We start from the raw sequence: 264,598 nt of genomic DNA, 5'->3' as shown, positions 1-264,598 counted from the left end.
GCCCAGGCCCACTCACACTGCGTTTGGACTGGCTTCCAGTATAATTAGGGGTTTTGTCCTTTTAGTCTTCACTGGGTTTTCAGAGCTTCTTGAGGGCTGGGACTGATTCATCTTGACTCCAGCCCTTCACTCTCTCCAGCCAGTCCCCCATAAAGTGCCCGGCAGAATTCAGAACCCAGGCTGGGAACAGCTCAAAAGAACACCCACAGAGATAAAAGACTCTCTGATGGCATCTCAATACAAAGGGCTGAAATGAAAGGCCTGTGGGCCCGTTTTATCACTAGAATGGCAGGTCCCTAAGGGCAGGATTCTCACCTGTCTCCAACCCTACTCTATCTCTGCCCCTCAGCAGATGTCCAACACCCAGCAGGTGCTCCGTAGACACACTTGGCCCACCGGGTCTCCTACCCACCTCTGCTAACGTGTCAGAGCTGCCTGGTCTCCATCGCCCCTGGAGGAACTGAGTTGACAGTGATCGGCTGTGAGTCCGCGGGCTAGAGGGCAGCGGGAGGAAGGCCGAGGGGCGCACGTGGCGGGGGGGCGGGGGGCGCGGGCGCGAGCAGCGAACAGGCTGCAGAGCGAGGCTGGGGCCCCAAAAGGTAGGAACGGGGCGGCAGCGCGCCTGGGACTCGGAGAACTCCGCTCTGCGGCCGCTCTGTAGCCCGCTGGGCCTGGTCACGTGACACGCCGCCCAATAGGGAGGCAAGGAGATCCGTGGTCAAGGGCACGGGGCGTGGGGGCGCCGAGGCCTGGGAGGGCCGGGCTTTCCGCGGCAGCGCCGGGGGAGGAGGAGGTGGGCAGGGGAGGGGCTGCCCGGGATGGGGCCGGGACTACCGGTTGAGCGCAGTCCGCTGGGAACGCGACTCCCAGGGCGGCCCGACCAGGAGGCGGCCTCTCAGGAGCTGGCTTGCCGTCCCTCCCGGGACCCCCGTCTGCTGTGCTGGGGGACAGCTTCTGAGGGACCCTTCCTACCTGTTTCACATACCCAGAACCTGAAAGAATGGAAGAGAGGTACCCGATGGTTCTTGAGGGGACACCCCTGACCTTTCCTTGTGGGCAGGGCGGGCTGGATAACTTTGCCCACACCTCACACCTATCTCCTAGTAGGTGTGTGTGGACCCAAGTGTGTGTTGCTGAAGAAACACGGGTTGATTGAATGAGTGAGGCCTGGAAATTGTTGCAGAGGCTGAGGGCTGGCCTCTTGGGGGGATGCTGTGGGTCATCACGGGTGTCTGGGTCTGAGGGGCTGTGAGCATTCTGCAGTGAGAGGAAGCTGCCATTCTCTTGTTCCCTAAAGGGATGACCCCAAGCCAAATAGCCACAGTGCCCACTCTGGGGGGACATCGCAAGTCTGAACAATGTGATGATGATACCTCTCCTTTTTGTCCTAATGTCCGCTTCTTCCAGCACCACTGTTCCCAGGCAGGGACACTCATGGGGTCCACAAAGCCACACTTTAGGGGTCTTCCAGTTCAGCAAATCAACTGCGGGAGCCTCCTCCTTCCACCAGAAGTGAGGACCCCTCCCTCCCCTGGACCTCCTGCACTTTATGTCTTGGTGCCACTCCCTGGGTATGTCCCATCACCTAGAATCTGAGAAACCTGGGTTGACATCCTGGCATCCCCGCTTCCTAACTTCTGTTTTTGAGCCTCTTCATCTGCACCTGTGGGCCTAGGTGTTGCTACTGGTAAAGAAGAACCCACCTGTCAATGTGAGAAATCTAAGAGACGCAGGTCCCATCCCTGAGTCCGTCAGATCCCCTGGAGGAGATGCATAGCAGCCTGCTCCAGTATCCTTGCCTGGAGAATCCCATGGACAGAAGAGCTTGATGGGCTACAGTCCATGGGGTCACACAGAGTTGGACATGCCTGGAACGACTGAGCACAGATGCACCTGCACCTGTAAGATGGGATGTTCATAATAGCACTAGGATCATGACAAGGTCTGAACGCAGTGACTCCTACAAAATGTCTGGTACAGAAATGGGCCTCGGCAAGTGGCAGTCTGAGGGCTGCTGGAGGGCAGGAGCTGGATCTTCTTCACTCACCTCCCTGTGGTGCTCCAAGGCCTCATGGGCACTCCCTGGAAAGGTGTTGAGCAAGCTGTGGCAGTTCTGCCTTGCCTGGCCATCTGCAGTTCCCAAACTGGGCAGGGCTGAGCTTGCAGGCTGCGGCTGGGGCTGGGGGAAGAAGGGAGGCTCACCAGTGTGGGGTAGTATTTCCAAAAGTCCCCACCACTGAGCCTAGTTTGGGTCTTTTTTAGAGCTGGGTGTGGAGAACTCCCTGCCTGGGTGCTGAACCCACAGACAGGAATCAGCGTGCTTGGCCATCCACCTAGTTCAGTGGCATCCATAAGATGGCTGCTTCTGGAGGGCTGGGCAGATGGGGCTGGAGTTCAGGCAGCCTTGAAACCCTCCTGCTATTTTCCTAGTGACCCAGATTTGTGGCCAGGTGCCGGTCTCACTCCTGGCTGGTTTGACTGTATCTAGGGTTTCCAGTTTTAGCAAATAAAAATACAGAATGCCCAGTTCAATTTAAATGTCAGATAAATAATGAATAGTTTTGTAGGGTAAGTATGGTCCATTCCATCTTTGGGACATACTTACACTACGACATTATTTATTGTTTCTCTGCAAATCCCATGTAACTGGACTCCCTGCATTTTCCCTGGCAAACTTAGCTGGAGCTTGTCCAGACGCTGGGGACTGGAAGGGATTCAATCTTGGGGTGGCGGGGGGAGAGGTGGAGAGGGAGGGGACGGCTCCCACCCAAGGCACTTTGAATTGATGTCAGAACAATGGCAGGGGTTGTTCTGTTTTTCTTTGCATAGAAAAAGAGCATTCCATGTCACTCAAAAAGAAAACAGAGCAGTGGATTGCAGCTCTGCCTTGCTCGACTGATGTTGACCCAGAACATGCCTAGACTCTGAAAGGGATATTGACTCTTAGACAAGTGGCTCTTTCATCTTTCTCTGCACCTCGCCTTCTTAGGGTTGGTGCCCACCACCCCGTGGCCCTTTTGGAATATGCTCGGGATGGGATGTGCAGTGGCCATTTGCCTCTCCAGAGGTCCCTGCTCTGCTGAGTTATTCGGATGTTCCAAGTACAAAGACCACTTGGTCAAGTGGCCTGATTGGCAGGCTCAGGAACAGATGTTATAAAACAAAGAAGGGTAGTTCAATTTCCCGAGCACCTGTGAAGCATCAGGCCTTTTATGTCATACAGGTTCTAATCTTCACAACTCTGAGAGGCCATACCATCATTCCCATTTGACAGATGGGGAAACTGAGGCCCCTCAAGAAAAAAGCCTTGTGTGTGGTCATATAGGAAGTGAGAGGTATGGCTGTGGTTCAGACTTTGTTCTCTCTGAATCCAGCACCTAAACTCTACCCCATCCATCCCCCTGCTCTGTGACCCTTGTGCCTACCAGCTTTCTGAATCCATGCTCCAGGTCTTGGTTTCCCTATTTGGTAAATGAGGGGGGACAGATGAAGTGATTCTTGAGGTCTTTGCGAAGATTGTCTTTAGGCACTTACCATTTTCATGCATTTGCTAGTTGCTTGGCTTAAAACCCAACATTAAAAAAAAAAAAACTAAGATCATGGCATCTGGTTCCATCACATCATGGCAAATAGAAGGGGGAAAAGTGGAAGCAGTGACTTTCTTTTCTTGGGCTCCAAAACCACTGAGGATGGTGAGTACAGCCATGAAATTAAAACATGCTTGCTCCTTGGAAGGAAAGCTATGAGAAACCTAGACAGCATATTAAAAAGCAGAGGCATCACTTTGCCAATCAAGGTGCATATTGTCAAAGCTATGGTTTTTCTAGTAGTCATGTATGGATGTAAGAACTGGATCATAAAGAAGGCTGAGTGCCAAAGAACTGATGCTTTTGAATTGTGGTGCTGGAGAAGATTCTTGCAAGTCCCTTGGACTGCAAGGAGATCAAATAAGTCAATCCTAAAGGAAATCAACCTGGAATATTCATTGGAAGGATGCTGAAGATGAAGCTGCTATACTTTGGCCACCTGATGCTAAGAGCTGACTCATTGATAAAGACTCTGATGATAGAAAAGATTGAAGGCAAAAGGAGAAGGGGACAGCAAAAGATGAGATGGTTAGATAGCATCACTGACTCAATGGACATGAGTCAGATCAAATTTTGGGAGATATTGGAGGACAGAGGAGTCTAACAGTCTATGAGGTCGCAAAGATGGGGCATGATTTAGTGACTGAACAACAAAAGTTGTTGGAAAAGACTTCTGAGGTTGTTGTCCTTTGTCTTTGTTTTGCCGAAAGTTTTCACTTTCGTCTCAGGTTCAAAGGATTTGTTAACAAAATAAGCCACTCTATATACAAATAAATAATACAGTTATTTATTAGAGAATTATCTAGCTTACTTTCAACATACTAACATTAAAAGAAAAGAGAAATACAAAGAGAGAAGATACATCACCAAATTGGGTTTTGACCAACATCCAGACTTAATCAGTGCTGGGAAGTCCCGTGTCACAGCACATCTGGAGTCCCAATTGGGAAGAGGGTCCCAGGCAGCACATCCTCTCCATGGGTGAGACTTCAAAGATTGCAGTTTGGGTTCCTGCTTATAATCCCAGTATTCTTACCTGGAGAATCCCATGGATGGAGGAGCCTGGTAGGCTGCAGTCCATAGGATCGCAAAGAGTCAGACATGACTGAGCGACTTCATTTTCACTTTATAATGGGATGCAAACTGATATCATCATCAATCTGTGACCAAAATGCAAGCCTGGTTTCCTGTTAATGCTGTTTGTTTTGTCTTGCAAAGCTTGAAAGTGAAAGTGAAAGTGTCTCAGTCGTGCCTGACTCTTTGCAACCCCATGGACTGGAGCCTTTTCCTTCTCCAGGGGATCTTCCCAACCCAGGGATTGAACCCAGGTCTCCCACATTACAGGCAGATTCTTTACCAGCTGAGCCACAAGGGAAGCTTGTAAAACTTGGAATGTTGTTAAGCCTGGGGCTTGGTTGGCCAGGTCTCTGGTTGGCAAGGTCCCCTTCACGGGCTCAACAATCTCAAGATTCCTCCCCCATCTTATCTAAGGTGCTGCAAGTCTTGTATTCACAGCAAGCAGGTTAGAAGCAAGGTCAGAGGCCTGCTCTGCATTGTCTCTGAATCCTAAACAAGACTATTTATTTAATTTCCATAACAGTCTTAGAGCAAAAAGACTGACAAACATTCATATTGCAACACTTAGCCAGTAACTCCCTATCCCCTATAGCACCTTTCATAAAAGAATGTTGCCCATATCCTGAAATATATAGTATAGTCCATTCTCGGGACTCTGACCTTTAACAGTCCATGCCTATAGAGACAAAAAGTTGCAGTACAGAGAAGAACATTTATTATTCTTGTTGGAAGTTTATAGGAACATCCTGACCTGATTCAGACACCAAGAAGTTTGCAACAACCAAACTCGCCCATCCCTCCCCTGGCCTTTAACAATGCTTTGCTGACACTTTGAGAATGTCAGAGTTTTGGGGGCACGAGTCACCCACCTCCTTGCTTGACCTTTCTCTCTTCCAAACTCTAGCATTTCAATTTGTTTGGCCTCACCGTGCATCGGGCACAAGAACTTGTCTTCCTTCAAGTCTTAGCTTAAATATCATCTCCTCCAAGAAGCCTTTATTGACCTCCCTGGCTAATGCCCACCCAACCCTGGTTGTTCTCTTGCAAAGTCTACATAGTACTAGTCACTACTGAAATCAAGGCATGTGTTTGTTTTCATGGAAGTAAAATTCACATAACCATCTTAACCTGGGCAGTTGAGTGACAGTTGGTATATTTACAATGCTATGCAATCATCACTCTACTAGTTCCACAATATTCTCATCACCCCAAAAGGAAATCCCATCCCCGTTAGCAATCACCCTCCATTACCCCGTCCCCGGCCCCTGGAAACCACTATCTGCTGTCTGTCTCTAGGGATTAGCCTCTTCTGGACAATACACATAAATGGCATCATACATTATGTGACCTTTTTGTCTGGTTCCTTTCACTCGGCACAGTGTTTTCAAGATTCTGGCATATTATAGCAGCTGTCAGTACTCCATTCTTTTGCATGGTTGTATTATATTCCATTGCATGTATCTAACACATTTTGTATTTCCTAGTCACAAGCAGATGGACTTTGGGTTGTGTTCACCTTTTGGCTATTGTGAAATTTGCTGTTATGAACGTTAGTGCACAGGTTTTTGTGTAAACATCTGTTTTAAATTATTTTAGGTCTTTAGCAAGGAGTGGAGTTGCTGGGCCAAACCATGACTCAATGTTTAACTTTTTGAACAACTGCCAAATTGTTTTCCCAAGTGGCTGCACTCCTTTACCTTCCCAGCAGAAATGCACAGGGGTTGCAATTTCTCTACATCCTTGCCAACAATTGTTATTGTCTTTTTGATTATAGCCGTCCTTGTGGGTGTGAAGTAGTAGGTCATTGTGGTATTTTAAAATTTCTTCTGTGCTTCCCTCCCGAATGTGGGATTCACAAGGCCAAGGGTCACATCTGGCCTGTCTTTTGCTATACCCAGCTCCTGGCCCTGGCACAAGGAAGGTTCTCAGCACCCAGAGGTCAAGTCATTGCATGAGTAAAATTGTTCTCGCTGAATCCTCCACTCACAGGGCCTGGCATAGAGAAAGCCAGCAGTGGCTGTGTGTTGTTTGTCCTGACGCAGTGGCCCTGTGATGTGGTTTGGCCCCTGGGAGAAGGGGCTTGTGAGGACCACCCAAAGGGAAGGATCGCGGCCTTGTGGGTTGGGGCTCAGAGTGGTGGTCCTGCCCCCATGGGACCTGGAGTAACAAGGCGGGGACTGGAGTAGGGGCTCAGTCCATGACAAAGATCCCTGTTCCAAGTGACAGTTTTCAGAGAGGTAAACAAGAGTAAACAAGGCTGCAGCACCCCCAGAAGCACTGGTTCACAAGGGGAAGTCCCTCTTCATAACTCTGCCTGTAGCAGCCCCTTGGAATGTTACTTCTGGCCAGGCTTCCCCATCTCATGTTGCCCTTTGGGATTTGGAGACCAGACTCTGGGCTAACAGCCTGGGGAGACTGCACCTCTTTAGCTGGAGCTTCTGGTAATTATCTCTCAGTTGCAACCACAGGGATGGGGAGCTCCTCTCACTGCCTGGTAGGGGAGGTGTAATAGAGAAGAACAAATGTGACTCCATATTGGATCTGCTTCTTTTACTTTAACCTTTGTATTCTATTGCTTTTGCTACAAGTTAAGAATATTGTACATAGCTTGAAACATACAGAATGGCCCATCCTCAAGGCTCTGACCTTTAAGAGTATAACACTTACCCATTCATATACAGATAAAAAGTTTTGGAACAGAGAATAATATTTGCTGGAGGCTTATAGGAACATCATGACCTGACCTACCTGGACAGCTGCAAGAACAAAGGATTCTGACACTGAGAAGTCTGCAACAACCAACCCTACTCCCTCTCTTTTTAATATAGAAGAAGACTGAATACTTTTATAAATACAACAGTATGGTGTACACCTGAAACCAATATAATGTTATATGTCAATTATATCTAAATTATAAAAAAAGTAGTAAAGTATTGGGCTTCCGTGATGGCTCAGACAGTAAAGAATCTGCCTGCAATGCAGGAGAACTACGTTAAATCCCTGGGTTGGGAAGATAACCTGGAGAAGGGAATGGCCACCCACTCCAGTATTCTTGTCCTGGAGAATTGCATGGACAGAGGAACATGGCAGGCTATAGTCCATGGGGTCACAAAGGGTTGGACATGACTGACCGACTAAGCACACACATACAATAAAGAATTACTTTATTTCAAGGTTCACTATCAGTTCAGTTCAGTTGCTCAGTCGTGTCTGACTCTTTGCAACCCCATGAATTGCAGCATGCCAGGCCTCCCTGTCCATCACCAACTCCTGGAGTTCACTCAGACTCACGTCCATCGAGTGGGTAATGCCATCCAGTCATCTCATCTTCTGTCGTCCCCTTCTCCTCCTGCCCCCAATCCCTCCCAGCATCAGAGTCTTTTCCAATGAGTCAACTCTTCGCATGAGGTGGCCAAAGTACTGGAGTTTCAGCTTTAGCATCATTCCTTCCAAAGAACACCCAGGACTGATCTCCTTTAGAATGGACTGGTTGGATCTCTTTGCAGTCCAAGGGACTCTCAAGAGGCTTCTCCAACACCACAATTCAAAAGCATCAATTCTTTCTAAATTCCATATATATGCGTTAGTATACTGTATTGGTGTTTTTCCTTCTGGCTTACTTCACTCTGTATAATAGGCTCCGACCCAGAGGGATGGTATGGGGAGGGAGGAGGGAGCAGGGTTCAGGATGGGGAGCACATGTATACCTGTGATGGATTCATTTTGATATTTGGCAAAACTAATACAATTATGTAAAGTTTAAAAATAAAATAAAATTTAAAAAAAAAACAAAGAAAACAAACAAACAAACAAAAAACACAAAAGCATCAATTCTTCAGCGCTCAGCTTTCTTCACAGTCCAACTCTCACATCCATACATGACTACTGGAAAAACCATAGCCTTGACTAGATGGACTTTTGCTGGCAAAGTAACGTCTCTGCTTTTGAATATGCAGTCTAGGTTGGTCATAACTTTCCTTCCAAGGAGTAAGCGTCTTTTAATTTCATGGCTGCAGTCACCATCTGCAGTGATTTTGGAGCCCCCCAAAATAAACTCTGACACTGTTTCCACTTTTTCCCCATCTATTTCCCATGAAGTGATGGGACCAGATGCCATGATCTTTGTTTTCTGAATGTTGAGCTTTAAGCCAACTTTTTCACTCTCCTCTTTCACTTTCACCAAGAGGCTTTTAAGTTCCTCTTCACTTTCTGCCATAAGGGTGGTGTCATCTGCATATCTGAGGTTATGCATATTTCTCCTGGCAATCTTGATTCCAGCTTGTGCTTCTTCCAGCCCAGCGTTTCTCATGATGTACTCTGCATATAAGTTAAATAAGCAGGGTGACAATATACAGCCTTGACATACTCCTTTTCCTATTTGGAACCAGTCTGTTGTTCCATGTCCAGTTCTAACTGTTGCTTCCTGATCTGCATATAGGTTTCTCAAGAGGCAGGTCAGGTGGTCTGGTATTCCCATCTCTTGAAGAATTTTCCACAGTTTATTGTGATCCACACAGTCAAAGACTTTGGCATAGTCAATAAAGCAGAAATAGATGATTTTCGGGAACTCTCTTGCTTTTTTGATGATCCAGCAGATGTTGGCAATTTGATCTCTGGTTCCTCTGCCTTTTCTAAAACCAGCTAGAACATCTGGAAGTTCACGGTTCACATATTGCTGAAGCCTGGCTTGGAGAATTTTGAGCATTACTTTACTAGCGTGTGAGATGAGTGCAATTGTGCGGTAGTTTGAGCATTCTTTGGCATTGCCTTTCTTTGGGATTGGAATGAAAACTGACCTTTTCCAGTCCTGTGGCCACTGCTGAGTTTTCCAAATTTGCTGGCATATTGAGTGCAACACTTTCACAGCATCATCTTTCAGGATTTGAAATAGCTCAACTGGAATTCCATCACCTCCACTAGCTTTGTTCGTAGTGATGCTTTCTAAGGCCCACTTGACTTCACATTCCAGGATGTCTGGCTCTAGGTCAGTGATCACACCATCGTGATTATCTGGGTTGTGAAGATCTTTTTTGTACAGTTCTTCTGTGTATTCTTGCCACCTCTTCTTAATATCTTCTGCTTCTGTTAGGTCCATACCATTTCTGTCCTTTATTGAGCACATCTTTGCATGAAATGTTCCCTTGGTATCTCTAATTTTCTTGAAGAGATCTCTAGTCTCTCCCATTCTGTTGTTTTCCTCTATTTCTTTGCATTGATTGCTGAGGAAGGCTTTCTTATCTCTTGTTGCTATTCTTTGGAACTCTGCATTCAGATGCTTATAACCTTCCTTTTCTCCTTTGCTTTTCACTTCTCTTCTTTTCATAGCTATTTGTAAGGCCTCCCCAGACAGCCATTTTGCTTTTTTGCATTTCTTTTCCATGGGGATGGTCTTGATCCCCGTCTCCTGTACAATGTCAGGAACCTCCGTCCATAGTTCATCAGGCACTCTATCTATCAGATGTAGTTGCTTAAATCTATTTCTCACTTGCACTGTATAATCATAAAGGATTTGATTTAGGTCATACCTGAATGGTCTAGTGATTTTCCCTACTTTCTTCAATTTAAGTCTGAATTTGGCAATAAGGAAACCATAATCACAGAAACCAATCACTGAAACCATAATCACAGAAAACTAGTCAATCTAATCACATGGACCACAGCCTTGTCTAACTCAGTGAAACTAAGCCATGCCCTGTGGGGCCACCCAAAATGGGCGGGTCATGGTGGAGAGGTCTGACAGAATATGGTCCACTGGAGAAAGGAATGGCAAACCACTTCAGTATTCTTGCCTTGAGAACCCCATGAACAGTATGAAAAGGCAAAATTATAGGATACTGAAAGAGAAACTCCCCAGGTTGGTAGGTGCCCAATATGGTCCTGGAGATCAGTGGAGAAATAACTCCAGAAAGAATGAAGAGATGGAGCCAAAGCAAAAACAATACCCATTTGTGGGTGTGACTGGTGATAGAAACAAGGTCTGATGCTGTAAAGAGCAATGTTGCATAGGAACCTGGAATGTTAGGTCCATGAATCAAGGCAAATTGGAAGTGGCCAAACAGGAGATGGCAAGAGTGAACGTCGACATTCTAGGAATCAGCGAACTAAAATGGACTGGAATGGGTGAATTTAACTCAGATGACCATTATATCTACTACTGTGGGCAGGAATCCCTTAGAAGAAATGGAGTAGCCATCATGGTCAACAAGAGAGTCCGAAATGCAGTACTTGGATGCAATCTCAAAAACGACAGAATGATCTCTGTTCGTTTCCAAGGCAAACCATTCAATATCACAGTAATCCAAGTCTATGCCCCAACCAGTAATGCTGAAGAAGCTGAAGTTGAATGGTCTATGAAGACCTACAAGACCTTTTAGAACTAACACCCAAAAAAGATGTCCTTTTCATTGTAGGGGACTGGAATGCAAAAGTAGGAAGTCAAGAAACACCTGGAGTAACAGGCAAACTTGGCCTTAGAGTACAGAATGAATCAGGGCAAAGGCTAATAGAGTTTTGCCAAGAGAACACACTGATCATAGCAAACACCCTCTTCCAACAAAACAAGAGAAGAGTCTACTACACATGGACATCACCAGGTGGTCAACACCAAAATCAGATTGATTATATTCTTTGCAGCCAAAGATGGAGAAGCTCTATACAGTCAGCAAAAACAAGACCAGGAGCTGACTGTAGCTCAGATCATGAACTCCTTACTGCCAAATTCAGACTTAAATAGAAGAAAGTAGGGAAAACCAGTAGACCATTCAGGTTCACCATGGATGACCCTTAAAAGCATTATGCTATGTGAAAGAAATCAGATATAAAAGGCCACATATTCTATAATTTCCTTTAAGTGAAATATTCAAAACAGGCAATTAAACAGAAACAGAAAGTAGATTACTGGCTGCCAAGGACTGGGAGTGGGATGTGGATTAATGGTTTGATAGGCACAGGGTTTCCTTTTGGGATGATGGAAATGTTTTGAAAATAGGTAGAGATGTTAGTTGAATAACATGGTGAATATACTACATGCCACTGATTTGTTTTAAATTGTGGATTTTATGTCATGAATTTTTAAAAAAGCAAATTCTCTATCCAATGCCCCTTTGTCCTCAGGATGGCAAGTCCTCATCAGGGTTTAGTTTCAGGCAAAGGTACAAAAATGGTAGGCAGCTTCATGCCAGGAATCACTAGGCTTTGGAATAAGAGCCCACCCAGGCCCTGTCACCCTACTAACAGCTCAGGGCCATGGAGCATCCCCTACCACGGCTTCCTGGCCTTTGTCTACCACCTAAACTTAAAATATCATTACACCCACTTCAAAAAATGTTAACAATAAGGAAAGTTATTAACTCATAACAGGAAGTCCAAACATAGGGCAGGCCCCACAAGCATTCAGATTTTTCTGCCCTTCTTCGCTGTCAGCCATAGCATTCATCCAAAGGCTGACTCCCCCAGGGTCCCTCATATGGCAGCAGATAGCAGCCCTGGCTCTGTGTTGTCTTGTTTGCATCCATGGATGAAAGAGCCAATAAAGGTTCTGATGAGCCTGCTTAGTTCACAGGCTCACACCTGGATCAGTGGCTGTTTTGGAAGGAAATGCCATGTGCCATTTGGCTTGAATCTAGGTTCCCGCTTTTCACTTGAACTTCCCAACTGTGGACATGGCCAGGCCCCTACCCAGCCCCGGGCTGAGTCAGGCCTTCTCTTCTTGGGGCTCCCCCAGCCACTGGGCTACCTTATCACAGCACTGCTTCCACTGTCTGTTCATGGAGGTTTTTTCTCACTTTCTCTCTGGGATGATGAGACCCAGGGGTGGGGGCCTTCTCCAATGCTCTGGGGCCCTAGGGACTGCCCCAGAAGAGCTGCTTTGTATTATTTGCTGAATGAGGAGAGGATAAGTGAGTGGCTGGGTGGGTAGAATGCTGGGGCTAGGAAGGAGTGGGGGTGTGCAGAAGCCAGAGTTGAAGTGGAATGTGCCTGTGTGTGAGTGCTTGCAGCAGCTTAAAGTCCCCAGCACTATCCTCCCACCTGGAAGTCCTGAGCTGCAGCCACAGGGAGCCCTGGGTGACCGGAGGTCGGGTTGGTGTGTCTCCTTTAAGTAGCTGGGCCCACACCAGTTCTGACCCATTCTCCCCTCCCTCACACTGGCCTTTCCTGGCCACTGACCTCACCCCTCCTTCTCCAGCCTGTCCTTGTGTCACCCTCTGGATTTGACATGCACTGGCGCCCTCTGGTTATGAATAATACTCCAGGGTCATGTTAAACGTGCCTGTGCCAGGCCCTGCTTCTCTTCCCAGATGTGCAGTGATATAAGAGTCATCACCCGGATTCCCAGAGGGCGATGGGTTGGGGTTTCAGACAGAGGGGCTGCTGCCTGAGGGGTGGCAACTCTGAGGCCCAAGTCAGGGTGCAGTGCAGTGCCAAAGCTGCAGGGCCCTCTTTCCAGGGAAATCTTAGGTGCGTCCCTCTAGAAAAATGAATGACAGGACTTGCTATAGCTGGGAGTTGGGGACAGGAACCCTGCCTTCTCAGCTCCCCATCTCGTGCTCCATGGACCCTGAAGCTCTCAGCCTGTGCTCAAATCTCATCTCTGCCACTTAGTCATTTGGTGCCCTGAGAAAGTGGCCATGGCTTCCTAAGCCTCTGATGGACCATCTGTAACTGGATGGGAAGGGGAGAGCCAGGAGTCTTTGCCTCCAGGGATTTTTGTGAGCACTGCTTGGTGTGCTCAGGGAGGCTGCCTGGCACTCCTCCCTGCATTCTGAGGACCCCTTCAGAGTGCAAGCCCACTTTTTCTGTAGGCCCCCCTACCCTCGCCCGGCCTGCTTCGTATCACCTGTGTTCCCTCCCATCTCAGAATCCACCATCCTCTTACTCGTGTGACACGTCTCTGTCAGGCACCCACTATCATAGAGGCATTGAGCTGGGCATGGAAACCTTCATGGCGCACTTAGGATCATCCAGTGTTGGGAGAGCTGGACTAGGAGAACCTCCTTCTCCCACCTCCCACTGGTGCCATGGGTCCATTCACCTCTCCCCACGGCCCCTGTACTTGCTGCAGGGGAGGCTCTGGGGTGTGTCCTGATGCCCCTGGGAGAAGGCAAATGATGCTAAGTTAGTCTCTTGACCCCTACCTTGGCCAGGCTCATCTGTCCATGGGATTTGCCAGGCACAATACTGGAGTGGGTTGCCATTTCCTCCTCCAGGGGATCTTCCTGACCCATGGATGGAACCCAGGTCTCTTGCATTGGCGGGCAGATTCCTTACTGCTGAGCCACCAGGGAAGCCCCTCATGACTCTTATAAGGGTCCCATTCATGAGGTTCCACCTTCATGACATCATCTAGTCTTAATTACTTCCCAAAGGCTTCACCTCCAAACACCATCACATTGGAGGGAAGGGCTTCAACATACAAATTATGGAAGGACACAGACATACAGTCCAGAGCAGGCCACTTCCCCTGCCGCAAGCATAGGTGTGGTGAGTTGGGGGCATGCCCCTCCAGTGAGACACCATCTCTTCTCCCCACAGATCCCTGAACCTGGGCCAATGAGACCCTACTGTGGCGTGCTTGGATGCCAGGTGCACACACGAACTTCTCGTGTGGTCACAGATACTAATCCTAGTATGTCAGCTAGGCCTGCCATCCTGGGGTGCATAGCACACATGGAGGTTCTTGGAGATTCTTAGCTGAAAAGGGTTGTTGGTTTTCTGATTATTGCAAAGTCAGCACACTGGAAGCATATGTCATTGGCTTCTCCTGAAACACTCTTCCTTAAGCAGATTCTTTTGAGTTCTTTCCTGTCTGTTCGTATACATCACTCCCTCCAGGAATGAGCCATCCCCCTGTACCCACACCCTGGCCAAGTGTGGCCTTTTCCCTTGTGCTTTTACAACTCCCTGAGCTTGCCTTGGCCTAGACAACCTACCATCCTGTAGTGAAAGTTGCTCAGTCACGTCTGACTCTTTGCAACCCCATGGACTGTAGCCTGCCAGGCTCCTCTGTCCATGGAATTCTCCAGGCAAGAATACTGGAGTGGGTAGCCGTCCCCTTCTCCAGGGGGTTTTCCCAAACCAGGAATTTAACTGGGGTCTCCTGAATTGCAGGCAGATTCTTTACCAGCTGAGCTACCAGGGAAGCCCACCATCCTGTACTATCACACCTTTTTCTACCATGACCCTGTGATCATTTCCTGTTGTCACTTATGCCTAGCTCCAGGCCAAGGACTTAGCATACAGTACATGATCCCAAGCATGAATGAGTGAGCATTGCACTGTCTTCAAGGGAAGGAGAGACAGCCATACAGACCCCACCAAATGCTTCTGACCACTCAAGCACAGCCCTGGCCACTCAAGTGGTGGGAGGCAGGGCCCATGGCCAGGCCTAAGGGCATGTAGGGGCCTTGGGTTGCTGCCTGGCTGCAGTATGCAAGGTCTTGAGCCTCCACAGGGGTTGGAAGCACAACTCCCCCGCCCCCGCCCTGCTCCCCTTCCAGGGACGCATGCGGCCGCCAGGAGGAATGGGTGCCAGTCCTAGGAGTGGGAGTGAGCAAGGCCAGAAGAGCTGGGGAGAGCCAGGACTGCCCCACACTGGCCTGCAACCTGAGGCCAGTGTGTGAGGAGGTGTTTCATGCTCCAGGGGAAGAGGGAAGTCATGAGGGCTTGTCAGTACCAAAAGACAGCCTGGAGCCACACCAGCTTTCTCCAGCTTTGGTCCCTATCTTCCTGGAGGGTAAATTTTACTCCAAAACTGGGGGGGAATAGTTTATGTAATTAGTCAGTAATGTAAAGATTAGTTTTTTCTATTTAAACAGACATGGATGTAGTATGCTTTTGAATGGAGACTCCATAGGGTTTTTTTTTTTTTTTGTATGTTTACAGTAGTTTTTTAATTTTATTTTAATGGAGTATAATTGCTTTATAATGTTGTGTTAGTTTCTGCTGTACAAGGAAGTGAATCAGCCATACATATACATATATCCCCTCCCTCTTGGACCTCCCTCCCACTACTTCTCCAATCATCTGGATTTTTGAGCTATAACATATTAGGTATCAAAATGGCAGCTTTGGGCTATGCCCCAGATCATCCTCCAGGGCTGCATCTCATTCTGTTCAGTTGTTAGAGGGACACAGATGAAAAACACGAGGGGCACTGGCATGCTGGATGCGGGGCTTGAATTTCCATGTTCCTTCTTCCCATAGTTTGACCTCCCCATTGATAAAATTGCTCAGACCTCCAGTAGGCAATTATATTTTTAATTTAATTTTTATTTTTTATTGGAGTATAGTTGATTTACAATGTTGTTGTGTTAGTCTCAAGTATACAGCAAAGTGATTTAGTTAGTTATATATATATATATATATATATAATTATATATATAATTGAGCAGGCAAATCCTTTTTTTTATATACTTAAAGTCTTTATTGATTCAACTGTAACAGCAACTGTTGGTGAGAATTTAATTTTTTCCCTAATTTCCAAACACTTGCTAGTTTGGAAGGACAGTTCAAAAACCAAGTAACAAAAACCTAATCACAGAGTCACTCAGGACTGCCTCGGGACTGCATGGTGCCCTCTGCTCTCCACTGATGACAATGAAATGGACAGGAGGGGTAAGGGAACACTTACATCAAGAGGGATGAGGGGAAGACCAAGGACAGTACTGGCATGCTCCACTTTTTCACTCAGAATGGAGGGAGCTGGGCCACTGGTGGTACAAAGACAGGGAAGGGCAGCGAGCAGGCAATTCTAATACTTGGGAACAATGACTACCTTTGAGATGGGCCCAGGACGAGAAACTAAGGAAAGACAGGGGGCCCTGCACCAACTCCCCTAGGGCCAGGAACCCAACCACCTCCCCCGACCCCCTCACCCCCACCCCCACCACTGGGCACAAGCACCGGAAGTGTCTGCTTTTGTTGTCTGGTGAAGGGTGTGCATGTTCCTGTGCTTCTGGGGTGTTTGCAGTACCAGGCACCAGGCTGACCTTTTACCCCCATGATTCTCTGCCATCTTCCTCCCAGCTCTAAGCGAAGTTCTTGGGCCTCTGGGGCTTTGGAGAAAGAGAGGGGCCAGGGCTTGAGGGCCTGGGAAGGTTCTAGTTTGGACACTGATTACTGATGGGCTGCCCCCACCCTTGGAAGCGCCCTCGCTCCCTCCTCCCTGGCCACCTCAGCTTCTGCGTCAGCTTTCCCTGATCTGGACTCTACATGACCTCAAGCAAGACTGACTCAGCCTGATGGCCTCTCTGCTCACTTAGCCACACTGACTCTGTCAGGGCCTGATGTCCACCCTTAGTCTCCTGTCCTCACGCAGGTGTCATCATTCCCGAGTATTAATATCACCTGCTCAAGCATCGCCCCCCACGATCTTCCCAAGGGTGAAGTCTAGCCGTGGAGGGAGGTTGTATTAGTTTTCTGGGGCTATCATAACAAAGCCCCACGAACTGTAAACAACAGAAATGGGTTGTCTCTCAGTTCTGGAGGCTGGGAGACGGAAATCAAGGTCTGGGCAGGGTTGGTTTCTTCCACGGGCTGAGAGGGAGAATGCATTCCAGGCCTCTCTCCCAGTGTCTGGAACTTTGCTGGCCATCTTTGATGTTCCTGGTCTTGTAGAAGCATCACCCCAATCTCTGCCTTCATCTTCACTCGGCCATCTTCTCCCTCTGTGCTTCTCTGTGTCCACATTCGCCATTCTTTTCAGGACCCCAGTTGTATTGGGTGAGGCACCCACCTACTCCACGGGGACGTCATCTTATCTAATTACATCCACAGCGACCCTATTTCCAAGTAAGTTCATGTTCCGAGGTCCTGGGGGTTAGGACTTTAACATATGGACTTTGAGGGGAGGGAGATCTGCAATGTAACCCATAACAGAAGTGAAGTGGAAACTCAAGTTCATCTGATGCTAAACGCCACCTTTTACGCCAGTATGCTGATGCTTCTCAAATTTTGTCACCGAGTCTCCCTAACAACTGAAGAGCAGGGCCTGCACTCCCTGGGTGTCCACTGGAGGAGTCTGAGTGTCTACCCCAGGACCACACTCCAAACGTGCCTTTGCTCGGGCCACCTCCTGCTGCTTCACATGCCTTGGTCTCCCTTTTCCCATCCTACCCCTACCCCAGGCCAAGTCCAGGGTAGCTTTCAACTACCCCATTTTTTCTAGAGTTCTAATGTTGATATCCCAGTGCTTCTTCAGGAAGGGAGGCCTGGGAGCCTCCATGAAGAGAGGATTCCCATTGGTTTTCTCACCAGAGCATCCCTAGTGACACCCTTCCTGCATCTCATCACCCCACCGTCTCTGCCTTTCCCTAGACTGAGAGCAACGTCATTCTGGCCAAGGCGTCTGGGTTTGTTGGAAGCTTCCAGATTGCATCTTGAAGAACAACTGCCAGGTGGAGGAGGAGCACGTGAAGCCTTTCCCTGAAAACGTGCTTCCTCATTTTCCCGGTCTGTGTCCATCAGAGCCTAAGGTTTCCATGATTGCCTTTGCTGCATGTGAACCTTGTGCATTTATTTGAGACACCTCTTAGGAAAGCACACTCTGATTTAATACCTTTCAGTCACACTGTTACACCACTCTACCCTATTTCTGTCTAACAGTTTGAGCACTGGAGTGCCTTGATTAGAATAATCAATTCTGGATCAAGAAACAGCCTCCCTGGGAACGCAGAATCCAGCCAAGCACCCAGATGCTGAGAAAACAGACCTCTCTTTCCAGTCACCTCCCCCAGACCTCAGGGGAGCTGTGCACGGTGGGCTCCCCAGTCCCCAGGTCCTGCCACCAGTGAAGAAGGAAATCGATTTTGATTGAATCCTTCCCAAAGGATTAACGGAGGCAGGTGGCCCCTCCTGCATAGCAGCTGCAGGTTGGAAGTTTGTCAGCATTTTCCCACGATCCCGGTGGTGGCAGGTGCATTTGAGGACAATCAGGAGTGTGTGATAAATAATAAGAGGCGAGTCGCTCACACTCCTGGAGAACCAGGCCAGCTGCTTGCTCTGTGGGAAGAGTCTCACTGGATCTTTGCAAACATTCTCCAGGACAGGTCTCATAATGATGCCCATTTTACTAATGAGCAGACTGAGGCTCATAGAAGGGAAGTAACTTTGTGATAATATAGTTAGGAAGTGTCAGTGACCAGATTCAAACCCAGGCCATCTGGCTCTGTGGCCCCAGAATAAGAATCACTCTGCCGAGCTGACTGTTGGTGCTAGAAAGAACTTGAGACTTTGACTGAACCCCTTCATCTTGGTGAGGAAATTGATGCCTGGGGAGGGAGAGGAGCCTGCCCAAGTTCACAGGGCACGTGTGATGTCACAAGTCCCCATGGAGGGTGGAAAGTGAGTTGATGGGCACTGGTGGTGGATTTAGTGGGGAAGGCTAGCCCTTTGGGGAGGTCCACCCACTGCTGTCCCTTCAAGGATACCTGGCAGGGGCATGGCTGCCAGAGGTGGTGGGCAACGGCCGCAGCAGAGCAGAGGGACAGGGGAGTCATGTGGGCTGCAGCAGAGGTCAGCTTATGGCCAGCCCTGGCAAGTGGTGGCCTCCCACCAGCAGCAGGGGACCAGCTATCCCCTTCCTGCCGTGGACAAACCTTGCTTTTCCCCCAAGTCCTCTTACGTGTCATTTGCTACCTGAGCCTGAGTTCTTGATTCCCACAGGAGTTCTTAGCCATCCAGGGGTCTGTCTGAAGGACAACAGACCCTGGACCCTCTCCTCAAATCTTGGGAAGCCTGAACTAGGTACCCCAGGAAACCCCTTGATGTCTTCATGCCAGGAGAGTGCAGGGACCACCCAGGATCTGCCGAGTTTCTCGTCTGCAGAACCTCAGCTGGTGACTTTGATAAGAACTGTTGTGCTGGCATGATGGTGCTGGGAACCCGATTAGAGTGACCTGGTGAGACAGTGGGAATGAAGACATAACAGTAGGCTGTAGAGGGGAGTCTTTGAAGAATTTATGCTGTGAGTGGAAGCAGAGAAGTGAGGCCATTAGCTTGAGGGAGATAAGGAGAGGGATACAGGGAGAATCATCCAGAGGAGGGAGGGATTGAGTGCGCAGCAGTGAAAGAAGATTACCGGGATAAATGCAGGAGCAAAGCTCTTTTGAAGGTGATGTGACTGGGATCCAGGATTCTGGGGAGGGGCACAGGGACGGGTCTCTGTGGTAACAGCAGGAGAGGCAGGATAAGCAGGGACAGGTGTGAGTCCATGGTAGGTATGTGCCGGTTATGGTCTGATTGTTTCTACTTTTGGGTGGAGGGAGGTGAAAATGTGAAATAGTTGTGTAGAAAGGGGAAAAATACGTAGACTTCAGGGGTGTCCTTGGTACTGGACAATGTGGAGTGTTCCTATGTTGGGGATTGTTATTATTATAACTAAGAAAACTGTTGTTGTTCAGTCGCTCAGTCATGCACAACTCTGTGACTCCATGGACTGCAGCAGGCCAGGTCTCCCTGTCCTTCACCAGCTCCCGGAGCTTACTCATACTCATTTCCATCGAGTCAGTGATGCCATCCAAACATCTCATCCTCTGTCATCCCCTTCTTCTCCTGCCTTCAGTCTTTCCCAGCATCTGGGTCTTTTCAAATGAGTCAGTTCTTCACATCAGGTGGCCAAAGTATTGGAGCTTCAGCTTCAACATCAGTCCTTCCAATGAATATTCAGGACTGACTTCCTTCAGGATTGACTGATTTGATTTCCTAGCAGCCAAGGGACTCTCAAGAGTCTTCTCCAACACCACAGTTCAAAAGCATCAGTCCTTCCAGTGAATATTCAGGGTTGATTTCCTTTAGGATTGACATCTCCTTGCTGTTGGAGGGAGTCTCAAGGGTCTTCTCCAGCAACACAGAAGCACACAGCACCACTGAGAAGACTTAGATAACACCATTTCCTGGCATCGCTGCCGAGCAGTGTGGTATCATGGTTCAGAGCACTGGCTTTGAACATCTGCTTCTTGGATTGGCCCTTTCTGGCTGGGGAACCCTGACAGAGGCTCTTGAGTTGCCCAGGATCACACCGCCACAGAGGGACTGAGCTGTGGCTCAAATCCAGACGCTGCATGCAGTCTTCCCCCTGGGACCCCTGGCCTCTCTTCACTAGAGAAAATGTCAAACACCAAGAAATATCCAACATGCTTGTGCTGTTAAAAGAGATTGTTTGGAAACATGTGACTTTGGCTGCCCCGCCCTTTGCCTCACGTTCATGTCTGGTTCTTCCAGCCTGGGTTTGACAGGGTCAGGAACACTCCCCAGCCTGCCCCTGCCAGGTTCCCAGGCTCCCCAACCCTTGAGCAGCTTGTCCCTGGCATCTCTGAGCCCCTCTCTTGGGGCCTGGAGCCCAGCCCAGCCCAGCTCAACTCTGTGCATCAAGAGCTTTGAAGAGAGACAGCCTTTGTTAGGCTTCCTCATTTTCCCAGAACTGTGAGGGGTGAGGCCCAGGACTCTCCTATGATAAAAATAACCAAAACAACCCCCTCAAACAAACAAAAATACTGTTCTGGGGATCTTGAAGGGACTGGCAAAGGGGCAAGGTTCCACTTTACCAGGCACCCATGAAAAACACTTGGCCCAGTGCTGGGCGTTCACAGAGGAAATACAGCAAACACTAAAATTGATATGGAAAAGAACTTTAGAGGCAAAGATATTCTAAGCCCAACACAAAATCTATCAGAATTTGGTGCGGGGAGGAATCTTCCATTTTTAAAATGTTGTCAGTGAACTCAAATCAGAACTGTGACATCGAGTGCCCCGGGCTCCTGTCCTTGTCCTGGCTACATCCCAGCAGAACATGAATCTCTTTGGTGGACTGGATTGGAGAATATGGGCCCTGTGTCTCTAAGGCATCTATGGCACCCAGAACAATCCCAGAGGGGGCCGTTTGACTTTATGGGTGAACTGAAGCTCTGCCTCTTCGAGGAACATTTTTGGAGACTGTTTAACGTCTTTTTGATGCTCTCATGCTCCCTGGCTTTTTGGGTTTGTAGCAGGCCATTTTGATGACAGAATTGTGTTCTTCTGACTTTTCTGAGAGTGTCCCCAACACCTCACTGTGACTGTGTGGGTACATGCCAGGCACTGTCGTGTTTGCCTGCTAGACTTTTAACAGGAGTCTAAGAACCGTTGATACTGGCCATGCATATGGGCTTCACTTCTGTCCATCTGGGATGCCCTTCAGCAAGGACATTTAACAAAATCAGGCAGGTTGCCCACTGGCCTTTGGTAAATCCCCCCATGCTTTCTGTTCTACCTGGAGAGCCTCCAAATAGAATGACAACCTGGACTATCCCAATGGTAGGTAGAAGTTACAGAGGGGCTATTATGAGTTGGATGTTTCTGTCCCTCCCCCCAAATTTATATGTTGAATTCCTAATCCCCAGTGTGACTCTAGATGGAGATAGCCCCTCTGAGGAGGTGATAATGGTTAAATGAAATCATAAGGGTGGGGCCCTAATCCAATAGAGACCATTCCATTACAAGTGAGGAAGAGACATCAGAGCTCTTTCTCTCTACCCTGTGAGGATACAGCAAAATGGTGGCTATCTGTAAGCTAGCAAGTGGGGTCTGACCATGAACCAAATCTGTGGCCGTCTTGATCTTGGGCTTCCCAAATGCCAGAACAAAGAGAAAATAAGTGTCTGTAGTTTAAGCTACCCAGTCCATGGTATTTTGTTATGGCAGCTCCAGCTGACTAAGACAAGGGTCTTCCTCATAGCTTGCCTTGGGCTGGGCTGGTGACCCCATTCTAGTGATTCCCATGTTGGAAGCACTCCGAAGTTCCTGGTCTGGTGATGCCACCCATTCATCTCAGGTGGCACAAGGCAGAGACTGGCCCAGTCTTGGGCTGACTGTACCATGGCAAGCTTGCTGGACACCTTGATGAGGTCTCTGCTCACTCCCCACCCAGGGGCTGCACAGATCCTGGCACAGGGGTTTCACTTTCCTAGAGGTCCTCTGCCCATGGTAGGTTGGGGAAGTGGACCCCCAAAAGTAAAGGCAACTCCCTGGCCTCAGTTGAGGCCCTGCATTTTCGTTCTGTGGCTTCTTTACTGTGAAATGAGTGTGTGGAGGTCGCCATTCTTCCTGTGACTCTTCTGCCTCTAGAGCAACACTTGGAGGTGAACATCTGAGGAGGAAAGAGCAGCCGGTAGCTGCCCAGGCTTGTTGCTCAGCCCAGCGGTGCATCTGGAGGGTGTCTTTGGCTGTTGCGTGGTGGTGCTGCCTGGTGGCTAAGCACAGAGGGTTAAGGGGGTGCTTGTGGGTTCTTTTCAACTCCTCTTTCATCACCTGCATGACCTCAGGTAAGTTGCTCTACCTCTGTGAGCACAGCTTCCTCTTGTGTAGAAGGGCCTCCCAGCCCAGCTCCTGAGTGTTGGTATGAGCAGTGATGATGCTGAGCTTGGTGTCTGGGCTGGAAATGTACAGCCATGCAACCCTTCACAAGTGCTAAAACAAAGGGGTCTTTTTCAGGGACCTCATGGGCCTCCACTGAGGAGGTTGGTCTTGTCAGGTTGGAGGTCATACCTTTTAAAGTCATCAGTTCAGTCCAGTCGCTCAGTTGTGTCTGACTCTTGGCAACCCCAGGGACTACAGCATGCCAGGCCTCCCTGTACATCACCAACTCCTGGAGTTTACTCAAACTCATGTCAGTTGAGTTGGTGATGCCACCCAACCATCTCATCCTCTGTCATTCCCTTCTCCTCCCACCTTCAATCTTTCCCAGCATCAGGGTCTTTTCCAATGAGTCAGCTCTTCCCATCAGGTGGCCAAAGTATTGGCATTTCAGCTTCAGCATCAGTCCTTCCAATGAATATTCAGGACTGGTCTCCTTTAGGATGGATGGTTGGATCTCCTTGCAGTCCAAGGGACTCTCAAGAATCTTCTCCAACACCACAGTTCAAAAGAATCAATTCTTCGGCACTCAGCTTTTTTTATAGTCCAACTCTCACATCCATACATGACTACTGGAAAAACCATAGCTTTGACTACATGGACCTTTGTTGGCAAAGTAATGTCTCTGCTCTTTAATATGCTGTCTAGGTTGGTCATAACTTTTCTTCCAAGGAGCAGGAGTCTTTTGATTTCATGGCTGCAGTCACCATCTGCAGTGATTTTGGAGCCCCCCAAAATAAAGTCTCTCTGTGTCCACTGTTTCCCCATCTATTTGCCATGAAGTGATGGGACCAGATGCCATGATCTTAGTTTTCTGAATGTTGAGTTTTAAGCCAACTTTTCACTCTCCTCTTTCACTTCCATCAAGAGGCTCTTTAGTTCTTCTTCACTTTTTGCCATAAGGGTGGTGTCATCTGCATATCTGAGGTTATGGATATTTCTCCTGGCAATCTTGATTCCAGCTTGTGCTTCATCCAGTTCCGCATTTCTCATAATGTACTCTGCATATACGTTAAATAAGCAGGGTGACAATATACAGCCTTGACGTACTCCTTTCCCTATATGGAACCAGTCTGTTCCATGTCCAGTTCTAACTGTTGCTTCTTGACCTGCATACAGATTTCTCAAGAGTCAGGTCAGGTGGTCTGGTATTTCCATCTCTTGAAGAATTTTCCACAGTTTGTTGTGGTCCACACAGTCAAAGGCTTTGGCATAGTCAATAAAGCAGAAGTAGATGTTTTCCTGGAACTCTAACTTTTTCAGTGATCCAATGGGTGTTGACAATTTGATCTCTGTATCAAGTCATACCTGGAGGTAAAGGTGCCCTTTCTCTCCACCACTTTCCAAGGTGGCATCCAGGCAGGCCCATGGGCTCCTCCCCTCACTGTCCCCCGCCCCCCACTGCTGCTCCTCCCAGGCCCTCACATGGGGAGTGGGGAGGCCTCTTAGCTTTCAGCTTCCCTGGACCACCTTCCCGTGTGGCCCCAGCCTCCACATAGCCCGCACGGGACTCTAGTCCCATGGGGGAAGGTGAGACCCGCATGTGCACTTCTAGCTCTTCCTTTCCTTTCCCCACCATCACTTTGGCCTGAAGTGGAGTGAGAAGCTGGGGGATGGGAGTCCCTACCGCCTCTTTTTCATCTTTTCTGCACATGTAGCACATAAGAAAATGGGCTTAGTTCTTGATATGATGACAGTGAGCACTGCATCAGTCAGGGTTCTACCAGAGAAACGGAACCAGCAGGAGAGAGAGACAATGTGTGTGTATTATAAGGAATTGTGATGCTGGGGGCTGGCTTACACAGTTCTACATTTGCAGGGCAAATCTGTAGGCTGGAAACTCAGCAGGAAGTGATTCTGTAGCCTTGAGGCAAAATTTCCCTCCTTTTTAGGGAACTCTTAAGTCTTTGCTCTTAAAACTTTTCAACTGATTTTCAACTGGATGAAGCCCACTTAGACGGTGGAGGGTAATCTCTTTACTTAAAGTCTACTGATGAGGGACTTTCCTGATGGTCCAGTGTCTAAGACTCCATGCTCCCAATGCAGGATACCTGGCCAGGGAGCTAGATCTCACATGCCACAAGTAAGAGTTGGCATGCCGCAACTAAAGATTCTGTGTGCTGCAACTAAGACCCAGGGCAGCCAAATAAATAAATAATTTTTTAAAAGTCAACTGATTATAGATGTTAAACACATCTACCAAATACCTTCATGGCAACACCTACCTGAGTGTTTGATTATACAACTGGGCAGTATGTCCTAGCCAAGGTAACAGGTAAAGCTGACCACCACAGGAGCCAAAGGCATTTAGAAGACAAATCTTTTCTCTGTAGATAAACTCTGGTTTTCCAGATCATTGTCATGAACACAAGAATCCTATCTGGGGTATCATAAGTTGGCTTTATCTTTCTTCTTATCTTCTTCCTGTGACCAGAATATTATGGGTAGAGTATCTCCCACAAAGAAATGTGAAAGAGAATAACACATTAGTAAATTTTTAGCTTGACATTTTGCCCAAGGAATGATGTTTTTCTTTAAGATTACAAATCATCTCCTTGAAGGATAAAAAGAAGCAACTAAGAAAACCAGAGAGCTCCCATGTACAAGGGTAGATGGTGGAGATTGTCCCCAGGGTGGATGATAGGGTTGTCCCTGGGCACGATGGGCACAGACTGCTGGAAAAGTGCCAGGAGAGCCAAAGCTGAGAAAGAGATAAGGGCATGCAAGATGCTAAGGGCGGAGTAAGGGGTGTGGTTTGAGCCCTGGTTGGTACTTGGTGACTGCAGAGGAGATGGGCCTGTTGCTTAAGGAGGCAGATTTAATATGAGCAGCTGCTAGAGGTAGAAGAGCAAGTCACTTCCTTATTTATTTCTCATTCAAAGGACAATCTCATCTTGCAAAGGGTCCAGCTAACATCACCATGTGGGAACAGCCACCTGAGACAGGGCAGGGTTGCAGCCCCCAGCTTCCCTGAGGGACTTCTGTGTCCAGCCCCAGGCTGACCCCTGCTCATGGTCCTATGCTCCCAGAAGACTCGAGAAGGACTCAGGATGGAAAGAGGGCAAGGTGGTCATCTGTGTCAAGTAAATTTGCTGACTGATGCTGGGTTGAGGCTCCCTGGCCCCACACGACCTTCTCCTCTCTCAAGGGCCTCTGCCCCTCAAACCAGAGACCCCTCCTGGGCAGGGTCCCAGCCTGTTGCCTTGGTCATCACGGCCCAGCCAGGGCCAGGTTGTGCCCAGGGGTGAGGAATCAGGTGCTAGGGCTCTGCCTTCAAATCCCCGCCTTGGGGCAGTGGTGGAGCTTCTAGGAGACAGGAGTGGCTGGTGTCCAGCACTGGTCACCAGGCTTCTCACATACTGGTTCTTATTTATTAGAATTTAATTTGATGGGAAAGGACAGGTTTTTTGATTAACAGTTTATCTTAATATAAGAGTTTTGTTTTTAAACCCATTTTGTTGACAAAGAGTTCACATAATGTGCTGTTTACCCATTTAAAGTGTACAAGTCAATCATTTTGAGTCGATTCACAGATACATGCAGCCATCACTGCAGCCAAGTTGAGAACATTTTCATCACCACAAAAAGAAATCTTCTACCTTTTAGCTGTCACTCTCCTACCCCTCCATGGCCCCCAGCCCCTGGCGACCACTAATCTACTTTCTGTCTACTTGGATTTGCCTATTCTGGACTTTCAAATGAATTAAATTATCTCTATATCTATATCTATATCTATATCTATATAGATATATAGATATATATGTGACTTTGTGTGACCAACATCTTTCACATACCATCATGTTAAGGTTCATCCAAATTGTAGCATGAATCAGAATTTAATTCCTTTTTAAGGTGGAACACTATTCCACTGAATGGCGAGACCACATTTTGCTTACTGACCCAATGAATATTTGAGTGGTTTCCACTTTTCAGCTACCATGAGTAGTGCTGCTATGAACATTTGTGAATGACTTTTTGTATGGACACTTGTTTTTATTTCTGTTGGCTATTTCCCAGGAGTGTCAAATGGTATAACTACGTTTAGTCGTTTGAGCAAGGTAATGGCTCATTTCATCCTCACAACAGCTCTCTGAGGTGGATATACTATTATTATCTCATTTGGCAGATGAAGAAACTGAGGCACAGGGAACAGGAGGTGAACCCATGGAATTTGAACTCAGGGGCTCTGGCTCCAGCATTCCAGGCTTCATGGCTGCCCTGTGCTGCCCTTCAGCTTAGATTCTGTCCAAGTCCCATGAGGCCCTGGGCAGCTTTGCCTTTGGCTGGAGTCCACGCTTACCAAGCCCTCCCACTTCTGCTTGTGGGCCAGAGTGGTCAGCATGCTGAGCCTTGTCCCCAGAGGAGCTTTGTAGCTGTGGCTATCCCGTGTTTCAGAAAACACAAGTCAACAGCAGGCCCCTGCCTTGTTCCTGCCTCAGGGATACCCTTGGGGAACAGCTCTGGGGACCTTCTTCCTGATGGGCAGACTGCAGGGGGCAAGAACTCGTATGAAAATATCATTCTATGTGTGTGTGTGTGTGTGTGTGTGCACACGCGTGCATGCTCTCCTGGTCAGTCCCCTACATCAGTGTCAAGTGGGGAGCCTGGCCTGGCTTCCTCAGGCATACTTGCCTCAGGGGAGGTTAGAAGTGGCAGAAGTGACTTGAAGCCCACTTCCTTTTGTATCATTTGAAAAGCAGGTTGAAGTGATGACACGGAGTAGTGGGTGAACAGGGCACAGAGGGCAGGGAGAAGCAGAGCCTGCACTGTGGTGAACCAATGAAGTCGCTCAGTTGTGTCTGACTCTTTGTGACCCCACGGACTGTAGCCTACCAGGCTCCTCCATCCATGGAATTTTCCAGGCAAGAGAACTACAGTGGGTTGCCATTTCCTTCTCCAGGAAGATATTCCCTACTCAGGGATTGAATCCAGGTCTCCCACATTGCAGGCAGACGCTTTACTGTCTGAGCCACCAAGGAAGCCAGGAAAGCACTGTGGTAGGTCTCAGGTATGTATGTAAGGTGGGGGTGGAGGTGGCTCCTGCCACACACTTTCTTTTTTAAGGCAAATTGAGTTTTAATGGTATGATCCTTTAAACACATGTATCTGGCACTGAAAATGGAAAGACGATTGGTATGGAGCAGAAAAAAATTTACCTTAATGTGATCATGTTTACGTAAACAATACAATGTCAAATCACCAATGTCTATTTCCAGCTCTCTTTGTCCCACCAGTCTTTTGCTTTCTACCCTCGATACTGGGTCTACTCTTATCATGCACTTTAGAAGCTGAAGACACACATATGATGTGCCAGAGAAGGGAGAATCAATACAATGGGACTAAGCACACTGAAATCTGAAAGGCAGTCCCACAATGTAGGTAATGTTAGGTTTCAGATACCCTGGAGGGAGAAGGACAGAACTGAGAAGGAAAAAAGACAACTGCCATCGCAGAAACCTACCAGCTTTCCCCATCGTGATCCTAAGATTACTAGAGTGAAGTTTGGATATTGGCCCTGAAATTGAATCAAATCTGCTGCTAAGATTCTTTAGCAAATGCTGCATCTTGTTGCTACTTGTCCATTCCTCAAAGCTTTCAATTCCTAGAAAGCATCTTTGCAAGGCAACATGCACGTTCACACCTATAGCCAATCTGATCTCCATCCTATGAGTCTTTACACATAAATTGCAGGTGCCTCAGAGTTTTTCTTTCACAGAGAAATGCCACATCCCATTTCTGGTTGGATCTTTTATTCTTTGGCTTGCTGTTGGAATATTTCTTCTAGTAGATAGGACTGATAGTTACTGAGCCCTTTGACTGGCTTTCTGGAGGAGGAAAGATGAGAGGATTTGAACAAGAAAGGAATGTTTGAGGCTCTCAGATTGGTAGAAGTTGGCTTTGGATGGATCCCATTCTACTTTGAACGGTGGAACCCAGACTTCCACCAAATGAGAAGTTCTGCATGCTTTTAACAGCTGTATACTACTCCATTGAATGGCTTTAATTGGCCTTTATTTTGGACACTTGAATTGTTTCCAATATAGGGCTAGGTCTGACAATGCTGTAATCAACAATTTTGTTCACGTATCTTTGAATACCTATGTGAGTTTCTCTGAAACAAACTCCTATCATGTCCAAAGCCAAGCCAGTCATACTCAATCTTGCAGTTTTAAATACAGATCTGTGGGTCCCACTCTAGCCCCTCTAAATGATATTATTTGAGGTTAGGGCACAGGAAGGTGTATTTTTCAAAAGCTCCATGGGCAGTTCTGATGCATGGCTAGTTGAAACCCAATAATTGTTAAGCTGTGCCCACAAAATTATATGCATTTATCCTCCATAGAGGAGTGGAGGAGAGAGAACACATGTGTGCCCAGGCCCCAGCTTCACTGGCTATTGTCTGTTGTTATGTTTGAGACCAGATCAATAGAAAGGGCTTGACAGAGCATTGTTGGTGCTATTGGCCTTCCTTTCATTACAGGGGAGGTTTAACATCCTCTCTGTGTTCACTGGCAATTTCTGTCTCTTCTATTAACTGACTGTTCATATTCTTTGCTCATTTCCTCCTGCTGGGGCAGTTAGTCTTTCTCTTAGTGATCTGAAAGAGTGCTATTTGAATTTTTCTGTAGTACATACAAAAGAATAAATGTTTATCAAGGTACTTTAACTAAGAAGGTGAAAATAGAAACATTTAAAAAGAACAATTAAAATACATTGACAGACATAGAAACCAAACTTATGGCTACCAAAGGGGAAAGGTGGGAAGAGGGATAAACTAGGAGTTTTGCATTAACAGATACACATTTGCATGCGTGCGTAGTCCCTTAAGTCATGTCCAACTTTGTGTGACCCTATGGACTGTAGCCTGCCAGGCTCCTCTATCCATGAGGATTCTCCAGGCAAGAATACTGGAGTGGGTTGCCATGCCCTCCTCCAGGGGATCTTCCTGACCCAGGGATCGAACCCATGTCTCTTATGTATCCTACATTGGCAGGTGGGTTCTTTATCACTAGTGCCACCTGGGAAGCCCCAGATACACATTACTACATATAAAATAGATAACTTATAAGGATCAACTGTATAGCACAGGATACTCTACTCAATATCTTGTAATAACTTATAATGGACAAGAATCTAAGAATATATATATATATTATATAAAACATAACTGAACATATATATTATATATATAAAACATAAATGAATCACTTTGCTTATATACCTGAAACTAACACAACATTGTAAATCAAGTATATTTCAATAAAAATTAGAAAAATAAAACCAATATTTTGATTAAAAAATATTGAGAATATGGAGACACTTCAGGTGAGCAAAACAGGTAAACGATGGTTTGAGTGATCAGTTTTTGCAAAATGGTGTCAGAAGGGGTGAGACAAAACCAATTTGTCCAGCTGTCTCATGCAGTGCGTGGCTGTTGAGGTGCCTGTAGTTTTGTGCTCAGCTACACTGGCTTCCAGAAAAGAAGCTGTAGGAAAATCAAACATTCCCCTGCCTTTTTTCCAAATAAAAAACTGGTCTCTATGAACTTTTTCTCCCACCTCAGATTGTTAGACATTTATTTAAAAAGCATCCTTCTACTTTTAAAAACTGTTTTTCCCCCAGTATTTGATTTTGAAAAATGTTAAGTCATCAGACAAGTTTGAAGAAATATATATCGAATCACTACAGACCCACCTCCTAGAGTCTGTGATTAACACATTTTTCTTCTTGCCTGATCACACCTCTCTATCTCTCTACCCACCCCTTTATCCACCCATCAAGCATCTTTTTAAAATGTCTTTCAAAGTCAGTTGCAAACATGAGTAAACTTCACCCCTAAGCACTCCAGCAGATCATTAACTAAAGTTCAATATTTGTTTAAGATTTTTCTATTTTAGGCAATATGTTTTTAACAGCAAGCTGTCCTGATCTTCAGCAAACCATTCTCTGAGTTTTGGCAATGCATACACATGTGAAGGCAATGGCACCCCACTCCAGTACTCTTGCCTGGAAAATCCAATGGGCAGAGGAGCCCGGTGGACTGCCGTGCATGGGGTCACTAAGAGTCGGACATGACTGAGGGACTTCACTTTCACTTTTCACAAATGTGTTACCCACATCTTTAGCAGGATAGAAAATTGACCATCACTCCAGAAAGTTTCCTTGTCCCCCTTTTCAGTCAATCCCCATACTTGCTGTGAGGGTCCCATTGTTCTGATTTTCTTCACTTCTGATGACTTTTATCTATTTTGACACTTTGTATAAATGGAATTATACAGTACCTGTGTTTTTGAGTCTGGCTTCTTTCTGGCTTCCCTGGTGGCTCAGAGGTTAAAGCATCTGCCTGTAATGCGGGAGACCTGGGTTCAATCCCTGGGTTGGGAAGATCCCCTGGAGAAGGAAGTGGCAACCTACTCCAGTATTCTTGCCTGGAGAATATCATGGATGGAGGAGCCTGGTGGGCTACAGTCCACGGGGTCGCAAAGAGTCAGACACAACTAAGCGACTTCACTTTCTTTCTGGCAGCATAATGCATTTGACAATTGTCCAAGGAGTATCCCTCTGTGTTGTTGCTGGTATTGCATTGCATGGATACAGTGGAGTTGCTTTTATCCCTTCTTCTATTGATAGACACCTGGATTGCTTGCAGTTTTGGGCTACTGTGAATGATATTGTTATGAAATTCTTGTCGGAGACAGTCTACTACTTTTATTTGTAAGTATTAAGTAAATCACCTTTTGTCTGTCAGGTGTTCCAAACCTTTTATTTTCCTAAATTTGTCATTTATCTTCTGACTTTCATGGTGTTTTTTCTGTATGCAAGTTTCAAAATTCTGTGTGGACAATTTTAACAATTTTTCCTTTATGGCTTCTGGATTTCATGTCATGATAGGAGGAGCTTAATCTACATTGATATTATGAAAATACCCACCCTTGTTTTCTTATAGTGCTTTTATGGGTTCTTTTCTCTATTTAAATCTTTGAATCATCTGAATTTATCTTGATGTCAGGAGGGAGGTAGAAGATCCAGATTTACTGTGCAGATGGTCAGTCAGTTTTTCCAGCACTGTGTATTGAGTCTCCCTTGCTGATCTGAAATGCCACTTTGCTATTGTCTTAATTCCCATGTATACTTTTATCTATTTCCTTTCCACTGACTCATCTGTCTTTTCCTGTGCCACAGCCACATTGTTTAAAATATAGTAGCTTCACGATACATTTTAATATCTGATAGTGCTAGAACCCTTTCTGGAGTCTTCTTATTTAGAAGTTCCCTTGCAATTCTTGTCTTGTTGACCTACTAGATGAGTCACCTTGAATCACTGTGTCATGTTCCAGAAAGGAATCCTGCTGGGGTTTTTATTGTGATCACAGAGATTTTGCAGATGGACGTGGGGGAGCAATCCATCTTTCCAGGATACAGAAAGGACGAGAGAAAGACAAACATCATGGATGATTCCCAGGTCTGGACTTGAAGACCAAGTGGATTTGAGGCCCTTAGCAGGGTGTGATGGCCACCTTCCACTGAGCAGAAGGCTTCCCAAGCTTGCAGGGATCCTGAGAAGTTCACCTTAGACCTTCAGAATTGGAGATATCCAGGGGAAGTCCTTAGGGAGAAGCAGGCCCTCAACACCAGCCACCCCCATTCTTTTTGGAGTCCATCCTCCAGCCGGAGTGGAGGTACTGGAGTGACCCAAGGCTTCCCTTGTGGAATCAAGACAGACTCCAGGGTCCTGTCCACCTCGGGACCCCAACTCCTCCCTTCCTGCCTAGCTCACTGGGCCCTAACCACTGACTTTTTCCCCCTTCCTCCCCAAATTGGTATGTGCTCTTTCCTCTGCCAGGAACATTCTTGCCCAAGCTCTTTCCCTCTCATCCTTGTTCCCTCTCATCCTTTCATCTCAGCTCAGATTTCACTCCCTGAGAGTAAAATCACTCTTTCCTGAGTGTCCCCACCAGCCCCACCACACTGGGGTCTCTCACTCTCTGCCCCTTTTGTGTTTCCTTTGTAGATGTTAATGCAACTTGTGATTGTCTTTGATAATGTGTCAATCACCTGTCCCCCTGTCAACCTGGTAGGCTACATGGGCCAGTTATTTAATCAAATACTGATGTGCTGCTGTGAAAGTACTGTGGAAATGTGGCGAACATCTACTGTCAGCTGATGTGAAGTAAAAGAGAATATCCTGAATAGTGTGGCCTCAGCCACACTGAAAGGCCTTAAGGACAAAGCTGAAGTTGTCCTGAGGAAGAGAAAATTCAGTCTGTGGATTGCAGTGCCAGCTCCTGCCCAAGTTTGCAGCCTGATAGCTGGACACCCTGATAGCTTGTCCCGTGGACTTCAGACCTCAGACTAGGATTTACACTATTGGTTCCCTTGATTCTCCGGTCTTAGGAATGACACCACAGGCTTTCCTGGGGCCCCAGACCAGAGATCACAAGACTTCTCAGCCTCCATAAGTGTGTAGGCTGATTCTTTATGGTAAATCAATCTCCTATTGGTTTTGTTTCTTTGGAGAACACACACACACACACACACACACACACTCGTAATCTACTCCTGGTACTATTCCTGTGCATGATCTTGACAGATGCACTCCCTGCTTTACTCCATTAGGCTGGGGACCATGTCTATTTACCCGCTGGTGCCTGGAACAAGCATGCTTGTTGAATCATGGAATGGCCAATGGCCTGTGCTTCTCCCAAAGCCCATGTCCACTGCCAGATCCCCTGACTTTCCAGACTGAAGGGGGACCAATGAGAAATGGACTTTCAAGGGGCTGGAGCCTGCTTTAAGGGAGGTTGGAGGCCTTGGAGTCTCACATACTTCTCTAGCAACCTCCAGCATTTCCCCCAGGACCGGCCTCAGAGCTGGGGAGCAGGGTGATGGGACAGGGTGTGTAGAGAGCACCTCCCCACTGGTGACTGCAGGTCTTCATGCACCCCTGTGAGGAGACCTCAGGCCCCACCTGCAAGGTCCTCCTGGCCCTCCCAGTGAAGGACCTACACAGGCCAGGGGCCTCCAACCAAAGCTGCTGTCTGAAGCAGGTTCAGGGCAAACTCTCCTTGTGGAGGTCATCGAGCAGCATCCAAACGCTTTCATTCTTTCTTGCCCAGACACACCACACTCTTTGTGGCTGGGCTGTCAATATTCTGAGATGTTTGGAGGTTAGATGCAGGCTCAGGAACCTGTTTGCCTCCCAGGGAAGAAACTGGAGGAAAGAGAGCAAGGGGAGAAGGCCTCGAAGGTGAGAGGAAGCAACAGGAGAAAATGGACCTCAGAGGGGAAGAAGCATCCCAGGGGACTCCCAGGAGCCAAGGCAGTGCTGTTCTGGAAGGACTGAGAAGCTTCCATTGGGTTTATGGCCGGGAGGGAGTTGGCCCTTTAGCCAGCGAGCATACTTGGGAAGGAGCAGGACAGGAGTCAGATGGCTCTGGGCTGACAAGAGTCAGGGGAGGAGCGGCATGGCATCAGAGCTGCAGCTGGATGGGCTGAGGTATTTGAAGACCTTTGCACGTGGCCCAGTTCAACTCCCTTGGGAAGAATCCGGCAGAGAAGAGTATGATGGTGCAGGGGTATGGGAGAGAGGGCAGATGAGTGATGGCACAATGGTGGGAGCTGCCATCTCTGGGCAGGAGTAGCCTGGGACAACCACTGCTAGGAGAAACAGGCTGGAAGGGCCTGCTGGGGCCAGTGAGGCCAAGCAGGGTCAGGTGGCAGGAAGTACTGGGGGGTGCTGTCCACACTGGCTCAGGCTTGAGGTCAATACATGATTGGGATGGGAAGTTAAACCAGCTCAGGAGGCCAAGCTCAGTTTTTATTTCGAGACTCTGAAGGCTGGCAGAGCTGAGGAGGTTCTGCTGCACTGGCTAGCCTTCAGCACCCCAACTGGTTGGCTGTGAGCAACAGTCTCTGGGCAGGTGGGTCCTGCTACCTCTGGGTCCACTGGGGATAGGGGACAAGAGAGGTGGGCCCAAGTGCCCCAGTCAGGCCCTGAGGGGCAGCCGGGGCCTGCCTGGGGCCTGGCACCACTGGGGCACTTGAGTTAACACAGGAGGAACAGAGGCCAAGCCCCTGACATGGAGTCGTGACTGGAGCTGCGGGACACTCACAGGACATTCCCATTCCCCAGATCTACGAGGAGTGCTCTGCAGGAAGCAGGAGGGGCTGTGTGAGCAGGTGGGTCAACCACTGGGGCTTTGGGGCCCTGACTGCTTCCACCATCCCTCTGGCCCACAGACTAGGGATGTCTGCCTCCACCCCTGTGGATTTTTCCCCCAGTAACAGCCATTGAGAGTGGCACATGGGGGCATCTTAGATGCTTCTTAGAGTATTTTAGGCTCCACTGGACAGGACAGGACAGGCCTGCTGCATTGTACCTGCATCCCTCAGCCCCCAAAGTCATTCTGTTGGAACATCCTATACCTTGACGATGAGTAGGTCTTCTCCCTGCCAGTTATGGGGCTAAATATTCAATTTTGGTTACATGTGATCCCAGCTGGTGCTTCAGCTGCACTTTTACAGCACATAGTGTGTGCAAAGGGGTCCCCAACTAGCTTCCTCGCTGCCTTTGGGGAGATGTGGTTCCATATGCAACCTCTGCCACCTATGCACCAAGTCCTGGCACCTCATGGGAGAGGCACAGGTCCCATCTCTTTAGGATCTGCTTCAAAATGGGGCCACATTTCAGTGAAACTCTGTAGAAGCCACTTTCTTGCTGTGAGGGGCTTGCCCTAGTGTGAGGTGACAAGAGCCCTTGTTTTCATGCAGTTTAAACTGGAAACAGCCTGCAGCCAAGACGCTGCTGGCAACTGCTGGTGGGGAGGGTGGGGAGAGGAGGGGGCCAAGCGGGGATTGGGCAGCAGATCAGGATTGATGGGTCAGCAGAAGGGGGGCCTAGAGACGGGGCCCCGAGCTTGAAGGGGGCAAGATGGCGGCACACCTCTTAACGCCCCGTTGGCCCAGCGTTCCGGACCACCAGGCTCTTACCCTCTGTAGTGCTCAGGAATATCAGGGTTGCGCTTAGTTTAGACCTTGAGGGAAGGGCAAGGGACAGGGAGGGGAAGGGTGGGAAGACCATTTTCTCCTGGGACCATGCTTTCACCAGGGTCTTCCTGGATCTCTGTGTGAAGTGATGGAATTTCAGTCTCCAGGTCCCCGCAACCTCCAGCCACCCTATGTGGGTACCCCTTACATGAGAGACATTGGATCTTTAATTGGCTGTCACCGTCTCAGTGGAAAGAGGATGGTGGACAACTAGCTTCTCAATGCAAGCCTCCCTTGCCCCCTGCCCCAAGTGCAGTCAGTCATCTTAGCAGCCTACACCGTAAAGGATGTGCTTCTATGCTGTGATGTGAAAGGATCACGGTGCAGGCTACAAAAACTTCCTGCCCCTCTCTTCTCAGTGCCCAAGCATCCCAAGACAGGGAGCACCATCAGAAAGAACCAAAGACACCAGCAGGCTTAACTGACATGGGTTTGTAGACTCAGAATGCTCCCTGGGAAAATGAAAACACAGAGGTACTTTTCTCCTGTTTATTACAGAACGAAGAAAAAAACACACTTGCTTGAAACAGATGCCAGATTTCAAAAGCAGAGGCAAAATACCAGGTGGCAATTAAAATGTCATTACACAGAGTCTGGACATTGACAAAAGTTTACAGGACAGTGGGTGTGGGTTTTCTATAACAGACACTTAAACATACGTGATGATAACTGCAAATAGAAAACATCAGTGACAAAACCCAAATCAACTATTCATGTTTACAGACTCATTTTTTTCCCCCAGACCACAGAGCCTTACATCAGAACAAATACTGAAAGGCCTTAAATCAGGAGCATCTTGCCTCCACCCTGCAAGGTGCCTGTTAGAGTAGTGCAAACTGTCTGAGTGATAAAGGGTAGAACCCTCAGAGATGCCCAGCTCACAAACTCTCTTTGCTTCTCTCAAATCTCCAGAACTCTCTGCTGCTGCTGCTGCTGCTGCTAAGTCACTTCAGCCATGTCTGACTCTGTGTGACCCCATAGACGGCAGCCCACCAGGCTCCCCCGTCCCTGGGATTCTCCAGGGAAGAACACTGGAGTGGGTTGACATTTCCTTCTCCAATGCATGAAGGTGAAAAGTGAAAGGGAAGTCACTCAGTCGTGTCCGACTCTTCGCGACCCCATGGACTGCAGCCTACCAGGCTCCTCCATCCATGGGATTTTCCAGGCAAGAGTACTGGAGTGGGGTGCCATTGCCTTCTCCACCAGAACTCTCTACCTCCTGGCAAATAATTCCTCTGCAGGCTACTTAATGATAAAACAGCTTGTGCTGTAACAGGCTCATCTGGAAAGAGCTAGAAGACGCTGCAAGGTTTGCAAAAGACATTAAGAATCACACTGGGTGATAGAAGTTTTAGTGGAAATGGGAATAGATGGCCAAGTGAGTTTCTATTTGGCATTTGTCAGTTTGCACAACACCTCTTGGTCACATCCACCATTGCATCAAAAGCGCAAGCAACTCAGCCACCTGGTTTGATAAGGTATGGCTGGAGTGAACAACACAGTCTGCATATTTGAACAATGTAGAATACACACGGACAATGGCATAATAAACACAACTTTGCTGAAACAAAAGCCGTCATCTTAATTACAAACTCACAAAACGCAGTATAAACACTTCTGTCATGAACGTTTAGGAAAACCATGTACAAAATTTTCAGATATGTACAGGTAGCTTGAAAAAAATCACCAGATTTCCATTTTGTCACAGGTAGAGAGAGGGATGGGTGTGGGCTGCCGCCCCTCAAATTGTAATGAGGCAATAAGCATGTGGCTGTGTGGGGCCAGTGGTAAATTTGCTAAGGACTCACATCACTCCCTGGGGTGATAGCCACGTGGAGGTTTTTAGGGCATTTAAAGCTTGTCAGCGTTCTGGGGGACATGGCCTGCACTCTGGGCCTCGGCACCCTTGTCAGCAGCCTGGTCTTCTGCAGTGCCACTGATCAGCCTCAGGTTGCCCATCCAGTCTTCATCTGGGCTCTCGGTGGAATCCATCATGAAAGTGTCGAAATCCACTTCAGAACAGTCAGGGAGTGAAATAAGATCGTCCAGTGGGGACTGGGACGACAACTCAGAGGGGCTCCCTGTTCTGTCACAAGGACTGGCCAGGGACTGGCTGGCAGCCACGACGGAGGTGGCAGCAGCGGCAACCACAGAGCTTGGTGGCTCAATGGCCTGGATGGGACTCTCAGGCCTGAAGCTGACCATACTTTGCTGGAGGGACTTGGTGGTATTTGGTGTGGGCACGGGGCCCTGCACCGGGCTCTGCCTGACACTCTTGTTGCCCAGCAGGCTGAAGCTGGGCTTGGCGGGGGCAGGACCCACCTTCTGGCTAGGTCTGCCTTCTGGGGCCACCTGACTAGGGGACACAATTGCCTGCTGCGAGGGAAACACTGGGGCTTCCAGGGAGGTTGTCACAAGGGCCTTGGCAAAGATGGTGCTGCTATCATAATGCTGCTGCATGCCATGAGCTGCTTGGCTTGGGGGTGGCTCCCTCAAGACTGGGGTGTGCAGAGATGCTGCTGCCACCACCCAGGAAGTGCTGTGGAGCACGGTGGACATTCCTGACATATGCGGCTGTCTGAGCTGGTGAGGACCCAGGGCCTGGCTGCCCAGGGGGCTGGGATAGAATCTAGGCAGGGGCACTCCTGCAGGAGCAGCCTTGGGCATCCCCATGTGCTGGTCAATGGAGCCGAGGCTGCCCAGGGGGTTGTGGCCCAAGTGTGAGGGTGTGGGAAATGGGGGTCTGAAGCTGAAAATCCCCTGCTGCCTGCAGGGGATTGGTGAGAGCATGCCCATGGTCTCCTGGCTCTGCTGCCTGATGGGTGAGGCCATTCCTGAACTCAGACTGCTATGAAGGAGCCCATCTCTGGGTGGTATCATGCGCTGGCTGGGTGGGGAGCTTGCCTTGGTCCGGCTACACTTAGAGATGACTTGATCTTGGATGGCTACCGAAAGAGAGAAGTGGGGGTCAGTTCCAAAGGTGTCTTCCACTTGGGCTGCAGTGGCCAGTGGGGAGCCACTGGCCCAGCACTGACCTCTCACCTCCTGCCCTTGGCTCCTACCGAGCACCCTCCTCTGCCCTTGTCCCTCCACCCTCAGCCTGGACTGCAGTTCTTGGGGGAAGCCCTCCTAGACCCCCCAGGTCTGTGCTCACAGCTCCCCTCCACCCAAGAGTAGATCACGTTGGACTGAAAATGCCCATAGATTTTAAGCTCCATGAGCAGGGTCTGGGCCTGCTTTTATAAACTTCATACAATCCGTACACAGGCCTGGTACCACCCACCCCCTGAAGGATATCCACCTCCTGACACTGGCCTGGAACTTGTCTGCCTGGTCCCTGCGGCTAAGGCACACCTGACATGCCACTCCATGCCACAGGTGGGGGCATTCAGCTGGTATCAGGCCCGAAGGAAAAGGGGGTTTTGCAAGAGAATGGAGGAGTGATAGTGCTATGGCGCCACCAGGCTACAACAAAGATGCTGAACACCCGTTGGAAGGCAAGCAGCCTCCTCCGAGCCCCAGGCAAGAACACCCCTGTCCTGGCCCAATGTCACTACTGGCTGGGGACGACTGCTTAATACGTCTCCCAGGCTAGTTTGGCAGAGATCATCTGTAGTGTTTGGCTAACAGCTGTATCTTCAGCCAATCAATGTTGATTGCATGGTTGAGTCAATGTCTTCAATCAAACAGTGATTTCAGAGTCATTAAGACTGGGCCTTCAATTGGGACTCTACTTACACTTTCCATGCGACAGATCCAACCAAGGTGCCATGGAAGTGCCTCACAGACCTACTCTCTTTTCATCAATGCTTTCCAGAATCATCTCAGTAATGGTTTATGCTGGAGGGAATTCTCCCCCAACCTCACACAGTCTCCACCGTTCACCCCTTTGAGAACATGGACTTTTAACTGTTTACCTTGAAATTGACTCATCCGTTGGGCGATACGTGAACTGCGCTGTTCAGGGGTCATTGCCATAAGACCTGATCTCTGCTTCTCTCGCTAAGTAGAAGATGAAAAAGAAGTGTTAGATTCAGGCTACCAATAAATTCTAGCCTTGGTGTCGCTGTGTGGGGACTCAGGACGTGACTTTGGTGTAGCAGAAAGCATGAGTGAACACACCAACACATACTCGCATGCATGCCCCACCCTCCCAAGCAAAACTCCACAGGTATGGATACAAGTAGGATTCGGCACCTGAGTTAAAAAGCAATTGCGACAGCATAGGATGGGGCGGAGATACAGAGCTAAACAGCAAGAGCATGGAGAGAAAAGGTTTAGGCATTCTCGATGTCCTTCTGCTCGGGATGGGGCAGCAGTGAGATGCAGTCACCAAAGGAGGAAATGTGACATTAGGCTGCATTAATAGAAGCAGAGTATGTAGAAGGAGGGAGGTGACAGTCCTACACTCCTCTGCTTTGGCCAGACCATGTCTGCAGTGCTGACAAGAGTTTGGGCAGGCCAGTCTCAGGGAGACCCAAACTGGCTGCACCCAGAGGACACTAAGCAATGGGGCTTGGGCTCCCAAGCAAAGAATGGCTGAACCAACTGGGGATGTCAGGGGTGGGGCAGAGTGGAGCCTTTGGGCTATGTGGTGGTGGGTGCCCGGGCTGTCATGGGGAAAAGGGCCAAGGCTTGTTCTGGGTGGTCCTGGCATGAAGAGCAGTGGTGATCACTTGCTCACATGGATGCATTGCCCAACACCCGGAGTAGTCACTCATTCCCAGCTTCCCTTTGCTTTCCTGATGGGCAGCAGCATGGGTGATGGGAATGGGCTTCTGATTTCCATCTCCAAGCTGGGTGGGCACAGAGAGGAGCCAAGCTTCAGGGCTGCAGTCCCAGCCCCAGGTCTGGGAGCGCCTCGAAAGGCCCCCCACCAGAGAGCCAGCTGAGGGCCTGCAGAAGGCATAACTTGCCCCAAGACCCTCAGCCCTTTGGTGCCAGGCTGTGGCTGGGCCCTGGGTGTGACTCGCAGTCCATTGCTCACCCGCTGCCATATCTCTCCCCTTCTCTGCTCCTCTGTGTGCCAACATCCAAGGCAGCTCCATCAGGGAGCACATCTCCCTGAGTTTACTTCAGAACTGCATCCCCCACACCCCTGCAGACGCCAGAAGAAGACTTGACCGGACAACACAGGCTGCCCGGGTGGCCTGCTTCTCTGCTCTTGGATGGCTGGCGTGGGAAGGGGCTGGGGCGGAGGGCCGGTGCTTGGGAGAGTGCCCAGCTCCCAGGTCTGGCGGCAGTTCCCAGCCTCAGTTCCTGCCAAGGCAGAGGACGAACACGAACACGTGGCAGTGGGCGGACTGCATGGCGAGCCATTTCAGCATCCTGCCCTTAGCTTGCTTCCTGTCCAAGCTCTTGCCTCCCTTCCCCTGGGGCGGCCCTCTTCCTGCTAAAGCATGCCTTTGGAGGAGGGCAGGACCTGAGGATCACAGGAGTCATAAGATCGCCAAGGCCATGCCTCTGCGAAGTGGGGGAGATGGGGGGTGGGGGGTGCTGGGCTCTGCCTGAGATGCTTAGGGTGGGCAGGCATTTCTGAAGGCAGCTCTCACCTCTGGTGTGCCCAGTCACCCTCCTACTGCGCCAGGAGATCTGGGCCAAAGATCTATGACCCCAGCTTACTAGTGTGACAGCTGAGGCTCACAGAGGGTCAGTGATGTGATCCAGGCAACACGGCTGGGTAAGTGCAGTGTCTCCTAACTGCAGATCCAGTGCTTCCATCTCTGTAGCCCGCTGCTTCCGGGACCGGCTCCTGGGCCCTCTGTCTACACCAGCTCTAATTCTGTCTATACCAACTCTAACTCCATCCCCACTGGCTGCTCCATTAGGTTCACCAAATTACACAGTTGTACAGGGTGGGAGAGGGGCAGGTGGCGGCTACAGAGGGCGACGCAAGAAAAAGCAGGGAATGACGACGATGGGCCCAAGAGTCCAAAGGGAAGGAGATAGAGAGGAAGACACCCCCAGGGCCTGGGAAACCAGAGTGAAGGCGAGGCTGGGGCAGGGGTCAGAGTGGAGGAAGTGGGCAGTGTCTGCCAGATGACAGAAAATGCTTCTTGAAGGGTCAGGTTTACAGGGACAGTGGGATGTTGGCCAGCATTCATCCAAGGAAGCAGAAAAATCCGGAACATCCAGAGTTGAAGGGAAAGTCTGGTCAGGGCCACAGAAACTCCAAGTCCAAACAGAAGGGCTGATGCTGGCCATCCTGGGGTGTTGCTGTCAGGCAGGAACCTCTTCATGCCACTGGGGCATGGGGGGGGGCACCGCCAGCCCTCTGCTGCCCGCCTGGCCCCCGTCCCTGGCAGAGCAGCCAGACCGTTCTCTCCAGGCCCCCCTGGAGGCGGCTTCCTTTGTTTTGCAGACAGAGGCCCCCATCCTTTGTTCTCAATCAGTGTGCTCCAAAGATAAGCCCCAAGAAAATAGTTGTTGCCTTTTGACACTGACAATTAGGATCATTGGAAAATAGAGAAAACAGGAAATGACAAATGTTTTCAGTGACCCGGAGGAAGCGATGGCTGAAAGTGGCTGCTTAGTGACGGACACTCTGAAGGAGGGTTACAGAGGAGCTCAGCCAAGTACTCTTTTTCCTAGGACTGCGGGTGGTTGTCATGGCACTCGGGATTGCTGTACAGGTGACACTGAGGGGGCAGTGGCAGGTGGGCCCTCCGGGAGCCTAGGTGTGCTTCCCCATGTTGTCCCTGGAAGGAAGGAAGGAACTTTCCCAACGAACGTGGGCCCAGCTCCTCCTTCCATCCGGCCAAGGGGCCACCCTCAGAGAGGCCTCAGCCAAGATGGTAATCCAGGAAGTCCTGGGACTGCTTTTCTAAGCTTCGTGCTAAGGCCAAGGAAGCTCTGGGGCTCACTTGAGGCATAGCACTCCATCCAAGTGTGCTAGGCATAGGTGGAAGAGACAGGCGCAAGGCTGGCACAAACCCCCCACTGCCTCCCAACACAGCAGAACCCAACACTCAGCTACCCAGGAGGCCAGGCTGCCCTGCGGGCCTCAGCCTTCAGCCACTGTGGGTGGGGGTCTCTTGTGAGCCCCCGAGCAAGCACCTGATACACCCTCTCTCCACTGCAGCCCACTCATGGTTTCATGACAGATTCAACCCCTTTGTAAAGCCCACAGACACGTTAACTGGATGGGGGATGGGACAGAGGCAGAGGGTTGGCAAGACCCCCATATGGATGCCCACACTGGTTTCCTGGGCTTCAGGTGGATTCAGCCTGAAATTACTTGGCCCATGATCCCCAGGAGGAGTGTGTTCTGACTGGGAAGGGCTTCAAAACGAATAGCTCTGACAGATGAGGGATGGAGGGAAGGGAGAGAAAGGGAGAGGGAGGGAGGGAAGGGACAAAGTGGGGGGTGGTGAAGGAGGGGTGAAAGAGGAGAAAAAAGGGCTGTGTGCAGGGGTTTCTTTTTCCAGCACTGGGGCACTCCTGCCTCCTCCCCAGCAGATGTGCCCCTGAGTGCCACGCACAGAGCAGCCTGCAGGTAGCAGAAAACACGCAGCTCTGTGTTAGAGGCTCAAAGGTTAAGGAGCTCCAGTGTGTGGGCTGCTTTGTTCAATACTCCACTACGAAAAGTACCTTCTTTGGTAGCTTTTGGAAGCCAAATTTGGAAACGGCTCACTGACTCTTCTGACTTTTCCTTTGGAATGACAGGAAGACAGCATTCTGCATGGAGATCTGAGTTCTAGGGGCTCCCACAACGGCCCTGGAGGGGGACTTCTCAGACCTGTGGGCCATGAAGATGCTTCCACTCAAAGCCCTGTTTGAAGGGCATGGATGCTCTCAGGCTGACACTGTCCTCAGGCATCCTTCAGACACAACACGGGCTGCCCACAGTGAATGCAGGCCCGCTTCACCATGTCCTAACTTTCCCTCCTAACTCTTGGAGCCTGTGACTCAGTTTCTCTGGAGTGCCTCCAGATAGGAGTGCTGAGGGAACCCCAGAAGCCAAGGCCAAGGCAGGCCATACCTGCTGTTTCTGAAGGCCTCAGCTCCGTGCCCTTCCCTGCCCAGTGGGGGGGATGGGGAGGGCAGCCTCACAGACTCTGGGGTCCCCAAAGCAAACTGCTGGATCCTGGGTGGGTAAAGAGGGTTTACCTGGCAGCCCAGTGAGGCCCCGTGCCAGTCAAACACGTCTTGTGGGTCTACCATGGGACCTAGTGGGTTTACCATGGGTGGGGCTCTGTCCCAGCCCTGGGGTGGTAATGTGTGTGTCTACTCTCAGGAAGCTCACCATGGAGGGAGAAACCGACAAATAAATCAATCAAAGGAAATCACAACCTCACAACCAAGTGAAGGGATGGGGAGGGGAGGCATGGCAGAAACCCGGGCTCAGGGCTTGGGGCCAGGGGGTCCATGGGAACATGCGGGTGCTAAGACAGGAGAAAGCTGAGGGTCTTTCTTTGCCCCTGGGGACCCCTGGAGCATGAGTCAGGGACCTCCCCTCAGTGATGACACTATCCTTGGGTTGGATCCAATCTGAAGCTGCCATTGGTAACTTCACAAAAATCACTGCTGTTGAAAATGACCGCCAGAGAGCTGGAGGTCGCCTTTTCTCCTCTCCACTTTCTGCTTTGCAGTTGACTTCTGACTCCAGGCACCTCTCCCGGAAGGGCCAGACTTCCATGCTGTGAGTGATCTGGCGGCAGAGGAAACAAATGTCTTTGCAGCTCGCCTCTCTTCTCCCCCAGAGGTGGGGGCCTGCGTCCTCCGTCTCACAGAAAGTCTGGCCTTCCTGAGTCTGGGCTGAGCTGTAGGTCCTGTCCCTCCAAGCCTTTCCCCCCACCCGGCCCCAAGGCAGGCCCAACTTCCATAGCTCAGTAGTGAGGATCTGAGGGCCAAGATTCTGCCTCACCCTCCACTGCTTTGAAGAGAGATAACATGCTGGGGAAAGGAGTTCTCAACATCAGCTCACTCGGATCTGTCATTCTTTGCCTTCTGGGGACATGGAACACCAGGGTGGAACTCAGACACATCCTGAGTGGACGATGTCCCCATTTTTTTTTTTGCTAGTTCTCTTTCTTTGGCAGTCTTGTGCTGGACAAGCTGAAGAGCACTGTGACTCTGACAGCACATAAGAGAAGGGTGAAAAAAAATAGAGACAGAGAAATCGATAGCCCTTGAATGGAAAGCACTGCTTGTTCCTGCGGGCCAAGGCCTGTGGGATGGGAGAACAAGGCCACGCAGATAGAAGCAGCATTTCCATTAGCAGCCAGAATCCCAGAGGTCATTTCAGCTGGATGAGCATCCTCTGATCACTCTTTCTCAGCAAATGCTCCTTTCTCTACTTTGCTTTGCAGAGAGGGCTGACGTCCTGCACAAACTGATACGTCATGCACCAGAACAACAAGTTCATGAGCCAAATAAAAGTCTCTGCAATGTCTGCTTGTACACCATCTTGCTGTCATGACCACTAAGGCAACTCCTTAGGATGAGTCAAGCCATTTCTTCCAGAATCTGGAGGACGATGCAAACTCACAGCCCTCTTGGCCAGGCCTGGCTTGGCTTTCTTCTGCCTGCCCTCCTCGAGTGGGGCCATCTGACTTCCCACTTCGTGAGGTGCACACGAATCCCAGGTAGGGTCAAAGAACACCTCGGGTTGTGAAGCCCACAGCAGATGGCTGGAGGAGAGGCAGCTCCCGAGTGCGTGCCAGCTATGGAGTAGGGGGGAAGATTTGTAGTTCCAAAGGCATAGGCCCTATCTACCTCCAGTTCACAGTCTGGTCACAGGGACAGACAGGCAGGGAAGGAACTGGGGTGTTGGATGGCCAACAGCAGGGAGGGAATAACTGTCCCCAGGGTGATGCCCACTTAGTTTCCCTCTTCTGGCTTGGGTGGTCTCTTTGCCAAAGACTGACTGGGATGCAGCAGAGAAAGCTCTGGACATCTCTCCTAGGTGCACAGAGCTTTACGGGCTGGGCTGTCACCTCCTCTGTTCCTCCAACAACACTGTGCAGCAGGTGGGCAGGCTGAGCAGGGGACTGTGTCCAGCTGACAGATGAGGAAAGCGAGGCTGGGGGGAGTGACTTACCAACAGTGTCGCAGCTAGGCAGTAGTGGAGCGGGCACCTGCCTCCAGGCCTTCGGATCCCAGCCGCCCCAGGGCGCTGCCTCTGAGGTGCTGTACGAGGAGGTGACTTGGGCCAGCTCATGAGCAAAGGAGCTGCTGGGCAGGAAGGACTCACTCCCCAGGGCCTGGCAGGACGGGGGCTGTCGCCCGAGGCTGACCTGGGGGGGCCTGGCTTCCCCAAGCTTGCAGGCTTTGTCTACATGAGTCTACAACAACCATTGAAGAGTCTGTCAGTGGCGTGGCCACGACTTGCCTCTGAGTACTCCTGTCACTGCCCTGACCGCCTAGACGTGGGTCATCTGGGGCTTTGATTAGACACACCAACTAGCCTGGGCCAACCAAACCCAGCAGCTCTGCGTTCTTAATTGTCTTGGGTCACAGACTCCTCTGAGAAGTCTCTTAAAAGCTATAGTCTCTCTCCACAGAAAAAGCATTTATGCTGGTGTCTCTCCCTTCCCAGCCCACCAACATTTTACATATAATTTCAGGGGTTTTCTGGACCACTTACTACCCATCCATGGGTCTCAGTTAAGGAGACTCTGCCTCCATCAGTCACTGTCTGGTTGGAAATGGGCATCAGGCTAGGTCAGATAACTGGTTCGTCAACAATGCCCAATCCCAATCCGTCCCCATGCTCTCCCCCCCAACAGAGCACACCATTCTACACTGGTCTGTAGGTACATGTGTGTACATGTGCTGAGTAATGTGCACACCCAGGCAGTCAGGCAGGAATCTCCCAACAGCCCTGAGCTGCAGCCATCAGGCACTTCACCCTGCCAGGGCCCCGAGGATTAGTGACTTTCATGTGGGTGGCACCTCATAATGTTTTAGAAGACAGGGATTTCATCTGAATTGAACATCTGACCCCATTCTTTCAGCCAAAGGCAATTAAAACCCTCACACTTGATATCCATGTTAGAGGAAGCCTCAAGACTCCACGGAGGTGCTGAGGGAACCCTGACCTCCTGTTGAACACCTGACCACGGGGTGCCCAAGATGAGCAGGGAGAGCCCGACCTGAGGAGAAGCTCTTTGTATGTAAAGCAACCTCTTCATTCGCATGCTTTTCATACCTGAGCTTCAAGTGATCACCCATGTGTTATCAAACATCCCAGTAGACAGGGAAATATTTATCTCCTGATCCTCAGCTAAAGAGATGGAGTCAATTCAGTAAACATGACTAAGCGCCTACAGTGGACAATTCTCTGGATGGATGACAAGACACTAGATATTTGGATGCCTCATTGAATTAATGGTAAAAACTGCTACCACTGAACTGATCAAGCATTTGCTATGTACAGGCACTAAGCCAAGTGCTTTTGATCCTTAGTCTCACTCAACCCTTGAAACAGCTGTATGTGAGGCAGGAACGATTACTGTCCTTATTTTACAATGAGGACACAGAGGCCCAGAGAGGTTAACAAAGTTGCCCAAAGTCACACAGCTAGTAAGTAGCAGAGAAGGATGCAAATGCAGGTTTGCCTGGTTCTCAAGTCTACATGGAGTTTGGCATGGTGAGTGTATGTGTGCATGCGATTAGCTTGTCATATGGAAAACAAGTCTGAAATGTAGGCAACTGTTCAAATGTGTCATTAAGAGAAGTACAGGCCAGGTTTTACAAGGGGGCCTCGGGGTAAAATTTTAAGAACAAATTTGGCTCAGATGGTAAAGAATCCACCTGCAATGTGGGAGACCTGGGTTTGATCCCTGGGTTGGGAAGATCTCCTGGAGGAGGGCATGGCAACTCACTCCAATATTCTTGCCTGGAGAATCCCGATGGCAGAGGAGACTGGTGGGCTACAGTCCACAGGGTCACAAAGAGTCAGAAATGACTGAGTGACTAAGCACACACACAAAGATGGGATTGAGAGTTTTAGAGATGACATTCCTCTCCCCAAAGAAATACAAAAGTAAAAAACCACATGGAATATGCTTAGCAACTGAACTCAGTACATGTGGGAGAGAAAATGCCTTTGCCATCCTGGTGATATACCCACCACGGAGGGCCCGGCACCCCTCCACTCAGGTGGGTGCATCAGTGCAGAGCCAATCTCACTGACCACCTGCAGCTTTGCTAAGTCAAGCTCCAATTTGTCCTTGAACCAAGGTCATCTGGGACATGAGCAGAAACATCACTCTCTACAATGGGCTATTCTTTATGCCTGCATACTGAGCACCTTGGTAATTTAAAACAATGTTTTATAGCCATGGAGGGGTTTTTGCAATCTTGATATACAACTATTCCTAGAGGTCTCATTCCTTGCCCACCAGATGACGACACAGTCGGAAAGCAATGAGCAGGGCTTATTTGTAGGGAACTGAAGCATTGTAAGCTTTTGCTCAGGAGTCCCTGGTAGCTTCATGTGACTGGTAGGATATTAGTGACAGGTCAAGAAGCAAGGCCCCTCATCAGCAGGAACATATGCTCCCAGTGCCTTGGTAGTTCATCAGGCAGAAAAAAACCTGCCGATGGCACATGGAAATTATGATCAGCAGAAGATGCCCCAGCAGTGTGGGAAGTTCTGTTTCAACAGCAGTTTGGAACAGGCCAGCAGCCACCCATTCATATGGAGCAGAATGGGAGCAGACACTTGGCAGACCAATGGGATCCTTGGTTAAAAAAAGAAAGATATAAACTAGAGATTCAGTCGAGACTCTGATTGACAAGGAGCTTTGTAGCTGATGTTCATGCATCTTCTCTGTTTTATTTACTTTGGCAAAGAAACCTCTGTCCCACACCCTGTTAGCAGGAGGCCCAGGTTCCAAAGAAAAGGTGGTAGGGATGTTTCAACTCCTAGAGATTTCCACACATAAGGTAAACCCATCTGTCTCTTAGGAATCACTGAAAATCTCAGAAAGCAGGTCAGTCCATAACTGGTAGACAATGATTGCTACCTCTTGGATTGGCTGGTTCCATGTGATTCCAAATTTCAGAGAATCAGACCCTGGGATGAATAGTGTCTGATGCTGGTGCCCAACTTCACAGAGCTCACACTCACCAGGCCTCCCATGCTACAGAACATGCTAGAGAACCTGCTGGAAAAAGGTTGTCTCTGGGCCTCTCCAATAGCTTGCAGATACTTACAGCCCCAAGCACATCCTGTAAGCTCTGTTATTAGGGTTATTTGTCCCTGGGCCTCCCTTCTTCTTGGCAGCCAGGTCTCCCGCCCCACTGTGTCCTGTACTCTAACCTCCAGTCATACCATCTCCTTGGAGCTCCCCAGACAGGCTGCCACGTGCGTTCAGCCCTCTGTGCTCATGGTCCTTAGGGGTCCTGCATGTCTTTGGAGATCCACCCTGAGAATTCTGTCTCTCCTTTGGAGAAGAAAATGGCAACCCACTCGTCCAATCTTGCCTGGAGAATCCCCATGGACAAGGAGCCTGGTGGGCTACAGTTCATGGGTTGCATAAAGTCAGACAGGACTGAGCAACTAACACTTTTTGGTCCAGCGCCTATGGCTGAACACCTCTGACTGACTGAACATCCTTGTTGTGCCAAGTCTTAATGAAAATTAAATCCCTCTGGTGCCCAGACAGTGCCTGACATAGGCAAAATGTTCAACAAATATTTGGAAAATCCAACCAACTTGACTCTGTTATGAGTTTGGCATGATGTCCCTGGCACTTGGGAAATGATAACCTAGTGAAGGCTGTGCTAGCTTCTTTTTGGGATGATCATTAATGATAAACTGAGCCTTGACTCTCATTTTAAGCACATCGACTCATCCCTTTTCAATGCTGTTGGGTTAATAAAACCCATCAGCAGAACAGAAAACATAATCACACACTGTGGAAATAACATCTGTTAACATATTTATTGGACTAACTGTGCATGTACACATGTATTTGAGGCTGTCCTCAGTTTACAAGACAAGGAAGTGGAGATAGGTTTACCCAGGACACACAACGACAAGGTGGGTACAGACCTGGATCTGATTTACAGAGTGACTAAAACCCAAGCATCTGCTGGGTTTGGGAGAACAGGGCTCCTTCTCTGCACGTGGAGAGAAGCAGCTGCGTGTCCTTCATCCACACTGAAGTAACTCCATGTTGTTGGCTATTCTGTGACCTCACCATAGTGCAAATAGGCCCTGGTGTGAGGAGCTCAGATTATGACTTTCCCCCACAGATACTCAGGATGCTCTGCAAGAAGCAGGTGACTGCTCTGGATTTATCAATTACTAACTGGGTTAGATCTTGGCCCAGTCTTTGCCATGGAGGTCTGAAGGAGGTGCATGTGCATTCGCAAGGTTATAGTTGTTCACTATAATTCCAGTGGCTTCTAGGAGCTTGTAGATTTCTAGACTTACTCATTCTGAAAGTTTAGGCAACAAATCCTGAACTCAATTTCTTCACTGACCATGTAACAGAGGTGAACAGAGACAGTTCCGGAGGTAATGGAGACTTTGTGCATGTGCTAGAGGCTCTCAGAGGTCAAGATGCCAGATAAGTCAACAGTGAGATGAATATGCTAAGGTACTAAATGCCATCCAGACAGCCCAAAGAGGGCAAGGCAGACCTGTGGAAGAAGCTGGATCTTTGAGCAAACTGGTGACTGTCCCTACATGTCAAAGAGAAGTGACAGAAGACAACTTTGTAAATATGAAGCAGTGCTTTGGGAAACCAGGAAAAGGTAATGTGAGTCAGACTTCTTGGCCTCTTACTTGCCATTACACTCTTGGCCAAATGCAAATGGGATTTCACTGTATTACAAGCATGCATCTATTGATAACACTACAAGAAGTTTTACAACTCTAGCCTGAGATTCTGTAAGGAATAGAATCCCAGAAGTTCAACAAGCAGCATGTCCCACAGAATGTTGAGATGGGACTCAGCCTTCCAGAAGGAAGAGAATGTGCTCTTCAATATGGTAGCCCCTGGCCACATGTACAAAAGCACTTCAAGTGTGTCAGGTGCAAACGAAGAACTGAATTCTTAATTGAATGTACCTTTAATTAATCAAAATTTAAAGATCCACATATGAATGCTGACAACAGTATGGAGAGTATAGCCCTTTGGCCTACTGGCTAAGAGTGCAGGCTCTGGAGAAAGAGGATCTGGCCTGGGCTTGACTCATGGATTGAACACTTCCTAGCTATGTAATTGTGGGGAGGCTGCTTAACCTTTCTGTGCCTTTATATTCTCATCTGTAAAGGGGAAGTCATAGACATGCATCATTCAGAGAGTGGTGGGGGTTACGAGACTTCATGGAGTTAACACACATGCAGTGTCTGCATGTTATATTCTCTGAATGTTAGTTAGTGATGATCTTAATTAACAATAACACTTCCACCATGTATCAAGCACTTTTACAATATTCCAGGCACTGTCCTGTGAGTTTTACATGGGCTAGCCTGGATTTGTGGGAGGAGGTGAACTCCAGGTCCTTCTATTCCACCATCTTGATCCACTCCTCCTAGAACCAAACATGCTCTAGGCGTGGTCTGATCAATAGCTCAGCAGAGCTGTTACTTTTCCTATCTTTTGGTAAAACAGACTAACAACAGTAATAAATTACAATGATGATAATATTAGAAAGATTTGTTGAGCACTGAATCTAAGGAACTGGGTTCAGCCCTTTCTTGGAGTCATTTCAATTAATTCTTAGAACAATCTGAAGAGGGAGGCACTGTTATGATCCCATGGTAAAGATGAGGAAACTGAGGCACAAAGAGGTTAAGCAACTAGCTTAATTGAGGTCACTCGTTAGTAAGTGCCATGGCCTGGCCTAGAACCCAGACCTGTCAAACTACAGAGGCTATACCCTGAGTTTTGCTTGCTCAAATTGCCCAACTGGAACTTTTCTTAATTCAATATACAAGCAGACCTGCAGGAAGAAGATTCTGGAGGGCTGCTATGGTTCCATAGCTGTGCAAGGGCCACTGGGTAGGCTGTTGTGCCACCTGGGTGTTCTTTTCTTTTTATAACAACTGTACCAAGAAATGAGAACTCCAGGTTGACAGATTTCTGTTTGGATACATGTGGTGCAGGGAGTGTGAAGTTCACTTGAGAGATTCTGCAAAAAACTCTAGGGTGGCACCTATCCTATCTATTTGCTGGATCTAGGATTGGCCTAAATGGACGGGGTTCAAAATCAAGTTCCCTTCCTTAGTCAATCAAGTATTCAGAAATTAACCAGTTAAGTTCAACTGGTAAACTGCTATTTTGCCTGTGTGTTACTCGCTCAGTTGTGTCCAACTCTTTGTGATCCCATGGACTGTAGCCTGCCAGACTCCTCTCTCCATGGAATTTTCCAGGCAAGAATAGTGGAGTGGGTTGCCACAACCTTTTCCAAGGGATCTTACTGACTTGGGATTGGACCCAGGTCTCCCGCATTCCAGGCAGGTTCTTGACCATTTAAGGCCTCCCTGATAGCTTAGTTGGTAAAGAATTTGCCTGCAATGCAGGAGACCCCAGTTCTATTCCTGGGTTGGGAAGATCCCCTGGAGAAAGGATAGACAACCTACTCCAGTATTCTTGGGCTTCCCTGGTGGCTCAGCTGGTAAAGAATCCACCTGTAGGAGACCTGGGTTGGGAAGATCCCCTGGAGAAGGGAAAGGCTACCCACTCCAGTATTCTGGCCTGGAGAATTCCATGAACTGTATAGTCCATGGGGTCGCAAAGAGTTGGACACGACTGAGTGACTTTCACTTTCTTTACCATTTGAGCTACGCAGGAAGCCCACTATTTTGCCTAAGAAAGAGAAATAACTCAAGAAGAGGAAAAGGTAAAGTCAATAATGTTTAAATCAATCAAGGAATGAAGGAATAAGCATCTCTACACCTTCCCTAAGATGGGGAAACAGTGGAAACTGTCAGACTTAATTTTTTTGGGCTCCAAAATCACTGCAGATGGTGATTGCAGCCATGAAATTAAAAGACGCTTACTCCTTGGAAGGAAAGTTATGACTAACCTAGATAGCATATTCAAAAGCAGAGACATTACTTTGCCAACAAAGGTCCGTCTAGTCAAGGCTATGGTTTTTCCTGTGGTCATGTATGGATGTGAGAGTTGGACTGTGAAGAAGGCTGAGTGCCGAAGAATTGATGCTTTTAAACTGTGGTGTTGGAGAAGACTCTTGAGAGTCCCTTGGACTGTGAGGAGATCCAACCTGTCCATTCTGAAGGAGATCAGCCCTGGGATTTCTTTGGAGGGAATGATGCTGAAGCTGAAACTCCAGTACTTTGGCCACCTCATGGGAAGAGTTGACTCATTGGAAAAGACTCTGATGCTGGGAGGGATTGGGGGCAGGAGGAGAAGGGGACGCCAAAGGATGAGATGGCTGGATGGCATCAGTGACTCAATGGACTTGAGTCTGAGTGAACTCCGGGAGTTTGTGATGGATAGGGAGGCCTGGCGTGCTGCGATTCATGGGGTCGCAAAGAGTCAGACGCGACTGAGCGACTGAACTGAACACCTCCCCTAATACACACAACATTAATTTCAATGAATAAGCCTGTGACCTATTAACTCCCTGGGGTAGAGAATGGGTACTCCTCTCTGTCTCCCACAGTGCCAGACACAGAGCAGGTCTACAATACACTCTGAAATTTAGGCTCACTGTTTTCTATGGGGCAGTTCTAAGAGATGACCAGAGCCATGCCCGGCAGCAGTAACAATGGGTAATGGAGGAGGAAGACTGTGTGTTTGTTTGGTCAGGTTATGTGGGCCAATGGAAGTCACACTAGGAGCAAAGTGAGGTCAACAGCACTGCTATGAGAAACATGAGGGACTGGGTCAAAGGGTACCAAAACTCTCCAGAGGGCAGAGCCTCTGCAAGCCAGGCTCTGACAGCTTCTGGAAGGTTCCTATTGTCTCATGATGATGAGGGTGATGATAACAGCTACCACGTATGAACAAAGGCAATGCACCAGGCACTGAGTGAAACTCTGTACAGTTTTTCTCTCACTTAATCCCCATGGCAACCCTGGACGATGGGTACCATTATTACGTTCATTTTCTAGTTGAGGAAAAGAAGGTTTAGAGAGCAGAGTAACTTGCTCAAAGTCCGAGTCAGAGCTGAAAGCTGAATCTGGCTCTGACCTGCTCCAAAATAAGAACTCTTAATTACAAATACTAAAGAATGCAATGTCCAAAGCATAACCCTTCTGCTTATGCACACCAAATCCTCCCCCCTGCCCTCCTTGGCTGCAGTGTCTCCTCATTGGCTACAGTAAGGTGTGTTGCCAGGCCATGGGGTTCCAAAGAAGCCCTCCAACTAACCACCATATTCAGGCAACTGAGGAAGGGAGAGGCAGGATATCCTCTGGAGCCTTCCGGATTGAGACAGCAGATCTAATGCATGCATCTAAATTCACTCCCTTGCGAAGCCCCACTAAAAGTGCCATGAGAATTTGGTTTGGTGTGGTTTTTAAAGATACAACCTGGCAAGAACAAGGTGAATGCTTCAGGAGACAGCAGCAGCAGCCTTTCCCAAGCTCTGAAGTAGCTAGACCAGGGTTAACTGACACCACAGACCCAGGGAAGCTGAATCACAGGCTGGCAGAGGGAAAGTGAAAAAGCAGCTTGGTCTAAATGGCAGGATGTTCAGCAGGCTCGGGAACAGGAGCCCCAGGTGGTCTCCAGCACTGGTGGGTGAAGTGGACACGTATGGCCAACACAATGGGGTAGATGCCTGGATGACTGCCCTGCCTCCACATCCCTGGGTATCTGCCTCTCCTCCACACTGGTGGAGGTTTGACTTGAATTGCTGAATTCCCTGCTCTGCCTTCCATATCCTGCTACTTGGATTAGCTGAAGACTCTCACTTCACCCCACAGAGGCATTATGTTGACCTCCACCTGGAAACTACAGTGCCTGGAGGTAGGCTGTGGCAAGCACAGCAAAGCAAGACAGCACCCCAACCCCTCAGGCTGTATTTCTTCTGCCTATCAGGGGTCCTGATGGCGGTGGGCTCTACCAACACTCAGATCCATTGTGCTATCAGTCACTGACTCCCCTAAGAGGGAAGCCTCTGTTGAATAGTGACACTAGGACCCTTTGTTGCCTATGCACCCAGACTGTGCTTGCCACTTGGTTCTTCAAAAAAACCTGATTGCTTGTTGAAGAATTCAGTAATACATAGTGAAACAAATAGAAAAGCAAGAGAACATTGGAAGCATGATAGTGAAGGGGCACACATGGGGTCTACTAGGGGGTTGACAAGGTTCCATTCCTCAGCCTAACCAGTGGTGACACAAGTTTTCACTTTGTTGTTGTTCTTCAGTCACTAAATAGTGTCAGATTCATGGCAACCCCGTGGACTGCAGCATGCCAGGCTTCCCTGTCCTTCACTATCTCCCAGAGCTAGCTCAAATTCATGTTTATTGAGTTGGTGATGCGATCTAACCATCTCATCCTTTGTCGTCCCCTTCTCCTCCTGCCCTCAATCTTTCCCAGCATCAGGGCCTCTTCCAGTGAGTTGGCTCTTAGCATCAGGTGGCCAAAGGATTGGAGCTTCAGCCTTCAGCATCAGTCTTTCCAATGAATACTCAGGGTTGATTTCCTTTAGGAATGACTGGTTTGATATCCTTACTGTCCAAGGGACTCTCAAGAGTCTTCTTCAGTGCCACTGTTTGAAAGCATCAATTCTTTGGCACTCAGATTTCTTTGTGGTCCAACTCTCACATATGTACATAACTTCTGGAAAAACCTAGCTTTGACCACACTTTTTCTTTCAACTGTTCATCTAGGCCTTGCACACTTTTCTGTATCTATGCCATATTTCACAATAAAAGGAAAAAGTTACATATGCAGCTTGATGCCAGTCATGTGAAATATATATATTTTGGCATAGAAAAAAAAATAATGAGCTACTGTATTCTAGCATGCTAGCAATGGTCATCCCTGGCTTATTTATAACTTTTATGTTTATGGTGTGTGTGTTAGTCGCTTAGTTGTGTCCAACTCTTTGCAACCCCATAGACTGTAGCCCACCAGGCTCCTCTGTCCATGGGATTCTCCTGGCAAGAATACTGGAGTAGGTTGATATTTCCTTCTCCAGGGGATCTTCCTGACTCAGGGATTGAACCCTGGTCTCCTGCATTGCAGGCAGATTCTTTACTGTCTGAGCTATAGGGAAGTCACTTTATATTTATTTTGCTATCTCATAGGGTTTGTGTTGTTGCTGCACGTTTCTGCATTTTCCAAGTTTACTACAAAGAGAATATATTATTCTTGTAATCAAAAGATCTTAAAACATATTGAAAAAAGACAAAGTTCCCATCAAAGATTTGTATGTATCATATAGATTTTAAAACAAACAACAAAAAACCCCTAGGACTCATGTAAGTAAAAAATATGGTGTTATGTCAAGGAAACAACTCAAGTTCTTGTAAAGGTATCATCATTTAGAGGTTAAAAAAGTTGCTTTGGAATTTAGGTCTTTTTTTTTCTGCTGTCAAACCCAGCTCCTTCCAGAGATGTTCCAGTCGCTGTTGAAGAGGACAGGGTCAATACTATAAGGACCCAGTTCAGCACACTTCGAGGGTAGCCTGGTGAATTCTTGCCAGGAATGCCAATCATCCCAGGGTTCATGATTTGGTCTCTGCCTTCTTTCCCCCAAGATTTTGACCATATAGATACACAAGTAGGTATTCCAATGACAAGTCAGCCTTCCTGCTGTCCCTATCACACAGCAACCTATCAGGTTTTCTTCTTTCCTACTGGCCTGGGAGGGGGCATCCTTCTCTGCTTTCCTTTAACTGAAGGCCTCACCTTCTGTTTTCTTCTGACCTATTCTGTCTCCTTGCAGCTACCTCTGGGAATCAAAAAGGTAAGCACAAGCATAATCTACTACTATGCCTGGACAGACAGATATCCTTTTTAGGGGGCTGCCCTGGGTCTTCACTTCTGTGTGGGCTCTTCAGTTATGACTCGAGGGCTTAGTTGCCTGGAGGCATGTGGGATCCTAGTTCCCTGACCAGGGATGGAATCTGCATCTCCTGTATCCCAAGGTGGATTCTTAACCACTGGACCACCAGGGAAGTCCCCAGATATCCTTTTTGATGTGTGCTCATAGAAGGAGAATGGATTCATTGGTGACATCAAATATAAGCACAGTCTTTAAAGTCAACATCTGCAGGGTGTATTTCTAGTCAAGTTTGTATACTTCATCTATAATAAATGATCTGCCTTCTCTAAATAAAGAAATTGTGGGTTTGGTTTAATTTCATTATAAATTTATATTCAATAATAGAGAATTAGAACATTGGGGATAAAGAATATACAAAGTTTGCATTTCATTCCCTGATTTGGAGCCACCTGCTTGCTTCACAATACAGAGTTCATGAGCACAGAGTCTGAGCTAGGAGTCAAGAGACTAAGGTATTCCTCGGGGCCAGACATCCCAAGGTCTCACTAGATTTACATACCACAGCAGAGGGAAAATGTGGGGCTTCACTCAGACTGGCTCTTTAGGCCCTGCTGGGTGGGGTGTGCTGTGAGCTGCAGGGGCTTCCACTGCCTTCCCCCAAATGCTTATCTCCAAACTCTGGGCATGGGAAAATGGGGAGGTGGGCTGCTGTCTGGAGACAGGAGGCCCAGGGTGCCTGGGAAGGAGATACCTAGTTCCAAGGTACCAGGTTTCCCAGAGTGCAGGTAGGAGGAGTGTGAAAGCTTTGGCTGCAGTTGCCAGGGACGCTGAGGCCTCTCTATCAGTGTGTTTGTTTCATGTCAGAATGAGAAGGGACTGTGGGACTCATCTACACCAGAGGTTCTCAAAGTGGGGGTGCTTGGGCCAGCAGCAGCAGCCTCTGGCAACCTGATAGAAATGTATACCTCTGGGTCCCGCTCAGACCTAACAAATCAGAGCCCAGGACTTTGTACTATCACAAACCCTTCAGGACACTCAAGAAAGAACTACTGCTTCAATCCAACCCTCTCAGCATACAGAAGAGGAGACTGAGGGCCAGAGAAACAAGGATCCCTTGAGCCGAGGTCCAGCCTTGCTAACTCTATCCAGCGTGATGTGACGTGGATGCTGGGCCAGTGACTCCCATGTGCTGCTTTCCAACTCCCCCTTTTCACACGGGAACTGTTTTTTTTACCCCTTTACTATACCTCTGCTTTTTCTTTGCCAAAGTGAGTGTTATGGCCAGGGTTCCCGGGAACACAAGAAGCTACACTCTGACCAAACTGAATCCCTTTGGGGAGGAAGAACATAGATTTTCAGGAGGACAGAGCATTTCAGGAGGCACATGCAAGGGAAGGAGGGAGGGTATAAATATAGTGACTTGGCCAGCACCTAGTCCTCCTATTCTCTGCAGTTTCCCTTCAGGCAGCCTCACTTGCCCTACATTGAACAAGTGCTTTGGGAATATGGCTCTGCCCAGGGTTGGAGAGCCATTGAGAGCCACTTACACAAAGCAGCATAGTGGATATGGGACCAACACAGGCCACTGTGCCTGACTGTACCAAGGGCTTTCTGGGAAAGATGCTTCTGTGCTCTTCTGACAAAGCTTCTAGAAGCAACTCTCTCTTATGCTCCCCTGGAAGAGGGCAGGAGGGAGGGTGTAGCTCCTGGACTTGCTGAGGGCTACCCGTGTGCCCACAAGGGGGAGCTGGCCTCAGGATGAAGCCAATGCTCCAGAAGGCCAGAGAGGCAGGAGGCAGAAAACTGCATCTCTGGGGACACTACTGAAGTCTGCCCAAGTGCTGGACGTGCACTTATAGGACTCAGTCAGTTCCCCTTTATCATTTCCTGTGACTTGCGACTCAGTATATCCTAAGCACTAGCTTGGCCCCTCTGCCCTTTATGAGGTTTGCATTACACCCTGGGGGACAGCTTATCTCTAGCAACAAAGCCTGGGGCCTGTGGAACCCGACTCAGCCTTGTGTCATCTTTCTTTATCCACAGACTAGTTTATCTAAAGAAAATTCCAGCATCCCTCGGCTGTCTGTACAACATGATCCAGCAAACACACTGAATGCGGATGCCAAAATTGCTTCACTCACATCTCAAGTGTGGTACTCAAGCTTTTAAATACTTTATTTTGCATTAGTTGCATGTGATCCACATTTTAGTAGCAATAATCTATCTTAAACAGCATTAAGAATTCCTGGATCAAAATCAATTCTGATGCAAACTCAAATATGTATTGTACATTGTGGGTTTCTGTGATGAAAATATTTGACAATCCAAACTGGAATTCATCTATAGTAAATAACCAGTGCTACCTCCTAAAAGCAATTATCGGCACTGAACTCCTAAATTTTTAAATCCCTTAAAAAGTCCAAGAACATACCAGAAAGTCGAACTTTGATTTCAGAGGTAATAGCCATACACAAAAAAATTAAAAGCCTGTAAGAGGTGTTGTTGACTTGGATGCTGATGGCTCTAGGAGGAGGGTTCATTCTCTTTCTCAATCCCTGGTCCAATACGATTGGTGGGGTAACTATAGAGCTCGGAAGAGTGATACTGACCATTGGTGGCAGAGGAAAGAGCCAGGCAGAGCAGATCTGTAAGATGCTGGATCTCTATGAGTTCTGAGGGAATTGACAGGGTCAAGGCCATTGCCAGAGGCTGCCCTTTTCCACCTCATTCTGCTCCTCTGATCTGTACCAATCTCAAACTCTAACAGCTAAATACAGCAAGAGTGGGGATCAGGAGATCTTTCTGGAGGGTGACAGGAAGGAATCTCTGTGATGTAATTATTCTACTAAGAAAGACACTTCCAAATAAAAAGTGAATCAAGAAAATAAAAGAAGCTAACAATATAGCTGTCAAATGACAAAAAGAAATCAAAATGAAAGTCCACTAAGATCATTTCCACAACGGATATAATAGCCACCCTAATGGGTGTCAGGATTTTGTTTTTTGACAACATGAAACTAGAAAGTGGTATTTGAGAGCTTTGCCTGTTAGCATTTTTGAGCACTCAGCTTTGAAAGTGTTGCCTGGTAGAGGGAAATGTCATGGAGTTGCCCCTACTTATTCCTACTCAAGGAGGGTTGGGGGCCTCCCACACCTTTCAAAGCCTTGTCACATGGAAATAAATGATCAGTACTCAAAATGGCAAATAAGGAGTATTCTCCATTCAATTACTGGCCTTCTGAATTGGCTGGCTTGGCAAATAGTCTTCATATGCTACCCAGATATGGACCTGTACAGAACTCTGGGTCCACCACAACTCTGCTCAATTCCTCTGCTCAAAACTGGCCAAATATGGTAGCATGTGACAGGAACAAAAGGTCAGACAGAACCTGCATGCTTAGCTTCAACTCCAAAGCTCCCCAAAGCAAAGCAAGAGTTGGAGTAATTTCTGATGTAGGGTTATGCATCTCTCAGGCCTTTGTGTGCATCTCTTGGGCTGCCCACTTCCCTTTTTCCTGTGCATCTAGCATTCCATCACTGAGTCAAGGTCTATCAGCTGTGTGTGAGCCATGGTTCAATTTCTAACCTAACATGAAACTCAGTTAACATTGGGAGAAGGACCAAAGGATGGAAGAAATGGAGAAATGCCACCCTCTGTCTTAGAAGCTGTTATTCCATTGGGAGTCAGGAGCCCAGGCCATGCACGTGGGCCTGAGGTGGAGATGTGATCTCTTTAGACCTTTACATTGCTTTTAGCTTTCAACAACCTCACTGCTTTGGAAGGGAGGGGCTAACAAGGTAAGCCCACATTCAACAACAAAGCAGTGCTTGTCATTGTGGGCATAATTCACAAGATCAAATCAAAACCTAAACTTTTCTGACTGACTCTTTTGGAAGCAGCAGAAACTCTTTCTCTGGGGCTGGGGTGGGGCAGGGGCAGGCTGGGTTCTCTGCAGGCAGTGTTCCACCATCTGGTGCCCCCTTCACACTCTAAGCTGCCAGGCTGGAGCATACACACAATGTCACTTTGCCCCGTGGGCCCAGGTTGTGGGATTTGACAACTCCCAAAGGACAGAAGAGGTTCAAAGTACAAACAGACTCAGGAGAGGTTTCCATAAAGCTGGGGTGATGGAAACAGCTATTAATGGCTGTGGGACCATTAATGGATTTGAGAGAGGGAAGCTGGGGAGGGCACAGGAAGGAGGGACAGTGATGCAGCAGAGCCCCTTAGGCACATCCTTTGCTCACCCACTGGGTCACACCTCTGACCCACAATGCTCCTCTGGCACCATCCTGCCCTCAGTGACAATGCTGGCTATAGGCATTAGGGCCACAGCTGAATGGGGCAAATCCATTGTGACTTGCCATCTGCCCTAGACAGTTTTTCTATTTTGCAAACTTTTCATTTGTGGTCATAACAGTAGCTGAGTGCTTCACTTTCAAATCTGTTTTAGGTGTGGAAGTGGACAGCCTCTCTGTGAGGTGGTCTATATTTTGGGTTTGTATTAATAGATATTCATAAGGAGTTACAGTTTAAAGGAAGACAACCCAATGATTTCTTTCTGTCCTCTTTATGACTCTTTGAAAACTGAAATCAGATTCCTTTCCTTGCTCTACAGTGACAAATTCACAGGTATTTCAATGAAATTTAGTATTAAAAAATTATATACTTCACTTTTAAAACACCTCATTTGGGGCATTCTGACTTCAGTTGAGTTCACTGTTTTTCAGGTATGTTAAAAGAAAACGAACAAACAAAAATCCAAACAGCAACTCACAGGAGGTTTATGAAAACGGTTGCCTTTCTAGCTTTCATGAGTCAATTGTTAAGCAATTAAAAATTAAGGCTATTGATCACCATAAAAGAGGCATCAGAACTGGGGGGGGGCGCTTTTTGCATTCCTGTAAATTCTGGTGTTGACCTCACTGAGTAATGATTACTCCAGGGGCAAAATGTAATGATGCCTCATTGCAACGTGACATCTCACTCATTCTCCAGGTTCCCACAGAAAAGAAGCTTGATGTTTAAAAGGTTAGCATTTGATAGGCAGCACATTTAAAACTTCTGCTTTTGGCAATGGGATCATACTTATCAATAATTACCTTAAATGTAAATGGGTTGAATGCCCCAACCAAAAGACAAAGACTGGATGAATGGATACAAAAACAAGACCCCTATATATGCTGTCTACAAGAGACCCACCTCAAACCAAAGGACACATACAGACTTAAAAGATATTTCATACAAATGGAAACCAAAAGAAAGCAGGAGTAGCAATACTCATATCACCTAAAATAGACTTTGAAATAAAGGCCATAAAAAAAGGCAAAGAAGGACACTACATAATGATCAAAGGATCAATCCAAGAAGATGTTAACAGTTATAATATATATGCACCCAACATAGGAGCACAGCAATATGTAAGGCAAATGCTAACAAGTATGAAAGGGGAAATTACCAGTAACACACTAATAGTGGGAGACTTTAATACCCAACTCACACCTATGGATAGATCAACTAAACAGAAAATTAGCAAGGAAACACAAACTTTAAATGATACAATGGACCAGTTATACCTAATTGATATCTATAGGGCATTTCGCTCCAAAACAATGAATTTCACCTTTTTCTCAAGTGCACATGGAACCTTCTCCAGGATAGATCACATCCTGGGCCATATAATCTAGCCTTGGTAAATTCAGAAAACTTGAAATCATTCCAAGCGTCTTTTCTGATCACAATGCGGTAAGATTAGACGTCAACTACAGGAGAAAAAACTATTAAAAATACAAACATGGAGGCTAAACAACATGCTTCTGAATAACCAACAAATCACAGAAGAAATAAAAAAAGAAATCAAAATACGCATAGAAACAAATGAAAATGAAAACACAACAACCTAAACCTATAGGATTCAGTAAAAGCAGTGCTAAGGGGAAGGTTCATAGCAATACAAACTTACCTCAAGAAACAAGGGAAAAATCAAATAAATAACCTAACTTTATACCTAAAGCAACTAGAAAAAGAAGAAATGAAGAACCCGAGGGTTAGTAGAAGGAAAGAACTCTAAAAAATTAGGGCAGAAATAAATGAAAAAGAAACAAAGGAGACCATAGCAAAAATCAACAAAGCCAAAAGCTGGTACTTTGGGAAGATAAATAAAATAGACAATCCAGTAGCCAGACTCATCAAGAAAAAAAGGGAGAAGAATCAAATTGACAAAATTAGAAATTAAAATGGAGAAATCACAACACACAACACAGAAATACAAAGGATCATAAAAGACTACTATCAGCAACTGTATGACAATAAAGTGGACAACTTGGAAGAAATGGACGAGTTCTTAGAGAAGTACAACTTTTCAAAACTGAACCAGGAAGAAATAAAAAGTCTTAACAGACGCCATCACAAGCATGGAAATTGAAACTGTAATCAGAAATCTTCCAGCAAACAAAAGCCCAGGACCAGACAGCTTCACAGGTAAATTCTACCAAAAATTTAGAGAAGAGCTAATACCTATCCTACTCAAACTCTTCTAGAAAATTGCAGAGGAAGGTAAACTGCCAAACTCATTCTATGAGGCCACCATCACCCTAATACCAAAACCAGACAAAGATGCCACAAAAAAAGAAAATTATAGGCCAATATTACTGATGAACATAGATGCAAAAATCCTCAACAATATTCTAGCAAACAGCATCCAACAACATATTAAAAAGATCATACATCATAACCAAGTGGACTTTATCCCAGGGATGCAAAGATTCTTCAATATTCAAAGTCAATCAATGTAATACATCACATTAACAAATTGAAAGATAAAAGCCATATGATTATCTCAATAGATGCAGAGAAAGCCTTTGACAAAATTCAACATCCATTTATGATAAAAACCCTCCAGAAAGCAGGTATAGAAGGAACATACCTCAACATAATAAAAGCCATATATGATAAACCCACAGCAAACATTATCCTCAATGGAGAAAAATTGAAAGCATTTCCCCTAAAGTCAGGAACAAGACAAGGGTGCCCACACTATCCACTACTATTCAACATAGTTTTGGAAGTTTTGGCCACAGCAATCAGAGCAGAAAAAGAAATAAAAGGAATCCAAATTGGAAAAGAAGTAAAACTCTCACTGTTTGCAGATGACATGATCCTCTACATAGAAAACCCTAAAGACTCCACCAGAAAATTACTAGAGCTAATCAATAAATATAGTAAAGTTGCAGGATATAAAATCAACACACAGAAATCCCTTGCATTCCTATACACTAACACTGAGAAAACAGAAAGAGAAATTAAGGAAACAATTCCTTTCACCATTGAAATGAGAAGTATAAAATACCTAGGAATAAATCTACCTAAAGAAACAAAAGACCTATATATATAGAAAACTATAAAACACTGATGAAAGAAATCAAAGATGACACAAACAGATGGAGAAATATACCATGTTCATGGATTAGAAGAATAAATATAGTGAAAATGAGTATACTACCGAAAGCAATCTATAGGTTCAATGCAGTCCCTATCAAGCTACCAACCGTATTTTTCACAGAACTAGAACAAATAATTTCACAATTTGTATGGAAATACAAAAAAACCTCGAGTAGCCAAAGCAATCTTGAGAAAGAAGAATGGAACTTGAAGAATCAACCTGCCTGACTTCAGACTATATTACAAAGCTTCAGTCATCAAGGCAATATGGTACTGGCACAAAGACAGAAGTATAGATCAATGTAAGAAAAATAGAAACCCCAGAGATAAATCCACGCACCTATGGACACTTTATCTTCAACAAAGGAGACAAGAATATACAATGGAGAAAAGACAATCTCTTTAACAAGTGGTGCTGGGAAAACTGGTCAACCACTCGTACAAGAATGAAACTAGAACACTTTCTAACACCATACACAAAAATAAACTCAAAATGGATTAAAGATCTAAATGTAAGACCAGAAACTATAAAACTCCTAGAGGAAAACATAGGCAAAACACTCTCTGACATAAATCATAGCAGGATCCTCTATGACCCACCTCCCAGAATATTGGAAATAAAAGCAAAAATAAACAAATGAGAACTAATTAAACTTAAAAGCTTTTGCATAACAAAAGGAACTATAAGCAAGGTGAAAAGACAGCCTTCAGAATGGGAGAAAATAATAGCAAATGAAGCAAATGATAAAGAATTAATCTCAAAAATATACAAACAGCTCATTCAGCTCAATTCCAGAAAAATAAATGACCCAATCAAAAAATGGGCCAAAGAACTAAACAGACATTTCTCCAAAGAAGACATACAGATGGGTAACACATGAAAAGATGCTTAACATCACTCATTATCAGAGAAATGCAAATCAAAACCACAATGAGGTACCATTTCACGCCAGTCAGAATGGCTAATATCAAAAAGTCTATAAAAAATAAATGCTGGAAGGGTGCAGAGAAAAGGAAACCTTCTTACACTGTTGGTGGGAATGCAAACTAGTATAGCCACTATGGAGAACAGTGTGGAGATTCCTTAAAAACTGAAAATAGACCTGCCACACGACCCAGAAATCCCACATCTGGGCATACACACTGAGGAAACCAGAACTGAAGGAAACATGTGTACCCCAATGTTCATCGCAGCACTGTTTACAATAGCTGGGACATGGAAGCAACCTAGATGTCCATCGGCAGACAAGTGGATAAGAAAGCAGTGGTACATATACACAATGGAATATTATTCAGCTATCAAAAAGAACACATATGAATCAGTTCTAATGAGGTGGATGAAGCTGGAACCTATTATTCAGAGTGAAGTAAGTCAAAAAGAAAAACACCAATACAGTATATTAATGCATATGTATGGCATTTAGAAAGATGGTAATGATGACCCTGTATGTGAGACAGCAAAAGAGACACAGATATAAAGAAGAGACTTTTGGACTCTGTGGGAGAAGGCGAGGGTGGGATGATTTGAGAGAATAGCATTGAAACATGTGTATTACCATATGTGAAATAGATTACCAGTCCAAGTTCAATGCATGAAACAGGGCACTCAAAGCCAGTGACCTGTAACAACCCTGAGGGATGGGTTGGGGTGGGAGGGGGCTTCAAAATGGAGAACACATGTACACCCATGGCTGATTCATGTCAAAAGTATGGCAAAAACCACTACAATAATGTAAAGTAATTAGCCTCCAATTAAAATAAATAAATTAATTTAAAAATAAAAGGACCTGTGACATGTTCTGTGAGGTGGAGGACCATTAATGGTACTTAGAAATCAAAAAAGAAACTGAGAAAACAATACAATTTTTGATAACATTAGTACCAAATTCTGACTGTTTTCCAAAATGGACTTTCATTTCCTCGCAATCGAGAGTAGTTAAAATTTGTTCAACATGCAGATGTCAGTCCCTAAATTATCAAAATCTATATTACACTGTATCTAATTTTATTTCCTTCAAAAGCAGCTAAAAAGTGTTTCCCCAAACTAAACAGTTCTTTGCTGTCCAAATTTTGAAAAGAAAGGAAACACTAAGCTTGTACATACAATCGTGCTTAAATACAAAATAAAGATGCTTATTTAGTCAGATGTTCTTATCTCTGGTAGAGAAGGTGCGTGGAAGGTGAGGCCCAGCTCTGATTCAGAGGCTCTTTGAAATCTGACTTGCTTGCCCCGCTCCTTGCTCACTGCAGGCCAAAGCTTCCCCCAGACACCTTCCTCTTGCATTTCAGCAGGATTAACCCTTGAAGCAAAATCTGTGATGCTTTTCACCAGAATTAGTAAGAGACAAATGCAAAGAAACTTTTCTCATAACATGGGGGGTGTTGCCCTGCCTCTTAGCCTCAAAACGGCAGAATTAACAGAAGCAGATGAAAAAAAGACTTCAAGCTCAAGGTCATAGGCCCTTCCTCGACAATGTTTGGCACATCTGATTCCAAGGGGGTTGGGTATTTTGGCAAGGTAGTGGTCACGTGCTTTTAGAGGGTCATGAACGACATACAGGCTAGGAGCAGACTCACTCGCTGCCATCTTGACCGCCTGCCTCCAGTGGAAAATGGAGCCGCTGTCACTCTGACAAGGGAAGGGAATTCTCTCAGTCTAACTAACCTGGTTTTATAATTTTGGTTTTCAGTGGGCGGTCGCAGGGTGAAGGGATAGATTGTCATTTGCAGCGCAAAGCTGGCCCTTACTCGCCTTCCCATCCATTCTGTCAGCCTATCAGCAGCAGGCCCTCTGCATCTAGATGCTGCAGGTGGCCCTTGGGCCGCGGCAGGTGGCATGGTTGGGGTCCAGCTGGTGCAGGCAGAAACGGGCACTCCTGACTCCTCCTCTGCCCGCCTAAAGTCATCCTGTGGTCCCTTTGTTACTCAGCACCCACGTGGGGATGGTGCCACCGCTGCCTGGCTCCCAGCATTCCTGCCATCTCTGCTTGGAGGGAGAAGGGCCAGCACTGTCCCCTCCCCATTGGCCAGGGTGCTCAGGAAGCTGCTCTTCCCCTTTGTGGGGTCACCAGTCTGTGTCCACCCCTTGGCTGCTCCTCAGCCACCTGGTAAATGTCTTCCCTGACACCCACACTGGGAGGGCACTCCCCACCCCTCCTCTGCAAGCCACTTCCCAACCCTGAAGCCAGAGAGGTATTCTGAGTTTCCAGAACTTTCAACAGCAGAGATAACTTCGGCAGAGCATGATCATGTGCCAGGCCCATGCCGAGCATGCTGACCTCATTGCATTGAACACTCCCAGCAACCCCATTCGATAGGTATACTAGCATCTCCATTTCACAGATGGGGAGACTGAAGCCCAGAAAGGGGACAGAGCAGGCCAAACAAAGAAGTGGCAGAGCCAGGATTTGGATCCCAGTCATCCAGGCTCCAAGCCCAGCCCCTGGTTCACCTCCTGCCAAGACCCAAGGGTCAAGGCCACAATGTTCCTGGCTCTGAGCTGTCTCATTCTAAGAACAAGAGGGACCCACAAGTGAGGGTGACAAGAGAGCCTCCTCTAGGTCCCATTTCAGACCGAGGTGCCCAGAGCCCCCTCCCAGGCCTAGCCCTCTAGGAGGGTGGATGGCAGTTTTCCTCATGAGCCCACGGCCTCCACCACTTTTGGGGGCTCACTGCTCCCTGAGGCCCAGAGATGTGCAGCTTGGAGTTAAAGGCAGAAACCATAACAGACCCAGGCAAGGGCTTGTCTAGCCTTCACCAAGGCAGGCTCGGGTCCCCTCTCAAAATCTGTATAAACCATATCACGGGCCTCTATGGTCTATTTCTCTGCAGCTGCCCCCTTCCCCTCGGTTGCCTTGGCCTGCCTCAAGATCAGATTTCAGGCATTATTCCAAATGGCCAACATCTACATCCCTCGTCCCTGAGTTGCTACCCATCCAGCTCTGCAAGCCCATGTGCACCTAGGGTGCTCCTGCTGCCTCTTGCCACTCTGAGTCTTCCAGAGCACAACTCCCATCTCCTGGACAGAACTGTTTTATCTTTGAGTAAATGTTAGTGCCATCCTCCAGTGGCTTGATGCTAAAACTGAAGTCCTAACCCCGATTTTCACAATGCCCTAAGGCATCTTCAATAGTTTTCAGTGAGAAGGGGCATGCAATTATTAAAGCAAATTTCATTTTGCTTCACTTCAGTTAAAAACAGAAATCACCCAGCCTTGGGAGTAGGGTGGGGAATGCAGTGAGGAGATTTAGGGCCATTGAAATTCAACACACCAGGGCTATGTGTCTCGACTTCAAAGTCCTTCCCTTAGAAATCATTGGTCCACATCCCTTATCTGTAGTTTCAAGGCCAAAAGCTCTGAAAGCTTATTCTGTTTTTGTAAATTTGGTGCCAAAATTTATTTGGGAGCAAAACTTGACCCGGGCTCGGTTAAATATTCTTATTTCTCTGCAAAAATAATAAAATGCTACCCCAGATTCCACCACAGGGTTGTGTGATATTTGGCATATGCAGCATATTACCTTGCTTAAGTCCCTAAAGTTCTGAATTGAGAAACACATCTGATTCCAGGGCTCCGAGACCCAAGTCTGGGAGCCTGGGCTGGCCCTGCTGAGCTGCAGAGTGTGGGCCAGGCTGCACCCCGAGTATGCTCGGTTCAGCATCTCTTATCTTCCAAGGCCATCAAAATGAAGTCCAGCCATTTGCCCAGGTTCAGCTGATGCTCAGAGGGCTTAAGTGACATTGCTCCTGGCACACTGTCCACACAGTGATGGTGTCTGGACTGGAACCTCAGTCCGACTATCTCCAGTGCCTCTGCCACACTTACCCACTGCCCTGACACCAGATGGCATTTACCTTTTACCTCCAATGCAAGCAAGCAGTTCATTGAAATTGGATCAATCACTTAGCTGGTAAAGTGGAATCCCCCAAATTGAGCGAGACTAGTTTGCAAATAAGAAAGTACTCCTATCAACAACTGGATTTGGCATTTCCGCTGACTCGAGAATTGCTTTCTCATGTTCCATTTAGAAACTACTCTTTAAGGCAACTATGATCTGGCTAAAAATGAATGCCCAATCCTCCTGCTACCACCCACAGAGGTGTGATGAGCTAGTCAATGCCAAAGAGGAGGACAAGAGTGTTTTCTGAGTGTTGGTTTGGGTGGTAGTAAAGCGTGGCCAAGTCCACCATGGTGGGAGCAAGAAGCATGGACTTCCTGTCCGTCCTGCAGGTGACCATGCTAAACACTCACCTCTTCCTTTCTCCCAGCTTCTCCTGATCACGGGACCAGCACTGAATTCTTAGGACTCTAATTCAATGTGGAAAGGCCACAAGAAGGAACATAGCCCCACAAAGAGAACCAGATCTAGAGACTCAGGCCTAGGAGACAGTCATAATGACAGCAAGCATCTGTTGGCAGTACTTTAGGTGCACTGAATGAACACATTTACTCCTTGAACAACCTACCATCACACCCGCTTTGTGGACGAGGCAGAAGTGAGGAGGGTCAGGCAGGATAGGCCAGGCCCCTGCATGCAGGGTTACGAGTGTGGCCTCTACAGCCACACTCCCTGCTCTGGCCCCAACTGGCTGTGTGACTGCGGGCAACTCTGCGGACTTCTCTGTGCCTCAGTTTTCTCAGCTTTAAAGGGAATGCTAACAGCCTCTACCTCTGAGGACCACAAAGAGAAGCAGGAGGGAAGAACTGGGTAGCACACTCAGCCCCAGGCAGCAGGGGCCCAGAATGCGGCCCCTGGCAGCGGTTGTAGCCCCTTGGGCTTGGCATAGGTCACAGGTGTCCCTCCTGGCCTCGGGAAGCGCAGCCACGTGCTCCTTCTCCCAAGCCTTTCCCCAGCCCCACCTAGGGAATCAGCTGTGGGGGGGTGGGTAGATTTTCAAGACCCTGAACATTAAGGATTCTCTCTCTGAGCCAGCTGCTCCGGCTCTGAGGCAACACAGTCAGACAACAAACACTCCCCACTGAAAACAAAAGAAACCAAAAAAGCTCACAATCTTAGATGGTGACACGGCTCCAGGCTGAGGATGCTGCCTGATAGGATAAGGGTCCCAGTGGTGATTCAGCTGGTGCTCCATCGAGCCAGCCACGGAAGTCCACGAGAACAGTTGGCAACACGCCTACAACAAAATCAAACCTAAGTGCTCCTGAACTGTGGACAAGGGCTGGCCGCTCACCCTGGCCTCCCCTACGGGTGCACCCAACCAAAGACTGATCCTTGGTGTGGAGCGCGTGGCTCATGAGGCTTCATGAAACCTGGATGAAAAAGACACGGTCTCTCTCCTCCTGGTACTGTCATGGCCATGGTCACCCAGAGCCCTCAGAAAAGAGGTCAGTCTTCCCAAGGAGTATCCCTCACGCTGCTACATACCCAAGCCTAGCACTTTACAGCCACCTCCTCAGCTTTTCTACAGAAGAAACAGGCAGGGTGGGAGACCAAAGTCCTGGGGGAAAGCTTGTGGAAAGCTTTCTAGCAGGGGGAATGGTGCCTGAGCCTTAGGAGCTGTAAGAGTGGGACAGGAAAGGAAAGGTGGGCAGGGAAGGCTACACACAGGCAATGGTGGGAGTCAAGGTCAAGAGCACAGAGTGAGCCAGTTGTAAGCACTTAAAGACCTGAAGGACACTGGTCTAAGGAGATAGATGGAGCCAGCTGATGGGCCTCCAGAATTTTCTGAGCAAGTGTGAACATGATCAGGTCTGTCTTATAGCAAGGTTATGCTTAGAGAAATGGATGTTTTATTGGGGCAACGAGTTTAAGATGGTTTATTGGGCAAAGTGTATGAGTTTGAACAAAGATCAAGAGAGCAATGGTAAAGAGGAAGCATGAAGACTGGAGCCGGGGCAGGGAGACACCTGATGTGGCTCCCACTGATCGATCCCTGCCTCCTGGTACCCTCACTACCTTGTGGTTCCCCACTAGTATTCACCACTTCATGCTCAAGTCTAATGAACAGAATGTTGCACACGTGATGCAATGTCACTTTCCAGACTAGGTTATACAGACTGGGGCTTTTGACTCACTGGCAACCTCCCCTCAACCTCTCTAGCTGGCATATTCTCTCTTGCTGGCATATTCTCTCTTGCTCACTCTGATGAAGCTGGCTATCATGTTAGGAGAAGCTCTGTGAAGAGGCCCATGTGGCAAGGAATCAAGGGAGGCCTCGGGCCAACAGCTCATGAAGAACAGAGGCCTCAGTCCAACAACCCATAAGGAACTGTTTCCTGCCAACAACCACAGCAGTGAGTTTTGAAGCCAGTCCTCCCCAGTTGAGCCCTGAGATGACCGCAGCCTTGTGAGAGACATGGGGCCAGAAGGCCTGCTAAGCCGTGCCAGGATCCCCAGCCCACAGAAACTGTGAAGTATTAAATAGTACACGTGTGCTGCTTAAAAGTGGTTGTTTCAGGCCAATTTGTTACATGGCCATAGATAACTAATACAGACAAAGATCAGAGCATGAAAAATGGAAACTGTGATAGATATCACCTGGTGAGAAGTAGGTGAAGTGAGTAATTGAAAAGACTGCAGGAGAAGAAAGAGAAGTCATAAGGGTATTGAGAAAAGCACGGGCTCTGGGGCAAGACCGCCTGCCTTCAAGTTCCTGCTCTGCCCCTTGCTAACTGTGTGACTCTGGGCAAGTCGTTTCAGTGCTCTGAGCCTCAGTTTCTTCATCTGTAAAATGGGGATGTAAGAATAACTACTTGACACATCTCCAACCTTTTCATTTAGGACCTGCCTCAGCATCTGGTGCAGGGGTCAACAAACAGCACACTGCCCAGCAGACATTCACTGTGGCGCTTCTAGAAGGCCCAGTTTGCAGCTTTATGCCAGCAGGGACAAGATTCAAGTGCTTAGAGCAATTTCCTTGCATCCTATGAAGTCTTCACTGGTCCTGGGTGAGGGAACGTGCCTCATGGCCCAGTTCAGGGGAAGTGGATCTGTGCAATTCTGACCTGTCTGCCCTGGTTCCTTCCCCTGGCAGCACCTCTGGGTGCAGTTTTCTCCCAGGGAAGCTAAGTGACCTGCACAGAAAGTGAGACTATAACCTTGGCCTCCTTAATATTGTGCTTTGACTGTGCAGAATAAGCCAACTTAAATAGACTTTTTCAGAGTCAAGCCCAGTCTCTAAAGAGCTAGAGCCTGAATTTGCCTCCAAAGCCGGCTCTCAATAGCATGAAACACAGTTCTTATTTCCAAAACCAAGGGACAAAACCAGAGATGAGATCGGCTTACCTGTCTGGGCAGAGAAGGCATGGAATCCCCCAAGGCCAGAGACCGCTGAAAGCGCTGTGGTTGCTGTGTCACGTGCTGCAGGAGGAATGAAGAAAGATCCGGCTGCTGCTGCAGCTGCAAGGTGGCCGTGGATGAGGCCGTGGCAGAAGAGGCCGGTGGTGGTGTGGGCTGCTGCAGGTAGTGGAGCAAGGCAGGCTGCCGAGATGTGGTGGGCACTGATGGCATCTTCTGAGGGCCTGGCTCAGACATGAAATGTGACAAGGGCTTGGTGTGGCCGAAAGGAAAGGGCTCTGAGGCTCCTGGGCTGGGGCTGCTCAGGTCCTGCTGCATGATCATGCTCAGGGTTTTGGGCTTGTAGATAGCACTGGCTGGTGGCTGTGGCTGGCAGAGCGGATGAGCGGAGGTGGTGAGGCCCTGGATCAGGGGGCACTGTGCAGTGAAGGACTGCTGGGGCAGGCTTGGGCTGGACAGTGTCTCTGGGCGATAGGGGGTTAAGGGCCCCGTGTTGCTGGTGGGCAGAGCAGACATCAGGTGCCCCTGAGGGTGTTTGACGGTAGAGGACATCAGGTTGGCAAGGATGGAGGTCTGCGTGCTGAATGGTGGCGGCTGCTGGAGCGTGGGGCTAGGGAACTTCTCTGGCGCATAGGGCCTGGCTGGCCCAAGGACGGTGCTGCTGCTGGGTGCCAGGCTGGACAGTAAGGTATTGGGAGAGCCCTGGAGGGTGGTCCCCGGCAGGCTGCTCGATGACATACAGGACACCATGAGCCCCTGAGGGCTGAAGGGCGGCAGCGGCTGTGGTGAGACCACAGGCACTGGCTGGTAAGGTGGGGAGAGGCCAGGAGAAGGCAGGCCAGACCAACTGGTGGTGGGGTCCAGCTGCTTCTTACTGGAGCCCTGCTTGCTGGCCGCCAGCGCTTTCAGCTGGTGGGCATGATGCCACTGAGACACTGGGAGTGGCGGCAGGGCAGCTGAGAGTGTCACCTGGGCCTGATTCTTGGCCTGCCCAGTCGAGGAACTTGGGGAGGCCATCTGCTTACTGGCAGGCGTAATTGCATAGCTGAACCCCGCAGAGGAGGGTGGGATCTGAAGCGACACCCCAGTGTCCAGGCTGCAACTGGAAGCAAAGTCCTTGCTGGAACTGAGGCTCTCCAAGCGTGGCATCTGAACTGTGGGCTTGGCAGTCGCGCCTAAGGTTGCCGGTGGGTGGTGTTGTAAGACCAGCGGTTCTTCCGGCTTGGTCCCCAGGATTTTCTCAAGATCGAGCTCACTCTGAGAAGATTCTTGAATTTCTGTGAGCTCCTCCAGCAGATCTTGAAGTTCCTGATCCACAGCCGGTGCGCTGTTGGTTTTGTCATAGTAAGGAATAGAGGGGCCTTTCACTCCCATTTCTGCTGTCGGTGGCCCTGCAAATGGTGGGCCCATGACACTGCCGTTCCTGGGGCTATTGTCCAGTAGTAACGGATGGCCAGGGGCTGCCATTGCTGTAGAACTAGGGTTCATGGGTAACGCAGGAACTTGCAGCTGTGCACAGGCTGTGCTGGGATGGGCACCCGGGCCCATCGAAAGGGTGACATCCTCAAGGCATGGTCTCTTGATTTGATTAGGGTAACCCTCGTCGCCCATGCCTGAAAGCTGGAAATCTTCTTCCTGTCTCCGCTTAGTGGTTCCCTGTGCCTGGGAGAGAAAAGAGACGGAAGGAAGAGGAGAGAAAGAAAGAAAGAGAGAGAGTGTTTATAAAGGCTTGGCACATTAATGCTATTGGACAGGAAACTTATAAGATAAAACAGATGTGTCAGTTTCAAGACTTACAGTTGTGAAAACTATACAATATAGTCTATTTTTAGAACCATGATGCTTTTTTGTTGTTTCATTTAGCCTATCTTGCTGGATTTCAGATAAAGCATTATGCTGCCTCTGTAACAGTTTTAGAAAGAGTTGTGCAAACTATATAATACAGTCTATTTTTAGAACCATGATGCTTTTTTGGTTGCTGTTTCATTTAGCCTATCTTGTTAGATTTCAAATGAAGCATTATGCTGTCTGCACCAAACAGTACAGAAAGTCACGCATAGGATTTTCTCTGCCCTTTTGGAGGAGTTTTCGGGCAGATGTTGGAGGGCAAAGAAGAAATTGCTAAGCAAGTTGCAATTCACACCTGTTTATGGATAGCCTGATTTTTAAAAATCAAACCATGAGGTACACACTGAACATACATACTGAACATTTTTAGGTTGTTTCCCTGTCTTGGGTTACATGCATCAGGCTCCAGTGAGAAAACTGGCTACAGCACAGGCTTTGGAGGAATGAAGTAGACCTGGCATGTTCTTTTGGGCAGCTGTCTGAGAGACACTCTTTGGAGAATAACAACGTGCAAAACAGTCACTGTAGCAAGGCTCCGTGCATCTGTACACATGCATACACAAACACTTCCAAGGACACACACTGGAAGAGCATGCGTGCAACTCTGTGGAGTGCTCATCTCTCGAGGGTGACTGGCAACTCCATTTAGTCTAGTCTCTGTATTTTTAAAAATATCGATCGTTTTTGACGGGAATGACTTGTAATCCCCCCTCAAATGTATAAAGCTTCCCAGGTGGCTCAGATGGTAAAGAATCTGCTTGCAATGCAGGAGATGTGGGTTCAATCTCTGGGTTGGGAAGATCCCCTGGAGAAGGAAATGGCTACCCACTCCAGTATTCTCCTGGAGATTCCCATGGACAGAGAAGCCTGACGGGCTGCAGTCCATGGGGTCGCAAAGAGTTGGACACAACTGAGCGACTAACACTTTCACTGTAATCCCTCCCCCCAAATATGCAGCTATCTAAATAAGAAATGCCTGTGTGCAGATGCATCATCAGGTTGGGGCAATAGGAAGCAACAGGGAATGGCCCTAGTCTGTAATGTGCACTTGGGCGAGCTGCCTACCATTTATAAAAGTCTAGCCTCCAGGAATACAGCAAAGCACTTAGTAATGCAGTATTTCTTACTCATTTAAGGCTCATACGGTCATCCACAGCTGACCTGTGAGTGACCATGACCTGCATGTGAAAGTGAAGGGGGTGGAGCACAGGATTCTGTGGAAACCACCTAAACGCCAATGCTCGCAGCTCCATTTCCCCTGAAGCCCTTTCCCATGAAGAAACCTCTTTCTGACTTGGCAGGCTCACCGGGGCATCCAGTGATGGTCCTGAGACATGCCCTCACATTTGGCTCACTGGAGGGCCAAGGTGTGTGTGTGTGGGCCACCCGCTAGCGTGACAGTAGTTATGACTCTCACAGCAGAGTGGACGTCAAAAGAGGTCCCCTGGGGCTGCACATCCAGGGCCTTGCTGCCCATCGGATTCACCTCGAAACCCCCAGCTTCCTGGCTCTACCACCACTGTCTCCTCCAGGCTGAGGCCCAGGCCCCCAAGCTCTGTCACAGCTCCCTGGCTAATTCTCAGTGGACCGCCAAGTTGATAACCACCAGCCTAGAGCATGGGTGGGGCAGGATGGCCTACAGCCCTGGTGTCAAGGCAGACATGACAATGCATTGGCCTCAACACAGAATCTCTGAGTCCTGAGTTTGTTTATATAATCAGTGTCCTTTTAGTTATCTCATGATGCTGCTCAGACTGTAATGGGAAGTGGGACACAATCTCTGACGTTTAGTGGACCCTCATTAATTGCTGGCTGGCATTAGAGAGGGCAGATATGGAAGTGCTCTGGGAATCCAACCCTGTCCTTTGAAGACGGGGGCCCTGAGACCCAGGGATGGGCAGCATGGCCAGAGGGCCCCAGGGGCGCCCGCAGATGCAGGGCCTGCCTCCACCGCTCAGCTACCTCTGGACTCACAGTCTTCATTCCCCCACAGCAGGACGCCAACCACCCCATCCCTGCAGGGTGGGCTCCCCCTCTCTGAGAGAGGGGACTTGCTTACTTCTCTGCCTTTCTTCTTAAGAAGTCTGCAACCCCAACAAAGACACTTTCGGGGGTAGCTCTATCACCAGATTAATGAGGCCTGACTAGCAGCGGTGGGCGGGAAGGGGCTGGGGTGGGCTGCAGGAGGCACACGAGAGGCCCTCCACTCCACTCAGGAGTGCTTACTATGGACGTGACCCATGGCAGGTGCTCAGTAAACAGTAGCAGCTGAATGAATGCATGGCCAATGAACGAAATGACCTAGCACCCAGCTAGCTGTTTCGTGTCTTCCTGGCCATTCATTCAATAAGTTAAGGGCTGCAGACAAGCTACTGTGTTTAAGACTGAAATTTGGTCTCTTATATTTTTGCCCGAAGACTTAAAAGGAAATCCAATATATCGAAAATAGAAATGTCTAAAATGGATCAGTAAGGAATGACTCAGTGTGGGCTTTACATAGGATCCCCTGCTGGGAGTCCGAGCTGGCAATAGCTATGCCCAACATGACGCTCTTAATGTCTTGGAATCAACGGAAGTTGAATGCCAGGGAAGTCTGCATAGGACCAGGTTGGGGAAGGATGGGGTTGGGGGGATGGGAAGGAAAGTAGGGAGGGCAGGGGCTGTGAGTTGCAAGGGCCTGGACTTCCTGGCTCACACTGTAGGTTTCAAGGTATTTCATTTAACTGTGGGTTGACCATTATCCTTTTGGGATTAAAGGAGCAAGAGGTAGGGAAGGTAGGCCACAACCACCAGATGCTAAAGTTAATAGTGGGAACCACTGGCAAGGAAAGGGGCCTCCAACTCTCTGAAATGAGAGTATGTGCCCCCAAATTTTCAGGCACTCACTGAGTGCTGCCAAGCCACTATTCCCCACTCAGTTCCACTTTGCTAATGGCTGCAGCTTTGCATTTTCAGATTTTATAGGGAGAGCTTTCAATGGTTGGCCTAAAGTAACCTGGCTCGATGGCCAGATCCCCAGCCAAGCCTAAATAAGCTGAAGGAAGTTGGCTGTGTGGACAGACGTACTTAGCCAGGCTACACCAGCATCTGCTCTCACCAGGCCTCTGGGAAGCATGGCGATCTATTGCAAGTTCAGTGTCTCCTCCATCAGGATCCCATGACTGCTTACTCATCTCTATTGCGAGAAATCGGCCTGGCTTTCCCTGCTGCTGGTGCCACGCTGACATCATGGCTGGGTCACCTGGACACCTGGGTGCTGCTGCCACTGAGGTCAGCCTGTCTGGGCTGGGGTGCTTGACTGAAATAGGTGGCCACCCTTCTGATCAAGTGCCACAGAGAGCTTGCTACCCTGGAATGACTTCCCTTCTCAGCATCATGTTGGGGGCAGCAGGTCCCCACCAAACTTCCAAACCCTTCTAAATAGCTTTACCTATGGCCATTTTCCAGTCTTTGTGGACTCCGTACAGCAAGCTGTGGACCCAGTTGCCAGGTAGCCCCTACTTCCTCCAGGTGGGCCTTGTACTACCCGTGACCCCGCCCTCTCACTGGGAGGGCTTTATTTTTTTTAACAATAAGGGAATCAGTAGCCATCTGCAGGATTGCCAGAGACCACATCTCAACCTTCCCTGTTTACATGAAACAGAATGGGTTATGATCTGCTCATGATCCACAGCTAGCTAGGGGCTAACACTAGCACTAGACCCCCAGAGGCCTGTGGTGTGGAGGGGGGAAGGGCAAGTGAGGGATGGTGCCCTGGCGTCTTTTAGAAAGGAATGACTTTATCTCCATCCACCAGGACCAGCAGAGTCCCATTTCATAATCGGGTAGACAAAGCCACCAATGTGATCCTCACGACCTGATAAACATTCATTAAAATGCATTTCAAAGCATGTGATGCCTTCCCCACCCCCTAAATAATGAGAAAACAAAGGCAACCCTTCTGATAGGGGCCAACTTCAGCTCTGAAGTCAACATTATTTCTGTTCTGTCTGAACAATGACATATGGCAATTCTTCCCTTTCTACATTTTAGTCTGGAATGGCAAAAAAAAGAAAAAGGCAACAAAATCTTGGAAAAAGGTCTAGGTTATAAGAGTACAGTCTGGGCTCAGAAAACAGGCATAAATAGAAGAAAGAATATTTCATATATATGTATATATTACTATTTCATATATATATATATACATATATATATGTATATAACTCATTCCAAGGAAGTCTGGCAGGCTGCTATAAACACTTAATTTTGGACACTGTAGCTGGTGGTTTAACAAGAACACCTACAAAAGGCCAGCAAAAATATACACTATCCGTTTTGACTAAGAATGTAGGAGGGTGTACGTGTCCAAGAGAGACCATTTTTTTCCCTCCAGAGGCCCTGAGCAAAAGCATCTCAAAGCTGGAAATCGCCTGTGGTGGTGCAGTCTCCCCTTCCTCCCTCACTAGCGCCCCCTGCGGCTCAGCAAGGCCGGTCTGCTTTTGCTTCTCTCAGGCTCGCTCTCTCACAAGACTACCCACCCACCGTCAACACCTTCCATGTGCTGTTACATATGCTTCCAGTGAGTTGCCAGGAACCTCATGCTGGCCAATGAGCTTGGATTTCAAGGCCTTTGAGACAAGAGTGTTCCCAGTAGACTTGCTCAGAACAGAGATGACATGGTGGGGCCTGGGCGAGGCAGCCCCAGAATAGAATAAGGGAAGATGCGGCAGGACCAGGACAGGGTTTGCAGGAAGAGAGAGGAGGTGAACTAAATCCCGACAAACTAAAACTGACATTTCTGTAGCACAAACAGGACTTTCAGCAGAAAGACTTTTCAGAACTATAAAGACCTGAGACTGTGGAGAATCCCGGGGTGGATGGGAATGGCAGGGAATCCTGAATGCTGATTGGCTTCTGGAGGAGTCAGTTTCTCTCAGGAATGAATCTCTGCTAAGAGGTGGTTTGGAGCCAGAATCTCACCCGGGCTTGCCCTGAGCTGGCAGGCTTCATGCTTGGCAGAGGCAGGCTGGGCTGGAGGAGCAAGCCCTGGAGTGGCACCAGCAGACCTGATGGAAGTCTTACCACCTCCATCTGCTGTGTGACTATGGGCAAGTCACTCCCCTTCTCTGAGCCTCGATTTCTTCTGCAGAATGAGTACACAGTTTGCTTGCCCTGGGTGCCTCACAGTATCTTTGAGGAGTACACATCAGAAGCACTTATTGTCACTGATGTCACTCCCCAGGCCCTGGTCCCCAGGCTGCCACAGTGCCCTCCAGTGTGGGCCTCAGCTTGCTCTCTGGCAGATGAAGTCACATCCTCTAGGATCTGGACATGAGGCTGAGAGTGGAAGGAGATGAGCAGCCTGGCACTGATGACACTGACCTGACAGCCAGTGGTGCTGCTTGCCACCACCCACCACTCTGGGCTCCACCACCCTTTCTGCAACCCTCAGCCATCCCAACCTGAGTGATCTCAACAGCAGCCCCCACAGATGGGGATTTTCTAGAACTGTGTTCTCCCTTTATGTAGTGCAGGCATACCAGGTGGAAAAATTGGTAGTTCTAAGAATGGCCTCAAACTCACAGAGGCATATGGATTTAAGGGACTCATAATTTATCCTGTACCACCCCCTAAGAAGCCTCCAAATAGTCCATCATTGACCAAGTGTTTCTCGAGTCCGAGCCTTGCACTCCTACACTGTCAGGACTGCTGGGCCCTTAATGCCTGGCCAACCCCCTCCCTTTCACATGAGGGTTCATGAGGTGCAGAGCCAGGAAGAGATGTGCCCATGGACCAGTTCAGTTTCTCTGACTCCCAGGTTGGCCTCTTTCCACTGGAAGAAACCCTGCCCTGGACTCCTCCAAACACCTCCCCAAGTAGCATCATCAGGGGGACAAAGATGACTACTTGGGGGAGAAGATAAAGATGGAGTCGCTTTCAAGTACCAGGGTGGATTTGACAAGGTTGAAGGCAGGTCTTGAAGCGTAAGCAGAAGGGGACTTCACTTCTGCCTCTGCCCCAACAATGGGCTAAATAAGATGGAGACAGGCTTTAGACCATGGCAGGAAGGAATTTTCCTGCATGGGAAACTCAACAGCTGTGTAGGCACGGGAAGAATCCAGAGACACCTGACTCATCTGGTGTATTCTGGAGGTCACATGCTTACCGAATAAGCACATTTTAGTGGCTGGGCACCAACTCCTGGCTCTAAAATACACAAACTGCCTGCAGATGTACGCAGTTCAATGAAGAGATCTTCGAGTCAGGCTGTTTTAGCTCTGATGTCATAAAAGCAGAGGCTGGGAGGGAACATGGGATGACGAGTTTCGGGTCAGTGCACAGACCCTCCACATGCTTTAGGTCCTCTTTTTTTCCAGATTTATTGAGGTATGCTCGACAATAAAATTCTAATTCTTGAGGTTGTACAATTAGAATTTTTTTAAAGCACACAATGTGATGATTTACTATAAGTATACACTGTGAAATGATTTAGGTCCTCTTTTTCTCAAAATGAGGCAAAATTCATAGAGCATAAAATTAAGCTTGTTTGAGTGTACAAGTCTGTGGCCTCTGGTATGTCTGCAGTGCTCTGCAACCCAGATGGGGAGAGTGAGGCCGCTCACCAATCTGTTATCAGAATCATGTGAGCTTAGAGATGGAACGTGAGCGTAGGGTCTGGCAAGGTGCTCATATCAAATACATAAGTCTCTGTCTTTCCACTCTTGAAAACGCAAACACTTTCTTGGTGGTCCTAAAATAGTCTGTAACACAGTTACTCAGCAGCATTTGCCGTTCGAGGCAGACCTGCCTTTACTCATTGGCGGCATTCCTGAACAGCTGTGTGCAAGGCTAACTCTTGTCAACCAGATCATAAATGCAACAAGAATTTGCCATTGGAAGGAAATCCTCAGTAAAGGCTTTTATGAAGTGGAAGATCTCTCATCCAAACTTATCTTTCTTAAAGGTGTAGCACTCAGAGGTATTGGCCTTTCTCCTAATGAATCTTTACTGACTTTCAGCCGCAGACATGTGCTGATGTTCCAGAGTTCCAAGGCGCACAGCAATAAGAGCAGTTTTACGTATTGAGAATAATGACAACCTGAAACTATTCTTTTCTTTCACTGTGTGTGGAAAGTGTCTGTTATGGCACCAGAGAATATGTCAGACAGCCTGAAAAATTTCCCCTGCCTGTGTGTGTATGTGTGTGTGTGTGTGTGTGTGTGTGAATGTGATGGTGTTGGTGATGGAGGTGGTATTGGTGCTGGTAAATGAGGTGGTGTTGGTGTTTGGTGGAGGTGGTGTTGGTGGTCTTGGTGTTTGGTGGAGATGGTAGTGTTGGTGTTTGGTAGAGGTGAAAGTGTTGGTGTTTGGTGGAGGTGAAGGTGTTGGTGTTTGGTGGAGGTGGTGTTGGTGGGGGTGCTAATGGTGGTGGTGAGGCTTTAACAGGTAGTGGCCTGGGTGCTGATGGTTAAGGCACCATTCCTACAGAGTGCTTCCTTTCTGGTCCACCTCACTGTAAGAAGCTGCACTGACTGGGCCAGGGGAAGACTGAAAGTGTTAACAATTCTGAATGTATTATTAACAGAAACTTCAAAACTGTCTCCTTGTCATCATTCATAATTACCTTTTTCTCACTTGGAAAACTGAAGCTGAATTATTGGCAAAAACACAAGAGATTTTTGTTTGTTAAAATGCTGCCAATAAAGTAATTTTGTCAGATTTAAGTACAGGAAAGGGCAAGGCATTCTTTAAGTTCCTTAGCTGTCACGTGGCTTAAAAATAATAGGATGGACAGCACTCGGCTACTGTACTCTTAGCTCTTTGAAGCCATATATTCAGAAAGCAGACGTTGGATGTTGGTGTCTGGGGGCTGGCTTCCTGGAGATATTTTATATTGGCCAAGTTCATTGTTCTAAAGTCCAAAGGCTTGACTTAAAGGAGAAAGAAAAAGAGGCAAGACAATGCTGAGATTTTCTGATGGTGTCATGCAGGCAGCCATAACACTGGACAACTTTAGTGTCTCAAGCTTATTATAGAAAAAGAGAGTGGCATGGAGCATCTGTTCACTATAGAAAGGGAGGCTTCTAACTGTACAAAGCAGGGCTGTTTAGGGGACCCAGAGCAGAGACCCTCTCAGAATAAGCACACACTGGGTAGAGGAGTGCGGAACCAGACTCCAAAGGAGCTGGAATTCAAGTACAGACAGCACACAAAGAGCAAGAACAAGAACAGAGTGTGAGTAGGATCCTTCAGAGGACCGAAGGGGAGTGATGTGACAGAGTGTTCAGGAGGACGGGTGCAGAATGCTCCAGGCAGGAGGACAGAGGTCCTGGGGGGAAGCTCACAGCATGTTCCAGGGACAGGCAGGTGGCCAGTGTGCTTGGTGTATAGCGAGCCAGGGGGACACCTGTGGCTCACAGAGAGCTTTGCCACCCTGGGAAGGGGGTGGATGGGAAGATATTTGCAATGGGAAACCACTGTCAGGGGTGGTTGCACCAAGGAATGACCAGCTCTGTCTATTTGTAAAAGGTCTGCCTGGATGGTAATGGGAGAGCTGTGGCTCAGGAGAGGAAGCAGAACTCCTGGAGAGGTGTCAAAATCTGTGATACTCCCTCAAGTGGCACAGACTTATGAGAGGAAACTACGGCCTTGGGAAAAACGATCCAAAGCCCAGTGACTTAGATTAGGGGCTGTAAAACTTTCTGTAAGGCTCGAAGAGTAACTATCTTAGACTTTGCAGGCCATGTACTCCCTGCTGAAACTCTAGAGTGGACAATATGTTAATGAATGGGTGTGGCTTGTGCCAATAAAACTTTATTTAGAAAAACAGGCTGTGGGCCGCATTTCGTCCATGGGTGGGAGTTTGCCTAGCCCTGACCTACCACACAGGCATCTACCCCAAGGCACAGAGGTTATTTCCAAATTGCCTTCCTCACACTGCAGGGGCATACATAGGCCTAGTAGCAGGCAACATTTTCAGAGCTGAAAAGTTTCAAGATTTCAACCATCAGACAAGCTAGGTGACCATTTCTGAACTGGGTAAGGCATGCAGTAGTCTCAAATGCCCTGTTTAACCTTCACTAATGACAGTTGTTATTACTGCCCATCTGTTGGCAGGTGCTCTGTGGGTTCCATGAAAGGAAGGTTGGGGCTTCCTCCTCATCTCTGTACCCCCAGACTGCCTAGTCTTGTGACAGGGCTCAGCTGGCATCTGCAGATGTGAATTAAGCCAGGGAACAAAAGATTTCCTGCAAATGACCCTGGTCGCTTCTATTCCCAGCCCAAGGCCAAGAGGCAAGCACTTTCCAGAAATTATGATGAACTCACTATCTGGCCCCATGAAGGACACCTCTTCGCCTTTTGTGTGTTCAGGGCCTCTTGTGTTCAACAAAGAGGGTGACCTGGAGACTTTCTGAGGGATCTTCTAGCCAAAAGGGAAGGCAGCCACTGCTCACTGAGCATTCAGTGTATGTCGAGGATGGAGTCAGGTCTCAGCGTCATGAGAGCACCTGCCAGCTGACTGCCTTGGGGAGCAATGGGCCTGGAGAAGAGCTCTGGATGGGGATCAGGAGAGGGACTGTGCCCTGCAGCCCCAGAGGGATGCAGAAAAAGGCAGGTTGGTGCAGAGGGATAGGGGCAGGAGGGAGGGAGGGGTGGCACCAGCCACATGTGGGTCTTGGGTCTGGGTCCTTGGTGGCCAAATTCACCCTGGGCTCCTGCCTGCCTTTCTAATTTTGTTACTTTGGGGTTTGGTGATCTGGTGATGGGAGGAGGAGAGAGATGATGAGCAGAAAGGAAAGGCCAAGAGGCAGAAGGCAGGGTTTTGACGAATTATTATACGTCAACTGCAGACATTAAAATCTGTAGGCCAAACCTTAAAAGTTCATGCTTCCTGTCCCCAGGTCTAGAACTGGGCACGCCAGGGGCAGCTTATGACATGCATCTCCACAATCTGAGCCACGCTGAGTTCTCCAGCTGGGGATTTTCAGTGAAAGTAAGAGGCTCCATCCTGCACAGGCCAACCCAGAGTTTGATGTGCCCAGGGCCTGTGAACCAGGGCTGCCCCATGCCAGCCTGTACATACCCTAGTGGGCTCTCCTGTCTCCCTGACCTGGGGTCCAACGCTGTCCATCCTGCCCCCACCCCAGGGAGCTCAAGTTCCAGACACCTGTCACCTCAGGCCTGACGTCAAGAAAGCTGGGGCCAGGGGCTAGACAGGAATGCAGCCACGGCCAGTGTGGGCTCCTGGAAGTTAAGAAATAGGCAGTGCCAGTGAGTGCCAGCTGCCAAGCAGACCTGCCCCTTTCAGGAGCCTCCCCTGAGCATGGACTGTGGTGGATTTTCCGGTCACTGCTGTGCTGGACGGTGCTACCCAGGCGGGACCCGGATGCAGAGCCCAGTGGTATCCTGCCAGGCCAGCAGTGTACTGCCCTCATGGAGAGGCCAGGCTGAAGGCAAGGCCTCTGCCTGGCAGGGCGTCTGGAACAGGGTCCAGCCCTCCCTGCAGGAGAAAGGGGCGGGAGGAAAGGAAGCGAACAGCTGCGTGCTCCGTGGGGGGGAATCCCCAAATAGAAAGGCGCACGCACACTGCAGGCTGTGACCCAGAATGCTCAGAGTGGCACCACCCTGAGCTCCAAGGACACTTGTCTCCCATCACCCTTCTGAGTCAATGCCCATCTCTGATCATTTTTTTTTTTTTCAAAGTGCTAACAGTGTAATAACCTGTGTGGTTTACACTGAGTTCAGACCCATACCTTGTTCACAGTCATCTGACGCGGACAGAGGGCAGAGTCCCATGCAGGATTCCAGTAACTCTCAGGGACAGCTGCCTCCCCGAGGAGCTGATGCCTGGAGCCCCACCCCCAACCCCTGGGTCCAGAAAGCTCCCCTCTCCTGGGGCTGGAGCCGCACAGGCACCATGCCTGAAGCCTGCATGAAGCAGGGGACACCAGGTTGCCTCTCCAGATTTCTAAGACAGCTGTTTTGACCACTTAGCCCAGGACCTGGGTGGCTGTCCCTACCTCCCTGTGGGGTTTTAATTATACTGGCTCTTAGCTCCCAGGCTGGGCAGCTGGTGATGCCAGTCAGAAGATTCCATGGAGCCACGAGTATGAAGTCAAGATGCCTCTCCACTCTATCTCTGTTTATGGGCTGTCTGCTACTGGAGTGGACTGTCCAGGCAATCTAGGGCTCTGTTCTGTCCACTGCTATAGCCTGAACCCCAAGTTGTGCCTGATTGGGGAGGACTCTGTCTGTCTTAAGTCCCAACTGGGGAATGGAAAGCAGGCAAGGAAGAGGGGCTTTGGAGTCAGGGCACCTGGGTTTGAGATCTGAGTTTCCAACCTACTGCCCATATAATACTGGGAAAGCCCCTCGGTCCCCTCCCTGGTGAAATGGAGATCTTGGTCCACGTGTCACAGGAGTAGACAAACTACTGTCTATGAAGGAGCATGCCCTTCTCCTCTGAGCTTCTGAGGACAGATCTGCTCCCCGTGAAGGAAGCCTGAGAAATCTGCCCTTGACTGGGAGCTGCTGTAGCCCAGTGTCTAGCACAGGGCTGGGTGCACAGGAAGGACCCCATAAAATTGGCAGGATGGGCCCTCTGACTTCAGGAGGAAAAGAACTTACTCACACAAAGTGCCAGGCAGAGCCTGGGGATGAAATGCGATGTCTCCTCACTGAGTCCCCCCTACTGGGCACAAAGTCCCAAACTTAGCACGGCAGCAAGTGAATGGCCCTCCTCCTTTATCTGAAGCAGACAGACAGACAAGGCTCCTTTCTTCCCTTTCTTCAGCTCCCTTTGCATTTAGAGGTGAAAAGAAGAAGGGGTGAGCGGCTGGTTAAGGTCATACCACGGGTACAAAGCAGGCTGCACTTGGGGCCACCCAAATGGGGACCCTTGATATAGCTCCCCTTTTCATACTGTTCATGGGGTTCTCAAGGCAAGAATACTGAAGTGGTTTGCCATTCCCTTCTTTAGTGGACCACGTTTTGTCAGAACTCTCCACCATGACCCATCCATCTTGGGTGGCCCTACACGGCATGGCTCATAGTTTCATTGAGTTAGGCAAGGCTGTGGTCCATGTGATCAGTTTGGTTAGTTTTCTGTGATTGTGGTTTTCATTCTGTCTGCCCTCTGATGGATGAGGACAAGAGGCTTGTGTAAGCTTCCTGATGAGAGGGACTGGCTGTGGGGGGAAAAAAGCTATGGTTTTTCCAGTAGTCATGTACAGATGTGAGAGCTGGACAATAAAAAAGGCTGAGCACCGAAGGATTGATGCCTTCAAACTGTGGTGCTGGAGAATACTCTTAAGAGTCCCTTGGACAGCAAGGAGAGCAAATGAGTTAATCCTAAAGGAAATACACCTTGCATATTCATTGGAAGGACTGATGCTGAAGCTGAAGCTCCAATATTTTGGCCACCTGATGCAAAGAACTGACTCACTGGAAAAGACCCTGATGCTGGGAAAGATTGAAGGCAAAAGAAGAGGACGACAGAGGATGAGATGGTTGGATGGCATCACCGACTCAATGGACATGAGCTTGAGCAAACTCTGGGAGATGGTGAAAGAGGACATGCAGAGGACAGAGGACAAGCCAGGAGCACGGCATGCCTTTCCTTTTCTGACTGTATATCTAATACCTTAAAGCTTCCATTTCATCTGGAGCTGCCTTATGAAGGGAATAGATGGCTGCTCAGAGCTGGGGAATCTTTACAACTTTGGGCGGGGTGTAGACTGAGACAGAGACAACTGAGTTCCAACTCCACCCGAGCTCCAAAACACACCCACCTGGTATGCTAGTATTTGAGAGATTTGTGTGCTAGTCTTCAATCCACTCACCATGCTGGGGGAGGAATGGATGGAGATCTTAACTTCAAAAAGAGGGGCCAAATGTTTTGCCTCTTGTTAAAACTCCATACACTCACTGCCGGGACTGGATGCCTTATTAAGCTTGAGTGGATGCCCAAACGTTCAAAAGGTAAAACTCCAGATCACACAAGAGTCATTAAGCAATCAGGCAGCTGAATGAATGAACAAATGCTGAGAGGGTGCTGTGCTTTCTTATGATAACTACTCCCGCCTGACATGTACTCAGGGTTTTGTGGTTTTCAACATGATTCAGAGCCAAGAGACAGCAGAGGCCATCAGCAAAGAAAGCAGGCTCTGAGCTCTGCTGTGTCTTAGCTCTGTGACTTTGTCAAGTTCCTTAACCTGAGTCTCAGTTTCCTGGGGATAGCCTCTTTATCTCAGGGTTATTTTCAGGATTACAGGAGATAAGGCACCTTGAATGCTTAGCAAGTGCCTGGCACCTAGTCAATTCTCAAATAAAAGTGGCTATTCTTACTCCTGGTTAATTTGATCTTTGTCCTCAGGGTGGGTAAAGGATGGCCAAAGCCCCATGGCTAGTTAGGAGCAGAAGCAAGACTGGAATCAGGTGTCCTGAGCCCTGGTCTTAAGCCAAGAGCGATCATCACATCGCATGCATGTTTTCCTGAATGGGAACTCACAATGATTCACATGGAGATCCCAGGGCTGTTTAAAAGAACTCTCCTTTGGGACTGATATAATTTTATGAGCAGATCTTGACTTGAAATTAGTTTTTTTGTTAGTCCATTTCTTGGAAAAGGACAAGGAAACCAGGTAAGCTGATGTCTGTATCAGACCTTCTCCACTGAGGCTGCTGGCAGGAAGAGACAGGGTGGTGTTAGGAACGTGATTCCAGAAGCACACAGTTTCCCAGGATGGGGCTGTGGGGTATCATCCCTGGACACTAGAAAACATCCAAGGGAAAGCAAGCACAGGAAACAGCCAAGACCCCAGTCCAGGCCACACTCAGAAACACTAGCCCTGCTCCTGCCAAGGACCGCCTCTTGGTGCTCCCATTCTGGGTCCTGTACTTGTCTGGACAGCAGGTTTCATGGTGAACTGACTGGCCATTATGCTTTGAAACTGTCTGTCTCTGTCCACAATCAAGGGGTTGCTGAACTACTCAGCATGTGGGGCCTGTAGGGCAGAGCTCCACGTGGGTACTGGTTACCTTACTGAAGCTGCCGGGGTTGACCAGCCAAGAGAAGTCAGTTATGCTCAAACCAAGAGCTGCCCCAGCTACTGGTGGCCACATCAGCAGTGCCTGGCTCGGTCAGGCTCCACATTTACCCATCAGGCACAGCAAAGAGAGTGGGCTCCTTGAGTGTCAGGCCCTTCAGAGGCCACAGGCATCTTCCAGGAAGATGAACGTGGCTTTTATTGCCAAGAGGACTTGTCTGAGAGACTTGCTTTTGGAGCCTAAGGCTTATTTTTTTGGATCTGCTCAACTGAGGCAGGTCCTTGGTCTTCTAGGACAGCTTGGACTTTCGGAACCAGCTCACTCAGAGCTACAGAACAAGGGGTGTTGCGGAGGAGGGAGAAATGCTAAAGCAATGCATGTGCATTTTTGGCCAGGCTTACAAAGGACTCTAAAGGCCACCTGCAAAGAGAAGCCAAGCCCAGAAATGGTGTGAGCCAAGTCTATTTCTCCAGAGTGAGGGTATGGGTGGCTGCTCGGAGGACGTGTTCCAGGAGGAACCCATCCTGCATCCAGATCTACACCAGTCAAAACCAAGCCGGTTACTTAACTAGTCACACTTTACACAGGGGTGGTGGGGCTCACAGGGTAAGAGGAAGAGGATCCTGCACCTTCAACCCCCACTACAATCTTTTCTCCTTGGGATGGAAACAAGTGTGGAACAAAGGAGAAATTGCAAGACCCGCTGAAACTGAGCCTGGTCTCTGGATGTATCACCAAGAGGTTTTCCTTCACAGACTTAGTTCTTGACCATAAAAGAGAAGCAAGAGCTAGAAAGGGTAATGAGGATGGAGGGTGGAGATTGACTTGGAAAGATGCCTGATGGGATGACTGGCAATTTGGAGGACAGGATATGGGTAAGTAATTGCTCCCTCTCTGCCATCCCATCTGATTGGTATCCTTTTCAAGGTGGAACTCCAGTAAACAAAGTTTTGTAAATGTCTCAACTACCACTTTCTCAATATATTTTTAGTGACAGACAACAAGGTCAAAAAAGAGAAAAAAGATTTCAACCATGTCCTCACTCCCTGACAGCTGTGCAAAGATCAGAATTCTCACCTAAATAGAAAACTGACTTACTCAAAGTAGACTGCCCTTGGAATTGGAGAAGCTGGGCCCTCTAGTTACGTGAAATGACATTACCTCAAAGCCCCCAGCTTCCATTTCTCTGAACAGGAAGGAAGCAGACCCACGGGTCTAGAAGAGCCATTTCCTCTCTGCTCTATTAATTGCCGAGATTAAGCAAGCCACTCCTTTGTGGACCTAATGCACTGAGATAACAGCCATTGTGCTTACAGCACCTCCTAGTAACTAAGCTAACTTGGTAGACTAGTGATGTTGTAGGCTTTTATTGTCAACCAACCAATGGCTCCCATGTCTCTTTCTAGAATCCTGGCTCCCCAAACTACTTCTGGAATCCCTAACCCTTGAGTTTCACACTCATGGATGATGTCTGAGTTCTGAGGGAGGCAAGCAGAAATTTGTCAGGTGAGTTTTTAAAAGGACATCAGGGCCAGAGAGTCAAATGGGAGTATCTTTCAGCGCCCTACTCACTGGCTTCCTGTTCTCAGTGGTACTAGGAAGCTAATGTAATATATCCAGTGCCTGTCATCCCCAAATTCCTGGCTTCCATTAAGAGAAAACATATACTTTTTTCCCTTTTCACCCTTTGTCTCTTCCTAGTTAAAGGGGTGTACGCAGAGAGAGCTGGACTGGGAATCCAGACGGAGCCTTGGACTCTCCTGCTCTTCCTGAAACTCACAAGGAGCAGGGTCAGCTCATCTCCTGGATCTTTTCTAGGTCATATTTCAGTTTCTTTACATTTGGGGTTGGTATCTTGCCACCAAGTTTGCACAGAGAACTTCAACAACACATCTTATGTTCAAATTTAAGGTTAGAAACATTCAAAGCCCCCCTCCCCCCATAGCCCATTGTCTGACCGATTCCTGGAGCTTTCTGGGCTCCTGACGATTTCCCACCATGGCGAAATGGGGAAGCATGCTCTTGACTACAAGTCGACTTTTCCAGTCATCCATTGTTTGACCTGCAATTTTATTCTTGACTCTCCCAGGCGCTTCCCAAACGACCTAGACACAGGGCTTAGGGAGACAAAAAGTACACTGTCTTTCAGACACAAAGATGAGACCATTGACCCCGTGAATCACAGACTTGCACTCTGAGGACAGGTTTGGGTGGAGTTGGCTACGTGCATTTTTCTTGTCTCTCTTTCCACCCCACCACCCTCACTGAGCCCTTCCCACCTCCAGGGATGAGGGGCACGTCTGGTAGGCAGTTGGCTGGGATGAGATGGCAGTCTCTGGAGAGCTGAGGGATGGGTAGAGGAACAGCCCGATGTGACTAAATGACATCGGGCTTCAAGGCAGGGAAGGCTTTTCTGCAGGACACCATGAGATCTTCTGTTCTCTAACACAGAATTTTTTTTTTAATATGAAAACCAAGGTGGTTGGATCAGGTGATGGCTTAACTGCCCTTTCAGCTCTATTGAAGCCTTCGGTCCATAGAAGGGGCACCTGCCAACTCTGCCCCTGTGAGCACCAAACCAAGTGAGCGGACTAACAGGTCATAACCCGACAATCACTGGAAGGAAGCAATGGCTGTTGGAAGGGGCTCACGAAACTCCGGTGCACTGGTTTACAAAAAGGTAACCGAACCGGCTGCGATCACGATTATGGCTGTGCCAGCTGATGCCCTCTATGACAGACGAACAGACACATGCAAACCCAGGGACAGCAGATGTGTTTTATTTCTTTTTGTTTCTCAGAATGTCAACATGGAATTAGAGCTCTGCCAAGAGATTCATTTGTGAGGGAAGCTCTCCTTCCCTAGATCTCCTTGGCAGGACAAATACTGGTCTAAAATTTCCGTATCCACATATCTGGCTCTGGAAAAGTGCAGACGTACTTTCCCCATTCCTCCAGTGCAGACAACTGAAACCTCTGGGCCTTACATATAAAACAAGCACCAAAAGACCCTGAAAGGTGGGGAGAAGAAAGCAAACTGGATAAAGACCTTGGGACATAGGGAACGACGCAGTGGCAAACTCCCTGGGTTTTCTTTTTGCCTCACAGATCCCAGACTGGGACTGAAGAAGCAGACAACCCAAAGTACCAGTGAACACAGACAAAACAGCTCCTGCAAAAGTCTCCTCTCTTTACTCAAAGGGCCAGTAAAGGGGCAGTCTCCCAAGACTGAAAACTTTTATGCAAGAGCCAGTCTTCTTCAGCTAAACACCACAGACAAAAGGGTGGTCCCACCCAGTCCCATCAGCAAAGGCCAGTTGGGAGCCTAGACTCCACCCCCCCAAACAGAAATGAGTCATCTCCCCTGTTCCTGCCAGGGTGGTGTTAGAGGATGCTGCACAGAGTCAGGACCTTTGCCCCTGCACAGGGTCATAAGTCCACATCCCATCCCTTCCAATGTCAGCAGAGGTCACATGGGGAACAGTAATGAGGCACTCTTGCCCATCCCACCCACGGTGGCATTAGCAGAAGCCCAGTGGGGAGCTGGAACTATCATCACTGCCCAGCAACAATGAGAAGTTCCAACCTCCTTGGTGTCAGTGAAGGCTAAGTGGAGAATCTGGATTTCCATAGTTACCTGGCAGAAATGAGACAGTGCACCCCTTTCCCTGCCAGAGCATTGTCAGAGAAAGCCAGCTAAACAGAAGATCTAAATGAGTGCTGAAAATCACACTTCAGGTAGGGAAGGGGAATCAAAACATTCTCAGATGAACGAAAACTAAAAGAATTCATTAAGAACAGACTTCTCCTAAGAGAATGGCTAAAGGGAGCTCTCTAAACAGAGAGGAAGTGATAAAAGAAGATGTTTTAGACATCACTGAGGAAAAAGGAACCATGGAAAGAGAAAAAACATGGGTAAATAGAATAGACTTGCCTTTTCCTTAAAAAGTTTTCTAAATTATATTTGGCAGCTGAAGAAACATATATATGATGTAGTACCAAGAAACACCAAAAAAATGGCATATGAAAGATACATGCAGAAACACCATACACGAATCAGCAAATAAAATTCTAAAAAATTTTCAAGTCACCCACAGGAATACAGGAAAAAGAAAGTAGGGACAAATACAGAAAGCAAACAGAAATTAAAAATAAATTGGCAGAATTAAGCACTAATATCAGTAAGTACATTAAGTGAAAATGATCTAAATACAGCAATTAAAAAGAGATGTTGACAGAGTCAATTAAAAAAACAAACATAACACAACTATATGCTGTCTGCAAGATGCTCACTTCAAATATAATGATATGGACATGTAGAAAGTAAAAGGATGAAAAAACTTTTAAAATCAAGCAGGGGTGGCTCTGGTAACATCAAATAACTTCAGAACAAAGAAAATGACCAGATACAGAGAAGGGCAAAGGATCAGTCTACCAAGAAGACAAAGTAATTCTAAATGTGTATGCACCAAACAACATAGCTACATGATATACATGTCAAAATTAACAGTAACTGAAAGAAGAAATAGAAAATTTGACATTTATAATGGAGACTTCAATGTCCTCTCTCAATAACTGATAGAACAATTAGAAAATCAGCAAGATATAAAAGAACTCAACACCATCACCATTTAATAAGATCTAATTGATATTTATAGAACACTCCATCAAGAAAACAGTAAAATTTACATTCTTTTCAAGCATCCAAGAAATATATACCAATACAGACACCATTTGGACTATAAAACAATCTACAAAAATTTAAAAGCATTGAAGTAATATATGCTATTTTCTCTGACTACAGTGGAATCACAATAGGAAACAAAAACAGAAATGACAACAGGAAAATCTCCAAACACTTGGAAACTAAGCAACAAACTTTAAAAAAAACTCAGGAGTCAAAGAGGAGGTCTCAAGAGAAATTTTTAAAATAAACTGAACTAAATGAAAATGAAAATATATTACATCAAAATTTGTGGGACACAAGTAAATCTGTGCTGAGAGAGATATTTACAGTTATAACAGAAATAAGGGTAAGTCTAAAATCTATAAGTTTCCACCCAAGGAACCAAGAAAAAGGAGAATAAACCCAAAGCAAACAAAGAAGGGGAAAAAAAAACAGATATTAAAAGTAATATTGAAATGATATTAAAAACAGCCAACAAGCCCATGTAAACATGCTCAGTATCAACAGATGTTCAGTCAGTTCAGTTCAGTCGCTCAGTCATGTCCGACTCTTTGCGACCCCATGAATCGCAGCAGGCCAGGCCTCCCTGTCCATCACCAACTCCCGGAGTTCACTGAGACCCACACCCATCGAGTCAGTGATGCCATCCAGCCATCTCATCCTCTGTCGTCCCCTTCTCCTCCTGCCCCCAATCCCTCCCAGTATCAGAGTCTTTTCCAATGAGTCAACTCTTCACATGAGGTGGACAAAGTACTGGAGTTTCAGCTTTAGCATCATTCCTTCCAAAGAAATCCCAGGGCTGATCTCCTTCAGAATGGACTGGTTGGATCTCCTTGCAGTCCAAGGGACTCTCAAGAGTCTTCTTTAACACTACAGTTCAAAAGCATCAATTCTTTGGTGCTCAGCTTTCTTCACAGTCCAACTCTCACATCCATACATGACCACTGCAAAAATCATAGCCTTGTCTAGACGGACATTTGTTGGCAAAGTAACGTCTCTGCTTTTCAATATGCTATCTAGGTTGGTCATAACTTTTCTTCCAAGGAGTAAGCGTTTTTTAATTTCATGGCTGCAGTCACCATCTGCAGTGATTTTGGAGCCCCCAAAAATAAAGTCTGACACTGTTTCCACTGTTTCCCCATCTATTTCCCATGAAGTGATGGGACCAGATGCCATGATCTTCGTTTTCTGAATCTTGAGTTTTAAGCCAACTTTTTCACTCTCCTCTTTCACCTTCATCAAGAGGCTTTTTAGTTGTTCTTCACTTTCTGCCATAAGGGTGGTGCCGTCTGCATATCTGAGGTTATTGATATTTCTCCCAGCAATCTTGATTCCAGCTTTGTGCTTCTTCCAGCCCAGCATTTCTCATGATGTACTCTGCATAGAAGTTAAATAAGCAGGGTGACAATATACAGCCTTGACTTACTCCTTTTCCTATTTGGAACCAGTCTGTTGTTCCATGTCCAGTTCTAACTGTTGCTTCCTGACCTGCATATAAATTTCTCAAGAGGCAGGTCAGGTGGTCTAGTATTCCCATCTCTTTCAGAATTTTACACGGTTTATTGTGATCCACACAGTCAAAGGCTTTGACATAGTCAATAAAGCAGAAATAGATGTTTTTCTGGAACTCTCTTGCTTTTTTGATGATCCAGCGGATGTTGGCAATTTGATCTCTGGTTCCTCTGCCTTTTCTAAAACCAAAGGAGAAAAGCAAAGGAGAAAAGGAAAGATATAAGCATCTGAATGCAGAGTTCCAAAGAATAGCAAGAAGAAATAAAAAAGCCTTCCTCAGAGATCAATGCAAAGAAATAGAGGGAAACAACAGAACAAGAAAATTAGAGATACCAAGGGAACATTTCATGCAAAGATGGGCTCAATAAAGGACAGAAATGGTATGGACCTAACAGAAGCAGAAGGTATTAAGAAGAGGTGGCAAGAATACACAGAAGACTGTACAAAAAAGATCTTCACGACCCAGATAATCACGATGGTGTGATCACTGACCTAGAGCCAGACATTCTGGAATGTGAAGTCAAGTGGGCCTTAGAAGGCATCACTACGAACAAAGCTAGTGGAGGTGATGGAATTCCAGTTGAGCTATTTCAAATCCTGAATGATGATGCTGTGAAAGTGCTGCACTCAATATGCCAGCTAATTTGGAAAACTCAGCAGTGACCACAGGACTGGAAAAGGTCAGTTTTCATTCTAATCCCAAAGAAAGGTAATGCCAAAGAATGTTCAAACTACCGCACAATTGTACTCATCTTACACGCTAGTAAAGTAATGCTCAAAATTCTCCAAGCCGGGCTTCAGCAAGAGATGTTAGAGAAATGCAAATCAAAACTATGACATACCACTTCATACACAGTAGGATGGCATAATAAAGAAAGGGAAATAACAAGTGTTGACAAGAATGTGGAGAAATTGGAACACTCATACATTGCTGGTGGGAATTGAAACATTACAGCTGCTAGGGAAAGCACTTTGGCAGTTCTTCCAAAAAAAGTAACATGGAATTACCATCAGACCCTGCAATTCCATTCCTACATATATACCCAAAAGAAATGAAGATCGATATTCAAATATTTCTACACAAATGTTCACAGTAGCATTATTCATGATAATCAAAAGGTGGAAACAACCCAAATGGCCATCAATGTGTAAATAGATAAACAAAATTTGCCTTGTCCTTACCACTGACTTATTCAGCCATACAAAGGAATAAATTATTGGTATATAGATAAAACCTACTAAGTGAAACAAGTCAGTCACCAAAGGTCACATATTATATGATGCCATTTATACAAAATATCCAGAATAGCTGAATTCATGGAGACAGAAAGCAGATTGGTGGTTGACAGGGACTGAGGGCAGGGGAGAAGAGGGGACTAACTGCTTACTAGAGATGAGGCTTTACTTTGGGTGATGTAAATTTTCAGGATCTAGATAGAGGAGATGGTATAGTACATTGTGAATGGACGAATGCCACTAATTGTCATTTGAATTTCACCTTTATTTGTTTGAAAAACCCACCAAATACTGGCAAAAATGAGAGAAACTGGATTATTTATGCATTGTTTGAGAGAATGAAAAGTGGCAAAGCTACTCTGGAAAACTCTTTTGGCAGTTTCTTAAAAACTGAACATGTAATTATTACATGGCCCAGGATTTGCACTCTTAGGTATTTATCCCAGAGGAATGAAGACTTGTATTCATACAAAAATCGGCAAACAAGCATTTATAGTAGCTTTACTCAAGATAACCTCAAACCAGAAACAACCCAGAAATCTTTGAATGGATGAATGATTAAACAAACTGGTACCTACATACCATGGTATACCACTCAGCAATAAAGACATGACTGTTGATAATGACTTGGATGAGTCTGTAGAGAATTATGCTGAATGAAAAAAAGGCAATCCCCCAAACTTAGCCACTGTGTGATTCCATTTATATAACATTCTTAAAATGACAAAACTATAGAAATGGACTAATTAGATGTTGCCAAGGAGTAAGGAAGGGGTTGGTGTGGAAGGGAAGTGGATGTGTCCATCAGTCGGTGAAATGAGGGATTCATGTGGAGATGGACATGTTCTGTACCTTGACTGTACCCATGTTGGCATCCCAGTTGTAATATAGCTTTGCAAGATGCTATCATTAGGCAAAGCTAGTTAAGAGGGCACAAGGGATCTCTTTGCATTATTTCTTACACATGCATGTAAATCTACAATTGTCTCAAATCCACAAATTCAGTTACAATCATACGATCATATTATTTGATACAGAAGAAGCACATCACAAAATTCAACACCCATTCATGATGAAAACTCTCAGAAAACCAGGACTAGAGAGGAACTTCCTCAACTTGACAAAAAGCATCTGCAATATTTCTACAGCTAACATCACATTTAATAATTAAAGATGAAAGCTTTCCCTCCAAGTTTGGTGACATGGCAAGGATAACTACTCTCACCATTGCTCGTATCAAATCAATATGTTGAACATCTTAAACTTACCCCATGTTGTGTATCAAATATATTCCCAAGAAAACAAAAAACAAACCAGAAACAGTACTGGAGGTTCTAGCTAGTTCATTAAGGCAAGAGAATGAAATAAAAGGCATACATATTAGAAGTAAAACTATCTCTATTTGTAGGTGATTTGATTTTCTACATGGAAACCTTAAAAAATTTACAAAGTATATCCTGGAACTAATAAGCAAGTTCAGGAAGGACTCAGAATACAAGATCAACATATAAAAATCAATTGCACTTATAAATTCCAGCAAAGAATGCATGGGCACTGGGATTAAAAATACGGTACAGTTTACTATTGCTCAAATACTTCTACAGTGAAAATCAAGCAGATCACATCCAGGATTGTATGCTAAAAACTATGAAACACTAATGAAAGACCAAAGATGCTATAAATGTATAAAAGGATATTCTGTGTTTACAGAATGAAAGACTCAACATTGTACAGATATCAATTTTTCTCAAATTGATATACAGCTTTATCAAATTCCTATCAAAATCCCAGCATGATTTTTGGTAGATATAGATAAAATTATTCTAAAATTTCTATGGAAATGTAAGGGAAGGAGAAGAGATGAAACAATTCTGACAAAGAAGAATCAAGTGGAAGGAATCAACTTGCCCAGTTTCAAGACTTATTATATGACTGCATTAAACAAGATAGTGTGGTATTGGCACAGGGACAGACACATTGATTATTAGAACAGAACAGATTCCAGAAATAGATCCACATAAATATGCCCAACTGAGTCTTGACAAAAATGCAAAAGCAATTCAGTGCAGGAATGGCAGCATTTTTTTTCTTTTTTTAAAATTTTATTTTATTTTTAAACTTTACATAATTGTATTAGTTTTGCCAAATATCAATATGAATCCCCCACAGGTATACATGTGTTCCCCATCCTGAACCCTCCTCCCTCCTCCCTCCCCATACCATCCCTCTGGGTCGTCCCAGTGCACTAGCCCCAAGCATCCAGTATCGTGCATCGAACCTGGACTGGCAACTCGTTTCTTACATGATATTTTACATGTTTCAATGCCATTCTCCCAAATCTTCCCACCCTCTCCCTCTCCCACAGAGTCCATAAGACTGTTCTATACATCAGTGTCTCTTTTGCTGTCTCGTACACCGGGTTATTGTTACCATCTCTCTAAATTCTATATATATGCGTTAGTATACCGTATTGGTGTTTTTCCTTCTGGCTTACTTCACTCTGTATAATAGGCTCCAGTTTCATCCACCTGATTAGAACTGATTCAAATGTATTCTTTTTAATGGCTGAGTAATACTCCATTGTGTATATGTACCACAGCTTTCTTATCCATTCATCTGCTGATGGACATCTAGGTTGCTTCCATGTCCTGGCTATTATAAACAGTGCTGCGATGAACATTGGGGTACACGTGTCTCTTTCCCTTCTGGTTTCCTCAGTGTGTATGCCCAGCAGTGGGATTGCTGGATCATAAGGCAGTTCTATTTCCAGTTTTTTAAGGAATCTCCACACTGTTCTCCATAGTGGCTGTACTAGTTTGCATTCCCACCAACAGTGTAAGAGGGTTCCCTTTTCTCCACACCCTCTCCAGCATTTATTATTTGTAGACTTTTGGATCGCAGCCAAGGAATGGCAGCATTTTTAACACATGGTCTGGAACAATTGAACATCTATAGGCAAAAAATAAACTTCACAGTCAATCTCATGCCTTACACAAAAATTAACTAAAAATAGACCAAAGAGTTAATCGTAAGATGTAACATTACACAAGTTTTAGAAAAAGGTAGGAGAAAAATTTTTGGGATGTAGAGCTAGACAAAAAGTTCTTTCTTAGACTTGACAGCAAAAGCATGACTCATAAAAGGAAATATTGATAAATTAGACCTTATAGAAAGTAAAATATTTGCTCTGTGAAAGACCCTGTGAATAGGATGAAAACATGACTAGGAGAAAATACCTGCCAACCTCCTATTGGATAAAGGACTAGTATCCAGAACATATAAAGAATCTCAAAAACTCAACAGTAGAAAAACAAACCACACAATTAGAAAATAGGAAAAAGACATGAAAAGACATTCCACTGAAGAGTTTCTAAGGAAGGCAAATAAGCACATACACAGATGTTCAATATCATTAAACATTAAATAATTGTAAATTAGAACCACAATGAGATTCCACTATCTACCTATCTCTCTCTCTCTTTAGTCGCTAGGTCATGTCCAACTCTTGCGACTGCATGGACTTTAGCCTGCAGGTTCCTCTGTCCATGGAATTCTCCAGGCAAGAAGACTGGAGTGGGTTGCCATTTCCTTCTCCAGGGGATCTTCCTGACCCAGGAATCGAACCCGGGTCTCCTGCATTGCAGGCAGCTTCTTAACCAACTGAAGTATGAGGGAAGCCCCACCTACCTATCAGAATGGCTAAAATAAAGAGCAGTGGCAACACCAAAAGCTGGTGAGAATGTGGATCATCTGGACCACTCACTGTCAGTTGGAAATGTAAAACTAGCTACGCAGCTATAGGATGACACAGCACTTGCACTCTAGGGCTTTTATTCCAGAGAAATGAAAATTTATGTCCACACAAAACCTACTATTATCAAACAAGCTACCCATTTAGCTCTAAGGGAAAAAAGACAAAATTGAAAAAAATAATGCTGCTTTGGCTCTTAAAGACTCCACTCTACCAATTTGTTGCCCTGCCCCTTTGCGGTTCCCAGCAGCCCAGTGTAGACAGGACAGGTGATAGAGCAGTCGGAGCTGTGTGGATGAAGGCAACCTCCTGACTCAGCATTGCATCACTACGCTTTGGGACCAGCTGGGCCAGGGGAGCACGGCCAACAGGAAACCCAGGTGAGAGTTCCCCGCCTGGAAACTGACTTTGGTCCAAGTCAGAAGGGGTCTCCTGCCACCAGCACCCCAGCCTCTCCAGACGTGACCTCGTTTCCTCTTTGCCTCTAGAGGAATCCAGGCCTGGGAACCAGCCCTCAGGCAAACCTTTCTGCCACAGCAGCGGTGTGCACGACGCCAGCTCGGGCTCCTTCTGCCCTGGCAATATCCATGAACAGCTAGATAGGAAGCCTAATGCCCCCCATTAACAGAAACCCAACCCCAGCAATGTTTCCAAGCACAATCCAAGGTTGTGGATGAACTCCCAAATCATCTGCTACACACACTTTGGATTTCAGCCTCAGAAATCCACGTGAATCCAGCTTTCTCTATTCACGTTGGCTTTAATACAGAGAGAAAATGCCACCCCTCTGCCTGCATCATCAAGTAAGTCCATGCTCCAGGGAGAGGCTTGGCTCTGGGGTTCAGTAGCCTGTTGACATGGGGAATGGTGTGGGGTGAGTGGTGTCCTCCAAGCTCAGGTTCAGGGCAGAAGATTGCAGGCAGTCTCTCTCCCTTTCAGCCCAGGCTTTGAAGGCACCAGAGGGACCCCAGGGTTATCACCGGCTCACTGCTCCCTGCCTTAGCCAAGGGCTCTAGTATCGGATGTCTTGCTGTGGACTGTGGACTCGGCCAGAAGTCTGATGTCCATCTCAACGTGCCACTCGGGGTCAGATCTCCGGGCATGACAGAGGAAGGAAACAAACCAAATCAGAGGCACTTGGCAAAGAGGCAAGGGGAGCATGAGGATGGAGCAACCCTGAAGGACTGAAATCTTTCCAAGCAACAGAGTCCAAGGCCCTCCCCCAAGGAACTAAGGAGCAGAAAGCCTTGGGCTTCAGACTGAAAGGTGCAAAGGCAAGCTACACAGGAAGGCCAAGTTGACTCCACATCTCTCATCCTAGCTGCTTCTTCCCCTATGGTCCCTGGATTGGGTGAGGAGAAGGGTCCTGCTCAGCCATTCCCATAGGAATCTCTGAGACCATGAGATCCCATCCCAGGTCTCTGGCTTGTTGGGTGTATTTTGAGTTAGGATAGGAGACACTGGGATATTAGAGTTCTCATTTTTTTCAAGGGTGAAATTTAGCTTCCAAATGAAAGAAAAAGTCAAAAGACCTCTGGACTTCAAACGGGCTTACAGAGGAATGGAACCCAGCCAGTCAGGTGGAGGTAATAGGACGGCAAAATAATTCAAGTCTGTCTTCAGACATGTACATTGGTGTTAACATTGAATTGTGGCCCCCCATTCATGTTGATATCTTGACCCCAGTACCTTAGGGTGTGACCTTATTTGGAAATAGGGTAGTTACAGATGTGATTGGAGTAGGGTGGGCCCTTAATTTAATAGGGCTGGTGTCCTTATGAAAAGGGGACATTTGGACACAGGAGGGTAGCCTTCCTGATACCTTGATCTCAGACTTATGCTTTCTGCAAATGTGAGAAAATTCTTGTCTTTGGTTTAAGTTTGTGGAGCTTTGTTATAGCAGCGCTAGCAAACTCATATACCAGGGAGAAAAATGCTAAAGGGAAGGCACAGGTGCCAGTGAGGCTGGCCTGTGTCCACAGCCAAGGGGGGCTCCCTCAGGGAGCTTCAGGGCTTGTTACTCTTCAGAGGTAAAGGATCCTCTCGTTTGGATGACTAAGAGCTGGAGTGTTCTGAGCCCAGGGCCATCTGTCTCTCGGCACTTAAAGAACACCCAGTTCTGGACTCTTATTATTTGGCCTGTCCCACCACCTAAAGACAGGGACCCGGGCAGCTAAGAGCTGGAGCATCCAGCCCAGGGCTCTGCTTATGGCGAGAGCATCACAAACTTGTGTAGACAAAACTGGCTGGGGTGCAGGGCTGTGTGGAAAGTAAGAGGAAGCAACAGGAAGGAGGCACCTCCACTGGAGAATCACAGGATGAGCTGAATACATGCCAGGAGGCCAAGGCCACTGCTATTATCCAGACCACCAGCAAAGAACGCCTGGTGGGAACAGATCCATCAACCCACTGCCATCAATCACAGCCATGGTGGGCTCTACTCGTAGCAGATGACCCTGCTCTAAAAGGAACTGGCTGCTGTGAATTCCGATTTGCCATGAGAGATGCTGGTGTGAAGGTGTAAGGAGTCAAGTGAGATGCCCTAGTCCAGAGGAGCTTGTCCTGGGTAAAATAGGGAGAGCCCAGACTGGGCTCAAGGGTGAAGAAGACTGGCCTTCTAGATGTTAGGAGAGTCAGGGCTTCAAAGCCCAAGAACAGGCCCTGAAGCAGGAAGACTGGCTTCTCAGTCATGACTCCTTAACCTTGAAGATTCAGTTTCTTCACATGTAAAGTGCAAAGTTCTATATAGAAATCTAACAGCTACCACTGAGTGTGAATGGATTCAAATTTGGGTGGCCTAGAACCATCTGAAGGAGTCTGTCAGCCTAGAGCCTTGATGACTTGTTGGATTGGAGTCCATATGTCCCTAGGAATGCATAACACGTTGTTCAATATTTCTGTGCATTTGAAAAGAGTGCTTTGAGAGTATCCAAGAGCCACAAGGCATGTAATTACAGGTTAATAAATACCTCAATATTCTAAAACACTGCTTTCCTTTTTTTAAAAGTTGACTTGAAAAAGCCCAAAGTGATGTGGAGCAATTGGAACCATCACATATTGCCAGTGGGAATGTAAAATGGTGCAGCCATTCTGGAAAAGAGTTTGGCAGTTCCAGGATAAGTTAAGCATAGAATAGCCATGAAAGTGTGAAAGTGTTAGTTACTCAGTCATGTCTGACTCTTTGTGACCCTATGGACTGTAGCCCACTAGGCTCCTCTGTCCATGGGATTCTCTAGGCAAGAATACTAGAGTGGGTTGCCATTTCCTTCTCCCAGGGATCTTCCCGACCCAGGGATCAAACCGGGTCTCCTGCATTGCTGGCAGATCTTATTGTCTGAGCCAGCAGGGAAGCCCCAAATATGACCTTATAATTCCATTCTTGGGTATAATACAGCCAAGAGAAATGAAAATAAGCCTCTACCAAAGCTTGTACAAGAATGTTCATAGCAGCACTACTTCTGACAGTGAAGAGGTAGAAACAACCCAGATGTGCACCAACTGGTAACTGGCTAAGCCAAACATGGGCTCTCCATACAATGGAGTATTACTCAGCCATCAAAAGGCATGAAGTACTGGTACATGCTACAACATGGATGAACCCTGACAACATTATGCCAAGTGAAAGATCACAAAAGACCACAGAGAGTATGATTCCATTTATATGAAATGTCCAGAATAGACAAGTCAAAACAGTAAAAACACATCAAATTGTATGCTTTCAAAGAGTGAATCATATGGTATGTAAATTATATATTAATTAAGCTTTTATAATAAAGACCAAATTATTATCACTCTCTAACTTGGGGTTTTAGAAAGTTGTTCCTTTTAGAAAAAGGATAAACCAAGGTTATAAGTTTGGGGAGAAGGAAAAAGTTTCTATCCTGTACTCTGAGCAGGACTAGCCCCTAAATGACACAGAGGTGCTGGGACCTTTCCCACATTATCAATAAAGAACTTACAGACTTGGTTTCAAAATAATACCTCAAGATCTGGTTGCTGCAAATTCTGCTTCAGGGAACCACCGCAATCTGCCTCCTTTTGCATTTCAGATACTGCCACCGAGGTTATAAATGACCGGACACCACACACACCCCTGAGCGCCCTGCACCGCTTGGTGATGAATCAGCTTGAGGCTGGGGGCTTCCGGCAAGTACAAACGTCCCATGGTCCTATGCAGTAGGTCCAGAGAGCAGACTTCTGCTTCAAAAGGAGCCGAAACTTGTACAAACCAACAAGTCAACTGGGATCACTGTGTCTCCAGCTGGCCCCACCTGGAAACAAATTTGACTCCAAGACCGAGTGGCACAGAGTGTCCATCCGTGACATCAATCAGAACAGAGTTTTCTGCAACTTGGGGACATCCAGAAATGAGGGCAGATCAAGACAGTCTTAGAGCAGGGATAACAATGCTGATCTTATCACATGATCGACTGTGGCAGAAACAGCCTGCGAAGTGATGCGAGGCCAAGTTTTGTCAAGACCTCATTTCTTAGTGGACTTGTCCACCATCATCTTTTTCTGTTTTAGACATCATGCGTTTTGAAAATTGAAAGTTCACTGGGATTTAAAGTGGTAGTCCAGACGGGCCCTCTAGATGCCGGCATTCCTAGGTGCTGAATCCCCATGAGTTCCCCCAAGCTTTCCCACAGTAGATGACCAAGGTGGGTGTTGTGCCAGAGGGGGCGTGTCTGGAAACTGTTCCAGTGTCCTCTCCAAGGCCAAACCTGCCACTCATACGTTGGTACACATACAGACACAGATGCACACAGTCACACATGCTCAGAGAAACATACACAGACACAGGTACCCACAGTCACACATGTACACACAAATACACATACAAATAGACATCAGATGCACAGGTGCACACAGACACACGAAGACAGACACAAATGTGCACACAGACATACAAAGGCATACACAGACACACACATTCAGAGACACACACAGAGACTCTCTTGCTCGCTCTCTCCCTGTCCCAGGAAGTACCCAAGCACTAGAGGCCCAGGGGAAAGACTCCCCTTCTCAGTGGAGGATGTTCCCATCAGTCCCAGTCCCAGGGCACCCAGCCCCTCGATCTTGCCATCCAGACGGGCTTCTGTTCAGAAGCTCTCAGGCAGCTCCAGTACCACCAGCACAGGGAAGAGAAACATAGCTTCACCCTCTTCCCTCCCTGCTCACCCCTTGGCCCTGGCCCTAAAGGCAGACATGCAAGCAAGATCCTTTCCCCTAGACTTAACATACAAGAATCACTGGAGGTGCTGGGGTAGGGAGGACGTGGTTTGGTTTTGTGGCAATTTCAGTAGGCAATAGCTTCAAGCTTATCAACGAGCAGGCAAGTGAACATTTACAAAGTGTTTGGAGTTGGTGACCCAAAAGACATCCTGAGCGGAACACTGGAGTCAGGAGACCTGGGGTCCACTTCTATCTCAAACAAATCACGGACTCTCTAACCCTCAGATTCATCTGCAAAGTGCGGCTGATGCCCTTTGCTCTTTGCCTTTCACATGTACTGTGTGAGGGCCAGATGAGAATCAGAACCTGAAAGTCCCTGGGGAAGAGGACTGGGGGGAGCCAGCCCCTTTCTGCATTTCTGAGCAACGAAACTGAACAGCAGCTGTCACTTTTGTCCCCAGCTTCTATATACTCACACTTGGTTAGAGTCCTACAATGTTAGTGTGGGGAGGAAAACTACAGATGAGAAGGCGACCTTCTTCTTGAACAAAGAGGAAAATCAAGGCAGAGACTAGTCCAGGATGGCATGGAGTGTTGGGCAGAGAAAGCTAATACTACTTGTTAGGCTCACTGAATCTGGAGTCAGGGTGCAATTAAGGTGAGCTGGGCTGGAGACAGACACCCCATCTAATGTGCCCTTGGGTCCACATTCCAAAAGAAATGAGCCAAGAAGCCTAATATACCCCTGAGGCTGCCTCCCAGGCCATACAGTGACCTGACCTCGCTTCAAATCATCAATAGCACTAAGGGTGCAGTTTTTCCCTGCCAAGGCTGGTTAGCACACCACTTCACCTCTCCATTGTTCACTTTATTTCAATAGACCAAAGAGTTTGGCCTGAAGGACCCTACAAGCCTTGCCAACTGGCACTGCCTCGATGGCCATTCATGGACTAGGACTCCGAAGCCACAGTGCAGACCTCCTTCAGTGGCTGCCTGCAGATTCCTAGTGGGGCTGGGCAGGGTTTGGGGTCCCCACCTTCCACACTCAACCAAACACTCATGGGATCCCCACCCCAGATTCTAAACAAGGCCATCTGGAGATCAGAGCCCTGGACAATGAATTAGGACAAGGCTGGAGAATTCACCAACCTCAGAGTCCAGAACACTCTAAAAAGAAAGAGGAAACAAGGAAGGTGACAGGTAAGAAATGTGGCACTTGTCACCAGGCATTGCAAGGAGGCATCCTAGGAGGTCTGCACCCCAGTCCAGCCTTCTGTGTCCATCTACGCTGTGGTGGGTTCAACTGAGAAAATGATTTAATAGGGTGTGTGGCGGGAGGGGAGGGTGTGTAACATGTGGCATAGAGGAGCAGTGAATTAAAAGAAGAAGAGAGCAATTAAAAAAAAATAAAGACAACTAGGCTAGAAAAGATTTGTGAAGAGTTCAGCTGAGTGCCAAAGAATTGATGCCTTCGAATTCTGTGCTGGAGAAGACTCTCGAGAGCTCCTTGGACTGCAAGGACATCCAACCAGTCAATCCTAAAGGAAATCAACCCTGAATATTCATTGGAAGGACTGATGTTGAAGCTGAAACTCCAATACTTTGGCCACCTGATGAGACGAACTGACTCATTGGAAAAGACCCTGATGCTGGGAAAGATTGAAGGCGGGGGCAGAAGGGGACAACAGAGGATTAGATGGTTGGATGGCATCACCGACTTGATGGACATGAGTTTGAGCAAGCTCCAGGAGTTGGTGATGGACAGGGAAGCCTGGCGTGCTGCAGTCTATGGGGTTGCAAAGAGTCGGACACGATTGAGCAACTGAACAACATGTTTAAATTGTCTTCCTGGGACCTCCCTGGTGTTCCAGTGGTTAAAACTCTGCGCTCCAAGGCAGGGGGCCTGGGTTCAATCCCTGGTCAGAGAACTAGATCCCACATGCTGCATCTAAAGATTCTGTGTGCCACAACTAGGACCTGGCACAGCCAAATAAATAAATAAAACTTTTTAAAAAATAGTCTTCCTGAACACATTCCACTCTCCAGATGGATATTGGATAATAAGAAAAGCACTAGGGTTGCTCTTAAAGACTTCATATGAAATCCCATTTGATGGGAGGAAATGTGCTTTCACCACTTACTATGATGTAATAAATTATCTCCATTCTTGGAAATGCCTCTCTGCAAGCATTTTTGATATTATTTCACAAATGAAAGAAAACAGTCAAGGCTGCTACCATCAGCTTTGGAGGAAACAATCTAATTTTCCAGATATTTATCTATTGCAAGTTGGCAACAATGGCTCGGGTTACTAAAGACAGCGGGAGAATGCCTGTGCATTTCAGAAATGGTCCCCAGACACTTCCCTTTGAGAACACAGTCAACAAAAATGCACAGAAGCAGGCATTAAAGATGAATGCAATTTCACAGGCAGCCATTCAGATGCACGGCATGATAAAGAGGCAAGAGCAATGTGGTACAAATGAGCCTGGCCTCTAGAAGAGTAGGAAGGGAACACGGACACAAATACCTTTAGGAGGCTACTTGGGTTGATAGTGAGAGTGGATTTCTAAAGTTCAAACTATACAAGTTCTATGGCTGGCCCCATGCCAAGTTAGCCTATTTATCAAGCAAAAACTACTCCAATCCATAAGCCCAAATGCTAAATAATACTAGGGTGAATAAGACATTTTTACTTGATCATAAGTGTCTTCCCTGAGTCAGAAAAAAATGATGCCATTTTGGAGCTTAAAACTGGGGTTTAGAACCGCAGGGTGCTAGTCTACCAGAAGGAAGAAGGTTCTTGAAAAAGACCCATGTCCTGCTTCAGGCTTACCCTATAGTGCTCAAGGGACCCAGGCAGCTCTGTGCACCAAGAAGGCAGCCAGGAATCCCAGGGTTCTGGTTTCTCCTTGATTTTATTTTCTAAGTTTTTATTGGAGTATAGTTTCTGTACAATGTTGTATTACTTTTCTCCTTAGTTTTATCCATTGTATTTCTTCTATACTAATGTCTTCAAAATCCAAATCAGGACCACCTCCATAATCTCAGCAGTCCTTCCTGCTCTAATTCTTTCAAGGATGAATATCTAACTCCATTGTGGGTCAAATACAAATATATATTTCTGTGCTTAATTCAAACAGCTAAAGCTTAAAAGCCACATTACCAAGATACATTACAAACCCACAGAACTCGAGATGCTTCAGAGGAGTATCAACCATTACTGAACCTCAACTGTGCACAGAAAGTGAAAGCCACTCAGTCGTGTCCAACTCTCTGTGACTCCATGGACTATACAATCCATGGAATTCTCCAGGCTAAAATACTGAAATGGGTACCTGTTCACTTCTCCAGGGGATCTCCCCAAACCAGGGATTGAACCCAGATCTCCTGCATTGCAGACAGATTCTTTACCAGCTGAGCCACCAGGGAAGCCCAAGAATACTGGAGTGGGTAGCCTATCCCTTCTCCAGCATATCTTCCTGACCCAGGAATCGAACTGGGGTCTCCTGCATTGTAGGCAGATTCTTTACCAGCTGAGCTACCAGGGAAGAAGATATGGAATTCAGAAATTTACCAGATAAACACTTCTGTGCCAAGACTCTGCAGTTCATTCATCCCATCAGCCATCTATATATTCATGCAATCAAGCTGCCTGTGTTACACCGAGCTGTCCTTTCTCTTTCTCCTTATACTAAGCAAGTATGAGAGAGCTGTGGAGAAGGTGTAAGAAAAGAGACAAACTTTTCATTTTGTATTGCAGTTAAGGTTTGGTAAAGTCCTGTTACTTCTATAACCTTGATGCATCCAGAAGGTACCGTTTTAATAATGCTTTTTATTTTTTTTAATGGTAAGAACCCTCTGGTGGTTCATGAAATTCATTTCATATTCATATATGAAATTGCTTTTTATGAGAGAGGATCTCTGCTGAGTTTCTCTTGGGCACTGGAAGTTAGAGGAGGAAGCCCCCACACCTTTAAAGGCCGATAGGGTCTCTGGTTTCTATGAAAATGTTTTCCACTGTCAAAGCACTTGTACTCAGAAGAATCAGAATGAAATGAGCCCAAGGCTTTGTATCTAGTACATGGCAGTCTACATGCTGCCTGCAGGGTTGCACACAGGTGCTCATTATAACTTCTAAAGTTGGAATCAAGAGCCCTGGGTTCAAGTCCCAGCTTGGGGAGGTCATGGGATACACTGCCTGTATCTGAAGTGTGCTCATCACCCTGTCTTTCTCCAACCTGATGACCCCCACTTGTCTATATTGCTGGATGGAAGCTGGGGTGCACCAGAGCAGATGCTGAGGCCTAAGGCATGGTCACCCTGACAGCAGGCCCAGCTCAGTACTGAATCACCATCACTGAGGTCAATTAGAAGCTCCCAGTTTTTTTTCCTCAAGCCACAGTCCTCCCATCCCATTCTTGGGCAGATGAATTCAAGACCCAAATATAGGACCTTGCCTTTTGTTTCTGTTGAACCTCCCATGACAATCTTGGGTCATCAAGATCTCTTTGGATCCTACAATACTTTCACACTACAGAGAATCCATCGTCTGGGACTATGTCAGGGCCGGATGTGTTAAGAGTGATTCTCTCGTCTCATCCAGATCATTGAGAAAAAAAGCAAAGCAGGCCAAGAGGAACTTGCCTGGAATGTGCCTCAAGACTTCCTTCTCCGAGGGGGACAAGACTCCACAGCCTTTGGATTCGGTCATTTCACTGGTTACACAATCACATAACTGGGCTATAAATGAGGATTTCACAAGCCCTGCTGCCAAATGCTTTGCTGAGGTCCAAAACCACTTGCCTGCTTTTCTCTGCCCTACCTGCCTAGGGAGCTTCTCCAACAGAAAAGAATATTCTACCCAACGCACTCTCCCATGAGCCCGTGGGGACTAGGGGGGAGCCCCACTCCTTCTGCTTTTGTTTCAGACCTGCTCTGGGCTGGCTTCCTTCTCTAAGCACCCCCATGTTTGCAACTGCTCCAAGAGCATGTTCTACAATTTTCCCAGGGAGCTGCATCAAGCTAATTAGAATCATGTAAGATATCCAGTTTAAGGAGTTTCTTTTCTGGAAATTTGCAAGTAGCTGGCCCACCTGGTGCTTTATGGTTCTTTTTGGCAGTTCTGCATGATCCAGAATGCTCTCCCCTGCTCTGTGCCATGGGGGTGTCATTCGTCCCAGCTCTCAAGGAATGGGAATGCTATGCAGCCCCTTCATTTGTCACCATCTTCCCGTCGAGCTAAACCATATAACCAGCCGATCTATGACTCCCAGGTTGAAGGGCATTCTCTTCGACAAAGAAGTCTGAAGTTTTTCTCCCAAGAGCCTGGCTTCTCCTCCTGCGGATGAGTCTCTTCGCCAGCCCAGGACTCCTTGAATGTGGGGTCTCCTTACCTTCTTCTTTCCCTTCAGTCACATACCCCAGTGCTTCACCTCTGACTCGGATACATCTTGGCTGCTTTGGTTTGATGCTGTGTTGCATCTCTAGACGGTCTGGAGTCTTTGAGCTTACGTCTGGTTGGTTTGAGTTCATGGAACAGGATTTCTTCTCATCTTCCCTGTGTTGTGCCTCTGGCAAATGGGTCCATTAAATAAAGTGGCTTCAGTTCCCCAGTGGCCTGCCTGCTTCTCCATCAGGAAGTGCAGTTTCTGCTCCTGGGGCTCTGACAGCTCCCACCAGCTGACTTGCTGTGACCCAGGAAAGGAGGAACCAGGCCAGAGAAAGCCACCCTGGTAGCAAAGGGCTCCACTGCCCAGGTCTTTAGGGCAATCCTGAGATAGGTGCAGTGTGGGATATGGTGACAGCCTCCCAGACGCAGTGACAGATGGCTTCTAGGCAGCCTCCAACTTGTTGCAGATGACGCCACTATTTGGCCTTGGTTAGCACTTCCCCACCTGGCTTGGAGGCCAAATCCAAGAGGCACTGGGTGCACCAAAGGCTGAAGTGGCCTTGCAGCTGGCAAGACTGTGCCTTGGCACAGGCAGTGGTGGTAACCAGTTGACCCAGCATGATAATGATCTCCCCTTCTCTGTAAACCTTGTGTCCCAGAGTGGGGGTGGGGGTGGGGAGGTGGTGCTAATACACTTCTGGGTGGGGAGAGGCAAGCTGGTGTGATCAGAGTTGGTGCCTTGGAGCTTTCATTCTGTGAAGCAGACAGAGCTGGGGTTCCTTCCCTGAGGAGGGCATTTGGGCGGAGGAAGGGGAACAGGGCCCTGACCAGGCCTGGTGACACCAGCGAGCACATGGCTGCCTTGGTGTCCCCTCCATGGTGAAGTCATACACCCTTAGAGAGAGAACCTAGGGCTGGATCCAGACCTGGGTATTCCTTGAAGGTTGTGGGAGCCAGGCTTCAGATTCTGCCATCATGAGAGGTTGGGTGGGGAAGATCCTGTGGAGGAGGAAATGGCTACCCACTCCAGTGTTCTGGCCTGGAGAATCCCATGGACAGAGGAGCCTGGAGGGCTATAGTCCATGGGGTCACAAAGAGTCAGATGCAACTGAGCACAGACACACACAAGAGGCAGTGCAGTAGCTAAGCAGTTAAAGCATGGACTCTGGTGCCCAAAGGCCTGAGTTTGAATCCTAGCTCTGCCACTTAAGAGCTGTGTGGCTTTGGTGAAGTTACTCAACCTCTCTGTGTGTCTATTTCCTTATCTATAAAAGAGATGATAGTAATAGCATCTGCCTCATAGGGTTGTGATGAAGATCAAAGACACAGTATCCATCATGTGCTTTGTGTGGTCAGCCCTACCAAACATTCACTACTGGCAGGTCTTCCTCTAGGCCCCCTCTAGGTCCAGGCAAGGAACCTGGCCACGGTGGCCCTAGCCACTGGATGGAGTAAAACGTCAGAGCACAGAGAGCCATGCTGACACTCTTTCTGTCCAGTCTCTCCACACTAGAATACGAGCCCATGCTATCTGCCAGTCCCTAGAAGAAAGCCCATTGCAGGGTGGGCACACAACGACCAGTGAATAAGCAGCTGTGGAATTCCCCCTTGTGGTGGATGACCTGGAAACATGTGTCAACACTCAAACGTACTCACTTGGCTGCAAAGACTTTGGGGTGACAGCAAAAGACACTGAAGCAGGCTTCAGACATTCTACTGGGTCAGAACCACGAGATGGCCTAGGAGTCGGGGCCCTGCTCCCTTGCTGCAGGGCCTGGCCGTCCCTGGGCCTTGGCCTCAGTATCCTCTCTGGATGACAAACAATGTAAGGTGGGCCCTGCACTGTGCCGTCCAGGAAGCTCCTTTTCCATTAGAGCCCCAAACACACAGGGCACTAGCTGAACAAGTTAGGCTAAGGCTTGGGCTCACTCCTGTCAAATTCAAGGTCAGGCTCAATTTCTGATAGCCATATCCATACACCATTTCTACATCAACTCTAGGAGCCAATTTCTTGGGCTTCCTTTATAAAATGTTCACTTCCCTTCCCCCAATTCCTAACTTACATTCAAAGACATTTTGGGAAACAGGTATATTTTGACAAGAACAATTTGAAATTGCCACAGGTATAAACACAAGTATAGACACAGTTGTTTGGTTTGCTTATGAGAGCCCCAGAGTCTGTGGAGAGGCTGCATAGCCTGCACTTGATGTGAAATGCAATGGACCAAGCCATCCTGGAGAAGAGGGCTCGAATTCTTTTAGGTTGTCAACTTGACCACTAATACTTCCAGAGACCAGATCTTGGCAGCAACGATCCCTGTCTGTATTTGTCATCTTTGGATAATCACAAAAGGAATGGCCAGTGTGGATGCTGGGCCTGGCTTACTCCATGCTGCCAAGTAGCCAGTCAGGAATGGTCCCAATGAATGGAGTTTTGTCAAGAGGAAAAGTCAGAGACCTTGCACTGGCGTAGGGACTATGTAAGGCTGACTACCTGGCAAGGGAAGGAGTGGCGTGCCCAGGAGCATCAAACTGATGGTACCCACAATCCATAAGAATGGTTTCGATTCCACAGAAACTTCACCCAGGTGGGGAAAGCTCAACAGGCCACCCACAGTCTTTGCAGAGCTCCTCTAGGTGAGAAGGTGCTTGCTGTACACTTTCTCTTTTGGATCATCCCACAACATCCTCACAAGAGAGGCTGTCTGGTCCTTGCCAAAACTGGAGGGAGCTCACAATTTCTATAGCCCTCCTCCTCTGCCAGATTGCACATCTCCATGTTTTAAGTTCTCTGGCTGGCCACCTGCATTGTATTTCCTTTCTCCACCATGTGTTAGCACAATTCACAGGTGGAGAGCAGCATATACAAGTGACTTATAGACTGTGGCAAGCTAGCAGAGAAGCATCTGAACACAGCTCATACAATCAAATCCCAATGTTTGAGTAAACCACCATCCCAGGACTGACTCCCCCTCTGCCCCCTCCCCCACCCATTGGCCTTGCAAGTCAAGCTACTCAGTACTTCCATTCACAGACATAAACATCCACTTATGAGTTCCAAAAACACCATCTAAGTCAACATTTGGACTCAAGGAACGTTAACAGGACTACATAATCAGGCAACTCACATTTCTGCTGTGTGCCTTTATAAAATTCTCTGGGAAGGATGCACTGGAATCTTACAGAAAAAATGTTGACGTGGAAGTAAGCTACCAGTACACAGAAATCTTGGATTTTAAGTTAAAAAATATTGTACTCTGAAGATAAAGAGAACAGAGATTTTTCTTTCTTATCTGAGAACACATTCTTCTACAGAATTGCTGAAATGGAAGTAATTATCAAGAACTGAGAACATTCATCAAGAAAAATCTGTTCTTTCCTTGATCTAAAACTGGGTAGCTGGAAGAACCAATAGACTGAAAATGAAATTAACTTGGACTACAAAGAACACTTAGTTTTCTCCCCCCAAACCCTGATGTTTTACATTTTCCCCAGATACAGTATATAGGTTGTCCCACCATTATTACAGTAACAGTGGCCACCCCTCACCCCAGAAGTGTGCTGCTAAGTGTTTAACAAGCAGCTTTCTGGGGGGAAAAAGCTCTGACTCAAGGTTCTGTCACAGCACTTGATGGATTTCTGCTGAAAATGTTCTCACTGTGGCTGATTTTGAGCTACCAACATGATATCAACAAGCTGGTAAATTTCCTGAAAGCAACTGGCTTCAGGGAGCCAGTAGGAGTTCTAGCACACCACTGTCCCCTCTGCTATGTGTGTCCTCTGTGCCTTCTACTCTGGGATCATGGAGATGGCAAAGAGAAATCACCAAGGAATAAAGCAGGTTGCTACAACGGTCCACTGGCTTCCCAGGTGGCACTAATGGTAAAGAATCGAGTTGCCAGTCCAGGTTCGATGCACGATACTGGATGCTTGGGGCTAGTGCACTGGGACGACCCAGAGGGATGGTATGGGGAGGGAGGAGGGAGGAGGGTTCAGGATGGGGAACACATGTATACCTGTGGCGGATTCATTTTGATATTTGGCAAAACTAATACAATTATGTAAAGATTAAAAATAAAATAAAATTTAAAAAAAAATAAAAAAAATAAAATATAAGTTGAGATGTAAAAAAAAAAAAAAAAAAAGAATCTGCCTGCCAACGCAGGAGACCAGAGTTTGACCCCTGGGTTGGGAAGATCCCCTGGAGGAGGAATGGCAACCCACTCCAATATTCTTGCGTGGAGAATTCCATGGACAGAAGAGTGTGGCAGGCTACAGTCCATAGGGTCGCACAGAGTCAAGACATGACTGAAGTAACTTAGCACCTGTAATGGTCCACATGTGCTGCCTTTTGGTTGATAAACTCTTCCCATGAAAATAATTATTATAATGAACCTTTTTGAAGGACCAACATAGTGCCAGGATGTTTGACAAATATTCTCTCATTTAATCGTCATGTCAACACTAGGAGGTAGGTCCTGTTATCATCCCTGTTTCACAGAGGAGAAAACTGATGTTCAGGGAGGTTCAGCAATTCACCCAAAGTCACACAGCTCCTAAGTAGGGGAGCTAGCACTGGAATCTAAGTTCCCTGCTTGTGCTTTGCAGTAAGAGGAAAGTGCAGTACAAGAAAAAGCTGCAAGGTCGACAATTTGACTCAGCTGAGGAGTCAGGGGGAAAAAAATGCCTCCTAATTAAATAGGTCTCAGTGTTGCCTTAGCAGGGGATTCTTAACCCAGGACTCATGAGCACAATCCAGTGAGTCTGTAAACTCAAGTGGGGAAAAAAATTACATTTCTATTTTCACTAACCTCTAACAGAAATTTAGCATTTCCTTCAATTATGAATGTTGGCAACAAACCACAGTAATATTTACATAACCTGTGGCTGTGTCGCCAAGAGAAATCAGAGATATTTTTGTTTCACATTGTAGTCATAGCAGGAATCTCCAAATATCACCACTTTGAAGTTACAGTAGTTGCGAGACATACTGCTAGATCTTACTTAATGCACTAACAAACACTTCTATAACTATGTCACAAATTTGTTTTCTTAGTAAGGTAATCATTTTGAGACTATTTTGATCTGACTGGTATCCTTTGTGATACCATTGTTTTCTTTTGTGCATTTTTAAACCATTTGTTTTTTTTTTTTTTTTTTTTACAAAGGTCCCTAAGTTTCACCAGAAAGCCAAGGGCATTTGTAGCACAAAAAGGCTTAAGAATCCCAGGCTTGGAAAGGAATTTAAACAGCATCTAGTACTAAGCATCAGTACTAAGCATCTTCCCTTCCAGGTTTGAGAACCAGCATGGCCCCAGTAACCTCAGAAACCACCCATCACAATTGCTGTAAGGATCCTATGACCTATAGCCCCTTTGCCCTATGTGTGCATGTGTTCAGTCACTCAGTTGTGACTGACTCTTTGTGACCTCAAGGACTGTAGTCCGCCAGGCTTCTCTACCCATGTAATTTTCCAGGGGGCCATTTCCTCCTCCAGGGGATCTTCCAGACCTAGGCATCAAACTCGCAGCTCTTGTGTCTCCTGCACTGGCCAGCGGGTTCTTTACCACTAGTGGCACCATGCCCAGATATAATGAGTCTTTTGATGGCTCGTTAAAGAGGTTCTTCTGAGAGCTCCATGTCTGGTTCCCAGAAACAAGCATGCTTGTTTATTTAGAATTGCTGGGCCCAACTGGACAGAGGCTGTGCCCATAGCCTGGGCTCATCGATGGGCACTCCAGCATTTTTCCTGGGTGAGACAGCTTGGTCTCGTGACTCAGTCCTTCCTGGGAAATGGCTGAGAAGCAACTTTCAGAGATGAAAGCTGGAGTGGAGAGGGTGACAGAGGGAGGGGCTGGGGACAGGCTGAGTCACACCCCTAACCACTCTCCTAGGCTCTCCTGGAAGTGCTGTTCCATGAAAAGGGGGTTCTGTCCTGCCCTCTCAGGGCTGAATCATCCCGGGGCAGCTCAGCTCCTTTGCCTGCATCCTCTCAGTGGGGCCTCAAACCTGGCCAGTATCTGCCACAGAGAAAGTCTAGAACGAGTGTGTTACTATTTTAGTGGAAAAATAAGCACAGGGTGGGTCATCAGGCAATAGGCGACCCACCTCCTCTTGGCTGAGCATCAAGAGATCCCACAGATGCCTGCAGGATCCCAGGCACTTGCATTTTAACAGACTAAGGAAGCCAAGCTACAGTTTGGGATTTTTGGAGCAGTTCACTTTGGGCGGCGCTTGTTTTTGCTCATTTCTCCCCAGGCTCTGTGAGGTGATGGAGGTCCGAGGGCAGTGTGCCTTTCCTTCCTGACTTGCATGTTTAGACTTTATTGTGCTGGAAAAGGAGGTCCTTGCATGAATTCTTTTTCTTCTGAACAGCCCTACCACTCTGGCTATGTGACACGGATCAGACTTTACCCTTCTGTGCTTTGTGCCCCTCCTTTGTAAAAGGCAATAATCATGGAATCTACCCATCAGGTGCTTTTTAAAGGCACCAAGCATAAAGTGCCAAGGACCAGCTGCTGCCACTGCTCTGTGTGGCACCTGGCACTCAGGCCTGGCTAAGAGTGCGGGCCCAATACAGGTTCAGAAACAAAATGCTTTCTCTTCCTCTTCATCCCTTCACTTTTAACCCAAGTGTGGCGAGAAGTGATAGCACTGCACCAGGGCAGGAAAGCCTCCAGTAAGTGCTGGTCTTGTAAATATCAGAGATGAGAACTTTGCTAAGAAATGTCTGCAACACACTTCTTTCTGCAAATCAAGTAGGATGAGGCCTCAGAGCTGGGCTCAAGTTCTAGTCCCTGGAGTCAAGTACTGAAGAGGAAACTGAGGCCCAAAGAGGGAAGTGGCCTGACAGCACCAGCCCTGGAGCAGAGGTCTCCAGCCTTCAGGCCACCAGTCCCCAGGCGCTTTCTGAACACAACTCCTGAGTCACAGAGCAATGCCTGGCACATAAGGCCTCTGTCCTGCTGGCAAGGGACTTCTATGAGAAGGCATGGTGTCATGCAAGCCTCCTTCCCACCTTGCCTCTCTCTGACAAGCCTTTAGAGAGATAACAGGAAACAGGAGTGCTTACAAAACAGTCAGTGCTCCAAGCAAACATGGCACCATGACCCTTTCTTTCTGACTTATTCCAAGTTAGAGGCCAGCTGTATGCCACCCAGTAACATGGCTTCACAGGTGGGCTCCAGGGCCCAGAAAACTGCCTACTCATTCTCTGCAGAGTTTCTGCTTCTTCAGCAAGCCGCCAGAGCCAGGCTCTGAGCACTTGGTGGTCCCCTCCCTCCACTTGGCCCCTACAGCTCTCAGCCTCCCCTTCAAAGGGGCCACTTTGAGCCACATTGACATTCCCTATTCCCAAATCTCTGACCCCCCTCATCCAGTTTTCCCTTCACCACTTTCCCCCACTTCCCATCTTGTTTCATAATATAGAGCAAAGCTGATTTCTGGATTAAGCCCAATGTCTACTTTGCTGCAGAATGTGTGAAAAGCCCTGGACCTTGGCCAACCCCATAGAAAGCCATGGATTAAAAAAAAAAAAAAATCACACCAGTGCGGAATGTGATATTATACAACTACTTTGAAAAAACCAGTTTTGGAATTTTTTTCAAAAGTTAAGAAATATACTTTAGGACCCAAGTACCCTACTGCTGGGTATTTGCATAAGAGAAATGGAAGAGTAAATGTCCACACTTATATTGACCATCACTGTACTGATGGTCACTCCAAATTGGAAATAACCCAAATATCCATCAACAGGTGAATAGATAAATAAACTGTGACATAATCCATACAACATAATAATCCTCAGTGATTAAAAAAAAAATAGAATGAATGATGGATACACACATGAATTGGCACTCAGTCATTAAGCTGAATGAAAGAAACCAGACCCCCCAAAAGAATCCTTATTCTGTGGTTCCATTAATACAAAACTCTAGAAAAGAAACTTATTCAGGATTGACAGAGAACAGATCAGTGGTTCCTGGAGGTGGTGGAGAGAGGCAAGAGGGAGGGGTCACCATTGGGTATAAGGAAACTTGGGGAGGTGATGGGCATCTTTGTGATCTTGACTGTGGTGGTGTATACATGTGATAAAACTAATCCAATGCTGCTTCAAATACATAGTTTACTGTCTGTCAATTGTCTGTTGAGGTCTCAATTACACCTCAACAAAGCAATGAAACCATCCCACCAGCAGCTCAGCTGGAGTGTGGGCAATATTTGGCCTTTCATAGGATGTCTTGATGTACTTTGCTTGGCATTCTGGTGCGCCTGTGCTTGCCCAGCTTCCTGGGTGATAGTGCCTGGTACTATTTCACTTGGACTTTCTGGAAGGCTCCCAGGAAGCCATCGTGTGAATGCAGTGGGCCTGGCCTCTTTCCAGTGCCATTTTGCCCCGGTCCACCACAGGGGGCACTTGATCCACCCAGGAGTGAAATCCGGGAGAACCGGGCAATTTGGCCCTTCATTCCACATCAATAAATGAGAGCCGGTCTCCACTCACTCAGGCCTTCTGGGCTGCCTGGCCCTCCACAGGGTCATAGACAGGAGTACATATCTCCAAATTTTCAGAAACCAAGTAATAAATATAGTTTCAAGCCCACAATGACTGTCCACTGGGGCAAAAATCATGTAACCAATTTAGCCATTTTAGGGTGTACAATTTGCTGGTATATTCACAAGGCTGCACAACCACCTCTTCTGCCCAGTCCCCAGATATCTTCCTGACTCCAAAATAAGCCTTGTACCCATGAGCTGCCACTCCCCATCCCCCACACCGCACCACAACTCTTGGAAGCCATTAATTTGCTTTCTGGCTCTGTGGGATTACCTATTTTTGACATTTCCTATAAATGGGATCCCAGAGCACATAATCATCTGCATCTGGCTTCTTGTCCTTGTGGACGTCCATCCATGTTGTAGCATGGCTCAGTATCTCACTCCTTTTCTTGGCTGAGTAATATTCCATTGTATGTAATGCAGTGACTAACCTTCTCAGAGAACTTCCGGTCTGTGTCCAAGACATACCACTTAAGTCACAGGGCAGAAGGAATCTGTAGATCTCTTAGGCTACCATCTTGTTTCTCTGACAATAGCATGTGACAACTTACGGCCAATGTGCAGGCTAAGTAACTTCAGTTGTGTCCAACTCTTTGTAACTTTATGGACCATAGCCTGCTAGGCTCCTCTGTCAGTGGGATTCTCCAGGCAAGATTTCTGGAGTGGGTTGCCATTCCCTCCTCCAGGGGATCTTCCCAACCCAGGGATTGAACCTGTGTCTCCTGTGACTCCTGCATTGCAGGCAGATTCTTTACTGCTGAGCCACTGGCAAAGCCCTCTGACCAACACCTAGTACTTTTTTGTTCTAATGAGCATCTCTTTAGAGAGAAACAGGGCAAGGTGGATCAGAAATATAATCTCTTCTTAAGCCACCAATACAGCCACTGCCAAATTTTTACACCATGAATATTTCCTCCACATCCCCTCAAGAGTCCCTGAGAGCCCATTCAATTGTTCTTTCATACCACTCATATTAGTTTTCTGTGGCTACCATAACAAATCACCATAAACTGGGGGGCCTTAAACAACAGAACTTAATTCTTTCCCAGTTTGAGAAGCCAGAAGTCTGAAATCAGCATGTCCACAGAGTTGGTTCTTCTCTCTGTGGGTCTGTGTCCAACTTTCCCTCTTCTTATAAGGACACCAGTTATATTGGTGTAAGGCCCACTCTAATGACCTGATGTTGACTTGATCACACCTGCAAAGACCTTATTTCCCAAGAAAGTCACATACCTAGGCTATGGGGGTCAGGACTTCAGAACACATCTTTTGAGGGACACCATTCAAATGTCTGAGTTGTTCACAACAGTAGTTCTATCACAGATTCTAGCCCGCATCTCTGCCCAGATGAAACATCCATCAAGCCTGTCTGTGGAGCAAGAAGGAATATCCATCCACAAGCAGTGTTGATAAAGGTTTTTGGAAAGTTAGTGTTTTCTCGATCCTTACTCCTCACCCTCTGCCTTCTCCTCTTTCTTCCCCTCCTCATCCTCTTTTTCCTCCTTCTTCTTTTCCTCTCCCTCTCCCTTCCCTCAACCTCAGAGCCACCGGAGATACTGTGGGAGAGGATGGTTGGGGTCACCTCAGAAAATGCTCTGGATATTAGCCAAATAAATTTAGCCTTCAGTCTGTGTGTCCTGGGTCCTGGCAGAGCTAAGGCCAGAATCGTGTTGTAGGAGACATCAGAAGCATACAAAGAGATGGGAAAGCACAATTGAATGAGGGAGCAGTAAGTTATGCAAGGGCATGGGTGTGGGGAGGGTGCTGAACAAGCACAGGGGGGATGATTTTAAAAGAAGGTGATGTGTCTGAAATACATATGTACATCAAGTCAGACACGACCAGAAACAAAATGGACTGCCACACAAGGGAGTGGGGGTTTCCTGCCCCAGAAATGTATGTTTAAGCATATGCCAGGAAAACCACTGAATGGAGAACTTAGGCATCATAAGTCTGGTGAGGCTAGGAAAGTTTATGATTCTGTCTAACACAGGGAATTCATGATCACAGCTTCTAAAATGCTAGAGAATCAGGACTGCGTGACCAATCAGCGAGTGAGGGGGTGTAACAGCACAAGTTGGAAATAACGCCCCAGTTTCTGGTGAGTGTTACTATTATTGGAGTTAGGGTGCTGGTGGGCAGGGAGGAAGGGAAGTTAATCCTTGCACACAGTGAGCTGAGGGGATAAGAGGGCTACAGGTAAGCAAGTGGAATGGACTGAGACAAATCTGGGTTTTGAGCTCACGTGACAGGCTGGAGACCCAGATTTGAGTCACAGGTGTACTTCCTACAACAACTGAGCAAGGAGGAGACACAATAGGAAAGAAAACCTCATTTACAAAAAACGACGAAGAAAATGACACTCTTAGGAAGCAACAAAACAAGCATGTACAAAACCTCTATGAAGGAAATGCTAAAACACTCCGGAATGACTTGAAAGGAGGCATGACCAAATGGAAAGACACTTATTCTTTTGAATAGGGTGACTCAACGTTATAAAGATGTCAGTTCTCGCTTACTTAGTTTATAAATATCAGATGTAATCCAAATGAAAATACCAACAAGCTTTCTAATGCTGCTAGACAAGTTAATACTAAATTATATGAGAAACATAAACATACAAAAGTAGCCAGTAAAACATATTATAGGGCTCTTCTGGTTCCCACCAAGGTGGAGTAGCTCCATTCCTCCCAGGTCCTCCCTCACATAATTAAAAAACCTTGCACATTGCCCCAAAATGTGAATATACTTAACGATATTGAACTGTACACTTACAGATAGGTAAGAGGATAAATTTCACACACTATGTGTGTGAAAGAATGTCAGTTGCTCAGTCGTGTATGACTCTTTGTGACCCCATGGATTGTATCACTTCCAGGCTCCTTTGTCCATGGAATTCTCCAGGCAAGAATACTAGAGTGGTAGCTATTCCCTTTTCCAGGGGATCTTCCTGACACAGGGACCAAACCCAGGTCGCCAGAATTGCAGCTAGATTCTTTACCATCGAAACACCAGGGAAGCCCCACATGCTGTGTATTTTACCACAATTAGAAATGTTTTCAAAAACAAACTGCAGAGACAAGCAAAACCTGGGCATAATACAACAAACAAGCACAGGAGGACTCTAGAAGGTAGAAAGCAAAGGTGGTCAACTCTATAGGCTTGAGTTTTTTGGGTTGCCTCACTGACTCTCAGATATCCTGAACAAAATGGTGCCAAAGCCTCCAGCAGGGAACCACAGGTGCGCATGCACACCCACGCATGCACACACACACAAACACCCTCTAATAAAAGACTTCCCCCCAGAGGATGGTGAAGAAGGTAGCCTATGACAGAAAAGTTTCCTGAACATCCTCACTCTACTCTAACCAACACCAACAAAAAAGCCACCCCTGTCCTGTGGTTTCAGCCAGGCAAAGTGGGTTCCGTGTCAGCCCAGCCCCAGCCCCATGTGAGCACATGTCTGCACTCGGATTCCTCTGCCCAGAGGTGTCAGGGATCCAAGCAGACTCACAATGCCTCCCTCACTCAGGTAGTGTCGGCAAAGTCCAGAAGGGAGCTGAGCCTCCATACCCACCTGGCAGACTGAAACAGCTGGTGTGAGTTGGGGTTCATGAGTAGTAGACCTGACCAAGTCCTTCTCTCCCCAGGTATAAGGGTGATTGAATGGGAAGCTTAATGTCCACTCCACCCAGTGTCAACAAAATTGAATAAGGTCTTGCAAGTCAGGGCCTCTCATGGTTCCCATCTCCATCTGATCACTGGCATGAGTTAAAAAGGACTAGTGAGGAACTGAACAACCACACCCTCACCTGCAACAAGACTGAATGAAGCAGAGTGCAGCAGGTTGACACTGCATTCTTCTTTCCCCCTCTCCTCACCTGGGGTCCGCTGGACCCAGAAGGAATCTGAGATTCCTCTTCTCATACGGCAGCAAAATGACAGTGTGGGTCAGCCACCCACTTCCCCCTCCCCAGCAGAACTTAATGGGGAAGCTGAGCTTATACCCCACTCAGAGGCAAGGCAAGGCAAAGTCCATGCTCCACTTTGCCAAGTAAGGTGTCAGCACAGCCCAGGGGTAGCTAAACATCCACCTCAGCCACCAGCAAGAAGGCTGTATCAGTTCAGCTCTCTACTTTTGCCAGTTTGGGGTCAGTGGGGACCAGCAAGAAACTGAACACATACATACCCAGCAAGCCCTCACATTATGCCTCAGCAGGGGGATCACTTGCTAGAAATTGAGATGGAATACCACCCAAGGTCTCATAATATAATATGCAAAATGTCTAGGATACGATTTTTTTTAATCATTCATTATACCAAGAACCAGAAAAATCACTGTGTGAATGACTAATAATGATCAACAAATGCCAACACCAACATTATTCAAATACTGGAATTATTCAGAAAGAATTTTGAGGCAGTTATCATAAAAATGCTCAACAAGCAATTACAAATACTCTTGGATCAAATTAAAAAACAGGAAATCTCACCAAATAAAATGTATAAAAAAGAACCAAGTGGAAATTATAAAACAAAAAATACAATAAAAAAGAAAACAACCCACTGAATGGGCTAATAAGTACAGTGGAGATGAGAGAAGATAGAACTGGTGAACTTGAGGACATATCAATAGAATTCACCCAATCTGAAACACAGAAAGAAAATAAAAAAGGAAGAGGAGGAGGAAGAAATGGCCCTCAGGGATCTGGGACAACAACAAAAGTTCCAACACTTACATCACTGGAGGCCTAGAAGAAGAGGAGAACAATTGAATAGTCAAAGAAATAATGGCTGAAAATTTTCAATATTTGGCAAAACCCTAAACCCACAGACTCCTGAATCCAAGATAATCCTAAATAGGAAAAATCCAAAGAAATTCATGCAAAAACATTCCATAATCAAACTTCTGAAAACTAAAAGACAAAGAAAAACATCTTGAGAACAACCAGCCAATACTGACACATTATGCATAGAGAGCTATCAATTAAAATGACAGGGGATTTCTTTTCAGGAACCATGGGGTGCAGAAGGAAGTGGCATAACATTTTTCAAGTGCTGAAATAAAAGAATTGTCAACTCCAAATTATATATCTGGCAAAAAATATCCTTCAGGAATGAAGGGGAAATCAAGACATTTTCAGATGAAGGAAAACTAAGAGTTGTTGCTCATAATCCTACCATTAAAGGATGGCTAAAGGAAGTTCTCTTACCAGAAAGGAAATGACTTCAAACTTCATAAAGGAAAGAAGAAATTCAGAACAGGTAAAAATAGTGATAAGCATAAGAAGCTATTCTCGTGAGTTTTTAAAATCACATTTGATGGGTGAAAGAAAAATTATAACACCATTTCATCTGATACTCAATGTATACAAAAGAAATGGTTAACACAATTACACTTAAAAAGTGGGGAAGTTAAAGGGGTTTAGATGGAATTAATATTTCTATACTTAAAGTGATTAACATGTAGACTGTGCCATGCCATGCCAAGTTGCTTCAGTCATGTCCAACTCTTTGTGACCCCACTGACCTTAGTCTGCCAGGCTCTTCTGTCCATGGGATTCTCCAGGCAAGAAGAGTACTGGAGTGGGTTGCCATGCCCTCCTCCAAGGGATCTTTTCGACCCAGGGTTCTGTGATAAATTACTTATGCACACTGTTATTGGAGTAACACTAAGTGCTTACTAGAGTAACCATGAATAAAACTATGCAATATGATATACTGAAAAACACTGAACAAAAATCAGGATAGATTCCTAAAATATTTCTAAGTAACCCATAAGAATGTAAAAAAAGAGATCAGAGAAACAAGAACCAGAGAAAGTAAAAAGACAAATAATAAAATAGCACCCTTAAGCTGGAGGATATCAATGACCACCTTACATTTATATGGTATAAACATACCAAATACAACACAGACACTGGCAAAGTAGATTTTTTTAAATGACTTTACTATATTCCATCTACAAGATACTCCAAATACAACAGCACAGGTAGGTTGAAACTAAAGGATGGAAAAAAATATACCAAGCAAACATATAATTTTTAAAAGACCAGCAGTGGCTCTATTAATATCAGAAAAAGACTTCAGGGCAAAGTAAACTATTGGAAACTGACAGAAATTATGTGATAATAAAAGGATCCGCCAGTAAGATATAATGTGCCACTCAACAGTCTCAAGACACATGAAGCAAAAACTGAGAGAGCTAACAGGACACACACATTCGTATTACAGTTGAGGACTTCAATGCTCCACTCTTAGCAATAGTTGAACTCAAGAATATCTAATGTATAAAACACTTATACATTTGTCTCAAGATACTATAGAACATATGGCAAGATAGACCACATTTTGGGCCTTAAAACATACCTCAACAAATTTAAAAGAACTGCAACCACACAGAGTATATTATTTAACCAAAACAGACTCATACTAGAAATCAACAACAGAAAGAAATCAGGAAAATCTCAGGAAAATCAGGAAAATAAAACAATACACTTCTAAGTAACCCATGGGTCAAAGAGGACATCTCAAAGGAAATAAAAATGCTTTGAACTGAATGAGAATGAAAATGTAAGTAATAAAAACACATGGAACATAGCTAAAGCAGTGTTAAGAGGGAAATATATAGTGCTAAATGCATATATTAGAAAAGAGGAACAGTCCCAAATCAGTATCTAAGCTAAATCAATAATCTAAGCTTACACCTCGAGTCATGGAAAAATAAACCCAAAGGAGCAGAAGAAATACAGATAAGATTTTTAAAAAAATCAATTAAACTGAAAACAGAGAAAAATCCATGTACATAAAGCCAGTTCTTTGAAAAGATCGGTAAAACTGACCTCTATCAAGACTGAAAATAAAGAAGACAAAAATGACCAATATCAGAAATGAAGCATGGGATAACACTTACAAGACCTGGCAGACAGCAAAAGAATAATAAGGAAATATTATGAAAAACTCTACACACATAAATTTGACAACTCAAATGAAATGGACCAGTTCCTTGCAAACCACAAACTACCAAAATAGATTATTTGAATAGCCTTATCACTCTTAAGGAAAATGGATTCATAGTTTAAAAATCTCCCCCCAAAACACCAGAACCAGGTAGTTTCACAGAAGAATTCTACCAAACATTAAAGATTAATTAATACCAATTCTATACATTGTCTTACAGAAACTAGAGAGATTTTCCAATCCATTTTATTAGGTTAATATTACCCTGATATAAAAAATAGATAAAGACAGGACAAAAAACTAGAGACCAAAACCCATCGTGAACACAGATGCAAAAATCCTCAAGAAATTATTAGCAAACGACCACAACTCACACAATATGAATTATAGAACCCAAGTCACCCTATACTGATTTAAAAGATTAATTAGTAGTTTATAAACTCTCACAAAGGAAATCTCTAAACCTAGGCAGTTTCATGAAAGAATTTTACCAGATATTTAAAGAAGAATCAGTACTGCTTTCATACGATCTCTTTCAGAAAACAGAAAAGGCAGGCAAACTCCCCGTTTCGTTTTATGACTCTGATACCAAAACCAGTCAGGTACAGTACAGAAAAAGAAAATTACAAGCCAATTTAAAAGAACTGAATTTTTAAAGAATTGGCAAATCGAATCCAGGAATATCTAAAAGGAATAACACAATGACTAACTGAGGTTTATCCCAGGATTGCAAGGCTGTTTCACTTTCTAAAAATTAATACAGAGAAGGACAAATATCATATGATATTACTTGTATGTGGAATCTAAAAATATAGTACAAATGAACTTACTTAAAACACAGAAACAGAATCACAGACATAGAAAACAAACATGGTTAAACAGGGAAAGGGGAAGGGATCAATTAGGAGTATGAGATTAACAGATACATACTGCTATATATAAATTAGATAAACAACAAGGGTTTACTGTATAGCACAGCAACTATATTCAACATCTTATAATAACCTATAATGGAAACTAATTGAAGAATAGAATATATATATATATATATATATATATATATATATATATATATATATATACACACACACACCAAATCACTTTGCTGTATACCTGAAACTAACAAAATATTGTAAATCAGCTATAATTTAAAAAAAGAACAAAGTAAGAAAAAAATTAATTCATGTTATACATAATATCAACAGGCTAAATAAGAAAAATCACAGGATTGTTTTGTGCTTGATTTTAAAAAAAGAACTCTCATAAAAGAATAAAAAAGGACAACCTTCCTTATCTTGATATAAAGCATCTGCAAACTCCATAGCTAACATTATACTTAACGGAGAGAGACTGGATGCTTTCTCCCTAAGATCGGAAGAAACCAGGCAAGGATGCTTGCTCTCACCACTGCTACTCAACAAAATAATTGTAATTTTAGCTACTGTAACAGGTATGAGAATGAAGCAAAAGCCATACAAACCAGAAAGGATGAACAATGCCTGTCCCTATCTGCAGAAAACATGATTGTTTACATGGAAGAGTCCAAAGACTTGACAAAAGAATTCCTAGAACTCTTACCTAATAGTAGTTCAGCAAGTTCAGCAAGGTTGGAGGATATAATATCCACAAACAAAAAATCAATCATATTTTTATATACCAACAATGAACATTTGGTAATGTTCAATTCCAAATAAAATTTCTAAAATTAAGAACAGAATACTCTGCAACCCAAAGTGAAGTCGCTCAGTCATGTTCAACTCTTTGCAACCCCATGGACTGCAGCCTACCAGGCTCCTCCATTCATGGAATTTTCCAAGCAAGAGTACTGGAGTGGGTTGCCATTTCCTTCTCCAGAGGATCTTCCTGACCCAGGGATCAAACCCAGGTTTCCCACATAGCAGGCAGATGCTTTACCATCTGAGCCACCAGGTCTATAACCCAGGCCTTCCACATTGTGGGTGGATTCTTTACCAGCTGAGCCACAAGGGAAGCCCAAGAATACTGGAATGGGTAGCCTATTCCTGCTCCAGTAGATCTTCCTGACCCAGGAATTGAACCGGGGTCTCCTGCATTGTAGGTGGATTCTTTACCAACTGAGCTATCAGTGAAGCCGTCTACTGGCATAAGGATAGATGTATATAGATAGATCAATGATACAGAAATGAGGGCCAAGACATAATCAAATTTGTAAGCTTTTGCACAAGTTCAGTTCAGTTCAGTTGCTCAGTCGTGTCCGACCCTTTGCGACCCCATGGACTGCAGCACACCAGGCCTCCCTGTCTATCACCAACTCCCGGAGTTTACTCAAACCCATGTCCATTGAGTCGGTGATGCCATCCAACCATGTCATCCTCTGTCGTCCCCTTCTCCTCCCACCTTCAATCTTTCCCAGCATCAGGGTCTTTTCAAATGAGACAGTTCTTCGCATCAGGTAGCCAAAATATTGGACTGTCAGCTTCAGCATCAGTCTTTCCAATGAATATTCAGGATTGACTTCCTTTAGGATGGACTGGTTGAATTTCCTTAACCATAAACAAAATGAAAAGACAACCTACAGCCTGGGACAAAATATTTGCAAATGATACAACCAACAAGGGGTTAATTTTCAAAATATACAAACATCTAATACAACTCAATACCAAAAAATAAAAAAATGCAACAACAAAAAAAAATAGGCAGAACACCTTAATAGACATTTCTCCAAAGATATACAGATGACCAAGAGGCACATGAAAAGATGCACATCACTAGTTATTAGAGAAATACATAGCAAAACTACAATGAAGTATCACCTCATGTCTGTCAGACTGGCCATCATCAAAAAGTCTACAAATAAGAAATGCTGGAGAGGGTGTGGAGAAAAGGGAACCCTCCTACACTGTTAGTAAAAATATAAATTGGTGCAGCCACTATGGAAAACAGTATGAAGGTTTAAAAACTAAAAATAGAGTTACCATACAGCCCAGCAATCCCACTCCTGGGCATATATCCAGAGAAAACTCTAACTCAAAAAGATACATGCATCCCAATGTCCATAGCAGCACTATTCACAATAGCCAAGACATGGAAGCAAACCTAAATGTCTATCAACAGATGAATGGATAAAGAAGATGTTAAATATATAAACAACAGAATATTACTCAGTCATAAAAAGAATGAAATATTCCCATTTGCAGCAGCCTAGATCGACCTAAAGATTATCATACTAAGTTAAGTCAGACAGAGAAAGACAGATATTCTATGTTATCACTTATATGTATTATCTAAAAAATGATACAAATGAATTTATTTACAAAACAGACTCACAAAGAAAACAAATTTATGGTTATCAAAGTGGAACAGGGAGGGGAAGGGGTAAATTAAGAGTATGGGATTAACAGATACACATTACTGTATATAAAACAGATAAACAACCAAGATTTACTGTATAGAACAGGGAACTATATTCATTATCTTGTAATAACCTATAACCTGAAATAATATGATACTGTAAATAAACTATAGTCAAATTTAAAAATAAAAGAAATGAGGGTCAAGAAATAAATCTTACATTTGTGCTCAGTTGATTTTTGTCAAGAGTGTCAAGACAAATAAGTCTTTTCAGTAAAACATGTTGTGACAATTCAATATCCACATGCAAAAGAATGACATGATTCTTTTTTCACTATACACAAAAATTAACTCAAAATGGAAGACAGACCTAAATGTAAGAACTAAAACTATCAGACTCCCAGAAGAAACACAGGAGTAAATCTTTGTGATCTTGAATTAGGCAATGGCTTTTTTGGACATGATATCAAAAGCACAAGTGATAAAAGAAAAAATACATAAATCAGATTTCATCAAAATGAAAACTTTTGTGCTACAAATAATAACCATCATAAAAGTGGGAAAATGACTCAATGAATGAAAGAGAACATTTGCAATTTATATAATGTATGAGGGTCTAGTAGTGAAGGAAATGGAACCCACTCCAGTATTCTTGCCTAGAGAATCCCATGTACAGAGGAGCCTGGCGGGCTATGCAAGAGCTGGACATGACTTAGAAACAAAACCACCACCACCCCATGAGGGTCTAGTGTTTGGGATATATAAAGAACTCTTAAAATTCAACAATAGAAAGACAACCCAATTTTAAAATGAGCAGGGACATCCCTAGTGGTCCAGTGGTTAAGACTTTACCTTCCAATGCAGGGAATGCACGTTGTATCACGGGTCAGGGAGCTAGGATCCCACATGCCTTATGGCCAAAAAATCAAAAAGTAAAAAAAAGAGAAAACAGCAGCAATACCATAACAAATTCAATAAAAGACTTTAAAAATGGTCCACATTGTTAAAAAATCTTTAAAAATAATAAAATGAGCAAAGGATCTGAACAACCATTTCTCCAAAGAAGGTATTTGTGTGTGCTTAGTCACTCAGTCATGTCTGAGACTTTGTGACCCTATGGACTGTAGCCCATCAGGCTCCTCTGCCCATGGGATTCTCCAGGCAAGAATACTGGAGTGGGTTGCAATTTCTTTCTCGAAGGGATTTTTCTGATCCAGGGATTGAAGCCACATCTCCTGTGTCTCCTGCATAGCAGGCAAATTTTTTACCCACTGAGCCATGAGGGAAGCCCCAAAGGTACACAAATGGTCAATCAATGCGTGAACAGATGCTTAATATCAGTGGCTATAAAGAAAAAGACAGGAAATTACAAGTGTTGGTGAGGATGTGGGAAAATGAAATCCTTATATATTGTTGGTGAGATTGTAAAATGGTACAACTACTTTGCAAAGCAGTCTGGTAGTTCCTCAAGTATTAAACATATTATTATCATATGATCCAAAATTCCACTATTAGGTATCTACGAAAGGTATCTCTACACAAAAATTTGTACATGAGTTTTCATAGCAGCTTTATTAATCCGTTCACTTCAGTTCAGTTGCTCAGTCATGTCCGACTCTTTGCGACCCTATGAATCGCAGTATGCCAGGCCTCCCTGTCCATCACCAACTCCCGGAGTTCACTCAAACTCATGTCCATTGAGTCGGTGATGCCATCCAGCCATCTCATCCTCTGTCGTCCCCTTCTCCTCCTGCCCCCAATCCCTCCCAGCATCAGAGTCTTTTCCAATGAGTCAACTCTTCGCATTAGGTGGCCAAAGTATTGGAGTTTCAGCTTTAGCATCAGTCCTTCCAATGAACACCCAGGACTGATCTCCTTTAGGATGGACTGGTTGGATCTCCTTGCAGTTGAATGGACTCTCAAGCGTCTTCTCCAACACCACAGTTCAAAAGCATCAATTCTTCGGTGCTCAGCTTTCTTCACAGTCCAACTCTCACATCCATACATGATCACTGGAAAAACCATAGCCTTGACTAGATGGACTTTTGCTGGCAAAGTAATGTCTCTGCTTTTGAATATGCTATCTAGGTTGGTCATAACTTTCCTTCCAAGCAGTAAGGATCTTTTAATGTCATGGCTGCAATCACCATCTGCAGTGATTTTGGAGCCCCCCAAAATAAAGTCTGACACTGTTTCCAGTTTCCCCATCTATTTATCATGAAGTGATGGGACCAGATGCCATGATCTTAGTTTTCTGAATGTTGAACTTTAAGCCAACTTTTCACTCTCCTCTTTCACTTTCATCAAGAGGCTTTTTAGTTCCTCTTCATTTTCTGCCGTAAGGGTGGTGTCGTCTGCATATCTGATGTTATTGATATTTCTCCCGGCAATCTTGAGTCCAGCTTGTGCTTCTTCCAGCCCAGTGTTTCTCATGATGTACTCTGCATATAAATTAAATAAGCAGAGTGACAATATACAGCCTTGACATACTCCTTTTCCTATTTGGAAGCAGTCTGTTGTTCCTTGTCCAGTTCTAACTGTTGCTTCCTGACCTGCATATAGGTTTTTCAAGAGGCAGGTCAGGTAGTCTGGTATTCGCATCTCTTTCAGAATTTTCCACAGTTTATTGTGATCCACATAGTCAAAGGCTTTGGCATAGTCAATAAAGCAGAAATAGATGTTTTTCGGGAACTCTCTTGCTTTTTCCATGATCCAGCGGATGTTGGCAATTTGATCTCTGGTTCCTCAGCCTTTTCTAAAACCAGCTAGAACACCTGGAAGTTCACGGTTCACGTATTGCTGAAGCCTGGCTTGGAGAATTTTGAGCATTACTTTACTAGCATGTGAGATGAGTGCAATTGTGTGGTAGTTTGAGCATTCTTTGGCATTGCCTTTCTTTGGGATTGGAATGAAAACTGACCTTTTCCAGTCCTGTGGCCACTGCTGAGTTTTCCAAATTTGTTGGCATATTGAGTGCAACACTTTCACAGCATCTTCTTTCAGGATTTGAAATAGCTCAATTGGAATTCCATCACCTCCATTAGCTTTGTTCATAGTGATACTTTCTAAGGCCCACTTGACTTCACATTCCAGGCTGTCTTGCTATAAGTGAGTGATCACACCATCATGATTATCCTGGTCATGAAGATCTTTTTTGTACAGTTCTCCTGTGTATTCTTGCCACCTCTTCTTAATATCTTCTGCTTCTGTTAGGTCCATATCATTTCTGTCCTTTATTGAGCCCATCTTTGCATGAAATGTTCCCTTGGTATCTCTAATTTTCTTGAAGAGATCTCTAGTCTTTCCCATTCTGTTGTTTTCCTCTATTTCTTTGCATTGATCTCTGAGGAAGGCTTTCTTATCTCTCCTTGCTATTCTTTGGAACTCTGCATTCAGATGCTTTTATCTTTCCTTTTCTCCTTTGCTTTTCGCTTCTTTTCACAGCTATCTGTAAGACCTCCCCAGACAGCCATTTTGCTTTTTTGCATTTCTTTTCCATGGGGATGGTATTGATCACTGTCTCCTGTACAATGTCACGAACCTCCATCCATAGTTCATCAGGCACTCTATCTATCAGATCTAGTCCCTTAAATTTATTTCTCACTTCCACTGTATAATCATAAGGGATTGGATTTAGGTCATACCTGAATGGTCTAGTGGTTTTCTCTACTTTCTTCAATTTAAGTCTGAATTTGGCAATAAGGAGTTCATGATCTGAGCCACAGTAAGCTTTATTCATAATAATAGTCAAAAAGTGGCAACAACCCATATTTCAATCAGCTGGTGGAATATTATTTGGCAATAAAAAGGAATGAAGTAGTAAAACATGGATGAAACTTGAAAATACTATAGTAAAGCAAAGAAGTTCAGTCACAAAAGGCTGCCTAAGTATGGCTCAAATTATAAGAATGTACAGAACGGGCAGGTCCGTAGATACCTGAAACAGACTACTGGCTGCTAGGGGCGGAAGGTGAGGAGGAATGGGGAATGGCTGCTACTGGTGATGTGATTTCCTTTTGGGGTAACAAAAATGTTCCAAAATTAGGTGGTGGTGAGGGCTGCATGACTCTGTGAATATACTACAAAGCCCTGAATTAACACTTTAAATGAATTTTATGGTATGTGAACTATATCAATAAATCTGTGTTCAAAAAACACAATACTATTTACAATTGATCTAAAGAAAATGTGAAGTAAATCTAAGAAAATGTGCATATAATCTGTATTGAGAATATTACAAACTGCTTATAAAAGAAAGATTGAAACAAAAGAGGGGCACTGTGTTTATTGATTAGACTCAACATAGTAAATATTTTAATTGTCCTCAAATTGATCTGTGATTTTAATGCAATTCCCATCAAAATCTCAGCAAGATTTTTTTTTTGTAGCCAAGACAAGCTTATTCTAAAATATGTATGGAAAGGTTCAGGTCCTAGAATAAAATGATTTTGAAAGACAAGAATATATAATAGGAGAAGGCACTGTTGTTGTTCAGTCACTAAGTCGTGTCCAACTCTTTGTGACCCCATGGACTGCAGCACGCCAGGCTTCCCTGTCCTTCATCAACTCCCAGAGTTTGCTCAAACTCACGTCCATTGAGTCAGTGATGCCATACAGTCATCTCATCCTATGTCGTCCCCTTCTCCTCCTGCCTTCAATCTTTCCCAGCATCAGGGTCTTTTCCAATAAGTCTGTTCTTTGCACCAGGTGGCAAAAGTATTGGAGCTTCAGCTTCAGCATCAGTCCTTCCAATGAATATTCAGGACTGATTTCCTTTAGGATTGACTGGTTTGGTCTCCTTGCAGTCCAAGGGACTCTCAAGAGTCTTCTCCAACACCACAGTTCAAAAGCATCAATTCTTCAGTGCTCAGCTTTCTTTATAGTCCAACTCTCACATTCATACATGACTACTGGAAAAACCATAGCTTTGACTATATGAAACTTTGTCAGTGAAGTGATGTCTCTGCTTTTTAATACACTATGTTTGTCATAGCTATTTTCCCAAGGAACAAGTGTCTTAATTTTGTGGCTGCAGTCACTGTCTGCATTGATTTTGGAGACCAAGAAAATGAAATCTGACACTGTTTCCACATTTTCCCCATATATTTTGCCATGAAGTGATATGACTGGATGCCATGATGTTCATTTTCTGAGTGTTGAGTTTTAAGTCAGTTTTTTTTCACTCTCCTCTTTCACTTTCATTAAGAGGCTCTTTAGTTCCTCTTCATTTTCGGCCATTAAAGTGGTATCATCTGCATATCTTGAGTTTATTAATATTTCTCCTGGCAGTCTTGATACCAGCTTGATTCATCCAGCCTGGCATTTCCCATGATGTACTCTGCATCTAAGTTAAATAAAAAGGGTGACAATATGCAGCCTTGACATACTCCTTTTCCAATTTTGAACCAGTCTGTTGTTCCATGTCCGATTCTAACTATTGCTTCTTGTCCTGCATACAGGTTTCTCAGGAGGCAGGTAATGTGGTCTGGTATTCCCATCTCATTAAGAATATTCCAGTTTGTTGTGATCCATACAGTCAAAGGCTTTAGCATACCCAGTGAAACAGAAATGTATGTTTTTCTGGAATTCCCTTGTTTTTTTCTATGACCCAGTATAGGTTGGTTCCTCTGCCTTTTCTAAATCCAGCTTGTACATCTGGAAGTTCTGAGTTTGCATATTGCTTAAGCCTAGCTTGAAGGATTTCGAGTATAATCTTGCTGGCATGTGAAATGAGTGCAATTGTACGGTAATTTGAACATTCTTTGGCATTGCTTTTCTTTGGGATTGGAATGAAAACTGACCTTTTCCAGTCCTGTGGCCACTGCTGAGTTTTCACTGTACCTGGTATCAACATTTATTATATAAAAAACATTAATCAGGACTGTGTGGAATTGGCAGAAGAATAGACACACAGATCAATGGAGCAGAAATAGACCCACATAAGTGTGCTCCATTAATTTCTGACAAAGATGCAAAAGCAACTCAATAGAGGGACAAGCTTCTCAACAAATGGTGCTGGAGCAATTGGCCATTTATACGCCAAAAAAAAAAAAAAAAAAAAAAGATGAATCTTGATTTATATGTCACACTTTGAACTGAGAAAGCAGAGACATCACTTTGCCGACAAATGTCCATATAGCCCAACTATGGTTTTTCCAGTAGTCATGTACAGAGGTGAGAGTTGTACCATAAAGAAGGCTGAGTGCCAAAGAACTGATGCTTTCAAACTGTGGTGCTGGAGAAAACTCTTGAGAGTCCCTTGGACCACAAGGAGATCAAACCAGTCAATCCTAAAGGAAATCAGCCCTGAATATTCATTGCTGAAGATGCTGAAGCTGAAGCTCCAATACTTTGGCTACCTGATGCGAAGAATGGACTGACTGGAAAAGACCCTGATGCTGGGAGAGACTGAAGGCAGGAGGAGAAGGGGACGACAAAGGATGAGATGGTTGAATGGGATCACAGGTTCAATGGATATGAGTTTGAGCAAGCTCCGGGCAGATGAAGGACAGGGAGGCCCAGCATGCTGCTGTCTATGGGGTCATAGAGTCAGACATGACTGAGCAACTGAACAACACAATATTAGCTTCCTGATTTTGATCAACATTTTATTCTTACGCTAGAGAATGTCTTTATTCTTAGGCAATACACATTCAAGTATTTTGAGATAAAAGCACATTGTGTCTGCAATTTATTTTCACCCAGTTTAGAAAAAGAAATGTGTTTGTGTGCATGTGTAGAGGGGGGAGTAGATAAAACCAAATAAATGTGGTAAAATGCTAGTATTTGTGGAATTGAGAAGGTATGCAGAAATTATTTGTATTTTCCTGACAACTTGGCTTGAAATCTGAATTCATGTCAAGCTAAAAATTAAATTTAGAAAGCTTAGAAGTGATCAGTTAACCCAGTGGAGAGCAGGTGTAGATAGAAGCCTGAGGGCCAACTGTTAGAAAGTATTCACAGTTTATACATGGGTTTATAAGAGGCAATGGGACAGGTGTCACAGGCACACACATTTGGAAAATACTAACTATTGTTTTGATAAATTTCAAAACAAAACCAAAAGAAAAAAAAAACGGAGCCTTCTTCTCAACAAGCAACCTGTTGCAAACGCCCCTCAAACCTGGCTCAGCATGGCAGACACCGGGTGGTCTGCTGAACTCCTTCTAGGTCCGCACTCAGAACCTGGCCCACAAGACAGAAAAACAGAATAGGAGGGCTCCTTTCAGGTAGAGCCAATTGGCAGAATGGATGGATGGGTGGGTGGATGGATGGATGGATGGACAGTAGATATAAGAGTTTAGATATAAAAGTCTACTAAATACTCTTGCTGAAAAAATTATATCAATTAGTGATGATTAGCAGTATTAGTTATTATAAATAATTTCAGCCCAGAGAACAAAGAAAGCATTTTATAAAGTACAGTTCATCAGTGACCTGCTAAAAGGAGAACGTTTAACTTGAATAGTCTAGTTGTGTTTTCCAATATGGTAGCCACTAACCACATGTGGCTACTGAGCAGTTGCAATGTGGTTAGTCTGAATTGAGATGCACTATAAATGTAAACTATACACTGCAATGCGAAGACATAGAATCATAATCTAAAAACTGTGTACAATATCTCAATAAGTTTTATACTGATTATATGCTGAAATCATAATTTTAGAATTGTCATTGTTGTTTAGTTGCTCAGTCGTGTTCAACTCTTTGTGACCCCATGGACTGTAGTCCACCAGGCTCTTCTGTCCACAGGATTCTCCAGGCAAGAATACTGGAGTGGAATGTTCATCGCAGCACTGTTTATAATAGCCAAGACGTGGAAGCAACCTAGATGTCCATCAGCAGATGAATGGATAAGAAAGCTGTGGTACATATACACAATGGAGTATTACTCAGCCATTAAAAAGAATACATTTGAATCAGTTCTAATGAGGTGGATGAAACTGGAGCCTATTATACAGAGTGAAGTAAGCCAGAAGGAAAAACATAAATACAGTATACTAACGCATATATATGGAATTTAGAAAGATGGTAACAATAACCCGGTGTACGAGACAGCAAAAGAGACACTGATGTATAGAACAGTCTTATGGACTCTGTGGGAGAGGGAGAGGGTGGGAAGATGTGGGAGAATGGCAATGAAACATGTAAAATATCATGTAGGAAACGAGTTGCCAGTCCAGGTTCGATGCATGATGCTGGATGCTTGGGGCTGGTGCACTGGGACGGCCCAGAGGGATGGTATGGGGAGGGAGGAGGGAGGAGGGTTCGGGATGGGGAACACATGTATACCTGTGGCGGATTCATTTTGATATTTGGCAAAACTAATACAATTATGTAAAGTTTAAAAATAAAATAAAATTGGAAGAATAAAAGCAAAAAAAAAAAAAAAAAAAAAAAAAGAATACTGGAGTGGGTTGCCATTTCCTTCTCAAGGGGATCTTCCCAAATCAGGGATCAAACCTGTGTCTCCCATATTGCAGGTGAATTCTTTGCCACTGAGCCATGCAGGAAACCGCCATAAGTTTAGATAGATTAGGTTAAATAAAATATATTTTTCAAATTAGTTTCATCTGTTTCTTTTTTACTTTTTTAATGTGGCCACTAGAAAAATGTTAATCTGTATGCATGGCTCGTGTTTATGACTTGCATTATATTTCTTGTAGGCAGAACTGGCCTAGTTGATCAATAGTTTTGCAAGTTTTTGCTCAAATCTTACCTTCTCAGCAAGGTCCTTCCTGTCCACCATATTTAAAAGTGTATCCTTGACGTAAAAGACTCATACACTGAGAACTACAGAACATTGATAAATGAAACTGAAAATGATTCAAAGAAGTGGAAATATATCCTATGCTTTTGGACTGGAAATAATTACTATTGTTAAACTGGCCATACTATTGAAAGCAGTCTACAGAGTTAATACAATCCCTATCAAATTAACCATGAGCTTTCTCACAGAACTGGAACAAATAATCTTAAAACTTCTATGGAACTGAAAAAGACCCAGAATTGCCAAATAAAGAAAAAGAACAAAACTGGAGGCATAAACCTCCCAGACTTCAGACAATACTACAAAGCTACAGTAATCAAAACAGTGTGGTATTGGCACAAAAACAAACATCAATGGAACAGACTGGAGCCCAGAAATAAACCCACACACCCATGGTAAATTAATCTTGAAAAAGCAAACAAGAATATACAATGGAGAAAAGACAGTCTCTTCAGCAAGTGGTGTTGGGAAAGCAGGACAGCCACATGTAAACTAATGAAGTTAGAACATACCCTCATACCATGCACAGAAACAAACTCAAAATGACATGACACCATAAAACTCTTAGAAGGGAACATAGGCAGAATACTGTTTGACATAAATCACAGCAATATTTTTTTGGATCTGTCTCCTACAGTAATGGAAATAAAAGCAAAAATACAAATGGGACCTAATTAAACTTAAAAGCTTTTGCATGGCAAAGGGAACTACAAACAAAATTGGAATCAGAGAAAATATTTGCAAGCAATGTGACCAAAAAGGGATTAATGTCCAAAATATCCAAACAGCTCATATAGCTCAATATCAAAAAAATTAAAAAAAAAACTCAATAAAAAATGGGAAGACATTTCTCCAAAGAAGACATATCAGTGGCAAACAAGCACATGAAAAGATGCTCAGTATCACTAAGTATTATATAAATGCAAATCAAAACTACAATGAGGTATAACCTCACACTGGCTAGAATGGTCATTGTCAAAAGTTTACAAATAATAAATGCTGGAGAGGGTGTGGAGAAAAGGGAACCCTCCTACACTGTTGGTGGGAATGTAAATTGGTGCAGCCACTGTGGAGAAGTATGGAGGTTCATTAAAAAACTAAAAATAGAGTTGCCATATGATCCAGCAATATCACTCGTAGGTATATATCTGGAAAAGATGAAAACTTTAATTTGAAAAGATACATGCACTCCAATGTTCACAGCAACACTATTTATAATACCCAAGACATGGAAACAAGCTAAGTGTCTATCTACGGATGAACGATGTAGTGTATACACACAAAGCAGATGCAATGTATATACACAAAGGAATACTACTCAGCCATTTAAGAAATAATGAAATATTGGTATTTGCAGCAACATGGATGGACCTAGAGATTATCATACTAAGTGAAGTTCAGACAGAGAAAGACAAATATCGTATGATATCACATATGTGAAATCTAGGAAAATGATACAGATGAACTTTGGAAAGCAGCAAGAGACCCACAGACACAGAAACAATCTTATGGTTACCAAAGGGGAAAAGCGTCTGAGAGGGATAAACTAGGAGTATGGGATTAGCAGATACAAACAAATATATACAGAATAGACAAACAACAAGGTCCTACTGTATAGCACAGGGAACTATATTCAGTATCATGTAATAAACTACAATGGAAATGAATCTGAAAAGAACAGTTGCTATACACCAGAAACTAACACAGCATTATAAATCAACTGTACTTAATAAAAATAAAGTACCTACTAAAGAGAAAACAAAAGTGCACCCTTGCCCAACATCCCCCAACTCCCTTCCCTGACTCATTTTGCTTCAAGATACATCACTTCAAACATATTATAGTTTTTACATATTAATCTTGCTGTTACTTGTCTCCCCCACTAGAGTATCGTCCATGAGGGTTTTTTCTGTTTTGGTCACTCTTATATCCCTGCTCCTGCTGCTGCTGCTAAGTCACTTCAGTCGTGTCCGACCCTGTACGACCCCATAGACGGCAGCCCACCAGGCTCCTCTGTCCCTGGGATTCTCCAGGCAAGAACACTGGAGTGGGCTGCCATTTCCTTCTCCAATGCATGAAAGTGAAGAGTGAAAGTGAAGTCGTTCAGTCGTATCTGACTCCTAGCGACCCCATGGACTGCAGCCCACCAGGCTCCTCTGTCCATGGGATTTGCCAGGCAAGAGTACTGACACATCATTAATTGGCATAAGTTCTTTCACTGTGGGTATTTAGTAGCCTTTTACATCTTAACTCTCATGTATCTGCTTATTCTACCTTCCATCCATTTCTCCACCCATTCATTCATCCCCACCCATCCATTTTCCAACAGTGCCTGGCACAAAATAGACACATACACACAAAATCTTTGCTCAATCAGTAAATGATTCCTGAACAGTTCCTGAACTGACCAGCATCCAAGTTCCAGTTTCATCCTGACCCCACCTTTCCTTCTGTTCAAGAGGGAAAAGAGAGGCAGCCTGCTATCCCTTTCCTCAACCCCGAGAGGGTCCACAGGAGAAAGAAGGATCCTAGGCACTGCCCTCTTTTCCCACCTCCCTTTCTGCTTTGATTTCAAGGCCAATGCTCTCAAATCTGTGTGAGGAGGAGGGAATAGATACATTTTTCCAAAAGGCAGACAGCCTTCAGGAACTATGTGGGCAGAGAAGCACATATACTTAAAAGTGCTAGAGCGATTTTCATCTTTTTTTTGGACTTGATGTCCCCCTTCCTCTTTCAGACAATTACTGAAGTTAACCACTAGAAAAGATTAAAAGGTCATATAATCCACTGGTCAAATCACATTCTCCAAATAGAACAATCCAAACCAATAAAAAGAAAAATCTCAGAGAGCCCACCATCCCTCTAGGCCAGCCCCTCACTGTAGTCAAGGGACCTACAGGGCCCAGAGAGGGGAAGGGACTTATCCAAGGCCACACAGTGAGGGAGCAGAGCTGAGCCGGGCATCCAGGCTGCCTCCCTCTCAGACCAGGATCTCTCCAACTCTACATCCCCATAGTAGTCCTGTCCCAGGCCAGAGGAGGTGGTGGCCAGGCCCAGAGAAGAGGTGGTTGGTTGGGCCGGAACCAAGAGAAACAGTCCTAGAACTGCTGGCCCTGTGGGGACAAGCTGGGTAGAGTTTGTAAGAACCCCATGAACTACAGGTGGCCAATACATTTATATGGTTAGAAAACTAACAAACAAGCAAACCTGGTAAGTACTATGGGTGCAAACAGTGGTGCAAAATCTTCTCTTAGACAAGACAAACTGTTAGTCACTGCAAAAATCAGGGGTGGGGCGGGGCTGGGGGCTGGGTTCTTTTTTTTTTCTCATAATGAAAATTAGCAAATATGAAGTCAAACCCAAAGCATCTTACATGTTTAAATTAAAATCATTTAAAATAATAAGGTCCCAAGGACCACACCCCCCTGTTATTTAAAAAAATCTGATTTATTTAAAATTAGGCCATCAAAAGTATTTAGCTGCGAAAAACTCAGATGCTGGGGACAGAGATGGGGACAAAAATCCCTTTTTGATAAGCTACTATTTGATGGCTAGAAATGAAAATCTCTCAGTGCTCTATTCTACTGACTACAGGCCCACCCCAGCTGGAAGCCTGGGTGCTTCTTCTGTAAGGGTCTATGACCTATGGGGTGGGACAAAGAGCCCCCAAGTGGGCTGAGAGCAGGAATACTTGAGTCCAGGATCAGCTCAGCTCCTGGTGGCTTGCTGGGTGATCCGGCCCCAGCATCCTCATGTGTAAAAGCAGGGGTCTCTAAGGGAATTCATGCTTTCCCCATTCTTTGGAAGTGAAAGCCACTCAGTCGTGTCCCACTCTTTCTCCAGGCCAGAATATTGGAGAGGGTAGCCTTTCCCTTCTCCAGAGGATCTTCCCAACCCAGGGATTGAACCCAGTTCTCACGTATTGCAGGCTGTTTCCTTACCAGCTGAGCCAGAAGGGAAGCCCCAAAATACTGGAGTGGGTAGCCTATCTCTTTTCCAGGGGATCTTCCCAACCCAGGAATCGAACCGGGGTCTCCTGTATTGCAGGCAGATTCTTTACCAAATGAGCTGTTAGGGAAGCCCATTCTTTGGCCCTACATAAATCCATATCCACTTTTTTGTTTTTACCCAAACTTTTGCTAAGAGTCACAGTCTCCACCTACCAAACTAAAATGAAACCCCCACGCTTTCAATCCTCAGGTCGTTTCAAAAACAAATTATGATTTCTGCTTTTCAAATATTGTAATTAAAGTGTTAGTTTCTCAGTCATGTCCGACTTTTTGTGACCCTCATGGACTATAGCTCACCAGGCTCCTCTGTCCGTGGGGATTCTCTAGGCAAGAATACTAGAGTGGGTAGCCATTCCCTTTTCCAGGGGATTTTCTGACCTAAGGATTGAACCCGGGTCTCCTGCGCTGCAGGCAGATTCTTTTACTGAGCCACCAGGGAAGCCTGGCAATTCAGAGAAGCATGAAATGGCAGAGGGGGGCAGAGCGTTCAGATTCCCCTCGTCAATCCCTTCACTGTACAGATTGGGAAACTGAGGCTCCTAGTGGACTTGGAGCACAAGTTGGCCAACCCCTAGGTGAATATTCTTCCCACTGTGGAACTAGACTCAGAAATTTGGTTGCAAACAGGGAATCTGCCAAAGGCCAAACACAAACTGCCATACTTTCTGATTGAAGAAGCACTGCTGTTTCAGTTGATGATGTGATGATGTCTGAAATTACCAGGTGGCATCTGCTTCTCTAGTGGCTCAGTTGGTAAAGAATCTGCCTGTAATGCAGGAGACCTGGGTTCAATCCCTGGGTCAGGAAGATCCCCTGGAGAAGGGAATGGCTACCCACTCCAGTATTCTTGCCTGGAGAATCCTATGGACAGAGGAATGTGGTGGGTTATAGTCCATAGGGTTCCAAAGAGACACGATTGAACAACTAACACTTTCAGTATCTTTCACCACTCAGCTATCTGCTTTCCAGGGGCCTGTACAATTCCTCCCCTCCAGATAAACAATGAAGCTAAGGCCGAGACATTCCAGCAAAGGATGGGGTGCGGTTACCACACCACATGATGAGCCGGTATTGAGCATCCATGTTCATCATCCTCGCCACTGAGCCAGCCTGGGGAATCGGCTGGTTCAACTAAAGAAAGAAAGGGTGTGGGGACACCTCAGTTTGTCTGCAATCCAGTCCAAAGCCAACCAGCACTGCTCTTTATAAAGGACAGGGAAAGCCCAAGCTCCTTCGCAGATCCCATCTGCTAATTTCCATGGCAGGCAGATGCGGAGAATCCTCCACGGCGCTGGGCCAGGGACACACCCCCTGGCCCCACTCCAGAGCCAAAGAGGGCTGGGCAAGCAGGACCCTTAACCAGGCATGGCGTTGGGAACTGTCTAAATCCCAAGACACATGTGCCCTATCCCTCCCAAGCCAGACTCTTTTATGCTAACTTGCCTGCGTGTAAATTACACGATCTCAAAGGAAAGGATGATAGGACGCTCATGTCAAAAGAGACCTGCTTTTCTTTAATTTCTTGGGCCAAATGGGAAGGCAAAATGAAGAGTAACCAATCAGCAACCTGAGAGCGTGCCCACACCTGCTGTTTGTAAGACTATCTTACCAACACCATCTTGCTGGAATCTGCCATGATACCATTAAGCTAGGTAAAGCCAGCCTTCTCATATACCCATCTGACAAATGAAGACACTTAGGGCAGCTTCATGAACTTGAACAAATCCCACAGGTGGTCAACACCTGGCACCAATGGCAAAACTCACTGTTCTTCCCACCACAGCACAGCTGCTGCTGCTGCTGCTAAGTCACTTCAGTTGTGTCCGACTATGTGACCCAATAGACGACAGCCCACCAGGCTCCCCCGTCCCTGGGATTCTCCAGGCAAGAACACTGGAGTGGGTTGCCATTTCCTTCTCCAATTCATGAAAGTGAAAAGTGAAAGTGAAGTCGCTCAGTTATGTCTGACTCTTCGCGACCTCATGGACTGCAGCCTACCAGGCTCCTCCACCCATGGGATTTTCCAGGCAAGAGTACTGGAGTGGGGTGCTATTGTCTTCTCTGCCACATCGCAGCATTTCTATCCAAATGGTAACCGGCAATGGTGCCACGTTGAAGCATTCTTAACCCATCTCAAAGGACCCATGAAGGAGCAATGAATGGGCTTCCAGAAAGGTATACAAGCCCCTGAAATTAGATACACCATTGCATATAATTCTCAAAGAAGTCCATGAGCCACACAAGGCAAAGAGCTGACCCTGCTCTAGAGAGACAGGAATCATTTTAGGTATGAAATGGGACTCAAGAATACACAGAAGAACTGTACAAAAAAGATCTTCATGACCAAGATAATCACGATGGTATGATCACTCACCTAGAGCCAGACATCCTGGAATGTGAAGTCAAGTGGGCCTTAGGAAGCATCACTACAAACAAAGCTAGTGGAGGTGATGGAATTCCAGTTGAGCTATTTCAAATCCTGAAAGATGATGCTGTGAAAGTGCTGCACTCAATATGCCAGCTAATTTGGAAAACTCAGCAGTGGCCACAGGACTGGAAAAGGTCAGTTTTCATTCCAATCCCAAAGAAAGGCAATGCCAAAGAATGCTCAAACTACCACACAATTGCACTCATCTCACATGCTAGTAAAGTAATGCTCAAAATTCTCCAAGCCAGGCTTCAACAATACGTGAACCGTGAACTTCCAGATGTTCAAGCTGGTTTTAGAAAAGGCAGAGGAACCAGAGATCAAATTGCCAACATCCGCTGGATCATCGAAAAAATAAAAGAGTTCCAGAAAAACATCTATTTCTGCTTTATTGACTATGTCAAAGCCTTTGACTGTGTGGATCACAATAAACTGTGGAAAATTCTTCAAGAGATGGGAATACCAGACCACCGGACCTGCCTCTTGAGAAACCTATATGCAGGTCAGGAAGCAATAGTTAGAACTGGACATGGAACAACAAATAGGAAAAGGAGTAAGTCAAGGCTGTATATTGTCACCCTGCTTATTTAACTTATATGCAGAGTACATCATGAGAAACACAGGGCTGGATGAAGCACAAGCTAGAATCAAGATTGCTGGGAGAAATATCAATAATGTCACATATGCAGATGACACCACCCTTATGGCAGAAAGTGAAGAAGAACTAAAGAGCCTCTTAAAGAAAGCGAAAAAGAAGAGTGAAAAGTTGGCTTAAAGCTCAACATTCAGAAAACTAAGGTCATGGCATCAAGTCCCATCACTTCATGGCAAATAGATGGGGAAACAGTGGAAACAATGGCAGACTTTATTTTTTTGGGGTTTCAAAATCACTGCAGATGTTGACAGCAGCCATGAAATTAAAAGATGCTTACTCCTTGGAAGGAAAGTTATGACCAACCTAGACAGCATATTAAGGAGCAGAGACATTACTTTGCCAACAAAGGTCTGTCCAGTCAAGGCTATGGTTTTTCCAGTGGTCATGTATGGATGTGAGAGTTGGACTGTAAAGAAAGCTGAGTGCTGAAAAATTGATGCTTTTGAACTGTGGTGTTGGAGAAGACTCTTGAGAGTCCCTTGGACTGCAAGGAGATCCAACCAGTCCATCCTAAAGGAGATCAGTCCTGGGTGTTCATTGGAAGGACTGATGCTAAAGCTGAAACTCCAATACTTTGGCCACCTGATGCAAAGAGCTGACTCATTTGAAAACACCCTGATGCTGGGAAAGATTGAAGGCAGGAGAAGGGGACAACAGAGGATGAGATGGTTGGATGGCATCACTGACTGAATGGACATGAGTTTGGGTAAACTCCAGGAGTTGGTGATGGACAGGGAGGCCTGGCATGCTGCAGTCCATGGGGTGGCAAAGAGTTGGACAGAACTGAATGATTGAACTGAACTGAACTGAACTGGGGATCAAGAGACCAGCCAGGGTTGGCTTCTATGAAATCAATCTCAGAAGAGTCTTGGCAGCCAGGTGGTCCTGGCCATGTTCCAATCTCAAGGACAGAAACAGCTTTATGTGGGCAGGATGCCATGGGGCTGGGGAGGGGTTCCCCAAAAGGGTCTTTCTAACTGTTGAACCCCTCCTACCTGCACCCTGAAGAGCACATGCTCGCCAAGGAATGACAACCCTTACATCCCATAATTCCAGTAAGAGGTTCCAGATTCTCCCTAGTAAGGAAATCACAGGGCTCAATGGTCAAGAAATCACCTGCAATGCAAGAGCTGAAGGAAACATGGGTTTGATCCCTGACTCTGGAAGATCCCCTGGAGCAGGAAATGGCACCCCACTCCAGTGTTCTTGCCTGGAGAATCCCATGGACAGAGAAGCCTGGTGGGCTACAGTCTATAGAGTCGCAAAGAACTGGACATGACTGAAGCAATTTACACACACGCACAAGAGAATCAAATGAAGGCACAGAGGGTGAGAACGGTGCCTTTTCAGGTAAGGGTGAGTGGGCAGATCTAGGATGCAGGAAGGGAAAGGTTGGGGGACTGAACCCAAACTAGTGTGCTTAGAATTTTGCAAAGGGCCAACCCAAAGGCACAACTGAAAAGGCCAGGAAGGCTGTCCTCAGCCCCGGGTGGAACAAGGGTTTCAGACCTAGCTCTGTCTGGGTGCTGCCTTCCAGAGAGGATGTACTGAGGATACTAAGAGAGGCAATGCTAGCTTCTAGTTCTAGACTTCTGGGTCAAAGCATGTTCTAAAAGGCAAAGGGCCTTCCCTTTTGGGGAGGAAATGAACAGGGATCATGCTTCTCAGCTCCTGAGACAAGTGTGTGTGTGTGTGTGTGTGTGTGTGTGTGTGTGTACAAGTTCAGCTCTGCATGACTTCCCCGGGCGGGCAGGGAGGCGAGGCCCCACAACTAGCTCATGTGTCCAGATGCGAAGGACTCCTGTCTGAGAAGCCAGACTTCCCAGCCACCCTGGGGTGGGGAAGGGGTCTCTGAGTATTAGCCACCGCTGCTGTTTGGGGATAAAGAGAACTGAAGGGCTGCCAGGTGGCTGCTGCTCCAGTAGGAGGGGCAAATGGAGAGGGAAGGAGAGTCGCCTGCTTGGAGCATCCCTGTAGCTTAATCCTGCAATTTCGCTGTCACTGCACTCTGAACGGGTTCTGCCTTGGGAGCAGGCCCTTGGGAGGCTCCAATTTGATAATGGCCTCACCTCTGCCGAAGAACCAGACCTCGCCACCTGCCCTATTAGCAGACAGGATGGGCTCCCAGGCTGCCCTCCTGTGCAGGGTATTAGTAATGTGCCAAAGGCAACACATAGGCCATAAGTCGGAGCACTGGCTGCCCCACTGGGATTAGTGCAGAGACACTCTCCATATTTTCAGGGCTCTTTTTGAGGGCTGTGGCTGCGAGGACTACAATAATATCATAACGTATAACTATAATTCTCTGTACCCCATCACTGGCAGATCGCTAGAAACAACCAGACTGTTAACTTTCATTCAAATGTCAGCACCATTATTTTAACACCAAGTGTGTCCGATTTGACTCCATATCCCTCCACATGGATGTGAGAGTGGTGGCAAAATGAAATGGCATACTTCTTTGAGCTTTTGTTACAACATGTCCATGTGGCAAACTGTGAAGAAAATGTAGTAATTAGAGGTTAAATTAATCCTTGACAGACAAGCGGCTTAGAAACGCCCTCCTCCCCAAACCCAGCATAAAGCACACCAGTCTTTCAGAATTAGACACGCAAAGCATGTGACGTTGGCAACCGCACTGAAACTACTGTCCCACTTAAAATTCCAAAGTCGGCGTTGCAACCTCCAGGGGCAGATCTTACACACTGAGGTCTCATTAAGAACAAAACCCAAACAACCCCTGCCACTGCCAACAAAGCCCACCCAGCCAAGCCCTCCCAGTGGCTGGTGGCCCCACACTCCATCAGCAACTTGAAAACAAGATATGACACACGCCTTTTGGAGGCACCACAGCCTTGGCCCTGTCTGATCCTTCATTTACAACCTCCGATTTCAGCTGGAAGAGAAAAGCCCTGTGACTTTATAGAAGAGGAAGTGGGGCCCAGAGAGGAGGCCTGACTTCCCTGAGGCGGCACAATGAGGGGAGACCTAAGGGAAAAGTCTAGTCTCCCACTCTCAGGTAAGTACCAAGTTTGGAATGCCTGCTTAGCACCCATGGGACTTTCCTCTTCCAGCTTGAACATTCTGTAAGCATCTGAGTGTCCAGGTGCATTAGTTCACCAGTGCCAATTCTTTGCAGGAACTGGGGTCACCTGGCCAGGGGGTTTCCAAAAAGGAAGGCAAGGCTGGATCCTGTCCCCTGTGCCATTCGTGTGATGTGGGGGGTTCAGGTTCAAACACTGGCAAAGTGGAAAAGCACTGTTAAGGATGGGGAAGAGGGCTTGGGACAGCTGGACAGAGGACTTGAGATCGTCTGAAGCATTCAGGATAACAACTTAGAGCTGTCATCAGGCCTTTAGTTCCAAAAGGCCCAAACTTCCTCTCCAGAGATGGAAGAAGGCACAAGCCGGGGTCACCGGGTCCTTCCAAGGCAGATGTCATTCAATAGCTCAGGCCCTGCAGCCTTCAGGGGCCTCTTCTAGAAGCAGCAGAAACCAAGTCCAGATCCTCCCACAGGTGGAGGAGAGGAAGAAGCGCAGGGTGGAAGCTCATGCTCAGCTCATCCTCCTCTGGGCCTTGTGGAACAATTCTCAGTCTTAGGAAAGCAGCATTTCCCACTTAATAGGTTACTTCCTGGGCAAAGCAAGCAGCAGGGCACCCTGGGAGGTGAAGGTGGTTGGGATGCCCCGTCGAAGCTGGGGCTGGGCTGTGTGCCCAGGGGCATGGTGTGGGTCAGAGGGCAGCCAGGGCAGGACTTAAGCCCTGTCCCTGGAAGGCTTCACTCTGGGGAGCCCACAGTCAGCAAAGCCCTCCACTATGCCTCACCCCACAGTGACAAATCTGATTGCTTTGGGAATTATGAAGAGGTCAGATGAAATTGGGGCACTTCTGTGAATGGGGAGAAAGAAGAAAGCAATGGAGTGGGAGAGGGAGGGAATCCAACTGTTTTTTTCTTTTCCTATCCCCTCCCCTTGCAGAAAATGCTCCTGGTTCTTCAGCTGCCAGGCTGGTCTCCTGCGAGCAGGACCCCATGGGACTATGCACTGAAATCCTGGCAGATAAATAGTATAACAAGCCAAGCCCCTCATCTCCTCAGGGAACCCCCCCACTAACTGCCCAAGGGCTCACCAGAGCCCGATGTTCCTCCTCTGCGACACTTGCAGATGAAATTATGACACAGTGATGACAGAAACAAGTAATAAGCACTGCCATAAAACCCAGTCAGGTTCGTACAGATTAATGAAGTTTCTCGCCTCAAAGTCCAGAAGACAGTTCAGGACTCAGTGTCTGCAAAATCAGACTGTTCACACTGAGCTTGGTGACGCTGCTTTCCTGCCGTACAGTTGACTGCTGCTGCCTAGGTTACCCCAGTGGCTGGCGTTCTGAGAGATGTATGATGGGAATTGGTTTATTGTGCTGATCCATAGTAAGTGACTCCTGTTCCCTGATCATTTATCTCCCTCCCCAACCACATCTGGGTCGGTCTATTCACGCTCTCAGCATTCTATCTGCTCCAACAAACACTCAGCCTTTTCTGCTTGGATAAGGAGATTTTTCAGTTACATCCATTATATGTGTATCAACATTTATGGCAGCAAAATAATTGCCAGAGAGCTCAGAGGACAAAAGGTCCTCCCTCATAATGTGATTGGTAAAAAAAAAAAAAGAAAAAAATCAATATTAACATCAAGCAGGCTAGTGGCAGATTCTTACATGACTGCTGTGTCCTCCAAGTTGGAAATGTGATTTTTTAAAAAACATCCAGCTGGACTAGGAAGCAGTGAGTTCAGAGCCCATACTCCAGTGGGGCACATGTGTGGAGGAGGAAGGCCTTTTTGTCCTTGAAACCTTGACTGAGTAACTGCAAAGCACCAAATCTGTTCTATACTAGATGAGTCCTTTGGAGACATGCCAGTCTAATTTCAAAGAGCTTGAGTCCCGTTATCTGGAAACCAACCAGTGATGAGGTGGCTGGCCGTCAGCAGGTCCTCAGACCACCAGATTAGGGGTACCAGACAGGAAGCCCTGCAGGTTGCTTTCCAGCCTCCAGCATCCACGCGTCTGGGTTAGAAGTTCACATGGGTGAAAGACTCAGAGAGGGAACACTTTCCACTTCTGTGTTGTTTGGATTGACCTTCTGTCCTTTTTTCTTCCTCCCTCTTCTTGATGCCCCTCAAAATCTCAGCTCCATTTCTTTACCTATCTAGCCCCCGCCCCACCCCAATAGTATTTCAGTTCACCAGAAAATGACTATTCCATTCACAAATCACAGAATGTTAGAGCTGGAAGGCACTTGGACTCCAAGGTCATGGTGGGGGGAGGGGGGCAAGGAGGGAGGATGGACTTGCCCAAGATCACTGTGCCAGTTAGTGGGGAGATTGTTCTAGAACACAAGTTTCCCAGCTCCTAGGCTAATGATCTCCCGAATGCATCACTGCAGAAAAAGAAAAATCAGAATCTTGGAAAAAGTTTACAGCAGATAGGAAGCCCCTTTAAAGAAGGCAAGTGGTTCTGCTGTCAGAAGGACCACTTGCCCAAGATCAGTTTCTGCCCATTTCAAAAACCTAAACAGCAGTTGAGTTTCCTAGGGAGAATCTATTAACAGGCGTATTTTAAGCCTTTAGGTGATCCGCTTAAAAGGAAAAAAAAAAATGATATTAAATGTGCTGGCCAACCTTGACAAAATCCCTTTCCTTAGTGCAAAGAATCAACCACAGTAAATCTCTTACCTTAGGATGCAATGAGTGCATGGCCCCCGCCCCCACCCCAGCAACAGGCTATTTCCTAGTTGAGTTTAAAAATTCAATGACGTTCCTATTTCAACCCACACATCTGTGTCACTGTCAGCGTCAGTGGCAGGAAAACAGAAGTAACCCTTTGCTAATGATTTCCTAACATGGAATTTCCTCGTATCTCCTCAAGTCTTTCTGTTTCCAATGCCAAACTGTTTTCTCTCCCCCCCCACCCCTTTCTCAAACACATTGTACTGAAGGAAAACTGAAAATGGTCCCAGGCACAAGATGATGCTTTCTAAGGAGATCTTACAAGGAAAAGCTGCAGCTCTTTGTGATATTTTTAAGAGGTGGGGAGAGAATTGCTAGTTTTTCTAAAGCCAGTACCAACAAAACAGAGATTTCCTTCTGGGCATCTTGGAATCTCTCAGCCTGGCTCTCTTTCCCTTCTCCCGCCTCCTTCCCAAGTTCCACTTTGAGCAACATTCATACACCAGTGCTGAAGGTAACACGCTTAAGCAGTGGAGGCACGCGTGGGAGGAGGCCGAGGGCCAGGGACGAGGCCAAAGGCCCTCAGGGCCAGGGACGATCTTTGCAGAACTAACACAAAGAAGCACAAAGCAATATAGGCGCCCATGACGTTTCTCCTCTGGAGAATATCCTATTTAATATGCACATTGGTCACAGAGAGAAAAGAGGGCTGTTACTTTAAGGGGAAGTCGCTGATTAGCTGCTCGGGCTGGCAGCAAACAGCTGGTCTGTCCGGCAGGTTCAAGGCCATTTCAGCTTCTCTCTTATGGAGGCACCATATGTTCCATCTCGCACATCAGCAGCTTTATTTTCCAATGATCTTGTTCCAGAAGGGAAGCACAAAGGGAAAGGAGAAGGTGGACCCCGTGTTTACCCTCTGAGTACTTCCTGTGGTTTTTAGATGCAATGGGGATGTGTATGTTTCGAGGCTGGGGATAGTTAACGCTTCTCCTTCTATTCCAAAGACCAGAGAACAAATGTCGGATCAACAGTTACGAATACCCTCCAGAGATCGGAAGAGAGTGCAGTAGGGGAAGGACAGTGAAAAGGCACACATACTACGTGGCCAGGACATTGAACGGGAAGATGGGGTGGAGGCGGGCAAAAGAGATCTGGAGGAATCTGCTCAGGAGACCGACCAGTCGAGTTCGGGCCCCACCTACTTCTCCTGATTTGTCAATTTTTCTTATGGCCAGTATTCCCTTTCTGAACAAACTTCACAAATAGACCCGCGGACCCGTCAGGGGGGCGGGGGCGGGGCCAGTCAGGCCGACAGGCTGGCTAAAGGTTACCTTAAACAGTATGTTTAACATTCCTCAGCTCAAAATCGACTTCCCGCAAGTTTGGGGGTGGGGTGAGGCAGGGCAGGTGTCAGGGATAGGGGCCGGCTGAATCCTCACTCCAACTAATGCTGGGAACCCGTGGGTTCTTAACACTCCCAAGCGCCGGGCCTTGGATCCCTACTCAGGCGGCAGACTCTTCACAGTCCAGAGGTGCGCCCTTGTCCCCACTGCTGGCCCGGGCTGCACGAATCTCGGAGGGGAGGTGGCAGTCCCGACTCCCTCCCTCCATGCAAAGGGGCCCAGCGGAGCGTTTGAACCCCTGTGTTAGGGGCTGCGGGCGGCTGGAGGGCGCAGGAGGAGGGAGGGGTGCAGTCGCGGGGTGGCGAACGCCTCAGAGTCGCCGCCATCGTCTCAGCCGTCGTCTCAGCCACCAGCAGGTGCGATAGCCACCCTGAGTCCTAACGGCGAGGGGCGCGGGCTGCAAAGCGAAACCGAGGCAAGGGCGCCCCCTATGCCCGGGACCGGGGAGTGCAGTGGCGAGCGGCGAGCGGCGTCGGCCCATCCTGCGGAGCGTGCGCCGCCTCTGGCCCCCGCGCCAGTCCGCTAGCCTAGCCGCCCGCCCAGCCGTCCTGGCGGCGGGGGGCCCCGGGTGTCCACGGCCGGACCGCCCGGCGCACTGCCGGCGCCAGGAGCCAGGGGCTCCCCACACCTTCCGAGATTCCTGCCGAGTGGCTTCGAGACCCAGCGCCCTCCCCCACCGCCTACACTTGCCCTCCTGTCCCAAGCAACTCGAAGCCACTGGGAGGCAGCCGCCCCCGCCCCTTGCCTCTGCGTCCCTTTCCCCTTCCCTCTCTCTAGCCTCCAGGGAAACAAAGGGGCTTTTTATAAAGCGAATTGGCGGCGGCGGCGACGGGGATGGCGGGGGGGGGGGGGGGGGAATATATAAAGACAACAAGAGGCGGGGTGAGGGACGAAGCTGAACGGCCTCCGGGAGCCCCAAGCGACCGTGGCGGCCAGGAAGCCCCAGCGGGAGCGCGGCCGACCCCCCGGTCCGTGATCTCTCGGGTGGGGGCCCGCGCTCGCGGAAGGCTGGGCTGCCCCGTTGAGATGCTGCTTGCCGGCTCGCCGAAGCCTGGGAACCGGATCGCCCCGGCCGCGGGACCCAGGCTGGGCGGCGCGAGCCCCGCGGGTTCTCCCCTGGGAGACGCGGGCCCTCTCCTCTTCCCAGCTAACTCTTTCGAAATTGCTCAGGCTTGGGGAGAGTTTGCGTCTTTGTTCCAGCGAGGCAGCCTCTCGTACACCCGGCTCGCTCGCCCTCACAAAGTGCCGGAGCTGGCCTTGGTCGGCTACCTGCAAATGGCACGTTCGCCGTGGGGACGGCGCCCTGGGGGGAATTCCTTCTGCTGCCGAACAACGACAAGCCACCCCAGCAAGTGAAGTCACTTCTCTCCACGTCCCTGAGCCATCCTGTGCTCCCGCCCGCGTACACACTCACATCTACAATCGGGGCGCCCCAAACGGCCGCACCCGGCTGCAGGGGCACGACGGGGCGAAACCCCGGCCCGAAGTGCGTCTGTCTGCTCAGGTTCCGACGACTTCAGGGCAGTTTTCTGCAATCTAATCCTATTAGTGTCTGCTCAGTCCGCATTTAATCACGGATCAAAATCAGACGGTACGGCCAGCTTTCCAAGAGGCTTCCGACACGCTGCCTCGGGACGGAGCCTGACCGAGCCAACTGGCCGTGAAAAGTATTTGGCGGCGCTCCGGGGGGCTTCCCACCCGCCCTTGTTGGCGCTGGGTTGTGCCGCTGCTCCGAGGCCTGGGAGCTCGGGTCGCGGGGGCGCCGGGAGCTCCGGGCAGGAGCCCAGTCGGGGCTGCCTCCGGCCGCCAGCTCTGCTCGGGGCTGCTCTCCAGAGGAGAATTTGGCAGGGAAGGGAGCGAGAGGCGGCGGGCTCGGCGCGCGCACACTCCACACTCCCGTTCGGTGGCGGCAAACTGGCTACGGGTGGGGGTGGGGGGTGAATCCTGCGCCCAGCGCCCACTGCCGACTGGTCCAGGCTCTGGGAGCCGGGATGCGAAGGCAGCGTCGCCAGTGGCCTCCCGGCAGCGAGCGGCTCCGGGTGCGCCGGGACCGAGCGGGAGCCTCCTGGTGGCCCAGCGCGGCCGGGTGAGCCCTTGTGGCCCGCGCCCCTCTGCCTTCCCTCCTCAGTGCTTGACTGCCCCTGCCCGATTCCAGATACCCGGCGAGCGCCGGGGTGCAGGCACAGGCCACGGTCCCGGGCAATGCGAGCTGCGCTCCGCTCGGCCCGGCCAGTTAGAGAAGCGGGCGACCACGCGCAGCGCCAGGTGGGCCGTGTGCTCTGAGCAAACTTCGGGGTCCCCCGGCCCTCAGTAATCCGGGGCCTGCGCTCCTCCGCGACGCAGGCCACAAGTGGGGGCCACAAGTGCAGCTCGGCGCCCCCAGAGCATTCGGACCTCCCGCGCCCGCCCTCAGCCTTACCGTGCTGCGGAGCTCCCGCGGCGGCGGCGGCGGCGGCGGGGGCAGTGCCCAAGGGGCAGGCTGCCGCCAGCGCGGGCAACCTGGCCTCCTTGGTGGCAGATCTCCCCGGGCTAGTGGCCGGTGCCCCCCGAGCCCGCCCGCCGCCGGCCGCTTCAGCTCGCGGCCAAGTTCATGCCGGCGGCGCTGCAGCGGCGGCCTCAGTCTGCTCGCTCCATTCCCACCGCCCGGCTCCGCGCCGCGCGCCCGGAAGGTGGAGTTTCGGGGGTTTAAGTTACTGATAGGCATTTCTCACTGCTGTGTCACTCGGGGAGGAGGAGACACGCACGCCGCACACTCACACACCCTCACACTCAAGGCGACGAACGGCTCCGGCCTTAAAGGGGAAGCCGCGCTGCCCCGCCCGCGACCCCGCTGGACAGGGAGTCCTGAAACGCCGAGTTCCGGGCCCGCACCGGGCCGGGGTTAGCAGAAGGCGGCGACCGCCAGAGGGGCCTACGGGGCCGTCCAGCCACTCTCTGAACAGGAAAGCGGCCACAGGCTGGCCTCCCTGTGGTCGTCTCGCTTCTCCAGTCAACTCCAGCTGGGCAGCCGGGCAGCAACGGGAGGCAAGGAATGGGCACGGGGACACTCACCTCGGTGGCTCCGCACGCTGCGGGAGACGGTCGGTGCCCTAGGCGGCAGGTGGCCTGCCTAGACGGTGCGCCGCTGGCCAGAGGCGACAGCGGGGTGACCGAGCGTCCCCGGGCACGAGCGGATGGAGCTGGCCGGAGGGCAGCAAGCGGGGCCCCGCGCGCGCGGCAGGTACTCTTCCCGCTTCTGGGCCGAGCGAGCCGGCGGTGTGCGCCCTGGTAGGACGCAGAGCGAGCTGGGAGAGCGGGAGAACCAGCACTCACCAGCGACAGGGCCGGAGCGCGTGCCAGACCAACGGAGACCGCGGGAGGCCAGAGAGAGGGCGAGATCGAATCCCAGAGTGGCACTGGTGGAGAGGGGGCCGGAGCGGGAAAGAGAGACACAGTGCGGGGCGGAGGGGAGAGAGACAGTGGGGGCGGGGGAAGAGAGACACGGGGGGGGGGGGGCGGAGGCAGAGAGAGACAGTGGGGGGCGGGGGGTGCAAAGAAACACAGTGCGGGGCGAGGGGTAAGAGACACAGTGGGGGCGGGGGAGGAGAGACTGTGGGGGACGAGAGACACAGTTGGGGGTGGGGGAAAGAGACACAGTGGGGGCGTGGGGGAGAGACAGTGGGGGTCGGGGGGGAGAGAGAATAAGAGCTGGCAGCTCCCCGGAGGACCCCTATTGTCACCCGGGACAGAGTAACAGCTTCAGGTAGCCAGTTCCACGCCCGTCCCCCTTTCCCTACCCCGCAGAGACCGACCCCCAGCCGCGGCCCTGGCCTCATCTCCCTCGCCCCGGGAGGGCGCTCACCTTCCGCGGGCCGCTGCCGGGCAGGGAGCGCAGGTCTCACGGCCGCCGCGTCGGCCCGCCGGCTCCCGCCCAGACGGCCAAGGTGTCCCGCGGTGACAGCCGTGGAGACCCGGGCTCTCAGGTGGCGACTACCGAACTGCACCCGACCCCGCTCGTGGCCTAGAGGCGCCCCTCCCCCGGGGGCCCCCGCCGCCCCCGCTCCCACCCGGGTGCGGACCCTGTCTCAGCCTCCCGCCGGCGTGCTCGGCGAGAAGCCCGGGCGTGCCAGCCAGTCTCCCGCCTCTCTGGCCCCGGGCCGGCGGAGCCCCCGCGGGAGCTGGGCTGGCCTGGCCTCGCGCCGCGCGGGGTTATCCCGGGGCAGACACCTGCGGCTTCTGCAGGAACACGGCTTCTTCGTGAACTGCCCGGCGGCGAGCCGGAGCGTGCCGCCCGCCCTCTACCCACCCCCTACCCCCCGGGCACCAAGGCCCGTGGCTCCCCTCCCCGTCTCCCCCGGGGGCTGGCCCGCGCCCCCCAATCCGGGGTCCCCGTCTGGGCTGCATTTCCTAACCTAAACTTCCAGAGTGGCGGCGGGGGCCGAGCCCAGCCCGCGGACGCCGCGTCTGGTCCGACAGCAGCAACGCCGAGTGCAGCCCCTGAGTGGCCTGTGGGCTCCCGCCTGCACCTCCGAGGAGCGACCTGTTAGCAGCACATCTGGTCACGACTCGGCCGAGTTGCGGGCCGGGAATAAAGGGGAGGACCTGCCTCCCTTTCGGCCCCTCCTTCCCTCCACGCCCACGCCCTCGGTCCGAGAGAAGCGCCGAGCCCCCTCCCAGAAGCGAACGAAGTCCTTTCGTGGGCTGCGTAGGTGTGCCCGAGCAGATCGCTGGCCTCGGAGCGTTTCCCGAAGTTTCCTGACGGAGGAGCCACGCTCGGGCCCCGCCGCGGGCACAGGTGTCGGAGTCCTGCTCCTCCGTCCCGGTCCCGGGGCAAGGGCGGCCCTGCCGGGCTGTTGGGAAGGAATCCACCTTGGCCGGGCCCCGCTAGGGCTGCCCTGCCAGGAGAACGTATCGTGCTCTGGTGATCAAAACGGATCGCAGTTCCTTACCTTCGGTCCCCACTAGGCCGCAGTTGGAGACCCGGGGCCCTGGCGGGTCGGGGTCCTGCGGGGGCCGGGGTCATCCTAGACCCACCGCGTCCCCGTAGAGCGAGAGCAAGTTTGCATCTTGAAGGAAAGTGGATTAAACAAAACGGAAGCAGGCATAACTGTTGTCTGTTACCGAGTGTTGCGAGTGGTTTTCAAATTTGCTTCCCGCCCACCTCCAAGTGCACTGATCCTGGGGTGGAAAACGGGGATCGGTTCCCAGGAGCCTTCCCTCCACCCTCGTGTCACTTCTCCGCTTCCTCAGTGGACCAGGTGGTCCTCACTTCCCCGTGGGGCCTGGGAGTCAGGGAGATCCCAGGCGCACCCGTGCCAGAGGATCCACGGCCCGCTTGGCACAAGGGCCTGGATGGCCGCTAGACATCTCCAGCTCCACGAGGCCTGAGCCGAACTCCTGACCGTCCCTGAAACACACTCCTCCCATAGTCTGTCACCTTAGTTCACCGCGGCTCCATCCTACAAATTCCCTACAGTTTTCCTGGATGCTTTTCTTTCGCTCACACCCCATATCCAGAGAGGCAGATAGTTCTCTTGTCTCCATCTTCAAAATGGTTCCACGCTCCCAGCCTTCTCCCTTCTGCCACTGCTACCGTCTGTGCCTGGCCACCAGCATCTCCTGCCTGGATTATTGCAGTAGCCACCTGAAAGATTGCCATTTCCTACCTCCCTCGTCCTCTTCTCCCCTGCCCCAGGAAGGTCTTCTGCAGCAGCTCCCCACTCCTCCCAAACTGGATGACACCATCTTCCTTCTTGCCCTCACTTGCTCTGCTCCAGGCCTCCTGACTCTTCCTCAACACACAAGGTACATCTGTCCTAAGGGCCTTTGCACTGGCTCTTCTGTGTGTTGGAATGCACTTTACCAGATAGCCACTGGGTCCGCTCCCTCCTTTCCTTTCATCTTGACCAACCCTGGCAGAAGTCACCTGGCCAACCTATGCAACAGTTCAAAGCCCTATACCCATCTCTGGCACTCCACTCCACTTCCCTTTGTTTTCTCTCTAGTACTTAACTAGCTTAACTAACTGACCTGCCAATAGATTAGATCCCAAGAGAGCCGCCATCAGTGCCTGTTTTGCTCACTGTTAAATTCGTAGCTCCTGACATGTTACCTGGCACAGAATATCTGCTCACTGAATGTTAGTAGGATTCTGTTTTCCTGGAACATTTCAGGAAACTCTGGGAGCCACAGGAGTGTACAACACACGGGGAAAGGGACCCATAGCTGTCATTACATTTTAAGGAGGTTTATGAGACCAGTCTCGGATCATGTCACCAAGGGGCATTGTGGCCCAGATGTGTTGTGGTTCTTTCAGTTCCTGTTGGAAACAGAGGTTCCCTTGTGGTTTTTGCCTTGAGTACTCCAAGGCTAATGGAGAAATGGGAGGCAGTGAGGAAGAGGACTTTGTACTCATTGAATAGACTGGCTATGAGACCGTTTTGTTGCCCCAAATGTGAACCAGGTCTGGAGCTAACAGCTCTCTCCATGCATCAAGGTATACCGTGTACTTTACCTGCATGAGTCTATTTACCCAGTAGATGCTAAGCTGTTGTCATCTCTGTGTTCTCGATGAGGAAATGAGAGGCTCAGAGATGGGAGGGCATGTCTGGGGTCATGCGACTAGAGAGTGGCCGAGCAGTAAGCAGTTGGGCCTCAAAACTTGGGCTGCTTCCACCTGTCAAGTGGCTGCTCACATTTAGTGGGAGCAGCCCTGGACTGCGGGTCCAGGCAAGGAAAGGAATTCTACAACCTCTCCAGGGGCTGCCCTTCCCCAGGGATCTCCTGGCCCTGTTGCTTGAGAAGCTGCCAAGCAAAGGGTCAGACTTGGGCTATGGGAGTTCAGGGGCACCATGGCAAGGCCAATGTGGGCCCTGCCTTTGGTCTGACACAAACCTGTAGCTTGAGAGATAAGAAAACAGTCAGCAGACACCTCTTATTGATAGGCAGAATCCTGTGAACATACAATAAGTTTTTCCACATTCATGTGACAGGTGTGGAGCTTTAACTGGGCAGCTTCTGGAACTCTGTGTTGCCTGCGTAGGTGGGGGCCCTTGGAGAGCAGGCATGCTGACTGCAAGTATAGCAGTTGCTCTGTTCGTCAGTACACCCTTGCTCCAAAGCCTCCTGTGGCTTTCTACTGCCGATAGCACTAAGTCCCAACTCCTCAGTCTGGTGTCCCACAGGTGGGCCTCAGCCTTCATCCAGATTCATCTTCTGGTGTTTTCACACATGCTCCTGGGCCTTCTGCCCAGTTGGACTCTTGACTGGACACCAAACAATCCTGGTTCTTCTGACCTCTACACTTTGCTTATGCATTTCTGCCTAGGATGCTGGCTGTCCTGTCAAAATTCCACCTGACTTTCAGGGCTCCTCTCAAAAGGCTCATCCTCCATGAAGCCTGGCTCAAGTTGCATCACAGCACAGCAACGGTGCCCTCTCTCCCTCCCTCTGCCAGCCGTGAGCCTGTCTGTCTCTCTGATTCTGCACGCCTTTGCCCTCAGCTCTTCCTGTTCCACTATTTTACCAGAGACGTTTGGGGTCCCCCCAAAGCCTCCCTGATAAACTCACGGCTGACTCATGGCTGGGACAAAGAGGGGTTCACGGTGTCCTCCGAATGACAGAATCCAGACCCAGAGGGAAGAAATGGGGTGATACACAGTGGCAGAGCTCAGCACAGGGCCTGACATTGCCACCCCTCGCCCCCAGCTGCTGCACATGCTTAGAGGCTGTTGGCTGTGTCTGGAAGTCACCCCCTACCTACACTCTCCTAGCCTCTCCCCTGTTCCTGGCCCCCTGCAGCTATGCCCCCTACCCAGTGCAGAGACCACACCCCACAGCCCAGGCTCCGAGTGTTAGGCTCCCTGAACATTCTTTCAGGGCTTGTTATTAATAATGCCCCCTCTGCATAGAATCCTAACCGCGATGACCTGCGTTTTCTGCCCACAGCAGACTGGTGTCCACAACCAACAGGAACCGGGACAGACAAATATCTGTGGGGAAGCCCAGGGTGGTAACTGTCTCCTGTTGTAGATCCAGGTGCGGCCGCTCCGGCATCTCCTTACTGAGGTATAGTCAGGGTTGCAGCCCCCTCTGGACGGAACTACTCTTGGCAGGGTACCTGGTCTATAGGTTGTTTGTCCTCAGAGAAGAGGGTACTGTTATGTGCCCCAAACACCCCCAAAGACAGAAGGCAGGTATTGAACGTAAGGTGAAATATATTAGGATGAAAGCTCAGTTCTGCATGTGGGTCCAAAGCCATGTGCAAATGATTTAGGCAAATGGTGAGTGTTTTGCTATGTTTGGCAAAAGGTGATTGTGTGCCAGGTGAGGAGTTAGGTTGGGGCACTTGCTGAGGACATGTAGCATTTTGCCCTGGTGGGGTGGACGAGAACCATTGGGAAATCCTTTTAAGTTGAAGTATCATTTTGAGTTGAATTAGTTCTCTTCACCATGTTCTTAATTTTAATTTTCTCTGGGATGTTGGTGGTGGTAAGCACTTTTAAGATTCACAATGGAAACAAATGGGAAATTATTAAAATATTGATTATAATTTCCTGGCGACTTCACTGGTTTAAAAAATAGGAACCTTTAAGAAAGAAGCCCTCATTAGCAAGTGAGCAGTTAATCAAAAGGCTGGGGAATGGCTTGCATCGATTTCACCATGAAACCAGAAAGCTGTGGCTACACGTCAATTTTTCCCCTGAAGCTCCTTGCTTACCACAAATGCCACTTTCAGAATGCCATAGGTAGTATCATCAAAGGGTAGATAAGGATGGGAAATGGTTTTGGAAACATAGAAATATAATTTAGGTAATTAACATAAATCCAGATGACTGCCAGTTTTCCTCTTGCACCATACATACAACTGAAAGACACTGTCAAAGCTTTTATATAGAAAAAAGTATGCAGATGGCTTGCTAATTATTACTCTCTATGCGATGACATTTTTTTTTTTCCAACAGCACAGGCACGACTCAGGCCTCACATGGGAAGAGGCTCCATCCACTATTCTAGGACCCTTCAGAACATTTGCAATTTTGTGATTAGAAATACACACACCCACCAAAATCCAGGCCTGTGGCTGTCCTAGCAACCAGCTAGTCTACTGCCGCACCATCGCTACAAGGGTTCAGAAGGTTAATATGACCTAACGCCAGGGGACCAGCCAGAGCCCAGCATCAAGCAGGCATACTGTCCAGGCAGACACTGGGAAAAAACAAAAACAAAAACACAAATGGACAACGTGCTCCTGCTGTTCTTGGTTTGGAAAACACAATCATCTTAAAATTAAAAGCAGCCCAAACTGTTGGCATACCCACTGTGCACCAGGGCCTGTACTTCACATCATGAGCTCATGAAGCCTCATAAGAACTAATTTCAGAGTGGTGCAGACTGAGGTTCAGAGACGTTCAGCAACTTGTCTTGAGATCGCACAGCTGCTCACTGGTGAAACCAAGATTTGAATGACCTAGGCGGTCTGCTACAGCGGCCTCCAAAAAATTCCATGAAGATAAAACTCACCAGGGAGATGGGAAATAACATGCACTTCACATGTTACCAACTCTGTACCTGTAGCTTTGCTAGTTTGCTGGCTTGCACTGCCTCATGAAAAAGGACTGTCACATTTTCAGCAATTTTGTGAACTTGTTGATAGGTCTTGGTAGCTTGTAATTGACCATGGTGGGAGTAGCTACACTTCCAGAAATGGGCACAGGTCCAGGCTGGTTATAAATGTTAAGAAACATTCCATTGCATACAGACATTAGAGCCAGACTGCCTGGTTCAAATCCTGGGATCACCACTTGCCATATGGCCTGGGGAAAAATGGAGACCTTAGTCTGCCAAAGGGAGATAATCACAGTGCCTGTCTCATTGGCTGGTTGAAATCTTTCAAATAAAAATAAATCCATATAAAGCACCTGCCACAGTAGAAGTGATGGGCTACTGTTTGTAAAAATAAGTATACTCCAACTGCTAATAAATACTATTATTTTTATTATTACTTCATCTAGAGTACAGCAACATGTCCTAAATATTCTCTCTGCCTCTGGTCTTGTACCCTCCAGTGCATCCTCCTCACAGATGCGAGGGTAAATTTCTAGAATACAGATCTTACCTTGTTCCTCCCTTGCTCAAAATATTTCTGCTGCTGCTGCTAAGTCGCTTCAGTCGTGTCCGACTCTGTGCGACCCCAGAGACGGCAGCCCACCAGGCTCCCCTGTCTCTGGGATTCTCCAGGCAAGAACACTGGAGTGGGTTGCCATTTCCTTCTCCAATGCATGAAAGTGAAAAGTGAAAGTGAAGTTGCTCAGTCGTCCAACTCCTAGTGACCCCATGGACTGCAGCCCACCAGGCTCCTCTGTCCATGGGATTTGCCAGGCAAGAGTACTGGAGTGCGTTGCTGTTGTCTTCTCTGCAAAATATTTCTATGGCTCCCTATTACCCTCAGAGAAAAGTTGCTGCTCCAAAATATCAAGATCTCTTAGTCTGTTTGGGCTGCCAGAACAAAGTACCCTGGACTGGGGGCTGAAACACCAGAAATACATTGTCTCCCAGTTCTGGAGAGTAGATGTCTGAGATCAAGGAGTGAGCAGGCTTGGTTCCTTCTGAAGGCTGTGAGGGAAGGATCTGTTCCAGGTTTTTTCCTTGGCTTGTAGACAGCCATCATCTTCCTGTGTCTCTTGACATTTTCTTCTTTCATTGCACACCCTGTGTCCAAATTTCCCCCTTTTTATAAGGACATGGACAGTATTGAATTAGGGTCCCACCCTACGCTACTAGCATCTCACCTTAACTAATCACATCTGCAGGGGCGGGGGAGCCTGGTGGGCTACTGTCTGTGGGGTCGCACAGAGTCGGACAGGACTGAAGTGACTTAGCAGTAGCAGTAAGGGCACATTCTGAAATACTGACAGAACATCAACACATGAATTTTTGTGGGACACAATTCAACCCATTACCATCCACCCTCTGGTCCCTCAAAAGTTCATGTGTTTTTCTCACATGAAAAATACATTCAAAATCTCCAAAAGTCTTATCCCAATTTAGCATCAACTTTCAATCTAAAATCTCATCCACATATCATCTAAATCAGGTATGGGTGAGACTCAAGGTATCATTCATCCTGGGCCAAAATTCTTCTTCATTTGTGAACTTGTGAAACCAAGCAACAAGTTATCTGCTTTCAAGATGGATGTGATGGTTATGTTTATGTGTTGACTTGACTGGGTTAAGGTAGGCCCAGAGAGCTGAGTGTGTCTGTGAGGCATTTGTGGAGGACATTTGCATTTGAATCAGTAGACTAAGTAGAGAGACTGACCCTCATCAATGAGGGTGGGCATCGTGCAACCCATGAAGGCCCAGATGAATCAGGTGAAGGAAAGGCAGACCCCACTCTTCTCTTAAGCTCAGATGGCCATCTTTTCCTGCCCTAGAACTTCAGAGCTCCTTGTTCTCCCACCTTCAGACTCTGGGACTTAGTCCAGTGGCTCCTTGGTTCTCTGGATTTGGACTGAATTGTACTGTGGGCTTCCCTAGGTCTCCAGCTTGCAGATGGCAGATCGTGGGACTTCTTGGCATCCCTATCATGTGAGCCAATTTCTATCATAAATCTTCTCTTCTTTCATCCATCTATAATCTGTCATCTCCTACTGGCTGTGTTTCTCTGGAGAACCCTAATACAGCGGGACAGGCAGAGGATAGCCATTTCCATTCCACATGGGAGAGATTGGCAGGAAAATAGGGACCACCTGGTCCCAGGAAAGTCTGAAACTTAGCAGGGTAAATTCCATCTGATTTTAGGTTTTTGAATAATCCTCTGGTTCAATGGTTTTCCCTCCAGGTTTGTCCCTCAGCCCCCACAAAAACAACTCAGGCAGTGGACATAGCCAACAAGTGGCTGTTCCAAAACACATTGTTCTTTCATACCTCCATGCTGTGCACTCTGTGCTCCCCAAGGGCTGCAGAGGGCCCTCCTTTCATGGCTTACTTGGGCCACTCCTCTCAGCCATCAGGCCTCAGCCAGAGCTTTTGTTCTCATCTGTGTGGCCTTCATGGACCCCCACCCCCCACCCCTGCCCAGAGGCCAGGAGAAGGAGCTGCCTGTTTACAAAAAGCACCTTGGCAAGTGAGCTGCTCCTTGACATGGGTGGAGGGGTGGGGGTGGGTTAGGGGGGACCGGTGAGGGATGAGGGGATGGGATGGAGGGTGGAGGTGGTGGGAAGTGGGGTCCTCACCACTCTGCCCTGTAACTGCGGATATGCCACACTAGACTGGGGACCCCAGGAATTCAACTTGTTGTGTATCAAGTCTCAGCCCAGGGCCAGGTGCAGAGCTGTTGTGCCATACATAAATGCTTTTGCTGAGCACTTCCTGTGCAGAGTGTTGGACTTAGGCTGAGCATGCTTGGGAGAACAAGAACAGACCATCTCACACTCATCATTAGAGCCAACAGAAGTACTACTTTGCAGAGCCGCAGGGCCCTTGGCTGTAGGCGCTGACACCTGACACGTAATAACTCATGGGATCCAGAGATTACACGACACAGTGTAAAGGCAAGCAACCAGAAGCCAGCCGACTTTCAATCCAGGCTTTGCCACTTCGTAGCTGTGTGACTTTCCCCTCTCTGTGCCTCTGTTTCCTCTTCTATAAAATGGAGCTCGTGGGGTACCTACCTCAAAGGACTTGTGTGGACTCAGTGACTTCATATCTTTCAGGTGTCAGCTGTCACTCAGCTACAGCCAGTTTTGAGCTGCTGCTTCTGCTGATGCAAAATGCTTGCCAAGGGCTAAGCATGCTCATCTGCCCAGGGACAGGGCTGGGAAAGGTGAATCTCAAGGGCCCCTCCAGCCCTCACAGGGCATCTGCTCCATGCATGAGATGACCAGAGTGCACCAACAGGCAACATGGACAAACAAATGTGTGGATGTGGGGAGGGGGATGGTGACGCCAGATGTTTGTTGGTGGCAGCTCCATCAAATGATAGGAGTTCTGGCTTGGGAGGCAAGACCCTGGGTTCCCAGCTCAGGCCTGTGCCTGACCCAGTGTAGGACCTGGAGCAAGCTCCCTTCTCTCCCTGGGCTTTACTTCCTGCTCTCCACAGGCACAGACCTCCCAACTGAGGCATTTTTCCAGAAAGGCCCCCTACTTGCCTTGGTAGTTGAGAGACCTGTCCTGGGTTGCAGGAAGCTACCGATTGTGTTGGAGCTGGAGCTATGCCTCCACCATCCTGCCTTCCAGCCACACAGTGTGTCTGCCAGCAGGGAAGTGCTACTGCCTTAAGGAATGAGTCTAGATGTCACCTGGTGCAATTCAAGTAATGAAACCAAAGGGCAAGGCAGTGCCTTGCTGATCTACCCTGTGAGCTGGGACACTCGTCTCCCCAGCCCTTTCTCCTGAGCGCAGGGGCAGGAGAGACCAAGAAGCTGCTTCGCTACCCAAGTGCATTCTCTCTGGGCACCTCATCTCTGCCCCAGAGCCTCAGGACCTAAGATTTGGTGCAGTCTTCTTGCCCCTGCCTTGTTGCCCAAGGCTCTTCCAAGGTGGCACTATATGGGGAATTACGGTACTGGGCACTTGCCAGGAGGAAGAGAGTATGTGCTTTACATGGGGCTGAAATGTCCCTACTGTTCAGAGAAAGGAGATTCAGAGAAGATGGCAAAATTGGTGCCTTTTGCAGCAGCCAAATTTCCATCTCGTTGTTGTGTGCTGGCAACGTGATGCCCAGAGCCAGATCACACAGGCTGGTGTCACATTGCCTCAGCGGCAAAACAAACGGCGTTAGTAGTCAAGTCCTCTGGGTGTGGTGGCAGATGCCTGGCTGGCTCGGGAGGGCCATAGTGGTTGCCTTAGAGTTTTGGGGTGGTCAGCAAGCCAGATGTGGTGCCACACTGAGCCTCAAGCAGGGCTCAGCTTCTTTCCTGTCCTGCCCTGTCCCCAGCCCTGTCCCACAGAAGCTATCCTTCCCAAGACGTGTCATCGTCCATCCCTGAGTCCTGGCCCTGTTTGGCTCCTCATTCCTAAAGACCAAATATGGCAGTATACCACATCACAGGTGCCACTCCTCCGTGCTCAGTGAAGCTGGTGGAATCAGAGCGGAAGCCTCAAGAAAGCTATGGAGTATAAGTTCTGTAGGGTGGCCATGAGGGACTGAGTTTCTGTGCAGTGGGATGAACAGCAAGCCAAACATTTCCTGCCCACTCTCCCAGCCAACACCACGCCAACCCCTCTTGCTGTCTGCTTGTTCCTGATAATGAAATGGCCATTTTGCCTGTGTAATGTTACTGATTTTATTAGTGATTATTGATTTTCAATTGTGGTTTCCTGGGACTGTGGGATGGAGCAAATTGATGGCATCTCCATCCATTCACTTGAGGCTGTGGGCTAGGACAGGTGCAGCTCAACCATGGCCCAAAGGGTATCTTCCTGCTTCTTCATTTCCTTCCACTCACTGTCTTCTCAAGAATCCTCCATCTCTCTTCCTCCAAAGTCCCAGCTACAGATGGGAGCAGATAGGGCTTTAAGTGGAGGCACTGATGATTTTTTTTTTCCCATGGCTCTGACTGATCTCAAGACCCACTCTGCCCTCATTTTCCCCTGGAGGAAATGCTGGCTGGTGTCTTTGGCAAGCTCTAATAGCAGAGACACCTAAGTGCAGACTCCTAAGGTGTGGAGGCAAAGTCATACCTTCTGTGACAGAGGTTTTCCTTCCTTTAGAAAACAGCTCTTGGAGTGCTACTGTGCCTTGGTAGAGAGTGTTTGACCGTGGAACCCCAAGTAACCGTAAGTCTGCAGTTGCCCATCATGAACTAGGTATTATTAAATCCAATAAATCATAAGGTCAGGTAAGTACATCCTTTGTATGGTGAAAACAGTATAACTGGACTTTGGATCCAAGAAGGTACAGAGATTCAAGTAAATGACACAAACAGATGGTCCAGACTCTTGTGTCATCTACATCTGTTGTGTTGACCATACCATTCCATCAGCTCATCCCTACAGCTTCATGGAGTTTCCCAGTGCCCCACTGATGGAGGTTAAAATGATTTGGGCCTGGGTCTCAACTGGCTTGGCACAATGTATTGGTAAAAGCTCAGAAACAAGTGGACTGCAGCTCCATTCCAACTCTATTCAGTGATAACATAAAGAAGGGTGATAAAGGGAAATACTCCTAGTGGGTGGAGTTGCAAGTGACAGAGTTGGTTATCAACCTGATGTGGTGGGAGAAGTGGTCTATAGACCACTGAATGGGAGTGATTGCCATAGCCTATGGTCATGTGTCAAGTTTTGCCCACCTTCCAAATTCATGTGTTGAAGTCCTAAGCCTGGTGCCTCAGATTATGAACTTACTTGGAAATAGAGTCATCGCAGATGTAATTAGTTAAGATGAGGTCATACTGGAGTAGGGTGGGCCCTAATCCAATGTGACTGGCATCTGTATAAGAAGGGGAAGTCTGGACACAGAGACACATATAGTGAAGAGATGCGGGGAGAGGTGGCCATCTATAAACCAAGGAAAGAGGTCTGGGACTGATCCTTTTTTCAGAGCTCTCAGGAAGAACCAACCCTGCTCACTCCTTGATTTTGGACTTTAAATCTCCAGAATCTGGAGACAGTACATTTCTGCCCTTTAAGCCACTTTGGTGTGACAGTCCAGGCAAATTAACACACTAGTTGGCTAGGGGCCCAGAGGGAACATGCTTGGAAAATCATGTTCATGGCCAAGAAGATGCAGGAATGGGCATGGGATTCACCAGGATGACCATGAGGCCAAGCATCACTTGTAGCACTGGGCCTGATAGAATAGCCCATTAAAGGCTTATCAAAGCTGATAGTTTGGGAATAACACATTTGGCTCGAGGGGCTGTCCTCCAGGACACAGTAAGGGCATGGACCCAATGGCTGATATACAATCTCCAATAGTTAGGACCCACAGGTGTGGAAGCCAAGGGCTGGACCTACGGAGGAGTGGGCCTTCTCACCGTCACTTCCAGTGACTCTTTTGTGAAATCCGTGCTTCCTCACCCTGAAGCAGGAAGCTTCCTGGCCTTCAGGCAGATTAGAAGTTCTGGTTTGCTGGGATGGATTTTTTTGCTCCAGGGGTCACAGTAGCAATTCCATTGAACTTAAAGCTGCAGTGACCATCTGGTCAGTTTGTGTTTCTCATCCCTGCAAGCCAGCAGGAAAAGAAACAAGGGATTAGGGCTCGCTATAGCAGTGGTGGGGACAAGTATGTTTAGAGCCCAGTAAATTCCATGGGGGCATTTTCTTGGTGCTTCCGTGTCCAATAATAAATGCGCACAGGCAATTGTAGGAACCATGGCTCAGGGCAAGGCAGCCACAGGCTTTAACTCCTCAGGGGTACAGGTGTGAGTCGCCTTCCCAGGCAAAAAAATACAGAGCAGCCAGAGGAACAGAGGGTGAAGGAGAGCACAAGGACTAGCAGTTATGGCCCTGGCATCAGCTGTTGCAGCAGGGACTGTCACTTTTCCACAAACCCTCTTGGATTAAAGTCTCTGCAGAGGTTGCAGCTGGTCAGCACCCTGAAGGGGCCTCTGGGTAGATAGAGTAGTCTTGGACTTTAAATGTCTTAAGGAAGAATTGAAAGCATTTTCTCAGAAATGAAGGCCCCATATGGTCCCATGGGAGGGGACATGATGGAAGGCCCCTCACTTCTTTTCCTTCGGGTCATTCTCCCCGCCACATCCTCATACATAAGGCTTTGTCTTAGTTTCGACTTTCCAGGGAGTGCAGGCTGAGGGAGTAAGCACAAGCCAGGCCTCACGGCGCTTCCAGACTGACTGGCGAGGAAACAGGACATTATGTAGCTGGTGTAATGTCTCTCATTCAGTATGGCAGGAATGCAGGAGATCACAGCAGCCTTAAGGCCTAGGAGGGCTTCCCTAAATTGTGACACATGTCTCATCAGGAGAAAGGAGTGTGGGCCATTGCTCTTGAGGGGAGTGTTTTTTCAGGGCTGAGGGAGTGGGGGTGTGTCCAAGACTGTTGGATGTTTCAGTCTTAGAAGCAGAGCTGGCTGTGGGGAAGGGGGGCAGCTGGAGCTGTGAATTCTTTCTAGAAGAAGTGAAGCCCTGCAGGAGATGAGGCAAGATGGGGTTCAGGACCCAGGGGGATAGGTCTGTATCCACAAAGGAAGCAGCAGCCCTTTTCCCTCTGAGGTTGAAGAGAAAGAAGGAGGGGAGGCTGCAGAGGGTGGGTATGCCAACTTAGAAGTAGCAAGGACCTAAAAGCCTCAAGTTGACCAACTTGGCCCTTCTCTGTGAAGCCCAAGTTGAGTTGGCCTGCTCTCAGCGAAGCCAAAGCTTAGCCTGTGGCTGGCGGAGTTGGGTGGGGCTAGCGCCAGAGGAGGCTGGTGGTGGACTCCGGGCAGCTGCTATGGAGGATTCCAGGGGATCAAATAGATGGAAGGAGCGGTTCTGCCCCTGGAGGAAGGCCGTGTAACTCTGCTGAACAAAGAGGGCTCACCCTCTACACCCTGAGTTGCTCTGAGTTCACCTTTCCCTCCTCTTGATCCCACTGCGTTCTCTTTCTACCACCCCTTCTGCTCTCTCAAATGCTCCCGTTCCCCATCCCCTTGGCCTTTGCCTGAGTTGTCCCTCATGCAAGCAACAACTGGTCTCAGATCCACCCCCCACCAAGCCACAATGCACATTCTTCAAATTGCAGTGTAGAGCCCCACCTCTAAGAAGCTATCTCTGTGATTAATACTGACCATTCTCGAACCTCTGAACAGAAGCCTAGTGTCCTATGCACTCCTGTAATTCCTGCTGCTCTTCGAATTTAGCCAGGGCCTAGCTCTGGGCTCCTGTTAGAGTGTCAACTCTGAAGGGCAGGGGCAAATCTCTTGCTCCCAACCTCCCAAATACACAGGAAAGAAGTCTCCAGACTTCCTTGAGGGGTCAAAGATTTTCAGAGGTGAGCCTGATCCAGAAGGACAAGACTGTTCCAGGGGTTCTTAAGCCAAGTCCAGACAGCCCTAGGACGTCCAGTAGGGGTTTCAGGTCATTCCTGAGACCTTTGGATTTGGATGCAGGATATTATGTATACATATGAGTGCATATGTGTGCTTCTGTGTCTTTTTCTGTTGGGGGTAAGTTCCATAACTTTTCTCAGCTGTTCAAAAACGTCTGTCACTCCCAAACAGCCCAGAATCACTGCTGTAAACTTTTCCTGGAGGACATAGCCTGTGGGGGGCCTGCACCCCACTACACAACTCAATATCTGTTATAGTGTCGAATCCAGACAGTCAAATGCTTGCTGCTCGCAAGTCCCTGGGCCACTGCCAAGGGTATTGAGGCCATAGATATTTGCACTCAGGCAGAAGCCACTCATAACATTCCTAAATATCCCCATGAATGGATGACAACTAATGGAGACCCAACCAGGTTTATGAGTCTAATAGAAATTTAAAAATACTAACCTTTCACAGTTGGAGAAGGCCGTTTAAAGGCCACCAAGTCCAATATTATTAGCAATGTGCCCTCTGGAACACAAGTTGTACCAGATGTTAATAGAATGGCTGTTCTAAGAGAATAGGTTTCTGAGATCAAAAAAGTGCAGGAGATTCTGCTTTAAACAACACTGAATGGCACTCTTTCCAGTAGGACTTCTCAGAGTCATCATCAAATAATGGAAGCTGTGAATTGCAGGAGGGAGGTAGAGTGTTGCTCAACTGTAAAGTGCTTTGAGATGCGTTTGCAGAGTATCTGGCAGAATAGCAGTCTTCCGTTGACCAGGTTTGTGTCAGAAACCATTTCCTGAGATTTGGGGAGATCTGTTCACTCCCTATTTAATTGGAGAACTCTGCTGGCCATGTGAGCTTCCTTGGAGATGTGTGGAGGGTGGGGGCAAATGGGGGCGTTTATCTCACCACCCCTAGTGTAAGGAAGACTTTGGTCCCAGATGCCACCCCAAGCACTTGATAATTATTTATGATAGCCAGCAGGGCTCAGGGCTTTACCATGGGATTGGCTCATGAGATTCTGGGGGCTGGCTAGCCCCCAGTTTGGAGGACAGGCCACCTGGCTAGAAAGGTGGGCAGAGTTGATGGTGTAGTCTCGAGGCAGAGTTTCAACTGATTAGGGCAGTTGGTGACAGAGGCGGGACAGCCAGCTCCACAAGGTGCAGCTATCACTCGAAGCGGCCTGCTGACCGAGAGTCACACGTCTCAGGGCAGCAGCCTTCTTGTTCTTAAGTCAGGCTTTGGGGCTGAAGCTCAAGGCCCAGCCATGGTCTCAGCCCAAGCGGGCTGTTATGCACCCCTCCCCAAGATTTTTCCACAAACAGGAGATGTTCCTACAAAAGCAGTAGAAACTTGGCAACAGTCTGGGCCCAGCCCCCAAGGGTTTTATTTGCCTGGGTGTTTGTTTGGAAGTGTCTCTGGGTGGTGTTTTGCGGGGGCCTGTGTACTCAGGCCTGTGGGGAGGGACATGCAGACCTCCTGTCTGGCTGGGCTGCAGAGTGTCAATACCCCTTTCATGAGCCGTCCCAAAGACCTGGAGCCTGAATCTCAAGCCAGGACTGTGGGTTCCACAGATCCCAAACAGACACGTTTCCAGGAACTGCCCCAAACTGCCCTCTGTCCGGGCTGGTGGGCTGGGGCTAGGGGGGCAGAGGAGTGGGTGTCCCCTGGATTGGGCCTGTCCCAGTAACCTCAGAAGAGACCAGCCCCCTCTGTGGCCTCAGCCATCCCATCTGTATAATGATATGGGAAGACAAGAATGATCATCAGGGTGCTCTCCATCTTAAAACTGGTCTTAATAGCAGAATTTGAAGCCCTCTCTTTCCCAGGTATGGAGAGAGGTATTCCAGAGAGTTCTATGGAGGACTCTTTCTGGAGTTGGGTCTCAGGAACTGGCTGTAGATGGCTAGTGGCTAAGCATGTCTTGTTTGCACACTTGTGTAAAACAAACAAACCCACAAGGTCAGGCACGTCATTCCGGGCACGAGGGATGGCAATGCTGAGACAGATCAGACTGGGGAGGAATCAAGACCTTCAGGAGGCCCAGCCTCTAAGATTCCTCCATCCTGGCCTCCCTCCCTCCTCCCCGGGCACAGGTGAACTCGAACAGCTGAACAAGGACACCAGACATGTCCTCTTGGATTGTCTGGGGAGGGGGCTGAACAACATCACTCAACATCACTGTTCCCATGTCACCCCTCACACGGAACACACCCTCCCCCATTTTGCTGAAAGAAAAACGCCAGGATTCCAGGAAGCAGTGCAAATGGGTGTTGACCTTGGAGCCCCAGAGCCATGGAAGCAGCTTGCCCTCCAAAGCTGTGTTCACGCACTCTTTCCTTCTGGGCCCCAGAGTGGCTGATCCCTGACTCTGATCACAGGGACTGCAAGAGACACCCTGGCAGGCAGCCCTGACCCATGCCAAATACAGAAGGAAGAGCTGGCACAGTCAAGGTGCTCCAGGGAGGCATCCTCTGCAAGAAGAAGAGCCTGGAAGCCTTAGTTCTTGTTCCTGCCTTGGCCTCCTGGACTTCTATAAGAGGACTCCCTCAGGTATGCACAGTTCCTGACAGGTTGCCAGACATGTTCTAGCCCATTCCATTCATCCATTCATCCGTTGATTCTTAACATCTGCTACGTAATTTATCAAGACCTGGTTGTGTGCTGGACATCAGAGGTGAAGTGATGACAAGACCCACCTCATCACTACCTTCCTGATGCTTTCCATCCTGCAGGGGAGACAGACGAGGAACAAAGAATTCCAAGAGGGGTACATGTTTCAAGTGCTACGGAGGTCTACAGCAGTTCTGAAAGGAGTTGGAAAGCACCATGGTCAACACGGTGTGGTTAGAACAAGGCAAGCTGGAGCATTGGATCCCTCGTGTCCTGTCTCATTCATCCACTGACCTCGACCAATGACAAGGTCCTGCACTGGCTTCCTTTTAAACCAGGTGATGAAGCCGAGACCTTGGCGAGGTCACAAGAAGGCCAAGCCATGGGTAATCAAGACCACTTACCAACCTTCACTTGGCATCCATGCTGGCTGGCAGGGCCAGGGTCAGCCCTGGGACTCCTGATGCTTGGGAGTGGGACAGGGTTACAGAGACTTGAAGGGGCCCTGTTGGACTGGGGTGGGGATAGAGTGACCTGTCTCAATAGGGAGTATCATGGATGTGCATGTGTTTAGCCTATAACGGGAAGCAACCATGTTGGGTCCCTCCTGTGTACAAGAAACTTTCATATTATAAGTAAGGAAGCCAAGACTTAGAATGGGTAGGCATGTGACTAGCCCAGTGTCACTTGGCTAATAATGATCAAGCTTGGAGCTGACCCCACTTCATTGGGCCCCATGGTCTATTTTATCTGCACTATGCCATACTGCTTCAGAGGGTTTTGAAGGGAAGAGGACCTGGTGTTGACTGTCCCCAGCATAAGAGAGTTCAGAGGGCATCAAAGTGTCAAAAAGGGGCAGGAGGGTGAGGCTGTGTGTCTCTGCAGCCACCTCCTTGTGCCTCTCTGACCCGTTACAGAGGTGTCAGTCTGTACCTGTGACTTTCTATAGAGTGGGGGCTTGGCTCATGCCCACTGAGCCAGTTTTCCCAGAAATTCCCAGAAAAGTCTGGAACTCTGGGACAGACCCCTCCCACTAAAGTACTGTTCCCTTTGCTGCTGCACTAATTTCACTCTCCCAGCAGCTTGCCCTACTGATAAGGTCTACTAGGAGCAGGGAGCCCTGTCCTCAGCCCTGTGACCAGACCCATCAGCCTTCCTCCCCTCTCGGGATGGGGCTAACAGGTAGGCCCCAGACCCTGGCACTCAGGCTTACCTTTGCTGTGCTAAATCCTATGGTTTCAGGCCAGAAAGCCAGCCACACCCAGACATGATGGCTTGTTGTCACTACCCAGACAATCTCAGTATCTCCATCACGAGGAGTCCCATCCACTCCAGGGATAAATCTGTCACAGGAGGAATCCGAGGAATTCTTTAGGCTCTCAGATCCCACCTTTTTTATTTTGGGGTTGAGGAAAGAAGGGGTGGGAAGTATAAAACTGTATCCTCAGCCCCAACCCTGGTGTCATCAAGAGAAGGGTGGTTGGGGAGCCCGTGCTGGGAGCCCAAGGGAGTGACGGCCCCTCTCCCAGCCTCACCCTCTCCTTAGTCGCTGCGGCCACCAGGTCCCCTCTGCCATTTCTGGTTTAATCAGACCCCTCTGGATCCTGGGCCCTTCGGGTCCCTCACTGCCCTGAGTGGGGCTTCTCTGGGGGCCCCGCTGCCTGTCCTGGAGGGGGCATCCCAGCGCTGGCCTCTTTCGCCCCCCTGCCTTCATCCTCAGGCCCATCCTGTGGGCGTCTCACTTGCCCACAACTGTCCTCTGCCCTGGGGCTGCCGCACCCCCCTGGTCCTCCGTGATGGCCAGGTGGGAGCCCGTGGGGAGAAGAGGTGGGCACTGCCAGCTGTGTCACCGTGTCCTGTTCCACCTTGTGGGGACAAAGCCATCCCGGTGGCGTGGGGGGTTGGACGCCCCTCGGGAAGCTGGTCAGCCGCACAGGGACCTATGTGGGGCCAGGACGGCTGCTTCTGAGATGCATCCTGACCTTTTAGGATGCCACCTTCAGTAGGTGACCAGAGTTGCCAAGACTGGGCCTGGAGTCTCTGAGCAGAAAACCTCCCACCAGGTCCCAGTGTTAGACCAGCCCCTCCTGGTGATCGTGTATGGAGCTACTGAAGCTCCCACAGTCCACGGGCACCTGGGGAGGCCCTGCCAAGGCCCTGGCCCAGGACACAGGGACCCCATGGTGCCCTGACTTGCGTGTGACCTTGGGCACAGCCCTGCCCCTGTGGGCCTGGTCTCCCCACCTGTCAGTAGGTTGGGTGGCGTGGGGAGAGGGGTGCTGGCTGACCTGAAGGGCCCTGCCTGTCCCATCCATAGGCCCCCAGGGACTGGGACCAACCTGCTCAGGGCTCCAGGTGTGCCAGGACCTGCCCCCTGGGCCAACCTGGTCGGTTCTGACTGCCTGCTGCCCTAGAACAGGAGGCCGCACCAGCCTGGGCCCCTCTGTGTCCCCCTTCAGTCCCACCACATCTACAGGAGCCACCGTCCACATTGTGGACCGTGTGGGTCCCAGGGCACACCCGGGGATACCCTGCGTTCTGCAGGGGTGGTGACCAGAAGCCACAGGTACAAAGGGCACAGCAGAACAAAAGCTGGTCAGCCTCCTTCAGGCTGGGGCTGAACGATGCCCCCACCTCCCAGGCCACCACCCTCTGGAGTCCCCACTGCAGCCCTGGGAGGCAGTTTCTTGCTGTTGCCACTGTGCAGATAAGAAAACAGTTACCTACGGCCACACAATGCCCAGTGGGGGTGGCGCTGGAAGCCAGTATTCCAACCCAGGTTTGCTTGACCCCAGTATTCCAACCCAGGTTTGCGAGACCCCAGGTCTCGCTGTGCTTTGAGACCCCTGGGAACTGAGACCCTATCTGAATGCCTGGCCCACCCAGTGCACAGCATTGTGCCAGGCACATGGCAGACATCTGGATAGATCTCCTGGCTACAGGAGCCATCAGCCCGCTAGACTGGAAGCACTGCCCTGTCCAGGACTGTCCTGACCTGTGGGGTCTGCAGCGGGGCAGCCTGTTTTTGCAAAGGGGCTTCTCTTGCCTTCCCAGGCAGCAGGGGCTGGTTCAAGGGTGGTGAGAACAGGCTCAGAGGCCCTGGGCTCTCTGAGGAAAGGAAGAAGGCCAGGTGGGCTCCCAGCACCCATTCAAGTGCACATTAGATCCCAAGGGAACCCCAGAACCCATCAAACCACTAGGCCCCAATGACTAAATTTTGGGGGCAGGGCGGGGCTGGTAGGGAGGAGTGAGGGGGGCTGTCTTCAATGTCTTCCGAGGAATTTCACTTCCAGAGATAAGCATAAGTTACAATCCATTTGCAGATAATACATGCCTTGAAAGACAGATTGGTTGCTTGCATGGTCATTGTACCCCAACTTTAATTAAACCTTTTAAAACGAAAACCTGCCTGGCATTATTCTGCTAATTGACCTGACCTGGTGAAAGAAGGCCCTGTCTGGGACTGCAGTGATTGTTTGTTAATACAATTTATTTCTGCGGTCTTGCCCAGATCCCTATTATGTATTCAAGAAGTGTGTGGGCTCAGAGCCAGTCATCACAAAGCAAAAAGTAATAAAACCTCCAAAGACTCCTTCCCCCGCCTCCCCATTTCTGGTCAGACTCTGTCTCGGTTCCCTGTCCAACAGTGGGGATTTAGAAGTCCCAGTGTCCACTGAATGAGCAGTTGGAAGGCTCACCAAGTTCACAGGGCCGGGGGTGGGTGGGAAGGCTAGTGGCTGGCATGAGCAATATGGCATGCGGCTCATTCATTAAGATTCCCTTTGGAGAAACCAGTGCTCGTGGCCAGGGCAGCCCTGTAGACTCATCTCCTTGGTGGCCGTGGTGCCCTGAGCTGCAGTGGCATTTCCAGAACCTCAGATCTGGCTGCCCTGTCTGTTGGCTGCCCACATGTCTGGCAGGAAAATCAGTGCCCAGAGCCTTGGCTCCTTGGCAGCAGGACAGGGCTTGTGGGATGGCCTTCCTTGGGGCATGGATCAGGCTCCAGTCAGGTGCTGTGGGGCCTTTGGGAGGTGATTAGGTTTAGAGGAGGTTGTGAAGGTGCAGCTTCCCTGATAGGATGAGTGTCCTTATAAGAAAAAGAGAAATCAGCACACTACCCACCATGTGAGGACACAGCAGGAAGGCGTCTATCTATAAGCTGGGAAGAGAGGTGACAACCAAGAACCAAATCCACCAACACTTTGATCTTGGAAAACGTCTGTTGTTTAAGCCGCCATCTATGGTACACACACACACACACACACACATTGCATGAAACCTACAGGTGCATATGTGCACATGTACACATCAGAGAAGCATTCACATGTCCGCCTGCAGACACATCCACATCCAGAAGCACACCCACATTCATGTGCCTGCAACCACAAGATGCATGCACACAGCACGTACACGTCAACCCTCACCTTCCAACTTGGGTACCCCAGACCTCTCTGCTCCTGGGTGTCCAGTCAAAAGACTCCACTCTGGGAATGGAAGCCAAGTCCAAGCAGACCTGCAGTGTCCCATTCATCCTGCAGGCTGAGACTCTGAGTGGCCTTTTCAGAAAGACATGGAAAATCCTATCCTTGGTCTCCTGGATGGGACAGCACTCCCAAAGGGAGGGCATCTAAGTCCATGCTTTCATATTCACTTGCACCACCCCACTCCCAATGCCACTGGCCTGGAGTGCCCAGAAAGGGGCACTGGGAAGGGTCCTAGGAGCAGCAACTGGAACTCTGGGGTGAGGGGAGGGCAGGCAGGATTGACTCTGGCCTATGGGCGTGTGTGTGTGTGTGCATGTGTATCAGAATCTGTGTACACATGCACACCAGCATGTGACTGTGGGTATATATGATTATGTGTCTGTGTGTGTGTGTAAATGTACACACATGTGAGAGTGCGTGTGAACTGTAGGCAGCAGCCCTTGCTGGGCACCCTTGAAAACGCTGAGTCACCCAAACTGCCCTCCAGTTCAGGCTAATGTAAGCACCTCTAGGGGACTGATGAACTGGTTCTGGGACCTCAAAATCCATTAGAGGGGCTGGAGGACATTGTTGGCAGAAAAATGGCCTCCCCCTAAAAATGTCAGCATTCTAATTCCCAAAACTGGGGAGTTTGTCAACTTCTGTGACAAGAGAGACTTTGCAGATGGGATGAAATCAAGGATCTTGAAATGGGAAGATTTCCCAGCTTATCTAGGTGGGCCCCAGAGGTAATCATAAGGGTCCTTAGAAGAGGGTCCGAGTGAGAAGTAGGACATGTGACAAGGGAAGCAAGAGGTTGGAGTGACATGAGGAAGGGCCATGAGTTGTGGAAGGACATAATGAAGGGCCAGGTGATGTGGCTATCTATAGAGGCTGGAAGAGGCAGGAAACAGATACCCCTTGAGCCTCCAATAGGAACAGAGCTTGCTGACACACTGATTTTAGCCTGATCACACCCATTTCAGCCTCCTGACCTCCGGAACAGTAAGAGCATAAATGTGTGCTGTTTTAAGCCACCAAGCTGGGTAGCAACTTGTTCCAGCAGCCACAGGGAATTTATACAGGAAGGAGTGGGCTCTTTAGGCCTAACTTTGAGCCAGGCCCTGCACACAAGGGTTCACAGCACTGCTCTCATTTGACTTGCAGAATGGTCCCAATGGGCTTCCCACTCCAATACCTATGTGACAGAGGGGGATCATGGGACAGCAGCTTGTCCATGTTCACCCAGCAAAGATGTGGCAGCACAAGGCCCGAGCTGGGCCTGCTGGGCCTGGGCCGTCTGCTCTCTGAGATGTAGGGGAAGGGGACCACCAAGGCCAGAGGGTAGATTCTTGGGTCATCCGGTGCTGGGGCAGGAAGGTGCTGCTCTGGATCTGGTGGGACTCAACTTCTGTCACCAACTCCTCCAAACGCCTGGGGCTGGCCAGGCATCAGGGAGCACTGGCAGCCCCCTGCCCTGGCAGCAACTCTCTGTCTAGCACCATATCTGGATGTTGATCTCAGACTTTGGTCAGAACGTCTCAGGAAACTGTGAGGCAGCCACCACCATGGCCAGGCAGCCTCGTTCTGTCTCGACCAAGGGGATTCTTGAACGCCTTTGCTCAGGCCTGGCAGATCAAACACTGAGCCTCAGAGAGGGAAAGGGCCTTTGCCAAAGTTCACCCAATTGGGTCAGTGTCAGATCACCGCACAGCCTGAGGCTCCTGACTGCCAGCCACTCACACTTGTTGGCTGAGATCATTGGCCATGATTTATGGGTCAAAGAGGCCCAATTCAACAGCAGGCCCAAGCGACACCCAGTTAGCCTGTTAGTGTGGTGGCCAGCAAGGCAAAGTGAATTTCTTCACTGGCCCTTATGAGAGCTGTTTGAATAATGCAAGAAGGTGTTAGCATTGATCTGGGAGGCTCGCTTCCTAGCTGCTTGGGTTAGCAGTGATGACTGTCTGGCTTGCTCACATTATGGATCATGTTACCTTCTCCTTTGTGTGACACCCCCATGGGGAGAAGAGCCAGAGCAGAGGAGGGCTGCACAAGCTTCCATCTCACCAGACTCGAATCTGGGGGGATGGGGGAGGAGAAGCAGACCAGGGAGAGACCCTCCCATATTGGGGTCCTGCACTTTCCTCTGGCTGCCAGGACCCTCCTTTGGGGCAAAGCCAGAGACAGACAGATAGCAGCAGCTGTGTCAGGAAAACAGAAAGATGGATGCAGGCTCCAACTCACTGGGGACCCTGCAGGCTGTCCTGCAGTTTCTAACTGGTGTTGCAGAAAGTAGGTCTGTATCCTCGGTCCCCCACTCCTAGTTCCATCTTCAGGGGCAACCCCAGGTCAGTGGATCTCAGATGGTCAGAGCTGAGGTCCTGCTCCCAGGGAAAACGCAGAAGCTAGTGGAGGAGAAACAGGGAGCTAAGGTCCTCCTAGGGCACACATCCCTGAGAATCATGGGTGAGGGTCTCAAGGCTTTCAACAATCACCCTCAAGTGTGTGAAATGGATCTTATCCCATTTCATGAAGGATGAAAGTTAGACTGTTGCCAGAGTGGAGCTGACCAGGGATGGGACCCCACCAAGAGGAGATGGACCAATGGTAAGCCACGTGCTGGACAGGCCCGCAAGGGGCCACTTGTCCTCTGCACCACAGGTAGGGGTTTCTCATTGACATGCATCCTCATTTGGGCATTGCTGTATCTTCATTTCTGATTAATCTTCAATATATTTTCCTGATTCCAAAGTGGTTAATGGTCTGTAAACACATTCTTAAATATACCTGGCGGCTATTTAGTCAGTACAATCTTTTTTTATTATTCCAATACAGTGTTTCTCAAAGTGTGGTTGACAAACCAGTGGTAATAGTATTACCTAGAGCTCCTTAGAAATGTAAGTTCTCAGGCCTTGCTCCAGCCCCAAATAGATTGAAGCAGAGATTCTAGGATTAGGGCCCACCTGGGACTGGCTACATCACTGGTGGTGTGTGCTTAGTCACTGAGTTGTGTCTGATTCCTCAACCCCATGGACTGTAGCCCACCAGGCTCCTCTGTCTATGAAATTCTCCAGGCAAGAATACTGGAGGGGGTTGCTATTTTGTTCTCCAGGCGGATCTTCCTGACCCAGGGGTTGAACCTGGGTCTCCTGCATTGCATGCAGATTCTTCACCATCTGGGCCACCAGGAAAACCTCAGTGTGAAATGTAAATGCCAGATCCCTACTTCAAAAATTGTAAGAATTTCAGGAAAGTGTCAGCAGAGCATTCAACCAAGCAGAGATCACATGCCCATGAACCTGCCTTCGGCCCATGGTGTTTTCCCAAGCCTTTCAAGTCATCTGATGCTCGCTCATGAGTGAGGACTACTACTTCTGTTGAGATTTTTTCATTTGAAAAGTAGTACTTATGAGTTAAGGAAATTTTAGAAAATACAGAAAGATACAAAGAAGAAAATTTAACAGAACCGAAGATGATCTCATATCCCAGAGACAATCAACTGTTAACTTTGCATCATATTTCCTTCCTGTTTGTTTTTTTTTTTTAAAGCACAGGTTTTGGATTTTTATATGCACATGTAATCCCACTGAGCATACCCTTTTCTGTTCACTAACATGCTATCAGAAGCATTTTCTGTGTCATCACCTCTTTGCTGTAAATATCACTTATAATGGCTATGTACCTGTGTTGGCCAACTTTTATTCTCGTATCCTCTCCCCCCACTTTTTGCTTTGTTGTGGTGGTCTGAATTCACCTCAGCTGCACCAGACAACCCCTACTTTCTGTCCCAGAGCTATTTTGCCATAGCAGTCTGATTAACCACTTTCAGCATGTGTGCAAATCTAGACATGTGAGTCAACACTCACTAGGGCATTCTTTGATAAACAGATAGTCTTTTCTTCCATGTCTTGGGCAGACAATCAAACACATACTATTGGGTCTTTTGAATGTCCCCAGCTAGTCAGAGACCCAGTTGCCCACAGCAGTGACCAACGCAATAACATACCTCCCTTCATTCTTTCCCGTACCCCCTCCTATTCCCCAGGAGCACTTCTCTAAAGAAACTTGTGTCAGACTCTCCTTGTGAGAGGACTACATGCCTTGATAATATTCTTCCAATCAAGTGGGTAGAGCTTTGCTGTCTGACCCACTCTCAGTTGTAGGCACTTGATTGGTTCCCAGTTTTTCTTGGTTTTATACCAAAGTGGATCTTTCTGGGTGTGAAGCTTTCCTATATACAAGTCAATTTCCCAGGACAGAATACGAGAGAGAGAATTCATGGGTCAAAATGTTGAGCATTGTTTAGGCTCTCAATCCTGCACTGTCTAAAGAACAAGTCAGCTTTCAACTGGTTGAGCAAGCTTCACTTCACTGATAGAAAGCCTCTTAGGAAGCTCTCCTGGCCTGAAGGTGCAAGAAGTATGGCCTGGACACAGTTTTCACATGATCCACTGAGCGTACGTGACAGGATCAAGTCAGAGGCAGGGGGTGGGAACACAGAAGTCTTAGTTTCCCGTGGCTACCAGAAAAATGTACCACAGGCTGAATGGCTTAAACGGCAGAAATGTATTGCCTCACACTTCTAGAAGCTGGAAGTCTGAGATGAAGATGTTGGCACTGCTGATTCTTTCTGAAGCCTATGATGGAGAATCTGTTTCATGCTTTTCTCCTAGCTTCTTAGGGTTTGCTCCATCTTTGGCATTCCTTGGCTTTTAGAAATATCACTCCAATGCCTGCCTTCATGCTCACGTAACATTCTTCTGTATGTATGATGTCTCCAAATTTCCCCTCTATATAAGAACACCAGTCATGGTGGATGAGGGACCCAGACCACTTCAGGATGACGTCATCTTAACTAATTACATCTGCAATGACCCTATTTCCAAGTAAGGTCACATTCTATCTATCTAATCTATCAATAAATCATCTTAAGAAATTGACTCACATGATTTCTGGGATCTGGCAAGTCAACTTGCAGGACAGGCCTGCAAGCCAGACACTCGGGTGACAGTTGATGCTGTAGTCTTGGGCTGAAGGCTGGAAACTCTGCACCTCCATGGAATCAGCGAGAACCAGGCAAGACTCCTCCTTCAAACCACAGCCACAGAAGCACTTGGGAAGTTATAGGTCGAGAGAGCCATGGTCCCTGTCTGGTAGTGGATGTGGAGTGGAGCTTTTCCTGAGCCAAGCACAGGTCCTCGCCAGTGCAGAACCCCCAGCAAGATCAGAAGAACCACAGATTAGGGCCCAGCCAGCTCATCTCTCATTTCTCAGAGAGGATGCTGAGGCCCAGAGAAGACAAAGGTCTTTCCCGGAGGTCACAGAACAAGGAAGCCGCAGTCAGGCCTGGGACCAGGTACTCTGGAGTCCCATGCCTTCTCCATAGCCCAAACTTGGCAAAGCCAGAGGGATGTGGGGAGTGACCTCCAACCTCCCGAGGCAGAGACATACAACAAGGTAAGAATCCCAGTGACGGCTGACCTCAGCGAATGAGTATGCTCACACCACAGCTCTGCATTTAAGGAGATGGAACTACTCTGGAGGTTACATCTTGGAGCCAGCAGATGTGGATTGGGTCCATGTGGCCACTGGATCTTGTCATTCTATCAGAGCCTGTGAACTTGCTGTCCCCTCCCTTCAACAGACAGCAGACAAGAACAAGAGGGGTGAGGGCTCTTGTATAAAGCCACACAACTAACTCATAGCAGAGCTCCCCCAAGCTCTTAGAAACATTGCTTGTCAGTGGGCAGAGGAGCCTCTGACTTGGCATCCTTGGTTGGCAGGAGAGGGGGCGGAGCCAGCTGGAGGCTGAAGGCCACACCCAGAAGTCTGAGCTCCACTGCCTGCTCAGAGACCAAGAAGACAGCTGCAAGCCAAGTGGGCAGGAAGGCCCTGTTATCAGTGTTTAGGTTGCCTGTCATTGGAGGAAATGTGTTTTCTGCCCTCAATTCAGGGGAATTCAGGAGCCCTGAAGCCAGTCACTTAATACAGGGTCTTCCTGCTCCCCCTGGGTCAGGGCTGGTGTGCCTCTGATTTCAGGGGGTCAGGGAAAGAATGGGCAAGTCCACATGAGCTCCAAGTATATGAGAGAAGGTGTGCTCTGAATCTGGCAGAGTATCCTGTTTGATTCACAAAGCAGAGTGAGAGAACTTACACGCGGCTGTCCTGGCAAGCTTGGAAAGTAAGAAACAAAAATCTCCCAGCCACAACATTTTCTAGCGCAACTTCAGGCAGAAGAGTTATGTAATTGTCACTTAGTCATACTATTAAATATACAAACTGCCAGGTTGATAACGGGGTGGAGGAGGGTGCGACAGCCCCACCCCCCAGCTCCTCAGGAACTGGGTGCCTGGCAGCAGTCATAGCCACTTCTAGGCTAAGGAGCCTGAAATTGGGAGACAAGAGAAGCCAGCTCCCCTTTCGTCCAGCCTGGTGTGCCCCTGACAATGGCTAGAAACAGGAAGCCCTGCCTAGATCCCCTAGATGACCATGGCAGTCCCAAATTTGGGAAGACGGATGGCCAGGGAAGCCAGTTTTCCTGAGGCTTATTGAAGGGGCCAGCTCCAGAGGTGCCCTGGAAGAGGAATGGGCTTCAGGCTGCCCTCCACCTCCAGTCTCCAAGGAGCCTCACCCCAATAACCATGGACAGCCTCAACCTGGCTTCTGGGCCATGATCCTGCTTGTAGTTGAAGGGCAAGTAAGGGGTGATGACACTGGAAACCTCAGGGCCTAAAGAAAAATGGCATTCCTTATGCTATGCGGCCCTGATCCAGATTCAGTTGTTGATCTAAGAACTGACACACCACACACACACACACATACAGAGCACGAGAGAACACTGTTGTACTGAAAAAAAAGAAAAAAAATAAAGAAAAAAACTGTTCAGGGAGTGGCTAGGATAAAATCTTCTCAGAGCATTTCTGGCTGTTAAGAGAGCATGAAGCCAACTCTGACCACACATAAGGCAGCTTAACACCCAGGAAATGACACCAGATTGACCTCAGAAGCCTGGTGCCAGTCCCTGTTCTGCCACTTGTTAGCTCAGTGACTTTGGGCTCATCACTAGCTCTTGCTGAGCCTCAGTGGCTGTAACACTAAAATGAAGGTGGAGGCCTGTGAAGGGCATTCTCATGGCTGCTACACACTTCCCCAGGTGTCCTCCAGCTTTCCCGTCTCTGGTGTCACTGCTCACCTTCCAGGCTGACTGCAAACTCAGCTCCCAGCCTGGTCACTGCCTCTCTGTGCTTGATCCCCTGTGAGTCCACCTCCTCTGACTGGCTCATCTGGGGCTCTGCCTTCTGTTTCAGGGCAGCACAGAACAGCCTTTGGCAAGATGTGAACTATCCCAGCTCTACAGAAACCTCTCTTTTTCATGTGCCGTCACAAAGCAAACCTCCAGCAAAGATACTTCCCCTCTTGCTTCCAAGGGCAAGGACAGACTGCCACCTTTACTTTTATTCTGGTCCCGAAGTCCCAACGCTTTCCACCTTCTTCTGGCTGGATGGGCACCTCTAAGGCTTTTTCTACAATCTCACTCCGTTGCACATCTTTAGGCTCACACTGGTAACTGCTTCCTCCAGGCCATCTCCAGAGCGCAGAGAAAGAGGGTAAGAGAGGGAGAGACAGACACACACACACTTACACTGACAGAGACGGAGTATGGGAGTGAGAGAGCTTTTCAGAGACAGACTGAGCCTGTGTGAGGGGCAGGCGGGTAAAAACAGGTCTTAGTGTGAAGAAGAATGTGATGACAGAGAGACCTGGGGGAGAGGAGGGAAAGGGGCATTTGGTTTCAGTGGGGAAAGCAGTGGCCTTCCCCACTGGCTCAGTGGTAAAGAATCCTCTTGCAATACAGGTCTGCAGGAGACCCGGGTTCGATCCCTGGGTCAGGAAGATCCCCTGAAGAAGGGCATGGCAACCCACTCCAGTATTCTTGCCTGGAGAATCCCATGGACAGAGGAGCCTGGCGGGCTACAGTCCATGGGGTTGCAAAAGAGTTGGACACCACTGAAGCAACTTAGCACGCATGATGGGGAGAGCCGATGGGAAGAACAATGGAGGGAAGCTATGCTTGTCAGCACAAGAGGAAAGGAGAAAGGAGAAAGTCCAGAAAGGCAAGGGCAGGAACGAGCTCAAGCTGGGACTAGGCATCCGGGTTTCGTTTATGAAAGAAGGCGGCTGGGTGAGTGTGCTTTTCGTTAGCATCTGTCCGCTTCAAACTTGGGTCCAAACAGGAGGTGTCATATTTACCAGAAGGGCCAAGGTCCTAAGGTCTCTCAGTCCACAAGATTCACACATGATTTGCTTTTTACTCTGGTGCCTGCCAAGTACAGAGGCTGTTTTGGGACCCTTCCAGTAATTGCAGTGTTCCTCCTGTGTGTCCCTCATAACTCCCCCAGGTTAGCCTCACGTCCTTGCTGAGGTGTCCTCTACTTTCTCATCTTTGTCATTTTTCCAACTTGAAATTTCTCTCCTGACCCTCTCCACCCCATCCACCATTCTAGGTAGTAAATCAAATGCCATCTCTTCCATGAAGTCCTCCTAAATTCCCCTGAGGGTAATGAATTGCTTCGCACTCTCTTCTCCAGGAGCAATTTGCTTTTTTCTCATTTAACTCTTCTTTGTTCTGCTGTGTGCTTCCTGTTTTCTAATTATGCAAGCATGCTTATGGAGACAATCAGGCAAAACCAAAAAAGTGTCAACAGAAAAGCTAAAGGAGAAAATCACCCATAATTGCCTTTCCAGAAACAACTACTGTTAAGATTTTGCCATATTTTTTTCTAGTTTTATTTCCATACATAGTTTCTTTGCTGTATATACAAATTTGTATTCTGAAACAGAGACCTATTCATGTTATAATTTCTGCTGTAGCCATCAACAAAATTCAGAAAACTCAAAAGGAGGGCGCTTTTGAACTGTGGTGTTGGAGAAGACTCTTGAGAGTCCCTTGGACTGCAAGGAGATCAAACCAGTCAATCCTAAAGGAAATCAATTCTGAATATTCATTGGAAGGACTGATGCTGAAGCTGAAGCTCCAACACTTTGGCCACCTGATGTGAAGAACTGACTCATTGGAAAAGACCCTGATGCTGGGAAAGACTGAAGGCTGCCGGAGAAGGGGACAACAGAGGATGAGATGGTTGGATGGCATCACCGACTCAATGGATGTGAGTTTGAGCAAACTCCGGGAGATGGTGAAGGACAGGGAAGCCTGGTGTGCTGCAGTCCATGGAGTCACAAGGAGTCGGACATGACTGAGCGACTGAACAACAAGAGGAGGAAAACCTAATGTTTTTACTCATGTCTTTACTTTTTCTGTTGTACTTTTTTCCTCCTAATGCCCCAAGGTTCCTTTTATCACTTCTATTTAGAGACCTTTCTCTAGCCATTCTTTTAAGGTATGTCTACTGGAGACAAAATCTGTTAGTTTTCCCACAGTAAGATGTGTATTCTGGATTTATATTTCTAGAGTGACAGTTCTTAAAAAATGCTGTGTCACTTCTTTCTGGTCTTCATGGTTTCTGATGAAAAATCAGCTGTAATTCAAATTTTTTTCCCCCAATAAGGAAGGTATTAGTTTCCTTCACTCCTTTCCAGAACTGTCCTTTGTCTTTATTTTTCAGGACTTGGTGTGTCTTGGCATATATTTCTTTGAATTTATCTTGTTTGGGGTTCACTCAGCTTCTTGTATCTGTTGGTTTGTATCTTTGGACAAATTTGAAAAAATTTCCAGTCATTATTTTCTGAATACTTTTCCGACCCACATTCGTTTTCTTCTCCTTCTGGGACTTCAATAACATGAATCTTTAACAGTCTTTCCCTATAGTCCCACCAGCCCCCAAAGGCTCTGTTCATTTTCTTCCAGTCAATTTTCTCTGTTGTTCGGATGGAGTAAATTCTATTGTCCTATCTTCAAGTTCACTAAAAATCTTCTGTCATGTCAAATCTACTATTGAGTCCATCCAGAGAGATGTTCATTTCACTTATCACATTTTTCAGATCTAAAATTGCATCTAGTTTGCATCTCTTTTTTATATCTTCTATTTCTTGGCTAATTTTTTTTATATTTTTATTTGTTTCAAGCATGTTTGTCACTGATTGCTGAAGCCTTTTCATGACAGCTGCTTTCACATTCTAGTTAGATAATTCCAATATCTGCTTTTCTCAATGTTGATGTCTGTTGATTGTCTTTTCTCATTCAAGTTTTGATTTTCTTAGTTCTTGGTGTGGCAAGTGATTTTGATTCTATCCTAAACATTTGAGGCATTGTGTTGTGAGGCTCTGGGTTTTATTTTTACCTTCTCTTTTCTGACACTGCTCACTGGGCAAAAAGGAGCGCTGCCTTGTTATTGCTTGGGGAGGAGTTTGAAACATCAGGCTTTCCATTCAATTTTCTTTGACCCCCAGAGGGTGAGTGGGTGAGAATGGACACCTTGTCACTGCTGGGTGACAGTGACAATGGGTGAGTGGGAACTCAGGTTCTCTATTAGGCTTCTGGAGACTCCTTCTTGGCTGAAAGGGGAAGGGACACCTCCTTACTGCTCCCCTTGTGGCCTCCATGACACAATGAGAGACTGTTTTAGTGCTGGAGGGGAATAAGACCCCACCCTCGAGGGTGGAAGTATAGGCTTTTCACTCAGACTCTGTGGATCACAGAGTGTCGGGTGGGTGAGGGTCACAGGTTTTCCATGATGTGTGGTTGAATTAGAGCAGCTATTTCCTAAAAGTTTGTTGCTTTTGTATTCTCTTCCTTTCCTGGTCGTTTGGCCAGAGAGAGCAGGCTTTTGTTGGGGCTTTTAAAAAATCTGCTTGTGTTGAAGTTTCTGGTTGCTGGCTTCTTCAAGTTTAGGACAATATGAGACAGAAAAAACATCCCCCAAACCTAGGGAACCCAGCACAGTGTTGTCCCCCAGTTCCTAGCTGGTCTACTTCTTCTCTCCATCTTTCAGAGTCTTCTTATATTTGTTTTCTTATATATATATATATAGTCTTCATATATATATATATACACACAAAATGTCCACTGGTTTTTGCAGTTTTTAGTGAGAGGGATAGGAAGAAGTATCCATTTTATCCCAATGGGAATTGATCTTTTTTGACCCTTATAACAATCTTGTAAGGCAGGTATTAATGTTATGCCCATTTTATGGATGAGACAACTGAGGTTCAAGGAGGTCACCCAAATACCAAGTACTAAAGCCAGGCTAGAACCCAGGGCTCTTAACTCCTGGTGCAGAATGTGTCCTGTGACATGAGGCACATCTCCATAAATTTTGTTTTTTCTTGATGCCCAATTGCACTCGGGTAGGGCATAGCAAGAAGAGTTCAGCTTGTCAGCAGGTAACTTGAGGACTTGGTATCAGAGACAGGGCCCAGGGTGGGCAGTAGTTATAGAGTTTCAAATCAGAGGAGGTTTGTCCCAGACGTGGTGGTTTCTGGGGCCAATTTGGAGTAGGCAATGGCTCTACTTTCCATGCCTTCTTGGGGTAGGGAATGGGAACCTCTCCCCTGCCCTCATTCATGGACAGTGTGGCTCCATATTTCTCAGCAGAGGATCCAGGTTCACAAACAGGGACAGGGCTGGGAAGGCCATGGAAGCATCAGGTTGAGAACCAAGCCAAAGACTGACAGGGATTTCTAAGCATCAGATGTGCAGTAACATTCCTGGGCCCTTCTCTTGCTCTTTGGGCACTAGTGGGTGTGGTGGGGAATGAGTAGGGCTCACCTATTATGGCCACTGCCTCTTTATGTTCCCAGAAGCACTTGCCTACATGTTTTTTATTTGATTGGTGTATAATTGCTTTACAATGCTGTGTGAGTTTCTTCTGCACAATGAAGTGAATCAGCTATATGTACACATATATCCCCCCTTCCTCTTGGACCTTTCTCCCACTCCCCTCATCCCACCCCTCTAGGTCATCACAGAACACCAAGCTAAACTCCCTGTGCTATATCACAGGTTCCCACTAGCTGTCTATTTTACACATGGTAGTGTGTATATGCCAAGCCTATGCCTTATCTCATTAGAAACTCATCTTCTGTTACTCTTTTTGGCCCCAGTTTATGGATGAGGATACTGAGGCTAGAGAGATGAGGTGACTTACTAAAAGTTCTGCAGCTTTTAAACGCTTGTGCAGCTACCTGCCCCCCTCTTCCCCCGCCACCACCACATAACTGAGAAGACCCTTGGGTGTGGGCTGCTCTACCTAATTCAGACAAGTCATCAGCTTCTAACTCAGTGCCTGTCACAGCACTGAGGGAGAATTTTTTGTTTTCTCCCTACCCTAGCTCAGTTGTAGATGGGGTCCAGGCAGGAGCTGGCAACTACTAGACCAACTCTCACTCATGTGCAAAAAGCCAGGACTAGGTGTGGGTGGAAGGCAAAAATGAGGGGCTAAAATCCCAGGCCATCTGACCTTGAGGCTTGTTGACACATGGCCTCCTACTGCAGAGAGACCAGGGAATGGATGACCCAAGGCTTGGTATTAGCCCAAAGGGGCACAGTGGGGGTCCCCAGGCACCGAGGGGCTCTTTATCCAGTGTTTAGGAAATGTTTCTTGTGTCTGTGCCTTTTGCAACCTCTCCTCCACACCCCACCCTGGGCCCTTCTAGTGGTACCAAGGCAGTGACTTCACACTAATTACAAGCCTTCAATTACAGAGCCCAGACAGTGGCTAAGACAGACATATCTCATATTACATCTTTTTGGACTAAGCTGAGCTTATATATGTGCTGCTAAATGGAAATATTGCTATCGGATAAGATTCATAATAAACTGCTGCTTGCTCAGAGTGGGGAGTAGCTCAGGAGACCGAGGGAAGAGGATTCGTCTGGCCCCTCCACAATGAGGCTCTTGGTAGCATCTAATAAGCCTAGCAATTTGTTGTTCATGGCCACACACACACACACACACACACCAGCAGCAATTCTCTGCTGTTGTTTTTCTCCCTCAGGCAGGAGGGGAGCTATTTACAGCATTGGAGGGTGGCTGTGGGGCGATGGAGCTCACGGTGGCTTTGGTGTGACAAAAGTCTACTTAGAAAGAAGAAAGTCTTCTACTGATGAATTGGATCAACGTAATGTTTCTTATTTCTCCTCAGAGATCAGTGAGGATTTTCATTTAACCAGGACTGTGGAGCCTGAAGCATTTGCAATTCTGTTTATAAAATTATTTTTAAATTTTTTGGCCTTGCAGCACAGCATACAGGATCCCCCTGACCAGGGATTGAACCTGCTCCCTCCCCCAACATTAGAAGTGCAGAGTCTTAACCACTGGACCACCAGGGAAGTTCCTGAAATTTTTGACTGAACTCTCCATACCCCTTGGCCTGGTACTTCCTGTGGATGCTCACCTGAGTCACCATTCGCTGAGCACGTGCCAGAGCCTGCATATTGACATAGGTTCTTCCTGACTCTTGACCACCCCCGAGCCAGGGTGGCTTCAAACAACAGAAAGTGTTCTTTCATGGTCTGGAGTCCAGAAGTCCAAACTCTAGATTGTTTGACTTATCAATGTGTCAGCAGGGTCACAGTCCCTCCGGGAGATCTGGGGGGAGTATCCAGCCCTCACCCCTGCCTCCACCTCCGTGGATACCTCACCTCATCTTCTGTGTGTGTCAAATCTCCCTCTTAGAAGTACACTTGGGATTCCACTCATGGTTCATCTGGATAATTCAGGAGTATTTTCCCATCTCAAGATCCTAAAAATTAATCTTGGGATTTGGCCATGTAAAGAAATGACCCCAGATTCTGGGGATTCAAGCCTGGTATCTTTGGGCGATGCTTTCCCACCTGCCACACAGGGACGTTTATTGCCAGTTCTTCAGGGAGATGAGGTAGGGAATGGCCCCCTGGCAGAAGCATGATGGAGCTGTGAACACTTGCCACGTTAGGACAGAGGTGCAGAAAGACAGTGGGTCCACGTCAGGTTCTTCTCTCTACCTCCCACCCAAGAGTTCAGCCCAGAGCCAGACCCAGAATCAGGGTTCAGATAGGTTAGGAAAGAGGCATCAGATGGAGGATGGATGGATGGAAAGGGTGGGTAGAACAAACGAAGTGTGGATCCATGGACAGTGCGGAACAGTTGGACCCACCAACAGGTCCTGAACCCGTCATCCTATCTGTCAGCATTTCCCCATCATCAGGATGGCTGCATGTCTCCCGGGAGTGCATTTTCACCCAGCCAAGTTCCCTCTTCCCTGGGATCCAAAGTTCCTCATTTGCTCTGCTCGTTGCTTCTGATTCAGAGCTGAAATGCCTTTAGAAGTACAATCAACAGTCTCTTGGGTGATGCTCCCCAGCCCAGCAAGGATGGAGATCAGATGCCACGTGGGTGGGTGTGCACCTCTCTCTGCTCCAGGACTAGTTTCATGGGAAGGCTGGAGTCCTGGCAGAAAGGCCTCTCTGAATCTCTCTTGAATTCCCCTCTAGCGTGGCTGCTGTCCTGGCTGGAGCTGAATTCAGGCTTTTCTTCCCCCAGAGAGCATGCCCCAGTCTCCATGGAGCCCTCACCACCTCTATTGAAATTCAAGCTCAATGACAACACTGTCATTGGAAGAAAGTCTCTCTCTCTCTTTCCCAGATGTCCCATTCTCTTTAGACTCCTCCCCAACTTGGTCAAATGAGTCTGGGACTTTGTCACTGCACTTAGCAGAATCCACTTCCCAAGTGATTTCTGAATTTTGAGAGCCTCAAGCTCCTGACAGCCACAACGTTCAGCCACACAGAGGTAACCACTCAAATCAGTTACAACGCTTGTGTCTGAGCCTGAGCCTGAACCCTGAGTGCCTTCGGAAGGCAGAGCACATTTCTGAAGCCGCCCCTCTATGAGTCTGAGCCTTATTTTTAAGCCAATTCTACAGAGACGAGTGATTGTGTGTGGTGGATATAATAGAAAGAATGGATCTCTTGAGTCACAGATAGACCCTTGTCTCTCAACTACCTCTCTGACACCTGTGTGACATCAGGCCTGCCATAGAACCTTTCTGAGCCCCTATATTCTTCATCTGAAAGTGATGGTGCAGTGGTCCCTACATTCTAGGGTTATTGTGGGAACTGAATGGGTTAATGACCATCAGTGAATACAGGGACCTCCTCTGTTCTCTGTGGGATGTGAAGGGGCATGACTAGACCTTGAACCCCAGCTCTTCAAAGTGAGCTCTCCAAGGCTGGGCCCACCAGGGAGAGTGGGGAACTAGCTGCAGAGGACCAGTCCCTATGTGGATGTGAGTGTGCACAGGGAGGGAGCCTTGGAAGGAAGCACAGATATGTTCACAGGGCAGGGCTGGTCTGGGAGCAAATGAGCTGCTCAGAAGGCTGAGAGGGAAGAGGGTGCTGAAGTGTGGGCTGTGTCCAGGGCCCACTCACTCCCTCCTCAGAGATCAGAAGCTCTTCAAGACCGCTCTGGTCTTGCCTTAGTCAGGATTCTCCCAAGAAACAGACCCCAAAGGAGATTATCTCTCTATCTATCGTCTTAAGAAATTGACTCATATGATTTCTGGGGGCTGGCAAGTCTGAATTTGTAGGACAGGCCAGGAGGCCAGACACTCATGTGAGAGTTGATGTTTCAGTCTTGGGGCTGAAGGCTGGACCCTCAGGCAGGGTTTCTGTGCTGCTGTCTGGAGGCCGAATTCCTTTCTCTTCAGGATAGGTCTGTCTTTGCTCTTCAGGCCATCAACTGATTGGATGAGGCCCAGCCACATTATTATCTGCTTTGCTCAAAGTCAACTAATTTCAATGTTAATCACATCTAAGAAATACCTTCACAGCAACATCCAGTCTGGTGTTGGACCAAACACCTGGGCACTGTGACCTGGCCATGTTGTCGCATGTAAGCAGCCAGCATGTGCATCCTGAGTTTGGCCGCTTGACAACATGCCCAGCTGCCCTCAGCCTTTGGTCGGGGCTGGCTCTCTGATGAGAGAAGCCAGTCCCAGGAGCCTAGGTGCTGCTTTTCAGAAGTGAGATTGTGACATCATCTTTTGTGCATGCTAAGTCACTTCAGTCGTGTCTGACTCTTTGTGACCCTATGGACTGTAGCCAGCCAGATTCCTCTGTCCATGGGATTCTCCAGGCAAGAATAATGGAGTGGGTTGTCATTTCCTTTTCCAAGGAATCTTCCCAACCCAGGGATCAAACTTGGGTCTCCGGCATATTCTGCATTGCAGGCAGATTCTTTGCTGCTGAGCCACTCAGAATCATCTGAGTGGGCCCTAAATGCAGTCACAAACTTCCTTAGAAGAGAGGGATCTGCCACAGACATGCTGAAGAGAAGGCCAAGTGAGGATGGTGGTAGAGACCAGAAGGATGAGGCCACAAGCCAAGGAGCCTTAGCAGCCACCAGAGACAGGAAGAGGCAGGGCCCCAAGTTGGCTCTGGAGCCTCAGGAGAAGATGTGACCTTGCCAACACCTTTATTTCAGCTCAGTGACACTGATTTTGGTCTTCTGGCCTCTAGAACCATGAAAGAATAAGTTTCTGTTGTTTTTAGCTCCCCAGTTGATAGCCCTATGACACTAACACTGGTGTGCTGATGTGAGTGCCCTTCTCTGGGAAAAGGAGGGAAGATCATGAATTGACCATGCCAGAATGGTCTGGAACAATCTGGATCAGGCTACTCAATGATGGGGAAACTGAGGCCCAGAGAGGGGAAGGGTCTCAGAGAGGCAGGCAGTGGCTAGCAGAGACCAACTCCAGTGTCCCACCTCCCGGGCTTGGTGGGGGTGTCGCCTGCTGATTCATTCTTGTTTGCTATCCAGGGAATCTCCATCTGCCTATGGCTTCCCCATCCTTGATCTCTTTATAGCTCTCCTGGCCTCTCACCTGGGCCTCCAGCTTCTCATGGGCAGGGCCTGCTCCCTCACTCAGACTCTAGACTTTTGCCTGAGCCCCAGGTTCAGCTCCCTTGGCCAGCACTCCCTGGCTGTGGACAAGCTGTGTTCTAGCTGACTGTGCTGCCTGAAGGCAGTCTCTCACCTGGCACCAGGACACACTGAACACCGATGTTAACACCAAATGTACAAAGCTGCTCCTTGTCTGCAGCCTCAAGTGGTGTGTTCTCCTTAGCTGGCTACTGAGAGGGCCAGCCCCCTGTTTTGTAGGCTGCAGCTTTTCTAGGATTGCCCAGTCCAGATGCCGAGAGAGCAGGCTGGCAGGCAGGCAGGCTGGCTGGCACTCCCTGTGACCTCTCTGCGTGGCAGCCTAGCTACCTGGCATACAACATAGCACATGGTGGGCCCTCAGGTGACAGGGGCCCCTGATCATCCTGGGCCACACCCTGCCCACACCCTGCTTCACAGGCACCATGGTCTGGCTGTCTGGTCCTGAGCACTGCCCCCGCGGCTGCTGCCTCCCTGGGACCATGTCAGCCTGCTTTGCTATATTTATCCCTGGGGAGAGATGGAAAAAGTACCACTGCTCACTTAAAAATAAATGCCATTTCCTAAGGAAGATACCAACTGTCCTGTTCAGGATGGGTTTCCTGGCTCTCTGGATTTTATCTTATTTTTCTTCAAGGATCACAATTTTATTTGTAAATCCCTAGGAAAACAAAGCATAGATTCTGAATTATGATGATGACCTTCAACTTGTCCTTATGCAAAAATTGACGCTCATGAACCCACTTGGAAATCTGCAGATGAGGCTCCTGAATGTTCAAAACACACACTTGCCCAACACCCAGCCTCTTGGAAGAGGTCTCTTTGGGTGACAGAGCAGCTGTCAGGGGGACCCACTCACTGCTCCAGAGACATGACGTTGGTTTCCTGAGCTGTTGCTTTCTACCTCTTAAAGCATCAAATCATGATCAGCCTCATGCTCAACTTGGCCTGAAAATGACTCATGCAATGGCAGAAACTTTTACTTTTGGGTAGCTCTGCTGCCATCCAGGGCTTCTTTGGGGGGAATGCCGACCTGCTTCTGGATGCTTCCACAAGAGAGACCTCAGGGTACCACCTTGCTCTCAGTCCCAGGCCAGCCCCCTGGAGAGCTGAGGACCCCATTCACAGTCCTCCATGCCTGCCTTGGAGACTGTGGGCCTGCATCCTCTTCCCGTCGGGGGCCTATCCCCCTAGAACACTACTGTCTGTCACCAGGCCTCTTAGAATCTGGAATCCAGAGTGAGCTGAGCCATCAAGGGACAAACAACTGGGGAGCAGGACTCTCACCTCCTTTGTTCTGGGGCTCCATCTCTATGAACACACACCACAGCTTGTCTGGCTGCCAGGATTCCCTGCTGCCAAGGCCCACATCCATCACCATGTTCTGGGGCACCTGCTCTGGGGCCTCTCATTTCAGGATCTCCTATTTCTCCCTCTGACTATGTTTTGTTTGACCCAGTCCCCCTGAGGGGCCCTGAGGCTGGAGTTGTATACTTTGGTTGCCCCTTTCACCTTGGCATCACCCACATTTGATGCTTATATTTCCCCTCTCACCTTCTGGGGTCAGGTTCACCTCCCCTAGTAAAGTAATGCTCAAAATTCTCCAAGCCAGGCTTCAGCAATATATGAACCATGAACTTCCTCATGTTCAAGCTGGTTTTAGAAAAGGCAGAGGAACAAGAGATCAAATTGCCAACATCCGCTGGATCATGGAAAAAGCAAGAGAGTTCCAGAAAAACATCTATTTCTGCTTTATTGACTATGCCAAAGCCTTTGACTGTGTGGATCACAATAAACTGTGGAAAATTCTGAAAGAGATGGAAATACCAGACCACCTGATCTGCCTCTTGAGAAATTTGTATGCAGGTCAGGAAGCAACAGTTAGAACTGGACATGGAATAACAGACTGGTTCCAAATAGGAAAAGGAGTAGTCAAGGCTGTATATTGTCACCCTGCTTATTTAACTTATATGCAGAGTACATCATGAGAAACGCTGGGCTGGAAGAAACACAAGCTGGAATCAAGAATGCTGGGAGAAATATCAATAACCTCAGATATGCAGATGACACCACCCTTATGGCAGAAAGTGAAGAGGAACTAAAGAGCCTCTTGATGAAAGTGAAAGTGGAGAGTGAAAAAGTTGGCTTAAAGCTCAACATGCAGAAAACTAAGATTGTGGCATCCAGTCCCATCACTTCATGGGAAATAGATGGGGAAACAGTGGAAATAGCGGCAGACTTTATTTTTCTGGGCTCCAAAATCACTGCAGATGGTGACTGCAGCCATGAAATTAAAAGACGCTTACTCCTTGGAAGGAAAGTTATGAGCAACTTAGATAGCATATTCAAAAGCAGAGACATTACTTTACCAACAAAGGTCCGTCTAGTCAAGGCTATGGTTTTTCCTGTGGTCATGTATGGATGTGAGAGTTGGACTGTGAAGAAGGCTGAGCGCTGAAAACTTGATGCTTTTGAACTGTGTTGTTGGAGAAGACTCTTGAGAGTCCCTTGGACTGCAAGGAGATCCAACCAGTCCATTTTAAAGGAGGTCAGTCCTGGGTGTTCTTTGGAAGGAATGATGCTAAAGCTGAAACTCCAGTACTTTGGCCACCTCATGCGAAGAGTTGACTCATTGGAAAAGACTCTGATGCTGGGAGGGATTGGGGGCAGGAGGAGAAGGGGATGATAGGAGATGAGATGGCTGGATGGCATCACTGACTCGATGGATGTGAGTCTGGATGAACTCCAGGAGTTGGTGATGGACAGGGAGGCCTGGCGTGCTGGGATCCATGGGGTCGCAAAGAGTCGGACACGACTGAGCGACTGAACTGAAACAATTATGGGAGCTCCAAAACCTACAAGTATACCTGCCAGGTAAGAACTCGGAGGGGATGATATGACCCCAACCTTTACAAGGAAGAGGTCAATTCCAGCAAAGGAGCCTGCCAAGCATGTCTCTGTGGAACAGTGTTGACTCTCTTATGGATTGCCAGTAGGCTCTTCTATAGGAGGAAAGATACTTTCTAGTTGTCTGAGCTAAAATCCTTTTGGTCAGGATTGGGTTAAGATGGGGTCTTACTCTGGGACCAGTGCCAGAGTCGTGTCCCCTTGGCATGAATTTCCTATGTTTTATTATTCTCCTGTGGCTCCTGAAGGAAAGTACCATAAACTGAGTAGCCTGGAATAGCAGAAATGTCTTCTCTGGATGCCAGAGATCTGAAATCAAGGTGTTGGCATGGCTCCGTTCCTTCTGGAGTCCTTAGGGGGGAATACTTCCTGGCCTCTGCCAGCTTCTGGTGGCCACTGGCATTCCCTGGCTAGTGGCCACATCCTTCCACTCTCTGCCTCTGTCTCCACATGGCTATCTTCCCTTGTATGTCTCTTTGATACAAATGATGACATTTAGGACCCATCCAGATAACCCATGATAATCTCTTCATCTCAAAATCCTTAACTCAATAACATCTTTTGGCATAGAAGACAGTATTTACAGGATCTGGAGACTAGTACATGCACATATTTGGGGGCCACTATTCAACCCACTACAAACCTCCAGGATCCCCTGGTAACCCCAGATTCTGACTGCTGTGCTGGGAAGGCCCTGATTCCACTTCCTGTGTTGACAGTTCCCCATCTGATGTGCAAACTGAGGCTGTAGCATGACATCGCCACAAGTGGGTGAGCATCTGCCAGGCTGCCAGGTGGATGGGCCAGAAGGAGATGGGTTGTAGGTCCATGCAGTCAAGGGGAGGATGCTTGTCTGAGGAAGGGTGAGTATTAGAGGCTGTTCATCTTTAAGTGCCAATGGACCTAGGGCTGGAAGACAACATGGGTTTCTTAATGGACCTGTAAACCCAGAAAATGCCCCAGGGGGCTGAAAAGTGGTACAGTAGCAGAACAGACAATGACTTTATGGGCTACCCTCAAAGTGTCAAACCCAGAACTGGGGGCCGTAATAATGGTCCATACAGCACATAAGTTATGCAGCTCTTCAGATAGAGGTGGCCTTGAGCTTGGCCTACTCCTGGTTGCTTCCTGTTGGACTCCCCCATTGGGAAGACAAGGAAAGAAGACTCTGGTCTTGTCTTTCCCTCCCCTCCCAAGCCAGCTACTCTGAACCTTCACTCATCTGCTTCTGCCTGGATCAGTAGAAGACCCTTCTGTCAGGTTCCTCCTCCCTCTTCACAGTCAGCAGACTAAAGAAAATGTAGCCTATTTCTTTGCTGTGAAAAGTGGTCCTCTCCATCCTCTTATGTGTTGTGGATCTCCTTGAAAGTGATCACAGCTGTCCAGCAGATGAAGCTACTCAAACTGGGAGGAGTGGCCTGATCCAGCCATCAGACTGGACACCAGCTGGCAAGGCCATGTGGGTGGACCAGTTGGCTATCAGCTCTGCCTGTAGCCATTCAGGGGACCTGGTGGGGAGGCGCTGGGTGAAGGATGAAGTCTGGAATCCTCATGGGGGATTGCATGCCCTGCCAGCTTCAGCTAGTCAGTCTGCCTTTCCTTGATTCATTGATACCTCAATTTTCCACACTGGCCAGACTGGCACTTTGAAGTCTTTTCAATGACTCCACATACACCCTCGCCCTGTGCCTTCATGCGTCTTGTCCTATCATACAGATTGCCTTCTGCTCTGCCAAGTCAGATCTTTCCCCAGTCTTTCTGGGAGCTGCCCTGTCCAGGAAGCCTTTCCTGATTGCTTTAGAACCTGTTTTAATTCATTTTGCCCCTTCTGTGGTTATTTAGTTATTGTGTGTGTGTGTGTGTTTGTGTTGATTCTCCAGCAAACCTGAAGGGCAGAGACCAAGTCTTGCTCTTCACTCCAGCCCCCTCCAGCCAGCTCAGAGCCTGAAAGGCAGCAGGTATTCAATAAATGATGGCAAAATGGACTTGACTGAGGGAGAGAGTGACCTTTCTCAAATCTAATCATGCCTGAATTAGACACAGCTGCAGCTCTCTTGGAATGAGGATGAGGCTTGGGGTCAGGCTCTGCCCGGTTCCCAGTCCCTGCTTCCCTCCTCTCCCTACTTCTGGGGCAGCTTGCCCCCAGTCTACAGGCTCAGTCCCAGGAACCCGAGAGCCTTCATGGGGCCTGGAGCCATTCTTAAAGCCCAGCCCAGTTCATTCCATCTCAGCCTAGGCATTGGAGCACTTGTCCCTGCTGACTGATCTCCAGATCCTGGTGTGTGGCCTGCTTATGAGCCACTGCTGGCCTCAGTTTACTTGCTTGTTGCAATGGGCTCAGCTTTGGCTCCTACTCTAATAGTCCTCCTTAGGGCTGCTTCTGCCTTGCTTGGGGATTGCTATGGACTGAATTATGCCTTTAAAATTAATATGTTGGAGCCCTAACTCTCAATGAGATGGTATTTGAAGATGAGGCCTTTGGGAGGTAATTAGGGGAGGATGAGGTCATGGGGGTGTGGCCCTCATGATAGGATTACGGTAAGTCTCCTACACACAAACCTTGAAGTTGGGAACTTTCAAAGATGTGAATGCTCCCCTATATGCCAGCAGTTGTACTGTACTACTGTACTTTTCAAGGTGCTGTACTGTAAGATTAAAAATGTTTTCTTTATTTTTTGTGTTGGTTTATGTATCATTTGTGTTCTGTCCATGGTATTCTCCAGGCAAGAATACTGGAGTGGGTTGCCATTTCCTCCTTCAGGGGATTTTCCTCCTTCAAGGGATTTCCCAGGGTTTGAACCTGCATCTTCCTGCATCTCCTTCATTGCAGGTGGATTCTTTACCAGCTAAGCAATCAGGAGAGCCCAAACCTATTACATAGTACAGTACTATATAACCGACTGTGTTAGTTGGGTACCTAGGCTAACTTTGTTGGACTTACAAATGAATTGGACTTACTAATGCACTCTCAGAATGGAACTCATTCATATATAGGGGATTTACTGTAGTGCTCTTATAAGGAGAGAACTGAAAGCTTCCTCTTGGTCTTTACCATGTGAGGTCACAGAACAAGGCTCTCACCAGAACCCAACCATACTGGCACCTTGATCTCAGACTTCCATCCTCCAGAACTGTGAGAAATGAAGTTCTGTTATTGAAACCACTCAGTCTATGATGTTTTGTCACAGTAAGTCAAGAAGACCAAGACAGGAGCCCATCATAGCCTACGATAGACTGAGCAATGCCTCTTTCCCCCAACCACGTCTGTGTTCTAATCCCCAAAATCTGTGGATTCTACCTGATATGGCAAAAGGGACTTTGCAGATGTGATTAAGGATCCTGACAGGGGAAGATTACCCTAAATTAACTGAGTGGGCTCAATCTAGTCACAAGGGTCCTTATACGCCAAAGAAGGAGATAGAAAAGAAAGAAAGATTTGAAGACACTCTGCTGCTGGCTTTGAAGGTGAAGGAAGGGGTCATGAGCCAAGGAATGTGGGTGCCTCTAGAACCTGAAAAAGGCAAAGACAGATATTCTGCTTGGAGCCACCAGGAGAAATTGGCCCTGCTGATAGCTTGATTTTAGACTTCTGACCTGCAGAACTGTAAGGGAACAAATTTGCATCATTTTAAGCCACTCGTGTTGTGGACATTCATTATAGCTACTATAGGAAGCTAATACACAGCCCCATGTCTGTCCTGGCCTCAGGCACTGGCCAGATGTAGCCATTCCTCCTGAAACAGTGGCATAGCCTGTGTCCTGACCAGCACCTGCCTCAGCTTTGCCCCAAGCTCTTCCCAACTGATGCAGGGAAGTCTTCCAGGCATGCCTGTGACCCTAGCCTTCCTCTGCCCCGGGACCCAGCCACCAACTCCCACATCCCACTCTGCTGACAAGCCAAGGACCTAGGCGAAGAAAGTGGCTTCCACATTGTTCCCGAGGGTTCCTCCATCAGACCTGGGGCCTCCTGCTCTCCTTTTAAGGGAGGCAAGGCAGAGAATCTTAGCAACTTATCCTGGATTTGTTAGTTGAGGCTCAGAGAGGGTAAGCAGCTTGTCCACGGCCACACAGCCTACAGGTGGTAGAGCATAAACTGGCCCCAACCCTTCATTCTGCTGTATTTCTGCCTCCTCCATCCCTCTCCTCCCCCTATCTGCTGTTTGCCCACATGGCCTCTTGAGCTCAGGTCTTTGGGTAGACTGAGGCCACTATTTGTCCTGTCTGGTAGGAACTGCACTGGTGCCAGATATTTTTAGGCAAACAAAAAAGGTTACAAGGCTGAAATAATTGCCCTCATTTTGAATCGCAGAGTCTTTTTAGATAATATAATCTTGTGTGGCCCCAAAGAGGCTCCTGCCTGCTCTGCTGACTAGGATGGAACAGGCCCAGGTAATTGCTTCTGTGTAAAGACCAATTTGTCCAGGGAAATGAGCATGGGTGAGGTCATGAATTAACGCATTGAAAGGGGTACAGAATATACAGGAAATGGAAAAGAAATTGGAGCCCTCTGCCCGCCTTGCTTTCCCCAAGCCAGAGTCCTATCTGACCAGCTGACAATTTCTTTCTTCTCTGGACCTGACTCCAGTTAGTCTGAAAGAGGCTGAACTGACAGCATCCCTGAGGGCAGAGAGCCCTGATAGGCAGAGGCAAGGAACCTGGAGGACAGCGGAGCTTCTCCTGGATGGAGCACGGGCTCCCATGTGGGCTGGGGCCACAGACCCACTAAGGGCTCTCTTCTCACGTGGGCCTTTAGGTCGGGAGTGGGTGCCTGTGAGGAGCTGGGGACCAGAATCCAGCAGTCACTCTGCAGGGAAGCTGTCCTCCCATGAAGCCTCTGGGCTCTGGGCGGCCCATGGGCCCTGTCTGGCCTCTGGAAAGCCGGCCCTGTGCACTCGTTGGCTGCATCCCTGGCTCCTGAGGCAGGTGGGCACTTGGGGCCCCCAGCTGGTCAGCAGGCTTCTGCCCCTGGGCATGGGGCCAGCTCACTGGTTCATGGTTTTCTGCTTCTGGCCTTGTGCCTGTGGCTGTGACACAGGCCAGGCTGCCTGGTCCCCAGGGTCCCCACCTGTTGTCACCCATGGCAGGTAGTTCCAGGCATGTGCCTTCAGGATGGTCTGGGAAACAGAGAGGTGAGATGCTGGAGAATGCAAGAAACAGATACCAGCTCTTCTCTCCATTTTCGAGCCCCAATGCCCTATTTGGGAGCCCTCTCTATGCTGGGTGGGTAGGCCCTTGCTCATCTGTCAGAAGAGAAGCAACAAATGCCCAGCCAGGCAGAAATGCCACCTGGGGCTCTGGGGCAGAGGTTTTCCTCACCAGCCTGGGCATTGGTGGTGACCCTCTTGGGGCCACAGAGTGACAAGGAATAGTCTTGCCCATATTCTTGGCAAGGCATAGCATCCAGAGATTGACAGGCTTGGCCAGGTGACAGGTGGCCCCATCACTCTGTCAGGACTGATGGGGGTGGGGCAGCTTGAAAGCATCTGGAAGTTGTGTCTTTTCATCTGGGAGGGAGGCCAAGGTTTCTGGACATGGTGTGTAGCCTCCATTTGTCTCTCAGCTTCTTGAGGGCACAGAGCAGGTCCGATTCCCACTTGGATCTTGGAGAGTGTGCTCTGTCACTCCACCTCACCTGGACGTGAGGGTTCAGGGCCCATGATGCCTGGGAGGCTGAGGTGGGAGACGATTCCACTCCCATTGGAATCGATTGGCAGCGATCTGGCTCTGCTGTGGCTCACCCTTCAAGGAGTATGCAGCACACAGACCACGTGGCAGACACCTGTAACCCATACACACCCTCGAGGCACTTCCACTTGCTGACAGGAGAAGGTCCTCTAAACAACTAAGACCTTTAAACTCCAGGAGAAGGAGGGCACTGGGTCTCTCCTTAGGCTCGAACATGGACAGACTCGAAGTGGCTGTGTCCAGGCTCAGTGGGATAAACACTGTAATTAATTAGTGATGCCAGGCATGCCTGGCCAGCAGGAAGGGGCTGATGGCAAGTGTTTAGAGCTCTGGCCATCCTTGGTCAGGGAGACTCCTGGGGATGTGCAGAGCATGTCAAAATTTTCTAAGGCCAGGTCACCTTGGCCTCTGATGCCACTTTCTAAGTCATATTCATTCTGTGGTGGAGGTAAGAGGGAGACAGGTGTTTACCAGCAACCCCCTTGTTTCCAAAAATGCCAGATGGGTTCGCATTTTCATTGCTATGGTAGCGGCAGCTCTGGGCCCCAAAGGTGCAGTGACACCAGACAAGAGGGCTGGCATTTTTCTGTGGGGAAGAAAACTGAGTTACCACTATGTGATGCCTCTTCCCATATCCCCCTGTGGCCTCTCTCTTCCATAGCAACTGAGGTCAAAGTTATTTCTTAGAATTGAAAGAGAATCAATATCCCTTGAGAAAAGCCATTGTTTTTTCTAATCGAAAGCTTCTCAGTGGCTGCCACTGCCAGTGATTCTCCAGGCCTGGTGATTCTGCTGTGATCAGTCAGACTGGTGGCTGAGAAGGTCCCAAAGACCCTGCCCACCTTTCATTGACCAACCTTGCCTGAATGTGTGGCATTCAACCAAGAGAGGGTGCTGACCCTGAAGGGGTGCTCTGTGGGGGCTGCCCCAATCATTGAGACTAAAAAATACATTTTTCCCCCTTTTACACAAACTCCTGGTCTCAAGAGACTCATGAGGATTGTGGGTAAACATAGTGGATTGAATACCCAGGTTTCTCTCTGCTCCCTCTCCAAACTCACATGATAGTAAAGAAATAAAGAAAGGCCTACATCCACAAAATGTGAAGTGGGTGTGAAGTCAAGTGGGCCTTTGGAAGCATCACTACGAACAAAGCTAGTGGAGGTGATGGAATTTCAGTTGAGTTAATTCAAATATTAAAAGAAGATGCTGTGAAAGTGCTACACTCAATATGCCAACAAATTTGGAAAATGCAGCAGTGCCCACAGGACTGGAAAAGGTCAGTTTTCATTCCAATCCCAAAGAAAGGCAATGACAAAGAATGCTCAAACTACTGCACAATTGCACTCATCTCACATGCTAGTAAAGTAATGCTCAGAATTCTCCAAGCCAGGCTTCAGCAATACATGAACTGTGAACTTCCAGATGTTCAAGCTGGTTTTAGAAAAGGCAGAGGAACAAGAGATCAAATTGCCAACATCTTGTGGATCACTGAAAAAGTAAGAGAGTTCCAGAAAAACATCTATTTCTGCTTTATTGACTATGCCAAAGCCTCTGACTCTGTGGATCACCACAAACTGTGGAAAATTCTTCAAGAGATGGGAAGATCAGACCACCTGACCTGCGTCTTGAGAAACCTATATGCAGATCAGGAAGCAACAGTTAGAACTGGACATGGAACAACAGACTGGTTCCAAATAGGAAAAGGAGTAAGTCAAGGCTGTATATTGTCACCCTGCTTATTTAACTTATATGCAGAGTACATCATGAGAAACGCTGGGCTGGAAGAAGCACAAGCTTGAATCAAGATTGCTGGGAGAAATATCAATAACCTCAGATATGTAGATGACACCACCCTTATGGCAGAAAGTGAAGAAGAACTAAAGAGCCTCTTGATGAAAGTGAAAGTGGAGAGTGAAAAAGTTGGCTTAAAGCTCAACATTTAGAAAACTAAGATCGTGGCATCCAGTCCCATCACTTCATGGAAAATAGATGGGGAAACAGTGGAAATAGCGGCAGACTTTATTTTTTTGGGCTCAAAAATCACTGCAGATGGTGACTGCAGCCATGAAATTAAAAGATGCTTACTCCTTGGAAGAAAAGTTATGACCAACCTATACAGCATATTAAAGAGCAAAGACATTACTTTGCCAACAAAGGTCTATCTAGTCAAGGCTATTGTTTTTCCAGTAGTCATGTATGGATGTGAGAGTTGGACTATAAGGAAAGCTGAGCACAGAAGAATTGATGCCTTTGAACTATGGTGTTGGAGAAGACTCTTGAGAGTCCCTTGGACTACAAGGAGATCCAACCAGTCCATCCTAAAGGAAATCAGTCCTGGGTGTTCACTGGAAGGAGTGATGTTGAAGCTGAAACTACAATACTTTGGCCACCTGATGAGAAGAACTGACTCATTTGAAAAGACCCTGATGCTGGGAAAGATTGAAGGCAGGAGGAGAAGGGGATGACAGAAGATGAGATGGTTGGATGGCACCATCGACTTAATGGACATGAGTTTGGGTAAACTCTGGGAGCTGCTGATGGACAGGGAGGCCTGGCATGCTGCAGTCCCTGGGGTCGCAAAGAGTCAGATATGACTGAGCGACTGAACTGAACTGAATCTCCTCTCGGAACCAGGGCACCACCACCCTAATAGAAGACAGGGTGTTCACTGGCTGGACAGGTACCCAGGTGAGCCCAAGGGGAAGAGCTGACTGAAAACAGAGGTTACTTGGAAGCCTCATAACTGATGGTGAGAAGATCCCTGGCCTTCTCTGCTTGGTCTCCAGCCAAGCTTTATACTCTTTATACAGCCAGCTTTATACTCTTCCAGGCAAAAGATGGGAAGACACCTCTGTAGGGGAATTGGCCAGCCCAATAACTGAAACAGCGAAACCTGACTTACATAACAATGGTGCTATGGTTTTACTGGGAGTTTGGGGTAGAATCTGGATGATCCAAGAGACAAAGGCTTATTTTTTTGTGGTAGGAAATCAATTTTATGAAATTGTGAAATCAAGAAACAACAGTCAAAACATGTTATGTAGAAATATGAAAGTATATTCTAGAATATTAAGAGCTGCAAGAGTTGAAAGTGGCTGCCTCTATGAGTAGGCATTTGGGATTGGGTGGGGGCAATGGATACCATTTTTTAAAATACGTGTCTGGTGATCTATTTAGCTTCCCTGAAGACTTGGTGGCAAAGAATCTGCCTGCAATGCAGGAGACACAGGAGAGATGGGTTTGATCCCTGAGTCAGGAAGATACACTGGAGGAGAAAAAGGCAACCCACTCCAATATTCTTGCCTGAAAAATCCCATGGACAGAGGAGTCTGGTGGACTACAGTCTATGGGGTTGCAAATAGTTGGATGCGACTGAGAACACACAGCACACAGATGATCTATTTGACTTTTTATACTACTATATACAAGTCTATTTGACTTGTAAATACTATTTACATTTGAGAAAAAATATCTTGACAAGAGTCACTTGAGCCAGATGAGCAATTCAAATGCAAAGACTTAACTGACACTTGAATGTCAGGGGGCAGGCTTCTGCCCAGAGGATAGAGTAGCAAAGTAACTTGTGTGAGTACTGGACAGGCTTTGGCTCTGCACAAAGCAATTTCTTTTCCATAGTATTGAGTCACCCGATCCCCTTGTGTACCTGTTACAGGGAAAGAACCTGTGGCCTAGAGAGAGGAAGGGGCTTGTCATGATCCCATTACCTACCGGTATGGCAAGGCCAGGATGGAGTCTGCTCGGCTGCCTTTCTAGCTTTTGCCCCCAACCCACCCTACTTGTGACCACAAAAGCCATATCCCACACAGGCTCCACAGCCATCCCTCAGAGGTGGATCCTCATTTTGTGGATATGGCCACGGAGGCACAGAGGGGTTAAGTGAAGGTTAAATATAGTGTGGATATGGGGAAAGCATTCATGGATAAGATTTATGGAAGAGACAACACATGAGATGAATTTTTGTAATTAAATTTTTAATTTTGAGATAATCATAGGTTCACATCAGAGAAGGCAGTGGGACCCCACTCCAGTGGGGTCTTACTCTTGCCTGGTAAATCCCATGGATGGAGGAGCCTGGAAGGCTGCAGTCCATGGGGTCACTGAGGGTCGGACACGACTGAGCGACTTCACTTTCACTTTTCACTTTCATGCATTGGAGAAGGAAATGGCAACCCACTCCAGTGTTCTTGCCTGGAGAATCCCAGGGACGGGGGAGCCTGGTGGGCTGCCATCTATGGGGTCACACAGAGTCGGACATGACTGAAGCGACTTAGCAGCAGCAGCAGCATAGGTTCACATGCAATTGTAAGAGAGACACCACAGTCTCTTTACCCAGTTTGCTGTGATGGTAACATCTCACAAAACTATAATGCTGTATCACCACCAGTGTATCAATGCTGATACAGTCAAGACACACAACAGTCCCATCACCACAAGGATCCTCTTGTTGCCCTAACATAGCCTCACTTATTCCCCTGGTCACCTCACTCTATGCTTAAGCCCTGGTAACCACTAGTCTGTTCTTCACTTCTGTAATTTTTCCATGTCAAGAGTATTGCACAAATGGAATCATGCAGCAGGTAACAGATAAGAATTGACTTTTTCACTCAGCATAATTTTCTGTAAATCCATGAGTCATGACTGTCAAAAGTCTGTTCCCTTTTAATTACTGAGTAGCATTCCATGGGATGGATGTACCACAATTGTGTCCATTCACCACTGACCAGCTGCAGGAACCTCTTAGTCCCCCAGTGCTTCAGTTTTCTCCTCTGTAGATCTAGTTAGTAATTACACTTACCTCCTAGGATCATTACGAGGAATAAATGAGTCAATATTTGGAAAGGTCTTAGAGTGGTACTGTATATGCACTAAATGCTACATAAATGTTGGTCAAGTAAAATCCAGATGCATGGGTGGAGGAGTCTACCTTGGATTTGTAGAAGTAGCAAAATTTGTAGTAGTAACTTTCCTGATCAGAAGACAGATCATCTGAATTTGGTCTAAAAATCAGAAAGCTGTATAAACCCTTTTAGAGAGGTTGTGTTGTCTACTTAGGGTAAATGGAAAGACATTTATAAACTTGCTGTTTTTCACTCTTTCTTTGTTTAGAAGTGGGGACATTATTGCCAGGTCTTCTCCTGCCTCCTAAGCACAGGGTCACTCTCCATCTCCATCTCCATGTTCAAAGCTCTCCCCAGAAGAATGGCATTGAGATTCCTTTGCTACACCACTAGCATTTTTACCCCTGGTCAACCTTGTTTATGTCAGGAGTTACCAAATGCCCAAAACAAATGCTTACCCCAAGGGAAGCTGTTGAACTCATTCCTGAGCTATGCTGCTTCTCAGCCTTTGGGGCCCAAGTTCCTTGATAAGTTCTCCATCTCTTATCAAGGTACTGGAGGTGAAGATCTTGGCTAACTTGACTCCATCGTGTGAGATGAACTGCCAAGACTTGTTCAATGTAACTCCTGCTGATTCTAAATCTAACGTGACAATGTGCGAATCCCAGGGAGGTCCATGCAGCCTAGGTGGTCTCTGGAGGGTGGCATTTAAACCCACTCCTGTCAAGCAAGGATCAAATGAGGGGGTAGTTTGTGGAGATCCCTCCTTCCCACTCTAGCCCCAGCCTCTCCTTCTGGGGCTGGAACTTAAGACTGGAACTTTAGACTGGAACTTTAACTGGGAATTGGCAAACCAAGTTGCACAAGAGAAAAACTGGGGCCAAATCTGGGGCAAAAGGGTTTGTAGTGCAAATTGCATTTCTCTGCTAATTGTAATCTGTTAATTACTTTTGAGAAAGAGGTAGAAAAAGGCGAGGTTCCCCATCCCTACATTCTGAGGAAACCTGATGCTCTGTGTGTGCACTGACTCAGCCAGGCGTGCACAATTTCAAGTCAGCAAAGGCACACATCGAAACTATCACTATATTTAGAGATAATGGAGTTTTTCTTTCTTAAGGCTTGATATAAACTTTGATTACATAGCATTTCTTTAATTTGTTGCTATTCAAAAAACCCTGGGAACACCATGGCGAACAATGCCTAGCTTTTAGCATTTTCATTTTCATTTGCATATTTTAATTTCCCTGACTACAGCTCCACACCTCGTGGGCAGTCCCTATGGGAAGGAGAGAATACTTTCAGGATAAATAATATCTTTGGGGGTGGGGTTGATAACAGTTGAATTTTGTAAGTATAGGCTTTGGAGATAGCATGTAGATCTTAAGAATCTTAGAGATTCTCCCCAAGACAGGCTTATCCCCAAGACAGGCTGCCCATGCCATGCCTGGCTAATGCATGGAGAAACTTGCCAGGTTCCCAGATAATCTTCATCTTCTCCCACTCATAAGAGTTTCCAGTGGCAAGCAAGTCATCACAGAAGCTTCAGCTGACCAGATCTGGAAGGACAGGAAGGCCCTGGAAGCCACCTCGTTCTCCCTCTGTGGGGCACAGATGGGACCAGTGAGCCAGAGGTAGGCTTGCAACCCCGGGCTTCTAGCTACTAATACTTCCATCTTCTCATGAAACTGGACTAGGCTGCTTCTCTCCTGGGAATAGAATCAGAACCTTGGCTCCATGCTCCAGCTCCAGGAGATCTATTCATGGCTTCTTACTTTGTACGTGAAACAAAATAAATCTAAAATCCACACAAATGGAAAATCAAGAGAGTCTCAATTCCATATCCCATTGTAACGCTGTGTATCAACATGGAAAACGTGTGGGGCAAACTTTTGCCATCTTTAGATTGTGTTCTCCATAGAAACAACCAGAAAATTAGGGACAGGGAAGTGATTATGTTTTATCTACACATTCACTGTGAATAGCATCATGCACGTGTCCACTCTGAAGATTCCGGGATGTCAGATTTACCACCTAGAGTCATGTCCACAGGGGACTCTAGGTCTCTTGGGAGAAGCACCAAGACCGACATTTGGGTTCCTGTTACACTGGCATTTAGGAGCTTTGAGAACCTGGCTGGAGGTTGGGAAGATTAGGCAGAGTGGACTGAAATGCTCCCTTAGTGATGAGAGGGCTGAGGGTCACACGCCTTTTCTGGGATGCTGGTAAGGACACCGGAGGTGGAATCACTGAGGTGATCTCTCCTCCAAAAGTGGGGACAATCACTCCAAGTTTCTTCAGAGAGCACTGCTCCACATGCCAGGCTGTATGTCAGGTGCTGGGGTGCAAAAGCAGGAGAGAGAATAATGAGTAAGCAAGAAATTATAATAAACCCAAAGAACCAGACTTCATGATAGGGCAGTGACCATTACTACAAACAGGCCAAACTCCAAAGACTGAGTTTGGAGCCAAGTAAATCTTTCCCATCATTTGAAAAAAACTTTAGATACATTTAAAGAAAAAATCCCTAAATATCAGAAATAAAATGAAAAACAAAAAATTAAAACTGGGTAGAAGAATGATTCCAAGTGACTTTAAAACACAGTGATTTGACTAAGCATCCCTAATTGGATTTAACCTAAGGAAAAAAAGAACAACAGAAAAATCTTAGTGTTTTCTGAAATCATCTGGGTAGACGTAGTATTAGTTTTGTTATTCTGAGATTGTTGTTGCATGTTTTGTGGGATAAGTCAACCAAGTATTCTTGTTTTATTGGAGGGATGAAGTTAAACAAAAAACCATGCAGTCCTGAGTCTGAATTGGAAATATCAATATGGATTTATAACTTATTTTCTCCCCAAAATATGCCCTTACTGTTTCTGAAGTGCCCTAGGAACAAATAGCAAACCCACTGGCAATATTACCTCAGGCATCCAGATCTTAATTTCTAAATACCACTTGTCACTAAAAGGAGCCAGAACTTCTTGGGGAAATAACTGATACTAGATCCGAGCCAGGAAATGTAGCAGATAATCGCAGAACATCTTGTCACACCAGAAAGCAAGGAAGCTCTCAAGGACTGCAGGAGTTACGGCAAAAGGACCCAGGAAACAATCCGTATAGTCTCCTCCTGGCCAAAGGCAGGACACTGCACATCAACAAGGAGCACATTAACCGTGTTGAAGTCTGTGGGAGCCTCATGATACCAGAAAGTTTTTTTAAAAGACCTTGGTTTCCTTGGTCCTCATCTTTGGAAGATGGCATGGAACCAACTCCTGATTTGAAAAACTGGTAAATACAGAGAAAAGGAAACATTTCTCTGGCTTTTCCTATGCAAACTGTTCTTCAGGATAACCAAATAGCTTCTTTTTATGGAAGGAGTCAAGTTGATAAATGAAGGAGGAATGGGAGAAGTCAAGTATCCCCATGATACAACCCACAAATTGTATTCCCAATTCTCCAGTGTCAGCTGTATTCATCTGTGAGTACATATGTGTATTTATTTCTAGAGCATACAAATGTATCCCTTGTCTGGTTGGTATGGTCACCACCACAGTGAACAGAGTGAACAATTCTTGCACCACAAGGACTCCTCACCTAAGTACTCCTACTTCCCCCACCCACACCCGTCCTCAAGCCTCTGGTGACCACATATCTATCCTCCATTTTCAAATTTTGTCATTTCAAAAATGTTAAATAAGTGGCATTGTACCATATGTCGCCTTTACAGATGAATCTTTCCACTCACCATAATTTTCTGAAGATGCATCCAAATTATTGTATCAAAGGTTTGTTTCTTATTGCCAAGTTGTATACTATGCTGTTGATGGATGTACCACAGCGTATTTAACCATTCCCATAGGATGATACTCTAGTATGGGGCTATTTCCAAGAAAGTTGCTCGAGCCTTCATGAAAATACATATTATTCTTCTGGGATTAATGCCCCAGTGTGCAATCGTGCAGTTGTAGGGCACCTGCATATGTGAACTACGTACGTATGCTTTTCCTAAATGTCTTTAGCAGTTAGAGTTGCATACTGAATCTAGGGCTTTGGACTCCGCATCTAGTGCTCTTTCCTCATCTGCTGCCCCTCAGCCCACAGCAGCCCAATAGAATATCTGTGAGCTGGCCTGAAGCTTTGAGGGGTGGGGGCAGGGAGAGATCTTTGGCCACAACAGCTCACAGGAAACTGCCTGTGCCATGCAGCATATCAACTGGCTTTGCACGCACCCGGCACAGATGTGTCAGGCCTAGAGACACAGACACCCTTTATGAGGCTTGCTCAATGGCCGTCTGTGAGCCCAGGGTTGCCCAGCCACCTCCTGGCCAGGGGCATGCTGGGTAACTGCCAAGCCAATGATAGAGTTCACACTCTCTTGCCTTTGCTCCCCCTTCACGTTGACTGGAAAGTCTCCATCTTCCACGGCGTCAGTGGGGACACTGCAAGCACAGTTGCCCATTGGCAGGGCTCAGGCCACTCTTCATTGTATGTGAGCTGTGGGCATTGGGCTCTCATTCCACAAACATTTATTGAGGAGCCACTAGGTGCTCAGGAGCTCACCAGCACAGGGTGTGGGGCTGAGGGAAGCTTGGGGATCCTTCAGTATGACTTGGGGAGGGACAGAGCCCAGCCAGATGCTGGGGGAGGGAAGGAGAGCTGGCTGTGGAGGGCTGAGAAGGACCTGCAGAGTATGACAGGAGTGGGGAAAGCCTACTAGGGCCCTGGGAACAGCTTGGGCCAAGGCCAGGAAGGCTCCATTGTGGGAAGAGGAGTGGTTGTCCAGAAAAGAGAGTAGGGAAGTGGTGGCAGAGGGAGGGAGTAAGGCTGGAGCCTCAGTGAAGACCTGCAAGGCTGGAGGAAGGGCTCTGGGAGGAAAAGTGGCATTTTTAAGCAAAAGCAGAGTGGGGAGTGCAACATCACCAGAGTCATCAAACAGTGGGATTACTTTCCACTCCCAACCATCCTTCATGACAACACTTTGATAACATCTGTTATCAGTGTGCATTTCCAGACAAGCGATTTGAAACCCTGCCATGATTAATGGGCTCAACTGAGTCATAGGGTGCAGATTCCAAGAGAGCTTGTGACAACAGTCCTGTCATGCTGGGTTGTGCCCAGATCTCAGACCATGCCAAGCCTCCGCCTCCAGAGCTCCTGACTATTGGCATGTGCACCAGGCCCCTGGAACAGGGCCCACCTGCAGGGGGAGCTATCCCAGGCAGTGTCTGCTGCCCAGGCACCTGCTGGATAGGCCACGGGCCAGGGCGTGGGCTATGGCCTGGGCGGGGGAGCACACAAAACCAAATGGTGCACGCTCAACATCTAAGGTGTTTCTTATTTGGTGGTGAGAGGTGGCCCAGCCATCCAATCTCTTTCAGTTCAGTTCAGTTCAGTCGCTCAGTCATGTCCGACTCTTTATGACCCCATGGATGGCAGCATGCCAGGCTTCCCTGTCCATCACCAACTCCCAGAGCTTACTCTAACTCATGTCCGTTGAGTCGGTGATGCCATCCAACTATCTCATCCTCTGTCGTCCCCTTCTCCTCCTGCCTTCAATCTTTCCCAGCATCAGGGTCTTTTCAAATGAGTCAGTTCTTCTCATCAGGTGGCCAAAGAATTGGAGTTTCAGCTTCAGTATCAGTCCTTCCAATGAATATTCAGGACTGATTTCCTTTAGGATGGACTGGTTGGATCTCCTTGCTGTCAATCTCTTTCACACCAGGACAAATGACACAAGTGACAAGTCACAATAAATCAGGCTACCATTAGGTAGCTCATCTCATTGAGAGTTCATTATGGGCCAGACCCTGAGCCAAGCACTTTTGTGATCTCCTCCCAAATCCTGTGGAGTGGGCCCTATTACTAGTACCATTTTCCAAACCAAGAAGCCAAGGCTCTGAAAAATGAAGTCACTTGCTCAAATTCACACCCAACTAGGAAGAAGTTGACATGGGCTTCAGACTCTGGACTGGCTGACTTCAAAGCCCATGCTCTCTCCACAATAGCACACCTTGGAGCCTATTATTCTCTTTTTAACTTGAAATTTTGAGATTATCATAGACTCACAGGAAGTGTCAAAGATACTACACAGAGATCCTGTGTAGGCTTCATCCAATTTCCCCCCGTTGTTCCATTTCATGTAAGGACAGTACAATTACACAATCAGAAAATCGATATCGGTACTACTTGTGTATAGTTCTGTGTCACTGTATCACATCTATAGACTCTGGTAACTGCCATGACAATGCAAATGCAGAACTATTTCACCTTACAAAAATCTTCCTTCTGCTATATTTTCTCCCTCTGTCTCTCTCTCTCTTCCACTCCTTCTCTCCCTCTTTCCCATCCTCCCACCACCCCTTACCCCTGGCAACAATTCATCTCTTCTCCATCTCCATAACTGTTTCATTTTGAAAATGCTATGTAAATGGTTTTTTTTTTTCCCACTAAGAGTGATGCCCTTGAGATCCATCCAAGTTTTTGCATGTATCAGTTCATTTCTGGTTATCACTGAGCAGTTTTCTGTGATGTGGGAGGACCACAGTTTGTTTATCTGTTCACCCATTGAAGGATATATGGGTTGTTTCCAGTTTGAAACTAATACAAATATATCTGCTGTGAATATTTGTGTACAGGGTTTTTTTTGTGTGTGTGTGTGTGAACAATAAAGCTTCATTTCTCTAGAAGAAATGCCCCAAAGAGCAATTTCTGGGTTATGTTGTAACTGCACGTTTAACTTTATAAGAAACTGTCAAACTGTTTTCCAAAGGGGCTATACAATTTTACACTCCCACCAATAATGTCTAAGTGATCCAGTTTCTCAATATCCACTCCAGCATTTGGGGTTTTCACTGTTTTTATTTTAACCATTCTAATAGTTTGCAATGATATCTTATTTTGCTTTAATTTGTACTCCCTGATGAGTAATGAAACCGAGCATCTTTTCATTTACCCGATTTGGATTATTTTCTATGAAATGTCTTTTCATATCTTTGCTATTTTCTAATGGGAGTGGTTTCCTTCCATTGTATTCAAAAGCTCTTTACATATTTTGGATACATACCCATTGTTAGACATGTGGTTTGTAAATATTTTTTCCCAGTCTGTAACTTGTCTTTTCATCCTCTTAGCTTGATCTTTCATAAACAAATTAGTTAGGTTTAATGAAATTTAATTAATCAATTTTTTCTTTATTGATTGTGCTTTGGGTATCAAGACTAAGAATTCTTCATCAAGCCCTAGGTCCTGAAGATTTTCTCCTATGTTCTCTTCTGAAGGTTTTTTGTTGTTGCTCAGATGCTAAGTCATGTCTGACCCTTTGCGACCCCATGGACTGTAGCACACCAGGCTCCCCTGTCCTTCACTATCTCTTGGAGTTTGTGTGAATTCATATCCATTGAGTTGGTAATGCTATCTAACCATCTCAGACTCTGCTGCTCCTTGTGTCTGCCTTCAGTCTTTCCCACGATCAGGGTCTTTTCCAATGAGATGATTCTTTGTATCAGGTGGCCAAAAGACTGGAGCTTCAACTTTAGCATTAGTCTTTCCAATGAATATTAAGGGTTTATTTCCTTTAGGATTGACTACTTTGATCTCCTTGCAGTCCAAGGGACTCTCAAGAGTCTTCTCCAGCACCACAATTTGAAAGGATCAATTCTTCGGTGCTCAGGCTTCTTTATGATCCAACTCTCACATCAATACATGACTACTGGAAAAACCATAGCTTTGACTATATGGACCTTTGTAGGCAAAGTGATGTCTCTGCTTTTTAATATGCTGTCTAGGTTTGTCATAGCTTTCCTTCCAAGGGGCAAGCATCTTTTAATTTCATGGCTGCAGTCACCATCCACAGTGATTTTGGAGCCTAAGAAAAGAAAATCTGTCACTGCTTCCACTTTTTCCCCTTCAATTTGCTATGAAGTGATAGGACCTAATGTTTTTTTAAATGTTGTGTCTCAAGCCAGCTTTTTCACTCTCCTCTTCCGTCCTCATCAAGAGACTCTTTAGTTCTTCTTCACTTTCTGCCCTTAAGAGTGATATCATCTGCATATCTGAGGTTGTTGATATTTTTCCTGGCAATTTTGATTCCAGCTTGTGAATCATCCAATCTGGCATTTCACACGATGTACACTGCATATAAGTTAATCAGGGTGACAATATACAGCCTAGACATACTCTTTCTCAATTTTGAACCAGACCGTTGTTCCATGTCTGGTTCTAATTTTGCTTCTTGACTTGCATACAGGTTTTTTGGGAGACAGGTAAGGTGGTCTGGTATTCCAATCTCTTTAAGAATTTTCCACAGTTTGTTGTAAAACACACAAAGGTTTTAGCATAGTCAATGAAGCAGAAGTAGATATTTTATTGGAATTCCCTTGCTTTTTCAATGATCCAACGAATGTTGGCAATTTGATCTCTGGTTCCTCTGCCTTTTCTAAACACACCTTGAACATCTGGAAGTTCTCAGTTCATGTACTGTTGAAGCCTAACATGAAGAATTTTGAGCATTACTTTGCTAGCATGTGAGATGAGTGCAATTGTGCAGTAGTTTGAACATGCTTTGGTGTTGGAATGAAAACTGACCTTTTCCAGTCCTGTGATCACTGCTGAGTGTTCCAAATTTGCTGGCATATTGAGTGCAGCACTTTCACAGCATCATCTTTTAGGATTTGAACTAGCTCAACTGGAATTCCACAGCACCCCACTCCAGTATTCTTGCCTGGAAAATCCCATGGACAGAGGAGCCTGGAGGGCTGCAGTCCATGGGGTCACTGAGGGTCAGATACGACTGAGCAACTTCACTCTCGCTTTTCACTTTCATGCATTGGAGAAGGAAATGGCAACCCACTCCAGTGTTCTCGCCTGGAGAATCCCAGGGACGGGGAAGCCTGGTGGGCTGTCACCTATGGGGTCGCACAGAGTCGGACATGACTGAAATGACTTAGCAGCAGCAGCAACTGGAATTCCATCATCTCCACTAGCTTTGTTGGTAGTGTTACTTCCTAAGGCCCACTTGACTTCACACTCCAGGATGTCTGGCTCTAGGTGAGTGACCACACCATTGTGGCATCTTGGTTATTAAGAAGTTTTTTGTATAGTTCTTCTGTGTATACTTGCCAAGTCTTCTTAATATCTTCTGCTTCTGTTAGGTCCTTGCCATTTCTGTCCTTTATCATGCCCATCCTTGTATGAAATATTCCCTTGATACCTCCAATTTTCTTGAAGACATCTCTAGTCTTTCCCATTCTGTTGTTTTCCTCTATTTCTTTGCATTGTTCATTTAAGGAGGTCTTCTTGTCTCTCCTTGCTATTCTCTGGAACTCTGCATTCAGTTGGGTCTATCTTTCCTTTTCTCCTTTGCCTTTTGCTTCTCTTCTTTTCTCAGCTATTTGTAAGACCTCCTCAGGCAACCACTTTGCCTTCTTGTGTTTCTTTTTCTTGGCAATGGTTTTGGTCACCGCCTCCTTGTGCAATGTACGAACCTCCATCCATAATTCTTCAGGTTCTCTGTCTACCAGATCAAATCCCTTGGATCTATTCATCACCTTCACTGTATAATCATAAGGTATTTGATTTAAGTCATATGGCCTAGTGGTTTTCCCTACTGTCTTCCATTTAAGCCTGAATTTTTCAATAAGTAACCCATGATCTGAGCCACGGTCAGCTCCAGGTCTTGTTTTTGCTGACTATATAGAACTCCATCTTTGGCTGCAAATGCTTTTGCATTCCAATTCCTTATGAGGAAAAGGAAATCTTTTTTGGTATTAGTTCTAGAAGGTCTAAGAGGTCTTGCAGGTCTTCATAGAACCATTTAACTTCAGCTTCTTCAGCATTCATGATTGGGGCATAGATTTGGGTCACTGTCATGTTGAATGGTTTGCCTTGGAAATGAACCGAGATCATTCTGTCGTTTTTGAGATTGCACCCAAGTACTGCATTTTGTACTCTTTTATTGACTATGAGGGTAACTCCATTTCCTCTAAAGGATCCTTGCCCACAGTAGTAGATATAATATGGTCATAAGAGTTAAACTGATCTATTCCTGTCCATTTTAGTTCACTGATTCCTAACATGTTGATTTTCACTCTTGCCACCTCCTGCTTGACCATTTCCAATTTACCTTGACTCATGGACCAGATTCCTCATGCAATATTGTTCTTTACAGCTTTACTTTCACCACCACATATTCAAAGCTGAGTGTCATTTACTTTGGCCCAGCTGCTTCATTCTTTCTGGAGCTATTAGTAATTGCCCTCTGCTTTTTCCCAGTAGCATATTGGACAGAAAGCTTTTTAGTTATATGTTTTACACTGAAGTCTATTGGAATTCCTTTTTGTATAAGGTATGGAGATTAGGTCTAGATTTCTTTCCTTTTCTTTTTGCCTATGGATGTTCCTACACCATTTCTTGAAAATATAATCCTTCCTCCATTGAACTGCTCTTGCAACTTTGTCAAAAATCTGTTGGATGTATTTGTGTGGGTCTACTTCTGGGTTCCCTGTTCTTTTCCATTGATCTATGTTTCTATTCCTCTGTTGATGCCACACTCTCCCAATTATTGTGGTTATACAGCAGGCCTTAATATTGAGCAGAGTAATTACTCCTACTTTATTTTTTTCTTTTCCAAAATTGTTTTAATTATCCTAGTTCCTTTGTTTTCCATATAAATGTAAGGATAATATTGTCTACATTTACCAAAAACTTACTTCTGGGATTTTGATAGGAATTGCTTTTAATCTGTGAATGTATTTGGGAAGAATTGACATGTTCACTATGTAGGGTCTTTTAATCTCTGAAAAGGGTATGTTTCTTCATTTATTTAGTTCTTCTTTGATTTCTGTCATCTGCATAATGTAGTTTTCAGCATAAAAGTACTGTACTTGTGCTGTTATATTTATAGCTAAGTATTTCTTTCTTTTTTTTTGGAGTGATTGTAAAGGTTATTGTGTTTTTGTTTTGTGGGTGCATTTAATTATGGTTTCTACATACTTGTTGCTAGTGTATAAAAATAGGATTAATTTTTATTTGTTGGTCTTGTATCCTGCAACATTGCTGAACTCACTCATTACTCATTTTGTAGATGCCTTTGAATTTTTTTACATGAGCAATCATGCCATCTACAAATAGAGACAGTTTTATTGCTTCCTTTCCAGTCTGTATTCCTGGTATCTCTGTTCCTTGCCTCATTAAGCTGGCTAGAACTTCAGGCCTATGTCGAATGAGATTTGACTTTTTCCTGATCTTAGAGGGAAAATATTCATTGTTTTACCATTAAGTATCATATTAGCTGGGCTTTCCTGGTGGCTCAGATGGTAAAGAATCTGCCTGCAATGTAGGAAATGCAGGTTCCATCCCTGGAGTCAGTAAAAGATCCCCTGGAGAAGGAAATAGAAACCCACTCCAGTACTCTTGCCTGAGAAATCCAAGAGGAACTTGGCAGGCTAAGTTCACGGGTTCGCAAAGAGTCAGACAGGACTGAACAACTAACGCTACTACTACTATAATATTAGCTGTAAGCTTTTTGTAGATGTTCTTTATAAAGTTGAGGAAGCTCCCCTCTGTCTTAATCTGCTTGGGCCGAAGATACCACAGACTTGGTGGTTTTAACAACAAACATTTATTTCTCAGTCCTGGAGACTAGAATTCCAAGATCGAGATGCCAGTGGGGTTGGTGCCTAGTAAGAGTGGTCTCTTCTGGGTTGTAAATATCACTTTCTTTTTGTATCCTCACATAGACTTTCTTCTGTGTGTATGCAGGGGAGACAGAGACAGGGAAAGAGAGAGAGGTCGATTTCTGGTGTCTCTCTTTATAAGGATACCAGTTCTATTGAATTGGGGTTCCACCCTTATGACCTCATTAAACCTTCATTATCTCTTTAAAGGCCTGAACTTTAAACACAGTCTGTCACATTGCAGGTTAGGGCTTCAATGTATAAATTTTAGGGAGACATATTTCAGTCCTTAACAGTCTCTACTCTTAAATTACTGAGTTTTCTTTAAAAGAAGGAATGACTGTTGGATTTTGACACATGCTTTTCTGCATTGATCAATGTGATTTTTCTTCTTTAGCATGTTGATATAATGGATTACATAGATTGAACTAGCTTTGCACACCTGGAATGAACCCCACTTAGTCATGGTTTATAAATATGTTCATACAGTGCTAAATTCCATTGCTAACATATTTTCAAAGTGTTTATTTCTATATTTATAAGGGATAGTGGTATAAAGTTTCCTATTTTTTGTACTGCTTTTGTCTAGCTTTATTTTATTTTTTAACTTTACAATATTGTATTGGTTTTGCCATATATCAACATGAATCCGCCACAGGTATACATGTGTTCCCCATCCTGAACCTTCCTCCCTCCTCCCTCCCCTACCCTCCCTCTGGGTCGTCCCAGTGCACCAGCCCTAAGCATCCAGTATCGTGCATCGAACCTGGACTGGCGACTCGTTTCATATATGATATTATACATGTTTCAATGCCATTCTCCTAAATCATCCCACCTTCTCCCTCTCCCACGGAGTCCAAAAGACTGTTCTATACATCAGTGTCTCTTTTGCTGTCTCGCATACAGGGTTATCATTACCATCTTTCTAAATTCCATATATATGCGTTAGTATACCGTATTGGTGTTTTTCTTTCTGGCTTACTTCACTCTGTATAATAGGCTCCAGTTTCATCCACCTCATTAGAACTGATTCAAATGTATTCTTTTTCATGGCCAAGTAATATTCCATTGTGTATATGTACCACAGCTTTCTTATCCATTCATCTGCTGATGGACATCTAGGTTGCTTCCATGTCCTGGCTATTATAAACAGTGCTGCGATGAACATTGGGGCACACGTGTCTCTTTCAATTCTGGTTTCCTCAGTGTGTATGCCCAGCAGTGGGATTGATGGATCATAAGGCATTTCTAGTATCAAGTTAAAAGTGGCCTCATAAAATGAGTTTAGATTTTCTTTCCTCTTCTACTTTCTAGAAGACACTATAAAGTTGATATTAATTCTTCTTTAAACCTTCGGTTGTTGTTTGGTAGAATATGCCAATTAAACCAGCTGGGTTTGGAAATTTCTCAGGGGTCTTTTTTTTAACTATGGATTCCATTTCTTTAATGGTTATGGTGGCTCAGACAGTAAAGAATCTGCCTGCAATGCAGGAGACCTGGGTTCGATCCCTGGGTGGGGAATAGTCCCTGAAGGAAGGGATGGCTACCCACTCCAGTATTCTTGCCTGGGAAACCCCATGGTCCGTCCATGGCATCACAAAGAGTCGAACATGCCTGAGAACTAACATACACATGACCGTTATATTGTTTTCTCATAAAGGGTAACTTTTGGATATTTGTGCTTTTTAAAGACTTGGTCCTTTACATCGAAGTTGTCAAATTTATGCATATAGGTTATTCACAGTATTCCCTTGTTATTCTTTTGACAACCATGGATTCTGTAGTGATAGCGTCTGTTTCATTTATTATATTGGTATATTGTATCTTGTCTTTTTCTTTATCAATATTGCTAGATGTTTGTTAACCTTAATGATATTTTTAGAAAACTAGCTTTTGTTTCATTGATTTATGTCTTGTTCTCTGTTTCCAGTTTCATTGATTTCTACTATTTGGCCTTATTTTGTTCTTCTTTTTTAGGTTCTTAAAGTAAGAACTTAGGCTGTTTATTTGAGACTCTCCCTTTTCTCTAATATATGCATTTAGTGCAATAAATCTCCTTCTGGGCACTGCTTTGGCTGTGTCTCACAAATGTTGATATGTTGTATTTTGATTTCTACTTTGATATACATTATGTATATTTTCAATTCTTTTAAATTTATTTAGATTTGTTTTATGGTCCAGAGTATAGTCTATCTTGGTGAATATTCTGTAGGCACTTGGAAAGAATTCTGCTGTTGTTGGGTGAAGTGTTCTGTAACCATCAATTAGATCCTGTTGGATGATGGTGTTTCTGAGTTCTTCATCCTTGCTGATGTTCTGTCTGGTTGATTTATCAATTATTGAGAGAGGGCTGTTGATGTTTCCAACTATAATTGTGGATGTACCTATTTTTCTTCTCAATTTTATCAGTTTTTGCTTCACATATTTTGCAGCATTGTTATTTGATGTGTAAACATTTAAGATTGCAGTGTCTTTTTGGTGGATTGACCCATTTATTATTATATAATCTTTCTCTCTGTCTTTGGTAAATTTCTTTGCTCTGAAGTCTACTTTATCTGATAATAACATAGTCACTTCTTTCTTTTCCTATGATATTGTTTTTCCATCCTTTTATTTTTAACCTGCTTTTATTGTTACATTGAAATGAGTTTCTTATAAACATCATATAGTTGGGTCATTAGTTTCAATTCAGTTTGTCAGTATCTCTCTTTTTATAAGTCCATTTTGGTTTTTCTATAGTGTTTTTGGGAGTATCTATCAGGAAAGGGTGTCAACACTTTACCAATTTAGAAAAATGTAGAAATCCTACCTCTTTTTCTGTCCCTTTGCCTTTCCTCACTTTGTAGTGTAATTGTCTTAGATATTTTATTTATATTTGTTTAGAATCCCAACAGACAATGTCATAACTTTGACTCAATCATCTAACATAATTTAGAAAATGTAAGAAGAGATTAGATTATTATTAATACTTATACTGTTATTCTTTCTATTGTTCTTCATTCCTCATGTTCCAAGCTTTCTTATTTTACTATTTACTTCCTGTTTTGAGAACTTCCTTTAGCCATTTTTATAGGGTAAGTGTGCTCGTGAAAGATATATTCTGTTAATTTTCTTTTATCTGTTTTTTTGTTTGTTTGTTTGCTTGTTTTGTTTCATTTTTATCTGTTTTATTTGCTCATTTCACCTTTATTCTTTAAGGTTATTTTCCCAGAGTATGTAATTCTAGGTTGACAGTTCTTTTCTTTTAGCATTTGAAAAATGTTATGCCACCTTCTTCTTACCTGTGTGATTTCTGAAGAGAAATACACTGCCATTCAGATCATTGTGCTTTGCAATGGACTGAATATTTGTGTACCCCACCCCAAATTCATATGTTGAAATCCTAATCCCCAATGTGATGTTATTTGGATGTAGGGCCATTAGGAGGTGATTAGATCATGAGGGTGGCACCTTCATGAATGGGATCAGTGACCTTCTAAGAAGAGACACAAGAGATCATCTCTCTCTTCACCATGTGAGATCATAGCAAGAAGACAGCCATCTACAAACTAGAAAGAGGATTTGCACCAGAACCCAACCATGCTGGCACCTGATCTCAGACTTCCCAGCCTTCAGAACTGGAAAATAAATCTGTGTTGTTTATACCACCCAGTCTATGGTCTTCTGTCATTGCAGCCCAAGCAGAGAGAACCTGGGAAGAATGGGGTTATTCCATCTTGGCCAGACCTAGAAGTCCCTATATTTTATTAAAGTAACAACAATTAGAAGAGCAACAAATCCATATTAAATGCTTGCTATGGGCCAGGTATTCTGTCTTCTAAAAGCTTTCTGTATGCCATCTCTTTCCATCCATCCAACAAGGCTGTGAAGCAAGTATTGGCATTCCTATTTGACAGATGAGAAAACTGAGTCTCAGGGTTGAAATTACTTAAGGTCACATAGCTAGTAGTTGCCCCAGAGCTATCTGACTCCTGAGCTCCATCATAAACCTCCATGATGAAAGGCTCCTTAGATCTAAGAACAAACAAATTGCAGCGGGGATAGAGAGGAAAGTGAGATGAGTAATTCCTGGGAAAAGGGCAGCAGTCAGCAAAGGGAATGGGCACACACATTTCTTGAGCATCTACTCTCGCTTAAGCACTGTATCAGTCATTTACATGTCATGGCTTCAAGGAAGGCTTCCCAGAGGAGTTGACACTACTCCTTAGGAGATAAGTGGAATTTCCATCAGCAGAAAAAGAAGTAAAAGGAATTATAGTTAGATGGAACAGCATGAGTCAAATCAGAGACACTGGAAAGCACAGGGAGAGCTCGCCAAATGGACACCACCTTGGGCCATGAAAAGATGGAGAAGGGTAGCTGGAGAAGGGGGTGGGGTCAAGTCACAGAGGGCCTTGAGAGCCAGGCATAGGTGCTTGGGCTGAGCGCAGTTGGACAATGGGAAGCAAGGACAACGTGTTCTGGTCAGATGCAAGGTCAAGATGGTCCTGTGTGCAGCCGCATACCTCTCTTTTGCCTCTCTTTTGGCTTCAGAGAAGTACAATTTTGTTTAGGCTGAAGAATGTAGTTCCTGAATACATAATATTAAAGTTCTGACTAGATCTGACAATTTCAGATTAATGAAAGAGCAGGTCCAAACATAGGGAAAGGTACAGTTCCCTAGAGAGGAGTCAGCTGGGAGGTTGTGTATCATGGTTACTCGACTCAGAACCCACCCACAAGCTGGCCTGGCCTCTGCACCACTTCAACCCCAATCCATTACATGCTGTCCCTCCAAGGGAGAGGGAGAAAGAGCCTCCAGAGCCCCCAAAGTCCCTGTCCCAGACAAAGGCTTCTTTTCAATCCAGAAAGAATGAATGAGCTGCTCTCAGTTGTGCCTAGAATCTTCTCTCTCTCTGACCATAGGCAGAGAATGCAGGGCGTGAGGCTGGATGGATTCAGTCTGCCGAAAGCTCCGCCTAGTGTATGTAGCAGGGGCTCAAAATAGACTCACTGAGTGACTAGATCAGCTAATTGCCCTTCAGACTGGCATTGTGCATCTTCCCCCGCCCGGACAGCATATTTCTCTGGAATTTAAGTCGTCCCCACAGCCTGCCAGGCAGGGTTTCCAGGCCCACTCCACAGACGAGGAAGCTAAGCTGCTCAGTGGGAAGGAAGGAGGGGACTGGGTGAAACTGAGCCCCTTACTTGGGTCTTCCATGCCCACCCAATAGGATTTCCCACCCATCTCTGACTGGCTCTCCAATGGGCGCCTTGCCTCTCTGGCCCTCAAGATTCCCAGCTTCTGCTCTTCTCTCCTCCAACTCTCCTTGGAAGAAACAACCAGTGCCCAGTGATACCCTCCTTGGTGCACTTACCACCTTGGGCACCCGTTCTCCCCACTGCCTCCTGAGCTGTTCGATGCCATACTTGCTGGTCTCCTGGGTGATTCCTGCCTCGCCTGCAGCTCCTTTCTGTTCCTCAGCACAAGGAAGCTCCTTACTGCTGAGTGTTCAGAAGGCAAACGCAGTCTGCAGACAGACCCTGGCACCCGGGCAGTGGTCACAGGTGCCCAGTTATGGAACAGGTCCTGTTTTGGGGTACCAGACAGATCTTGGTGTGAATCACAGCTCAGCATCTTACTTGGTCAATCATTGTGCCCTTTGCCTGTGGTTCTCACAAACGACCGAAAACTCTAAGGCATTGGTGTCCTTCCACTATGAACTCCGTACCTCAGCGAAGGTGCTTTTGGTAGCAAGAGAGGCTAATGGGAGAAACAGCTGTGGTCAGCGAGGCCTTGTTCTACCACCATCCCCAGAAAATCAGCCCGTGGGGACACTCCAGTGTGTGCTAGGGCCACCATGAAGTAAGGTTGGTCAAAGGCATCAACAAGCAGCCTGCTTCCTGCCCATCCTTTCCCACTTCAGGCGCTGTGGATGGTGAACCCAGCAGAATCTGGGAATCTGGACAGATTCCTCCCAGATCCTCCAGGGTAAAACACTGAGACTTGGAGGACTGGTAGGGGTAGGTACTGCTTGGGAGGATGGGAGGTGACAGAGAAGCAGAGCAAACTGAGATGGGAGGTGGGGGCTGGGAGGGGCTGTGGCCCCTCCAAGATAAGGCCTGTAGGGGCCCAGACCTGGAAGGCAAGGTAAGTCCTGCCACAGCCTCTCAGTGCCCCCCCCCCCCAGCACAGAGTCTCACCAGATGCATCTGTAAGAAGAACCATCTTCTCCCAGAGTTGAACAGGAAGAAAATCCATCATTCTAAAAGAATGCCGAAATTTCCTGAAGGAGCAGAAATGAAATCTGGAAGAGAAGAGATTTTAGCAGACCTGATATGTGCTTTTTAATCTGCTAGCTGATATCTCTAAACTAATTTCCAAACAAAGAGAACAAAGAACCAGCTGGGCCTCCGGGGACACTCATATTTTCTGACTGAAAAGCGCATCAGGTCAGATGAGAGCAAACAGACCCTCAGCCTCAGCATTGCCCTCCATGAGCGAGGCACGGAGGAGTGGGCAGACTGGGGGTGGGGAGCCAAGGGGTGGGGGACCAGGAGAGAGGCCATTGTCAGTAATAGGTGTGCCTCACTCCTTGCCTTTAAGACTGTTATTTTCTAAATAGCTTCTGAATAATTTCTGCCCAATGTTTCTGAGTTCGCTAGCACTGGCATACCCAGTGAGGAAGGGGCTGACATTGAGGGTCAGGGCAAAGTGGCCTGGAGACCCAGATGGGACATCTGATGACATGGAGGTGAGCCCTGGCCCCACCATCCCTTCTCCTGTCCTGACTAGTTGTGTGATTTTGGTGGGTTCCTTGACCTCAGCTTTGAACTCTCTCTGGCCTTTGTCTGCTCCAAACCTTTCCTTGGGTTCCCATTGTCCTCAAGGTAAATTTCAAGTCTCTTAGAATGGCCTGCAAGGCCTTGCATGATCTGGCTCTGCACCAACCTGGCCCTCATGGGCCACTAAGCCTTGCTTGTCATTGGATTCCCAGTCTTTTGCTTTAAGATTCTTCTCTGTTGCCTACTACCTTGGTGGGATAATCCACTCCCATGGCTGTCTACCCCATTCGACTGAAAACTGATGGCCTGATGTTCCCACTGCCTCCCAACCCAATGAGCTTGGGACTGCATTGATACACATGAAATTCAGATCCCTGAAGGCTGGAATTCTCAGGCCCAGTGAGTGTGCTGTGGAAGAGGCTGACTCTCATGGCCCGCAGGATGGAGCTAGCCCCGAAGGTGCACAAGAGAAGCCATGCACAAGTGAACACCCAGTTGCTGTTCACGCTGAGGTGGGAGCCTCTGCTGAGTCCTTACTCACCCTCCTGTGGGTGGAGTCCTGAGAACTGTTGACACCTTGGTAGCCTTTCTTCTTCCCTCTGACTTTGGTCAGCATTGGGTAGTGAGAAGCTGGTGACACTGAGAAACCACATTGCAGCTCTACGGGAGAAGTCTTCTCTCTACCCTTGAGCATAGCCCTTTGAGATGTGACCACATGTCTCCTTCCCATCTCAGCCCATAGGACTTAGCTGGGTGCTGCCCCCTTTGAATGTAAACTGATTCCAGCCATTGAAACAAATCATTTCAAATTATCAACCCAAAGGAAAGGGGATTCATTTGTCAAAGGGAAATAATGACCCTACTTTGATGTGCCTTGCAAAGAGTCATATCTCAACACATTTGACCCCGCATTAAAAAGCCTGGGGGGTCCACCAGCTCTGCCACCACTGGGACTGTACCCATGAAGCTATGCTTGAATCCTGAGCCCTCAGCTGGGCAAAATCTAAGTCTTTGAAGCAGCATCCTGAATGTCATCTGAATTTGTTATGAAACACTTGACTAGTGTTCCATTCAGTATCTTTACTTTAAATACCAGGTTTGAAAAAAATTCTTTTCCTTCTGACCTTGGGGCTATTGGGGAAAAAGACACCCCACTGAAGAGAAAAAAAATATGCTTTCTTTTTTTCTGATAATGAAAGTTCTGGAATTCTCTTTGTGTTTTCCTTTTTCACTCTGGCTGCCAGTAAACTCCTGACATAATTTTATGTTTAGTCCTCAAATTATGTTACCACTTGGAATGATCAGGTTCCTTTCTTTCTAATTCTTTACTTTTTCTCAGTATTCGTAGTTTATCAATACAGTACATTGCCCAATCTCCCCTTAATCCTCCGTCTTCCTTTCTCCAACCTGGTTAGGGAAACTGAGCCCAAGAGAGACAATAAAACTTACCCAAGGTCATGGCCCAAGGAATGAAAATCTCCTGTCTCAGTTACTTCTTTGTCTCTCTGCAGACCTATGGCCCTCCAGTTTTACAAATGGGGAAACTGAGGCTCAGAAAACAAGTGGCTCATAACTTTCTTTGGCCACAGAATTCCTGAGATCCCCAAAGGTGCCCAGCTTCTTGATCTGCCTGCATTATGGCACGTGTGTGTGTGTTGATGTGTGTATTTCAAGGGAAGGAGAGAATCCATGCTCTTCTCTGGTGACCCATGTGTTGGTCTTCGCTGTGTATGTAGGGCCATGGTTGAAGCTACAGAATAGCCAAGTCTGTGGCCCAGGGAGGTGTTTATAGCAGGGGATTCTGGGATAGCATCAACCACACATTGAGGACCCTCAGTTTCAATGGCTTGGGAGCCGCTGTCTGAGTCAGCCCTCCAGCCTGCGTGGCAATGAATAGAAGGCATTCCAGATTGCCCTCCCATCCACTTCGGAGTCCACAGCATCCCATGCTTATATAATCAGCTGTCCACACACAGCTAACAATGGCACCCTGAGCAGGGCACTCAGCCATGCCAACACCCGCCTATCCCAGTGCTGGGCAACAGGCCTCAGCAGCATAGTCTAAACACTTCTCGAGGTTCTAGGCTGGGGCTCTGGTCTTTGGAACTGAGCCCCTCCTCCCACTGTCCGTGTCCTAATAGTCACTGGAGAGTATTATATCTCACAGAGGAGCCCAAGCAGAGGGAAAGATACCGCCAAAACTGGGAGTGGACTCTGCCATTGGAAAATGGAGGCTGTAATTGACTCCATTATAATTCAAAAAATAAAATGTATTTCCAGTGATTAACTGGGTCTATTTATAGACTATGAGGCCTGAACTGTGATATTTATAGAATGCCATCACATTTAGCAGTAATAGCACAATTACATGCTTATGAAATAATGGTTTTACAATTTTTCCTAGAATTCTCTGACATTTAGATCTGGAAATTTTACATTTTAACAAGTAAGAACAGCAGCTATTTATCTAAGGGTGAACAGCAGAAACTGTCTCCTCTGTAACTCCTTTAACTCCCAAAGCCTTCAACCCCCTCAGTTCATTTTACTTTTTGATCCAAATGAGACGATACATGGTGAATAATCTACCTATTTTAGCGGAGCTCTGTCTCCTTAAATGATGCCTTTTGCTGCTTGGAATTGTCATGTCCTTGAATCTTCCTCCTTGAGATTGGTGCTGAACTGTTTCTCCTTTTCCATGATGATCTAAGCCAGGTTAAAAGACCAAGACAGATGTTTCTACAATATGCAAAAGAATACTGTGGAGGTGAAATGACATCCCTTGTCACACTACCCTCCTTTGCTCCAACTCATACTTTAAGACTTGGTGTGGCAAGTGGTGGGAGTGGAAATTCTCTTTGGGTTATTTGATCTCAGCAGTAAATCAACAGAACCACTTGGGTATCCCTGGGGCACCCGCTCCAGTATTCTTGCCTGGAGAATCCCATGGACAGAGGAGCCTGGCAGACTATAGTCTAATAGTCCATGGGGTTGCAAAGAGTTGGACACTACTGAGCAGCTAACACACACACACATGGTTCACACATAAGTGCTGACCCCCAAATAAATAAATAAAAAAAATGTAACTCATGCTCTTTTCCTGTTCCACATGGATTGGAAAACCGGTAAACAAGGAAGAGAACTTGGGGGCTTAGATGGGAGCTCCAAGGGTGATCCCAGCTTGGATAGTCACAAACTCCAAAACTTGAAGGACTACTCGTCTGGCTCTTTGTCCTCTTTGAGGCCTGTTTTCAGCTTCACAAAATACTGAGGCATCAGCTCTTCAGAATGAAACATGAGTGCATGTACAGGAAGTCCAGAGTTGAGGAGGTAACTTCTCTTGCCCTCGGCTTCTTCAGCAATGAAATAGAAAAACTATTCTCTGCTCCATTTCTGCCCCAGGTTGTTGCATCAGCTAAGGAAAAGGTGGACATGAACATGCTTTGCAAACCAGGAAGTGCTTCATGGGTGTGTGAATTTCTTAGTTTTTTAGACAGAATCCTCTTGCTTTCCTGTCTCTGCTTAGTAGACAAGCAGTGGTCCCCTAGAGCCAGTGAGCTGGCTTTGTGGTGTGGTCCATTGTCATCTGACGTTTACCAGCTTAAATAGGCTATGGGCCTGGTGGGCTAATTCTCTGGTTGCTTTCTGCCACAGCCTCAAACCTCCAGCTCAGGGAGAGGCCACTTCCCTGACCCACATGACAGGGGAGCAGTGGGTACCTCTGGCCCTGCCACCTGTCTGCTCTCAGGCAGACACCAGTCCAGAGCCCAAGATGGCAATCAGTTTGTACTGAGTTCTGATCCTTGCTCTGTTTCTTACCTGCTGTGCGGCCTGGACCAGTTAGCCACTCAGACCTCAGCCGCATCCATCAAATAGATAAGAATTATTTTGGCACGCAGTGAGTTTTGGCTTCAGTTTAAATAATTAAAATGATTTCAACATACAATGACTAGGCACCCACTCTGCTAGTCACAGAGCCAGGTAATAATCATCACTAGCATTGGTTGCATGCCAGGTGCTCTCTGTGTCCTCACCAGTGCTAGGAGGGAGGCAGGCAGTGAGACTTGCCCAAAGTCACACGATGAATGAGGTGGCAGATTGGGACCAGAGCCTGCACACCACAGAGCCTGTCTCTGTGTCCCTGCTGTCCCCTGGGGCCAGTGGAGGGGACAACTGCCTACAGGTTGCCACCAGCACAGCTGCCCTGACAGCTTCGAGAGGAAGTTTGTATGGGCAGCATCTCCATTAACAAGCCCATCTATGGCCCAACGGACCAAACCATGTGATCTTCCTCAACTCCCTTGAGGACTGTGGGCCAAGGGACACACAGATCCCAGGATGGTTCCTGGCCACCCTGTGGCATCATATTTAGGGCTCCCAAGGGTGACCATCTCAGTCATAGCTAAAAAGACTGTCCAGCCCTTCCCCAGCCTCCTCCTGGCTGCTGCTTGGCAGAGGCGATGTCCAACTTGGTGTTAATGATTAACGCACAGCGGTGGGATCACAGAGTTGCCGAGAGTCCTGTGTCCAAGAATGAACCGCATTGCTAAATCAGCGAAGACAGTTGCCAAGGTAACCCCCATGTAATCTATTTAACCGGCTCCCCAAACACCAATCAAGGTCAGATAACGCACTCGAGCACCATATGAACACACTCAGATGGCATCAAGCGTTGTAGCAAGGCAGTAAGGAAGAAGAAACCTCATTAGGAAGAAGGGGGGAAAAGGCAGCCTAAATTTCATGTTGAAAAGTGTTAATTGGGAATGTAGTAAGCTCGGGTAGGAGCTGAGTGCACCATTTGGGGCATGTCCTGGCCTCAGAGGAAGTCACTGGGGGTCATTGGTGAAGAGCTGACAGGGTCTTCCCACTTAGGAGCAAAACAAAAGGCATGGCTGGACTAAATTATTCATTTCATTGAGTGCTTTATTCAGGCAGAAGCTTGTATTTACATTTTCACCTAACAGGGTGTTTTTAACTCCTTTTAGGGCTCTCCTTACCTGCCTAAGCCTTCCTCGTGGCTCAGATGGTAAAGGATCTGCCTGCAATGCGGGGACCCAGGTTCGATCCCTGCATCAGGAAGATATCCTGAAGAAGGAAATGGCTACCCACTCCAGTATTCTTCCCTGGAGAATTCCATGGATGGAGAAGCCTGGTGGGCTACAGTCCATAGGGTCTCATGACTGAATGATAACACACATACACACGTTTACCTACCTGGCCCATTGAACCACTAGCTCCTTCCCCAGCACTTCTCAAAGCTAATGTTAATGCTGTGCTCAGTCATGTCTGACTCTTTGCGACTGCCTGGTCTGTAGCCTGCTAGGTTTGTCTGTCCATAGGATACTAGAGTGGGTTGCATTTCCTACCACAGGGGATCTTCCCTAGCCAGGGATCAAACTTGAGGCTCCTGTGTCTCCTGCATTGCAGGCGGATTTTTACCTGCTGAGCCATAGGGGAAGCACTTCTCAAAAGTTTTAAAAATTTTCTTAAAAGACTCTGTGGGGCCATTACAAATGTTTCCTCTTCCCTCACCCCACAACCTCTCTGGAGAGTGGTCAGGGGATGCCACGTGGCAGACTTGCTGTTGAATGCCTTCCCTTCTCAGGCTCTGAAAGAAAGGATCCTAAACAAGAGGTGGGAAGAGAAGAGGTGAGGCCACAGTCACGCCACCCCTCCCTGTCCCTGGGCTGGCACCAGGCCAGGAAAAATAAATGAGGCTGGCCTGGCCTCCCAACCCCTTATTTGGGTTGGTTGGGGCCCTCTTCAGAGTCTCTGGCCAGTTAGAGCCCTGGGTACTGGCCTCCCTCCTCATCCCCCCACCCCAGTATATTTCCCAATCTCCACCCAAGTCATCACAGTGAACTTGCCTCCCACAATTCCATTGTGGTGCTGGGCCTGCAGGAGGATCTCTGGAAACATCACTGAATTCCATGGCCCACTCCTTGTGCAGTACGTTCTGAGACCTGGCCCCACGCCCTTCTAGTCCTTCTTTGGAGGAGCCTGAGCCCTCTGGATGGTGAGCCCTGGAAGCAGCGGATGGGCATGTCCATTAAACCTTATCTCTGAAGAAGAGCAGCATATTTTTTTTTTTTTTTTACCCAGAGGCCCAACCCAGTCTCAACTGGTCAAGTTTGTGTCTTAAACCCTCTTCTTCAAGTGTGATTTACTTGAAGAACCATGGGTGGGGCCTCTGAGAGCTGAGAGAGCTCTCTGCATGGACAGTTTCCTCAGAAAGTCAGCAGCTTGTGTCTAGAGCTGGGCCCATCAAACAGAATGCTTGTGCCTTTCACGTTCCATGATGGAAAGGCTTCCCAGACCAACTGAAATTCCCCAAGGGGTCATAATGTGAAACATGGGCAGTACCTCTGGGACCTTTGGGCCATAATTTCCCCATCTGTCTGGAATCCAGGGAAGGGGGCCCTAGGACAGGGGACAGATTCCCTGACAGCATCCTCCTTTAGTTGGGGAGTAATCAGCCAGTGTTTCAGTTCAGTTCAGTTTAGTCACTCCGTCGTGTTTGACTCTTTGTGACCCGATGGACTGTAGCACACCAGGATTCCCTGTCCATGACCAAGTCCCAGAGTTTATTCAAACTCATGTCCATCGAGTTAGTGATGCCATCCAATCAGCTCATCCTATGTCGTCCCCTTCTCCTCCTGCCTTCAATCTTTCCCAGCATCAGGGTCTTTTCAAATGAGTCAGTTCTTTGCATCAGGTGGCCAAAGTACCAGAGCCTCAGCTTCAGCATCAGTCCTTCCAATGAATACTCAGGACTGATTTCCTTTAGGATTGACTGGTTTGACCTCCTTGCAGTCCAAGGGACTCTAAAGAGTCTTCTCCAACACCACAGTTCAAAAGCATCAATTCTTTGGCACTCAGCTTTCTTTGTAGTCCAACTCTCACATCCATACATGACTACTGGAAAAGCCATAGCTTTGATTAGATGGACCTTTGTCAACAAATTAATGTCTGCTTTTTAAAATGCTGTCTATGTTAGTCATAGCTTTTCTTCCAAGGAGCAAGCATCTTTTAATTTCATGGCTATAGTCACCATCTGCAGTGATTTTGGAACCCGAAAAAATAAAATCTGTCACTGTTTCCATTGTTTCCCCATCTATTTGCCATGAAGTGATGGGACCACATGCCATGATCTTAGTTTTCTGAATGTTGAGCTTTAAGCCAAGTTTTTTACTCTCCTCTTTCACTTTCATCAAGAGGCTCTTTAGTTCTTCTTTGCTTTCTGCCATAAGGGTGGTGTCATCTGCATATCTGAGGTTGTTGATATTTCTCCTGGCAATCTTGATTCCAGCTTGTGCTTCATCCAGCCTGTCATTTTGCATTATGTACTCTGCATATAAGTTAAGTAAGCATGTAAGTTAAATCAATTGTGAATGTGGACATGGGGTCCAGGGTCTTGTGCTAGAGAAGGACAGGGATACAAGAAGGGAGGGGATGTTTTGTGATTCCACAAATATGTGTACAGTCAAGATCCTAGCTTCAACTGGATATTTCAGATTTGGCCAATGGGGTCCTTTCAAAGTTCATTTCAGATGGTGTAGTGTCTGTGATGTATTTAACATGCACCAACCTGGGGACCATTGTTCTCATCTTTTTAGCCTCAGCATCAGCCCAGCAGATGCTAAGCATTAAAGCCTTTTGTAGACAGGTACAGACAGAAGCCTTCCTGTCCTACCAAGTTGCTTTCTGATTGGCATAAAGGCCACTCTCCTGCAAGATTCCAGATCAAGGGTTGAAGGACTGATGTTGGTGGGATCATTTCCAGAACAGGGAGGATGACAGCAATCTTCTTACAGTAACAATCCTAGAAGGATGCTCACATTGGTTACTGCTGCCTAGCTGGGCAGAGGTTGGAGAGGCCTCTTGCTTCTCAGCACAGTATCCTTCTCTCCCAAGGGTTCCTTTGCATCCCATCCTCCTCAGCCAGAGCCAGGGGACCAAGAATCAAGGAAACAGGATGAGGCCTGGGGTAGGCTGACACCCTATTTCCTGCCATTTCCCTTGCCTATGCCTACCCCTCTGGCCTCCCACTGTTGGACTCCTCATATAAAAGAGTCCCTCCTGGGGAAAAAAAATCTGTTGACACATGAATGGATAAACAAAATCTGCTCTTTCCATACAGTGGAATATTATTCAGCCTTAAAAAGAAATCCTGACACCTGCTATAACATGGAGGAACCTTAAAGACATTTGGTTAAGTGAAATCAACTAGTCACGAAAGGACAAAGACTGTATAATTTCACTTTTAGGAGGTGCTTGAAAGTGAAAGTTCGCTCAGTTGTGTCTGACTCTGCGACTGCATGGACTATACAGTCCATGCAATTCTCCAGGCCAGAATATTGGAGTGGGTAGCCTTTCCCTTCTTCCCAACCCAGGGACTGAACCCAGGTCTCCTGAATTGCAGGTGGATTCTTTACCAGCTAAGCCAGATTAGCCAAAATCATAAAGACAGAAACTAGCATGGTAATTGCCAGGGACTAGGGGAGGGAGAAAGGGGAGTTAACATTTCATGGGGACAATTTTGTTGTGCAAGATGAAAAGAGTTCTGGACATGGATGGTGGTTATGGCTGGACAATGGTTAAAATGTTAAATGTTATGTTACATAATTTTACCACAATAAACAGTTTTAAAGCAAGAGCCCTACTTGGATTGGCTTGTAGGAAAGAAGGGAGACTGGCAAATTCAGTGACATTTAGGTCAACCCACACATTCACACTTGCTTCAGCCAGGAACCACTGTTTTCTGAAAGCACTTTGATTCGGGCCAGAAAGCACTCTTTGATGGTGGCGTAGAGGTTTCAATGCTTGTTGGGAGCTGGGTGAAATGGTGAGAGCTGTACATGAGAGCTGGACAAGTGGGCTCAACAGCATAGACTGGGGATCAAAACAAACAACAAAACTGGCCAGCAGAAATCCAAGGCTGGGGAGGCGGCAGATACGGGGGCAGCACCAGACATAGGCTCCTGAAGGCTAAGCTTGAAGAGCACCAGACAGTGGGCAGCCCAGGTTCCTCTCTGGCTGCACGGGTCTGTGGCAGAGTTAGGACAGGGACCCTGGTCCACACCATGGGGCAGCGGCCTCTCTGGGGTGGGTGGGCCCTGCCAGGCTCCACTGGACCAGAGTGGAGCTACAACAGAGGGCAGTTGCTGGCCTAGGAGGTGTGATCTGAGGCAAGTGGAAATAGCAACCCCCTCGCCCCAAAGCAGACAGACTCTTTCTCCTCATTAAAAAGGCTCCAGAGGCAAGCTGATCATAGGTAGGAAAGTGGGAGGAGTTAATCGATTTTTACAAATGAAGAAACTGAGGATCTTCAGTGAGGAGAGGTGATTGCCCAAGGTCAAAGAAAGTAAGTGACAGAGAAAGGACCAGAACCCCCTAAATGAAGGGCTCTGGTTTACTGCCTGCTGTAGTACCCCACCCCCAGAACCCAGTGATCTGGAGGTGATCATTTCTTAAGTGTTAATTATACAGCAGGCCCCGGGTCAAGGGTTTTTATATATATTTAATCCTTGCAACAACACCGGGGTGATAGATGCCAGGATTACCCTGATTTAACACAAGAGGTGGTGGTGGCTCAGAGAGGTTAGGTGACATGCCCAAATCACACAGCCATAAAGTGGGATGCTGGAATTCCAACCACAGACTGTTTAGCTCCAGGACATGTATTCTTAACCATGAAGTTAGGTAGCTTCAGAAGCTAGAAAAGGATAGATGCCAAATGGTACCGATTCCAGATCTCACCAAAGTTAATACCAAAACCCGCATTTCTGATAGGCAGTGCACACCCCTAACTGATTTGTTTTACTTTGTTTATTGCAATTCAAAAAATTGATATAATTCACATATGATAAAATTCACCCTTTTAAATTGTACAGTTTTCCATGTATTCTCATGGTTGTGCAGTCATCACTATTATCTGATTTCAGCGTATCTGTCACCCTAAGAAATAATTCACAGATATAGTCAGGCCCCCTTGGTTCCGTGGGTTTGCAGTTATTTGGGTTATGCACTGAGGAGTGGAATTTCTGTGTCATATGGTAGCTGTATGTTTAACTTTTAGAGGAACTGCTAAACTCTTTTCCACAGTGGCTGCACCATTTCACATTCCCACCAGTGGTGTTTCCAGGGGCAGGGGGGCGGGCGGGTCCAGTTCTCCACATTCTCATACCACTTATTTGTGTTTTCCTTTTAAAAAATTATAGCCTTCATGGTAGATGTGAAGTATTCTCTCATTGTGATTTTGATCTGCAGTTGCATTTTCGTAATGACTAACGGTGTGGAACATGTTTTCATGTGCTCATTGGCCACGTGTGTATTGTGTTTGGAGAGATGTCTGTTCAGATCTTTTTTGTCTGTTTTTAATTGGCTCATTTACCTTTTTATTGTTGATTTTTAAAATATATTCTAGATATAAGTCCCTATCAAATATATGATTTGCAAACAGTTTCTCCCACATACCGACCTTTGCTTCATACAGTCCGGAAACATCAGAGCTGGAAGGATTCTTTGGGATCACTTGGTCTCTGGATCCCCCTGTTCCTGAATGGCCCTTCAAGAATCCCAGCTGCTGTCATGGCAACCAAGTGGAAACAGGGCACAGAATGATGGCCAAAGTAATTTGTTCTTTAAAAAAAACAATTGTAAAATAAAAAAAAAGTAACCTTTCCCCAGTCTGCTAAGGAAAATAGATTAAAACAAAACAAATGAACCATCCACAGACAGCCACCGTCAACAAACAAACAACCTACCCAAGTCAGCAACACTCAAAGCCTCAATTCCATTCCTTACATGGGGTAAGAACCACCTTGTTTATCTCCTTAGCTGGGAAAGCCTTACCTCTGAGACATTACAAATGAAATTTAAATTTAAATAAAATCTCATGCAAAACACATGTGTTCAATCAGAGCCAAGCCCCAACAAATAAGCTAAGTCCTTTTAAATAGGGTCGGCTCCAGCTGGGCGGGAGTCTACCCAGAGGTCATTCAAATAGGCCCAGTGTTAGGGAGTTGTATCCTGCCTGTGTGTGGCTCTGGGCAGGGGGACTTGGTGGCTTGTTAGAAAAACGGCCAGACTGTGATGGAGCCTGCTGGAAAGTAGAAGCACCTGCATTGAAAATGAGTCACCAAAGGAGCTCCTGAGATGAGAACCCACTATGGTACTCTGAAGACAAGAAGATTCCATCTGGCTGTGCTCAAAGCTCAGACTCTAGTCAATGTGAATGCATGTGCGCTCAGTCTTGTCCAACTGTGTACGGCCCCATGGACTGTAGCCCGCCAGGCTCCTCTGTCCATGGGATTCTCCAGGCAAGAATATTGGAGTGGGTTGCCATGTCCTCTTCCAGGGTATCTTTCCCACTCAGGAATTAAACCTGTGTCTCTTGCATCTCATGCATTGGCACGTGGGTTCTTTACCACTAGCACCACCTGGGAAGTCCCTGGTCAACGTCAAGGTTAACTAGCAAAGAGTACTAGATATCGGGAAAATGAGCATGTCTGTCTCAGTCTTGTGCTGCAATCTGTACCTGGGAGATAGATCCCTGTCCATCTTGGTCACAGCTGCTTCTTGCCCAGACTTGCCTTCAGCCAGAGCTCCCTGGCTCTGGAGAAGATTCCAAAGTTAATGTTCACATCAGTCAGGGACTTGTGCCTTTTGCCGCCACAGACCCTGCTGGGACCTGGGTCCACCCCAGGAATGTGCCCAAGTGGATGTTTGTGGTCTGAAGATGTTGCTGGGTCATGGCATCTTAGCTAGATGTGAAGACAAACCACAGCTGGGATGGCACCCAAGATGCCCCATCAGTCCTCCTTCCAGAGCCCTCCCTTTGCCACCTTGAAGTTACACTCACTGGTCTGGTTTGAAAGCTTGTTGGAGGGGCCACATGCATCCAGTGCTGGACCAAATGGCTGGAATTGGTCAGCAGCGGGCAGGACTGAGCCAGCCCAGCCCCACCCCCAAGAGGCTGAGGACAGTTTCTCATGAGCTTGCCTCCCAGAGTGAGAAGCACCCAAAACACGAGACACAGGAAAGTGAGAGCTAAGCCATTACTGGGGCTGATGCTCTTCTGAATGGAGATCAAATTCTCACCAAGGAGGAGACCTCTGTGCTGTTATTGGTGAAGGGAAAAAACAAAGCACCAGCATCCCAGACACTGTGAAATGGTTTGGAAGAACCATTTTCAATTTATTTTCAAATTTGTTTGCAGTAAACAAAAAACCCATTTCACTCTTGCTACCTCTGGGGTTTGCATCCTAGCATATGGGCAAAGGACTCAGCAACACTACACACTTAACTCAAAAGAGCTCAAGTACCTGAAAGAAGCTATTTTCTCCAAGGACTGAGGCTCACTGTGCCTAGGTGCATGGTGGAGAGTATGGGTTTCCTGGTTTCTCTGGAACTTTCGGAGGCCCTGGACAACTCCTCTTCCTCCAACAGGCTGGAGACTGAGTGTGCTAACAGTGGAACAGTGAGAACCCTTCTGAGGACTTCCCATCAGGCAGATACTGCACAGAGCAGCTCTCTCAGCTTGGCTATTTCTCACTCAAGCCACATCCATCCACCATGGTCACCAAGCATGGAAGGTCAACAAGCTGTTCAGGGCTTTCACTGCCATGTGTGCACAGCATCTCAATCTGAAGGGATCACACTGAAATTTGCTTTGTAGTCTCATTTTGGGAAAGTCAGTGATGAAAAACAGTGGTGTCTCCAGTTTTGATTTTCCACAATTTCCATGTTTGAACCAAGATCCTCCATCTTTCTCTTGGACACAGGTCCCCTCTTGTGCTGCCCACAGACTGAGTTCTTGCCCTTTGTCCTCACTCAGAGACGCTTCCAGGTCCCCAAGAAGAGACAGAGGCCCCTGCCACCCGAGGCATCAACCCCTTGTTGGATTTCTGGGATCTCCTTCAGAGCTACCTCCCAAGCCTCCTCTTAGGCCTTGTTGTTGTTGTTGTTTGGACTGCAGCACACCAGGCTTCCATGTCCTTTACCATCTCCCAGAGCTTTTTCAAAGTCATGTCCATTGTGTCGGTGATGCCATCCAACCATCTCATCCTCTGTCACCCCCTTCTCCTCCTGCCTTCAATCTTTCCCAGCATCAGGGTCTTTTCCAGTCAGTTGGCTCTTCGCATCAGGTGGCCAAAGTATTGGAGATTCAGCTTCAGCGTCAGTCCTGCCAATGAATATTCAGGACTGATTTCTTTTAGGATTGACTGGCTGGATCTCCTTGCAGCACAAGGGTGTCTCAAGAGTCTTCTCTAGCACCACAGTTTGAAAGCATCTCCTCCCATACTCTCTTTTTAAAGACATCCGATACCGTCTGCTGCTTTAAAAAAAAAAAAAAAGAAGTAAGGAAAAACGAGAGCTGTGTATCTATCAGGGTACCTGGTGAGCTGGACTGAGGGCTGAGGCAGGCAGGGGATGAAGACAGCCCCTCTGATATCAGCACTCCTGGTGAGACCTACACTGGTTCTGAACAGATGGGGCTGATGATTAGGGGCAACTAGCACAGGAACCTGAGAATAAAACAAAACCTCATGATGGTGGCTCAGGCCCCAGAGTCGGAGCCACTCTGGGTAAGGCAGTCAGTATTCTCAGATGGCTGCTGAGGTTGGCTTAGGGCTTTGTGATGGGCATCCCAGATCCCCCCTTGAAAGCTCTATGAGGGTCCTCGGTATGTGAGTGGGGCTCACCTGTTCACTGTACCCTGCAAAAATGGTATCAAGTCTGGGAAGTCAGGGTGTTTACTTAAGCCAAGTCAGGGTGCCTGGACAACCTGCTCAAATCTACCAATAGCCCAGGACATGTTGCCTCCCTGACCCAAAACGTGACCTGTCTGCATGAGGATGAAAAAGTGCTGGTCACTCAGTCATGTCCGACTCTTTGTGATCCTGTGGACTATAGCCCACTAGGCTCTCTGACCATGGGATTCTCCAGGCAAGAATACTGAAGTTGGTTGCCATTTCCTTCTCCAGGGGATCTTTCCAATCCAGGGATCAAACCTGGGTCTCCTGCATAGCAGGCAGATTCTTTATTGTCTGAGCCACCAGGGAAGCCCCCTGCCTGAGGATAGCAGAAGGCTTCTCATGATGGATCCCAGCAGGTCAAACGCAAGACATAGTGAACCTTATGATGTTCAAGGACAATAACCAAAACCAAGGCGTGACTTACAGTTTGCAGCTTCTGTGTGCCTGGACTGTGTGGCCCAGCCCTCCAGGCAACTTGTGCGTGTCCACTGTCTGGTTGTTAGCTTGCCTAAATGCACACAGAGTCCTCCTCATCACACTCAGGCCCCAGCGACATTGCCCCCAGAGTTCCAGAAAAGTGGGAGAGGTTGCTGTGAAGTTGGAAAACAGGCTAGAACAAAGTAATTAAAACGAGCCCCCCAAACCTGACATCATGCATGCTTCTCAAAGATGGCTGTGGGAGAAATGCTTGGCTTGGAAATGGAAAAGTTTTTCCAAGCTACGAAAAGGAAAAGTCCAAGAGTTGGGGGGTTCAAATGGGCACATTGATTAGTTTCCAAGACTGACACAATGCCTTCAGAATGGCTGAGTTGTTCCTATTCGTGGCTTCCCTGGGTGGCCAGCAGTGAGGGGAAGCAGTCGTCATGCCCAGCCATTTGTCTGGGGGTGTGATCTGAGGCTTCTCTGTGGCCACCACCAGGGCCCAGGCTCCAGGGGATTGGAAGTGATGGAATGACAGGGTCTAGTAGCCAGTGAGGCCGTGGGATGATATTAAACCATCCAAGTAAGCACTGCATCTTGCCCAGTGGGGCCCACACGATGGTGGAAGTAGAACAATATAAATTATCAAAGAGAAAGCAGAGAAGAGTCAATCCCAAGGTCAGGGTCTTTTGCCAAGAGGCAGAGGAAGCTGTCACAGCCATCTCACCTGCAGATTGGAGGGCTGCAGCAGAGGATGGTGGCCTGGAGGTGGGAGGGCTGCCACTGCCAGCCTGCAAGAACCAGAGATGCAAGGACGAAGCTGGCTATGTGTGTGAGCGTGTGTGGGTCTGTGTGCACATGTACATGTGTGCATGTGTGAAAGTGCATGGGTGTGATGGTGTGCACATATAAATGTGTAAGAGTGCATGCATGTTTGAGTGTAGTATGTGCAGGTATGTGTATATCTGTGTGTGTCAGCATGTATATTCCACCAGTGAAAGCTTCCCAGCACTCCCCAGTTTCCTCTTTCCAATGCTGCAGTTTCCACCTGACCTGGATCATAGTGGTTCTAGAAGGCAGCTGAGTGCCCCTGAAGAGGGCAGAGCAGTTGGGCAGCAAGGAAGCAGGATTCAAGACAGGAACAGGTATGATCCTGACCCAGAGTCCATGGCCCAGCAGCAATTCACCTTGAGCCTGGCTTTGGAAAGCCCCCCAAGCAGGCTGGGTCTGTCTCACCAAGTGAGTTCTGCATCTTCTAGACAAGCCCCTGCCAATGGTGTCAGAGGGCTCAGGGAGGGGAGGGAGCAAGCCGTCTTCATACATGTGCCTGGATTGTCCCAGGAGACCTCATCCCACAGCCACCACTACCCCCCACCACGGAGTAGGTCATCAGATACATCCTGGAGAATGGACCTTCCATAGTGGCCCAGAGGTTGCTGAGTCATGAGAGACAGCCAGTTCTCATGCCAGTGATGCTACAGGGTCCTGTGCAGTGTGTGATGAAATAAAAGGATTCGCAATGAAAAGAGAAGGTGGGACTATGTGCACAGGCAGAAGCTGAATTAACAAACATGGAGTATAAAGTGAATGCAAACAGAAAATCACTGAGTGTCAGAGTTTATTCACCTAATTGGTCCTGGAAGAGGAGAGGACAACTCCCCTAATAGGTAAGTATGGTCACCATATTTCAAATTCACAGATGATGACACAGAGGCCTCGAGAAGGGAATTACCCTGACCCCTGTACTTCCCTACCCTGACCTGCCGGGAGTTACTTGCTGAGCGTGGACTAGAACCAAGGATTTCTGACTTCTATACTTCAGTTCTTTATTTCTGTACTCATTGCTTTGGGACCATCACACATTTTGAAACAAAACTGCAATAGCAAATAGAGGGGCTGTTCTCCTGGAAAGAACTTTGCCACTGGCCCTAGGTCCCCTCCCTGGAGGGCGGGATGAAGGAATGGTCATAGTCCCAGTGCCCCTGTGGAGTGCCTGGTGACAGGTGGTGCTCAGTAGGTCTGCCCTGTTAGTGACTGTGACCAGGGTACCTACAAGACCCACCTCTACCACCATTAACATAGGGAAGCAGGGAGATGAGGCCAGACTGGGTCAAGGAAGACCCATTGTGGTAGGTTCAGCCTTTATTGCAAACAATGGGATGCAACAGAAGGGTAGCATCACTGGCAGATGCAGACTTAAGGGGCTTTGCTGGCTGAGCACCAGTCTGGACCCACAGAGACCAACGAGGAGGCTGGAGCAGTGGAAGAGACAAGAACTAGTGGGGGACTGGCTGCAGAAGGAGTATGGAGAATCTAGCCTCCAGCCCCCACAAGAAACCCTCTGCCCACAAGGCCAAGTACCAGCTGAAGGACAGCAATGCTCATGTTTGTTTTATTAACTGGCTTTTTCAACAATTTATATATGACAGGCCCCCTACAGAAAGGGTGTCAAAAATACAGCAAACTCTATTGTGCTGAAAAAGTCACTTTGACAGGTAGAATTCAGTGAAATGGAGTCCTGTGAAAGCATAGACCCATATAAACTTTCTGTCAACGTTTATATTGAAATTGGAGAAAATAGATTTCAGAACCAGGTGCACTCATAATGCAAAAAGAATTCTTATTTCCTTCAGAAAACTCTAGCACTACACATAGGCATGTGGCCCCTCATCCCCCAAACAGAACACATCATCTGGATGCCCAGAAATATGGTGGCTCCAGAGGTAGTGTCACTGGCTCCCAGCCATGCAGTTCCATGCCATCAGCTCCACAACTTCTGCCAAAGTAACGTGAGAAATCTTGAAATTCTTGGGGTCAAACATCCAAATGACAGCATGGATTCCCAGACAGAACAAAGTGCTTTAGTTCTAGACTCCACTTGACTTCTTCACCTTAGACCCCTTATGGAGCAGCCATTTCTCTTTCTTCCAACACTCCCAACACCGCTGGCACCCACGGTTGTTGGGCTGCACCTCTTGGCTTTCCCTGTGGTGTTGAAGGCCCATCTTGGGTCTCCTGGTTGGCCCTGGCATCTGGGTGTGTGTACTGGGCACTAACAGTCTGCTGTCTGCTCCAACTGGGGCTGGTTTTGGTTCCATCTGTCTCTGCCTCTACCTTCTTGGAAATCCCAAAGCAAAGAGCACCCCTAAGCCTTCTTACCTTCCTGGACACTCATGGACACCACAAGGGAAGGTCTGGTTGAGGTCCAATTTGGGGTTAAATTTAAGAAGATCCATGAGCCACCATCCTACTTTGCCTCCCCACCCAGCCCACCATGAGAGGGAATTCCTAAGACACCTGCAGTCACCATTTATCCCAGGCCAATGAAGATCGCTAGTTTGCTATATGAAGCAACTTGGGGACAAGCAAAAGAGGTAACGATTATGTTTTGTTAAGGGACTTCACTGACCTTCAAAAAGCGTAAAGTCTTTGACATCTCATCAGCTCATAAACTGATGAGATGAACCTGAGCCTCACAGCTTCTGGGCTGGGCAGCTGCATGTCCACACTATGGAGACATCAAAGGCGATGTGTGCAAATCAGAGATGGGGGAAGCACACTCCGGATTATCACCAGGCACTGCTGAACTGCAAACCAGCCCATCTGACCTGTAGAGTTAACCCCTTATTTGCAGCAACCCCAAATAAGGAAGCAGGAGACTCTGATCATGAAATAAATGCACATAGGTAAATTAACTTTCACCACTTTACGATAGTTTCCCCTTCATTGATTAAAGTCAAGAGTGGCAAAGAAGTGCATTATCCTGCTTGGAGAAATCTCCATTGGTCCACACTGTAGACCTTCTGTGATGAGACACGAGGCAGTGGAAGTGGTCCCCTCAGTTTGACGAATTCCTGGAGAGCAGGAGGGTGAGGGAACTTGGAAGAATTACTCTGCCATGTGGCTTGCAGTCATGGGTTTTATGGTGATGGGATCCGTTTCCAGGTTGTCTTTGGCCAATAACTCTGACTCAGGGTGCTTCCTGGTGTCACTTGGCTCTGACATCACTCAGCCAAGATGGATGCTAATGAGAAGGATTCTGGGATGTGGTCATACACATGGCATCTCCTTTTGACTTTTCCTGAATTCTTCTGGTTGGTGATGGCTTATAAGTTCTGTGTTCCTCCCTAGGACCTCCTGTCATAAAATAACTCATGCAAATAGTTACTATGGTGCCTGGCCAGGGTGGGCAGTTTCAATCAGTGGGTTTTCCCTAATAGAGGCACATTTGGGGGCAGCAAATTCTGCTCCCCTTGAATGCCTGGCACACTGGGCATCACTGGGGAGGGAAGGAGATTCTATCCATAGGGAAGTCTGCCATCAGGAGCATCTTTGTCCTGGGCAGGGTGGTCACCTGGACCAGCCCTGCCAAGGGGGCCCTACCTCAGATACCCAGAGCCAGCCTGGCCTTCACCACAGAGCCAGTGGGCAACGGTGGGTTTCAGCATGGTGAGTGGGCTAGTTTGTCTCTAGATGTGGACATCCAAGTCACAGTGGCACTCAGATAAGCTGGTAGAGGGCACCCACAGCTATTAATACTTGGCCCTCTTGGTGGCATAGTGGAAAGCAGGATCTAGCTTCTGCTCTTCAATAACTCATCAAGAAATTCATCATTCCCAATGGAGCAGAGTTACGGACAAAGCTAGGACTAGGAATATCAGAATTTCAGAGCAACTTGCTCAAGTTCACAGTGCAAGGAAGAGGAGGAGGAAGAGCCAGAATGATGCCACAGCTTTCTGTCTCCCAAGGATTTTGTCTCCCCTGCATTGTATGTGACCATGACGCTTGGCTCCAAGCTAGGCCTGGACTTATAAAATGCAGTCTAGGGAGTCACGTGGAACAATGGACCAGTTCAAAATTGGGAAAGTTTACAGCCTTGCATTAATGTTGTATATTGTCACCCTGCTTATTTAACTTATATGCAGAGTCCATCATGCAAAATGCTGGGCTGTGTGAAGCACAAGCCGGAATCAAGATTGCTGGGAGAAATATTAATAACCTCAGATATGCAGATGACACCACTCTTATGGCAGAAAGTGAAGAGGAACTTAGGCCTCTTGATGAAGGTGAAAGAGGAGAGCAGAAAACCTGGCTTAAAACTCACCATTCAAAAAACTAAGATTATGGCATCCAGTCCCATCACTTCATGACAAATAGATTGGGAAACAATGGAAACAGTGACAGACTTTATTTTGGGGGCTCCAAAATCACTGCAGATGGTGACAGCAGCCATGAAATTAAAAGACACTTGCTCCTTAGAAGAACAGCTATGACAAACCTAGACAGCATATTAAAAAGCGAAGGCATTACTTTGCTGACAAAGGTCCATCTAGTCAAAACTCTGGTTTTTCCAGTAGTCACGTATAGACGTGAGAGTTGGACCATAAAAAAGGCTGAGCACCGAAGAATTGATGATTTTGAACTGTGGTGTTGGAGAAGACTCCTGAGCATCCCTTGGACTGCAAAGAGATCAAACCAGTCAATCCTAAAGGAAATCTTCCCTCAATATTCATTGGAAGGACTGATGCTGAAGCTGAGGCTCTGATACCTTGGCCACCTGATACAAAGAGCTGACTCGCTGGAAAAGGCCCTGATGCTGGGAAAGATTGAAGGCAAGAGAAGAAGGGGACTACAGAGGACAAGATGGTTGGATGGCATCATTGACTCAATGGATATGAGTTTGAGCAAGTTCCAGGAGATGGTGAAGGTCAGGGAATCCTGGCGTTGCTGCAGCCCATGGGGTCACAAAAAGTCGGACATGAATGAGCGACTGAACAACATGAACAAGGGAGTCACATAGGCTAATTATTCACTGGGAGAGGAGAGACTTGGGGTTAGTTGGCTTCTTAATTGAGGAAGCAATTAGAAAGCTAACTGATGAGCAGGAAGAAGGAGCGGGTGCCAGGCCCCCTCAAACGTCTCCACCTATCTCACTGTACCCTGTCCCTAGGCATTGCCAAGCTCTTTGCCTATTGCTTGGCATTTGTGTGGTCTTCCCAGGTCTCTCACTGCCCTGCGGAATTGGAAGGAAGTGGTACCTACTGCCAGGTAGAGATGTAGAACATACTAGATGCCCTTGAAGGCAGTTGCTGAGCTCTTGGCAGTGTCAGAAGTGGTCACCAGAGGTGGAAAACTCAGCAAGTGCCCACACCTGGTCCTCACCTGGAGGGCAAGCTAACAGGACAGGTTGGGAGCAGACATAAGTAGAGGCATAACAGAGGGCCCGCCAGCAGCAGCACCAACCCACTGACAGAGAGGCATGGGGCGTGGGGGGACACTGGAGGCCAGGGTGAGGGATACAGGTGTTCTGAGTTTCACAGAGAGGCAGGGGAACCTGGAGGCAGGCAGAGGTCAGGGCCATGCTGCTGCTGCTGCTAAGTCGCTTCAGTCGTGTCCGACTCTGTGCGACCCCAGAGACGGCAGCCAACCAGGCTCCCCCGTCCCTGGAATTCTCCAGGCAAGAATACTGGAGTGGGTTGCCATTTCCTTCTCCAATGCATGGAAGTGAAAAGTGAAAGTGAAGTCACTCAGTCATGTCCAACTCTTAGCGACCCCTTGGACTGCAGTGTACCAGGCTCCTCCGTCCATGGGATTTTCCAGGTAAGAGTACTGGAGTGGGGTGCCATTGCCTTCTCTGGGTCAGTGCCATAGGCCCATACAAAATGCAAGTTATTCTTCTCATTCTTTGGACTCACAGATTTTGAAGTCAGCTTTCCTATATATATATATATATATATATATATATATATATATATATTTTGCAGGAGTGTTTATACCAGCACCTAACTGATCCCCTTCCCAGCATGCTTTGCAGCTGCTCCCCCTCCAGCAGCTTGGGAATGTCTGGCTGACTGCCTTCCCTCGGGCCTGATCAGACTATCTCCAGTCTGGTCTGCAAGCCCCCCAGTCAGAGGAAGGCCTCAGGTAGGAGCAGGGGCAGCCCCACAGTCTGGGGGACTAACCTGGAGCTGCACCCACAGATCACAGGAAAGTTCTGGGACCTACAGCTGCAGCCACAAGAAATGCTGACAATTTTCTTTCCCCAGAAATGCAACTTTGTAGACGTGAGGAAAGGAGTGCACATTCCAAGGTCTGTCTCATCCACTCCCCCTCTAAACCAACATGAAGATATGAGCCAGGAAGGAACTGGGCTGCCCCCTCAGCTGGCTCCTAACTAGCGGGCTGTGGTCTCCACACTGCACTAGAAGACTGGCTCTGGGGGCCAATGCCCAGGGCAAGAGTTCAGGCCAGAAAACAGCCACATTCCTCTCATTGTCATTTGCAGCCTTTGTCTTGGAGTGGCTTCATCTCCTCTTTGACTAGTTCTGTGCCTTTCATGCAGCTCATGCGGGTTTCCATGGGGGTGTCCTTGGTGGCCACTACTAACAGAACAGGCTTGGGGGAGGGGGGGGCCTGTGGACATTCAAGCCATTTTGGAGTGTCCAGTGCCGCATTCAATTCTCACACCCATTCGAGGAGGCAGGCATTGTTAATCACTCCTCCTGAACGGATTTTTGCAACTTGCCCCAAATCACAGAGCTAGTAAGTAGCCATAGGGTGGATTCTAATGCAGACTGTTTAATTCCAAAAGCCTGTGCTCTTCCCACTAATTGACCCAATGCTCCTGGGTGAATAATTCAGAATCTCCCCATCAAACCTCCTCTGGAGTCTGCACCCATTTAACACCTTCAAGTCAAGCCACATTTCCTGAGTCACTGCTATTCAGGCCAGTATCTGGAGGTGCAATCTTCGACTAGGACATCTTTGTGCTGGCCTTCCTCCATAAAAATATAAGCCCTAGGACATCAGGCATTTGCCAGTGTGCTCATTTTCACTCTCTAGTATCTGAAACTGTGCTGCCCAACCCAGTAGCTACTGGATCTAAATTCATCCAACTTAAACAAAATTAAAATCCCTTACTATTATACCGTGGAAATGACAAATAGATTCAAGAGATTAGATCTAATAGACAGAGTGCCTGAAGAATTATGGATGGAGGTTCGTGACATTGTATAGGAGGTGGTGATCAATACCATCCCCAAGAAAAAGAAATGCAAAAAGGCAAAATGGCTGTCTGAGGAGGCCTTACAAATAGCTGAGAAAAGAAGAGAAGCGAAAGGCAAAGGAGAAAAGGAAAGATATACCCATCTGAATTCAGAGTTCCAAAGAATAGCAAAGAGAGATAAGAAAGCCTTCCCAAGTGAACAATAGAATGGGAAAGACTAGAGATCTCTTCAAGAAAATGAGAGATACCAAGGGAACATTAAGCAAAGATGGGCACAATAAAGGACAGAAATAGTATGGACCTAACGGAAGCAGAAGTTATTAAGAAGGGGTGGCAAGAATACACAGAAGAACTATACAAAAAATATCTTAGTGACCCAGATAACCATGATGGTGTAATCAATCACCTAGAGCCAGATATCCTGGAGTGCAAAGTCGAGTGGGCCTTAGGAAGCATCACTATAAACAAAGCTAGTGGAGGTGATGGCATTCCAGCTGAGCCACTTCAAATCCTAAAGGATGATGATCCTAAAGCTCTGTACTCAATATGCCAGCAAATTTGGAAAACTCAGCAGTGGTCACAGGACTGGAAAAGGTCACTTTTCATTCCAATCCCAAAGAACGGCAATGCCAAAGATTGTTCAAACAACCGAACAATTGCACTCATTTCACATGCTAGCAAAGTAATACTCAAAATTCTCCAAGCCAGGCCTCAACAGTACATGAACTGAGAACTTCCAGATGTTCAAGCTGGATTTAGAAAAGGCAGAGGAACCAAAGGTAAAATTGCCAACATCCACTGGATCATAGAAAAAGCAAGAGAATTCCAGAAAAAAAAAAATCTACTTTTGCTTCACTGACTACACTAAAGCCTTTGACTTTGTGAATCACAATGAAATCTGGAAAACTCTTAATGAGATGGAAATACCAGACCACCTTACATGCCTCCCGAGAAATCTGCATGCATGTCAAGAAGCAACAGTTAGAACTGGACATGGAACAACAGACTGCTTCAAATTGGGAAAGGAGTATGTCAAGGCTGTATATTGTCACCCTGCTTATTTAACTTATATGCAGAGTCCATCATGTGAAATGCCAGGCTGTGTGAAGCACAGGCTGGAATCAAGATTGCTGGGAGAAATATCAATAACTTGAAATATGCAGATGACACCACCTTTATGGCAGAAAGTGAATAGGAACTAAAGAGCCACTTGATGAAGGTGAAAGGAGAGGTGAAAAGTTGGCTTAAAACTCACCATTCAAAAAACAAAGATCATGGCATGTGGTCCCATCACATCATGGCAAATAGATGGAGACAGTGACAGACTATTTTCCTGGGCTCCAAAATCACTGTGGATGGTGACTGCAGCCACGAAATTAAAAGACTCTTGCTCCTTGGAAGGAAAGCTATGACCAACCTAGACAACATATTAAAAAGCAGAGATATTACTTTGCTGACAAAGGTCCATCTAGCCAAAGCTGTGGTTTTTCCAGTAGTCATGTACACATGTGAAAATTGGACCATAACGAAGGCTGAGCACCAAAGAATTGATGCTTGCAAACTGTGGAGTTGGAGAAGACTCTTGAGAGTCCCTTGGACTGAAAGGATACCAAACCAGTCAATCCTAAAGGAAATCAACCCTTAATATTCATTCGAAGGACTGATGCTGAAGCTGAGGCTGATACTTTGGCCACCTGATGCAAAGACCTGACTCACTGGAAAAGGCCCTGATGCTGGGAAAGACTGAAGGCAGGAGGAGAAGGGGATGACAGAGGATGAGATGCTTGGGTGGCATCACCAACTCAATGGACATGAGTTTGAGCAAACTCCAGGAGATGGTGAAGGACAGGGAAGCCTGGTGTGCTATAGTCCATGGAGTTGCAAAGAGTCAGACACAACTGAGCGACTGAATAGCAACAACAAAGAATTTAGATCCTCAGTCGTACTGGCCAAGTTACGGAAGGATTTAGAACCATGCCTGGAGCAGAGGAGGCACTGAATGGATCTCTTCTGAATGTGGAATGAATCAAAGGAGGTGGAAGGCTCTGACTTTGCTACATTGTCAATGGAGGAAGTGCCATTCCAGGTGTCAGGTACAGCTTACCAAAAGCTTTGGTGGTGGTTTAGTTGCTAAGTCATGTCCGACTCCTGTCCATGAGGTTCTCCAGGCAAGAATATTGTAGTGGGTTGTCAATTTCTTCTCCAACCAAAAGCTTTTCTGGTTTCTATTTCTGATCATGGTAGATGAGGTCATTTCGATCATTCTTCTCAATAAGAACAACTTGAAAAGCTGTGCAAAAGGGTAAATTTATGAGTAAGTGTAAATGAACTCGGGCTGTATAAAACAATAAGAATGATATCAATATCATTGGGCTTTAGAGTATATACAGAATTAAAGTACACTAGTACAAAAGCATAGGAATTAGAAGAGAGGAAGTATAATTAAAGCACTTTAAGGTCCTTGTGCATTCTCTGGAAAGAGAGCAAATGTACAAATGAACATTAGGCTTCCAGAAGTCAAGGATGAGTGTTATAATCTCTAGGGCATGGTTTTCAAAATGTAGTCTGGGAACCCCCAGAGTCTCCAAGAAACTTCCAGTGGGTCTGAAAGATTGAAACTATTTTCAAAATGATACTAAAATATTAGTTGCCTTTTCAACTCTCCGTCACACCTGTACAGTTGAGTTTTCCAGAGGCTAGTCAGTCCTAAAGGAAAATCAAGCCTGAATATTCATTGCAAGGACTGACGCTGAAGCTCCAATACTTTGGCCACCTGATACGAAGAGCTAACTCATTGGAGAAGACCCTGATGCTGGAAAAGACTGAGAGTAAGAGATGAAGGGGGTGACAAGAGGATGAGATGGTTGGATGGCATCACCGATTCAATGGACATGAGCTTATGCAAGCTCTGGGAGATGGTGAAGGACAGGGAAGCCTGGTGTGCTGCGGTCCATGGGGTCGCAAAGAGTCAGACACTACTTAGTGACTGAACAACAACAATGTTATGTGGGAGATCACAACAGTTTGAATGCAGGAGCAGAGAGGAGAATTCAGCTTCTACTGTTAACATCAAGCCCGCGTTTTGTTTTAGGGACAGCATATTATGCCTTGGGACTGAGCTTGTCTTTGCCAATATTTCATTTAACACAGACTCACTGCAGGAATTGTAATTTCAGAAGCCAGTAGCATTCAGGATAATATCTCCTAATAAGCCAACGATAGATTAACCACACCATTGTTGCAGGCAAGGAGAGGTGAAAGGAAAAAGTGGAAATTCTGTTGAGGTGTACCTTTTCTATGAGTTTTGGTTTTTCAAACCAAAGATGGAAAGATGGCTTTGTCAACAGAGCTGACATCCAGCTGCCAGCACAAAAATAAGAACAACATCGTGGTGTTGACCAGTGGGCAGATCTCTTTCCAGGGGCACTGCTTGATTTCTAACCACTTCAGGAAAGAAGTCGCCTTTACCAGGGCAGGAACTAATGTCCCAAGGTCTTCGGGAGGTAGAATAGCAAAGGGTAGCATTTCCCAAACTGAAACTCTGGCTTATCCTCACAAACTCTCTGTATTTATAGTCTAAATGCCCCTTGGCCATAGTTGCCTCTTCATCTGTTCTTATGGATAAGCCCCTGGCGGGGCCCCTCAGCATCTGAACTCCTGAGTGCTTACCATAGGCAACAGATGATGTGATGACATCCTGACACAGCTTATTTCCTCATGATATCAAAACAGTTCTACTTCTGAAAAAAAAACTTTTGGGGGGAATCTATTGTTATAAACAAATGACCGAAAACAACTTCACTTAGATTGCTTCCATGTCTTGAGTATTAGTCACTCAGTTGTATCTGACTCTTTGCAACCCCATGGACTGGCGCCTCTGTCCACTGAATGCTCCAGGGAAGAATACTGGAGATGGTAGCCATTTCCTTCTCCAGGGGATCTTCCCAACCCAAGGATCCAACCTGGATCTCTTGTATTACAAGCAGATTCTTTACAGTCTGAGCCACCAGGGAAGCCCTATTATAATAAACAGGTGAATGAAAACAACTTCACTTAGGTTGCTTCTAAGTTTTAGTTATTGTAAATAGTGCTGCTATGAATATTTGGGGTGTATGTGTTTTTTCAAATTAAAGTTTTTGTGTTTTTCAGGTATAAACCCAGGAGTGGGATTGCTAGATCACATGGTAGTTCTATTTTTAGTTTTTTGAAGAACCTCCATACTGTTTTCCATAGTGACTGCACCAACTTACACACCCACCAGCAATGTAAGAGTTCCCTTTTCTCTACATCCTCACTAATATTTGCTATTTGCACACTTTTTGGATCATGGCCATTCTGATGAGTGTGAAGTAATGCTTCATTGTGGTTTTGATTTGCATTTCTCTAGTAATTAGCAACGGAGAAGGCAATGGCACCCCACTCCAGTACTCTTGCCTGGAAAATCCCATGGACGGAGGAGCCTGGTGGGCTGCCGTCCGTGGGGTCGCTAAGAGTCGGACACGACTGAGCGACTTCACTTTCACTTTTCACTTTCATGCATTGGAGAAGGAAATGGCAACCCACTCCAGTGTTCTTACCTGGAGAATCCCAGGGACAGGGGAGCCTGGTGGGCTGCCGTCTATGGGGTCGCACGGAGTCGGACACGACTGAAGTGACTTAACAGCAGCAGCAGTAATTAGCGAAGATGAGAATTTCTTTCATGTGCCTGTTGGCCATACAGTAGCCAAGACACAGACATGGAGGCAACTCAGGTTCCCATCAACAGAGAAGTGGATTAAGATGGAGTATATAAATACAATGTAATATTGTTGTTTAGTTGCCAAATCATGTCCAACTCTTTTGTGACCTTATGGATTGTAGCCTGCCAGGCTCCTCTGTCCATGGCATTCTCCAGGCCAAATACTGGAGTGGGTTGCCAATTCCTTCTCTGGGGGATCTTCCTGACTCAAGGATTGAAATTACTCAACCATAAAGCAAAAAATGAAATTTTGCCATTTGCAGCAACATGGATGAGCTTGGAGGGCATTATACTAGGTAAAATAAATCAGAGAGAGAAAGACAAATACTGCATAATGCCCCTTATATGTGGAATCTAAAAAACAATGCTCACAAATATATGTGCAAAACAGAAACAGACTCACAGACATAGAAAACAAACTTGCTGTTACCAAAGCGGGGAGGGAAGTAGGAGAAAAAATTAGGGGTATGGGATTAACAGATATAAACTACTATATATAAACTGGGTAAGCAACAAGGGTGTACTGTATAGCACAGGAAATTATACCCACTATCTTGTAATAACCTATAATAGGGTACAATCTGCAAAAATGAGAATCACTATGCTGTACACCTGAAGTGAACATAATATTGTAAATCAGCTACTCTTCAATAAAAAAAAAAAATTCACTTAGGTCATAAGCAAGTGGATTTGAAATCATATCAAACCAATCCACAATAGCTAGACATTAAAGAGTTTTGCAAAAATGTAAAGCAATATCACTCTTCTCATTATATTTTTTTTTGTTTAGAAGAATATAGTTATTTTTCATAACACAAATGTGATTTCTGTTGACATGTAATAGTGTATTATCCAGGGTTCTCCAGAGAAAAAGAATCAATAGGAGATATATATATGTATATAGATAGATGTAAATATATTGAGAGAGAGAGATTTATTATAAGGAATTGGCTCACACAATCATATGATTATAGAGGCAGACAAGTCCCTAAATCTGCAAGGGAAGCTGGCAAGCCCAAGACCCAGGTGTAGTTCCAGTTTGAGTCTGAAGGCTTGAGAACTAGGACAAATGATGATGTGGGTCCAGTAGGCCCCAAACTAAAAGTTCTACTTTTCAAAAGACACTGCTAAGAGAAGCTAAGACAAGTCACAAACTGGGAGAAGATATGTGCAAATCCTTTGTGTGATAAGGGATTCATATCTAATATACTTAAAGAAGTCTTTCAAGTCCTCTTCTTACCTTCTTTTAGATGAATTGTTTTTATTACTCCTTTCTCTCTTTCCTCCATCCTTGTCAGTTGGTGGTTATATCTCTCTATCTTATTACTAGTGGTTGCCAATGTTTCAGGTCAAGTTTGAAGGCAGGAAAATGCCTCTGTCCAGTGGAAGGCATCAAGCAGAAGAAATTCTCTTACTTGGGTGAGGGGCAGCCTTTGTTCTTTTTAGGCCTTGAGCTGAGTGGATGAGGCCCACCCACGCTGGAGGGAGCAATCTGCTTTGCTCAATCTATCAATTTAAATGTCCTCATCCAAAATTACCCTTGCAGAAACACTCAGAATAATGTTTGACCAAATGTGTGGGCACTCAAAGAATTAACACATAGATTTAAAAATAATTGTTAATGACATGATAAATATTTTTAAATGGTCTCAGTTTTAATTTTGACCTATTAAATGTAAACTTTGCTTCTTTGCCATCAATCTCACCGCTAGAGACAAAGCCTGATTCTTTGTGAGCAGATAGCTCTGGGCTAACACTTCCAATGGCAGGATATGAGGAGGAACAAGAGGTGTTAGTGGGAGAAGCATGGAGACACTCCCAAGACACTCAACCCAAAGGAGCTCTGCTTGCTAATGTATCATGATTATTTCTACCAATCTCTTCAACTCTCTCTCTCTGTACACACACACACACACACACACACACACAGGCGCACACACAGATACATATCTATATACATAGAGGAAGAACCCAGAACCACATGAAGCATTTCGATCAAGCATATACACAGTTTGAAGGTGGATGAAATGTTTTAAATGGAGATAGCAATGTGATCTTTTACAGAGGTGCAATGGGGGAGTCACGAGTTTGTCAGCTCACTGGTAAATGATTGTACCATATGCAACGTGGGCAAAAAGCATGGATCCAAAATAACTGCCTCCCTCTGGCCTTCTGAGCACCTCAAGGGACTTTCTAGTGTCACTGGACAAAGGGAGATGCCACTGAGATGTAAAGATTTTGGAGATGGGAACTGACACTGGGACTCTTTAATTTAAGAGATTAAGAGATGCTGATGGTACCTGGGCATTCATCTACCTGGAAGACAAAAGAGGCATATATAGGTGTGGGAATATGTGCTTCTTTGGGCTTCATGCTTACTTTCCCAACATGGCCGTCTCCTTTACAAACAGTACAAAACCCTCCCAGCTGCACGGAGCTCAGGGTTGGCCAAGAGCTCTCCAAAAGTGCTCTCCAGCCTTCAAGACAGCTGGCTTCCCAACAACCACCAGGCTTGATAGCTCTGCTCTTCTTCACATCCCCATCTGTGGATGGAAAAAGAGACACAGCCAGGTCCCAAGATTGGAGGGAGGCCCCTGAGAAGACACTTACCCTAGGCTGCCCACTCATGGCCCCTGTGACACTCGTGCCCTCACCACTACACTTACAGGACTTTTACCAGAGGGTGGAGCCCATCTCCCCTCCTATACCAGGGGTAGGGGTGAGCAGAAGATGGAGGCCTGGGGTCTGTTTCTTGGACTCCTGCTGTCTGTCTGCACCCAGATCTGGATCTTCTTCACTTCGCTGAGACAGCCAGCCCCTCACTGCCAGAGGACTGGGGGTGTCCTGGAGCCTCCTCTGGCTGTCCCTCACCACTGGCCATTTCTCACCTTGACTCCAGCACACCTGGTGTGCTGGACACAGGTAATCTCTTTTCCCAACAAGAATGTACAGTTGAACAGCCAGACTCTTTCTGGATTGTAAGAAGACAGGCAACAAATAAGCTCTTAGCATGTGTCCAAGTGAAATGTGGCCTGTGAAGGCTTAGCAACTGCGCCTGCGGGTGGTCAGGGGACCCTGAAAGGCTGATGCACCTGGGGGACGAGAGCAGGGGCCTGGGACAGGTGCAGAGGGATTAAGGTGGCTGAAGGACGATGCAGGAGGCTACCTGATATTTTATGAGGGGTTTAAAGCCAAGCTTAGCTGCAGCTCAGGTACCAGCTCAGCTGATGGACTTTCCCTGAGCCCCTGTGGCCTCACCACCACTCCACACGCACGTGGGCACAGACACACTCACAGCCACACAAGGTTCTGTATGTCGTGATATACAGACCTGGGAACCCAAAGACGCCCCTTTCACACACACACAGTTCAGTTCAGTTCAGTTGCTCAGTCGTGTCTGACTCTTTGCGATCCCATGAATTGCAGCACGCCAGGCCTCCCTGTCCATCACCAGCTCCCAGAGTTCCCTCGAACTCATGTCCATTGAGTCGGTGATGCCATCCAGCCATCTCATCCTCTGTCATCCCTTTCTCCTCTTGCCCCCAATCCCTCCCAGCATCAGAGTCTTTTCCAATGAGTCAACTCTTCACATCAGGTGGCCAAAGTACTGGAGTTTCAGCTTTAGCATCATTCCTTCCAAAGAACACCCAGGACTGATCTCCTTTAGGATGGACTGGTTGGATCTCCTTGCAGTCCAAGGGACTCTCAAGACTCTTCTCCAGCACCACAGTTCAAAAGCATCAATTCTTCGGCACTCAGCTTTCTTCACAGTCCAACTCTCACATCCATACATGACCACTGGAAAAACCATAGCCTTGACTAGACGGACCTTCGTTGGCAAAGTAATGTCTCTGCTTTTTAATATGCTATCTAGGTTGGTCATAACTTTCCTTTCAAGGAGTAAGAGTCTTTTAATTTCATGGCTGCAATCACCATCTGCAGTGATTTTGGATCCCCCCAAAAATAAAGTCTGACACTGTTTCCACTGTTTCCCCATCTATTTCCCATGAAGTGATGGGACTGGATGCCATGATCTTAGTTTTCTGAATGTTGAGCTTTAAGCCAACTTTTTCACTCTCCTCTTTCACTTTCATCAAGAGGCTTTTTAGTTCCTCTTCACTTTCTGCCATAAGGGTGGTGTCATCTGCATATCTGAGGTTATTGATATTTCTCCTGGCAATCTTGATTCCAGCTTGTGCTTCTTCCAGCCCAGCGTTTCTCATGATGTACTCTGCACACACACACACACACAAACACCCATACACAGATCCATGTGCATACTCTGTCAAGCCAGCCTCTGTTCTCTTACAACCTGGGCCTCTTTCTGCTGCAGCCTTTAAGGCACTGGCCTAGAAATGCCCATTCCTAGCACAAGTGCCCTGATCCCCTTCTGGAAAGACCCAGGGTAAGGGTGTCAGTGTATCACGCAGGCCCCAGAGCTGGAAGCTGGAAAGGCTTCATCTCTTCTGCTCCTCACAAACCCCTTGCTGCCACTCATCAACCCTTCCTGCTGTTGGGTCACGTCCCCACGAGGCCAGACCCTGTGGGCTTCTCCCCAGACCCCCCCTGCAGCCTCTGCTCTCCAGCAACTCTCTCCTACAGGAGGCCTTCTCTTCCCTGGGGCCCAGGCTTCAGGTTGAGGTCTGTCCCCGGCAGCTTGCTGCTCCCTGAATCTGGGCACCCCTCTTTCCCAGCAACTTGGATCCAGCAACTTGATTCCCTTCCTCTCCTGTTGCCCTAACCCAGGAGGGGTCCTGCAAGCTGCTGTTCACAGCTGAGCTGAGACAAGTGTTATGGTTAGGATTGTGTTCCTCCTCTCCCCCTGCTAAAGATGCAGGGGCTTCCCCTGAGGCTCAGTGGGAAAAGAATTCACCCACAATGCAGAAGATGCAGGAGACGTGGGTTCGATTCCTGCATCAGGAAGATCCCCTGGAGGAAGAAATGGCAACTTACTCTGTATTCTTGCCTGGAGAATCCCATGGACAGAGGAGCCTGGTGAGCTACAGTCCATGGGGTCCCAGAGAGTCAGATACGACTGAAGCAACTGAGCATGCATGCAAAGATGTCAAAGTCCTAACTGCCCAAATGTGACCTCATTTGGAAATAAGGTCTGTCCATAGGGGATAAGTTAAGATGAGGTGTTTAGAGTGGGCCCTACTGATGCTTTGCTTTCGGACATCTGGCCTCCCAGTAGAGATGCTGGGCAGGGAGCTCTGGTCTGATAGCCCAGTTCCACCCTCAAGCCGGCACACATTGTTCCTGGGAGCCCTGCCTGCCTTTCTGTATCATCCACGTGGTCCATGTGGTCTGATGCTCACACATGCAACCAAGTCCTTCTTCAGCGGCCAACTCTTCAATGGCTCCTCATGGCCCCCAGACAAAGCCTCTGCTCCAGCCCCCTCCCACACCAGCGGGGCCTGCCTGGCCAGCCCTTGCCCACCTCGACAGCCATCCCCCATCCCAGGAATCTGGATGTCACCCCTCCCTCTCCCTCATGCCTCTATCCAACCCATGACTGGGTGTGGCTAGACCTTCCTTCAGCCTGTAGGGCTCCATGGCTTCTCCCCCTACTCTGGCCTCAGCACCCCTGCCCCTACCTGGATGGCTGTGCCAACTTCCACTCTGCCCACACCGCTGCCAAAGTGCACACCTTCTACCTCGCTCTATGAGGCACCAGTGGGATCCTCTACGTGCTTTGCTTACTTCCAACAGCCCAGCCAGAGGGCTGGCTCCCTGGCCAGGCTGCAGAGCGCTCTGCTTGTAGCCCTGTCATGCTCTCCCTCGGCATCCTTTTCCAGTCTCCTCATTGCCGTTGTTCATCTATGAGTGATCTTGGGGCCCTGGGTCATGGTAGCCTGGGTCCTTCTGAGAAAGCAGAAGGTGTGCTGCTGTGGTGGGGGCCTGGGGAGCCCAGGAAGCTGCTGACACCACTGATTTCTCAGGGAGGAGGCAGAAGCCCTGGCAGGCCAGCCTCAGGGTGTCCAGGGTTGAGGTGGGTGGGAAGCATGGATCATGCTGCTTAAATCCAGTTTCTCAGCATTGTTTTTCAGCCCCAGATTCTAGAGAGTGCTTGGTGTACTTAGCATTAACAGACAACCCATGGGAGTGAATGGGTGTTTACACTGCTCGTGAGAATGTTCAGTTCAGTTCAGTCGCTCAGTCGTGTCCAACTCTTTGCGACCCCATGGACTGCAGCATGCCAGGCTTCCCTGTCCATCGCCAACTCCTGGAGTTCACTCAAACTCATGGCCACTGAGTTGGTGATGGCATCCAATCAGCTCATCCTCTGTCGTCCCCTTCTCGTCCTGCCTTCAATCTTTCCCAGCATCAGGGTCTTTTCCAATAAGTCCATTCTTTGCATTAGGTGGCCAAAGTATTGGCATTTCAGCTTCAGCATCAGTCCTTCCAATGAATATCAAGACTAATTTCCTTTAGGATGAACTGGTTTGATCTCCTTGCAGTCCAAGGGACTCTCAAGAGCCTTCTCCAACACCACAGTTCAAAAGCATCAATTCTTCGGTGCTCAGCTTTCTTTATGGTAACTCTCACATCCATGAGTATGTAGTGTTCACTATTCGTGTGTGTCTGGGTGTGTGAGTATATGTTTATGTTTGAGTGCATTGTCATGTATGTGCGTATTTGCATGTATATGTGTCTTTATGTATCTGTGTGTGTTCATGTCTGTGTGGATGCATGTGTGGGTGTGTATGGGTATATGGATATGTGTCTATATCGAGGATGTCTTCCTGGATGTGGGTATGGAGTGTATTGAATGCAGATCATGTATCATGTATCATGTGTGTGTTGGACATAGATATGTATGTGCCTGTGTGTGTATTCATAGAGTTGAATGTATCAACACAGGTGTTGATGTTTCTGTTCCTCTGTGTGTGGGGGATGTGAATGTGGATGGGTGTGTAGATGTTTATCTATGACTTGGTGTATCTGCACAAGTGTGGCTGTGGGGTGTACATGGGGCTGTGTGTGAGAGTGTTCATATGTATGAGTGTGTGACTGAGTGCTTGTATCCAGGTCTATGACTACTGGTATGTGGATGTATCTGACTAGGTATACAAAGATATGTATATTTTCTCTGTTCACGCATGTGTGCATGTGTGTTGAGAGTATAGTGCAGTGTATAGGTGTGTCTCCAAATCCAGGTGTATCTGCACATGTATGTTTATCATGGGTGTGTGTGCATATTTGTGTGTAGATGTGAAGAGCTGACTGAAAAGACCCTGATGCTGGGAAAGATTGAAGGCAGGAGAAGAAGGGGACGACAGAGGATGAGATGGTTGAGTGGCATCACCGGCTCAATGGACATGAGTTTGGGTGAACTCTGGGAGTTGGCAATAGACAGGGAGGCCTGGTGTGCTGTAGTCCATGGGGTCGCAAAGAGTTGGACATGATTGAGTGACTGAACTGAACTGAACTGTATGTATAACAATATGTGTGAAAGCATGCATGTGTGTTGGAGTACAGTCTATATCTGAGTGTATCTGCACATATGTGTGTGTGTGCACACGTGCATTTGTGTATATGTATGTGTATGTTGAGAGTGGAGATGGGCGTGTGGATGTGTATCTGTATCTAACTCTATTTGCTCAGGTGCAGATGTGAAGGCAGTTCATGTGTGTGTGTGTGTGTAGGGACTGTATTTGTTTCAGAGGACTGTAGGATGCTGACTGCGTGGGCACTGGACAAGTCACTAACCTTTTTTCTTCTTCTGTTTCCACATGTAGAAAATGGTAACAGTGGCAGTTCCTATCTCACAAATTGGCTTTGAACGTTAAATCAGCTTCCCTGACATCAGATCTCTCTTGAGGGACCCCAGTTAGTGGGCTCACAGAGAATTCTGCCTCCAACTCAGAATCGTGCAGACTCTGACTTCTAGGTTGCTTGGAAAACGCTGCAGGCAAAGGCAGTGAGAGGTTGCAGGCCTGGATCCCCTTTTCTGGGGCCTTTGGCTCCATCCCTCTTCACTCTGGTCTGCCCAGAACCCCAAACTGGATTCATCCCATCAGGACGGTGACAACTCCTCAGCCACCAACTTCCACACTTCAGCCTGTCAGATGAGGCTGAGCAAAGAAACACAAAATTTAATAAAGCCTAGGAAACGGGAAAGCTCTCCAACCCAAATCAATCCTCAATGTGTTTTTAATTAAGTTATAGCCTTTGTGATTAAAGAGTGTAAATTTCATTACTGTGACCATTTATCAAAGAGTGTACCTGCTGAACCTTTGCAACAGACAGGGAAGAAGGCTTTTTATTTTCATCAGCACCAAATGCCCTGCTTGTACATATCTCCATTGACTCATCAGGGAGAATCATCACCCCTCCCAAGCTGCCACCCGCACAGTGATGACAAACCCGCCCCCGCATTGCCCATCAATAGGCCAAGGCAGGTGACTATAAAATCTCCAATTAGGATCCAGTGTTTCTCCCACCCCCCAACCAGTCAGACTATCCTGCTTGCAAAGCCCAGCCCAAACCTCAGGAATCAGGGTACTTAGAGCAGGGAGCCTGAACATTCACTAGTTTCTGGATGCATCTGTTCACGTGTGTCCTTTCAGTTTTTCAAGGTTGTTTTATTGAAGTATTACATACAGAAAAGCACCCAGATCATGTATGTACAACTAGGTTCATTTTACAATGTGAATGCACTTGTGTAACCAGAACCCAAGTTGAGAAACAGGACATTAGGGCTTCCCCCAAACCACCATATTGCCTCCAATGGTCGCTAATCCCCCAACCAATGGTAACCAGTGTCATGAGTTCCACCAGTGTTTTCTTGTATAGGTAATTTATTTTAATGGACTCATAGAGAACTTGCTTTTTTCACATCTAGTTTTTCTCTTTTACTCAACATTGTGTTTGTAAGTTTGGTATGTGAACATGGCATAATTCCTGGAGGATGGCATGGCAACCCACTCCAGTATTCTTACCTGGAGAATCCCATGGACAGAGGAGCTACGGGCTACCGTCCATAGGGTTGCAAAGAGTCAGACATGACAGAAGCGACTTAGCATGCAAGTACGCACACAGCACAATTAATTTACCCAATGTACACTTGATGAATATTTGGGTTGTTTCCAGTTTGCACAATATGAACAATGCCATTATGCCCATTTATGTTCATGTCTGCTTGTGAACATATACATGTGTTTCTGCAATTTAGAATACTTGGTAGTGGAATAGTTGCATCATGTATGTGTGTTTCACTGTAGTAGATACTACCAGACTGCCATAATCCAACGTGGCTGCAGAATTTATATGTCACCAGCAGTACATATACAGTTTGGTTGCTCTACATCTGTCTATAAGAGTTGTGGTTGGGGACTTCCCTGGTGGTCCAGTGGTTAAAACTCCACACTTTCACTGCAGGGGGTGCATGCAGGTTTGATCCCTGATCAGGGAACTAAGATCCCACATACTGCACAGGGTGACCAATATATAAATAAATTAATTAATTAAATACAATTACTTTAAAAATGGCTTTAAAAAGAGTTGTGGTCAGTCCACATTCTCATCAACACACTGTATTATCTGTCTTTTCCATTTTAGCCATTCTGCTGTGTGTGTAGTTGTCCTAGGTTTCATTTCTCTGGAAATAGACTCTAAGATACATGTTAGTGTGCAGGAAGTTTATTGAGGTGCTCTTTCAGGAGCAGTATCTATGACGGAGTGGAGGAAACAGGATTAGGCAGGGGGAAAGGTTAGATTGAGATGCAGTCACACCAAAGACCTCAGCTAATCCCATGGAGAACTCTGGAGCTGGAATGATCCTTCAGAATTGTTCCAAATTAGGGCTGGATACTGAGATTTTGTACCTCCTTTCAACCAGTCATTAGATGCAGGCTTTGCCAGGGAGAGGAGGTAGCTTCGAGGTGGGTGGCTCTTTCCAGTTAAGGACAATCAGCAGGAGGGGGAACTCGGTGTGGGCTGTCAGCACCCTCAGCAAGCAGAGAGTTGGATGCTTCAGTTCTGAAGGGGAAATCTGGGAAGCACACTACGGAGAACACTACAGTAGTGGCATTGTATGCTAGTTGTTATTTGCATTTTTCTGATGATACCTGAGGTTGAACATCCTTTGGCATTTGGATGGCCTCTTTGGTGAAGTGTTTACTCAGGTCCTCTGCCAAATTTTCTACTGTCTTTTTCTTGTTGATTGTAAGAATTCTTCACATATTCAAGATAGTTCTTCGGATTTATATTTTGTATGTATATCCCAAAAAACTATCCAGAATATATAACATATAAAGAATTTCTACAAATCAATAGGAAAAGACAGATACCAACAGAAAATGTGGCACATGGGCTGAGTAGATGTATACAGCAAATATCTTCTCCACTCTCTGAGGCTGGTCTTTTTACATTTTTATTGCTTTTTGTAAAATAAAGTTGTTTGTTTTACTGTAGTCTAATTATATTTTTAATGTGGCTAGTGCACTTAGTGTCTCATTTAAGCTGTCTTTGCCTAAAGACATAAAGATGTTCTCCTAAAATATATATATGTATATTTTAATTTAAATAAAAAGGATATATATATATATATATATATATATATGCACACATTACCTTTTTCAACTTGACCTATGACATGAAGCGAGAGTCTCAGTGTGGTTTTTCCATGATATTCAATTTACCCTTACTAATTTATTGAAGAGGCAATCTTTTTAATAAATCAGGTAATGATATATATATATGTGGCTTTGTTTCTAGCCTTATTATACTATTACATTTTCAAGTTGATTTTTACTGCCCTTGCATCAGTATTAATCACATTGTCTGATTTATTACAACATTCTTGATATCCAGCTATCTAGCAGTGGAAAAAAGTTGTTTAAAGCCTGCTTGGATTTTCATTGGGATTGTGGTGAATCCATGCATTAATATAAGAAAGATGAGCATATTTATGGTATTTGGCCTACCAAATCCATGAATAATGGCATATTCTTCTTTTTAATTTAATCTTAATTTGTCTCAATGTTTTCTTGTCTTCAGTGTAGAAGTTTTACACATTTTTCATTTATTTCTAGGTTTTTGATGTTTTTAATATTATAAATGGTTTATTTTCTAACTTTCATTTTTATTTAATTGTTGTCGATGTATGAAAATGTAACTGGTTCTTATATATAGACTTGGTGTCCTGATCATAGAAAAAGCAAGAGAGTTCTAGAAAAACATCAACTTCTGCTTCATTGACTACACCAAAGCCTTTGACTGTGTGGATCACAACAAACTGTGGAAAATTCTTAAAGAGATGGAAATACCAGACCACCTTACCTGCCTCCTGAGAAATCAGGTCAAGAAGCACCAGTTAGAACTGGACATGGAACAACGGACTGGTTCCAAATTGGGAAAGGAATACATCAAGGCTGTATATTGTTACCCTGATTATTTAAATTATATGCAGAATACATCATGCAAAATTCCAGGCTGGATGAAGCACAAGTTGGAATCAAGATTGCCAGGATAAATATCAATAACCTCAGATATGCAGATGACACCACCCTTATGGCAGAAAGTGAAGAGGAACTAAAGAACCTCTTGATGACAGTGAAAGAGGAGAGTGAAAAAGCTGGCTTAAACTCAACATTCAAAAAACAAAGATCATGGCATGTGGTCCCATCACTTCATGGCAAATAGATGAGGAAACAATAGAAACAGTGACAGACTTTATTTTCTTGGGCTCCAAAATCACTGTGGATGGTGACTGCA

The 264,598-nt window shown here is 47.0% G+C and overlaps 1 protein-coding gene and 1 long non-coding RNA gene across 5 annotated transcripts; one reads left to right on the top strand and one right to left on the bottom strand.

Annotated features, from left to right (window-relative positions):
- Nucleotides 1–36,573: 36,573 nt before the first annotated feature.
- MAMLD1 (mastermind like domain containing 1) lies at nucleotides 36,574–156,631 on the bottom strand. 4 transcript variants are annotated; one of them, XM_061408707.1, is made up of 7 exons: nucleotides 154,575–154,656; nucleotides 90,524–90,682; nucleotides 72,678–74,351; nucleotides 70,441–70,566; nucleotides 46,141–46,384; nucleotides 40,016–40,100; nucleotides 39,029–39,043 (listed from the first exon to the last, which is right to left on the bottom strand). In XM_061408707.1, exons 2-6 carry the CDS (start codon nucleotides 90,617–90,619, stop codon nucleotides 40,060–40,062), a joined length of 2,181 nt encoding a protein of 726 aa, XP_061264691.1. In that variant the 5' UTR covers nucleotides 90,620–90,682; nucleotides 154,575–154,656; the 3' UTR covers nucleotides 39,029–39,043; nucleotides 40,016–40,059. The 4 variants fall into 4 exon arrangements, with proteins under 4 accessions (XP_061264690.1, XP_061264689.1, XP_061264691.1 ...); XM_061408706.1 differs by lacking the exons at nucleotides 46,141–46,384; nucleotides 154,575–154,656 and adding an exon at nucleotides 156,547–156,631 and having other exon boundaries at nucleotides 36,574–39,043; XM_061408705.1 differs by lacking the exon at nucleotides 46,141–46,384 and having other exon boundaries at nucleotides 36,574–39,043; nucleotides 154,575–154,821.
- Nucleotides 156,632–159,051: 2,420 nt separating this feature from the next.
- On the top strand, nucleotides 159,052–162,137 carry LOC133242526 (uncharacterized). The gene is made up of 2 exons (XR_009734876.1): nucleotides 159,052–160,201; nucleotides 161,098–162,137. It is a non-coding gene; the product is annotated as an uncharacterized LOC133242526 (long non-coding RNA).
- The last annotated feature ends 102,461 nt before the right edge of the window (nucleotides 162,138–264,598 follow it).

This window comes from Bos javanicus, chromosome X (genome assembly GCF_032452875.1).
Source record: "Bos javanicus breed banteng chromosome X, ARS-OSU_banteng_1.0, whole genome shotgun sequence".
NCBI classification, from domain to species: domain Eukaryota; kingdom Metazoa; phylum Chordata; class Mammalia; order Artiodactyla; family Bovidae; genus Bos; species Bos javanicus.
Note: the sequence above shows the minus strand (reverse complement) of the source record. Positions and strands in the feature narration are given on the sequence as shown.

Coding starts and splice junctions, on each gene's coding strand:
- MAMLD1 (XM_061408706.1), bottom strand. CDS start 90,619: ATGGATGACTGGAAAAGTCGACTTGTAGTCAAGAGCATGCTTCCCCAT. Junction 74,352..90,523: donor CCAGAAAGCTCCAGGAATCG/GTCAGACAATGG, acceptor TTTCTCTCCCAG/GCACAGGGAACCACTAAGCG. Junction 70,567..72,677: donor TGCCTTCTCTGCCCAGACAG/GTAAGCCGATCT, acceptor ATTTTGTTGTAG/GCGTGTTGCCAACTGTTCTC.